Source organism: Bufo bufo, chromosome 3, assembly GCF_905171765.1.
Source record: "Bufo bufo chromosome 3, aBufBuf1.1, whole genome shotgun sequence".
In the NCBI taxonomy this organism is placed as follows: Eukaryota; Metazoa; Chordata; class Amphibia; order Anura; family Bufonidae; genus Bufo; species Bufo bufo.
The window spans coordinates 582342853-582631210 of NC_053391.1; the positions used below are offsets into that span (position 1 = coordinate 582342853).

The following is a 288358-nucleotide window of genomic DNA, read 5'->3' on the forward strand; positions in this document are numbered from 1 at the left end:
AATTCAGTAATGAAGTGAATAAGAACACCCTGAGGACAAGTCATGCATTGGAGGTGTAGCTTTAATTTACATATCGATTGACTAATTATGAAAATCGATACAGTAATTTGTTTTAAAGATGATGAATGGCAAAGACAAAGTGACTCTCACTTCCTGAAAACTGAGTGTGAGGATACAACTCATCTGCCAACCAACTGTGAAGGAATATTAGAAGTCTTCTTATAATTGTGTGACTTATGTTAAACATTAGGTCTAGCGTCTGTCATTTGTACTATACAGTACCTATATTTTAAAGAAGTTGTCTATTTTGGACAATCCCTGCTTGTTAGGTGGTTGCTTTGACAATAACCTGTTCACAAACTATCCCCGAACTGGGTATATCAGTGGAGAAACCTGACAGGAAGTGATTCATTTAAATGTACCTCCACCAGAGGGGAAACTTAGAATTAGTGTCCATTCCAATCACCGAAGGTCTGTATATTACAGTACAAGCACCCAGGGGTCTACACGGATTTCAATGGGCCTTATAGCAAAAAGTATGGTCCCCACCCAGTGTCACCGCCAGTTCTGTGAGAAGGTCTGTTAGACGTTCTTCTCTACCTCTTGCATGAGGTTCTTTGCTTTGGTTTCACTTTGTCATCACCTTTCCTTCTCCCAGCTGTCACCTATTTACACTCATTGTCTCCCTTTATATTCCCTCCCATACTGCCTCACTTTACGGTTTATACTTCTTCCTGGATGAGTTGTTCACTACTGGAGGCTGCTACTGCTGATTCCCCAGATAAGTCCTTTTCCTTTATTTGTGTTTCCTTGCTGGCTTGATTCTAGGTGACCCTGACTCCGTCCGTATTAAGTGCAGGGAGCCGGTGGTCGTGTCCCCTCACTATTATAGGGTTTTCAGGTGTCACACAGTATAAGGTACGTGGGCATGCAATCGTCTACAATAAAGACCTTTGCATGGGCATAGCAGTCAGGGAGAGCTCTAGGGGTTTTATAGGGCTCACCCATATGCTCCTTAGTTTGTGATCAAGCCAGTCGGATGTTTATTTATAAGTTCCAGCTTTCTGCAACACCATCCATGACACCCAGTTTCTCAGCACATGTGCATCAAATACTCCCATTCAATGCAGAAAGCAAAGCATAACACGCCAGATTTCTGATGAATTTGTTTTCTTTTAAATTAAGGTAGAAATTTTCATTAAACAAAAAGTTGTGATAAAGTCAACCTCCGCCATTTTACCCGACTTCTATGTGGGTAAAAGTGGAACAGGTGTTTTACAAATATGGTGCTTCTTCTTTGAATACTATATTTATCAATGCATTTGCACCACACAACTGTAAAATACATTGATAGATCTCCCCCATACAGTTCTATACCTGTGTTTCCCTTATACAGTGTATTATAAAACTGTCTGATTGAAGCCACAACTAGGGGGAGCTTAGTACATATAAATGTATATAGTTACCATTGACTGTAACAGGAGCTGTAAAATCTCTTTGCAACAAGAGCCCTCTAGTGGCACCTGCATGAAAATGTAGTGTTTTCATGTCAGCACCTCCTCAATGGCTCATAACCCCGCCCTCCGTGTGCCTCTGCCCGCCCGTTTACTCTCCTCCTCTCTGATTTTCCACTGCGCTACGAATTTGACCACGCAGCCGCAGTGGAAAAGGAGAGAGGAGGAGAGTAAATGGGCGGGCAGAGGCACACGGAGGGCGGGGTTATGAGCCATTGAGGAGGTGCTGCCTGGGGCTCGGACGATTGAGATGCCGCCCTGGGCACTTGAGAGGGCGCATTTACAGAATCTTAAAAGTTCATTTTTGGCTGAAAGAAAACTCCATTAGATACAACAAAGGTACCGTTTTTAAGTTCTGGGTGGTACATATAACGCTATTTGATCAGTCTAATATGCTCAAATGTGGTGACAGACTCCCTTTAATGACTGACTCTAATGTTCGCCCATGCAGATTCTGGACCATTAGTTCTTCCCTTCTCTCTCCAGAGTACTGTAGAGTAGAGATAGCTTTCTTGATGAAAAATATCTCAGCGATAGTGACTCTCTGGAACTTCTAGTCTTCTGAGGATTGAGTACATGTACTTCCTCTCGGTTCCTCAGCTAACACTAGATTCACAGACTAAAACTAGGTGTGGTCCAACTCCTAGCTCCCTGCAAGGGCAGAGTCAATATCGTTTACCCTGACCTTTCCATAGAAAACCATGCGTGTTGCAATATAGCAACAACTTTGCAAGTACCCTATTCTTGGGTACTGCACATGACTTTATCATATCCCTTGAATACTGCAACATCCTCGCCCGTCGCCTTACTTCTAACACTTCCAATCCTCCAATCCTTCCACAACCCTTCTACCCATTTCATCCACCGCTCCCCTCGTTCCACTGACTCTCCTTTCTGCCAGTCCCTCCACTGGTTGACCATCGAATCATTTTAATACTGAAATGACATTCAAGACCATCTGCAACATTTCCCTACATACCTATTGCAGCCAGCCAGAACCGCAGGGGCAGCACGTGAGGTTCACGGTGGGCCGATGAGGGGCCAAATAACAACACAGTTCATCAGTTTACTCACAGGTAGCAGAAAACCTCCTTGGGCTGGCAGCACAGTGTTGAGGAAGACAGCACGAAATCCTCCGGGGCACGCTCTGTGGTAGGGAAGCATCAGCCAAGAGGCAGGTTGAGGTGCCCTTGATGTCAGGGGTGCATAGGGTGCTTGTTGCGGCTGAGTCCCAACCAGTGGTAATAATGAAGTAGACAGTGGTAGGATACAACTCGCAACTTTTACTGGTGTTGGTTCCTGTTGCAGCATATACATCAGACAGAATACAGTCTTTTGCAGTTTAAAGGAATTCTGTTGATCCACTGTTAATAGGTTTGGCTGGGTTTAGCTTAGCTTGAAGGTTCTGTAGAAGTAGTTCTGGTAGGTAACTTTGCTTCAGGTCCCTAGTAAACCAGAGCTATTTGGTGAGGTTGCCTGTAATGCGTATTTGGTATGCTTAGTCCTTTTGTCTCTGTATCCAAGCCCTTAAACAGGTAGCTAATCTGTATTCTTCAATATATGGTGAGGCTGCCTGTAGCTAGATTGCCCTCCACCATGCGCAAAGGTGCCCATTAAGCCTTTAGTAATGGCTGTTATCACCGATGTCTCTCTTTAGCTTGGTTAAATTTCTCCAGGGACGAAAACGCTATCCTCTGGTTGTAGGTTCTGGGATCTAAGAAGGTCACAGGAGGAAAAAGCTCTCCTGCGCCTCATACCTTGGCTCTACCTCATTTCTGCCTTTAGCTTCACCCACTAATGTGTGGTGTGTAGCCTCAGAGTAACCATTGTCTCTGCTACTCTCTCACTTTACTTCTACTACCAACTGACTACTCCTTCTCTCTCCTTCTCTCTTCCTACACTCCCTACACTTCCTACACTAGGCCTGACCTAAGTATATATATATGACCTAAGTGCTATCCCCATCTAGTGGTGGGATGTATAAATTACACCAGACCAGCCTATGAACAGGGATACAACAGATGTTGCAATACAAAATGACATGCAGTAGGATAATGTTGTTTTACAGAAATTTTGCAGTTCCCACGTGTCCTGAGTGTGGCGCTGCATACCCCCATGGTAAAATGTAAGTCGCCCTCGACGTTGGTAATATCTGAAGCTGTGTATCTCTAAGCCGTGTCCTGAAATAAACCAAATACACACCACCAAATATACACATATGGATATAGACATTGCAATGCATTATCATGACTCTTCGATAACCTCCTGTAAATAAAGGGTTATGCACAAAAATACATTCTAGGCAAATATATAAAGTACATCACATACACTTTTTATTTTTCGTGGTAGATGTGTTACGGCCAAAAAGGTAATTAAATAATGATCTCACATGAGGGCGGTAAAGTCCATCATACGGGTTTAAAGTTAAAGTCCATACCTAAAATGGGGTATAAAACATGTATAAAACTTTTTAAAGTGCAAAAAGTTTGTATAAAAAGGATGAGCACAGAAAAGTCTTTCTGGGTAGTATACTTTAAACGTTACGTCAACATAGTCCCTTGATAACCTGAAAATGGGGTAAAAAGGGGTTAAACAGGATAAAACACACATAAAGTGCAACTTTTTCTTTTCTGGATTCAAGTGGAGTCCATGATGGAGTCCTTGCAAATAGAACATAGAGAGGGGCTGAAAACAAAAACAATAAGAGAAGTCCTCTCAAACAAATGGCAGCTCCTGCTCCATATAAAGGTTTATTAATGGCCTTATTAATTGTAGGGATCTGAACAGGATGACACATCCGTAGGTATTGAACTTCCAGAATCCCAGAAATCAGGGGAAGATCCTTTCGGTTGTCCCTCCATTATCTGTTGTTTAGGTGTGAATGGCAATTTCAGTTCCTTTTTCACCTTTTCAAAGATAGGGGGCTGTTCTTTTTTCATGTTGTAATCCAGCCCAATTGCAGGGTCAATCCTGGTTACAGGGTTTGATTCCTCTGGTGGATTTTTCATTGATGAAGAATTTGCTGGTTTCTTCTCATAAGTTGGGATAGTGAATCCCTGATGTTGTTGTACAGCTAGTTGCTGAAATAGAACTGCACAGTCCTCTGCAGCTGTACTAAGACTTTGTGGCTTGGGCCTTCTTCTTCTAACCCATTCCCTCTGGGGTCTAGGTTTACTGACAGGGTCGTTGGTAACAATGGCGGGTTGCCATAGAATATTGGTACCTGCAAAACCAGTGGCGTATTGGTTCTGAATGCTGGGTGGCACATACTTGGCAGCAGGCCGCACGGGGGCGGTAGAAGGTTCCTGGTCTAGATCCTCCTCAGACTCAGAGTCTTTGTCAAGCTCCTGGGTCTCCGTGGGCTGTCCTTGCCGACGTACTGCGGTAGCATAAGGTCCACGTGTACCCTCTGCAGGGGTGAACTCAACCACCTCATTAACATACAGGCTATGTAGCCAAGCAGGGAGCTCCTTCCTCTTCACAGACCGGCGATTTACATAATAGTCACGATTGGTCTCCATATCGCGGATAAATCCGAATCCCCGTTGTTTGCAGAAGTCAAGAACTCGGCCCAATTTCCATACTGGAACCGGGAAGTCCTCTACAGGTTCCTCCAGTAATTTACGAGTTAGACCCTCGTTATATTTCTTACAAGCATGGGTGCGCGGGAGTTGAGCTGACTTAATCTCCGCAGACAACTTAGCCCAAAGTGCTGTCTGTTCAGTAGTGGGCCACACTATGGCGGGGGCATCAGCAGCCAGACCGGACCTTTCGGCATGCTTTGGAGGCCGGTGTCGCGGCATCGCGACTGCGCGCTGACCTGCACTGTAATCCGTCGATTCAGTGTTGCGGTCCACACTACGTTCCCTCCAGTGGCGGTCCCAAAAGTCTTGTACACGAACCTGCAGCTCTGGAGTCATATGCGTAGGGGTCCATGTTGGAGCGGCGACTGGGTCCCGTCCGGATTCAATCTCTGGTGCAGAGCTCTCTTGCTTTTCTGCCATGCTGCCTCGGCAATACACTCCTCTCTCCATACAGCAATCAGCATCTCCCTTTCTAACGTGCGCACGCACGTCACTCTCTTCCTGAGTGCTAGGCCCGCCTCCCAGGTCTGTCTGAGTGACAGGGGCGACGCAACCATTATCCACCGTACAAGGGGCGGTCTCAGGGAACCGGGTGTCCGGAGCAACACTGGTTAGTGCTCTAATTGGGTTTGAGGGTTTGGTGACACACAATAATGGAACAGTCTTTTGTGCATTAAGATATTCATAGGTGGTTATGTCTCTGTCACAACATCCAATAGGTGGGCACATCGATATTCCACACATTGTTCCACCCATTCTGTTCTGCGGCAGAACTTTTCATAGGACAGAGGCGGCGTTGCGTTTGCATACAGGGTTCAGCCTCCCAGAGTCAACACAGTAAAGGTAGGATGGGCTTGACCAGACAGTTTGCATAAGTGGGCGGCACTACGTTTTCCCGCTCTTCAGGGGGTGTCACTAACTCAACCACAGTGATGGCGCAGTATTTTTTTTTTCAAACAAGAACTCCAGGGGCCATCTTAAGTGTATAGAAACAGTCTATTCAATGACAGCAAGCCGTTTTAGTAACACACAAATGTATTTTCTCACTTTTAACACTGCGATTTTTATGCTGGTGACTAGTATAGCACTTCCATGCAATTTCCAATCAGTTTAAACAGTTCTGTAGCTCAATACAGTGCACAATAAGCAAAAGTCTCTCAATCAAGTAAAGGGGCTTATTCACATGCGACAGTCTCTCAAATATGGCGCAAGGGTTAACATCCTGTTCGTGACGCCAAGAAAAGATATGCAGCCAGCCAGAACCGCAGGGGCAGCACGTGAGGTTCACGGTGGGCCGATGACGGGCCAAATAACAACACAGTTCATCGGTTTACTCACGGTTAGCAGAAAGCCTCCCTGGGCTGGCAGCACAGTGTTGAGGAAGACAGCACGAAATCCTCCGGGGCACGCTCTGTGGTAGGGAAGTATCAGCCAAGATGGAGGTTGAGGTGCCCTTGATGTCAGGGGTGCTTAGGGTGCTTGTTGCGGCTCAGTCCTTTGATGGTATTTGTCGTGACGCCAGTACCGTTAATGGTGGTACAACCAGTGGTAAGAATGAAGTAAGACAGTGGTAGGATACAACTCACAACTTTTACTGGTGCTGGTTCCCTTTGCAGCATATACATCAGACAGAATACAGTCTTTTGCAGTTTAAAGGAATTCTGTTGATCCACTGTTAATAGGTTTGGCTGGGTTTAGCTTAGCTTGAAGGTTCTGTAGAAGTAGTTCTGGTAGGTAACTTTGCTTCAGGTCCCTAGTAAACCAGAGCTATTTGGTGAGGTTGCCTGTAATGCGTATTTGGTATGCTTAGTCCTTTTGTCTCTGTATCTTCCAAGTCCTTAAACAGGTAGCTAATCTGTATTCTTCAATATATGGTGAGGCTGCCTGTAGCTAGATTGCCCTCCACCATGCGCAAAGGTGCCCATTAAGCCTTTAGTAATGGCTGTTATCACCGATGTCTCTCTTTAGCTTGGTTAAATTTCTCCAGGGACGAAAACGCTATCCTCTGGTTGTAGGTTCTGGGATCTAAGAAGGTCACAGGAGGAAACGCTCTCCTGCGCCTCATACCTTGGCTCTACCTTATTTCTGCCTTTAGATTCACCCACTAATGTGTGGTGTGTAGCCTCAGAGTAACCATTGTCTCTGCTACTCTCTCACTTTACTTCTACTACCAACTGACTACTCCTTCTCTCTTCCTACACTCCCTACACTTCCTACACTAGGCCTGACCTAAGTATATATATGACCTAAGTGCTATCCCCATCTAGTGGTGGGATGTATAAATTACACCAGACCAGCCTATGAACAGGGATACAACAGGTGTTGCAATACAAAATGACATGCAGTAGGATAATGTTGTTTTACAGTAATTTTGCAGTTCCCACGTGTCCTGAGTGGGACGCTGCACTATCTGCAATAATATCCTAATACATCCTCATGTATAATCTTCTGTCCTCAAAGGTCCTCCTCCTCTCTTCTTGTGTGATCCTTTCATCATCATCTATTAATATGACTGGCTCTCAACAAATCACCTGTATTTTATTAATTCACCATTTATATAAACTTTCATTAAAATGTTATTAAAAAATACATCAGATTATTATACATTAATTGTTGACCCTGGTATAAATCATGCGGAGCTCACGCATACAAAAATATAAAATATAAAAATGGCCAAACTGTTTATTATGACTGTGTTTTTGGACGGTATCTTGTTTAATGGATATTATTGTCCATGTATAAATTATAGCAGCGGCTTAGCTGCAGCTAATCCCATATATCTATTTTTGATTACATGTATCTGTGCATATGGGTTTTAATCCCGGCACTGGCTGGCACTTCTACGGCGTTGATTTGGATATGAGTGGCAGAGTTAACAGTGTACCTGCACTGTGTCTCTGTACTGTTTAATATGTATTCACATTCAGCCGGATGGGTTTGTTTGGTTACTCACGACCATGTTGTTTTCTGTGGGGTTTCCCAGCTTTTGTGTCTTTTCCCGCTGTGTCTCTCTTAGTCGGGTCTACGTGGTTCACAGTCGGCTTGTAAACAGCTTTACGGCTCCACTCTCCTCCGTCTCGGGACACTAGCGCGCTCCTCTAAATCCTCCCAAAGCACAGTGTGTGAGCTTGATAATATTCCAATTACTTAAAAAATAGGTCTTCGTCCACACTGTCTTACTGTCGGCATTCACCATTCACCAGACGCGTTTCGAAACAATCTTGTTTCTTCCTCAGCGGTATATGTTCAAATGAATATAAACCTGGGACTCCATGTTGGATCCTTTTAAATCATCTTAAACAAGGTAAAATCAAATACATGGCCTGGATCACTCATGGATGTATCATTCACATGATGCGTTATTAAATCAGCGATTAACCGCATTGTATCTCAAATTGATACTATATGGTGAAAACAACATGCAATATTATTTTTAGATATATATATGTCGCCATTTGAAACATGTTCCGATGTGTCTTGTTAATGCATATTACATATCACTATTTTCTTTTAGCGATTTTTCTATAACTTGCCCATATCTTTTGTGTAGATGATGCCTACACATCAAACTTTATGGTTCCATGTTCAAGTTACTGGCAACTTATTTAACATCAAATATGTGTACTAATGTCCTATTTGTAACTGTGAATGATTAGTATAACCAAAAAATTGTTAATATATGTGTATGATAAGAGTACACTAGATATATAATGATTAATTCATTTTATACAATGTTTTTAGTCATAATCCCATTCACACACTGCGTTTCTTTCATTAGAAAGGCAATCAAAATCCAATCGTCATTATAGTAGCAAATTTGGCTATGGAAGCATACGTCAGTCTGTATTAACACTAATATAGTTTTGCTCACAGAGCTGAATATAGGAATAAGGAATAAAAAAAAAGAAATAAAAAGTAGAATTATAGAGATAAAAAATCTATGCTCTAACGATGTATTCATATGCTACTAACTGTATTGATTTCTTGAATGCACTATTTGATATTTTAATCTCGATATCCATGATATTTTCCAAGCATGAATTCGAAGGGTAACTCATCAGCTGTGACTTATCAACATTTCGGCTTCTGCTTGCTTTTGACACACAACTCTTCATCCTATTCTCTTACTTATAGTAAAGACCACACTTTGCATTTTAGTTCTTATGATTTTAACCCTTGAAATGCCATCTAGTCATATGACCCCATAAAAATTTGATAAAGATTTATACAAATCACCGGCATCTTGACATTCTTGCTTCTATTATAATATTGTTATATCTGCTGCTTGAAGATATGGGATGTCCAAGAATTTTCTTGTCCTTCCCCCATAATCTGGAACTCACTACACCAACGCATCAGAGTCTTCCTCACCATTCAAAACCAACTACAAAACCTCTCTTCAGAAAAGCTTACAACCTTCAATAACCCAGTCTCTATTACACAACTATATCAGCAGCCTCTATCCTTACCTACTCCCTCACTCCTTTGTAGACTGTAAGCTCTTGTGGGCAGGATCTTCTCAGCTTCTGTACCTTCAGTGAGGTCATGCTTACTGTACTAGTTTGTGTAATGTATTTAGGGGTTGGCCCATCTCACATATCGGTGGCATATCGCTAAGATATTCCACCAATGTCAAATAGGTGCGGGTCCCATCTCTGGGGCACTCGGCCATTTATAGAACTCCCTTTAAAGTAAATGAAGAGAGTACCACGCACATGCAGCCACCTCTCCACCACTATGGTGCTTCTAGAAATAGCTGAGCCAGCGCTTGGCTTTTTTTTGGAACTCCCATAAAAATGAACAGAGGGAGCCTGTACTTGCATGGTGCTCTCTCATTCACTTTGGGGGTTCCTTCTAGAGATAGGTGCAGGTTCCAGAAGTAAGACCTATCTGACTTTGGTGACATATCCTAGTGATATGTCACCAATGTGTGAGATGGGCCAACCTCTTTTAGCCCCGATATATTTCACATGTAAGTCGTTATAATAATATAATAATTATAATAATCTCTGCTTTCAGTTTTACAAGTACATCTCTTCATTTAGGACATGAAGATGAATCATACATTGAATTTCACACTTCAATCCACACTGATGATGTCATGGTAAAGTATAACAGGCTTTATTTGTAGTCATATGACCTCGTTCAGCCAATGAAAAAAAATTAAAGCATAAAAACATTGCAATAGCAAATATATTTAATGACGCACATACATATATGTAAATATGTGTGCTTGTATATATATGTATATGCATATGTACACACGCAGACCAATGTGCTTCAGACACTTCAAGGAAAAGTATTGTGCTGGCACCGCTGAGCTCTTCAGCTGACTGCCCTGTCTCATAGTCTCTTTAGCAGAGGAATATTGGTCATCAAAATCTTTGGCAAAATACTGAGTGGAGAGGGCTCCTTTAAACAAATCCAGTTCATGCTGAAGCGTCTATAGCTCCTGCACATATTGCTTATTATGGGAGAGGGGGTGTTATGTTGCTGTGCTCATATTTTAAGTCATTTCCATGAAGTTGCCCCCGAGATGTCCTGGGAATTTTATTGCTGTTTGTGAAGTCCCATTCCAGTCCTCTCAGTGAGTAAGGCTTTTTTTTTTGCACCAGTAAATAAGAGCAGAATTGAGCACTACACAAGGCTTATCACCCCACTTGAGGCTGACCCCAGGATGCCTCATATATCAGTGGGTGAAGCCATCATGGCTCTTTAGAGAAGTTCAAGAGGAGGAACTTTCTCCCCCTTACACTTGGACGGCTAAGGAGTCTTGGAACCGCTGCTATCTTCCTCTGTAGGACTGCCCTCGCTGCTTTCACTGGAGGGGGGTTCGCTGGGTTTAGGGGTGACTGCACCATCTTCAAAGGCCTCTGGATTCTCCAGCATCTCACGGATCAGTGGAGGCATCGGTCCTGGGATCTCCATTTTCAATGTGATTGCCCGCTCAGCACCTGTGGAAATCACAAAGTGTGTTACCATGCTAGGTAATCCTAGTTAGACCATTTGACCAATAGGATGGCTAGGATGCCTGGGGCAACAGAAATAGTAATACATTGTCCACGGTCCTAATTTTATTACCTTTGGTGCTGATTCCGCGTAAGTCTGTGATCTTCATAAGCATGCGAGGGAACATGTATGGCTTGTTGGGTCTTCGTCTACGAGCGTAAAATTTAAGGGCTTCTAATAAAGGCTCCTGGAGCTTTTCTACCTTTTCTGGTTCTTCCAAATCCATCCGATCTGTAATGAACAATGCAAAATACCATGTCATTGTGATAAAAGTTCACAGAGTCCCCCAATCAGTCCCTGGCCCTTTGTCAGTGCAGAAGGAAGGTATCAATGGCACGATTAGCATATGGGCAGGTTACTTAGCATGATAAGTGGGTTCATTGATATGCTACATGGCCTAATACGCATGTTAATAAACTCAAGTCATAGGGCTTCTTTGATACTAGGAGATATTCAAAGGGATGGCATTTCCTCATACAGCCCCCTATGCCAATGTTTTATGCTGACATACTGTGTATAGACAGAGGAGCACCTAATTTCTGTAGACATAAGTCCACATATATAAAGACTGTCAGTTTATGCATCAGTCTTAAAAAGGGTTGTCCCACAAAATATATTATACACTTTTCAAATCAGCACCTGAATACTTTTGTAATTGCATATAATTAACAATTTATTATAACTACTGAGTTATTCAATGAAATGTATCTGTATAGCGCCACCTGCTGTTTGCTCTTTTTCTAATTTCTCTGTCCTGCTCACTGAGATGGAAGCACATGCCCAGTTCCATCCTTCAACTGCCACCAGCTGCAGCAGATAGGACCTGTCCCCTAAGCTATCAGCTTGATATAAATCTAGCAGAGCAATGAACGGGGAAATCTCTGGATCCATGTGAGGTACAGGACTGGTTCTAGCTTTGTTAGAAAGATGTTGTCATGTACTAGATTATAGATGATTTTCATTTTTTACATTATTGATGGGATAAAGCCCTTTAAGGAAAAGTAAGTTGCTGTAAATTTATTAAAGTCAGTGCCTTTTGGTCTGTTCTAAAATCAGAAAGTAACATCTACACCTGGTATGAACAGATCTAGATTTACATTAATTTTTACCATTTTCTGGTTTTAAAATGTATAAATCCATCGGAAATCTGCTGGCCGTGCTGCCTCTGCATAAACCCTACCTACTTTTCTCAGCCCTGTTCAAAAGTGATGAGAGGCCCGAAAAGTTGCCCACTGTTGTGGCAGGAACCATGATAGGAGACTTTTTCCACTCCAAAGTTGTAGTACCTCCACAGATTAGGCAGATGGCGCTCAAGAGTCCTGTTTCTGTGTCATCCATTTCCAATGGGAGCAACTGGCCGGCAAAGGCAAAAACCAAGTCTGTGAGAGGACCAAAACCAGCATTGTGCATCTGAGTCCGGTTCAAGGTCAACCCATCTGAAAAGGTCATGGTGTCTTGTTCTGGGGTGTAACGTGTGCAAATTCGCAGCATCTACAAGAATTGAAACAAAAAAATTAGAGAATTCTGTGGTATGTAGCATAGACTAGAATCGTTCACATAGGAGACTGTTGGAGTATATGTAGTATAGAGCATAAAAACCCATACACAGTTTTTTACTGATGATCTATCCTCTGGATAGGTCATCAGTATCTGATCGCTGGGGGTCCGACACCCAGGACCCCTGCTGATCAGCTCTTTGAGAAGGCTCTGGAGCTCCTGTGAGCGCCATGGACTTCTCTTAGCTCACCAAGCACAGCGCCGTACATTGTATAGTAGATGTGCTTGGTATTGGAGCTCAGCCCCATTCACTTCAATGGGACTGAGCTGCAACTAGGTCATGGGACAGATGAATGTGACGTCACACGGACTAGGAGAAGCTGGAGAAGGCCGTAGCATCGGTGGGAGTCCCAGGTGTCCAACCCCAATGATGAGATACGGATGACCTCCAGACTCTCCCCCGACTTACAATATTGAGTGAGAGAAGGATCGGGCAAACAGATTTTTTCCCCCTATCCCTTTGATCTCCGGGGAAACAAGACACCAGAAGCTTTCTCCTCTCTCCCTATTGATAACACATGGGGGAGTCGGGAGAGATGGACATCAGCAAAATTATTTTTCGTCTGACAGCTATTGACGGTGTATGATCATCTTAAGTATAGAGAAGGTCTTGTCTAGTGACAGATGTCAGGGGTTCAGATATAAAGGATTATTTTCCAAGGAAGGAAGAGCTGGACGTTGCGATGTTTGCTTAGTGAACAGATAAAGGCTGCAGATGTGTATGGAAAGTTGTACTGTGACGTATATACGTAGCCTTTTTTCTGTTCTTTTTGCACAGACATCATGAGTCAAGGATTTGTAGGTGCTACAGACTTGTAAGACTTTCTCATGCAGATTCAGCAGTTATATTCAGTATTAAATGCTCCCAGAACCCACAGTTGTGACAATAACTGAGACTAAAAATTGTGACATTATCTGGTCTATGCCATTCATTTGATGAGCTGTGGTAAGTGTCAGTGGTGTGAATGCTTGGGCAGGAAGCGATGTGTTGTATGATAAAGCAATGCAGGTTACGCTGTCGCTGCACTAATTGAAACTTTCATCAGACAACCTCTCTTGTAGTATGGCAGCACTATTAGTCATATCGCTACTCACCAGGATGTCAAGGCAAGCGGCTTTCAACAGGGTTATTTGGTCGGCAATGGTCAAGGTGGTGAAGCCAGGCAAGCGTTTGGCAAACTCCACTATCTTGATGATGCATTTGGTGGCAAGTTCACTGAATTTATCCCATAGGCCAAGGTCCAGCTGCACTCTGTGGTCAGCACTGGAATTCTGCAGAAGACATGGGACTGTTACAAAACCCGAGCCATCAAAATACAAGTCCAATATGTTAAACAGGCTCTCCACGTTAGATAGGCTCTCCACGTCGGCCAACGCTCATTCTGTCAATAGATATTTATCCTGACTCTTTTTCCCAGCTACTCCATACATACGAGATCTGTGGCTGACTAAATTTGTGTGGCCAGTTTCATATGGCTACTTTGCCTTCTACAGTAGTGGCATCTGCCCATCAAGATCATAGTTTGAAAAACCGTCAAAGAAAGTACAAAAAAACTCTGCCGTCCTCTATACGACCATTCAGTGAGGATGTACTCCCAGCAAAGTCTCTGTTACAGCCATGTAATCCACCTAACTGGCTACTTTGCCCTAGTCCTGAAAGTAACAAGCCAGGCCTATCACCTCTGCCATCTCTGGCAGTCCCATAGAGAATGAATGGAGCAGAAGTAGACATGCAAGACTTGCCGCTCCATTCATACGGGGATATGGGACTCCCATTCTCATGATTGCTGGGGATCCCAGTAGACAAACTCTCACTGACCAGATATTTATCCCTTATCCTAGGGATAGGGGATCATTTTCTATTTTGGCACAAACCCTTTAAGATGGCCATATAACTCCAATAACTGTTGGCCGACAGCCATTCCTCCCAGCCTCCCCATACATGTGCACGCTTGCTTGGGCTAAGTATGCATGTGTTCCCAGTAGGGAGAGGGAAATGATTTATCTCAGATGAGTGCAAATGATCAGACATGATGAAATTCCCCATGCCTGTTCCTTCTTTTCCCTTATATCATCTGTTGAGAGAGAATTGGCAGGAATCAGTGGATTCCGTTGACTTTTCTCCTATGTGTACGGCCATATTTACTCCAAGACTGAAACAGTAGCTGGCTAGTGACAACCCTACTGCATGTACTATAACTAAGCACCTATTTCTTTTTCCTACACAGCAGAAGGTCCTCACATCTCCTATCTCTTACCGTAGTGTATTTGCCAAGCTGGCAGAGAGAAGGGAAGGTTTCCTGATGAGCTTTGCTGACTTTCTGAATAAGTTCTTCCATCTCTGCAGGCATCTCATAGCTGTCTGGTACCACCACCTCTTCCTTTACTTCTTTCTTTTTCTTGTTTCTGTCATTTCGCACAGCTGTAGGCAACATAACACAGACAGTTGATAAGAATGGATGGCGGCACATGCATCTCTTCTTCATGCCTTTGAACAATCTACATTGATCCCGTACAGAACTCTCTCTTTGGTTGCTCACAACATTTCGTGTCAGCAGTGTGAAGAAAAAAAATGTTTCTGTCCCCCAACCTGAAGAAGGACTCGGTCCAAGTCTGAAACGTGTTAGCTTAGCTCTAACACAAAAGAAATTCTTTGATAAATCCTTTGATGACAGCGCAGCAAATTGATTTTACTCTACTACATGAAAAGCTAATGGTTAATGGTACTAGACAAATATATTCCCCAATACGTGATGGGGTTGTCCCACGAAAAATATCGTGGGAAAAAGTTTGAAAAAGTTTTTTCAAACCAGCACCTGGATCTGAATACTTTTGTAATGGCATATAATTAACAATGTAGTATAGCCACTGAGCTATTCACTGAAATCTATCTGTATAGCGCCACCTGCTGTTTGCTCTTTTTATAATGTCTCTGTCCTGCTCACTGAGATGGAAGCACATGCCCAGTTCCATCCTTCAACTGCCACCAACTTCAGCAGGAAGGACATACCCCGCCTGAAAAAGTGCACACTCCCTAAGCTGCCAGCTCGAAACAAATCTAGCAGAACAATTGGAGCAATGAATAAGGAGATCTCTGGATCCATGTGAGGTACAGGGCTGGTTCTAGCTTTGTTAGAAATAAACTATCATACTATGTGAAGTCTGATTTTCATTTTTCATGGGATAACCCCTTTAAGAGATAAATATTTATTAAAGGGCTCCTTGGTCCTTATTGCAAAATCTTACCAACGCCCCAAGCTATGACATGCCATTTATAGTACTGGTGGCCAAAGATCCCAGGTATGACTTCACCCCATGTAAGCTATGCTTCTTGCATGTGTTCTCCCTTTTTGGTTGGATTTCATACCCTCAATTAGTGCTCATTATCATTTCTATTTGCCAGGTTAAAAAAATAAGTTGTTAAAAAATAATGAAGTAATTATTTGCATGAATAATATTACAAAAATGATCCTTAGATCTACATTTTGACTAAGTAATTACATATGGTGTACAGGCTGCAGGACACTTGAGGAATCCCGCCCTGCTTCATCTACTTCATACAGTTCCCACTAGTATTAGCTGAAGTTTTTTTTTTTTTAAAGGATCATCACAATTAATCTCTGATCATAGCAGCGACTAGCCGTTCTGGGAAAAGTGTACAAGTCTTGTGTCTGCTGTCTGAGCTCCCTTACAAAATACCTCCCGACCCGAACTCTGACCCTGAAACGTGACCTCTGCCCCTGCCTGCAGGTGGTAGGTTTAAAGCACTACGGGGGACATAGATGGATGACCTCTCTCTTCTTCTAAATCCCTAGCCTCTTCTTAATTTTTACTGTCATATATCTTACTAAAAACCAACATCTGTATACATTACCGAGGGGCAAGACAAACTGAGCATTTGTTTCCACGAGTTAGTAAATCACATTAGATACAATTTTTGGAGCGAACACTCTGTTACTGTATAAAGGTCAGTAACCTCTTGGTCACAACACTTATATCTGAGCAGTCATGCAAAAACAGGGAAAATATGACACATTAAAGGGATCCTCCGCATCGGTATAAAAATGACAGAAATGAAGATAAGATGTACTTAAAGTTTGCAATATATCTTCTGTGTAGGCATACCTCATACGGGGTGAGCTATATGATGAAGATTTATTGCAAATTTTGAACATTTGTGCTCCTTTCAATTAACTTTATTTATACAAACCCAGAGAACAGATATAAAAAAATTGACATTCTATATTTAGAAAGATGACCACCAGTGGTCTAAAAACTGACATTTTAATAGACTGATCTCCTTCCATAGAAGCAAATAAACCTAATGAAAAGTGCATGCACTGCATTATATAAAGAGAATATTCTAGACATAGCAGGTATGTAAACTAGTAAAAAAAGAATGATTTATTGTCATGTAAAGATTGGAAGGAGGGTGGTAAAATTTCTTGGTATGGCTTCTGTCAGGGTCAATCTTGCTTTGATGATAACCCTTATATTTTTTAACCCTGTAACTGAAGGAACCTTATGCAATAAAAGACTAATCTGGCAGCACTATGAGTAAAATAAATCATCACTATGCGTAAGCACTATGAGTAAAATAAATCATCTGAAAATTAATCAGCAAGTAAAAAGAGTATCTTACAATAATAATGTGTACGGTAGGTAATAAATGCTAATTGCCCCGAATCTTCTGTAAAATAGAGTTTAGTTCTTCGGTCCTGGACCTTACTTGCAGTTCTCCCTACTACTGTACATGTCACAGCGCTACTCTCGCTCACCCTACTCCCTTGTGTCCTGACTTTCCTCACACGTTTCCTTGTGAACTTCCTTTTCACCTCGGGATAAAGTGTGCGGGACCCTAACAACAGGAAGCCAGGCGCCGGAAACCCACTTATAGCATGAGAAGGGCACAAAGACGGTGCAGGGAAAAGATGGAGAGAGAGGACATAGGGAGAAAAGGCAGGGGTATATAATACATAGAGACGGGACGCAGGGCAAGAGCCCCAAGACCAGACTCAAAAGAGTTAAAATGAGAGAAAATAGGAGATGGACAAAAATCGAGACAGGAAAACAGATAGGAAAAGAGTAAGCAATGATAAAGGCTTGGCTGCACAAGCAATAGTGAGATTACTTCATGAGAACATACGCAGGCTATACGAGCCCAAGACCGTAATACAAACAGAACATCTCTATTGTTTTCTCCAAGCAATGTATAATGTACAGTGAAAGCTCCCCACAGGTAACAGGAGAACACAAGACAGATGTAATGTAACAGCCCAGCACAAAGAAGAAAAGAATTAGGAAGGGGGAGGGAGAGACAAAAACAAATTCCTTCACCTCTGTGTCATAAGGTTATTAAGTTTAAACTTAAAAACCTCTATGCTGTACAGAGGCGTAATACAGCCCCCAAAGAGGTCTATGTGGCCCTACCACACACCGTACTCCTCTAGAAGAAAAAAATACAGAAAAGAGAAAAGAAAACTGTTGATATTCTGGGCATGCATATAAATCTACATCTAGGTTCTCTGAAGAAGCATTTGTCCCGTCTATAATCTAGATCACTCTCTGCAGATCACTTTACCCTGTAGGTCACCAGGACAGTGACATGTCTGTTCTTTGTGGCTATCCAGACCTGACAGAATCTTTAACTGTTTAAAAGAAGTAACTATTTATTGTAGATTAGACCTGGATAAAAGAGTCACTGCAAGTATGACGGCTACTACTGCTACTACTTTTCTACCTCAAGATATTACGATGTGCCTTACGCCATTCCGATTCCACTCTAGACTTCAGGATGTCATTTAACGTTCAGCAACTATCCGTATCACAGTAAAAATGTCACTATACATGCGAATGTATTATTGGCATCCTGTACCTGGTGCCATCATTATAAAGGGGGACATTCGGTAAGGTTACCATACTTAAATGTATAGCAACATTTTTCAAGTAAACTGGCTTGGGCCTATATACTTTATTTATTTATTTACTTTGGGCACTTATATAGCGCTAGTATATTCCACAGCGCTTTACAGACATCACCATCAGGCTGTCCCCAATGAGGCTCACAATCTAAGGTTCCTATCAGTATGTCTTTGGAGGGTGGGAGGAAACCCACGCAAACACGGGGAGAACATACAAACTCCATGCAGATGTTGTCCTTGGTCAGATTCGAACCTAGGACCCCAGAGCTGCAAGGCACCAGTGCTAACCACTGAGCCCCCGTATATTCGATTTCTATTAGGAGATTCTATTATTTATGATCTGCCAACAACATAATATCAATGGGCCACTGTCAGACACTCTACTGTTTCTTGATTCTTACCCTCAAGTATTAAGGATCAGCGTGTCACAAATTGCCATGGGCATATTCTGGATATCCTTAAAGAGGATGTTTCATAAAAAGAGAGGCTGTGGCAGAGGAAATGTAGCATTATGTTATGCATGGACAGGCTAGGTTTACCAGGGAAGATCTTTGTTTGGCCCATAGAGGGCATCTTCAGCAAGGGCCCCCTTCTATGACGTCCCAATGTCCTAATAGAGCATATAGACAAGACTTGTATTCACGAGAAAAACCCTTTAAGGATTTTCTGTGAGAGAAAACCCTCTGAATACAGATGGGTCCAGCATGCGATGAGGACTAAGGCTGAGAATTTCTGCCTTAGAGTATCCATTTTGGTGGAGAAATACATTTGAAAAGTTAGATTTTTCCTATACAATTTTGGTAGTAAAAGTGTCTCCCAGCAGCGTATCCATCTATATTGGGTATGCAGATGCAGGGTTAAATGGGTATTCCTGTTTCATGAAACTTATGACCTACCTTCAGGATAGGTCACTAATAGTGTTGAGCGAACTTGTGTTTTAAGTTCTGCGTCCAAAGTTATGGATTCCGCTACCACGGATCATAACGGAATTTGGAATCCGTAACAGGATTCTTCGATAACCCGAACCCGAACTTTGGACGCCGAACTTAAACCACAAGTTCGCTCAACACTAGTCACTAATATCATATCAGTGGGGGTATGACTCTCGGCACCCACGTTGATCAGCTGTTTGAAGGGTCTGCGGCGCTCCATGCGAGAGCTGCATCCTCTTCAATATCTACCTGCTCGCTGTCTATACTGTAGTGGTAGTGAGACCATTAGTTTAGACGGCTTGCAGGTAAACATTGAGGAGGATGCAGCTCTCGCACAAGTGCCGCAGCCCCTTTAAGCAGGTGCCAAGAGTCATACCCCCACCCATCTGATATATCCTGAAGAAAAAGATTACACCTTTATACCCCCTACTATTGTTTGCAGTTATCCTATATATAGAGCATCAATTCATCTATCTAATTCCACTTAAAAAAAAAAAAACAATATAAACAAAATCAAACCCATAGATAATAATCCCCAAAAATTGCAGTCAATTGTAGCTATTCACATTACTTTCATTGTCTGAATGTAACACTTGCCGAAAAGAAAAATAAATCATAAAATATAATGAAATGAATAATATGCTATGTAACAATCACTTCAATGCCACGTCTCTCATAAAACAGCTGAGACAGCTTCTAACGTCAAATCAAAGGAAATAAATCTGGAGAAGATTTGAAATGTTGCCATGACCTATAGAATGGAATACACATCATGTAATGTATATGTCAATAAATAGGAGCCGCTAAATAGGTTGAAATTATGCCGTTTTCTTTGAATGTTCTCCCTATGGAATTACGGAATAAAGTCTTTCACACTTTGATGATGGGAGTTGGGCTCGCTTGTTACTTGAGTATATGTTTACCCTTCTGGAATTCAGAATCGAGGAGCCTTTCTTTGTAAAGAATCTATTTAGATGAGCACCCAAGGGACAAAACGAGGTGCTGGGATTACAACTAATGCAGAAAACACAGCTTTAACCATGTCAGACCCTGGTGTGAAAGCCCTGACCCCTCTTCTACTGGTATTATCTACTTTCTTTTTTTTTACACCCTGCCTACTATTGAACGCTTTACAATAACTCACCTTCTTTTGACATCCCGACCTGAAAGCATTTCTGTAGTCGGCAAAATTGGCAGCGATTTCGTGTCACCTTATTGATCTGGCAGTTCTTATCACGATGACAAGTGTACACCATGTTCTTCTGTATGCTGCGACGGAAGAAACCCTGCCAGACAGAGGGAAGGGTGTGAGGTGAACGGATGGGGTGAGTGTAAGACAAAAGGAGTGAAGAAAAGGCCAATAATGAGACGGGAGTGCGTTATATAAGAACAAGTGTGTGGGAGACATATACAGTTGGCTAGGAGGACACAATGGTAGAGATAGTGGCCAATGGAGTGAGACACTGTGCACATTTGACACAAAATTACAAAAGAATGAACTACGAGATGGTGAAGGAGGAGGTAAGTAACTATGAAAACAAAGCGGGGCATTGCTCACTATTGATCGAAAGAAAAAAATGTTCTGAAAAAATAGTGGAATGTTTCCTTTCCAAATATGAAGCAGCCCTTCTCCAGCAGAACTGTTTGAACCCATACCACCCTCTGTGGAGCAGGGAATGGAGCAGATACTGAGCTCAAATCATTGATTATTCTAAATAGACACAGATGATGAATGCGTGATGGCATGGGGAGACAAATGAGTCAGGGGAGAGTAAAACTCTAACAGATGGAGATACTGAGACAGTGACAGAGGAAAAGAGGGGTGAAACAGAGTTAGTCAGATAAAAGCATCAGGACTTACTGCAAGAAACATCAAGGTCTACTTGCCACCTTGACATGGTGGAAACAATCAATACCAAAATCATGACAGACGTGCCCATAGATGTTAGACAAATCTACAGTGCTAATTCTGATGGATCGGATGTCAATCTAATGTGTATGGGAGCCTCCTGACTCTCCTCCGATGGTGGATATCAGAAGAAAGAAAGATTGGCATATTGGATCCAACATAACCAATCAATTGTCCCAAAAGGAGAAAAGCCGCTACCACAGGGGGCTGGCTGTGGCTTCCCAGAAACTTACGTTTGCTAAGCCAACCGTGACTATTTGTGGTGGAGCCAGGAGAAACAGCTGTTGGCTGAACAACCTAGTTCTTTTATGACCAAGTCATGACCAGCCTAAGCTAAACTAATAGTCTCAGATTTAGGAGATGGTCTACCAAATCTAGGGTTTTTTAAATTATCATTTGATATAACTGGAGTCATCTCCATATAATCATTTGTATAATGTATTTCCATAACCAGTCTATTGTTCAGTTTGGTTCTTCAGGTTCTCATATGGATAAATATGTTCAGGACTCCGGGTTTATTACAATAAGCTTGAGATGACTGATGAAGTCTAAGTTGCCTACATATAGCACAGTATACAGTAAAGACCAAAAGTTTGGACACACCTTCTCATTCAAAGAGTTTTCTTTATTTTCATGACTATGAAAATTGTAGATTCACACTGAAGGCATCAAAACTATGAATTAACACATGTGGAATTATATACATAACAAACAAGTGTGAAACAACTGTAAATATGTAATATTCTAGGTTCTTCAAAGTAGCCACCTTTTGCTTTGATTACTGCTTTGCACACTCTTGGCATTCTCTTGATGAGCTTCAAGAGGTAGTCCCCTGAAATGGTTTTCACTTCACAGGTGTGCCCTGTCAGGTTTAATAAGTGGGATTTCTTGCCTTATAAATGGGGTTGGGACCATCAGTTGTGTTGAGGAGAAGTCAGGTGGATACACAGCTGATAGTCCTACTGAATCGACTGTTAGAATTTGTATTATGGCAAGAAAAAAGCAGCTAAGTAAAGAAAAACGAGTGGCCATCATTACTTTAAGAAATCAAGGTAAGTCAGTCAGCCCGAAAAATTGGGAAAACTTTGAAAGTAAGGGCTATTTGACCATGAAGGAGAGTGATGGGGTGCTGCGCCGGATGACCTGGCCTCCACAGTCACCGGACCTGAACCCAATCGAGATGGTTTGGGGTGAGTTGGACCGCAGAGTGAAGGCAAAAGGGCCAACAAGTGCTAAGCATCTCTGGGAACTCCTTCAAGACTTTTGGAAGACCATTTCAGGTGACTACCTCTTGAAGCTCATCAAGAGAATGCCAAGAGTGTGCAAAGCAGTAATCAAAGCAAAAGGTGGCTACTTTGAAGAACCTAGAATATGACATATTTTCAGTTGTTTCACACTTGTTTGTTATGTATATAATTCCACGTGTTAATTCATCGTTTTGATGCCTTCATAGTCATGAAAATAAAGAAAACTCTTTGAATGAGAAGGTGTGTCCAAACTTTTGGTCTGTACTGTATATGGTTCCTATCTAGCAGGACCGTGGTCATTCGTTTAATTTCAACCAGGTCCTCCCCTTACATGGAATTTCTATGTTCTACTTATGGTCCTGTGTGATTGTCTATCTGAGTGATTATGCTTCCACCTTTAGGTGTCATAAATGGCAGTATATGGAGTGCCTACATCTCTCATGAATGCTAGCTGCGGGCAGTGTGCTGCCGCATGGTGCCTGCACATGGCATTGTGTTACAGATATATGGTCCAACAGAAGCAATGCTTCCAAGGAAGAATACTTCTATAATATGACCTCCTAAAGAACATGCCATGGTCTTTTCCTCATGGATTCTGTACGAACAGATAATGACTGAATCCACCATATGAAAGCAAGAAGTACCATTAAATCAATGTGTTATCTGCCTCTGTGTGCAGAGTTATAAATGAACCATATGAAAGCTATAAAAAAGTTGACCATGTTCATGAATGAAACTTCTAATGGGCGTTCATAAATGAAAAATGGCAATGAAGGGTTACAGGGTCACTGTTGTTACATCTACACATGGCCGAAGTCTCAGCGCAGGAATGAATATGGCCTCTCACCTTGCAACCTTCGCAGGAGCTGACCCCGTAGTGATATCCAGAAGACTTATCATTGCACACGAAGCAAGGCTTGTAAACACGTGGAGGTGGGGGAGGTGAAGGAGAACTTGGCACCATCTCCTCTGAGCTGGTACTTTGTGTTTCTACAGCTGTGTACAAATAAGAAGAAAAAGAAGATGGTTACGAACCTCTGAAAGTGTCTACACATTGTCTACACAATGTAACACACAGCAACTTACATCACTTAAAGGGGACCTCTCATCTCTCCTGACATGTCTGTTTCAGTAAGGACTTGCACTCCCCATGTAATAACAGTTCTGGAGCATCTTTTCATATAACTCGCTGTTATAATATGCCTCTATTATTTCTATTAGAAATTATTATTATTATTATTATTATTATTATTATTATATATCAAAGGTCCAGATGGGTGTTACCGGTTAGGGGTGTGTCCTTGCACAGTCTGGGAGGAAAGGAATGCAAATGAGCTCTTAAGAAGCTCTGCCTCTAATGCCACCAGATGTAAGGCAGCTATCTTATAAGTCAATGTTCAGCTCTTTAACTAAGCCTTGAGACATGACTTGGATATTAACTAAGCCAGCACCCCATCTGCAGACAGCTGTTTCGGGGTGATTGTCAGTGCAGAGCAGAGAGTATTGGCTTGACTGGGTGAGAGGCCTGGCAATCTGGTGGCATTAGAGGCAGAGCTTGTTAAGAGCTCATTTGCATCCCTTTCCTCCCAGAATTCCAGAGGAGCATGTATGTCCTATAAGTCTCCTCACGCTGATTAAGGTGCTCTCTCCCTAAGGAGAGATAGTACCCCCCTTGTACAGTCTGACACTATTCAATCAATGCTGCCACTAATAACACCCAATTGGACTGCTGGCAATTCTTTCATAGACTTCTAGTAGGAATAGTAGAAGAATGTTACAATATGAAGTCATAAAAACAGATGCCCAAAAATTGTTATTACAAGGAGAATGTAAGTAGTTATTAAAACAGGATAGGTGACATGGCCTCTTTAACTTGCGCCGTGTTTGTGGTGATGACTGGTACTACATTGCAAAGCGTTCGCTATTTATACCTGTGACATGTCCTTGAAACTTTTCTTCTTTCCTCCAGCTTCACAAAAGTTTTTTTTTTTAGAAACACTGCACTATTTCAAGATGTGGAGGCCAAAAGGCCAGAAGCCACACATAAACATACATTGTGTTCATGCCCCGTCAAATCAACATTTTCAATAGTAACCAACAATGCCGCAATGATGCCATTTACGTAAGCTATATGTACATATTCCCATAGGAACCAAGATAGAACTGAGGTGTTAGGCTCAGAGATTTCGTCCAGTTGACAAAATATTTAAAGGGATATTCCGGAATTAGAAAAACGTAGCTGCTTTCCTGAAACAGTGCCACTCCGGTCCAGTGTTTGTGTCCGGTACTGCAACTAAACTCCACTGAAGTGCTAAGCTGCAGTACCACACTCAACCTAAGAAAAGGAGTGGTGCTGTTTTACCAGGAAAACAGCCATGTTTTTCTAATCCAGGGTTTAGACGCGCCTTTGCTCATCATGCATAGTAGATCGAGTGAATAAATCATCGCCAATACAAGTTCAGATTACAAACTGGTGACCTCCCCCATGTCTACAGGGTAACGGTCCAGGTAATGGTCACCAGAAGCTGTACTTGAAGAAAGGAAGTGGTGATGAATTTAGACAGATGGATGAGAATCTCCTAATCGGATACCTTTTAATACAGAGGGATTTCATTATTCCTTCCCCTGCTATTAGGCAGGGTATTTGACTAAAGGAAGTTGCAATGTGAATATCACAAAGACATGTGCTACTAATTTAGCACAGCCCAAAATAACCAGGAGAGGGGGAAAGAAGGCAGCCTTAACCCTAATGTAACCCAGCCTCCGCAGCCCCCTTAGGCCGAGAACATCCCTCGGGGCAGCTCTGCAGATGCTTTTTATCCGAGCTTTCAACACACATAGAATTTCCTGTTACAATGCCCTGAGAAGCACATTCCAGCGCTGCCAGGTTAAGAGACGGGGCTCCCGCAACAGGCCAAGAAGAATCCCACATTACCACCTACATGGGGCCGCTATATTTTTCTTACATTTTCATTAAATTGTTTTATCACTGTGTTTTTTATTGGTAGCGTATATTTCTATTATGCTTTTACACATTATAATCAGGATTAGGCCTCATGCACGCGGCGGTGTCCGTTTTTCCTGATCCGCAAAACATGGATAATGGCCATGTGCATCCCGCATTTTCCCTTCCGCAGTTGCCACAGTATGTTTCAAATGCCTATTCTTGTCTGCAAAACGGATAAGAATAGGACATGTTCCATTTTTTGCGGACATACAGACGCGGGCAGAACATGGTGTGCAGTCCACATATTTTGCAGAAGCATTGAAAGGAACAGGTCTGCATCTGATCCGCAGAAAATTTGGATCGGATGCGGACTGAAAACTACGGTCGTGTGCATGAGGCCTTACACTGTGGCCTGTATAATAGATCTTTCCATGCATAGCTCCATTGGCAGTCGGCTGGGCCTACATGGCAATAGCCAGCGTCAGAAAAGTCGCACAGCCAAAAACATTTCCGCACTGCATTGTATTCTATGGCACTCTACTTCAGTATCTTTTGATACTGAATGCCGGTATTATATAAGCACATTTAGAGTATTAATATTAGGCACATTTCATTACCTATTCTGTTTCTCTCTAGGGAGTGTAGGGGCTCCACAAAATATTTTGTGAATGCATCCAAGGACATAGTTTAGCACAACAAGGATGAAGCTCATTGGTAGCTTTCAGATTACCAAATATAACGCAATAAAGTGCAGGTATTGTAGTCTTTAAAGGGGTTGTCTCACTTCAGCAAATGGCATTTATTATGTAGACGCAGTTAATAAAAAGGCACTTACTAATGTATTGTGATTGTCCATATTGCTTCCTTTGCTGGCTTCATTATGACCACCCTGCAATCCAGCAGCGGTGGTCGTGCTTGCACACTATAAGAAAAGGCGCCGGCCTCTCTTGTGGCCAAGACCATGGGAGCGAACATAGGTATAGGCACGCATGCGCAGCAGCTCCCGTCCTGGCCACCTCCCATCTGCGCTGCCCCTGGATACTAGAAGTGTATAATGCCATGGAAAAGGAAGCAGTATTAAGACTCTCAGTACATCAGTAGGTGGCTAGTATTAATTGTATCTACATGATAAATGCCATTTGCTGAAGTGAGACAACCCCTATAAGGAATCAGCCAGAGGTGATCTTTCAAGAAATCACTGTAATTACATTTCCTTTGACAATTAGCAGCTAACCCTCATCAATTTTGCAAGGGGCATCCATCAAGTTCCAGCATTGTCTTCTATGATGCTTTTCATTGAGACAGAAATGGATGACAGAGACGGAGTGGTGAGGTTAAAGGAAGGTGTTCATTACACAGCTATCTGATGTGTGCGAGGATGAAGCACCAGAGTGGCCACTTGGAAGAATGTATAAAAGGGCTGGATGAGATGTGAAAAGCATACGACGTTGAAAAGTTAACAAAAGCCTGATGAGGAATCCAAGAAACGGAATACACAATCTGAAACCCATCACTGCCACATGACACGGAAAGAAACTGTAGGCAAAATTGCAATTTATGACGGGGCTTTTCTGAACCTACTACATTTTACAGGTGCCATAATGCAATTAGCCCCTGAATTCCTCTCCTCTCATGGAGGATACCACACTAATTGTGTAGAGGTCCTTCATAGGACTGGTGGCCAACCAATTCCTCAAAGAAAAATCTGTAATACGGTGTACACTACCAAGTGAGACCCTATGTCTACTATGACAAGCCACAGGTTTTATTATCTAAGGGTGCTCACATTTAAAGGTATTTAAACTGTAAATTATAGGATACATTGACATCATTTCTTAGGTAACTCTTTGGTAAATGGTCTCCATTATGGTTCTCCTGGTGGTTTTCTGAAGGTTCCCATAATACACATAGAAGTAAAGTTATCCGAACTTACAGTTTTTGGTGGCAGCAGCCCACTATCATATATCTATGGGGGTGTAGTGACTCTCCCTTGTTCGTTTTGCTCTTATTGGAGATAAACTGCCACCAGAGGTGCCTGGCTATGGCTTACTGGCCTCTCCCAATTGAGAGCACATACACAAGCATGCATGGCTAAGCCGTACGTGCATGTGCGCGCTGGGAAGAATAGTTTGGCTCACAGGTTTTGATGTATATGGACAGCTTAACATTACAGAAAATCTCTCCTTATGTAGCAATATGGCAGTGTGTAATGTATTATGGATAGTAGGTAGAGAGTTTTTCCATTTGGTTGTCATGTTGGGTGTTTTAGACAACTTTTCTCATGTCACGGTAGCTACAATGACGGCCATATGGATTGAAATTCAGTCTTTTCAGAAAGAGATATGATTAAGGGGTCACCAACTTTTCAAAAAACGCTTGATATGTCATTGAGACATCAAACGTTTTGATCGGTGGGGGTCTGAGGGCTGAGAGACCACCACCAATCATTTGAATGAGGGGAGAGAAGTATGGAGATAGACTTCTATGGAACACGTCTTGTGCAGCGAGTAGAGAGTGCAATGTACGTGCTTCTTTCTTCTCATTCTAAGTATAGGTGGGGGTCTTAGCACTCAGACCAATGTAAACTTTTAGTATGTCTCTATGACATATCAAAAGTTTTTCTTTAAAGTTAGTGACCCTTTAAAGCTAATTATACAGAACAGGCAGGTGCGGGATCTGCCAAAGATCTAATATGTTTGGGGAACTCTATGTGTCCTGTAATCCGGAGAATAAACTGTAAGAGGGTGCAATCTGTGTACAGCGCTGCAGAATAGGTTGGTACTTTATAAATCAGAAATAATTGAACATCGTATTGAACAGTTTCGCAGAAGCCTTCATTGATAGATCTCAAAGCTTTATAATTGCTTATTTAGTATATCCTGGAACATCCTGCTCCCCTATGGTTCTTGTTCCCTTTGTACTCTACATTGTGCTCTTTGTATATCTAGAAAATTAAAACAAAAGACCTGAGAACACATGTTTATTGAATACAATCCTTGCTTTGCAAACACTCGTCCTCTGCTCAGAATTATCCGCAGAGCAAACATTATCAGGAGCCAGAGGCTGGCGGCAGCCATAGAGACCTATAGAGTATAGACAAACGGAGGCCAAGAACAACACTTTAGTGGCCATGTATCCCGGGTTTATTAAGAATTCTCTACCCTGCCTTAAATTTGCACACAGAAAAAAAAAAACATTTTTATAAAGTCCTAACTGTGCAGTTCAGTCTTTATTTGATAAGCATTTATGTTGAGTTCTCTAGGTTCATACTAATAAATCTGGCTGAAATACGCAAGCACAAGACAGTCCTGAAGATCACATATCTTCTGAAGTCCCTTAGGGCAGCTATTAGGGACAGGGACTACTGGGACTGTGATTTTTACAAACAACAGGTCCATGGACCAGGGTGAGCAAGTCTTGGACACAAGATTGAAACGTCTCCTATTGTGGTGGCACAAGGATTGGACTGGCTGGATTTTAACTTCTCCAATACCGGGTGATAAGCGACAACAGATGTGTCTGGCAGCCACTTCTCCCTCTACTGAGCCAGGGAGGGTAGCCGTTGCCCAAACAACTATCTTATGTGTTAGGTCAGATTTAACTGCCCACACTTTTAGATCTTTTCTTCTCATTGAATTCGTTGTAAACCCAGTTGACAGACAGCTGCACCATTTGTCCTCTCCAGAAGGATTATTCCAAATGAATCAAAATCCAATTAGATTGGATTTACAGTGGAGGAAATGCTAAGTAAACAGATCTAAACACTTGTCAATGGATGTAAAGCCAGATGACTGATTCAGTCCTTCATTCATAACAATAATAAAGGACAGTAAATCCATGTTCTTGTAAAGGTGCCTACACATCTTCAACAGCTGCCAACCAAACATTTGCTCTACCCATCGCAATGTCTCCGGACTCCTCCATATACATACATGCTGGTTTGGCCAAACGTGTCTGTGTTTTCAATGGGAAGAGAGAAGAAGTCACGTCCATACATATTCAATAGCTGTCGACCGTACAATTGCAATTTCTCACGTCTCCCCCATACACATATATCTTCAGCTCGGCCAAACATGTCTGTGTATTCAATGCTGAGAGTGGAGAACACAGCTTCCAGACACTTGTGGTGGTTGCTTATCTCCTGGGAGAACAAAAGGATTGAGCAAAAATATTAATCTTGCCCGATCCTTTTCTCGCATTGGGGAAGAGTTGGGAGCTGCCTATAAAGGGTTCGGCTGAAAATACACTAATATGTATGGGGGCCTGAAGCCACTGTCACCTCTGGTGATGGCTTATCCTCCATGAAAATGATAGGAAGGAGCAAAAAAAAATTCAATCTGCCCAGTTCTCCTCTCCTCCAACATCATTTTCCAGGGAGAGGCGGGAGGTCCCCATACACATTAAATTGTCAGCCATCCCCGCTAGAAATGGAGGTTCAGCCGACAATATAATAATGGATATGGACTCTAGAGATGTGGTTAAGAGGAGTCATAAAATGCTCCAAATTTATGTTGTCAATGTACGCCAGCTATGAGGTGGTGTAAAGGTGGACATAAACCCAAAGGCCCCCATACACATTAGTATATTGTTGGCCGAACACACCGAAAACAGAGGATTTGGCCGACAGTCTAATGTGTGTGGGGAGCATCCAACTGTCCCCTGAAATACAACATGCCCAATCCTTTCGGGATATTCCCATATACGTTACGTAGTCGTTTGGTTCTGCCCTGCCAAACTTGGTAAGTTTGACCGATGTTCATCTAATATACATGCCCACCTTAAGCAAGAGAAAAGCATGTAACATCACATGCCCCACGTGCCAAATGTATACATTAAGGTCATGTGTGCCATTTAGAAATTTGGCCCAATTTGCACTATACTGTAAATTGGTAATAGCTACTCATTGGCCCGTATTTAATTAAGTGCACCTAGATTCTGGCCTGAATTGTGCCATCTCGGTTTAGTGAAACCATCTTCGAATAACCAACAAAGGGGTGTGGCTTAACTGGAAATGGGTGTGGCTTTGCATACAATGGGACGGGTTTACCTAATAGGCAACATCAAGCTCCAAAATTGCACTACAATTCTGTCGTAAAATTCTGTCTCAAAGTAAGCCAACCAATAGTTGGAATCGAGTCAGAGAAAAGTGTCCATCCCTGCACCACATTTCTCATCTAGCCTGAGCCCCTGTGATAAATCTGAAGCAGGTCTAGACAGCCAGTCTAAGCTTAGACCATCTATAGGATAAGTAAATCTGCCCCACTGAGTCTTTGCGGCCTCTGTATACATAGGCTATCCACAGAGTCATGTACGTAAACTCCATAGAGCTCCCATATTGCCATTGCAGACATATCCCATTGGGCGGACTCCAAAGACCTCAGCACTCTCTCCACTCCAAGACAACTTTAGAAAGTTTCGGCACGTGACTTAGTGAAACCAGCTATTGTTAAAAAACGGACGCTCCCTGTAAACCTGTTGTGATAGAAGGGCAGATATCCCACACTAGGCCCTCTGTCTATGAGCTTATACCTATGCATGTTCAGAATTTTCAACACGTCCATGTTTGTTTTCCAGCCTTGGTGCATGAGGCCATGCAGCAGAGATGTGCTTGTGCATGTATTTTCCTGTATGACTGTGTGCTTACTTGTGTGAGCTGGGTGTGTATTTTAGGAATGTTATAGCTATGATTGCTCCTCTGTCACAATAGCTGAAATGCTCGAGCGGGGCTAAACTGAAAAGCTTTTCAACACCTGGGGGAGAGTTCTACCTCCCCCAATGCAAACACCCCTCTCCTGATCCTGCCAAATCGAGAACTGACATAACCGGTCCCTCGGGTACACGCTGTTATTAACTCATTCCTGGTAAGAGATAACGCAGTGTCCTGTGATATACATCACTGGCTCTGCTGATGGACAGGGCAATCATCCTGGGGATTAGGCATTGCTCACATCTGCAACAGATATGCCATTAGGATTCTGAAGAACCATGGCCACCACAGAAGAACCCAACAGGCTCTGTTGTACCTCAGTGGTGTCCATCACAGGATGGATCAGGCAGATGGAAAGAGAACCTAACCCCTAATGGATGGGTGCAGAGTGGCTTCTGTGTCTACATACTGGTAGCATGGTCCTGCCTTCTGGCCAGCAGTACAGAGATAGCCACTCAAGAAGTGGACCTCATTTAAAGGCTAATTAGTGGCCATTGCCCCCACCTCTCCCCCCCGGGCCATTAGTCATCCTATAATTGAGGTAGAAGCATGATCCTATCACCACCTGAGCGTCATGGAAACAGACTTGGAGAGGATTGACCATTGAGCTTATCTCCTTGATGGCTCAGCTCTGCCATTTTCCCCCAAGTAAATAACAGCAAGAAGATCCTAATCAGCAGTTCTCTGTCCATGTCCCTTTGTATGTATATAAAGGAGTGAAGAATGGGGGGGGGGGGGGAGGTTGGGGCTTTTGCCTGCTAAGAGACTGAAATGCAGTAAGACAGAGGTGTTTGTGGTGGTGGTGGTGGTGGGGGGGGGGGGGGGGGGGTTTAGTTGACTTAGAATATCAGCCATTGTCTTATCCTAAAGAGGTGAAAATGACTCTGCTCTCTGGAATTGTGCGCTCAGGCTGGGAGGTTTTGCATAGTAATTGCATGCCAGAGTCAGTGGGGGAAGGGGGGTCCTCAATATAAAAGGCCTTCAGAAAGTGATACCTGAAACTGATCTGACTTGATACAAAGAAGATTTCCCTCTGGTCAGACAAACACTTCAACATTTCATATGTGCATTCACCTAGATGGGAATTGTACAAGTCAGTGTTCGTTGATCAGCTTAATTATATCTATCTATCTATCTATCTATCTATCTAATATCTAATATCTAATATCTATCTATCTATCTATCTATCTATCTATCTATCTATCTATCTATCTATCTATCTATCTATCACAAACAAAGAATGGCAGCAGCACAGTCAATGGTAAAGTTGGGTGCAATCCCTCCTGGACTTCTGGTAAAAATCCATAGACAGTATCCAAAAACAAATGATGAGGCAGCACTCCAATGTCAGTGAAGGGTGTTAGACTGGGGAAATAAACGGGTCTAACACCCTTCAATAACATTGGAGTGCTGCCTCATCATTTGTTTTTGGATATCTATATACCGCGTATCTATCTATCTATCTATCTATCTATCTATCTCTATGTATTATCTATCTATCTATTATCTATCTATCTATCTATCTATCTATCTATCTCTATGTATTATCTATCTATCTATTATCTATCTACAGCGTATCTATCTATCTATCTATCTATCTATCTATCTATCTATCTATCTATCTACCTATCTCTATGTATTATCTATCTATCTATCTATTATCTATCTACTGTATCTATCTATCTACAGTTGCAAGAAAAAGTATGTGAACCCTTTGGAATGATATGGATTTCTGCACAAATTGGTCATAAAATGTGATCTGATCTTCATCTAAGTCACAACAATAGACAATCACAGTCTGCTTAAACTAATAACACACAAAGAATTAAATGTTACCATGTTTTTATTGAACACACCATGTAAACATTCACAGTGCAGGTGGAAAAAGTATGTGAACCCTTGGATTTAATAACTGGTTGAACCTCCTTTGGCAGCAATAACTTCAACCAAACGTTTCCTGTAGTTGCAGATCAGATGTGCACAACGGTCAGGAGTAATTCTTGACCATTCCTCTTTACAGAACTGTTTCAGTTCAGCAATATTCTTGGGATGTCTGGTGTGAATCGCTTTCTTGAGGTCATGCCACAGCATCTCAATCGGGTTGAGGTCAGGACTCTGACTGGGCCACTCCAGAAGGCGTATTTTCTTCTGTTTAAGCCATTCTGTTGTTGATTTACTTCTATGCTTTGGGTCGTTGTCCTGTTGCAACATCCATCTTCTGTTGAGCTTCAGCTGGTGGACAGATGGCCTTAAGTTCTCCTGCAAAACGTCTTGATAAACTTTGGAATTAATTTTTCATTCGATGATAGCAATCCGCCCAGGCCCTGATGCAGCAAAGCAGCCCCAAACCATGATGCCCCCACCACCATACTTCACAGTTGGGATGAGGTTTTGATGTTGGTGTGCTGTGCCTCTTTTTCTCCACACATAGTGTTGTATGTTTCTTCCAAACAACTCAGCTTTGGTTTCATCTGTCCACAGAATATTTTGCCAGTACTGCTGTGGAACATCCAGGTGCTCTTGTGCAAATTGCAAACGTGCAGCAATGTTTTTTTTGGACAGCGGTGGTTTCCTCCCTGGTATCCTCCCATGAAATCCATTCTTGTTTAGTGTTTTACGTATAGTAGATTCGCTAACAGGGATGTTAGCATATACCAGAGACTTTTGTAAGTCTTTAGCTGACACTCTAGGATTCTTCTTCACCTCATTGAGCAGTCTGCGATGTGCTCTTGCAGTCATTTTTACAGGACGGCGACTCCTAGGGAGAGTAGCAGCAGTGCTGAACTTTCTCCATTTATAGACAATTTGTCTTACCGTGGACTGATGAACAGCAACGCTTTTGGAGATACTTTTATAACCCTTTCCAGCTTTATGCAAGTCAACAATTCTTAATCGTAGGTCTTCTGAGAGCTCTTTTGTGCGAGGCATCATTCACATCAGGCAATGTTTCTTGTGAAAAGCAAACCCAGAACTGGTGTGTGTTTTTTATAGGGCAGGGCAGCTGTAACCAACACCTCCAATCTCATCTCATTGATTGGACTCCAGTTGGCTGACACCTCACTCCAATTAGCTCTTGGAGATGTCATTAGTCTAGGAGTTCACATACTTTTTCCACCTGCACTGTGAATGTTTACATGGTGTGTTCAATAAAAACATGGTAACATTTAATTCTTTGTGTGTTATTAGTTTAAGCAGACTGTGATTGTCTATTGTTGTGACTTAAATGAAGATCAGATCACATTTTATGACCAATTTGTGCAGAAATCCATATAATTCCAAAGGGTTCACATACTTTTTCTTTCAACTGTATCTATCTATCTATCTATCTATCTAGAGCAGGAACACTGCTTCAAAAGAGTTATAAGAATGAGTACCAGCATATTGGATCTTGATTCAGGATACAAATAATATTTCACGAAATCTGCAGAAATAGGCCGAATGCACACGACCGTGGAACACGGACGTGAGCAGTCCGTGGTATCCCGGTCTGGCATCCTGCTGAGCGCACGGCGCCATTGGTTGCGTCACAGCGTCATCGTGTACGAGTGTATTACTGTACTGCAGCGGTGGCACGAAGCGCACGGCGTCATAGCAACCAATGACGCCGTGCGCTCTTGCTCTCAGCAGGATGCCAGGCCGGGATACCATGGACCGCTCACGTCCGTGTCCCACGGTCGTGTGCATTCGGCCATAATGTGAGAAAAGATCTCTACTCACCCATGTCAATGTATCTATCTATCTATCCATTTATATCTGATGTATTTTTGGGTTACGCTATCAATATCAGAAGGATGAAAGTCCAACCCTTGGCCCCCCTGCCATTCAGTTGTTTGAAGGGCCTACAACTCTATCTATCTATCATATATTTTGAACGTAATATTCTTTGTGATTTGTCTAGACAGAGATAAGGCAGATACGATGATGGTGATGCACACGTGTCAGCTCTTCCATCCATCAGAGGTACCTGGGGACACAAATCTCTGTAGTCTCTTCTCAGTGACAGCTAATATGATTAACTCTGCAGAGATGATGATTCAGATAATACATCTCCGCGGCACATGTTTAATTTGATTTGATTAGTCAAACTATTAGCACGCGCTTACGGGAGCCAGGAGACGGAAAATGTTAATTCTGGTTAGACACAATTTCTTGTAAAGGAAGGAAGTCTGAAGATGATGCCACATGGCAGGCACCGGGGACAGAACACCTGTAGAGGAGGGTAAGAGGCCAATATAGGGCACCAAGGTTTGTATCAACTCTCGTTCCTAATAAGTGGCCCATGTAAATGTGTAGACAGTTTTCTTGATCACTTCTGAAGATGGCCGACCCTAAAGAGGACCTGTCCCCTCTTCTGACTTGTCTGTTTAGTAACTACTTGCATTCACCTGGAGAATTTATTCTAATCAGTGATGGCCAGTTCGCAGTGTTCGCCTGCCGCCGGGGGCCTTTATCGGGCTGTTCTCGGAACTGCCTGCTCCCGCTGACCGCATTTGATTTGAGACCGGCTCGCGGCACAGGCAAGGGCTTACCTGTGCATCGCCGGACTTGTGCGTCAAGATGGCAGCCCGCATGTGTTCGCAGGCGAACACTGCGAACTGGCCATCACTGATTCTTATGACTCTATGTTGAGCCTATCATTCCTATGAAAATTGCCAGCAGTCCATATGGGTGTTACCAGTTTGGAGTGTGCACCTGCACAGTATGACACTGGCAGCACTGATTTTATGGTGTCAGACTGTGCAGTGACACGCCCCCAACTGGTAACACCCAGCTGGATCTTCATTTCAAGCTTCTAGAAGGAATAACAGAGGAGTGTCACAAAAAAGAATCAAATGAATAGATACTCCAGAACTGATATTTCACGGGGGATACAAGCAGTTACCAAAAGAGACATGTCAGGAGAGGTGACAGGTCCTCTTCAAGAAGGTCATAGATATTAGATCAATCTCAACAGAGACAACCGTATATTCGACATTATCAAATGTTGGGGTAAAAAAGGATCTGACATGTTGGATAACTTTTCTTCTCAGGAGAGATAAGCCACGGCCAGAGGTGTCCCAGCAGTGGCTTACTCCATTTTCCCCACACATGCACACTCGGCTGAGCTGAGTGTGCATGTGTATGGGGATGCTGGATGTGTACGGGCACCTTTATCTTCACTGCAGTCTTCTCCGCCAGTCATCATTGATGGAGATGACAAAATATGACGTTGCTGAGAAAGCAGACATAACACTGGGTGTGAATTAGGAACATAAAGCCCCTGAACGCCAGCGCTCAGAGAGGACGTTACATAACGTGTGCAGTGTGAGGCTCCATTGTATAAACAGCTTAATTACATTCATCTGCGGTGACCTTGAATAAAACACGCGTGGCGGTGCTATGATGTGACACTTGGGAGGTTAACTCGGGTCACTGACAACTTACTGAATTAATTAACTCTTACAACTGCTCTCTCTTCTACGCCAGGCAGAATGCCCAGGGCATATATATATATATATATATATATATATATATATAGAAGACTTACAAGAGTTAACCAGTTCAGGCCATATTACACAGAGAACCTCGCTTTCCAGTCACTTGGCGAAAATGTACATTACGGGCGCACAGGGGGTTCTTATGTATTTTGCCATCAGTGAATCTAATATACAGAATTATTTCTGGAATGTGAAGAGCACAAGCTTAGCGCGCTGGCTGCATGCTGGGTTCTTCCTTGATATGCCGTCAGGACGGAGGGTTCGAGCATATGAATAATACCATCATTTCACAGAAAAACTCAGCAGGCAACTGGCCCAACTCTAATAGAAATATTCCCACCCTATCTAAGGTATTTGACTGGCATATATAGGGTTTAAAGGGGTAGTCCCATCTCAGACACTTAAAGGGTTTGTCCAGGGTTGTGATATTGATGGCCTATCCTCAAGGAGGACCAATAACCCACATTCCTACAGCCAATCAGCTGTTACTATGTAGTTCTGGGGGCCACACAGCATCATAGATAAAGATGGTAACTGCGGTAATGCTCCCTTTCACTTAAAGGGAATTTTTTTTTCCTGCCAGTTAAAATCAGATAGTGACACGTTTCCCTTTTTTTCTAATCGTTTTTTATTTTCTGATCACAGATCTTTTTTATTCTATTTTCAGAACATGATTATGGGGGTGGCCATCTTGCCTGGGCTGTTCTTAGCACTTAGAGAGCATTTGCTTTACAGCAGCCACGTGGGCCACAGACACAATGGACAGGAGGGGACCTCATTGACTTCTATGGGAGAGTCTTCTAGTCATGCTCTGTGACCTGTGCAGTGGTCTGGAGAGAGTAGATAAGATTTGATATCACCTACTGGTGGATGGTGAATAGTGGATCCTGTGTGATCTATACACAGAGGGCACCTTTGTCATTCTAATCCTGCCCGTAAGAATAAGCAGATAACTACAGTAAAGTGAGCAGTACAAACCAAGAACTGATGTCTAGGCTTATTAGGCTTAGTGGCCAGTGCGCAAACTGCAGGATTTTATGTTTTTTTATGTCTCAATTTAGATATTGGCATGGAAAATTTAAAATAACGTCACCAAAAATCCCTTAAAAATATAGGTCATTTTCTATTGACACATTCCCTTTAAATGGGAGCAGCACTGTAGTCACCAGCTCTTTCTACCACACAATGAACAGGGAAGCGCCCACTCCCAGCGCCAAAGCTACAATGCAACACCTGATCGGGGTGGGTCAGACCACCACCAAACTCATATTGTTGGCCAATCCTGAAGATAGGCCGTCAATATCAAAATCCTAGACAACCCCTTTAAGGAACATACCATACGTTTCTGGGATGAGAATACCCTTTTAATAGCCAAACATATGCCAAAATGCCAGTTTTTGGCATACAGTGGAATCTTGAGATACATTGGGATCTTTATTGAAAATTGGCTGTTCAATACAACTGTACCCAAAAGAAAGAAAAATTCCGTATTTTTTTCTTTTAATGGCAAGCAATAACAAGTGTATCGGGATATCTGTTCATGCCGATGGAGGGACTATTTAAATCCGTTCAGTAATATAAATTCCTTTTTAAACTGAAATTGTAGTATCTTCTAGCGCTTCTTATGAGAACGGGGTCTTTATTCTGCCACCTGCCTTGTGACCGCAGGGCCTTGACAGAAATACATCCGTAAGTCAAAATTCCATCGCCATTCACAATATACCAGTAGTAAAACCAAGTGACAATGGCCTGTGCATGGCTCTGCCAGACTTCTCTGGGCTGAAAGTTGGGAACTCATCAGACCTTTTAACAGACTAATGTAACCCTTTCATCTCCAGAGTGATCAGGAACAATTCATTACACAAGGACATGGCTCAATCAATGCGCAGAGCCTGGCTTGCCTATAATGAATCACTGTGGTTGGCTAGACAGTGACAAGGCCATAAATCTACACCTGCGACCATCTAAATTGGATCTGTTCAGGACTCATCTAGTCTATACTCAATCAACGTAAAGTGGCATTTCACAAGCTCTGTCCAGTCTACGTCTGTTCTGCAGCAATGGAGTAACGCCTGGTCATGGTAACAACATCGAGCATATTAATGACATCATGGATAATAATGACATCGTGGCCATCACAAGCCAATAATTCAAACTACCTTTGGCCCAGATTTCCTAATCCTAAAGATGGTATAGACTTAGACAGGTGGTGTAGACCTGCACTAGATTTATCACAGAGGCTCAGGCTGGATGATAAATGTGGTGCAGGGATGGGCACTTTTCTCCGACTCTATACCAACTATTGGTTGGCTTACTTTGAGACAGATTTTTAAATCATAATTGTAGCGCAATTTTGGTGCAAAAAGTTACATCTTAAAGGGCTTGTCCAAGTTATTTTTATTGATGATCTATCCCCAGGATAGGTCATCAATATCAGATCGCCGGGGGTCTGACACTTGGCACCCCCATCGATCAGCTGGGTGAAGAGAATGCGCGCTCCGTGCCGCGCTGCCTTCTCTTCTTCACAGCGATGAGCAGGTGTAATTACAAGTAAGCCGTCATATTCACTTCTATGGGACGGCTCATTCCTATACACTTGTATGGAAACAACCCTAGGAAAAACTTGGACAACCCTTTTAAGTCGCACTCCTTTTCTAAAAAAGCATGAATATGTCAGAAAACAAGTATAGAAACCCAAGAGGCGCCAAATTGTTGCAATTTTTGGCACAATCACATTAGTAAATCTGTGCCTTTGTCTTCAGATTTTACTTATAATTTTTTTTTTTTTTTTTTTTTTTTTTTTTTACTTTAAAAGAGTTAAACTATAAAAGACAACTTCAAAACAAGGAAAATTCACAAACCTAAGACGAACTAGCCTATATAAACTTCAATAAGAACAGGATCCCCCTAGTAAATATTCACACTGGTAAATAATAGAACCACATGAAACCTCTTCATCTGTTGAGCATTCTCTGTAGGTATAATGGAAGGAGAGTTTCAGCAAATTCTTTAGCTAATTCTTTTGGCTGACCACCCCCTCTTTACACACGACATGCACTTGACATCATTAAAGTTTAACGGGATCACACAAAAAAAAGGACCCTGAGTGCTCACAGTAATCCTCATCCCATGACAATGAGGGATCCATTACAAAAGACTGCCTTGCCCAACTCCTGCTTAGCTCTTTATTGCTTTGCTGACTCTGTATTTTTAGGTGTCACATCAGTCAGAAACACAAATGCTCCCAAAAAATGCAAAAAAACATACACACAATGGTTTCTGAAGAGGTATCATCGGGTTCCTTTGTGGCTGAGGAGGGATGATGCCTTATGGCTCCTAAGTTCTAATAAAGTCATCTGAAGTTGTAGACCACTAGGTGTGGTGTGAAAAAGCTTTGGAAACCAGGGTGGAGAAAATGGTGATGTAGCATCTGGTGCCATGATGTCACTTGATGGGCTTGTCAGAATTGTGGAACATAATCTATGGCAATGGCCAACAGTTTGTGTAGGGTGTAACCATCAACTTGTTGGCCCACTGATCTCCTGGGCCCTCATTCACACTAATAATATTTATGAGAATGTTTCTACTGACACAGTTATGTATCGTGTACAATGCATTACTCAAGAGCATGAGAGCTTTGATTTATAGGTAAATGTAATGAAGAAAGTCTATGTTGTGTTGGTGGGGAATGACGATGCTTCTCCTAGTGGTAGGGGTGGGGTGATATCACGCTACATATAGAAGAATAATATTCTTGCTCCTTGACACAATGAAGATAGCAATGCAAGCCAATTCCCAGCTTTGAACCAAGATCACCCACGATCTACTCTCAGTTTGATGCTGGAGGTTGTGTGATGCAATTGTCACTGTCCCCAAAAAAAAAGCTGAAATAAAGCTCAAGACAGGAATAGACTTGCAAAGCCAATGCTCCTCAGTTCTCTGAAGATAAGTGAATCCTGCTTAATTACTGTCTAATCTCTCCAGCAATTAAAATGAACAATGGCAATAAACCCATAAACAGTGCCAGCCCAAGGATAGCTTCTGATGCCTTTTTATTTTTGCATTTCCATAAGAATCCCGTCTGTTGGAGAAAGCTGGTTATCTGCCCTAGCATTTCCTGGGCAGATCTCATTACAGTCCAGGGCCTAATCCTTCTTAATAGCTTCTGAACACAACAAAACAAACAATCAAGCCTTCAGCAGAGGAAGAGGAGGAGAAGGAGGGGGATTCTCTTGAACCTGATGCCACTGATGGTGATGGAGGCAGCAAACACACCTGTGGAATGTGCAGGACGAAATCTCGTCACCCTGAGCCCTCTATCCAGTGCCACTCAGGGTTCATGCTGTACACCGCTGGTGCCAAGAGGAATCGATTTTATTCAGACTCACCACATAAATAAATACTAACATCAAGGGACTAACAGGGGACAGAGGGAATAGACCAGCCTTTTCTGGGATCTGTTCCTTAATTGTGGAACATTAAGGATCCTGTAACAAATGGCCTTTGAATCACTGGACGGGTGAAGTAATCTTTCTATATGTAATACCCTATTTAAAAGGGTTGTGTGAAATAAGTCAAAGATAGCTGCTATCTTCCAGAAACAGCGCCATTTGTTCATAGGATGCGTCTGAGATGACATCTCAGGAATAGGACTAAAAGCAAACTCAGCCCATAAAAAAAAGGTGGCATCTAAAGCTGGGTGTGCCCATACCATAGCTGACATCTCTGGAATACAAGGACCAGGCAATTAATATCCAACATGCCTGGTCGTTAACTCGCCCAACATCAGCCGTCGGAAAAGTCGGAAGGCCTCATACACAACAGATGGTTGGTCCAACTTAGTGAATTTGGTGGGTCAACTAATGTGTATGGTCAGATTATGTGGTACTATGCAGTCAGCAGATCACACAGACACAAAACGTGAGCTTGCGCACCGTGGCCTAATGTTCTTAATGATTGAAGCTGGTGACACGGACATGGTATGCGGTTGACAACTTTTGTCAGCTTTTTACAAACCTGCATTTTCCTTCAATGGATGTTCATGTATCTCAAAGGCGTACACATTCTAGTTAGATTTTGGGTGCTTTCCAAGCCATACACCACAGAAGCCATTTATCTACATCAGGCGCTGATAAGATCTAAGTAAGTAAGATAGTAGCAGGCTACAAAATGGATTTATGGCTCTGCATTTGTGGTAAGAAACCAGCACTTCTGGGTGCATAACCGGTGGAGTAGGTATATATTTGCATATCAATACCCATAATTCCTTTGGTGAGCTATAATTGTTTTGGTGTCTCCCTCAGCATAATAATGGCAGATGCTAAAGACTGTTAAGTTTTATCAGTTACCAAGCAAGGCCGATTCATTTTCCATAGACACCATCAGAGGTGCCTAAAGGAAGACGATTTGCAGTAATACTTGTCATTTCATCATCTCACTATATCTCTTGAGTATACCTTGTGATGTCACAGCGCCAAAGTGTCTGCCAGACTTCCTTCCAAGCATCTATATTGCAATCATTTTCACTGAAAGTTCATGTCACTGCCTTACGCACAATGTGACAAAACTTGTTTTGCCATGCCAACGTGATGTATGAACGAGAGGAAGTGAGACATGGCGGGGGAAAGGGGGGGGCAGACCAAGGGAGGGGATGAGGTTACAGATCAATGATATAAAAAGGTGAAAGCCAAAATCTCAGAAGGAAAATATTGTCAATAAATTGGCAACTGTAATAAGGAGCCCAAAATAGCTACAAAAAAAGACTAAGAGGAAACAACTGTGTGATCTACGATGCCCTTTTTGATTTTTGAAGTTACTGAAAGTACATGTAGTCGTAAATGAGTTTCACAATAGGAAATATATACTGGTGATACACCCAGCGCCAGCGTGCATACCAGCTGCAAATTTCAGGTATCACGTTTCCAATCAAAATTGCTTTAAAAAGGCATTTCCCCTGAAATAATAAAAATCGGCACCTGCTTTGGACAATCCCTTTGTGATAGACGGCACAGTTGACCACAGGTTGACCGACTGCTGGGACCACCAGAAATCAGTGGTAATTTCTGGAGGAATCTTTCAAATGTTCAGTTTCCCTGCAGCGCCACTGCAGGGAAAATAAGGCATTACACAGATCTCAGAAGAGTCAATGAGGTGTCAGATTGGCGTTCCAGAGGAGATGATTGTCAAGGCCCAACCCCTATAAAATCAATAAAGTTTAATGTGTTTTGAATCACAGAAATTGACCCTAGTGGCAGGCGATTGGCTCCAAAGATAGCCTACAGTTTTTTTTCCTCCTGGATCTTTCGGGACCATTATGATATCAGAGCCTGGGCCCACCAGAGGATCCTCTGGTACTCTGGCGGGCCAGTCCGACCCTGGCCATCCATATACTGTACAGACATGCCAGATCCTCCAAATAAGAGGCTCCCTTTGTAGTTGCTCTAATAGTTTTCTAAATCAAACAACCCCTTTAAGAACAAAACTTTTCTAGATTTAGATGGTTTAATATTGAGGCTTAAAGATTCACAAACGGCCTTAGTAATGCCAGTGATTTAAAGGGGTTGTCCAGGTGTTTAATACTGCTGACCTATCCTAAGGATAGTGCAATTTGAAATGATCACAGCACACATCTATTAACTGGCTATTCTCTGGGTAACCGCCTAGATTCGTTCCCGGCTCCACTTCGGGAACACTTGCATTAACAGAGGTATACAATTAGACAACACTCCAAAATTGAAGGTGAAATAATCAGTGATTTTTATTCAGCCGGACATAATGGTGCGTAATAAATTCAGGCAACGTTTCAGCCTGTATGTAGCCCTTCATCAGGCTAATGAACAAAGATATAACAAGAAATCCCAATTAACTAAATGCATAATTTTTACAAAATACATAGTTGTGTCAAATTCGGGTATACGTGATTATATATGATCCATATCCTTGCAGAAAAATCTATTACATGATTAAAGGTTTATAGTTTTGCAATACATGATCCAAAAATTTCATATGGCAAATACAATGCATGCAACTGTATAATATATGCAATATATTAGGTAATGTGAGGTATATAAGGGTTAAAGTACCTCCAGGATGTTGGGTTGCCTTCTAAGGCCCTATGCCCAGAACGGCAAATCCTTCATCAGAGTTACTACCGATTTTTGAAATAAAATCCCAAGCATCCATCCTGACTGGACAAATTCTACTCTGGTGATGATGGATGTTGCTAGCCTATACACCAACATCCCTACTTTAGAGGGTATACAATGTGTCAAGGAAACCTTGAATTACATCAGGAATTTTCACCTTTAGAGCAACAATTTATTCTCACTATGCTATCTTTTGTGTTAAGACACAATTATTTTTTGTTTGAGGATCAGTTCTACCTACAAGTGTCAGGGACAGCGATGGGTTGTAACGATGCGCCTACATTTGCTGTCAAGTACATGAACCATTTTGAAGAAAAGGTGGTATACACGCATCCATTATTTAAAGAGAATGTTTTTCTTTAGGTTTGTTACATTGATGACGTGTTTTGTGTCTGGCAGGGTTCTCAGAGTGACCTACTTAAGTTCCATGAAACCATTAACACAAGTGTGGATTCCATCTCTCTCCCTGGACTTCAGCAAGACAACGATTTCATTCCTTGATGTCCGACTTGAGGTAAGGGATGGGTTTCTCAGTACAGACCTATACACCAAACCCACGGATAGGAACAGCCTCCTCAGATTTGATAGCTACCAATCCCCCGGGTTTAGTTAGGTCTCTCCCTTTTTCACAACTTATGAGAGTCAAACGTATCGTATCTGATACCAATAAGGTGGACTCCAGACTCCGTGATATGTCTGATAAATTCCGTAAGAGGGGTAGTCCGGCACATATCCTCCAAGGTCATTTTAACAGAATTCAGGATTTACCTAGAGAGAGTCTGCTATCCCCGAAACAACCCGCCCCTGAACCTCCAACAAAACGGATACCTTGTGTTACCACTTTCTCTCATTTAAGTTATGATCTCAAAAAGATTATCTTCAGACATTGGCACATTCTAAAAAGGAATTTCACGAACATCTTCCCAACTAGACCACTAATGTCCTACAAAAGAGCTAGAAATATTAGGGACACACTCGTTAGATTTGATTTGGGCTCCTGTAAACCAAAAATCGTCCAGACAACCATCACAAGTACTCCCATTAGGGGCACATATCCTTGTCTTACTTGCGCTCAGTGTGGGAATGTCACGAAGGGCCCGACATTTACCCATCGACGGGCAAAATCTTTAATATCAGAGGCCACTTTTCTTGTCTCACCAGCCATGTCATATATCTTATCAAATGCCCAAGTGGCATGGGATATGTTGGCGAAACAATCAAAAAAATTAAAGATAGGATATGCCAACACAAATCCAATACGTACAAAGAAACTTGAAGCCCCCTTAGTGGAACATTTTTCCACACACAAACATTCGGTGAGCCAATTACATTTCCATCATCAACTGGGTCCCCCCTCTGAGGAGAGAAGGGGATCGTGAACAGTTGCTCCAGGTGAGAGAGATGGCTTGGATCCGCCGCCTTAATACCTTACAACCAGCTGGTCATAATAAAGATTACTGTTGGGATTAATTTGGCCATTTTGAAGACCTCTAATGGAATAGGAATATGAATGATGTTATAAAATATTGATATTTTAACCTTACGTGTCTTGTTCTTTTACTTACATGGCCTTTGACGTCCAATACCGAGTGGTGACACTCGTGAGGCACGCTCCTATGGGCCTCACTTCTGCTGTCTTTGAGGTGGCAACCCCCCCCCCCCTTTTTTTCGCTATATACTGGGTCGGTTAATTGTCAGGTTGCCAGTGGTTTATCGGCTTTGCGGTGAGATATATATATGACAAACATTATGTAAAGACATTCACACCATGGTGTCTCACTATACTCCTCACTGGACTGCCATATCAGTTTGCAGTAATTTGATCAAATATGGCCATTAACTCTGCCCACGATTTGGCTCTTCTACCAGCTCTGTTATGATGCACCATTTGTTCTGCACACTGACAAGCACCTGCGCGGTAGCGCCCTGCAGGCGTCCTATGTGAAATTCGGCTCCTGCCTTAATCCAAGATGGCGACTGAATCCTCAGTGCCTAATACGCATGCGCGGTCGCACCTCCCAGCCTTGGCATCATTCCGGAGCGTTTATTCATTGGGCTTCTGCTCTTGTGCTCACGCCCAACCTGCTCCGCCTATCAGGACTATTTAAGATGGTGCTTACCATCTCCTCATCCCAGCACTGGCGTCCACACGTTTGTGCCTATGCACCAGGGTAAGCTCAAGAAACTTCTGTTCTTCCCAGCCTTTTTTTTTACCTGTAACTATCGGTCTCTGCTCTTCTCTACCGCTAGTTTTGTCCCTTATACCCCTCAGGGACTCACTTTCTCACTGCCACTTTTATTTATTCATAATCTACTGTTATTTACTTATTCAGCCTGCTTTTCCTGCTATATCGGTGGTTCTGCCATATGGGGTACTATAACCCTTATATACCTCACATTACCTAATATACTGCATATATTATACAGTTGCATGAATTGTATTTGCCATATGAAATTTTTGGATCATGTATTGCAAAACTATGAACCTTTAGTCATGTAATTCATTTTTCTTCAACGATATGGATCATATATAATCATGTATACCCGAATTTGACACAACTATGTATTTTATCAAAATGATGCATTTAGTTAATTGGGATTTATTGTTATATCTTTGTTCATTAGCCTGATGAAGGGCTACATATAGGCTGAAACGTTGCCTGAATTTATTACGCACCATTATGTCCGGCTGAATAAAAATCACTGATTATTTCACCTTCAATTTTGGAGTGTTGTCTAATTGTATACCTCTATCCTAAGGATAGGTCATCTCCCAGTACCCCCGTTGATCAGCTGTTGGAGGAGGTTGTGGCTTCCTTTCAGCTTACCAAGCACTGCGCCATCCATTGGATAGGGCTTGTGCTTGTTATTGCAGCCCAGCCCCATTCATTTGAATGGGAATCAGCTGTGCCTAGGCCATGTGTCCGATAAAAGCGACATCACAGGCCTCTTCAAACAGCAGATCGGCTAGGGTGCCGGGAGTCAGACCTTCACTGATCCTGAGGATAGGCCATCAATATAAAAATCTCAGACAATCCCTTTAAATTGGCCACAGGTCCATGTACAAAAAACTAAAAGATGATGACACCAAGGGAATATACATAAAGCTGACCATACACATTATACCTGTCAGCCCAATGCTTATTTGGCCAACAATTACCTCTCCCAATTCTCCCTGTACCCGTGCACTCTTGGCACAGCTGAGCATGCATGTGTATAGGGAGAGAGGCAAATACTTGCTAAGTTTCCTTTATAAAAAAAAAATTGCTCACTGAGGCAGAATACTCACTGAAATGTTTGGTAAGAAGATGCAAATAAAAATGAAGATTTTTAGAATTTTTTTTAAGACCAGGAGACCTGTGTCTGCTCCTGATCCTAAAGGGCGTTAACCCGACAAAACATCTTCAATTAGAATCAGTATGATAGGAAAGATGCTAACTCCGCTAATAAAGTTATCAAACATTTGCTCTTATACAAAACAGCGTAACCCACGTACAAAAGGATTAGGGCCGTGAAGGGGAAAGGGGGCTGGAGTGAAGCATTTGAGAGGTTTAAAGGCACTTTTACGAGGGCCTCAGACTGGTATCAACAGATCAAGGGGACAGAAAAAAAAAAAAAAAGTTAGGCAACCAGGCCCCTTCACCCAGCTCTCACCTCTTCCATCATAAAAATAAGCACTTAAAAAGCTGGGACAGGAATGAGGGTTAAAAATGACACAGTGCTTTCCAGCCCAAATTTCTAAAATTGAGGAAATTCTTTGTCTATAGGCTGAACTTCAAAGTAGAGACATTTATAACAGTCATAAAATGTTTACAACCTAGCGGGCCATTAGGAGCCATTTGTCCCTAGTGCAGGAATCCTGGTAGCTTGTGAAGAAGGCAGCATAAGAAGGCCTTTGTCAGGACATCATATGGGAGGCAGGTTTCAAGGCTTCCAGTAGAACCCACAAACCTATAATATTCCCAGCTTGCCCATTTCCGTTTATCCGCCCTTTAACCCGTCATCAGCACTTTTACTGTACTTTGCGGTTTAACTTCCAATCTTTTCCCACCCTCCCTCCATGCTGCTTCGATGGCGGATAAAGGGGTGTCCTATAATGCTGTAAATATCTATATATCAGGTTAACGTCAGCCTGGCATCTGTCCAGCAGAAGGCAATGACCAGCCTTCTACAGGAAGCAAGGCACCTAGAACTTGACTACAAGGGAAGGTTGGCAAGAGTTTAAAGGGCAGGTCATCCACAGGTCTTCTCTTGAGTTTAAACAGTCATTAATGAGGGTTGTCGGGGACTCCGTCGGAGCTGCAAATGATCATCTCAGCATTATGTGGTGAGGAAATTGCTAGAAGATGTTAAAACCATGACCATCCTGCAGGAAGAGTGCAGGACCTCTAGCAGATCCCGCCTAATAATAATTATATCGTTAGTATACAGCATCGTTCTTCTGTTGTCAGCCCTGGGTACCAGCAGCTCACATTCTAGGTCCCATATATCAGTAGATAGAACATGAGACGTGGAGCTCATGCACACAAACATATTTTTTTTCCGTGTCCGTTTTTTTTTGCGGGCCGTATGCGGAACCATTCATTTCAATGGGTCCGGAAAAAAATGGAAGTTACTCCTTGTGCATTCCATTTCCGAATGTTTGTTTCGCAAAAAAATAGAACACGTCCTATTATTGTCCACATTACAGACAATGATAGGACTGTTCTATTAGGGGCCAGCTGTTCTGTTCCGCAAAATACGGAATGCACAAGGACGTCGTCCATATTTTTTTCTTCTATAAAACAGCGCCACCCTTGTTCATGGCTTTGTCTGAAATTACAGCTCAATTTTTTTAACTGAATAGGGCTGAGCTGCAATACCAGGCATGACCTATAGACAAGAGTGGCGCTGTTTCTGGAAAAAAATAATATATAGGAGAATCTTTTTTGTTATTTCAGACAGGCTGAATCGGCAATGCTAAGGAAAAAAATTATATCGCAGAAGGCATACAGTTCCTTCAAGATGTGATGTTTGGTTTGATATATCTGGGAGCCAAGTTCAACTAAAAGTTTGTGTTGATGTACGTCATTATTGTCCTAATATAACCCAGATAGCAGAGATTAAGCCTGAGCCTTCAGTACACAGGAAGACTCACGTGTCAGGGCCAACGTAGCTGGGTTATCAATTAGATCGGTCAGAAGTGTCCAACCTGTGACTCCTCAGCTCCTTGCAAGATTACAATTCCCAGACTGTGGCAGTCAGGGGATGTTGAGAGTTGCGGGTTTTGCAACACAATGGAGACCACCCATATAGAGGTAGATATGAGCCAACTCCTTGGCAGGGTATATTCTTCGGCCAAAGACATTGACACTGAACCTTTGGAGAACCCGGGACTGCGCGGTTGAACAAATGACCCTAATCCGTCCATCAGTAGCTGGATACAACTGGGCCAGGCTAGCACATCCCAAACTGACCCGCTCCTTCACCCTTGGTGTGGAACTCATTGTGTCTTTGCCCTTTTCTGATTGTCATCCTGTTTGTCTGTCTAGTGGCACTTAGCCAAATTTCCATATTAAAAAAAAAAAATTACCCGCCCAACAAGCGTGAAAGAAAATCTACATTCCGACTGGTACTCCTCCCTCCACCACACACTCAACACTCTCACAATCTGACAGTCAAAACAATATAAGACAATCATACCTAAAAGCAACATCCACACCCACGCAGTACAGACAGCATGCCACCAACACAGTCTCACTACTCCACTTCTCATCCCACACACTCCATCCCCTGGGGGGGAAGCCCACAGTATTGTGTTCAGAAAGAACTCTTTAACTCCTCGCTCATCAGAGGGGCCTGTAATGCATTTAATGGCATATCCAGGCTGATCGCTTTCCACCGCCGCAGGCAGAGGTGGTGGGGTTCATTTCGTGAACTGCACCAGTGTTGATTTTGGGAGTTGGCACAAGGCATCTTGACCTTAGAGTAGGGCCTCCTTCTATAGGGTGTCACGATTATTGTTTTTTTTTTAATTATTATTCCGATTTTGGAGCGGATTCTGCACCCAAAAACCTCGCTGAAAACGCTCTCAAGTCATCTCCTTTGATTTCAATGGGAAACCCTCTTGTTGCAGTGTCAAATCCACATCTAGAATTCCCAGGATCAAAAATCGCATGAGGATAAAAACCAAAATCCAAAAATCCACAAGAAATCCTGAAAGTCAGTGTGAATGTACCCCTAGACGCCTTCTATCACATAGTATCACTTTCTACAGTTTGGTGGCTTCCCACGCACTATGAGCTCACTGCAGCCAGAATGCTAAAAGCATCTTCATTAATGGGGATTAAACATGGGGATGGGGGCTACAAACCAGTATTAGAGTCATGGATGTAGTAGGGGGCATGATCTCTCTGCACATATGGTATTGATATGCAGCAATGCAGTCACCTCTCTGTGTACAAGGGGGGCAGGGGAGGTTACAATGTATAGTCAAGTGGGCACATAATCAGAGTAGTAAACAATATAGAAAACACAGAACAATCATTATTACAAAGTGTACAGCAAACCAAGAGAACAGCAGAGACCAGATGTAGCAGAGCTGTGTTGTCATTCAGTGTCCACAGGGCTGCATGTAAACAGACTACATTGTCTTCAAGCTGAGATTGGAAATCCAATACAGAAATAATCAACTGGGCTCTGCTACATCTGCACACAGCCCCCCAGCATGGACAGGTCACCCTGATACCTACATTGTAAACTGTGGCTCTGCATCCACCCGAAAGGGTCCAGTCCCCCGAAGCAGGCAGCCTTCCTCAGCATGCAGGAGCCCTGGGCGCCCATGTCATAGAGCGGCCGCCGGGGCATCAGCGGGAAGGCTTCCACACAGTCGTACATGGTGCCCGGGAGATGGGAGGCTGGCACTGTGCACACTGCTCGGGCACCTCCTGACCTGGCTCTCGCCCTCCGCCTCTAGCACAGCCTGCTTTGTGGCATACCTATTGTAAATAGCCAGGCTGCTGCCTCGGGGCTGTGGGAGTGACGGAGGCTGAGGGGACGGGCCGCCCTCACACCCTGCCTCCTCCACAGCAGCCCCTCTACCTGTCCGCTGACTGCCCTGCTGTGCCCGATACCTGCCCCCTGCATGGGCGGATGGCAGGAGGGTATACAGGGGCTCACCAGTGCACCCTACTGGGAGACCTCAGCTAGTCACTCACAGCCTGCCCATCATCTGTCTACATCTATCTGTCTGTCTGTCTATTGTATCTATCTATCTATTATATATCTATTATCTATTATCTATCTGTCTGTCTGTTTATCTATTATCTATCTATCTATTATCTATCTATCTGTCTGTTTATCTATTATCTATCTATCTATTATCTATCTATCTATCTATCTATCTATCTATCTGTCTGTCTATATATCTATCTTGTATCTATCTTCTATCTATCTATCTATCTATCTATCTATCTATCTATTATCTATCTATCTATTATCTATCTATCTATCTATCTATCTATCCATTATCTATCTATCTATTATCTATCTATCTATTATCTATCTATCTATCTATCTATCTATCCATTATCTATCTATCCATCTATCTATCTATCTATCTATTATCTATCTATCTATTATCTATCTATCTATTATCTATCTATCTATCTATCTATCCATTATCTATCTATCCATTATCTATCTATCTATTATCTATCTATCTATTATCTATCTATCTATTATCTATCCATTATCTATCTATCCATTATCTATCTATCTATTATCTATCTATCTATTATCTATCTATCTATTATCTATCTATCTATCTATCCATTATCTATCTATCCATTATCTATCTATCTATTATCTATCTATCTATTATCTATCTATCTATCTATCCATTATCTATCCATCTATCTATCTATCTATCTATCTATTATCTATCTGTCTGTCTGTCTATAGTATCTGTCTATCTATTATCTATCTATCTATCTATCTATCTATCTATCTATTATCTATCTATCTGTCTGTTTATCTATTATCTATCTATTATCTATCTATCTATCTATCTGTCTGTCTATATATCTATCTTGTATCTATCTATCTTCTATCTATCTATCTATCTATCTATCTATCTATCTATCTATCTATCTATTATCTATCTATCATCTATCTATCTATCTATCTATCTATCTATCCATCTATTATCTATCTATCTATCTATCTATCTATTATCTATCTATCTGTCTATTATCTATCTATCTATCTATCTATCTATCTATCTATCTATTATCTATCTATCTATCTATCTATTATCTATCTATCTATCTATCCATCTATCTATCTATTATCTATCTATCTATCTATCTATCCATCTATTATCTATCTATCTATCTATCTATCTATCTATCTATCCATTATCTATCTATCCATCTATCTATCTATCTATTATCTATCTATCTATCTATCTATCTATCTATCCATTATCTATCTATCTATCTATCTATCTATTATCTATCTATCTATCTATCTATCTATCTATCCATCTATCTATTATCTATCTATCTAGATCATGTATTATATGATATGATATATTTTGTGTACATAATAGATAGATAAGGCCTCCTGCACACGACCGTTTTTTCCCCCCGTTTACTGGCCGTTTTTTGCGTTCTGTATACGGTCCGTATACGGAACCATTCATTTCAATTTCCACAAAAAAACGGAATGTACTCCATATGCATTCCGTTTCCGTATTTCCGTTTTTCTGTTCTGTTAAGGCTCCATTCACACGTCCGTGGTGTGTTGCGGACCCGCAAATTGCGGATCCGCCACACACCCGCTCGGCACCCCTATAGAAATGCCTATTCTTATCCGCAAGTTGCGGACAAGAATAGGACATGTTCTATCTTTTGCGGAGCTGCGGACTCGAAGATCGGGGCCGCGCTCCGCAATTGCAGCTGCAGACAGCTACACTGTGTGCTGTCCGCATCCATTCCGTCCCCATAGAGAATGAATGGGTCCTCACCCGTTCCGCAAAATTGCAGAACGGATGCGGACCCATTTTGCGGACGTCAGTATTTTTACCTTTCCAGATAAACGTTCCTTTTTTTGGTGGATCCGTTTTTCAGTACAACCTTCCGTTTTTGCGGATCCATTGACTTGAATGGACAACGGACCCGAAAAACGGACAGAAAGTAGGACAAGCTTAATTTTTTTTCAGGATCCGCATACTCGAAAATAGGAAAACGGAATGGAATCCGTGATTCGGACAGCACTATGATTGGTGTCCACATTTTTGCAGAGGCAATTGAAATTAATGGATCCGAAAAAACGTTCCGATTTAAATCGGAACGGAAACGGAGTGTTATAACGGACGTGTGAATGGACCCTTAAAGATAGAACTTGTCCCATTATTGCCCGTAAATCACGTTCCGTGACTCCATTCAAGTCAATTGGTCCGCAAAAAAACGGAACACATACAGAAATGCATCCGTATGTCTTCCGTTTCTGTTCCGTTTTTTGCTGAACCATCTATTGAAAATGTTATGCCCAGCCCAATTTTATCTATGTAATTACTGTATACTGTATATGCCATACGGAACGGAAAAACGGAACAGAAACGCAAACACAACGGAAACAAAAAACGGAACAACGGATCCGTGAAAAACGGACCGCAAAACAGTGAAAAAGCCATACGGTCGTGTGCAGGAGGCCTAATACTGTATACACAATACATCTAATATGTAAAATGTGTGGTGTATATAAGCAGTGTAACTAATGGAATAACTGAAGGCTGTGGATGCTGCAGACATACAGAGAGATTCACCATGAGGGGAACTGGCTTAGGCTACTTTCACACTGACGTTATTCTTTTCCGGCGCTGAGTTCCGTCCTAGGGGCTCTATGCCGGAAGAATCCTGATCAGGATTATCCCCATGCATTCTGAATGGAGAGCAATCCGTTCAGGATGCATCAGGATGTCTTCAGTTCAGTCTTTTTGCCTTTTCAGGACGGAGATAATACCGCAGCATTTTAGTTTTTTTCAAGCCCCATTGAAATGAATGGTTCTGCATATGGAACGGAAACGGAAGAAAAATACGGTCATGTGCACGAGCCCTTATCCTCATATTGTTTTATGCATCATACTGAATAACGCCAGGGAAAGTGGAGCCATCATCTGCTATGGTGCGCCCACCTCCTGCCACATTAACCCCACAAGCACAGACTGGCACCCCCTTCCAAGCTTGAATGTTTAGCCGAGTTTTCCATGTTTCTTCTGTGAGACGGCCAATCAGAATTCCCTTGGGAATAATACAATTTTGAGAGCAGATGGAATCACGGTGAAAGCGGACATGATATATAATAGATCACTGCCCATATCTGACTTGGCATGTTCTTATCTCTTCTTCACTTCCACACTCTTATACTATTACACCACATAACTTCAGTGACAGCAGTTCATTCTCCCTATAATTCTGCAAGCAAAGGAGTCCGGATGAAATGAGCTACGAATCCGGAAATGCTAAAATTCAGCAGAAGAGAGGAGAAGAACGCATAGATCCGTTCTGTCTGCCGATCCGCTGAAATTGCTAAAAGTAAAAGGAGCAAATGTAACGACCTCACATCGGGAAGAGGTCGTCAATATGCACATAGTGATACAGAGTAATATGGGACACAGCAGGATGGTCCAGAAGCTACATCCATGGGAACCCCACCAGCATTCAGGAAGATCTTCTGCTGAGCTGAAGGTACTGCTCCAGGATTTGATCAGGTTTTATACCGTTTTTGAAGCCAAGACCAGGTGTGGATCTTAAAGGGAGAGAAAGTTTTAAGGACAGATTCCACTCCTTCATACCAGATATAGCATATCCAAGAAGACCTCAAGAAAACCTGATAGATTCCAATGATAATGGGGTCTGCAGTGTTTCTCTTTTTTTTATGGCAATAATAGGGCTGCATGCAGACTATGCTATTCTCCAAGCATCCCCGACAGAGTTTTCATTTTTTACTCCCTGCCTTCCCGAATCCATAACTTTTTTTACATTTTTCCCTTCACATAGCCGTATGAGGACTTGTTTTTTTTGCGGGACAAGTTGTCATTTCTAATGGCACCATTTAATATAGCATATGATGTAGTGGGACCCTAGAAAAAATACAAATGGGGTGGAGTTGGAAAAATAAACCCAATTCTGCCATAATTTTATGGGTTTCGTTTTTACAGTGTCCCCTATACTGTAAAACTGACCTGTTACGTCCATTCTCTGGGTCAGTACAATTACAGTGATACCACATGTATATCGTTTTTTGTGTTTTAATGCTTATTAAAAAAATGAAAAAAATTAAGATTTTTTTTTCTTTGAATCACCATATTCTGATTCCTATAACTTTTTTACATTTATTTGTACGGAGCTGTGTGAGGGCTAATTTTTTTTGTGATGTGTAGTTTTTACTGACATTATTTGTGAGTGTGTATGACTTTTTGATCACTTTTTATTCAATTTTATGGAGTAGGTGAAGCAACACAAAAGCGGAAAATTGGCCTTTTTTTTTTTTTTTTTCCATTAGGGTATTTATATTTTAATAGTTTGGGCATTTTGGGATGCAGCAGTGAAAATTATCTTTTTTTTTAATTTATTTTTTATATAGGAAAAGGGGGTGGTTTGAATTTTTATATAAAAAAAACCCATTAAAATATTTTTAAAAGCTTTGTTTTACTTTTTTTTCTAAGTCTTGAATATTTAGCCATCTGATCGTGTCTCCCCTAAACTGCAGTGAATTACTACTGCAACCTATGGGAGTTGCACTATGTACCACAGGCAGGGTGATAGCCTTGGATCCTTCAGAATGACTGATGCTATAACAACGAACAAAGAGCTCCCCCAATCACTGCGTGTAGGAGCCGTTTGGGCCCCAGAGATGCAGAGCTCTTGAAGAAAGCCACCTCAGATGCCGTGGTCACAACTGAGGGTCATCTAAGGGATTAAATGTCTGTGATCGGCATCAACGCCGATCACAGACATTAGCTCTGAGTGTATAACAGCAGACATCTGGGATCTATGGCGCATACTCTGCTCCAGAGCAGGTGCCATCTTAAAAGACCCAATCAGTGACGTACATGTACGGAACTGGTTTGGAAGAGGTTAAAGGGAACCTGTTAGGTTTAAAATTCAGTCTATTCTGCAGAGCATGAGGAATTTAAAAGACTAATCAATATGGTTTTATGGGAAAAGGTTCTGTATAAATAGTAATTTATTGATATAAATCTCAGCTTTTTTGGGCTTAGGAGTCCAGTGGGCAGTCTCACTCACTCAGTGATTGGTCATTCACTGTTAGGACCGCCCACTGGACTCCAAAGCCCAGAATGAGTAGAGGTTATGCTGAATCCTTTCCCACAAAACTATACATCAATATGCTCCTCCTGCTCTATGGCATGCTGCCTGCAGAACAGATTTCATTTTCAATGGTAATGTACTGTAATTGTTAAATTAACACTAGCATACCTCATATACATCTGTGGAGTGGATCCGATGTATTGTTCCCTGTATGAGGCCAATTCGGGATAGGAAAGTCCTTTAATGGGATAAGAGGCGATAAATCTGGAAACATTACTGCCTCATGGTCACTACTTTATATCAGACATCCTTAGCTCTGAGAACCTCAAATAAAGTAATGAGATGAATCTAATTTGGTCACAGTGATTTTCAGCCAACTTTTTACAGACATCCTATAATATTTTGCTAAGATGGTAACAACTATATATTACAAAAATGGGAAATTTTGTGCTGATATTAACACTACAGTTATGATGCTGGCGTGAAAAATACATGTTCTGACTTATTGAAACTGATCTTCGTTGTTTGGAGCCATCATCATAGTACCACAGATATGACTGGCACAGCTATCGATCTTCTTAATCATCATCTTGAGCAAACAATGTTGCCATCATAAAAGTTTAAGCATGTCTCCCATGCCTTGCCATGAAGACAGTAAGGCTCTGACCATGTCTGCAGGATCACCAGAGGTACATTGTAAACCCAGTGGGAGGCAAACAGTGAGGGGAAGTGGTGCAGAAAGTTATAAAGGCAATTGTGACACTTTATTGGAATTGCACCTGTTAGATGACTTCCTAAAGTGCCTTTGAAAAGACCAAAAAAAGGGACAGCCATTAATGGTGCTATGTTAAGACCACTGGAAAAGTAAAGTCTGCTCTAACAAAAGTCACCTACAATTCAGTCCGCTCTTACACTGGAAAAATGACAAAGACAGAAACAATAGGGACACATTGCCAGTTACAACTTACTACATGGAAAGCACATACAACGTCTAGACAAGCCACATAATGGGGAATCACCTTGTACTCCGTTTAGGTATTTTAGGATGTTCTCAGAAATGAGGTACATCTATCTATCTATCTACCCGTGTTTCCCCCGAAAATACGACGTTCCCCAAAAATAAGCCGTAGCAGGGTTACGGCCTATATGCTCAATATAAGACATACCCCGAAAATAAGTCATAGTGATGGGCATGGCTATGTACTGGCGCAGAGCGGTAAAGAAGACGCGGGCAGCCCTTCTCATCTGCCGCATGGTGACAGCCGCTGTAGGTGCTGTCTCCTCTACTGTACCCCATCGTGACAGCCGCTGTAGGTGCTGTCTCCTCTACTGTACCCCATCGTGACAGCCGCTGTAGGTGCTGTCTCCTCTACTGTACCCCATCGTGACAGCCGCTGTAGGTGCTGTCTCCTCTACTGTACCCCATCGTGACAGCCGCTGTAGGTGCTGTCTCCTCTACTGTACCCCATCGTGACAGCCGCTGTAGGTGCTGTCTCCTCTACTGTACCCCATCGTGACAGCCGCAGTAGGTGCTGTCTCCTCTACTGTACCCCATCGTGACAGCCGCTGTAGGTGCTGTCTCCTCTACTGTACCCCATCGTGACAGCCGCTGTAGGTGCTGTCTCCTCTACTGTACCCCATCGTGACAGCCGCTGTAGGTGCTGTCTCATCTGCCCCACATCTGTAGGTGACGGGAGAGTTGCGGGCAGCCCCATCAACTCGGTCGGCTCCCCCTGTCAGGTCCCGGTCGTTCTGTGCACAGCAAGCTGAGGGAGAAAGTGAAAGTAAAAGTCTCCTCAGCATCAGCGTGCAGATTGGACCCAGTTCTCACTGGATCCCTGATTAATAAGACATCCCCTTAAAAATAAGCCACAGTGTTTTTTTAGTTTTTTTTTTTTGAGGAAAAATAAATATAAGAGAGTGTCTTATTTTCGGGGAGACACGGTATCTATCTATGGCCACCAGCATCCCAGTAACCATATGCCTTGGTTCATAGTAGCGCATTCCCAATAAGGGGCATATGGAAAAGCGTTGCAGACTCTAGGTAATCCTTTTAAGACTTTACTGATGACATGGAAGTTGGGCTCTGAGAACAATTTTCTGCTCGCAGCTGCTTAAAAAATGTACCCCGACTAGCCAGAATGATAGAAAACACCCCTTTTGTGGCTTGGTCATTGATCAGCTGATTGTACCATAAACAGATTAGAACCAAATACTAGCAAAATATTCATCAAGACGCATCAAAATTTCAGCAGATTGTCAGAAATCTATTGTTTGCCAGTTACAGTGATAGCTGATAATAAGAAATGATACATATTTTTCATGGTCTATGGTCTGCGTTACTCCACTTAATTTATCTGGGATCAATATTAGAGATGAGCGAATTTCCGCTTATGAAATTCGTTTGTTGGTAAAAGGTGAATTGCGTTATGGATTCCGTTACCACGGGCCATAACGCAGTTCTATGACGGAATGCATAACGGAATTCCTTTTGTATTCATTCCGTCATAATAGAAGTCTATGGGCTGCAAAACGGATCCGTCCCGTTTCCGTTATGCAGGAGAAGACTCAGGATCAGGAGATGGCTCTCCTGCATAACGGAAACGGGACGGATCCGTTTTGCAGCCCATAGACTTCTATTATGACGAAATGAATAACTGAATGCCTCAAAAGGAATTCCGTTATGCATTCCGTCATAGAACTGCGTTATGGTCCGTGGTAACGGAATCCATAACGCAATTCACCTTTCACAACCAAATGAAGTGTGAACGAATTTCTAAATATGAAATTCGCTCATCTCTAATCAATATATTGATGATATGTCCTCAGAATAGGCCCTCAATATCAGATTGGTCGAGACCTGACTTATGGCCTCCTGCCAATCAGCTGTTTGATGTGGCAGCCATGCTTATGTGAGCGCTGCATACTCTTCATTATTTACCTGCATGCATATGCTATGGAGGGTACTGCAGCTTTATCACATTAAGGGGTCATGCACATGACCGCACCATGTTTTGCGGTCTGCAAGTTGCGGAACGGAAAAGGCCACCCGCAGTGCTCTCCGCATCTTTGCAGCCTCATTGAAGTGAATGGGTCCGCATTCGAGACGCAAAAAATGCGGCTTGGATGCGGAACCAAACAACGTTTGTGTGCATGAGGCCTAAGGCCTTATTCACGCCACAGTTTTTTTCTTCCACGTCCAATCTGCATTTTTGTGGAGCACGCGCGGACCTATTCTTTTCTATAGGGCTGCAAAAGATGTCATCTGCGTGCTGTCCACATCCGTGTGTCCGCCCCACAAATGATAAAACATGTCCTATTCTCTTCCGTTTTGCAGACGATAGGCATTTCAATTATTGGGCCTGTGAAAAATGCAGCATGCACACGGTCTGTATCCGTATTTTGCGGTTTGCAGACTGCAAGATACATATGGTCGTGAACGTGTAGCCTCACTTGAATGGCTGATTGCCCTTTGTAATGTAGCAAAAGTAGAGGCAGCACTCCATAGCCATTCATTCGACATGAATAGCAGGCTAATACATAGCCACAAATTAGTGACATCATCCTAGTGAGTCCTAACCAGAATGACATCATCATCACAAAGAGCAAATAGCAAAAAAAACGGAACATAAAGACCATGAGCAGATCATGCTACCCATGATTTAGGCAGCGTGCTCCTGTATGACTACCACTTCCAAATACATATTTTGTGACCAATAACTCAGACTTTCCAAACGGGAAATGTGCTGAACGATTTTCCAAAGCAATGCAAGTTTAAAAAGAGTCTTGGAAATGTCCCTGCCATGTCCACACTCTAGGACTGTCAATAGAAAGTGCAGTACCTTACACGTGGCTCACTTTCCTCAACCGAATACGCAAACATACGCCTTTGTAGTGCCCAGAACATCAATTATATGTGCAGAACAAATAGCAGAGCCCTGCTTTTCCAGTAAAGTAATTGCAGCTTCACAAATAGACAACATGGTACTGACGCTGCATGGGAAAATGTATGTCCGCTGGAAATCAATGCCATGGTGTAACAAGTATAGCAGGCTGGATTCCCAGCCTGCATTTGTGGGAGGGGCATAGGGTATTTAGCCGGCTCACGCCCTCCCTCTGGTGTCGGCATCGCCAGTGCATCTCGTGTTACGGCGACGTCATACGAGTGCGACTTCCGGTTCCGGCTAGACTGACGAGGCAGACGCTGCGGCGGTACGTCCCTCCCGGCCGGCGCTCCTTCTGGGTAAGTTACTCCGGGCCTCGCCGCCGCACTCCATCTCCGGCCGCCCACCTCCGCTTCCCCCTCCGACGCTTCTCCTCTGCTGCGCTCCTCTGACTGCGCCATCTATACTCCGTTGCGGCCGCGCCCGTTGCGCCCGGTCTGGTGGGAGCGCGCATCCCTGGCGTGGCTGGCGGGGGAGCGGTGCAGCAGGAGACGGGATGCTTGGTGCGGTCCGCTCAGGCAGCGCTGGGGCAAGATTCAGCTGGGGCGCTCCGGAGCTGGCCGCTTCAGGTTCCCCGCTTCCAGTCTCCTCCACAACAAGCATGGCTCCAACCGTCTCCCCTCCCCCCCCGGGCTGATTCCTCCTCCTTGTCCAGGCCTTGGGGGGGCGGCAGACGGGGGCGCCACTCCACGACTTCCCCGATGCGTTCCACGGTGGAACGCATCGGCATCCCGCCCATCTCCCGGAGCTCCATCGCTTCCCCGGTGCGTTCCACGGTGGAACGCATCGGCATCCCGCCCATCTCCCGGAGCTCCATCGCTTCCCCGGTGCGTTCCACGGTGGAACGCATCGGCATCCCGCCCATCTCCCGGAAGCTCCATCACTTCCCCGGTGCGTTCCACGGTGGAACGCATCGGCATCCCGCCCATCTCCCGGAAGCTCCATCACTTCCCCGGTGCGTTCCACGGTGGAACGCATCGGCATCCGGCCCATCTCCCGGAGCTCCATCACTTCCCCGGTGCGTTCCACGGTGGAACGCATCGGCATTCCGCACGTCGCTTCAGTCATCAGGAGGCCCCCATATTCCCAACCTCCCTGCGCTCCACCGTGGGGCACCCAGGGGGAACCCCTAATCCTGGGCTCCAATATGGAAGGCATACCACGCCCACTCCTGGTGCCCGGACCACTTGTTTCCCCACATGTGTTTTTTCAATAAAGTGTTGCATGAAAAGCCCAGAATACGCTGGGCGGACATGTTGCGGGGATGCCATGGCCGGGCGGCTCGGTCTTGCGGTGCGGCCGGGCGTTTCCGGGAGCAGCCGCGTGGGCCGGTGGCTAGGCACGCAGCGGTTTCGCCCCTGAAAAAAAAAAAAAAAAAAAAAAGGGGTTGTGCAGATATGTTCCGTTTTCTCTCACCTGTTTTCTATTATACCTGGTCGCCATGCTTTCCTCCAAGGATGTCCAGGTGGTCTTCTCTTCCTGTCCTGTTCTAATATGGGTCTCGCCCGACACGTCCAGGCTCACTGCCTGTCCAATCAATTAATACTTTCAGGTCCGGTTGCCTCATACGTCCGGGGTTTTTCTTTCGTCATGTACTCCCTCCTGATCCGTTCTAGTGTTTTTCGGATATGTCCAGGATTGGCTCCACGTCTTCCTGCCTGATACGTTCTGGAGGTTCTCTGTTTTTTTCGGCATGATACGTTCATGTTTCGTTTTGCGTGTTTATTTGCCTGATACGTCCAGGTTCCGTTTTCATGTCCGTCTACCTGATACGTTCAGGTTTCCATCTCCGGCACTGTCTGCCTGATACGTTCAAGCTTCTTTTTTCATGTCTGTTTGCCTGGTACGTCCAGGTTTCCGTTTTCATGTTCGTCTTCCTGATACGTTCAGGTCTCCTTTTGTTGTGTCTGTTTGCCTGGTACGTCCAGGTTTCCGTTTTCATGTCCATCCACCTGATACGTTCAGGTTTCCATTTTCGTCACTGTCTGCCTGATACGTTCAGGTTTTTCCGTTTCTTCATGTCTGTCTGCCTGATACGTTCGGGTTTTCTGGTTTCTGCCTGTTACGTTCAGGCCCTCGTCATGTCCTCTTGCTGGTCAAGCCTTCATCATGTCCTCCCTCCTGTTACGTTTGGTTCATGTCCCGTCCGGTCGGTCCTGTTGGTGTCTTTTTATCTTGCAGGGTCGTTTCTTGGGCTCGCCTTCTCACTCCACGTCTTTCTTTCCCTCTTACTATCCTGTCGCATCCTTCTTCTTCCCCAGGTGTACCTATCACGGTCAGTTCAGGTTTCTTTATCTGTCACGCTTGGGGCCCGTTGCTCGCCATTTGCCAGAGCGTACGGGTCATGTCTCCTCACTGCTTGCCACACTGGTCAATTCCGTGCTGGCGGCCAGTTGGGCCTCGTTTCCAGTCGCGTCTCGGCTCTCGGTTTGTGCAGGGCCCGACGTTTTCGTTCACTTGTTCACGTCAGGTCCTTCTCCTCACCACCTGACACGCTCAGGCCGCTCGGTTTTTCGTGTTTTCTTTCAGGTTGTCCTCCCATCGCCTGATTTCGTTCAGGATATTCTTGCGTTTTCGGCCTGCCACCTCCAGGTTTCGTTTTTCCTGTTTCATCATCACGTAAGTTTCATCTTGTCAGCAGATGTCGGGGTACATCTCCCCGCAGGTTCCAGTTAAAATTTTGTATTTTTTCCTCACTTACCAAACCCAGATTCGCAGGGTGGGAAGTTCACTCTCTCCGCGGGCTCCCGAGTTTTGTTCCATCCCAGGTTTCCTAACTTTTTCCATCCTAAACTTTCTAAGGCTCCAGGGTCCGGTCTTCTTCGGGCAACATGTCGCATGTCTCGGATATTGAGGACTCACTGTCCATCCCTGAGTCAGCGGTCTCGGAAGCAGCCAGCCGCGCATCTTACAGGCATTGGACCATCCCCAGAATGCTCGCGGAACTGAAGAAAAAAGGGATCCGCCATTCGGCATCGGCACGGAAGGCAGAACTGTATCATCTGCTCTTCCCTGAATCTCCCAGGGCTTCTGAACCACCCGGAGCCTCCGAAGATCTGGTCTCCATGTCGACCATCCAGCTCTCCCTGACCCAACTCCATGCGACCATCAATAACATGGCATCGTCAATGTCACACATCGACTCCAGGCTCCAGGCCGTCGAGAGCAAGATGGCTACGCCTCCTCCTCCGCCAGAGGCCGAAGCCGTGCCTTCTACTTCCCAGGCCAACGTCCCAGGTACAGGTCTGGCCTCTCCCGACATCGCCCCAGCGTTCTTCGTTCCAGAAAACATCAGGCGGGATATCCTGGCAGGGAAGGATGTCAATTTGGCCGCCATCCTAATCTCCACCCATGATACGGTCGAAAACCGGACAATCGCCTGCGGTGATGTGTCGGTGGTGCTAAGGTCTAGAGACGTCCGCCTCAACAAGAAGCTGTCCATCCCCGAGTTCATGCTGACCTTCAGCCTGTACCGGGACATAGTGTGCTCCATTCATCCCCACCGCAGGGTAGAATTGGACACATACATGTACAAGGTCACCGAGCTGGGGTACAGATATGGCGGTACCGCCTTCTACGAGTACCACCGGTCTTTCTCTGCCAAAGCGGCAGCGGCTTTCCTCCAGCACCAGCATGTCACCAACTGGGCTGTGTTGGACATGGAGATTTTTTGCAGGCACTTCGCCGGGCAAAAATCCCCAGCCTGTGCCGGTTGCCAATCAGTCCTCCATGCTTCTGATTGGTGCCCCCATGTCGCCAACCCATCTCCTGCCAGGCCAACGTCCAGCTCAGGGGCGCAGAAACCCAATCCCACCACGGACAAACTCGGCCGTCCCATCACCTTCTTAGGGAAGAATCAGCTATGCAATAACTTCAACTTGGGTTCTTGCAGTTATGATAAATGCAAGGCTTTGCACATCTGCACCATCTGTTTCAGGGCCCATCCTCAGTCCTCCTGTTCCCAACGCACGGCTAAACGCTCATGACTAGGCGGGGTCAACGTTGACCTGTTACTCTCCCTTCTCCAACTACATCATGACCCCAGTTTTGTCCAGTTTCTCTCACAGGGGTTCTCGGAGGGTTTCCATACCGGGCTAGTCACCCTTCCGCAGGTCACTCATGAGTGCCCCAACCTCCTCTCCTCTCTGACGGATCCCGGGGCGGTGGACGCTCTGCTGGAGGCAGAGTTACAGAAGGGCTTTATGATCGGTCCTTTTGCAGAATCCCCTTTCCCTCTGTACCGGGTCAGCCCCATAGGTCTGGTGTCCAAAAAATCGTCCAATAAAAAAAAGATTAATTTATGACTTGTCTGCTCCTCATGCATCCAGCACCCCCAGCCTGAATTCCCTGGTCCCGTCGGACGAGTTCTCTATGCAGTACTCGTCCCTGGACGAGGCCGTGGAGCTCATTTTACAGGTCGGGGCAGGAGCTTGGTTGTCAAAAGCGGACATTGCTGATGCCTTCAAGTTGCTGCCCATCCTGCCTCATCTGTGGAAGTTCTACGGCCTCAAATGGAGGGCAAAATATTACTTTGCCACCCGCTTGACGTTCGGGTCAAAGAGCAGTCCCTGGCTCTTTGACCAGTTCGCCCAAGCGCTACATTGGCTCTTGGTCAATCATGCCCACTGTCCGAGGGTCATCCATTATCTGGATGACTTCTTGCTCATCGAGCAGGCCGAACATGCCCCGGACAGGTTGGACAGCCTCCTCAGCCTGTTCAGCCGCCTCAATGTTCCGGTGGCTTCAGCTAAGGTCGAGGGCCCCTCCAGGGTAATCACCTTTCTGGGCATCACCCTGGACACTATCAGAATGGAGGCCAGCCTCCCCCTGGACAAATTAAACAGGTTAAAGGACTCCGTGGCCAGGCTCGTGGGCACCCGCACGGTGTCAAAGTTGGAACTCCAGTCTTTATTGGGGTCTTTCAACTTTGCCGCCAGGATCATGCCCCAGGGCAGGTCTTTTACTGCCGGCCTACTCAGACTCCTCCCAGCAGCCTCAGATCAGCATGCGCTCATCCACCTCGGGCGTGACGCGCTGGCGGACCTGGCCATGTGGTCCTTGTTTTTGTCCAGCTGGAATGGCATCTCCCTCTTCGTTCCTCAGTGGAATGAAGCCTCTCCCTTGGTATTTTCCGATGCTGCTGCTTCCCTCGGTTTCGGGGCCATCTGCGGGGATCAATGGTTTGCAGGTCCTTGGCCCACGCAGGTCTCCTCAGACCAGGAGGCCGCCAGGTCTTCCCCCCTGCTCGAGGTCTACCCCATCGTCGCAGCCGCCTTCGTCTGGGGTCAGTCATGGAGTAACAAGCCAGTGTGCTTCATGACTGACAACCAGGCGGTTGTTGACATCCTCGCCAGGGGTAGGTCCAGCTCCCCCAAGGTCATGCGTCTGGTTCGCAGGCTCACCTGGCTGTCCCTGCAAAACAACTTCCGCATCATTTGCAGGCACATAGAGGGCAGGAAAAATACCGCAGCTGATGCTCTGTCCCGTTTCAACTTTAATTTGTTTTTCCAGGTCATGCCAGGAGCTCGGAGAGTCGGGATCAACCCTCCGGGGTTCGAAGCCCTGATCATGGACTAGAGGAGTACGTTTCCGCAGCCCACGGTCTCATCCGCGAGTCTCTCTCGGCTAACTCTGCCCGGAACTATTTAACAGGGTGGAACACCTTCAGGCGGTTTGCCCACCTTCACCCCAGGGGGGACAGGGACAGAGTCTCCTTCGTCCTGGCTTTCCTGGCATACTGCCACAAGGAGCTCCATCTGTCCCACAATACCATCAGACTTTATTTAGCGGGCATCCAGCACCACCACATGATCAGTCACCCTAGTCATTCCTCCTTCTTTTCCTCCCAGGCGGTCAAAGCAGTTTTGAGAGGCATTCAGAAGCTCTCTTCCCCTGCCCTTCCCTCCAGACAACCAGTCACAGGGGAATTATTCCAAAAAATTTCAGTCGCCCTAGATGGTAATCCCTTTGGCCCTTTCAGAAGTTCGATCCTCAAAGCCGCTCTCTACCTCAGCTTCTATGGGTTTCTCAGGCCGGGGGAATTCTGCTGCACCTCAGCCCGGAATCCAGGGCCGGTTATCAGCCAGCTCCTCCATAGTTTAGACCACTTCACCTTCTCTCTTCCTTCCTCCAAAACCTCCCAAGTCGGTCCACCGGTACAGATCGAATACTTTAAGTCATTCAATCCTTGGTGCCCAGTGTCCGTGTTCAATCAGCTGCTCTCCACTCTCCATGACAGAACTCCCGATAGCCCCCTACTGCCTTTTCCCGTACGGTCACTGACGTCCGCGCAGTTCATCAGACACATCCGTTCCATAGCTTCGGGTCTGGGGTTCCACGCTGCTTCCATTTCCGGACACTCCTTCAGGATCGGGGCCGCATCGGCAGCCTCCAAACATGGCGTCCCCGCTCACGTCATACGGAAGATGGGACGATGGCAATCTTCCTGTTTTTCCCGCTACATCCCTCATCCACGGGTCGAGATTGCCAAAGCCTTTTCCAGTCTGGTTTTGTAAGCTACAAATAATAAACTGCCTAAAATTCATGTTTTGCCCCCTTTTTTGGCTACCCGCGTCACGTGGCTAAAGGCACACCACTAGCCAAGGTTAGGTTCTACCGTGTCCAGTACACATCCTCTTCCCAACACTTTCCCCGGAGCCTTGACCACAAGTATAGCAGGCTGGATTCCCAGCCTGCATTTGTGGGAGGGGCATAGGGTATTTAGCCGGCTCACGCCCTCCCTCTGGTGTCGGCATCGCCAGTGCCCCACCCGACCCTCCCTATTTTCCAGCTTCACTCAGCTCAGACTCCCTGGGTTAGCCCCCTTTTTTGGCTACCCGCGTCACGTGGCTAAAGGCACACCACTAGCCAAGGTTAGGTTCTACCGTGTCCAGTACACATCCTCTTCCCAACACTTTCCCCGGAGCCTTGACCACAAGTAAACTTATGCTCAATGGAACAAGACTTTCTGAATGGTGTACTCTCTGTGTACTAATGAGGGTAGGTCCACTCCTCAAGGCTATAGCTTGGTCCTTTTGGCCTGGCGTCAGGTCCTGGGTACCGGCAGTGATACTGGGCTAGGGCAGTCCTTGTCTACCTGCAGTGCCAATACCCCAATACAGCTTTATATTTTTACATTAGGTAACAATGCCTTAAAGGGGTTGTGCACTCATTTCCAGACCTCTCAGATAGGCAGGACCAGCGTTGGTGATCATACTTACCTTATCCCTAGTGCTGGCTCCTGGCTTGTTTGCTTCGCAGCCTATGCTGCTCATCTTGGGTCCCTTCGTGTAAACCTCCTGTTTGACATTGCTGCAGCCAATCGCTGGCTGCTGCTGCTGCTCCCCTTGAGTCATGTCAAATGGTCATGTGATACAAGGGGAGCAGATCACCGCTGCGACCAGTGATTGGCTGCAGTGGTGTCAAACTGAAAGTTTACATGGAGGAACCCGAGACAAGCAGCAGAGGCCAGGGAGCGAAGGAGCCGGGGTCCATCATCACACGGGTCCTGTCTGTCTCAGAGGTGTGGACATTAGTGCACAACCCCTTTAAAACAAATGTGCACATCCCATTAAACATACTAAGAGTGGTTTCAGGAGGTCCCTGCGGTTTCTGCAGTGCCTACTAATGATAATTAGGCTGTAATGGTTGTTTTTTTATTATCCAGTTGACCATTTACATGTTTTGTGTCTATCTCCATGCAGTGCAGCATCCCCCTGTCCGTGAGTAAACCTATAGCATTGTTCATACTAATCCTCCTGGTTCAAGAGTAGAACTACAGAACTGTCAGAACTACTACTGTGACAGTAATGAATGGCACCCATGCATATTAGAGGTTAGTTGGCCAAACCCACCAATTTTGGAGGCAACGGCCAACTAGATGATCTTCTTAGGGTTGTCCTGACTCTCCTACAACAGAAGATTTTGCAAATGGGCAGATGGGAAAAATAAGTTTTGGGCATGCTGGAAACATTCCCAAACCTTTGTTCCTACAGCAGATTCGCTGCCAGGGGAGTCTAGCAGTGGCTTATTCCCCCTTCCCCCACCGAGAACCCATGCACTGAACATGCATATGTATAGGAGGTATAGACCAGGCATCCTCAAACTGTGGCCCTCCAGCTGTTGAAAAAATACAACTCCCAGCATGCCCGAACAGCCTACAGGTATCAGCCTACAGCATGGCGTTGTAGTTTTACAACAGATGGAGGGCCGCAGTTTGAGAATGCCTGGTCTAGACAGAGGGGGTCATTTATCAAACTGGTATAAAGTAGAACTGGCTTAGTTGCCCATAGCAACCTATCAGATTCCTCATTTCAGGAGCTGTCCAAAATGAAAGGTGGAATCTTATTGGTTGCTATGGGCACCTAAGACAGTTCTACTTTACACCAGTTTGATAAATGACCCCCAAAGAGCTTTTGGCAAGTCAGTTTATGAAATTTCTTCTTCCAAGATATTCCATCAACGGTGAGAGGTATTTTTATGAAGTGGAAGCGTTTAGGAACCATAGTGACCCTGCCATGAAGTGGAGACCACGTACAGTACAGAGTGGAGTTCGGAGGCACATAGTGCATAAAAGTCACTAAAGCTCTGCTGACTCCATAACTGCAGAGTCAAAACCTCCTCTGTCTTTACCATCAGCACAACTGTGCGTCGGGAGCTTCATGACATGGGATTCCAAGGCCCAACAGCTGTCTGCAAGCCTTAGATTAACAAGCACAATGCCAAGTATCAGGTGGAGGGGTGTAAATCACACCGCAATGGACTCTGGAGCAGTGGAAACGTGTTCTATGGAGTGACAAATCATGCTTCTCTATCTGCCAGTCTGATGGATGAGTGGCTTTGGCAAATGCCAGGAGAACGTTACCTGCCTGACTGCACTGTGCCAACTGAAAGAGGGTTGTTTTTCAGGGGTCAGCCTTACTGTGGCAGGCGCAGCACTATGAAGTGCCTTTTGCGCTGTGCCATTAGAAGATTTTTGATATCTCTGACTTTTAGTCTAACCAGACTGTCTATTACTCTAGCGCCATTCTATGGAAACAGTAGGTTTAAAGAGCCCACCAAATGCTTGAAATAACTTCTTTATTAACTTAAACTTTTCTTCATATATAACACTTCCGCCATCCGCAGAAGATAGTCCATGTCCATGACACGTGTTGAAAAGATATCACAAAATGGCGGTATGCATTAGATGGTGGTTCAACTGTTCAGTCTTGTCATTCAACATAAAATGGTGGATATATTTCTCTCTTCAGTATCTGTACTCTCACTTTAAGTTATTTAAGCACTTTATGATCTCTCTGAGAGGTATATCTGAGGTCTAACTAATAGTTCACTTGCTGAATTTGCAATATGCAGTTAGCATTAACTATTTGCAGATTGGTTTAGTATGATCTGGTATGGTTGTATGCAATTTGGATTGCAATATGGAATTTGAATTTGGATTGTGAACTTTGTAGTTTGCAATTGTATGGTATTTGCAATAGGTGGAACTGTAAGTAAACACACATATAACTGGTTCAGTATACAGTTCTAATCACTATATTAACAGTAGAAACATAATATAACTGTTTTAAATATCTATTTTGGCCTTTCTGCTTCCATAAAACACAGCTCTTAGTGGAGTGAATGTCTGTTCAGCTTCTCTCTCTGGTGAATAATAATTTCTAGCAGCTCCTGCTAGGGAATTTCCCACACAGGCTGTGTGTGAGGCTGGCTGTGAATGGCCAACACTCCTGCTGTGTGTGAGGCTGGCTGAGATAAAGGGAAATCTTAACGCTTCATCATATCAGGAAATTTTTTACAATTGTATGCTTCCAACTTTCTGGAAACAGCTTGGGGAAGCCCCTTTTCTGTTCCATCATGACTGTGCCCTAATGTACTAAGCAACGTTCATAAAAGCATGGTTGGGTAAGTTTGGTGTGGAAGAACTTGACTGGTCCGCACAGAGCCCTGATCTTGAACCCCACTGAACAGCTTTGGGATGAACTAGAATGGAGATTCCGAGCCAAACCCTCTCATCCAACATCATTGTCTGACCTCACAAATGCTCTTCTGGGTGAATGAGCAAAAATTCCCACAGACACACTCCAAAATATTGTAGGAAGGCTTCCCAGAAGAGCGTAAATTGTTTTAGCAACAAAGGGAAGGGAACACGTCGGTATTAATGCCCTATGGATTTAGAACATGATGTCATTAAAGCTCCTGTAGGTGTAATGTGCTAGTGTCCCAGTACTTATGTCCATATAGTATATATGTAGATAGTGATGCACAGATTTAGATGCCTACTTTGCATGTGCCGGGTTGATGAGGCAACAAGGGCGGGGAAAGTGACGTTACTACAGCTAGGATGCACGTAGTCATAGATGTCAAATGTGCAGTAAATACTTCATGTCATATCCGAAAACTTCATTTCTGTAGCTTTTGAGGAAGTTAACCCTCAAAAGCACAAATTCCATAGAAGCGGCTACTGTGTACAGTTTCTGCTGTGACTATGAACTGACATGGCTACTGTATTAGTATGTATGTATTTTTCGAATTTTCTAAAGAGGAAATGCCATCGGTCTTTCAGTCTGACTTCACACTATGCTGGTGCTTATAACCCACAGACTTGTATTTTCATTATTAGTAGATTACTTAATAGTGGCACACTCTTTCTTTAAAGCACGCATTACAGTCTAGCCATGGATTTGTTCACCTTTTTGTTTGCCCTATACCTAAATACTGTGTCCCCTGCTGCTCCTGCGCCAGCGCTATGGTGCTCTCCACTGGTCTTTGTTTACTTGGCGGCAGCATTGACCATGGTTCCCAGACAACCGCTGGAGCCATTTACTAGCCTCTACAGTGTACGGCACAGGACCACTGAGGGATGTGATTGGCTACTACAGTCACATGGGTGTATAAGCATATTATTGCTGCATCTATATAAACTAAGTAGGTGGATAGCACTGGAGTACTCGTGCAGGAGCAGGAGATATAACATGTGAGTATAGGCTTTTTTATTACTTTATCACATTCTCTGCCTTTGACCAAATTCTTTGTTATACTGGACAATATATGGGCAACACATGCCTTCTTACATAAGGATGGTTAGTGGGGATTTCAACCTCAAAGGAAGAATCACAAGCTGACAACATTGTAATTAGGTTGCATACAAAAATGCAGGTTTACTAGAAACTAGTGCAAGACAGAGGGGTGTGCTGGTGCTTTCATTACCCCATGGCTCACAGCAGATTTGGAGACCCTTCATCAGAGTTGGAAATCACATGTTCTTCTCATATCTTATCTTTGGTCAAGTATATGCAGCTGTTAAGCCATTCAGCTATATCACTCTCTTAATATTCCACGAAGGCCATGGGTATCTCATAAAATATGGGAAGAATTAGAACTGAACTTCATGGAGCAGCCAATACATATGGCCAGGGCCAGTTTAGTTAGGGGTCTATTTTAAAGAAATCGCCTAAAGTGAGAGCCCAAGGCAATGCAGACTTCCCATAAGCTAATTGTGCCTGAGATAAAGCTTGCTTTGTTGGCCGAGTGCTAAGTGGCCACCAGGGTTGCCAACCGTCCAGAAATTTCTGGACAGTCCGTAAAAATAGGAGACTTTTTTCCTGTGTCCAGGAAAAAAGATGGATGTGTCCGTAATTTTTTTGAGGCTGGTGGTACTTGAATATAATATTTTGGTAGTAATTATCATCATTTTACAGCTCACAGTAAATGCTGGTAATGAGTTCCTATCAGTAGATTGTGCTATAAATATAATATTTATCATTCATTATGGTTTTCCAATTTGTCCATAAAAAATGTCTGACGTCTGTGATTTTGGGATAAGTTGTCCAGAAAAAAGACAACCCTGGTGGCCACTGCTTCAGTCCTGCAGGACGTCATGATCAGCTATCCTGTCATTCAGTTCACTGCACTGCGCTCAGCGACTGCATTGCATTTGGGAGCAAGAGATTTTATAGCTGCAGTGTGACAATAGTGTGCCTATGATTATGAGCGGAGAAAGTAATATTTAAAGGGAGTCCATCATCAAGAAGTTCACCGATAAACCAGGCACAATGTCTTGTAGGGCAAGCTCAGCTGAATGTAACGATGCCTTTCACTTAGTGATCTGTTGCTTAATTTTGAATAAAAAATACTTTTAATCCATATGGAAAAGATGCTGTCCACATCTTTTGCAGCCGCATTGAAATGAATGGGTCCGCAGACCAAAATATACGGTCGTCTAAATGAGCCCTAATCCAAATGGAAATGAGCAGTTAAGTGCACTGAGGGCGGGCCCGAGCCACTCTGTGCATCCTTGCTCCTCCTGCTTCCTCTGCAAGTCCTTTCATCTCCTTCTTCATTGACAGGGCCAGACAAAATTACCATGTAGGAACCTGACTATGTCACTAAAGAAGGAGAGGGAGGAGCTGGCAGAGGAAGCAGGACGAGCATGAGCGCCCAGAGTGGCTTGGGCCCGCCCTCAGTGCACTTAACTGCTCATTTCCATATGGATTAGGGATCATTCAGACGACCATATATTCTTGTCTGCGGACCCATTCATTTCAAAGGGGCTGCAAAAGATGCGGACAGCGTACCATGTGCTGTCCGCATCCATACATCCGTTCCGTGGCCCCGCAAAAAAAGATAAAACATGTCCTATTCTTGTCCGGATTCTAGATTAGGCCTCATGCACACGACAGTATGTATTTTGCAGTCCGCAAGCTACAGGTCCATAAAATACAGACACCGGCCGTGTTCATCGTGCAATTTTCGCAGACCCCATTGTCAAAATGCCTATTTTTGTCCGCAAAACGGACAAGAAAAGGACATGTTCTATTCTTTTGCGGGAGAGACATGCAGACATACAGATGCGGACAGAACACAGTGTTTTTTGCTCCATTTTTGTGGCCTTTTGATAAACTCACATTTGATAAACATGGTGTAACCTACTCACACTTACCTATTAAAAGTGTCGAGAATAAAATCACAAAAAGTTCCACATTTGCACAAAGGTGTCATGCACTAAAATGTGTGACTCTGTTACACAAGAAAACTGGCGCATGGAGTTTTTAAATTATGCCATACGGGTTTTTTTTTCTTTTGGGTTCCATATACTTCTACGGGAGAATGATGTACATTGGTATCATATCACAGTTCCATAGAGGGGCAGATTTGGCATTTCTGGGGCCCCAGGCAAAGTTATATCACACAGCTAAGCTCTGTCCTCTATGACCTGCTAATCACCACTCTCAGGTTCGCAGTGTAGCAAGGGTACTTCTGATTTACAGCTGGTAAGACCCCCTTGGGCCCCTGTGCAGCTGAATCGGCTTCACAGGCAGTATGTCCGCCCTTTTATTCAATTTGTTGAGCCAACCGCTTGTGGCCAGCAGGGGGCCCACGATCTCTGGGACTGCAAGCATTTGCTTGGTTTGCATGGTGGTCAAGTCCGCCACTGGCTTCATAGCAAGAGCCTCTTTTTTGGCCACGTGCACATGGCTCTGCTGTGCGTATGACGCCTTAGTCTCATCAGCTTTTCCTTAAACCCAGGGGCGTGGCTATAGGGGAAGCAGGGGAAGTGGCTGCTTTGGGGCCCTGACCCAGAAGGGGCCCATCCAGGAGGAGGAGGACTAAAAGATTTAGTCAGGGCCCCCTCAACAGTATTACACAATGAAATTATATACAGTGGCAGTATAGACAGTGTAGAAAACGGATGGAACAGCTGCCGGGCCTGGTCTGAGAGAGCGATCTTTACTAGCCACAGGAATGGGGGCGGCATGAAAGGAAGGAGTTGCAAAAAAATTACTGGGGGAGGGGGGCCCCATTAAAAAATTTGCTGTGGGGCCCAGTCATTTCTAGCTATACCATAACGCCACTGCCTAAACCAATATTTTGGTAAAATTGATTAAGAACAATAGAGTAAGCGTGACCAACAGACAGACCAAAATAAGGCAGACTACTAAATCACACGAACGCAGTCACATCGGCGAGACACGCGGCACAAAGCCTCCACTCCAAGTCTCATGTCTGCGCGCTTCTACAACCTCTCTGCATATTTCATATTCCAGATGTAGAGGCAGCCTCCATAAACAGGAGCTTAGAGAAAGATAAAAAAAAAAAAGGTACATATCATGTTTCACACATGTGCCGCAAGCACTGCAAAGAGTCAGCTACGTTCTCTAAGAGCACTACTGTAGGCAGCAGATTTCATCATCTCAATTCATATCTAGCCGCCTCACGGCTACATTTCTTTCTTGTCGGAACAGATGTGCGAAGTGGTGATAAAAGTTGAAATGTGAAAACAGTCGCTCAGCAAGTGTGCGGCGGCGTATATGGAGGACCATGTCCTTGCGGTCCAAGCTGAAGAATGGCGTAGACTATTGGAAAGAAGGCGCATTCCTAAGTATACGTCGCCATTAGCGTTGGCTAGAGGGCTAAATCCTGATTATTCCCCACAAATACGTTCACACCTTCCTTGCCCACTTCTTTTCCTCTCTCTGTCAGTGCACTGCTGCCTTCCTGGCTCCCTCGCTCCCCTTAGGTCAGGATGCAGTGGTACATTCCTGTGGCGTGAAACTCTGCATTTTCCTTCAATCCGGGTTGCCTGCGAGAGGGAATCCATCTCCCCCCTCCTTTCCTCTCTCTCCCCTCCCTGTCAGTGAGATGCAGGCAGCCAGCTCTCTATGAACCCTGCCAGAACCCCCTTTGGGTGCAGTAACCTCCATGTGACCCAGCCCTGTGTCAGTCCTTCCTTCTCTGCCTGCTCCACAATTTTCCAAGGCATTGATACTATTACATGCCTGCCCTCACTCTCTCCCTCTTCTGGTCCATCTACTTTCTCCTCTAGTTCACCCTTTGCTTATCCTTTCTCCCCCTTTTTCCCCTCCGTCTCCCCTCCTCCAGTGCCTGGTTTTATTTCTCTTGGTGCCTTTTCGATATTTTTCCATCTTGGAATAGCTTTGGGGCTTTTTTTTTTTTTTTGCTCTTACTTTCCTTTCTCATGAACCATTTCCCTTTTTCTCCCTTTTTCTCTGTAATTAGACTACACTGGTATTGTTTTCGTCTTACACTTTTCCTGTGCTGTTATCTGCCTGTTCTCTGTAACTCTCCTTCACGTTACATTACAACTTCCACATCTAATCACTGTGTCTTTTTTTATAGCATATGTGCTTATTATGAAATATTTTCTCCCGAGTCACCAAACATTTTTCTATCTATTTGACCCTCTGCCGTTTCTCCCTTCATTTCCTGTTTTTCTTTCTATGTCTTTCTACACTGGTTTCCAATCAGGATAGTTAATCTGTCTCCCTTTTCTCTCACCTTCTCCCTCTCTCTACATATGTTTTACATCTTTTCCTAACAGATCGCCACTTTTTTTTTTTGCATAGCATGGAAAGAACATGGAATCATTTAAAATAAACTTCTAATTTTGGGAGCATAGCCTGGGGGGCGGGAGAGGCAACTAGCAAAAATCAACATGGAACCTCTTACTTGGGGTGTGCCTTGTATTGGCTGCGCCCCAAACCCCAACAAGAAGCACTGGTGGAAGGATTTTTTTAAGCCACATTGATATTAGATAGACATGACCATTGTAGCTGTTGTGGGTCACTTCTCGCCCTTCTGTAACTGCACCATAGCAGTGGATTCCTTTTTTAAATTCAGTATTGATTTCTTTCCCAGACTTTTCTATTTGTACAAAAGTATATCCAAAGAGGTATCTCCCATAGAAAGAGGACCATCTCGCTAGTGCCACCTTGTGGAAGTGGTTCTCTATGAGTCAAAATTTGACTTTTTAACAAGCCTTGAGATATGGGGTACCGCAAGGCTGTGTGTTGAGCCCTCTCCTTTACTCCCTCTTCACAAATTACTGTAAACCTATTCACAATACCAATACTATTATAAAATTTGCAGATGACACGACCGTGATAGGCCTGATCTCCAACAATGATGAAACAGCCTATAGGAAAGAAGTTGAGAACCTAGAGAGATGGAGTAAGAACAACAACCTCATACTCAATACCAAGAAAACAAAGGAGCTGATTCTGGATTTTAGGAAGAAGAAACAAAATGGACACCATCCCATTAGCATTAATGGTGGAAACATGGAGATAGTTCAAAGTTTCAGATTCTTGGGAGTTCAAATTAGTCAGGACCTGTCATGGATAAAAAACACAACAGAAATTACCAAAAAAGGCCTTCAGAGGCTTTATTTTCTGAGGAGTCTGAAGAAAGCACAACTCCCAAAACAGCTGCTAGTCAATTTTTACAGGTGCACCATAGAATCTGTTATCACATACTGCATTACAGTGTGGTACTCCGGCTGCTCTTCTGAGGACAAGAAGACCCTCAAGCGCATTATCAGAATGGCTGGCAGAATCACTGGTACTCAGCTACCATCACTGGAGGACATCTTCACTGCTCGCTGCAGCAACAGGGCAAAAATTATCTGCGGGGATCCAACTCACCCCGGCCACAGCGTTTTCATTCCCCTACCCTCTGGTAGGCGTCTTAGAGCCCTACCCGCACCACTAGGCTGAAGAACAGCTTTTACCCCAAAGCAATCAGTCTCCTAAATGCTCAGAGACTATTGCCCCTTCCAAGGATAGAAATTACCACAGACTGAAAGTGACTGCTGCATTCATGACCCCATGATGATCTCTTGTCTGCAGTGATGTCTGATCAGTGTGTATATATACTCATAAGCACTTCCTACTTTGCTCTTGCTATATATATGCTGTGAACTGTGAATAGTAATGCTTTCTAGTGCAATGTTTGTTTGTTTTTCTAGTGTAATACTTTAAATGTCAGTTCTTGTTCCTCTGTCCATGGCATCTAGGATTGCTCCAAACAACATTTCATTGTATTGTACATTGTATTACATTGTATTGTACAGTGAAAATAAAGGCATCTTATCTTATCTTATGACAATGGAAAATAGCCAAGCAAATATCCATCTGTAGACAGCTGTTTCGGGGTGCATGCCCCTCATCAATATTGAGTAGGACTCTGGCTGGCTGAGTGCGATGCCTTAGATGTGGCTTAGCCCTGTATGGAGACTTACTGGAAGTGCTCTATGGTACAGAGACTTATTGGAAGTGCTCCACGGTAAGGAGACTTATTGGAAGTGCTCCATGGTAAGGAGACTTATTGGAAGTGCTCCATGGTATGGAGACTTATTGGTAATGCACAATAGGAAATAAATATGCAAAGAGGTATCTCCAAAGAAAGAAAACCATCTCCCTTGTCACATCCCAAGGCTTGTTAAAAAGTCGTATTTTGGGAGACATCTTATTCAGGGCCGTCTTTAACAAGGGGCAAAAGGGGCAGCTGCTCCGGGCCCAGTTGCTCCTGGGGGGCCCAAGGCAGCTGCCTCTTGAGCCCTGCTGGCCACTGCCCCGAGTATCAGGCTATCAGCTACACAGGGGGTGCTGCCATGCCTGCCTGCCGGCACTCCAGGCAGCGTACTGTGAGAGCTGTGATTTTCTAGGACCTTAGATGACATCATCACAATGTGACCAGTAACCTAGCAATATTACTGGTCACATGGCTATGAGGTCATCACAGGTCCTGTCTACCAGGAGTGTTACTGCAGAAGAAGTTTCCCATAATTGTGGAGCTTTTTTTGAGAAGATTACATCAGGAAAAGGTGAGAGGGGCTGTAATGCTAATATACTGTAAGCTACTGTATAGTGGGGTGCTATACTGCTCTACTGTATACTATGGGGGTGCTGTATACTGTATATTGTGGGGTGCTTTATACTGTGGGGGGCTGTATATTTTGGGGTGCTGTATACTGTGGGGTATTGTATACTGTGAGGTGTGGTATTCTGTATAGTTTGGGGTGCTGTATACCGTGAGGTGCTGTATACTGTGGGGGGCTGTATACTGTATACTGTGGGTGCTGTATATTGTGGAGTGCTATACTGCTGTACTGTATAGTGTGGGGGGCTTTATAGTGTGGGGTGCTGTATAGTGTATAGTTTGGGGTGCTGTATACTGTGAGGTGCGGTATTCTGTATATTTTGGGGTGCTGTATACCGTGAGGTGCTGTATACTGTGGGTGCTGTATATTGTGGAGTGCTATACTGCTGTACTGTATAGTGTGGGGGGCTGTATAGTGTGGGGTGCTGTATAGTGTATAGTTTGGGGTGCTGTATACTTTGAGGTGCTGTATATTGTGGGGTGCTCTACTGCTCTACTGTATACTGTGAGGTGTTGTATACTGTATAGTGTGGGGTGCTATACTGCATAGTGTGGGGTGCTGTATACTATAGGGTGCTACACTGCATACTGTGGGTTGCTGTATACTATAGGGTGCTATACTGCATACTCTGGGGTGCACTGTAACGCTAGGGTGAACCGAGCCCCGGTCTCCTTCCTGCAGAGTGATGCCCACTTCCAGCCTGAGCCCAGCTGCCAAGAGCACTGATCCTGAGCCGCTGGTGTCTTCAGAACTGGAAATATTTATATCACTGTACTCTACCAGGTGTGTGGATTTTTTGTGTGTGTGTGCTGTGGTGGAGGCCGTGATTGCATGCTAGGGTGTGGAAAAGCAGGATCCAGGGGGCCCAAGTAAATTTTTGCCCAGGGTCCAATCAATATTAAAGACTGCCCTGATCTTATTATATACTGATTTGCAATGGAGTCTCCATACCATGAAGTACTTCCAGTAAGTCTCCATACAGGGATGGTCTCTTTAAAGGTTGCCTCATCTTTAGGGTATCATTGTCTGATAGGTGCAGGTCCTAAAAGGAGCCCCGAAAGTGATGGAGGAAGCACTGCACATGTGTAGCCGCTCTTCATTCATTTCTATGGGGCCACCAAAAATAAGCCACTCGGCTATCTCCATCGAGCCCATAGAAGTGAATGGGAGCAGTGGCCGGTCATGCGCAGTGCGTTCCTATTCACTTCTATGGGGAGAGGGCTTGGTGGTGGCCGGACCGGAGTCCTCCAGATACTACTTTGGCCCGCTCCGTTCTCAATATTGGTGTGGGCCCCAGTGGGACCCGCACCTATCAGACGATGGGGACAAATCCTAGCGATATGTCCCCATTGTCTCAGATGAGACAACCCCTTTAAGGAGAGCAAGTACCCAACCTAAGCTGTAAAAAATAATGAAAGAATAAAAGTTATCTTCTTGACGGTAATTTGTGGCAAAAACTAGTTTAATGTGTAATACACAAGACCCACAGAAAACAAATTGGTCTGTATTTTAGACTATATGCTAAGACAGATCCAAAATTTACATTCTATTGACTTTTATGAGGTGGACTAGGGTTCATATAACTGAATATTACTGCATTTATTTCTATGGAGAGAATACAGGGGATGCTGGGAGTCAGACCCCCACTGATCTGATATTGATGACCTCTCCTGAGGATAGGCCATCAATATCAAAATCTCGGAACACCCCTTTAAATATTGTATTATACGGTATATAGTATATGTAATGCAAAAAATATTTACTGATGTGATCTACTTACAGGATGGTTCCATATTGACAACTACTTACCTTGCCAGCTAGCTAACTTGATCTAAACAATAGATCATTTTCTGATGACACCTTCCCTTTAAAATTCTTACTTATTTTGATTAGGCTTGTACATTATTTTGCTGGGATGATACAGGCCAATCTGCCATCTGTGGATATGGCATAGTTTGATACTTTGGGAATTTTAGCAAAGCACAGCCTTCTAGTTGTTGCTCAAAAGTTTTGGAAAAATTTCAATACCCCCTAATGTCTATAAGTGTTTGCTGGGAATCCCTGTAATGTTTTGTAAATACTGACCAAGTACCCCATAATGTATGTAAATGTTTACTAAATACCCCATAATGTCCGCATACCTGACAAAAATACCCCCTAATGTGGGCAAATGTTTACCAAGCACTCTGTAATGTTTGTAAATCTATACTAAGTGCCCCCTATGGAGTTTCAGATTGATTGGGTCTGAGTTCTTATACCAAGCATCCAAAAATGTCATTTACAATTAAATACTGTACATTCCGGTATGCCCTGTGCCATTATATTCTGAGAACAAAAAAATAATATTTATAAACACATTACTAATTAAAGTGGCGTTTTTATGTGAAAATAAACATTCTTCCTGTCTTATAAACCCACAGAAATCACTGCAGGGAGCAGCACAGAGTGTGAGCTCATTAGTCTGGCTACAGATGTAAAGCCATTGTAAATACAGTGGTTTGGGGCATCTGTCACCAGTCAGACAATTGTGGAGACCAAAAGGTAGACATCTAGAAAGTGCCACATCTGAGTGAGCACTGTCAGCCAATCCGAAGAGCTCACATCAACCCTTTTTTTGCCATTGAAAACCAAGTGTGTTTACATGAATTAGACTTCCTGCAGACGTTTCTGCCAATATTCCATTCCTCTGAATAGGGCTTGCAGAAATTCATGTGCTTGCCAAAATCTCTGCAACCAATCTGCCATGGGTGAATACAAAATTAGGAATTAGGACACAACCTTTTTTTTTTGGTCTGAGAGCCATATTGTCAGACTGAACTAAGGGCTGCAAAAAAACTTAAAGGGGTTGTCCGGGTTCAGAGCTGAACTCGGACATATCCCCATTTTCACCCTGGCAGCCCCTCTGACTTGAGCTAAATCGGGTAAAATTATGGGTATGTCCAGGTTCAGCTCTGAACCCGAACAACCCCTTTAAAGGCTACAGACACCTTTCAGAGTCATTTTATTACTGTTACATTTTACCCATTTTACCCTAAAATATTTTTTTCCAATCGGTCTTTATTAAATTATCAACAATTTTTCCTCTACAGTTCTCTGTTTCAGTACATATACAAACTATTGCTTTGACAGATCGATCTGTAGCCCTTATCTCTCAGCTTCTGACAGCTCATAAACACTCATTATAGTTAAATTCTTATCAAACTGATAAGCATTTAGCTATAATGAGCAGCTCCTTGACAATTTCAGTGTGAGATGGAGAGCAATAATCTGTATATGAAACTAAAAGCTGTAGAGGAAAAGGTGCTAAACATTTTTAATAAAAGCCAATCGAAAACACGATTCTAAGGGCTCGTTCACACGACCGTATGTCTTTTTCATTCAGTGTTTTGCAGGCCGTAGTGTTTCCGGTTCCGTTCCGTTTTTCCGTTCCATTTTTCTGTATGGCATATACAGTATGCAGTAATTACATAGAAAAAATTGGGCTGGGCATAAAAAATTTTAATAGATGGTTCTGCAAAAACGGAAAGGATACAGAAGACATACGGAATACATTCCGTATGTGTTCCGTTTTTTTGTGGACCCATTGACTTGAATGGAGCCACGGAACGTGATTTGCAGGCAATAATAGGACATGTTCTATCTTTCAACGGAACGGAAAAATGGAAATACGGAAACAGAATGCATACAAAGTACAATCCGTTTTTTTGTGGAACCGTTGAAGTGAATGGTTCCGTATACGGACTGTATACGGAACGCAAAAAACGGACCGTATACGGAACGCAAAAAAACGTTCGTGTGAACGAGCCCTAACCCAAAATGAGTAAAATTCAATGATAAGAATTGCTACCAAAGGTTTCCATATCCTTTAATGTGGTTCTACCGTCTGAGACATTTATGACATATTAAAAGTAGATGGCATTAATGTCTGATAGATGCGGACTGCATTAACAGGAGAACAGGGATCCACTTTCCCCCTATTTAGGACTTCAGAGAGGGGTGGTCCATTTATGTGACTATCTCCAATGTAGAATATGGGAGATGTAGAAACAGTCTAGCATTTCACAGCACTTATAAACTACAATGGTGTGAGCCACATGCACCTCGGCCACCAATTTCACTTTACCTACTCCTTTCTTCAGTGAGAGGTCAAAGGACCCTATTTTCACAGTGTCCCTGCTCCCATGCTGTGTGCTATTCTTTTTCTCATGATATGGAAAGTATATGCAAGCAGCCACCAGACACAAACCAGCAAGTTTGTGTCCAGATGGTTGGGTAAAACAATAATTGGCCATTGGGGGCCACAGGTTATGCAGACGTGTCCTAAGGGGACAGATGCCCTTTAAACATATTGGGGATCATTTATTAAGACCGGCGTTTTAGATGCCAGTCTAACCCCTGCACTGGTGGTGGATCTGCTGAAGTTATGTAGAGGTGCTGGCGTCTACATAACTACGGCGCATTCACCGCCAGTCTAAATCTACGCCAGCTTTATTGCTGGCGCAGATTTAGAACATTTTCTACACCTAAAACACAAAAATCATGGTGTGAGAAGGGAAAAGTCACAGATTGCGGTGCAAATAACCTTTGTGCCATAATCTGCAACAGATATAGGCCCGAAAACTGGAGTATATCAGTTGGTAAATGACCCCATTGTGTTCTGTGCCCCAGTAATGTTGCCCATACATGGAAGAGAAGTATCGGAGGATTTACCTGTAACGCAGGTAAGTTGTTGCAATAACTGCATGCATTTTTTGCCACACCAAAAACGCAGCATAGCTGCGACGAGTGGCAGCACCCAAATAGGGCCCTTGGCCTCACCTCAGAAGAACAGCCGTAGGTTTTCTATACAATAATGAAAGTGAGCCACAGCCTGAGTTCTGTACCTGACAACTTTGTGTTCCACCAAATGTGATTACAAGTAATCACTCTACAGTCAGATAGCTAGGTATAGCACAACGATATCACTTTCACCATGCATTTGTTACTGCAATTTACATGGTTTCCATTTATGCCAAATATAATTCCGCTGCTCAGTTATGTAGAATTGATGTCTTATGATCCCTATGAGCTTGGTTCTGCTGGAATGCCCCTTTAAATATTAGCACAAAAATAATCTCGTATAGACATTTTAAGCTCCAAATTTGCCAAAATAAGGAAAAAATATATACAGTTGGAGGTGTATTGTACAGGTAGGAACTGGACAGATTGTTTCTAGAGCAGTTTAGTAAATGTATTAAGTTACATTTGTTACCCAGGTCGAAAAGAGGGACATTTAAGTAGCAAAGAGGGACTTGTCCCTCCAAAAGACACTTGGAAGGCATGCTATGTATTATAATGAGTGACCTATACCCAATTATGTGTCAATTCTAAACTATGGCAGCCTGTTTGTGTGTACGTGTTTTGAAAGGAAAACAAATTAGCCAATGCAGGTTATTCATATAGCATAAGCACCCACAAAAGCAGAAGTTGGTATTTCCATCAGTGGATCTACGCCCAGGCTTGCCCCACCCTTGCTAGTTCCAGTTAATGTCTCTAGTCACACACATGGAACCAGTTATAGTTTAAGGAGGACTTTTTGGCACCTTGGGGTGGAATCTCCAGAACAAAAATCATTAGCATCTGGAAGGGTTTTGAGTTTGATGTGTCGTGACAAGATGCATAGGGAAAGTATAGCTATGCCTTCATATACAGACACAGGGCAGGCTTGTGGGAGATTTAAATATAAACCTGCTGCAGAAACAAGGAAGCTATCGTATGTGCAAATGCATAATTTAAGATAATATTTTTTTTCTCCTCTAAAAATGACATTCAATATATAGTAAACCCTCATTGAGATGACCACAAAAGTGATCTTCTCAGAGAAGATTACCAGCATGCATACTGTCTTTTGTAGAGGTTTCGTTGTGCTGTATATGGCATAAATATCTTGGAAATAAGAGGGTAAGCATCTGCTATATACCTCTAATAAGATCAGATTTGCTAAAATGCAACCTGTTTGATCTCTGCTTCCCAAGGAGACACGCTGGGGTACAACTGAGCTACCTCCACTGACACAAGGTTTTTGACCAATTCTTATATTTCCGACAGGATTTTTCCATAAAATATCTATGACCAAGGTTACTAAATTCACATCACTCCTGACTATGGACATATATATATATATATATATATGTATACATCAACTTGCCCATTGACTTTAATGGTCAAACATATGCTAAAGGAGTGCCCAATTGACATACATTTGGCTAGGATATGTCAAGCAGTTGATTCAACACAAGGAAAAATATATACTGCAGGTATACATTTTAATAGCAGTTAATGGCAGATGTAAGTATTTAGGAACATGGTTGCCTATGTCTGGCTGAGACCTCATCCATATACAGTTGCAAGAAAAAGTATGTGAACCCTTTGGAATGATATGGATTTCTGCACAAATTAGTCATAAAATGTGATCTGATCTTCATCTAAGTCACAACAATAGACAATCACAGTCTGCTTAAACTAATAACACACAAAGAATTAAATGTTACCATGTTTTTATTGAACACACCATGTAAACATTCACAGTGCAGGTGGAAAAAGTATGTGAACCCCTAGACTAATGACATCTCCAAGAGCTAATTGGAGTGAGGTGTCAGCCAACTGGAGTCCAATCAATGAGATGAGATTGGAGGTGTTGGTTACAGCTGCCCTGCTCTATAAAAAATACACCAGTTCTGGGTTTGCTTTTCACAAGAAGCATTGCCTGATGTGAATGATGCTTCGCATAAAAGAGCTCTCAGAAGACCTACAATTAAGAATTGTTGACTTGCATAAAGCTGGAAAGGGTTATAAAAGTATCTCCAAAAGCCTTGCTGTTCATCAGTCCACGGTAAGACAAATTGTCTATAAATGGAGAAAGTTCAGCTCTGCTGCTACTCTCCCTAGGAGTGGCCGTCCTGTAAAGATGACTGCAAGAGCACAGCGCAGAATGCTCAATGAGGTGAAGAAGAATCCTAGAGTGTCAGCTAAAGACTTACAAAAGTCTCTGGCATATGCTAACATCGCTGTTAGCAAATCTACGATATGTAAAACACTAAACAAGAATGGATTTCATGGGAGGATACCACAGAGGAAGCCACTGCTGTCCAAAAAAAACATTGCTGCACGTTTACAGTTTGCACAAGAGCACCTGGATGTTCCACAGCAGTACTGGCAAAATATTCTGTGGACAGATGAAACCAAAGTTGAGTTGTTTGGAAGAAACACACAACACTATGTGTGGAGAAAAAGAGGCACAGCACACCAACATCAAAACCTCATCCCAACTGTGAAGTATGGTGGTGGGAGCATCATGGTTTGGGGCTGCTTTGCTGCGTCAGGGCCTGGACGGATTGCTATCATCGAAGGAAAAATAAATTCCCAAGTTTATCAAGACATTTTGCAGGAGAACTTAAGGCCATCTGTCCACCAGCTGAAGCTCAACAGAAGATGGGTGTTGCAACAGGACAACGACCCAAAGCATAGAAGTAAATCAACAACAGAATGGCTTAAACAGAAGAAAATACGCCTTCTGGAGTGGCCCAGTCAGAGTCCTGACCTCAACCCGATTGAGCTGCTGCGGCATGACCTCAAGAAAGCGATTCACACCAGACATCCCAAGAATATTGCTGAACTGAAACAGTTCAGTAAAGAGGAATGGTCAAGAATTACTCCTGACCGTTGTGCACGTCTGATCTGCAACTACAGGAAACGTTTGGTTGAAGCTATTGCTGCCAAAGGAGGTTCAACCAGTTATTAAATCCAAGGGTTCACATACTTTTTCCACCTGCACTGTGAATGTTTACATGGTGTGTTCAATAAAAACATGGTAACATTTAATTATTTGTGTGTTATTAGTTTAAGCAGGCTGTGATTGTCTATTGTTGTAACTTAGATGAAGATAAGATCACATAGATAATGTCACTGACATGATTTCTGCTCATTGTGTTTATGAAAAGCTTATTGCTTACCGTAAAAACAATCTGAGCTCTTTCACAGATTCTGGAGACCCTGGCTAACATTGTTTCTGCTGCCACACTCTGACCTAAATTGAATGTTTAAACTATGGTTGTGCACCTGTCATTAGTGATCTCGAGATCTGTCTCTTATACTATGTTCCTATTACATTATTTTACGTGACTACCTCTGGAACTCTGTATTATCTGTAATATCTGTAATTTACCTATGTTACCTTTTTAAAAAAAAAATCTACTACAAAATACAATAAACATTTAATGTTTAAAAAAAAATATATAAGATCACATTTTTTGACCAATTTGTGCAGAAATCCATATCATTCCAAAGGGTTCACATACTTTTTCTTGCAACTGTATCAGTGAATCATGGACGTGTGCTGTCCGTGTTCTCTATGGACAGGACATGTACCCATGAATTTGAATGTGTTTTTCACATTCAGTGGTCTTTTACTGACCATGGGTAGGGGACTTATTTTGTCCGCAATGTTGACCAAACACACCCATTGAAGTCTGGGTCTGTGAAAACCAATGACAGAACTCATATGGAAGCTATGTTTTGTCAGTGGTTTTTCACAGATCATTGGTAGGAGATGCTCTGGAAACCTATTTTCAGCCTAGCAATGTACGTGGAATACAGATAACACATGGAGGCCAGAAAACGAACACATGGATCCTTCACAGACATCTTCACGGATGAAACACTGTCATGAATGTCATTATCGATGTGGAAATGTGAATGAGGCCTGAAAATGGTCCCTCTGAATGTAAAGCCCATTGCAGTGCACAGGTATGAAAGCTGCTAGAATCTCCCCCCTTATGTCAAGGTAGATATGCAGTTTTGGAAGCTAAAACCAGGAGTGCATTAAAAAAAACTGAAGTCGTATCTGTCCTTTATACTTTCTCTCCTTTTACAATACATCACTGATTTTGGATTCCAAAACTTCATCAAGAAACCTGATCATGTGGCTTTGCCCTCAACATTCCAATTCTATGGCTTTCAAGCTGATAAGCAGCATCAGATGCATCTGGCTCCACTCATGTAATTTGCATCTTTATAGAACCAAGAGGAACAAGCATATTAATAAAAGGATTTGACATAAAAGTTGTTGAACTGGAAGATCTTTCAGTCGACAATGACTCCATGACCATAGCCAGGTTAGGTTTGGCACATTGCTCTTCGTTATTTTTATTGGTTATATAACACCAATTTCCATCTGTTTCAATCATTTCCATTACAAAACACTCAGAGATTTAAGAAACTAAACTAGAAATTCTCTTAGATGCAAAGGTTTGATTGGTTACTATTGCTTACATGAAATGTGCGTCACACTGAATGACCCCCTTTGTCATTTCAGCTTATACACAATGTAGATGTCAGAGTTGAGGGGGTTAAAGAGCCGCCTGACATGCCAAAAGGTCATGGGTACCCCGCAGCAGCTGGGCCTGATAATTGGAAGCAGAAAAGTCAGAGCTGTGTGTAGAGGTAGAGGGCCAGATCTGAAGTTGTCTCCCTTTCTGACACCCGTGCCTTTATGGACAGATCTAGACATTCTCTCACTCCTGTGTCCAACATCTGGAGAGACGTCACATCCTGTCAATCGAGACTGAGCCGCAGCTAAGAAATGAATGCCCCATAGCTCTGCCGCCTAGAATCTCCAGACTGAAAGTGAAATACATTCAGGACCATTAAGCCAACTGTTAGAGACATATTACCTCTAATATAGGTTTACTGAGGTCTGTTGGTAAGGTCAGTGGGCCTTGCTATGGCACTGGACTTCCAAAACCCAAAGTGTCCTAAAAATAACAAATTATAACCTAAGGACACTGCTTGTAAATAAGGAGCTGAAAAGGCAGCTAGAAGCACTCCATCCTTCCTACAAAGTCTGTGTTTCAGAACAGAATGTGAACATGCAGTCCCCCGACACGCCCTACCCAGAGCGGGAAGAAAATACAGGTTTCCTGTTCTAAACAAATCCATATTGGTTTGGGACCACAGCACAATTGCAGTAATTCTCCGTCTTCTGCATGAACTCTGCTGATCTTCCAGCTCAAGCCGACAAAGCGCTCTATTTCTGAAATAATTCAATTTGTGCAGTTGGTGAAGTATAAGCCACACTCATGAAATGCTTCAAACGCCATTGACATTTCGCTGAAGTTACTAGAAAAGTCTGTGCTGGGCCCATCATATCGAATATAGGACAATTATGACATTATTGTAACTTGAATGTAGCTTTTAGCTCCAAACTTCTATGCTAAATAACAGAGGTCCAAATCCACAGCACAGACCTAGAGCCAAGGGTTGTGCCACAGGATAAGGGACAAATATCAGATCAGTGGAGGTCCAACTGCAGTGACCCAGAACAGGGCACTTGCAAAGTTTTCTTGTTATGTAATGTTATTTAATATGTTAATGCCTTGTAATGTACCAGTATATGTCTGTATGGAACAGTCAGGGTAAATAATCCTTACTCTGCCCCTGTGGGAAGTCAGGTGTTGGACTTAGATCCAACTAGTAGGGTGCTAGTGGAGGAAGTGAGAAGAAGCTACATGTGCTTGTTCCTTAGAGAACTATGCTTTCATCCCAGAAAAACCACTATCCCTGAGAGATCCACAGAGAAAACCCTCCCTATTACACAGTACTCCAGGGAGAGAAAGAAAGAAAGAACTAGAAGGCCCAGAATTTGCAAGGCTGAGCACTGTGTAAGGGCTCATGCACACAAACATATTATCTTTCTGTGTCTGTTCCGGACCGTATGCAGAACCATTAATTTCAATGTGTCTGGAAAAAAATGGAAGTTACTCCGTGTGCATTCCATTTCCGTATGTCTGTTCCGTATTCCGGACAAGGATAGGACTGTTCTATTTAGGGCAAGCTGTTCCTTTCCGCAAAAAATGGAATGCAAACCAACGTCATCTGGTCGTGGGCATGAACCCTAAGGCTAATAGAGATTTTACTGCAGTGAGAGAGACATTGCTAAGAAACCCTTCACACTTGGACACGGTCTGGTCACTCGTATCTTAATCCTAAACCCCTCAGATGGGAATTACAAACTTGCAAAAAACCTTTTTGCCACCCTTAGATTCTGCCAAAAGATACTTTGAAGAGATAGACGGAAGGAGTACTACAGTCCCCATCCTGGCCAATATCCATACATTACTATCTGGGAAGATTTTCACTGTCAGTTGTTTGGAACTCTGCTTTAAAGGGAATCTATCACGTTTTATGGTGTCCTAACTGAGGGCAATATAAACTAGTGATAGGTCCTCTTAACACTTTATTTGATCCAGCCATCTTGCCAAAATCTTGTATTAAATAGCACCAGTGCATGCCAATGAGTCCCCATATTCATGAGCTCATGGCTCTTCGGGGCCCACCTGCTGCTGATTCATATGGGAAAAAAACTGTCAATCAGAGGCAGGTGGGGGTCGGGGGAATCCGTGAGCTCATGAATATGGGGACTCACTGGCATATGCCGGAGCTGTTAGGATTTAAAAGTGAGGGCAGCAGAAAACTGGTGAAGAGATTCCCTTTAATACTGTTGTACTACAACTCCCATTCTGAACTTCTACAACTAGCCTAGTTACTGACTCCAGCACCAATCGTAGGCCACAGCACCTACACCACCTGTCTTGTACCTGTGCAACAATCATAACACCAAGGGCACCCCAACTACCATCAGCCCCAACACTAGGGTGTGCCCCGAGGGAGGAAAGGATGCACCCTCCTGTCACTGCTCCGGCCCTAAGGAGCATTGGTGTGAGGATTGCCACTGTGAATATTAATTGCAGCCAGAGCCACTACCACTCCCATCCTCCGCTCCTCCATGGCATAAGGCACAACCTTTAGGACCACCATCGATCACAAGAATGGTTGCCCTGTGTCCTTGTATCAATCGAGTGGCAGGTTACGCTTGTCCACTGCTGCTCCATTTATTCTGTAGAAAAACTGACAGAGTTAGTTGAGTACAGGGATTGGTGATAGGCTCTACAGGGAAACTTCCCAGTGGGCCGATGCCCAGGAGGTCACCTGAGCTCTCCTCATGGCCACCAGCCACATAAGTAATGATTTGTCACTCCTTAAGTTAATTAACTCATGATTCCTGAATTCAACTGTATTGCCATCCTGAGGCAACTGGAAAAAGAGGACAGAACATGGCAGTAGGCGCTGGCCACCACAGAGGGGTCCCAGTCATCGGACCCCCACCAATCAATAACTTATTGCTTAGCTATAGAAGATGATTCACACATCCATACTCCAGAATTCATATTCTGGATGTGTCTCCCATCCCAACCACGAGTTTAATGACTCAAACTCACATCATGCTGTGAGTCCGGGTCAGTAAATTTGTGGTCAGCCCAGGACATAGATCCAGAAAACAGACTTTGGAATACGGGCGTGTGAATCCAGTCTAAGTATTCAACTTGGAACAACCCCTCTACATGATACAATTCTCACCACTAGGGGGTGCATAGTATCTTACTACATACTGTTCTACTATTGAACTCAGTGCATAGACAGTATGCATCAACTTGTTACTCAGACCAATGGATGGATAGATGAATGGTTGGATGGATCAATGCATAGCTGGATAGTTAGCTTCATACAAATGGCCATTTTAATGATCATGACACATTTATTAATATAGGCAAATGGCACACAACCACAGGATGTTGTTAAAATGTAGCTCAGTGGTTAAAAAAGCAAGCTCGTGATTTCAAAGGGAACCTGCTTCAAATCTCAGAGTCAGCAAAAAGCAACCTTGAAGAAGTCACACTTTGTCACAAAAAGCATTTTAGATCCTTATACAGGAAAATATAATGATGACTTATCCTCAGGATAGGTCATCATTATCACATCAGCGGGGGTCCAAGATTTGGCACCCCCGCCGATCAGCAGTTTCAGGGAGCCGCTGCGCTCCCTGGAGCTCTGGTAAACGATGCAGGCTCCTGGCAGATTTCCAAGGACAGCTCTGTACATCATATAGTGGCAGTGCTTGGTATTGCAGTTTAGCCACATTGACTTTAAGGTGGCTGAGCTGCCACTAGGCCATGTGACCGATGTACAGTGATGTCATTGGCCTAAAAAGAGGCGGCAGTGCTCAAGGCTTCTTCTAACAGCTGATTGATGGGTGACCCAGGGGTCGCACCTCCGCAGATCTGATATTGATGACCTATCCTGAGGATAACTCTTTTAGTAGGATGTGGCACTCGTGTCCTGTTAGTTTGGTGCTCTAGTTGTGGTGTCCCATCCCTGTGGCAAGCGAAGATAAAATAAACTTAGCCACTCCTTAGGAATTGCGTGAAGTATCGTGTTGATCTTTATTTGGTTTTTCTTATGCAAGGCAACTTATTTGTGTACATGTGACGTTTCGGTCCTACATGGACCTTTTTCAAACACTGAATAACAAATTTCAGAAGAATACATATAAGAATCAAAAAGATTACAAAGGATAAAATATAATATAACAACATCTATATTTATTCTGAAAATAGATAGCAGATCTATTTTCAGAATAAATATATACAATTACCCCCTTCTCTCCCCCAGCATTCTTTTATTTATTTTATCCATTTTACACTAATAGCTTAAGTCAATTCCTGGTCAGAGGTAACATTTCCTGCCTACATAGTATTTAAATCCCATCCAGTGCAAACATACCCTAGGAGACCACATGGTGACAAGTCACCTTCCTCAAACCACTCGTTTCTTTTTCTCTTCATATGGCGACTAGGTGAGTCGACTTTATTCTCTCCTCATCCAGGGGACCCGGTTTAAGGGTCCATTCACACATCCGTGGTGTATTGCGGATCCGCAATACACCCCCCCCCCCCATAGAACTGCCTATTCTTGTCCGCAATTGTGGACAAGAATAGGACATGTTCTATTTTTTGCGGAGCCGCGTCCCGGAAGTTCGGGGCCGAAGCCCGGAAGTTCAGGGCCGCGCTCCTGAAATGCGGATACGGAGAGCACATAGTGTGCTCTCCGCATCCCATTCTGCCTCATTTAGAATGAAAGGGTCTGCATCTGTTCCCGATATTACGGAATGGATGCGGACCCATTTTCGGACGTGTGAATGGACCCTTAGTTCGTAGAAGTTAACAGGTTTCTTTAGTTCAAAATAGCTAACAGGTTTTATAACACTGTCTTCCTTAATTGAATCCACAGAATACCAACTACATACTATCAGAAGATCTGCTTGTAAGAGATATCCCTATTAATTTGCACACTTCCTCAATCGTCTTATTCATCGTAGTGAAATTTGACATGCCTACTGTTTACCCCTCTACATCTTTGCTATTTGCTGGTACTGTAGAGTGCTACCTCCACTTATACTTACCCATATTGTGATTTACAGTTGACTATGTAACCTATGCAATGTTTGATTGCCGATACTTTACTTAATATTAGACATATCACATGACTTTATATGTCATATAAAATTTTCTTGTTCACCATACTAGCCCATCCTATTGTTATCTCTGAGATAGCACAGACAGATGTTGTTATATTATATGTTATCCTTTGTAATCTTTTTGATTCTTATATGTATTTTTCTGTAATTTGTTATTCAGTGTTTGAAAAAGGTCCATGTAGGACCGAAACGTCACATGTACACTAATAAGTTGCCTTGCATATGAAAAACCAAATAGAGATCAACACGATACTTCACGCGATTCCTAAGGAGTGCCTAAGTTTATTTTATCTTCGCTATCCTGAGGATAAGTCATAAATATTTTTTCTTAAATAACCCCTTTAATATAACCAAATACATATGTTTTTTAAATCTTTATCAGAGGGGTTTTCCGACTGTTTTTAATTTGATCCCTTACAATCTGGCTTTCGCCCTCTCCACTGTACAGAAACTACTAAAGTGTCTAACAATCCCCTGACAGCAAAAAGGAATGGCAACTAATCTGTACTGATTCTTCTGGATCTCTCTGCAGCGTTTGATCTGGTAGACCACAAACTTCTCCTCACCATGCTCCACTCAATTGGCCTTAAGGACACTGCTCTTTCCTAGGTGTCTTCCTATCTCTCTGGCTGCTTCTTTAGTGTATCATTTGCTGGCTCTACTTCATCTCCTTATCCTCTTCATGTTGGGGTTCCTCAGGGTTCAGTCCTAGTAGGTTTGGTTTTCATTACCATCTCTATGCTGATGACACCCAACTATACACTTCATCTCCTGACATTACGCCTGCTTTACTCCAAAACACCAGTGATTGGCAGTTGTCTCTAACTTTATGTCCTCTCTGTATCTAAAACTGAATCTTTCAAAAACTGAACTTCTTATCTTTCCCCCATCTACTAACCGACCCCCACTTTCTTATAGATTGTAAGCTCTTGCAAACAGGGCCCTCACAACTAGTGTTACAGTTGTATATAGCCAGTAATTTTGTGATGTCTTTTGATCTGTACATGAACCCTCTGAACTGTAAAGCGCTGCGGAATATGGCGGTGCTATATAAATAAAGATGATTATTGTTAACTTATTATTATTGTTAACTGATGACCTGTACTTTAACGTGGGGGTCCGACACGCGATACCCCATCCATCAGCTGTTTGAGGAAGCCGCGGCGCTCCAGTGAGGGCCGCAGCCTCCTTGCAGCTTACCAAGCACAGCGCCATACATTGTATAGTAACTGTGCTTGGTATCAAACTAAAAAGGAGGTCATAGACAAGACCTGCATTCATGTCTATGGGCACTAATATAGCAACTTGCGGGTGGAAATCTCAAAAGCATAGCACATTATTGAAAAGTGTAACTGAACAAGATGAAGATACTTGAAAGGGAACTTAGCCTAGTCTGTGTGCATGTGTGCATATCTATATAGTGTTGTTTTCGTGATTCATCTGCTTTTCCAGCAATACAACAGAGCTGTCATTAAAGGGCTTTTCCAAAACTTACCTACTGATGACCTACCCTTAGTCATCAATATCAGATTGGCGGTGGCCCAATTGCCAGCACCTCCACTGATCATCTGTTTTCACTAGCTGTGGCACTGGAACCAGACATCAAAACTTCACAAGTGGGTGCTGCAGTAACCAGGCAGAGCCACTACACAGTGTGCAAAGCTGTGTCGTTCCGGTGACTGGCTCCATCATTGCAGCTTGTGAAAAAGGCTGCATGGCAGGGATGCCTAAGGACAGGTCATCAATAGGTAAGTCCTGCAAAACACTTAAACTCACCCACCCACAGATGATAATGAAATGACTCTGCTCACCCTGCCCAATGTATACAGCAAAGCTGTGAAATGAGCTATACAAAACAACAAGTGTTAGCCTATTGTGATTGCTCTAGTGTGAAAAATGTAATATCTCAATAGTTTTGTTGATGTGGATAGACACAAACGCCAAAAATGAAAAAAGTATCATACAAACCTACTTAAAGGGGTTGGCCACCATACGCATAACAATAAATAACAGGCCTCAGATAATAACTAAAGCCACAAGGTATTTGTATCATGAGAGATATACTGTGCACATATAATTTTTCTAATGTGTTCAGCATAGCATGCTCCCATTGATAAGAGGCTGTGTGGGTGGAGCAGCTTCCAAGTGAAAGTAAAAATCCCAGCATGCATCACAGCAAGCATCTTCAGATGAGTGATCACATGACATCCCTGGCCAAACAAAACAAATCTTGTTTTTTCTGTGTCACCATTTTCTGAAACCTATGCTATTCTTTTTTTTCTGACAATCATCTTGTGCATGGGGTCATTTTTTGCGGGAAGAGTTGATGTTTTTATTGGTACCATTTTTGGGTACATATGATTTTTAGATCATTCAATATTCCACTTTATTGGGCAAATAGACCAATAAAATTGGTTGTTTTTGCACGCTTTTTATTTAATTTTTTTAAGGCATTTACCTTTTGGCGGAAGAGTGTGTGATATTTTTAAAGAGCAAGTTGTTACGGACGCAGTGATACCTAATTTGTCTATTTTTTATTTATTTTGGCTTTACACAATAAAAGCATTTTAGAAAAAAAAAATATGTTTTTGAGTCTCCATTTTCTGAAGGCCATATTTTTTTCATTTTTTGGGCGATTGTCTCATGTAGGGGCTCAATTTTTCAGGATGAGGTGATGGTTTGATTGGTACTATTTTGGGGTACATACGACTTTTTTGATCACTTTTAATACCTTTTTTGGGAAATGAGGTGGGAAAAATGTCAATTCCATCATAGTTTTTCTTTTTTTTTATGGCGTTCACCGTGAGGGGAAACGTGTAGTGTATTTTTTTTATTTTTTTTTTAATCAATTATAAATTACGTGGCTATAAAAATAAATTATTATTTTTTTAACTTTTTTTTCTATTTTTTTTTTTGACCCAGACTCACTTGGTTCTTGAAGATCCAGTGGATCTTATGGTTTACAATACACTGCAATACACTGCATAGTGCATTGTAACTCACAGTAAGCCTGATCAGGCTCCTGCTAAAGGACTATACCAAGGCAAGCCGGATGCCTGTGAAGGCGTCAGGTTGCCATGGTAACCATCGGGACGCTGCCACAGCAGTGCAGCGCCCGATGGGGGACAGAGGGAGCTCCCTCCCTCTGTTAACCCATCAAGCATTGGGCAGCTGCCACAGCACAGCAACAGCCCGATGGGAGAGGGAGGGAGCTCCCTCCATCTCTTAACCCCTTCTATACAGCGGTCCCTGTGGACCGCAGCATGGAAGGGGTTAAACGGCCGACATCGGTGCCAACACAAGCAGAGTGTGAGCTGTATATTATAGCTGACACTATGCTAACTGCTCGGCCATGCTGAAAACAGATCGGGGCGGGAGGGGGGTGGAAGGGGGATCAGCAGTGCTGCCGCCGGCCATCCTGAAATTAGGGGGGGGCACAATTGGGGCTGGAGCCCACGGTGGGGAGATATTATATATACACACATTTTAGAAGGTTCTGATCCCCACAGTCACGGACAGAGCAGGGCTCTGGGGGCGTGGCTTACTATAAAAAGATTAGCAGACATATTTTTTAAATAAAGTATATTTGGAAACTCATTTTTACCCTGCCTCTTACAATGTTGTGTAAAGTACTTATATAGTGGCCAAACCCTTTAAATAGTATGCCATTTCTGATTCCCATTAAGAAACCTATAGGTATAAGATGACTGGCATTACATAGCAAGTTTTGGAAAGCTCTGTCTGCAATGGACTTCATGAACATGCTTTGCCAATAGATTTTGGTCGAAATATTGCTCTATATGCTCAGTATATAGTAAGATGCTTCAAGTGGCTTTTATGAAACACCTTTTAGGGCCGCTAAAATATGTTCTAACAAAAAAAAATTATTGGTGCAACTACATCCAGTAAATGGTGATCAGGTCACTGCCAATATTAGTGCATAGTATGCAAATGGTAACACCTAAGCCTTGATAGTAATCACATAGGAGCTTCTTTTAGTAAAGTCATTCACTCAGTCATCATTTTTGAGAGTCTACTCTGCTGTACAATGGTGTAACTTATAGCCCCTGGGTCCCAGTACTGGTAAGTAATAGTTAATAGAGGGGTGCCTTTATATGACCTTCCTCAATAAGCCAAAGAAAAGAGTCACTACAAAGGATGTAATTTTCTTTCTGGAAGACCAAACATGTCTGTGCATTTCATGAATATCCCATTAATTTCAATACGTCGTCACATAATGCATCACATCTCCACATCAGTAACGTGGTCATACACCCTAGATAGCTGTTGGCTGAATCGATGGGTTTGGATGATGCATGACCAGCTTTAGTTACTAATATCTTAGGCTAGTTTCACATCTCCAGCCGTCTTCTCCGGCTGGCTGTTCCGGCACAGAAAGCCAGGAATCGGCTGGATAAAAAGCAGTGCGTGCAGTAGTTTTTGTCTGGTCAATTCCTGGCATATTTCCCAGGTAGCAGCCGGATCTCTGCCGGACTCTATTATAGTCAATGGGGTCTGAAGGACAGGCAATGCCGGGTCCGGAAAACTCTGGCAGGCTGTTCTATGCCAGAACAGCCTGCTGGAGAGGACAGCCGAAGATGTGAAACTAGCCTTAAAGGGGTATTCCCATCTTGCTACTTCATCCTCAATTGCTGCCAGCTAGCTGTTCATTTCCTGGTTTTCTGCTGCTAAGGCTGGGCGGGCTTAGGCAGCTAGAGTGAAGGCCGGCCACGCCTCCTTATGACATCACACTGAGAACTCAGTCCTTGCGTGCTAGTTCATGTGAAGAGTATGAGTCATCAGTCTGGCAGCCTGCAGTGTCTGTGAGGCCCCTCCCCCTGCTGGGGAATCATCAGAGAGCCATGTGAAGTGAGTTCAGTGTACAGTAACACCTGGCTGTTCTGCACAGTTTTACACATAAAATCTCAGTCTGATCTTTTACAAACCCATTCTGTGCATCAAAAACTATAATTCCATATTATATATTAGCTCAAAAGCTTGACCAACCCCCACCCACCAGCACTGATGCAGATTTGTTTCCATTACAGCTGTACTCCAGTTATGTATAAACCTTACACTATGTATCTTTATAGATGCACATACAGCTCAGCTACATGTGTCTTCTCCAGTCCCCTAACATCACTTTGGCTGAATGGCTTCCTATACAGCCCTCCTACATCTTTATTCTACTCCCCCACTAGCACTGTGTCTGAAAAGCTTCATATACAGCCCTGCTAAATCTTTATTCTACTCCCCTACTAGCACTGTGTCTGAAAAGCTTCATATACAGCTCTGCTACATCTGTCTGTTTATCTCTTCAACCAGCACTGTGTCAGAACAGCTGCATATGCAGCTCTGCTACATCTGTTTCTCTCTTCCACCAGCATTGATGCTGACCCGCCAAATATACAGCTCTGCTACATCTGTCTATTCCCTTCCCGTTTAGAACTGTGTCTGAACAGCAGCGTATTCAGCTCTGCTACATCAGTTTCTCTCTTCCACTAGCATTGATACTGACCTGCTACATATACAGCTCTGCTACATCTGTCTATTCCCTTCCCGATTAGAACTGTATCTGAACAGCAGCGTATTCAGCTCTGCTACATCAGTTTCTCTCTTCCACCAGCATTGATGCTTACCCGCCACATATACAGCTTTGCTACATCAGTTTCTCTCTTCCACCAGCATTGATGCTTACCCGCCACATATACAGCTCTGCTACATCAGTTTCTCTCTTCCACCAGCATTGATGCTGACCCGCCACATATACAGATCTGCTACATCTGTTTATTACCTTCCCCACTAGAACTATGGCTGAACAGCAGCATATTCAGCTCTGCTACATCCATCAGCCCCCCCCATATGCCTCCATCAACCCCCATATGCCTCCATCAGCCCCCATATGCCTCCATAAGCCCCAAACAGCCCCCATATGCCCCCATAAGCCCCCATATGCCTCAAATAGCCCCCCAAGTGCCTTAAATAGCCCCCAAGTGCCTCAAATAGCCCCCCATATGCCTCTATAAGCCCCCATATGCCTCCATAAGCTCCCATATGCCTCAAATAGCCCCCCAAGTGCCTCAAATAGCCCTCCATATGCCTCCATCAGCCCCCATATGCCTCAAATAGCCCCCCAAGTGCCTCAAATAGCCCCCAAGTGCCTCACATAGCCCCCCATGTGCTCCATAAGCCCCCATATGCCTCAAATAGCCCCCCTAGTGCCTCAAATAGCCCCCCATCGTTGGTGGAATTGGTGGTTCATAAATAATACCCACCGCTTATGAAGTTGTCTCCCGGTCCTCCTCTTTGACGCTGTCCAAGGCTGCGCATGCGCAAAGCTATATTCTTTTGTGCTGCATTGGAGCGTGCGCGGCTCTTTTAGACGTGGCTCAAAAGAATATTGATCTGCGCGGCCGGCCGGCAACATGCGCGCTCACAGTGTGAGTGAGAGGCCGGCTGCAGCATCTAAAGGAAAACTACTGCGCAAGCGCGGCCCATGGATGAGGCCGGAGAGCGGTGGCCGTATCCATGGGCAGCAAAGATAAACAATGAATTTTGGCAATTCAATTTTAAAGAAAATAGTAGTTTTTTTTTAATAATATATATTTAGAAAAAACTTAAATGGGGGATAAATAATTTAATGAAAGATGATTAATAACATGGGAATACCCCTTTAAGATAATTACAAAAGATGAAATGCAAACCCTGCCCTAGGGAGCACTAGTTTGAGGATTGCCGCTGTGAATAATTATTGCAGTTAGAGCCACTACCACTCCCATCCTCCGCTCCGCAGGGCATGCAGAACAACCTCTAGGGTCCCCATCAATCACAAGACCGGTTGTCCTGTGCCCTTGTATGAATGGAGTTCCAGATCACGCATGTCCACTGGCTCTCCATTCAATCTGTAGACAACTGCCAGAGATAGTTGAGTATACAGCTTGGCTAACTCCTGTAGTCCCAAAGACAGTAACATGGGTAACCTCTCGCTCCATTCATACGGGGACATGGGACCCTATTCTTATGAACAGTAAGGGTCCCAGCTATCAGACCCCCATAGATCGATAACTTATCACCTAGCCATAGAAGATGATTCACACATCCATACTCCAGAATTCATATTCTGGATGCGTTTCCCATCCTAACCATGGGTTTAATGACCAAAACTTACATTAATTAATTAGAGTCGGCCCAGTACACCCAGTATACCGGAATACAGACTCTAGAATACGGATGTGTGAATCCAGTCTAAGTATTCTACTTGGAATATCCCTTTTAAATGATAAAATTCTCACCACATCTCTTGTTATTTTCTAAGAGATGTTATCAGTTCTTGCAAAACAAAGAACATTCCGTAGAACTCAGCATTTATGGTAGGTTCCTGTCCAGTCCCCGTAAAACCGCAATTACTGCCAGTCTATGTGATCATTTCTTGGTATGAACATGCCTGCACTCCATAAAAAACGCACACAGTACTTCACAACAGGCCCATTACATGTGTTATGTACAATCTCTCTTGGCAATTTAGAGAGTATGCACTTTATGGCCAAACAGTTTACATGACTGCTGCCATAACCTGGCAATAATACGCCTATATAGAAGTAAGCAACGCTTTACAGTGTATGACACCTGTGTTGAATAAGACCTTTATGTCCTAGACAGCAATAAATGCAGGAAGTTCTGATTTCTAAAGAGGATGCACTAAAGTAGCTTGAATTGGAGTCGTAAAGTTGTCTGAAGAGGGAGGGGGTCCTTCCTGAACGTTTATGGTGGTGGGAATACAACTGGGGTGGGGGTGGTGGAAGTTCAGAGTGAATTACCGGCTGGCCAAAAGGAACAGTAGAAAGAGTGTCAGGTCAGATGTGAGGTTCAAGGGGAGATAGTGACAACCAAGGAGTTGGCTGGGGAAGATTATTAATCAGTGATCATGGACAGAGATGTGGCTCCTACTGTTGAAAAACCACTCTATATGGGGCTTAGGAATGCCTAAAAATATTAATAATAATAATTAAAAAAATCATTCTGTAAAATAGTTTGAGTATCGTTTTCTTGTGATATCTTGTCTCACCGGTAATATCCTTCTTGTGCTAGTATCATTGTACTGATATGGAGAAGGCTTATGGTACTTTTATATCGGCAAATATGAACATCCATTTCCCATTATTGGTCCATGTGCTGGCAATCAGCTTTCCCATTTGTCAGCTGATCGGATCTTTTATGTGAGTATATAAACTCCTGCCGCTATAGAGCACATGGTCCCATGTAAGCAGGAAGTGCTACCGGCACAATGTAAAGTGTATGTGGATGAAGAATCGAAGTAACAATCATTCACTCACACCAACCCCACATCCACCTCTGCTTGCAATGTCCATCAGTCGGTCTCTAGGCTCTTTATATCAGCGCTGATGGACTTTCATTGGTGTTTGATATGGTCTGGTATTCTAAGGGTAAGGTCACATGCTCACGATTCCTGATGCAGTTTTGGAAGCCAAAACCAAGAGTGAAGTCAAAAAAGAGGAGAAGTCATATCTGTCCTTTATACTGTCTTTCTCTTTACGATCCACATCTAATTCTGGATTCTAAAACGGAATCAGGAAACCTGTACTTAAGGGCGCATTAACCCAAACGTATTTTCTTTCCGTGTCCGTTCCATTTTTTTTTTTCCGGACTGTATGCGGAACCATTCGTTTCAATGGGTCCACAGAAATAATTTTACTCTGTGTGCATTCCATTTCCATACGTCTGCATATACATTCCGCAAAAAAATAGAATGTCTGCATTACGGACAAGGATAGTACTGTTCTATTAGGGGCCAGCTAGGGGGCAGCTGTTCCGTTTCACAAAATACAGAATGCACGCGGATGTCATCCATATTTTTTGAAGATCCTTTTTTCGTGGACTGCAAAATACATATGGTCATGTGCATGAGGGTTTATTAGACTGGCAGATTGTCTGCCAGATCATCGATACGAACGCTCGTTAGCGATGACCTGGCAGTGTAAGGGTTCATGCACACGAATGACATTCGCTTCAATGGGGCTGCAAAAGATGTGGACAACACAAGAATAGGAATTTCTATTATGGGCAGCTCGTTTATCTCTGCAAATTGCGGAACGCACACGGGTGGCATTTGTGTTTTGCGGACTGCAAAACATGACACGATCATGTGCATGAGCCCTAAATGGAGGCTGTTATCGCACCAAAAATGGTAAAAAGCAGAGTGGACCCAGCATGCATCTGGAACCTGCACTTCCTGAATTTTATGGTGGCCATTATGGCACATAACAGGTAGGATTTAGTGTTAGGTTCCCGTCTTATAGAGATCGCCTTGACGTTTGGCAGACGGGCCCAAATGATTTTGTACAAAATGTATTTGCCAAGAATCTCAAATTTACTAAATAAGCATAGCATTAGCACCAGAATTTTTTCTATAATTATTGCATAAGGGTCCATTCACACGTCCACAAATTGAGGATCCGCAAAACACGGACACCAGCCATGTGCGTTCCACATTTTGCGGAACGCACATGGCCGACACTATAATAGAAATGCCCTTTCTTGTCCGTGGCTGCGGGCGGTGGAACGGAAGTGCGGATGCGGACAGCCCTATTGAAAATGAATGGGTCTGGACCTGTTCCACAAAATTGCGGATGCGGACCCATTTTGCGGACGTGTGAATAGACACTTATTGGCTGGCGACAGATCGTCGTGTCTAATCACGATCTGCTGCCGGCGAACGATAATTCAGTATGTGGACGAGCGATGGCATTAGTGATCGCTCCTCGCCATACTCTGGAGGAAATCGCTGCCTGCAATTGCAGCAGTCTCCTCCACAAACAAGCAGGCTCCCCTCCCGACAATCGCTTGCATGATCACTGTACGTAATACAGCCTTTAAAAGACTCAGAAATGAGTGGCAGCCTTTGCACTGCAGGGTCGCGCACCTTTGACAATAATCAGTTGGTAATTTGTTCATAAATTTATAATAGGAACAATACAGGAATGGAACAATATGATGCTCTGAAATTGCTATTACACGAGGAATGCAAGAAGTTAATAAAACAAAGATGTCAAGAGAGGTGACAGGTCCTCTTCAAAGAAACACATGAATGAAGTAAAATAGTCCTATGTCCAAAAACTGGAAATAGAATGAGCAGTAGATATTGTTAAAGGAGCCCAAGTTGAGACATGTCTATGTGTTGCCCATTGCTGTTAACTTCTTCAAAGAAATTGGTGTTACCACAAATCCAGCTGCTTTTTTAACTATAGCAACTACAACCTTGACCAGAAAGTGATATCATTGAACTTCTTGCAATGAAATGGAAACCATGTGGAGCTCTGTACTGTCCGCATGCAGTCATGTTTTACCTACGAATATAAACTCCTCAACATTGAATTTGCAACACCAAGAAAGACAAACCTTAAGGTTATGCAAATCGAGGCATTAATGGGTGTCACTAAGATCTGCAGATGATGAAATTTTCAAGCACCTAGCTCCAACCTATAGCATGTGGGAGGGGGATAAAAGCCATTGAAAGCAAAGTTTTATAACCACATAAATTGGATCAAGTTGTGTGGGATGCCTCCTGTTCATCAACATACCAGTTATTGTTACTTGTCATAAACTTAGAGGAACACAATCTTGAGATCTTGGTTGATCAGTCCGGCAGACCACTATGCACCTAGGCTGAGATGTCAGCAACAGAGTTCAATGTTGTGTGTCCCAGTGGTTGGGAGAACAGGACAGATCGTCTGATTAGAAGAATGGAGCACAGTGATCCATTCTGTACTGAAAGTGAAATTGGATGTCACATCCCAAGCCAAGGACAGCAAACAGTATCTGCACCAGAGGTGCACAACCTATTTTGGTCTGAGGGCCGCACTGTTACATAGCTCTGTTTCAAAGGGCCACAAAAAAATGTCAATTGGTGCTCGTTTGCATCGGCCTATTAAAAATGCACCGCTTCTGGTCCCTGCACCCCCCTGCGCATCCGGTGTTGGGGGGAGCAGGCAATGGCAGGCGGGGACAGGGACGCGCCTCCCTAGCAGAGTGACCAGGGTGACGATGCGGAGGCTAGTCCCCGACTGCCATTGGCTGCCCCCCCAACATCCTCCCTCCCCCCCGACACCGGATGTTTTCACCACGCACAGGGAGAAGCAGCAGCGGCGGTGCGGAGATCAGGAGTGGCGCAGGGAGCCAGGTAAGTATATTCACTGTGAGGGGCCCGGCACTGGGAGACATTTTTATAGTATTGGATAGAGATGAGCGAACCAAATCCCACGAAGTGTAATTTGATCCGACGTTCATGATAAATTTGATTCACCTCAAAGCCGAATTTTCTTGTGCTTCGTGTTAGTGAATCGATTTAACCTGAAATAGTGTAAAAAAAAAAAAAACATTTATACTTACCTCCTCCATTTGCTCGCAACGGGCCCGCTGCCGCCATCTTGATTGAAGATCTCAAGCAAAATCCCGTGCGTGGTGACGTATGACGTCACCACGCCGGTCGGCATGATGACGTTATCTTGTGCCGCGCGAGATTTAGCTCCAGATCTTCAAGCAAGATGGCGGCGGCGTGCCCGGTGCGAGCAAATGGAGGCGGTAAGTTTGATTTAATTTTTTGTTTAATGTTAATTTCACACTGTTTTTACACTCAGATGCTGCGATCATGTATGAACGCGGCATCTGAGGGGTACAATGAACGGGGCGGCGCTATCGCAGCTCCCTGTCATTGCACCCGCTGCTTACAAAAAAATTCACTTCATGACGAAGTAATTAGTCACGAAGAGAATTCTTTTGCAAAATTCGGCGGATCAGCCGAATCAAACTTTTCATAAATTCGCTCATCTCTAGTATTGGATAACCCCTTTAATTATCAGCAGCACGTCCCTGATTACACAGGGAGATGTGCTGACCATAATCTTTCATCCTGATAAAATATGCAAATCATTCGACAAACGAGTGATTGCTCTTTTAACGGTTGATAAATGGCACAATTATACAGGTATCAGGAATGAGCGTTTCTATGAACACTTGTTCCTAGTAATTGGCTAAATATCATGAAGTGTAATAGGAGCTTAAAGGGATTTCCCAGTAAAAATGATTTTTTAACAAGTTCCTGCAGCATGGTCCCTGAAACAAGATTCATACCTACCTGCTCCCCACCGCTCCGTTCCTTCACGCTGCCCCATCTTCCGGTCCTGCACTGTTTACATCTGGCTGGCTATGGACATAGTCACATACCCTGCTCCAGCCAATGACTGGCTATAGCGGTGATGTGGCCACAAGCAGCCTTTCACCACTGAAGCCAGTAATTGGCTGGAGCGGAGCATGCCCATTGCCAACCTTGTGTAAACAGCAAGGGGACTGCAAGATTGAGAAAGCAGGTAAATCTTCTGTTTCAGGGGCCATACTGCAGGAACTTGTTAAAAAATCATTTTTACCAGAAAACCCCTTTAAGTGGCGACATTTCCTTCCATCCTGCATATATTTGTTATTAATATATATATATATATACACTGCTCAAAAAAATAAAGGGAACACAAAAATAACACATCCTAGATCTGAATTAATTAAATATTCTTCTGAAATACTTTGTTCTTTACATAGTTGAATGTGCTGACAACAAAACAACACAAAAAAAAAATATGGAAATCAAATTTTTTAACCCATGGAGGTCTGGATTTGGAGTCACCCTCAAAATTAAAGTGGAAAAACACACTACAGGCTGATCCAACTTTGATGTAATGTCCTTAAAACAAGTCAAAATGAGGCTCAGTAGTGTGTGTTGCCTCCACGTGCCTGTATGACCTCCCTACAACGCCTGTGCATGCTCCTGATGAGGTGGCGGACGGTCTCCTGAGGGATCTCCTCCCAGACCTGGACTAAAGCATCTGCCAACTCCTGGACAGTCTGGGGTGCAACGTGACGTTGGTGGATAGAGCGAGACATGATGTCCCAGATGTGCTCAATTGGATTCAGGTCTGGGGAACGGGCGGGCCAGTCCATAGCATCAATACCTTCGTCTTGCAGGAACTGCTGACACACTCCAGCCACATGAGGTCTAGCATTGTCTTGCATTAGTAGGAACCCAGGGCAAATCGCACCAGCATATGGTCTCACAAGGGGTCTGAGGATCTCATCTCGGTACCTAATGGCAGTCAGGCTACCTCTGGGGAGCACATGGAGGGCTGTGCGGCCCTCCAAAGAAATGCCACCCCACACCATTAATGACCCAATGCCAAACCGGTCATGCTGGAGGATGTTGCAGGCAGCAGAACGTTCTCCATGGCATCTCCAGACTCTGTCACGTCTGTCACATGTGCTCAGTGTGAACCTGCTTTCATCTGTGAAGAGCACAGGGCACCAGTGGCGAATTTGCCAATATTGGTGTTCTCTGGCAAATGCCAAACGTCCTGCACGGTGTTGGGCTGTAAGCACAACCCCCACCTGTGGACGTCGGGCCCTCATATCACCCTCATGGAGTCTGTTTCTGACCGTTTCAGCAGACAAATGCACATTTGTGGCCTGCTGAAGGTCATTTTGCAGGGCTCTGGCAGTGATCCTCCTGTTCCTCCTTGCACAAAGGCGGAGGTAGCGGTCCTGCTGCTGGGTTGTTGCCCTCCTACGGCCTCCTCCACGTCTCCTGATGTACTGGCCTTTCTCCTGGTAGCGCCTCAATGCTCTGGACACTACGCTAACAGACACAGCAAACCTTCTTGCCACAGCTCGCATTGATGTGCCATCCTGGATAAGCTGCACTACCTGAGCCACTTGTGTGGGTTGTAGACTCCGTCTCATGCTACCACTAGAGTGAAGGCACCGCCAGCATTCAAAAGTGACCAAAACATCAGCCAGGAAGCATAGGAACTGAGAAGTGGTCTGTGATCACCACCTGCAGAACCACTCCTTTATTGGGGGTGTCTTGCTAATTGCCTATAATTTCCACCTGTTGTCTATCCCATTTGCACAACAGCATGTGAAATTGATTGTCACTCAGTGTTGCTTCCTAAGTGGACAGTTTGATTTCACAGAAGTGTGATTGACATGGAGTTACATTGTGTTGTTTAAGTGTTCCCTTTATTTTTTTGAGCAGTGTATATATATATACAGGTGAAACTCGAAAAATTGGAATATCGTGCAAAAGTTAATTTATTTCAGTAATGCAACTTAAAAGGAGTTGCATTAATGCAACTTAAAATTAGAATACTGTGAAAAGGTTCAATATTCTAGGCTCAAAGTGTCACACTCTAGTCAGCTAATTAATCCATACCCCCTGAGCAAAGGGTACCTGAGATTGTGACTTTGGGGTTTCATAAGCTGTAAGCCATAATCATCCAAATTATAACAAATAAAGGCTTGAAATATCTCGCTTTGCATGTAAGGAGTCTATCTCATATGTTAGTTTCACCTTGCATTACTGAAATAAATGAACTTTGCACGATATTCTAATTTTTTCGAGTTTCACCTATATATATATATATATATATATATATATATATATAATTTTTTATTTCCCCACCCCACATAATATGTGCCCTAAGAGTACATCTGGGGAACACTGACTCTTTTTTTTTTAGTTTGCACTTTTTCTCTTTTTTTAAATTTTATTAGTATTTTGTTATATTTTTTATTTTATAACTTTTTCTATCTACATATATAAAGAAGGACGCATATACACTCACCTAAAGAATTATTAGGAACACCTGTTCTATTTCTCATTAATGCAATTATCTAGTCAACCAATCACATGGCAGTTGCTTCAATGCATTTAGGGGTGTGGTCCTGGTCAAGACAATCTCCTGAACTCCAAACTGAATGTCAGAATGGGAAAGAAAGGTGATTTAAGCAATTTTGAGCGTGGCATGGTTGTTGGTGCCAGACGGGCTGGTCTGAGTATTTCACAATCTGCTCAGTTACTGGGATTTTCACGCACAACCATTTCTAGGGTTTACAAAGAATGGTGTGAAAAGGGAAAAACATCCAGTATGCGGCAGTCCTGTGGGCGAAAATGCCTTGTGGATGCTAGAGGTCAGAGGAGAATGGGCCGACTGATTCAAGCTGATAGAAGAGCAACGTTGACTGAAATAACCACTCGTTACAACCGAGGTATGCAGCAAAGCATTTGTGAAGCCACAACACGCACAACCTTGAGGCAGATGGGCTACAACAACAGAAGACCCCACCACTCATCTCCACTACAAATAGGAAAAAGAGGCTACAATTTGCATGAGCTCACCAAAATTGGACTGTTGAAGACTGGAAAAATGTTGCCTGGTCTGATGAGTCTCAATTTCTGTTGAGACATTCAAATGGTAGAGTTCGAATTTGGCGTAAACAGAATGAGAACATGTATCCATCCTCTGATGGCTACTTCCAGGAGGATAATGCACCATGTCACAAAGCTCGAATCATTTCAAATTGGTTTCTTGAACATGACAATGAGTTCACTGTACTAAAATGGCCCCCACAGTCACCAGATCTCAACCCAATAGAGCATCTTTGGGATGTGGTGGAACGGGAGCTTCGTGCCCTGGATGTGCATCTCTCAAATCTCAATCAACTGCAAGATGCTATCCTATCAATATGGGCCAACATTTCTAAAGAATGCTATCAGCACCTTGTTGAATCAATGCCACGTAGAATTAAGGCACTTCTGAAGGCAAAAGGAGGTCCAACACCGTATTAGTATGGTGTTCCTAATAATTCTTTAGGTGAGTGTAGGTGTGTGTGTATGTATGTTCCGAGATCACTCAAAAACGCAACCATCGATTTTAACGAAACTTGGCATACACATCCCTTGCTTCCTGGAAATAAATCTTGTGGGGGTTACTGTGGCAGGCGCAGCACTATGAAGTGCCTTTTGCACTGTGGCATTAGAAGGCATTTTTTTGTCTAACCAGACTGTCTATTACTCTGTAATTCCTCTAGCGCCGTTCTGTAGAAACAGTAGGTTTAAAGAGCACACCAAATGCTTGAATTAACTTCTTTATTAACTTCAACTTTTCTCATATATAACACTGCCACCTCCACAGCAGATAGTCCATGTACATAACACATGTTGAAAAGATATCAGTATGCATAAGATGGTGATTCAACTGTTCAATCTTGTCATTAAACAAAAAATGGTGGATATATTTCTCTCTTGAGTGTCTGTACTCTCACTTTAAGTTATTTAAGCACTTTATGATCTCTCTGAAAGGTATATCTGAGGTCTAACTAATATGTCTACTTGCTGAATTTGGTCGCAATTTGCAGTATGCAGTTAGCAGTAACTATTTGCAGATTGGTTGAGTATGATCTGGTATGGTTGTATGCAATTTGGATTGCAATATGGAATTTAAATTTGGATTGTGACTTTTGCTGCTTGCAATTGGTGGAACTGTAAGTAAACACACATATAACTGGTTCAGTATACAGTTCTAATCACTATATTAACAGTAGAAACATTATATAACTGTTTTAAATACCTATTTTGGCCTCTCTGCTTCCATAAAACACAGCTCTTAGTGGAGTGAATGTCTGTTCAGCTTCTCTCCTCTGGTGTAATGTTTCTAGCATCTCCTGCTAGGGGAATTTCTCACACAGGCTGTGTGTGAGGCTGGCTGTGATTGGTCAAAACTCCTGCCCAGCAACAACAGTTTAACTCTATGCTTCCTGTTGTTTCTGCTGTGTCATTGAGCTTACCTTACATTATATAATGAATCTTAAAGGCATATTATCTTTTCTGCTTCTCTGAACACATTATAGCAGTTTTATGACATCCAAACATGAAGTCTCTGTAAATAACTCTGCTTTTGTCTTTTACACACAAACATAGGAACTGTATTAAGGTTATTGGCAGGTTTAGCTGTATAAACATATAAGCTATATTAGCAACCTAGGACAGGTCTTAGCTGGCCAGCTACAGTCACAGCTCTCTAGGACGTTCCTGAGATATTCCCAAAAAACGACCTGCATTAGCCAATACAAGCTTGCAAGTCTTTCTCTTCATATCCCAACTGCCATACACACGGTCACATGTCCCTTATCAGCCAATAGAAGCTCGCAGGTCCTTAGTCTCCACATGCACAGTTTTACTCCAGGTTTCCATAAGAACCCAACCATTTTTCTTCACTGCTGTAGGTCAACTTTAGGCTAGGGCTACATGACGACAATAAGTCGCACGACACATAGGGCATAACTACACTGCTACATGTGTCGCACCAATGTTGCGCGTCAATTTTTATAATGATAGTCTATGGTGAGGGCACTGTGACATGCTGCGACTGCGACATGACAGTCACAGAAAAATCCATCTTGGATGGATTTTTTGCAACTGTCGTGTCGCAGTCGCAACATGTCACATGTCGCATGCAATACCATAGCCTATCATTATAAAAATTGTTGAGCCAAAATGTCCCATGACACATGTCGTCATGTAGCCCTAGCATTAAAGGGGCAGGGTGCTGTGGAGGTCACTGTTAAAAGGGCGGGCACTGTGGAGGTCACTGTTAAAGAAGCATTCACTGTGGATGTTACTGTTAAGGGGGCAGGCCACTGAGGTGGTCACTGTTAAGGCAGCAGGGTACTGTGGAGCTCACTGTTAAGGCAGCGAGGTACTGTGGAGGTCACTGTTAAGGAGGAGGGCTCCTGAGGAGGTCACTGTCAAGGGAGTAGGGTGCAGTGAAACTTACTGTCAAAGGGGCAGGCTACTGTGAAGGTCAAAGTTAAAGGGGTTGTCCGGGATCTAAATTATTTTTTCAAAAATAGTTTACACACTTTTACTAACCGAGTCAAGGTTCCCACAATGTTTTTAGGTATTTTTTACACTGCTGCATGGCTCCTACGTCCCCCACAGATTGTTGACATTGATGTTTATTTGTGTGATGAAGCCCCCTCATACATATTCTGCCTCCTGCCGCACATCGTCATTCCTCCTTTCTCCAGCCTTCTGCCCCATTAGCCAGTATTTTACATGGGAGGAGTTTTCTATGCTAAGTAGTATAGTGATCTACCTCCATTCATTAGAAAGATCCATGCCCGGTGATGTCACCGGACCGGAGGAGCGTTGCTTAGAGCGATGTCTGCAAGCCTAGTTACCGCCCATCCGTGCACTCTGCATAATGACTTAGACTGACGGTGACATCACCGGGCTCTCCACGAAGCCAGAAGAAGAGGCTTCGCTCGCCTGCAAGGGTCCCGGTACATCACTGATTTTACAAAAATAGTCACTTCCAGCCAATAATTTGCAGTATCAAAATGGGGCTTCAGAAATATGTGGCGCAGGTAGGAAATTTATGTTTGAAATACGTATGTCACTCTAGTACTATTACAACAATGTCCCCAATCCCGGACAACGCCTTTAAGGGGATAGGCTGTTGTGGAGGTCCCATTTTAAAGTGGCGGGGCACTGTGAGGGGGTCAGTGTTAAGCGGTGGGGGACTGTGGAGTTCACTGTTAAAGGGGCGGGGTGCTGTAGAGGTTACTGTTATGGGAGATACTGTCGATATCTTTTAACGACACACACAAACACTAAATAAGCCGGGTCCTTCTGCTAGTTCTTTATAATTTTTTTAACTCATTTTTTTATATATATTTTCACCACATAATTTGTCCGCCAAGAGGTCACTGAAAAGACTTTTGGGAAACACTGAGACTTTTCTTTTTTTATTTTGCACTATTTGCACTGTAACTGTTACAGGGGAAACCTGCCTCCTGTGGCGGTTTTGAGCAAGGCAGAGCTGATCAGCCTCTACTAAGACCCTGCAGCTCTGCATCTTAGACACCCGGCGATCAAGTGGTTATCGGGTCCAATAGTGCTCACCTATCTGAGGAAAAGGCAGATGCAGAAATAAACCGCTTCTGTTTTCTCCTCGAGTCCCCGGCTTTCACCCGACCTGCTCCTGCTAGAGTGCAGGAGCTGTAATCCATGCCGTGCGGGGCTCCAGGCAGAAATACAGCTGATCGCATAATCAGCTGTGTTTCTGTCCGGCAGGACTAGGGCCGCAAACCTTGGCCATGGGTTGTGCACCCCTGGTCTACACAAACCATTAGATGGTGTTTGCATGACATTGGGCTACAAGCCAGACATCCAGCTACATGTGTTCCATTGACCTCAAGCCACCACTCACAGAGGCTATCATGGTGCACAGCAAGACAGCAATTGAGGCTGGAATGGAGGTCTGTCCTCTTCAGCAATGAGCCCTGCTTTTGTCTTGGATGCAATGATAGCCCGAAATTGGTCTGGAGACCAAAGGAGCAGCATCATGAGGTACATTAACAGGTACATCACATCAGGTACATTAACAGCTCAGTGGTCCATTGATTTGGACCTGGAATCAGTGGTACGGCCATTTCTCCAGGAGCCATTTTTGAACAGGACAATGCCAGGCCACATGCTGCTCATGTGACCAGCTTGCATAGCCTAAATGTGCTACCATGGCCTGCAGCATCTCTGGACTCTGGATCTTGATGATCTGCATGCCCAAGTGCATAGCTGCCAAGTGTCCCAAATTTGCCGGGACTGTCCCTGATTTTCAGAGACACTCCCAGAAAATTTGCACTGCCCTGGGCTAAAAATGGGTGGGTCTAACATAACCCCACCCACAAATAGGTGTTTCTGGGTGGATCTGTGTCGTTCTGGGGTGGGACTTATATGCCTCGATTTTACCAACTCAAATGTTGGTAACTATGCAAGTGCATTCAGCATGGCAGAACATTCCTCAGACAATCATTAATAACCTCAATGATAGCATGTCAAGGCACATATGTACAGGGTGGGCCATTTATATGGATACACCTTAATAAAATGGGAATGGTTGGTGATATTACCTTCCTGTTTGTGGCACATTAGTATATGTGAGGGGGGAAACTTTTCAAGATGAGTGGTGACCATGGCGGCCATTTTAAAGTCGGCCATTTTGAATCCAACTTTTGTTTTTTCAATAGGAAGAGGGTCATGTGACACATCAAACTTATTGGGAATTTCACAAGAAAAACAATGGTGTGGTTGGTTTTAATGTAACTTTATTCTTTCATGAGTTATTTACAAGTTTCTGACCACTTATAAAATGTGTTCAATGTGCTGCCCATTTTGTTGGATTGTCAATGCAACCCTCTTCTCCCACTCTTCACACACTGATAGCAACACCGCAGGAGAAATGCTAGCACAGGCTTCCAGTATCCATAGTTTCAGGTGCTGCACATCTCGTATCTTCACAGCATAGACAATTGCCTTCAGATGACCCCAAAGATAAAAGTCTAAGGGGCTCAGATCGGTAGACTTTGGGGGCCATTCAACTGGCCCACAACGACCAATCCACTTTCCAGGAAACTGTTCATCTAGGAATGTTCTGACCTGACACCCATAATGTGGTGGTGCACCATCTTGCTGGAAAAACTCAGGTAACGTGCCAGCTTCAGTGAACGTGCCAGCTACAGTGCATAAAGAGGGAAACACATCATCATGTAGCAATTTCGCATATACAGTGACCCCCTTAGACTTTTATCTTTGGGGTCATCTGAAGGCAATTGTCTATGCTGTGAAGATACAAGATGTGCAGCACCTGAAACTACGGATACTGGAAGCCTGTGCTAGCATTTCTCCTGCGGTGTTGCTATCAGTGTGTGAAGAGTGGGAGAAGAGGGCTGCATTGACAATCCAACACAATGGGCAGCACATTGAACACATTTTTTAAGTGGTCAGAAACTTGTAAATAACTCATGAAAGAATAAAGTTACGTTAAAACCAAGCACACCATTGTTTTTCTTGTGAAATTCCCAATAAGTTTGATGTGTCACATGACCATCTTCCTATTGAAAAAACAAAAGTTGTATTCAAAATGGCCGACTTCAAAATGGCCGCCATGGTCACCACCCATCTTGAAAAGTTTCCCCCCTCACATATACTAATGTGCCACAAACAGGAAGTTAATATCACCAACCATTCACATTTTATTAAGGTGTATCCATATAAATGGCCCACCCTGTACATGTACTTACCCAGTGATTTCTATAATACCACAACTTTTCCTTTCCTTACTTCTTGGTGTTGCAGTTTCAATGTTGAGGAGTGTATAACAAATTATCATACAATAGTACAGTTCGGTAATTCAAGACATTAGCTTTATTCATAGGAGGAAATTAATTGCAAAGATGTTTTACAGGTGGGCATCACGTTCAGCTCTCTGCCATGGTTCCATGTTATGGACCTAACACATTGGATGCATCTAATTTCTCATGATGTGAATGTTATGACTAAATATCTAAATGATCTGAAACACTGTATGGTTTTTAACATTGTCCAAAGGAAAAGCTGTCCTTGTTGCCCACAGCAACCAATCACAGAGCATCTTTCATTTTACCAGAACTGTTTAATAAATGAAAGCTGCGCTGTGAATGGTTGCAATGGGCAACAAGACAGCTTTCTTATAGACAATTTTGATAAGTGAGGCCCATTCTTCTGGTTGACTATGAGGGAGATTTATCAAAACGTTGCCCATAGCAACCAAGCAGATTCCACCTTTCATTTTTGACAGCTCCTTTCGAAAATTAAAGGTGGAATCTGATTGGTTGCTATGGGCAGCTAAGCCAGTTTTCCTTTACGCCAGTTTTGATAATTCTCCCCCTATGTGTGTACAGCTGGCTATCTGACCCAGTGTCATGGCAATGAACCTGTGGTAAAACTCAACCACATGTCAAACTAATCATGATCCACTGGAGAGCAGCCTCCTGGGGGGCAGGTGTGTTTTTATGGCAACTAGTCTGTTGGATGTCATGTGAGGAAAAACAGTTTTTAAGAGAAGCCAGTTTGTTAGCTGCATCAGGTAGCAGAGGCCAGATGGTGATAGTAGTCCTCATGGTGGCTATGGTCCTCCTCTGAGCTCCCAAGGCCAAACACAGTGAAGGGAGGACACACCTTGGTTCCCTCAGGGCACATCCTGGTTTCGGGGTTCTACTGCCTGGTGGTGGTTTAAAAACGTGGCAAAGTAAAGCAATACTGTGGCAATGCAGGTGTTGGGGCCAACACCAGTCCTTTACTGGCAGTAACGGTGGCAAAGTTCAAATACACGTCCTCAAAGTAGTGGTCCCAGGTTTTATCATGCATCTGCTGCAAGAGGAGCAGAGTTGTGGGGCTCCTGGCTGACGGTTGTTGGGGGGCCCGTGATGTTATAGGTTTGGTGTGGATGCATGGCAAGAGGTGTAGTGTGCAATCGCCGGTCAGATATAGAAAATAAATGTCTCTCTTTACTACAGTGCAGAATGGGAGTTTTACTACATCCAACGGTATCAAAACACAGTTTCAAGTAGTTCATAGTGCAAGGCTGTCCAGATATGATGGGATTTACAGTACTACTTCCTTCTATCTCTCCAAAGTCTCTCCCTGTGCAGAATCGATGGTGGGCAATATTACTCTTGTAATGGTAGCTGTAATTTCTAGCTGAGGTTAATGAGACGTGCCCAAGTATGAAGGGCATAATAACAAAGTCCCTCTCACTGCAGTAAAGTCAGTAGCAGTAAAAAACAAATCCCTTACTGACTGACTCCAATGCTCTGCCATGTGGATTCTGGACCTTCTTGGTTCTTTCCTTTATCTTTATCTTTCTTGAGTACTGTAGAAATGGTAAGGTCTTTTTCTCAAGTAGATAATCCTCAGAGAAGACGATTCTCTGGATCTTTGGCCTAGTACTGGGGGGAGTTTATGAAAGCTTTTACGCCACTATTGTGTAATTTGTGTAAAAAAGTCACAAATGATGGTGCACTGGCATATGGCAACGGCAGTCGCTCTTGATAAATCTCCCCCTAGTATAATGTAAACACATTTTTAACCCATTTATTTTAGATCAACTGTATATAGGGAAAGGTTGCAGTGCTAGGCTGCTCTTTTCAGGGTGACAGCCGATTAGGATAAATTCACCTGACCCTGAGTGTAGCCCCCAGTATCAGTTAATTGCAGCAACCAATAATTAAATACACATTTAACAAGGCTACTATACAGTCCTTTGTGCCTTTCAGGTCATTTCAATGTATCCAAAATAAAAGTTATGTTTTATTTAAGGTTTTAAGCAAATGTAAATCAGTGATAGTTTTTTTGCAACTAGTCCGGTAGGGCAGGACATTTGCCCAGAGTTACATAACCCATTATTTAACATAGTAACATAGTAACATAGTACATAAGGCCGAAAAAAGAAATTTGTCCATCCAGTTCGGCCTGTCATCCTGCAAGTTGATCCAGAGGAAGGCAAAAAAAAACTGTGAGGTAGAAGCCAATTTTCCTCACTTTAGGGGAATAAAAAATTCCTTCCCGACTCCAATCAGGCAATCAGAATATCTCCCTGGATCAACGACCCCTCTCTAGTAGCTATATCCTGTAATATTATTACACTCCAGAAATACATCCAGGCCCCTCTTGAATTCCTTTATTGTACTCACCATCACCTGAGGAGGTGGTGATGGTGAGTACAATAAAGGAATTCAAGAGGGGCCTGGATGTATTTCTGGAGTGTAATAATATTACAGGCTATAGCTACTAGAGAGGGGTCGTTGATCCAGGGAGTTATTCTGATTGCCTGATTGGAGTCGGGAAGGAATTTTTTATTCCCCTAAAGTGAGGAAAATTGGCTTCTACCTCACAGGTTTTTTTTGCCTTCCTCTGGATCAACTTGCAGGATGACAGGCCGAACTGGATGGACAAATTTCTTTTTTCGGCCTTATGTACTATGTTACTATGATCTGAAAATCTGACTGATATCAATTCATGGACACACATAAAAGTATTCATATGTCCAACAGCATTCTTACCACAAAATAGTGACATTTAAAAGCTACGGACACCCTTGGGCCACTTTTTTATTGCATGTTACTCATTTTGGGCTAAAAATAATTGTTCAATTGGTCTTTATTAAAAATGTTCAGCCATTTCTTAGATACAAGAGTTAAGCATCAGTCTTTTTGCAAGCTGTCACAGTCTGTTTTTTTTTAATCCCATCATCTAACAACTCATGTGTAGCTCTTATCTCCGACATCCAGACCTCATAAACACTCATTGTAGCTTAATTATTTTCAAACTGATAAGACTACGGCTTAAATACGTGTTTATGAGGTCAGGAGATCAGATATAGGGACGACACATGAGCATTCAGATGATGGGATTCAAAGAAAATAAAAAGAGCTTGGAAACAAGGCTTCTTCTTAACCCCTGTATCTCAGAAATGGCTGAACATTTTGAATGAAGGCCAATTGAAAAAAGATTTGTAGCCCAAAATCAGTAAAATGCAATCATAAAAAATGCCCCTGAAGGTGCCTTTAAGCTAGCCCCAAACCACCCAGAACATTCCCAAAATTTCCACTTCAAGGCAAGGTTTGCATAGGCTCCCCTGTTGTGTCCTGGTTTGCAGGATTGTCAAGGGAAAATTGTGACTGTAAGCAAGTATTCAACAGAAATCCTCTCAAATGATTACGGTATATATTAAAAAGAATAGTACATGTAGAAGTAAAGGACATGGTCTTTTTTTTTTTCAACCACCTGCATTTTTTGGGGGTGTTTTTGCAATAAGAGGCCCAATTTTATTAATATGTCTACGCCAAATATCTGTATAAAAAGGTGAAGCACTTTGGTGCATTTAGAGTTTCAACATGTTCGCCAAGGGGGTGGGCCTTAATGGAAGTGATAGAGCTTCACACAGAAAGGGGTGGGGCTTATGATGCACCATTTTGCGCCACAAATCTGGCATAAAAGTCAACCAATAGTTGGAATAGAGTCAGAGAAAAGTATCTATCCCTGCACCACATTTATCATCCAGCCTGATCCCCTGTGATAAACTGGTGCAGGTCTAGACGTCGTGTCTAAGTATACGCCATCTACGGGATTAGTAAATCTAGCCCAGTGTATTTGCCTACTAGCATTTTCATTTTTTTTATAGAGAAGGTGATGTGAAAATGCCTGAAAAATGCCAAGCTCTCCAGTGAACAGAACCCAGAAAGACAAAAAACACCACCTTATGAATAAAAACACCAGAGGCAAAAAAAAAAAACACTTGTGTGTCCAGCATTTCTTATTTCCCATAGCCTTCAGCCAACATCTGGAGCTGGTGTTTTTACATAAAAAACACACCAAAGGATTAACAACGCAAAAGTCAGGAAAAACACCAGCAAAAAACTGCATGTAAAAGCACCATTAGTGTTTATTCAAGATCATGGTCTCTATTGAGATCACTAGATTGTCGCACGTGAAGAACGGGCTCAACCACCGCCTGGAAGCATGTTCATGCTTCAGTTGCAATGTGTCTGACTTTTGCCATACATATACAGTCAGGTCCATAAATATTGGGACATCTACACAATTGTAACATTTTTGTCTCTATACACCACCACAATGGATTTGAAATGAAACAAACAAGATGTGCTTTAACTGCAGACTGTCAGATTTAATTTGAGGGTATTTACATCCAAATCAGGTGAACGGTGTAGGAATTACAACAGTTTGCATTTGTGCCTCCCACTTGTTAAGGAACCAAAAGTAATGGGACAATTGTCTTCTCAGCTCTTCCATGGCCAGGTGTGTAATTCCCTCATTATCCCAATTACAATGAGCAGATAAAAGGTCCAGAGTTCATTTCAAGTGTGCTATTTGCATTTGGAATCTGTTGCTGTCAACTCTCAAGATGAGATCCAAAGAGCTGTCACTATCAGTAAAGCAAGCCATCATTAGGCTGAAAAAACAAAACAAACCCATCAGAGAGATAGCAAAAACATTAGGCGTGACCACAACAACTGTTTGGAACATTCTTAAAAAGAAGGAACGCACCATTGAGCTCAGCAACAACAAAAGCCCGGAGGACCACGGAAAACAACTGTGGTGGATGACCGAAGAATTCTTTCCCTGGTGAAGAAAACACCCTTCACAACAGTTGGCCAGGTCAAGAACACTCTCCAGGAGGTAGGTGTATGTGTGTCAAAGTCAACAATCAAGAGAAGACTTCACCAGAGTGAATACAGAGGGTTCACCACAAGATGTAAACCATTGGTGAGCCTCAAAAACAGGAAGGCCAGGTTAGAGTTTGCCAAACGACATCTTAAAAAGCCTTCACAGTTCTGGAACAACATGTTATGGACAGATGAGACCAAGATCAACTTGTACCAGAGTGATGTGAAGAGAAGAGTATGGAGAAGGAAAGGAACTGCTCATGATCCTAAGCATACCACCTCATCAGTGAAGCATGGTGGTGGTAGTGTCATGGCCTGGGCATGTATGGCTGCCAATGGAACTGGTTCTCTTGTATTTATTGATGATGTGACTGCTGACAAAAGCAGCAGGATGAATTCTGAAGTGTTTCGGCCAATATTATCTGCTCATATTCAGCCAAATGCTTCAGAACTCATTGGACGGCGCTTCACAGTGCAGATGGACAATGACCCAAAGCATACTGCAAAAGCAATCAAAGAGTTTTTTAAGGGAAAGAAGTGGAATGTTATGCAATGGCCAAGTCAATCACCTGACCTGAATCCGATTGAGCATGCATTTCACTGGCTGAAGACAAAACTGAAGGGAAAATGCCCCAAGAACAAGCAGGAACTGAAGACAGTTGCAGTAGAGGCCTGGCAGAGCATCACCAGGGATGAAACCCAGCGTCTGGTGATGTCTGTGCGTTCCAGACTTCAGGCTGTAATTGACTGCAAAGGATTTGCAACCAAGTATTAAAAAGTGAAAGTTTGATTTATGATTATTATTCTGTCCCATTACTTTTGGTTCCATAACAAGTGGGAGGCACATATGCAAACTGTTGTAATTCCTACACCATTTACCTGATTTAGATGTAAATACCCTCAAATTAAAGCTGACAGTCTGCAGTTAAAGCAAATCTTGTTTGTTTCATTTCAAATCCATTGTGGTGGTGTATAGAGCCAAAAATGTTAGAACTGTGTTGATGTCCCAATATTTATGGGCCTGACTATACATAGAATGACATGAATGCTTTCCTGTTTATATGCTTTGAGACATTTTATATTGTGTATATTTACAGTATATTTGCATTTATAAAATTTATGCATGGAAGTAGACTGCAAGCAGTGGGGTCAGGAAGGGTGGAGGTAAGTAGGCTAAAGGACCTGCTCAATGAACATAAACCTGTATGACTGACATCTGGCGTGACTGATACAGCACACTGGACAGGATTGCATGCAGCTGCCCTTCACATTGAACTCCTATTGTTTTTAATACTAGAATACTAGAAGCATACTTGGAATGCTATCATTGCTGTTTTCTTACCTCTGTCACACAGTAAGATTGATGAGTCTGTCCACAAGCCAATGATGCACGGGAAACGACCACAGAGAATAAACATATGACCTTATTGCCAAGCTTCTTGAACTGAATTTGCACTTCCGGGCAAAATACGGTATGTACACATATAATGTAAAGACCTAGATATGGTAGAAGTTAATCTAGGTGATGTGTCACTGGATCATAAATAGTGGATGAGATCACGCTAGGTCATGTGCTATACTGCCAGGTCCCAGGGTCTGAATCAAAGATAGGATACAGTGAGCAGCATATGCACCATGGTCTATAGCAGGGATGCTCAACCTGCGGCCCTCCAGCTGTTGTAAAACTACAACTCCCTCAATGCCCTGCTGTAGGTTGATAGCTGTAGGCTTTCCGAGAATGCTGGGAGTTGTAGTTTTGCAACAGCTGGAGGGCCGCAGGTTGAGCATGCCTGGTCTATAGAGTCTATAAGGGACATCAAAACCCATACCTTCTTGACCTGACCTGTCCAGGGAGAAAAAATAAAATCACCTTCTCCCTGTGCGGGAGAATGTAACAGGGGGCGTAGTGGCACAACGGAGCGGCGCCCAGAAATAATAGTAAGTGCCGGGACATCCCCCATGTATGCCCTACATGTCCTGCTACTTAGTTAATAAAGTATGGACCCATGAATGCGGCAGCGGCACTTGTGTTCTTCCTCTTGCCCAGGGTCCAATAAAGACGGCCCTGTTCAGTAGCCACATGTGTCTATTATGCACTAGGGTAGGCTGGCTAGATGTCCGGTTTTAGGCTGAACAGTCTGGCTTCCTGGCTCCCTGACCTTCATCCGGGAGAAGGCCTGGACAGAAGCCTGGGAGTCCTCCTTTTCGGGGGCTCATGCACTCTGTCACTAGAGGCCCAGGCCAACAGGGCATCCTGCTCTGTGACTAGAGTGACGTAACCTATTCATTTGCTGCTGAGCCAATCCAGCGGTAAGTGCATTGCTTATGTCATCACACTCAGCCAGTCACAGAGCGGGATGTTGCTCTAGGGACGGACTGAGCGCGAGAGAAACATCCTGCGCACAGCTCATCTTACTGTAAGGGAACGGCTCATCAGCCTGGACGAATCAAGAGGGCGGTTGGTCTATTTCATTCACATCTCCAGCAGCGGATTCGGCAGGCAGTTCCGGCAAGCATTGCCGGATTATATAGATCATCATCGGATCCCTATTGGCTGTAATGAGGTCTGGCGGTGATCCGGCCGCTTTCTGGCATAAATGGTAGGTTTTGCCCGGACAAGGAAAGTTGCATGCAACGGTTTTTGGTCTGGTCAACAGCGCATTTGTGCCCATCAGGCTTGCTGCATTGGGGAATGCCGCCTAATCCTTCTGTACCTGAAGAGGCCCCTCCGGCATCTCCATTTTATCCAGGAGTCAGGAAACAAAAGCAGCAAGTGAGTGGTAGTCACTCTGCCCCCGCTTTTCTTTTCTCTGGCCAGAACTGGAAGGGGCACGGCTTATCAGGGTTGGTGGGCATGGCTTAAACTGGGGTTATGAAGGTGGGCACCTAGTGCAGGGTCAAAACCACTGGCAGTTAGCAATATAGTAAAAGCCATGTAATTTGGCTGTATATTATATACACATTTTCTCTTTTATGCATTGTGTATTAGCATTCCTTGGTATAGGATATATGACTATTAAAGAAGCATTTCAGGATTTTAACATCAATGGCCTATGCTTACAGCTGCATTCATGGTTTACATAGGCCCAGTGGCTTGTCCGTACATGAGGCTGAGCCCGGTTCTACAGCTCAACCAATTCATTTAAATAGGACTGAGTAAAATGAGCAGCAGTACCAGACCCAACGTGTGCGGAGCGGCCTCTGTGATCGCAAGAACAACGCTGCCCTTCCATTGTGCTGATCAGAGCGCCCACCACCATCAGATACTGATGACCAATTTTAAGGATGGGCCATCAATTTCAAGGTCCTAAAGAACCTCTTTAAAGGGATTTTCTGAGATTAGACATTTTAATACCCCCAAATGCTTTAAAGGGAATGTGTCACCTATTATTTTATCTGACAGTTAGAACCAGATAGTGACACACGTTCTTTTTTCTAACCTGTTATTATTTCATGATTGTATATATTTTTTTCTTCTATTTCCTGTACATAATCATGGGTGCAGCCATTTTGCCTGAATCGTTCTTAACGGCATTTAGAAATATGCTTTACAGCAGCCCCATGGGCCATAGACACAATGGACAGGAGGGGACCCCATTGTTTTCTATGGGAGAGTTTTCTAGGCATGCTCTGTGATTTGTGCAGCGGTCAGGAGGGAGTAGATAAGCTGTGATATCACCTACTGTGACTGGTGGATCCTGTGTTATCTATATATAGGTGAAAGGAGAAAGAGGGGAATTTGTAATAATTTTTTATTTTAAATGGCATTGCTCAAATTTCTAATTACATTGGACACCCCCTTATTGCTTAGAGTTTATTGTGTTGTACAATACCTGTTAGTGTTGATTTAATTACATAGTAACATAGTACATAAGGCCGAAAAAAGACATCTGTCCATCCAGTTCGGCCTGTTATCCTGCAAGTTGATCCAGAGGAAGGCAAAAAAACCTGTGAGGTAGAAGCCAATTTTCCTCACTTTAGGGGAATAAAAAATTCCTTCCCGACTCCAATCAGACAATCAGAATAACTCCCTGGATCAACGACCCCTCTCTAGTAGCTATAGCCTGTAATATTATTACACTCCAGAAATACATCCAGGCATTGCCAAGTGCATTAAATAGGAAAGCTATTCTACTGTTGTGTGACAGTTCAGTATTGGCTGTACCACAAGCATCATGCATATAACTTGCACATTTTCGACTCTGTTCACACTACCACTGTTGATGTCTGCACTGGTCTTTCAGATATTTTTGATGGCAAGAATATAGTCTCCACTACTCTTCTTGCTGTCAGAAATAAGTCAGTGGAGTCTGTCAATGTCTGTTTAAAATGAATCTTTTAGCTCATGTATGAAAAGAAAAAACAGTATGGCGCCAGTCTGAACAGAGCCTTAGGCCCCCTTTACACTGCCGGAGGATCTGGCCAATTATCGGGAATGAACATTTGTAGGAAATGCAGACAAGAATAGGACACGTTATATTTTTTTTGGGAACCACGGAACGGAGCAACGGATGCGGATAGCACACGGAGTGCTGTCCACATCTTTTGCGGCCCCATTAAAGTGAATGGGTCCGCATCCGAGCCACCAAAACTGCGGCTCGGATGCGGACCATAACTACAGCCGTGTGCATGAGGCCTAAGAATGGAAAAAGAAGAAGTGTTCTGGCAGCGGCTTATCTTCCGGAAGCACAAAAAGATTGGGCGAATTATTAATTTCAATCAATTCTTGTCTCCTCCAACATCACCTGTTGGGGGAGAATCGGGAGCTCCCCATACACATTAGCGTGTTGGCAGAACCTGCCATTCTCGGAGGGTTCTGCTGTCAAAAGTCTAATATGTATGGCCAGCTTTAGCTATTGCTAGAGACCTCTGGTGCCGGCTTATCTGTGAGAGCAAAAGGATCGGGCATGTTGAAATCCAACAGCTCCATCCTTCTTTCCATTAATCTCTACCATAAACATCAGATGGTTTATCATTCAAAATCCTTTGGTTTGGCTGACATTAATCTAATGTCTATGCTCAGTAGACTGAGGGCTTTCTCCCATTCAGTGGCGTAGCTATAGGGGAAGCAGAGGAAGCGGCTGCTTTGGGGGCACAAACTCAGAAGGGACCCACCCAGGAGGAGGACTAAAAGATTTTATTGTCAGGGCCCCCGGCCTCAACAGTATTATACAGTGACGACATCAAGTCAAATGAAGTAACAGAAGAAGACATAAAGTAAAGCAGTAATTAATAATACAGATTCATGTCATGGAATAATATGCAATTCGACTGCAGATAACTAAGCTGTAAGCGCAATAACCGCAGTTACAAAAAAGTGGAATGTTTTTATAGCCTATGATCAGCCCATATATAAATCCGCATGTAGCCTCTGTATACTTGTGGCCCTCGCAGCTATATGTCAGTCCCGGGATGAAAAACATGGCCGATGGGATTGGTTTTAGCATGGCCGGGTATGCAGCACGGTTCTGATGAAACGCTCATTACCGTCTCTAAAGAGAACTTGGACGACATAACAGATTGTTGGATATGTTTAAGATTGCTTCAATTTCCTGTGTTTTTGCAAAAATGTATTTTTTGGAAAGGCTGGTGCTGGCAGCTCAGCCAGTAGTGGGGTCAGTCTGAGAACAGTACAATGGTCGGGGGGGATGTAAAAGGTGCTGAGGTTCAGATTTCTATGTAGACAATACAAGGCTTGATTGATGGATATACATCAATCCTTGCAAGCTGCTTACATGGGGCACATCATGCCCACGAGGAGGTGGACGCTCCATTCTGTTGGTAAGGCAGGGGTTATCACTCCTGGAGTCCTGAATATCAAATATCCCTAATTACGCAGTAATAAAGGAACAGGAGATGCCTCCTATGTAGATCTGGCATCCAGGAGTCTGAAGCGTTTCACGGATACCCCCTGTGGATGCTGTACCAGTGGTCACACAGCTTTCCCAAAAACAGATAGAAGCAAAAACAGCTTCAGGACTCCAGTTACTGGTGAAATAGATGCCAGATCCTGCATGTTTTACCCTCTCGGTGATGCCATAGGCTGCGGGTCGGCACAGCAGATCTCAAGATTCCTCTAGTAGAAGTCCACACAGAGCCCTCGGGTTCTGGGAAAGGGTTGTGTTTGGTGGAGTTAGTAAATTAACACTAGATTACGGCGCAGTATAATGTATATGTAGCCTGCGGAGTGCCTCCATTTGAAGCCCTGCCTAAAGAAAACAGTGTGTTTTGGAACAGCTGCTATGTATGTTGCGAGGAAGGGGGGAAGCTGGTATTACAGCTTATTCTAACTTGGATTTTTACCCCCACCTCCCTGGCAAACTCCATCCACACCGCCCCTCCCATCCTGCTCCTCCTAGGTTCAATGGAAGGACACTATGTTGAAAAGCCCTCCTCTGTTAATGAGACCAGCACAGAGCTCTGCTGCTCTGACTAGTGTTGAAGGAGTTAAGCCTGCGTCTCGCTGAGTGATTTGCTCCCTCTGCAGGTGACAATAGGGAATGGCAGCCTGCAAAATATACTTTGCAGATCTGGAAATGTGTTAGCTGTTATGGAGCTTTTAATAATGGCTCTGAGCTTATTTTTTGTAGATACTCTTTACTGATATTTACTATTAACAAGATTTAACAGCTTAGTCCGGCATAAAACCAATTATAGCACGGTATCCTGAAAAAGTAGAGATTACAGTATGAACAATGAAATGACAGTAAGTATCCATTCACATTTTTTCTGTTGAGTTACTGTGCTTTTAACAGCACCGTTCTGGACATAAAAAAATATCAGAACTGCAATATGAACCCGGCAGATGCCATTATAAGTCAGTGGGATCTGTTTGAAAACTATTTTAACTATCAGGCCGATCCTGGCTCCATAAAGAACAGAAGTCGTAGTGTTAGGGTGGACATAGCCTATGCATGCCTCCATCTGCCATCACAGTTTAACAAATTTTCAAATGGATTTTAACAAAGCCTGATGGACCCGTTGACTGTAACCGGGTTTCTATTAAGTTTCCCCGTTATGTTTGGAAAGAATTTCATTGCAGACTGTGTTATTCTTGCTGTTAAAAAGCAAAGAAAATTGTATGGAACAAAGACGAGATGATTTGCATACGGAAAAAAATATATACTGAAAAACAAAAGAAAATGAGAACCAAGTCATATAAAGACTTTATTATAGATTTTCTTTAAAGGAGTTGATTTTTTTAATTGCCCCTCCCCCAGATACAAAAATTTACAGCCAATGCCCGACCCCAAGTATAGATTTCTTTATCACAGGTACCTGATCCTGGACAAGGACAAGGGACACTTTTATCAACAATTTTTCTCACTTATGGTCCCTTTACACGGGACGACTTAGCAGCAGATTGTCGGGAAGGAAGCGTTCCTTCCCGACAATCATCTGCTGGTCAGTGGAGGAGACTGCTGCTATTACATGCAGTGATCTCCTCCACAGTATGGGGAGGAGTGACCGCTAATGACATCGCTCGTCCCCATACTGACTCGTTGTTTGTCAGCAGCAGGTCGTGATTACACAGCACAATCTGCTGCCAGTAAATGATAATTTTGGTGTGTGCACAAAGGATCGAATTAGCAGATTACTTGATTTCCTATGAACGCTTGTTAGCGATTATCTCAGCCTGTGTAAAGGGCCCTTTATTATAGGGGTTGTCTCACTTCAGCAAATGGCATTTATCATGTAGAGAAAGGTAATACAAGGCACTTACTAATGTACTGTGATTCTCCATATTGCCTCTATTGCTGGCTTCATTAATTATTCCATCACATTATACACTGCTCATATCCAGGGGTTACGGCCACCGCTGCAGAGCAGATACAAAGTGGCAGGGACAGGAGCTGCTGCGCAGGTGTGTCTATGTGCGCTCCCATGATCCCAGTCACCAGAGAGGCCGGCACTTATTCCTATAGTGTACGAGCACGGCCACCGCTGCTGGATTACAGGGAGGTCGTAACCCCTGATACGTGTATAATGTGATGGAAAAATGAATCAAGCCAGCAAAGGAGGAAATATGTACAAATACATTAGAAAATACATGGTATTAACTTTGTCTACGTGCCGTTTGCTGAAGTTAGACAACCCCTTTAACGGCCTATATGTGAATATTTTATGCATTTCTGGATATAATTTTTTGAAGTCACTCCATGTATTCTAACTTCTGTCCTGGGATTTTAATATTGATGACCTATCCTATACACTTGAATAGGATGGAGCCGTCCTATGGAATGGGACGGCTTGTAGTTACAGCTGCTCACCGCTGCGGTTGTGAAGAGAAGACAGTGCTCCTACGAGCGCGGCCTTCTCATCAAACAGCTGATCGACGGGGGTGCTAGGTGTCGGACCCCGCCGATCTGATATTGATGACCTATCCTGAGGATAAGTCATCAATTTTAAAATCCTGGAAAAAAAAACTTTAACATCCTCCTTTGTCTGGATTTTTACCACGACAAACAGTCTCGTTTGACTTTCTCATTCATTCCATTCACTGCGATCAGAGAGGGAAGCGGGTGAGAGACTCCATTACAGGATCACACATGTGGACACCTTTATCTAGGCCTATCAAGAGAACAATACAGCTGCCATACTGTTATCCCAATTCTACACATATTATGTTGAGGATTACATTGCAGATAACATCTTCCCCTCACAGAAGCAGTAACCTGACATGGATTCCTGTCTACACAGGACTTTTATCACTGTTCTGAATGCTACAGAAGGACAACATTTTCTATTTCATTTTCAATGGTATAATACCAATAAAAAATAAAACAGACAGACAATGTTTTCTATGAATACTGATGGAAGTGACTCTTTAAACTTCAGTTTGTGGTGTGAAAATGTTTTACCTCCTATTAGGAGTTCAGAAGCCCACTGAGAATGTGATGCTGGCAGACCCCATAGTCCACGACTTCTCACCACGGAGGTTCAGTGGGCCTCCTGACTGGGAGAGAGAAGATGCTGATCCTTATGTTCCCAGCAGATACTTTGCTGTCAGTAGTGTCTGGCAGCAACCTACGCCCCGTAACCCACATGCAGCCTCGGCCAAGCCATGTGTGCATGTGTTTGGGGGGTTGGGAGAGAATGTCAGAAAGAATGTTGTATTAAATATTGGTTGCAATGGCTATAAGTGCAGTCCCCTAATTACAAAAGCTGGTTCTAGGCTTTAGTTGATTGGGGAGGGGGAAGTGGACACTTTACTTACATCCACAATTGCCTTAATTGCATTTAAATTCGATATAATAAACAACCTGTACTATACAACCAGCAGATAACTAACCATGAGGATCATTCTGGCTTGTAAATTTACAAATAAACAGATTTTGCTCAGATGGAATCAGGAAAATTGTTTCCATATTAGCTAAATAAATCCCCGCTCTTCGCCATAATGAAGACTTCCCTCCAATCACCACTTACACACTACAATTATACAGATTAGGCCAGAAGGTTTTGTATGTGGGTCAGACAATGACTGGATTTGATGGATCCAATAATTAAGAACATTTACATGTAGCAATTATTTTTCAGATCCAATACTTTTCTTTCTTAACAAAATGATTGCGTCCAAAGTGCCGAGCCCCGTGTATCACACCCAGAAAGGAACCAGTCTCTAAATGCAGGGGATTTACCAACTACAATAAAAATCTACATAGGGGTATGTTTACACATGGCAGATTTGCTGCAGAAGTTTCTACGACTTCCCCCTTTATCTGAATGGGGTTTGCGGAAATCCTTGTACATGCTGCAGAAACAACCCTTATTCATATGTATGGAACAGATTTTCAGTAGTCCCTTTACATGGACTGACTATGTGGGAAATTATTGCCTGATCATGAGTGGAAGTGAGGGTTGCATTTACATGCAGCAATCATCTCTTCTGCATGGGGCTGAGTGATTGCTGCTGAAATCGTCCGTCCCCATACAGATTCATTGTTTGTGAGTGGCAGATCAGTGGCACCTTTACCAATTATTGCAACAAATGATCATGCAAACATTCAATCTTGATGATCCTCCGGTGTAAAAGGGCCTTTCCAGTGTTTACCCATATTGCAGCAAATAGTTCAATGAACAAATGATTCTGTATTTGCCCTAGTGGACAGAGCTATAATGCTCCTCATGGAATAACTCCCCACAGATCAATACTCATTAGCGTTGAGCGAAGCGAGCTTTGGATGCTTAATCCAAAGTCTCTTAGTTCAAAACTTCGGAATAATCCTGTACCGAGATCCGTCTCCGTACAGTAATAGAATGCATGGGCTCCGATGAGCCGAAGTCAGTTATTCATGAAGTCGCGCGTGTACCTAGTGCCTCGGAACCGAAGCCGAGTTCGTTTTTTAAATTTTGAAGTGGTTTTCCACTTTAATAATCAACTACCAAATTTATTCAACGGAGTCACGCGCGAGTTCATGAATAACTTACTTCGGCTCATCGGAGCCCATACATTCTAATACTGTACGGAGACAAATCTGCATATATACCTTTTAATAACTGTTGGCTATCCACCTTACACATGCAACCCAGTTTGGCCAATAGTGCATGTGCTCTCAATACAGAGTAAAGCTGGCCACACACATTCATTCTGTCGGCTGAATTATCGTTCGGCCGACAGCTGTCTCTCCCGAATCCTTCCCAACTCACACATACACAAACATGATTGGTTTAGCCAAGCATCTATATGCTGTCAGTAGGGAGAGAGGTAAAGCCTGAGGTCTCCCTTGGAAAACAAAAAGATCAGCATCGAAACTTAGCCAATAATCGTCCAGATTATTAGGAACGATAATTCCCAATAATCTGGCCATCTAAATGTGCCACCGATCACCCGATGAACGAGCAAAACGCTCTTTCATCAGGTGATCCTGTCGTTCGTGCAGACACACCATTCATCATTTCTGGACAGCAGATCGCACTGTCTAAACAGTGATCTGCTGCCCAAAAACAATGATTCTGTATGGGGATGACCTCATACTATAAAGGAAATCGCTGCATGTCTCCGTCACTGAGCGTACAGCCGATTGTCAGGAAGAAACGCTTCCTTCCCAACAATCGGCTGCTCTATTGGCCCATCTAGACCCGCTTTTAGGGGTCTCCATACACATAAGATAGTAGGCAGGGTCAGATTGGGCCATCAGAGTACCAGAAGATCCTCCAGTGGGCTCAAGATCTGATACAATCAAGAATCTCTAAATAAAGCAAGGTCCCTAAAGTCTAGATGAAGATAACCACTAGATTCCTATTAAACCTTACTGAAAAGTCCTGGGCCTTCAGAATCATCTGCTCTGGTGGGCCCAAGGAACCTCAGTCCAATGCTGTCAAAACAAAATTGGCAGGTTCAGCTGACTTTACTGTTTGTATGGGCACCTTCATTTATTACATGAATGGAAGCTAACACCAGAAGATGATGTTCTGAATATACTAATGATTATTCAATTTCAGTACCAATGGTTAAGCAGTGTCAAGCAGTAGCTAAGGACCACCTGCAACAGCCCAGATTTGACCATATATGATATGCTGGTTGCAGCATAATGGGTCTAAGACTCCTGACCCTGTGCCAGTATAGGACTGCACTAAGCCACATTAATCATAAGGACAGAAAGGGAAGGTGTAAATTTGACCATAGATGACCAGATTCTGGCACTTTACCCAAGGAGCAAACAGCAAGGTAACACTTCGATTTGGTCACAACATATTAGAAGACATCTTGCCATTGAGATCTCTGCAAGCTCCATTGCTTGTTTCTGTGCTTTTAAGTCCACATCTAGCTCAAATGTAAACCCGAATGGTCAAATTAGATGGTAAAATGGTTGCTTGGCTCTCAAGTGAAAGAAATCAGGTATAAAATGAACTCAATAGTGTGAATTATCTTGGTTCTCCTTGTGCTAATTCAAGGATCATAGAAGGCAACAAATGGGTTGTGATTCTACATATAGATATCAAAGTCTTTAGGGTACTTTCACACTAGCGTTTTTCTTTTCCGGCGCTGAGTTCCGTCCTAGGGGCTCAAATCCGGAAAAGAACTGATCAGTTTTATCCTAATGCATTCTGAATGGAGAACAACCCGTTCAGGATGCATCAGGATGTCTTCAGTTCAGTCTTTTTGACTGATCAGGCTTTTCAGAAAACCGTAGCATGTTGTATTTTTACCTCCAGCCAAAAATCCTGAACATTTTGACTGAACGCCGGATCCGGCCTTTTTCCCATTGACTTGCATTAACGCCGGATCCGGCGCCGCGTGTTCTGTCAAACCGGATCCGGCTTTTGCATGTTAAACCCGAAAAATTTGAAAAAAAAGTCCATAAATGGCGGATCCGTTTTTTCCAATGCATTTTTTCATTGTGATCAAAATCCTGATCAGGATTCAAATGTAATCCGTTTTCACACGTTTTTCCAGATCCGGCGGGCAGTTCCGGTGTCGGAATTGAACACCGGATTCAAACAACGCTAGTGTGAAAGTAGCCTAATTAGGATTTCCTTTACCCGGGGCCATGATTCAACTCTATTGTAAATGTGTAGCCTAACCAAAGTCTTTGGTACCCAGTACTTGGGAAAAATGCTTCACCAGCTGCCAACACACCATGGGCACTTGAGTTAATGCTATGGTTCCAAATGTCTCTTCACTTGAGGCCTGCATAGGAACATACATATCCTCTGGGGACTATTTTCTTACTTTAATTTAAAAGGTGAGGTGTTGGTAGGTCAAGAATAATTCTTGGGACGGAGCTGGCCTTAATCCCAAACCCAAACATATTCAGCCCTAGAATAAACAGGCCTAATGGAATAAGAGTCAACTTCAGTAATGAAATGTCTGCTTGCAAAGGAGAATAGAGGCTTGTATGGACACCAGGAGGGATTTAAGACAATCTAGACAAGGGGACAGGAAGCTCAAGAGTTTAGTAAGCAGAAAGAAATGATAAGACTTTAACATGAACATGATACATAGCAAACCGAGGATTATTTATACTGTGTTACCGGCAAGACAGCAGCCGATACATACGTTATGTAACCCCAAGGGTATCACTGATGTATCTGTATGCCGGATTAGGAAACTGAAATTCCCATTTAGTGTTCTCTGGCGCTGTGTCAAGGAAGGTTCGGGGAAAGAATGAATGTGAACCGGAGGTTTTCCTGACATTTACAATATCTGGATGTCGTGACATGAGATGTGCTATAGACCAGTAAACAATGGGAAAATAATTATATTTTTGAACTGCTTTGAAAATGCTTTATGATCCTATTCTAATGCAAAGTAAGGCCACATGCACGCGACCATATGGTTTTTGCAACCTTCGGATCTGCAAAATACAGAACCAAGCCCTGTGCATCCCTCAGTTTCCACCGACCCCATTGGCAAAATGCCTATTTTTGGCCGCAAAACAGACAGACAGGAATAGGACATGTTCTATTTTTTTGCAGGATGGATATGCAGGAAACGGACAGCATTCGGTGTGCTTTTTCCTTTTTTTTCCGGTCCCATTGAAATGAAAGGGTCCGTCTGCATCCAATCTGCAAAAAATGCGGATTGGATGCGGGGGAAAAAATGCAGTTGTGTGCATGAGTCCTATGGGTTAAATTTTATTTTATATCTCTGTAGATATGCGCAACCAAAACTTTTCCACTTTTTACGTTCATTTTAGAACACTTACTTCTAGAACACATGGCAGGGAATTGAACTGAGACCCTAGAGAGACGCACGTATCTAATCGTACATGATTTAAAAAGTGTTAAGTGCAGAGGATGATGTCCTCTACAAATCTTTTCCTAAACCAAAGGGGATAAATTGCTGCAGCTTATTGGAACCCCCTCCCCCCTTACCCAGGGGAAAACAAAAAGATTCATCTTCTAATACAATTAGGGAAGCTAATCTGTCAGATACAATCAGCGGCCAGCGTCTCTCCTACACAGCACAAGTCATTACATTACCTGTCAATGAGATTCCCCCCAGGAAAACAAACACAGACTTCTGTTCAGAAAGCTCTGGATTGTTTGCTCTCACACTGAAGTCAATAGGCCCGTGCTGTGGTGGCATTTTAATGGATCCTAAAGGATTGAAGTGAGTTTTTGGAGATATAGCGCATGGCTATTGCTAAAGCCATAACATGTGATAACATTTTCTGCCTCTTCAATAAAAGTTTTAACATTCCCCACTGCTGGACATTAAGATTCTTTAGGAAAATTCACTTTTGAAAAATCTGTAAAAGAATTGATCCACGTGATGCGATGGAGCAGGACAATGACTATCACAGCGACATGGGGTAAATAACACATCCAAGCTAAATATTATCTGCTCCATCAAAGCAGTAATTAAGAAAAACACCACAGGTTTCTGATCTATTTTCTGAGCATCTTTAGATATTTAAGTGCATGATTTCCTCAAGTTTCTCCAATAACTGATGAGACCTCAAAATTTATATTGCAGCAATTTTTGGAAGTAAACTTAGCAGCAAAATGGATTGGGTAAAAAAAAAATTCAGGACGACTGCACTTAGAGGTGTATGACCTCCCCAAAAATGTGCAAAATGAAATCACTAAAAATGCATAAAGCCACTGTGTTTGAAACCAGCACATTTATTTCTGCACAAGCCATAACAGTCGGCCAAAATGATGAATTTTAGCCATTTCAGCCTACTATCATTTGAAAATTCAACGCAATGACTTCTGTCTCCTAAAAATGTAATCTGTCAGGTTGAAATATTTTGGTCAGCTGAAAGTAGCAGTATACGGCGTGACTGACTGAATTTGGCAGATCATTTGCCATTTCCTACTGGGAGTTATTGTTTTTCTTTTAAAAAAAAAACAATAAAACAAAAAAAAAACTTGATTAAACTGTAATGTTGCTGGTGGAATCGTTCCCATGGACGAAAGATTGGTCACATTGTGGACTATCAAAACCTAATATTTTAGGACAATATAATATAGTACCCACGGTATGATAGAGGACTTAATGAGATAGACAGGATGATAATTGACTCAGGGTGGTATGACACTACCCGATCTTCGGGTCCTAGACATCCATTTTTGCACCAGCCCAATCACACAGGCCAACGCAAACTGAATGCGGGAGGAACAATTGCTACCGAAGTCATTCCCTCATTCTGGTCTATTGATTACTGGCAGATTATCGTGATTACACAGGGAGATCTTCTGTCGAATAGATCATCTTTCATCCTAATGACAGATACCCATCTGCACAGGTAACTGTTCAGTATTTATTATCATTCTCACCAATAGTGTGTCCAAACCAAACATTGGCCGGGTGTACGCACACATATTTTGGCCTTCACTCAAACCATTATCTAAAACCAGGTAAATTGGTGTGTGTAAATGACTGAACGCTGCCAAAAGATGAAGACTCTTTTATTATCTCTGATACTAGTATAACGCGTTCATTTAATCTATTACATGTCCTTCTTAGGGGACGTTCCATTTAGTACTATAGACCTAACAATTATTGTGAATGATGGTCACTAAAGTCTGGAATATTTATCATTAGGGTACGGCCACATGTGGCATATATGCCGTGGAGTTTTTACAGTGTAGCAGCAAAGTAGATGAGTTTTAAAAAAAAATCTCAGTTACACTCTGTGCAAACAAAACCGCACATAACTTGACACGCAGTGAGGATTTTAAATCAGCAGCATGTCAATGAATGTGGATTTCTCCCACGGATATTACTCTTACTAAGGGCTCATGCACAGGGCCGCTCCCATATTGCGCCCACTTGAATGTTCTATTTTTTTGCAGTGCGAATAGATCACGGACCCATTCAAGGTGAATGGGTCTGGTTTTCTCTGCGGAATCGGCACGGATGTTGCCCGTGTATTGGGGACTGCAAATTGCGGCTCCCAATGCACGGAACGGCCGACCAACGGCCGTGTGCATGAGCCCTAATGCAGAAGGTAAAATCTAGGGTGAATCGCCCGCCCCCCTTTCCATGATGAATTCCACAACAAAGTCCACAGCAGACCTGCCACGTGTGGCCATACCTGTAATGTTCCAATTTTTGCTATGACATTCAACATGTTTAAAATTTTCCAGACAATTAGGCTACCTGGTCAGGTTTTCGCATGCAATGTTGAAAGGCAGAATCAGAAGTAGATTATGAAAGGAGAGAAAGTATAAAGGACAGATATGACCTCTCCTTTTTTAGGGGGAATTAACTCCTGGTTTTGGCTTGCAAATCTGTGTGGCCGCACCCGTAGGTACCTATGCACCTACAAATGTATAGTTTGTCATCCCCAGCCAAGGCCATATAGATCAAATCCCGATTTACAGTTACAAATTTGCATTGGCACCCAGGAGCTTCCAGTTATGCCTTTGGCCTTATGCCTCTCTTGTAGCTTTATTCTAGAAGAAGTAAGCAGCTTTTTGCACACAGGACCCTTGAATGTTTTTGTACAATATTGCTCAGAAGTTTGTCATCCTCTGCAGCATGAATACGAGGAATGGAGTTCCCATTTCATTTTATTCTCCCCTGACCACATATGGTATCCTGGCTAACACTTTTTTATGACTGTAATAATGCAGACCAGCTAGGCCAGAAGGTGCAGAAAGGTACGAGGTAAAGCCCATTTAGGAGGTGAGAGCTGGATCTGTGGCGGTATGGGGTAATGTTTTCCAGGTGTACAGCCAGCTTGTACTAAAATAAAAGCTGTCACACTCAATTCACAGCACAGCTTTAACCCGATGTGTCCTACAACTGAAAAGTGAAACTTTATGTCACAGAATAAAAAATTAACAGATTTTTTTTGGGGGGGGGGGGGGGAAGGGCACATGGCATATTCTACTATAAGTACAGTATATCTTAAACAGGTTTTCCAATACTTACCTACTGATGACCTATTCTTAGGAAAGGTCATCAATATCACATTGAAAGTTTTCCAAATGTGTGCACTCCCATCAATCAGCTGTTTTCACTAGCTGTGGAGAACATTGGCACCAAAACTAGGGTACACTTAGTTGTGGCCGTGCCTGGTTATTGCAGCATTCGGGTGAAGGAGGGCAGTGAGGCGGTGACCAAGGGTGAGGACTACACAAAAGGATTGGGCAAACATATTCATTTTGCCCAATCCCTCTCATTCCCAACATCATCAGATGGGGGAGAGATGGGAGCTCCCAACACACAAGACTGTCAACTGAGCCCCAGACTAATGTGTATGGAGGCCTAAAGGGCCGGAAGCTGAGCTTTGGAGATACGAGCAGAGCAATGGATGGCAGTGGCTCTCTACACATTGAAAATACATACGCGCTGGGACGGACCGAGCATGTCAGCGTATGGGGGAGTAGATAACTGTCAGACAACCAATCATTTAGGCAATATATACAGTGAGGAACAGAAGTATTTGAACACCCTGCGAAGTTCTCCCACTTAGAAATCATGGAGGGGTCTGAAATTCCCATTGTAGGTGCATTCCCACTCTGAGAGACGGAATAAAAAAATAAAATTCAGGAAATCACATTGTATGATTTTTAAAGAATGTATTTGTCTTGCACTGCTGAACATAAGTATTTGAACACCTGAGAAAATCAGTGTTAACATTTGGTACAGGCACCGGCCGTGGGGCTGCCGCATGCAGATCGCGACCCCATTCACTTGAATGGTGTCCACGATCCGTCCGTTCCGCAAAAAGATAGAGCAAGTTCCGTTCCGCACCGCATCTGCGGATTTGTGGAGCCATTCAGTGCAATACGGCAACGGAGGGGCAATGGTCGTGTGAACAAGCCCTACATGTAGCAATAGTCACATGCACAACATATAAAGTATACGTGACATGTGATCCTAATAGGTTAATACCAAAATCTAAAAACTACACAGACATTAAGAGTTGATCCAAAAGTCAAACAAAAAGAGGATTCTAGAGAACAATGCCCAAGATTGCAATTTAAGAGATACCATCTTAATGAGGTAACTAAGACAACAGGACAAAAGAGAAGAAACACAATCAATAGAAAATACATTAGCACCAAACAAATGGGACACAGTTGCATTGTGTCTGGATTATGCCTAGGAAACAAAATGCTAAAATATTAATAACAGATATTCTAGCAGCACATGAAGGGTGCATGCAGCAGTTATCACTATAATCCAATAGCAAATTTTTGCAATATTCCAAACTAATTGGATCTGAGGGATCTGAGCAACTGTGCTGCCTATCCAATAATTTCTAGAGATATTTATAATGTGCATCTGATGATTAGAAGAAAAACCTTATTTTGGAGAATAGTAGGAACACTAGAGGGTATATTTCACGGGAAGAATGTCTGCCCGATGATAGCTAATGAGCATTGGTAGTAATGCTCGTTACCGATCATCTGGCATTCAATTACTGCTGCCGATTGCTTGTGAACAAGCAAACGCTCATTCATTGAGCAATCCAGATCTTTCAGCATGCTGAAAGATCAGGATTTGCTGGTGGCAGATTGTGCTGTCTGCCGCCAGCAAACCACTGTAGAGCATAGGGACGAGCGATAGCATAATGATCGCTCCTCCCCATGCTTTGGAGGAGATCGCTGCATGTAATAGCAAGCGAGCAGGCGATGGCAAGAAGGGAAAGCTTCCTTCCCGACAATCGTCTGTGTGGTCGAGGTGTCTAATACACCCTTTATTATGTACAACCTTGAGCTGGGCATACACATTCAATAGCTGTCAGCTGAACTAATGTATGGCCAGCTTTACAGACAGTTCAATACAAACTGTGCCATGCCATGATCCAAAATATATGTAACTGGAGAGCGGCTACAAAGAGATATTGTTACTTAGAGGACTTGTCCTGTTCTGAATTATAGAGACATACATTGATTTGAATGGATAGTGAGTACATTTTAATTTGCCATGTATTGAAATTAAACACTTGCTACCAGGTTTCTCCACAGAAAATCACAACAGGTCCCAACAATGGCAGATCATAATATGGGTGGTTTCAACACCATCTAAGGCTCCCAAGAGGGCTACAGCGACCCAACGTACACAAGGATTTGAGCATACTGCAGTTTGTACAAGCGCTCGTTAGCGATAATCTGCCAAGTGTAAAAGTGCAGCTGATTATCCGATGAACAAGCGTAACGAATTGTTCTTGCAGTCACCTAAATCATCATTTGCCAGCAGAAGATCATGCCATCTAAATAGGACTCTGCTGCCGGCAAACAAAGGTTCTGCATGAGGACCACCAATGGCATTAGGGATCATTCCTCCCCAGTCTTTGGAGGAGATCACTCCTTCACTGATGAGTAGGCGATTGCCAGAAAGGAATGCTTCCGGAATGCTTTTTGAATTTATTTAGGAGGTCTATTTCTGTATTTAGGGGGGCTGGTGCCTGTATTTATTCAAGTGATCTGGTTGGAGGTCCATTCTCGGGTTTGTATTTGTTTAGTGTCTGGTCTGGGGACTGTAGTAGTTTACGGGGTTTAGGTTTGTATTTGTTTAGAGGGGTTGGTATGAGGTCTGTATTTATACTAGGGTCAGTATTTAGGGATCTGCTACGGGTTCGGGTTCTGCATTTATTCATGTTGCTATAGAGCGGAGGTCCCCCCATCCTTTTGTATGCTGTGAGCCACAAATTAACTTTCAGTGATGGTCAGGAGCAACAGACAATTCAAAAATAGAAAATTGAAGTTTTCAATGTGGAGAAACATAAAACATGAAATTGCAAATGTTTGCTGATAAATATTTTAGTGTGAATTTTAACACTTGTATCATCCACATTGGCACTGTTTGGTGGTAAATCTAGGATAGGTCTGCAACAATGTAAATTGCCAGTACATATGGTCATAACTCAGGACGTATTTCACAGCAGGAGATCACGAGCCACATGTGGCTGCCGAGATACTGGTTGGGGACCACTGCTACAGAGGCTAGAGTTGGCTGCAGAAGTAAGGGAACAAAGATGTTTCAACAGTAACCTCTTGAGTCATCAGGAGAAGCTGTTATAGCAGTCTGGGCTGGAGGGAGAAGAATAGGAAAGAGAACAACTACAAACAGAGAAATTGTCACTTATCAGTCACTGGCTCTCCTGACATGGGGACTATGAGAGTCTGTGATTTTAAAGTCACCCTTCTAACAAGCAGGTTTTCATGTTAAGAAACCCTTTAAGCTGCATTAAGATCAAGCTATAAATTGAGTTACTTGTTTGTAATGATATTTTAAACTATATTTTATGGAAAATCTCTCATTCTTTCCAGTGACCAAATTAGGGCCTTGGACCTAAGATCAGAAAAAGAAGTTTCACTTTACAGGTTTGTCATTTATGTCCCTACTGTGCAATATCCTATTCCTGGCAATCATGCAGCCAACAGAAGACGTTCTCCGCTGAAATAGATCCTGGATTTATTACATTGTTACACGCAAAAAGTTACCATAATAAATCATACCTGCAATAGTACCAAAATCAATTATAGAAACAGAAGATGTCATTATTCATATACATCAACACACATCAATTTTGTCAAACACATGGGCCACAGTCTATCCTTAAGAATGCTGACTGCCCCCCGAAGGTACACTTTCTGACCCTACTGATGACGAGGTCATGAGGTCATCAAGGACCGGACAAGACTTTGTACCTGAGGGTGTCAGGAAATGTGTCCAGCTAGTCTCCAGAGGGCAAATGTTAGCCTACTTATACTGGAAGCCATCAACACTGACTGGCAGGACCAGAGGGGAATTTTAAGGGCTTTGACCTTATCTGAAGAGTCTGTTATTGACATATAATGAGCTTGTTGGAACACTGATTATAATGGATTGATCCTCTTGAGATCAGATATATATAAACATAACACCAATATGTTGGCGCATCACCTTTTTAAAGTCAGATTAAGTTGCTGGTCAAAATGTATTTTCATCATTACAATTAGTGGGATAATTGTTCACCTGATCTGTTCGTTACTGCGCCATTTCCACTTTATATAAAGGAAATGAAGTACAAAAAAGGTGTCAAGCAATACATAAGATAAAACCATCAAAGCAAAGAATATAATATGAAGAAACCAACAGCAAAGTAGTCAAACAAAAGTCCCTATAATGGCTCATGCATGTGGAAAGGGCCATAATGCCAGCTCTGGGACCCATAAACAATACGAGTATGGCCTATTCTGCAGTTCGGTTCATGAGGCAGTCCTGTGAAAATCAGGGATCCACTTCGTCACTCCTGTCCATACTGTTCTACTGCACTTTGTTTGCAAATGATTACAAACAAGACAGTTCAGAACATAGGACCAGCTGTAACCTAGCCATACACATTCAATAGCTGGCAGCTATCTCTCTGGACTCCTTCCAGACTCCCCCATACAAATACACATACGTGTATTCAGGGGTGTAGCTAAAGGCTCATGGGCCCTGGTGCAAGAGTTCAGCTTGGCCCCCCTTCACTCGGTGCTCTGTGGCCAGGGGCAGGGGTGCACATAGCCCTTGTGATGCCTGAGGCAAAAATGAAACAGCACAAACCTCCCCCCCATGCCAAATTCCCAACCTACCCCCTTCCCTCCAGCCAGAGGTGTAACTTGACCAGCATGCACTTTCTATAATACCGGTGTCTTCTTATGCGGTATAAGGGTCTTTGGGCCCTTCAGGCTCCTGGGCCCGGTAGCGACTGCGGTTCAATGGAGAGAGGGGAGAAAGCCACTGCTCGACACTCCAGGAAGGAGAACAAAAAGACTGGGCAAAAATATTCACTAAGCCTGATCCTTCTTTCCCGATCTTTCTTTCTCCTGACATCTCATCGGGTTCGGACAATAATGTGTATGAAGGCCTTAAGAGCTATGCACCCAAGGCTTGCAATCACTTACTTATAGATTGTATAGCATTATTATTAAATTACTTTATGTATAAAACTATTAAAAGGGTTATGTCACAAAGCACAATCTACATTTTTTAAACCAGCCCCTAGATGTGAATACTTTTGTAATTGCATGTGATTGAAAATTTAGTACAGCCAGTTAGCTATTCAATAAAATACTATATATCTATATAGCGCCACCTGCTGTTTGTTGTTTACCTTAATTTTTTTCCCCTCTCACTGGTCAAACATGCTCAGTTTAAATCTCCAACTGCCGCCAGCCATATGTTTTGTTAGAAGCTGTTACAGGGAAAGAGCTGCAGCAGAAAGGACGCACCCCCTGGGCTGGCAGGCTGAAGATCCAAAAGAGCAATTGGAGCAGTGAACATGGAGATCTCTGGACTCATGTGAGGTACAGGGCTGGTTCTAGATTTGTTAGAAAGAGATTGTCATGTACTATATGATTTTTTACAGTCATTGCTTAACCCCATTAACTAGCGGTATTGCGTTCCATCACAGGGGCTCAATACCGGGAAAAAAAACGCTTCAGTTTTATCCTAATGCATTCTGAATGGAAAGCATTCCGTTCAGTATGCATCAGGATGTCTTCAGTTCAGTCCCTTTAAGGTATTTGGCCGGAGAAAATACCGCAGCATGCTGCGGTATTTTCTCCGCCCAAAATTCCGGAACACTTGCCGGAATGACGGATCCGGCATTAATTCCCATTTATGGTCAGGGCTAGGAAACGTCAGCGTACGCAGAGACCCCTGCCCTGAGCAAGGTGGCTGAATTATGCCGGGAGCCACGACGAGGGTACACCAAGAAAAGGGGGCAAAAACAACCATTAGTAACAACATTTTATTACATGATTTACAAAGCCAAAGAACAAAAGGCACGTGCGATCTCAAATTGAGGATCAGGAATATATCTAGTGTAGCAAGAGGACCGCCAACGCCCCATGCTTCGAATGACGTGAGCTGGCACCTGATGTCGTGATGCGGCAGAAGCTGCCCCTATGCGGAAAGAATGCCCTGATATAATTTTGGGGTCGTATCCTAAACCTTGGGCAAGAGCACGGATGCAGGTAATGAACCGTGTGGCGGTAAGGGGTTTGCCGGCGTGCGGCAGGAGAGGACTATCTGAAGGACCGACCCGAATGAGTGATAATAATTGGTGCAGCACCTGAACTGGGCACCATAAGTTGGAGGACGGATAAAATTTGATTGCAGTAGGGGGACCCGTCTGACTGGTCTTGGTAGAGGGAAGGAGAAGAGTGTAGCAACCTCGGCCCCAAGACAGATGCTGTTTCAACGGGTGACCCTGACGGTTCGGACCGGCTAAAACTTCCCCCGGCCTAAGAAACCCATAAAAAATGAGGTACATGGCTGCTTTCAAGACCAAGCTAGTGGAGGGCCCAAAAGGATGACCGTCCAAAGACGAGGAGAGAGCCCTAAACAACTCGCTAGACACGGGTTGCCTACGGCTCTGGGACCCCTGACCCTCTTTCTGAATACCCCGAAGGGTGGCCTTAATGGCCTGAACAGAGAAAAAGGACCCGCGGTGTGGATCATCCAGCATGAAGTGGTGTTGCAGCCCAGCTAAATAGAGTTTGATGGTATTGTGTGACAGCCCCAGTTGGTAGTGACAATGGGCTAAAAAGGCCATGATGTGAGCCGTTTCGGAATGAAGACCCCTTGGGTGAGTTCTGGAGAATTTATCGAACGCCCTCAAGCCGGCCTGGTAATTCCTCGCTGTATTATGCGAAAGAGACTTTCTGACCAGACCCTTGGCTTCGTCTATGAGGACATCTAGCCCAGGGTGAGGGTGCTGAAATGAGGCACGGGCGCACCTGACCGATCCGCGTCGGGCACTTCCTGGAAAAAAACGGGAAAATTAAAGCGGGAAAGAGCGTCCGCGGCCCTATTCTGCTCGCCTGATATATGTATGCATCGGAAATGAAAATTGTGGCGGAGGGACAGCCAGACTAGCTTGCGCAAAAAAGCCATGATCTTGAACGACTGGGCCCTGCCTTTGTTAACGATGTCCACCAAGGTCTGACTATCCGTGACAAAGGACACGGACGAATTAGACCAAAGGTGACCCCAAACCTGGGCTGCCGCCACTACGGGATATAGTTCCAGGAGGGGAGAGGATTTAAGAGCAGCAGGATCAGAGGCCAATTCTGGCGGCCATCCGGCGGCCAACCAATGGGACCTGAAAATGGCAGCGAACCCGAATGACCCCGCGGCATCAGAAAAGACGAGAGGAGAAGCTGAACCCCACTGTGGCACGAATAGCGAAATGCCATTCCAGGTGGACAGAAAACTGTCCCACATGCACAGGTCCGCGATGGCATGACCGTCGAGATGGACAACAGAATCCTGCTCTGGAGCGGAGGGCAACAGAGATAATAAACTGGCGAGAAAGGTCCTGCCTTGAGGCATGATTCTGGTGGCGAAATTAAGCATCCCCAGCAAGGATTGCAACTCGACCTTGGTCAAAGAGAGGGACCGGACCGCCCGAGAGATGGCAGATCGGATCCGATGCAATTTCTCGCTGGGGAGGCTGGCCTCCATCTTAACTGTATCCAGAATTATGCCCAAGAAGGTGACCCTGGTGGCCGGACCCTCCGTCTTGGCGGCAGCGACAGGGACCTGAAGACGGGCAAAAATATCCAAAAGAGTGTGAGGAATGGATGGGACCTGACTAGGACTTTCTACCATAAGGAAGTCATCCAGGTAGTGAACTACCATGGATAACCCGCCATGATGGGTAAGGATCCAGTGCAGTGCTTTGGCTAGTTGGTCGAAAAGCCACGGGCTACTTTTAGACCCGAAAGTGAGACGGTTGGCGAAGTAGTAATTGCCCGCCCACTTGAAGCCATAATACTTCCAAAGCTGAGGGTGGATAGGAAGCTGCTTGAAAGCATCGGCTATATCTACTTTAGCCAACCAAGCCCCGGCCCCTGCCAGCAAAATGTACTGAATTGCCTCGTCGACCGAGGAATATTGCATTGAATACTCCTCGGATGGGATGAGAGAATTGAGACTCGGGATGGCCGACATATGAGGCGCAGAGAGGTCGTAAATGAGACGCTTTTTATTAGATGACAGTTTAGTAACAAGACCAATGGGACTGATGCGCCAGGACTGGAAAGGAATGTCTGAGAACGGACCGATGACAAACCCCTTGTCGACCTCCAGTTGGATGAGAGAGGTGACAGCCTCAGGATCGTTGGCCGCGGATAGCAGGTTAGGACCCGTCCAACAGCCCTGCGGGAGAGTAATGAGGCCCGTATGGAAACCCTCTCGGAACCCATCCAACAAGAAGGAGACAAAAAGCCGATCAGGGTGGTCCCGCAGGAGAGCAGCCAGTAACCCCAAATTAATGTCGGCTAGTCAGGAATCCTTGGCTGCCCTCCTGGGACAGGAGGAGCGGGGATGGGCCCGAAAACAAAGGGAACAAATATGGAGCGCCCGGCAGGAATTGAAGGCACATCCCTTGGCGTTAAAATTATTGCAAACCTGGTTGCCCCCGAGAAACACGATGGGTCTGCCCAGCTTATCTAACGACGGGGAAGACCTGGATGACCCAGAAGGACCTGCCGAGGGGGCTGACTGTGGGGCTTGCACCGGATTGGGACACCAGTCGGTAGAATGAAAAATGGACTGGCAGGTAGCACAGAGGGGGGCCTTGAGACCCGCAAAATGCCGGCAAAACAATTCCATATCCAGCTCCGCCCAGCTAGACACGAACTGGAACTGACTCAAAGCGGCCGCGGCTTTAGCCGAAAAAGAACGATGATAATCGTAAAAAGCCGTGCCGCCGTATTTGTGCCCCAAGTCCGCAATCCGGTACAAGTAAGTGTCCAGCTCTGCCCTGCGATCTGGTTGAGCAGAACACACCACGTCCCTGTAAAGGCTGAAGGCCAGGACAAACTCGGACATAGATAGTTTCCTATTGAGCCGAGCATCCTTAGCTCTCAATACCACAGATACCTCTCCGCAGTTGACGACCCGATTCTCTGAAATATCCTGGGAGGCAATAAGGATGGATGCGAGGTTCACGTCCTTGCCCGCCAGGATATCCTTTTTAATATGCTCGGGGACGAAGTGGGAAGGGGCGATCTGAGGGGTGACAGAAGGCCTACCTGCAACGTCCAGCGGAATGGCAGGGGTGACTGCCGACCCTGGAAATTGCGGTGGAACCGTGGGCCTGGATTCCAGGACCGCTAACCTAGCCTGAATGTCCGAAACTGAGCCAGCCAGCCCAGCGATGGACGACTGAATCTGAGCTAAGGCCAGCTGTATAGCATCCGGGTTGGAAGGGCCCGCCATCGGGGCCGGGGCCGTCATCAGCAGGCGATACAATTCGGCCTTGCGAGCGGACGCCGGATGCCGTATCCCCCTGCGGTTGAGTTCGGCGACCAATCTAGGCACCGTCCAGCTTCTTAATGATGTACCGCTGTCGCGCCCAGAGACGGGAGTTCCAGGTATGGAGACGTTATCGACCATATCGGAGGAGACGTGGGACATATCTGACCTGAGAAAAAAGACGAGTAAAGAACACCCAGAAAAAGCAACGAAACAGACGTATGCGAAGAGGCCGGACGGAAGAATGTGAGAAACAATAAAGTAAAAAATGCCCATCGGACGAACCACCTACCTGGTAGGACACGACTGAGTTTGGAAGCACGGCCCCAAAAACCCCAAATGCCAAAGATGGAGCAGAGAGCGCTCCGGAATTGCCTGGTCGAAAACGTGGAACGCGTACAACTAAAGTCCGAACTAAAGGGAGGAACAATACAAGGATAGGATTTAAAGAACATAAACAGACCCTAAGAATAAACCGGAGACCCAGACAACCTGGGCGATCCAGGGACATTGAAAACCTGGGTGATCCAGGGACACAGACAACCTGGGCGATCCAGGGACACAGACAACCTGGGCGATCCAGGGACATTGACAACCTGGGTGATCCAGGGACACAGACAACCTGGGCGATCCAGGGACACTGACAACCTGGGCGATCCAGGGACACTGACAACCTGGGTGATCCAAGGACACAGACAACCTGGGCGATCCAGGGACACTGACAACCTGGGCGATCCAGGGACACTGACAACCTGGGCGATCCAGGAACACTGACAACCTGGGCGATCCAGGGACATTGACAACCTGGGCGATCCAGGGACATTGACAACCTGGGCGATCCAGGGACACTGACAACCTGGGTGATCCAGGGACATTGACAACCTGGGCGATCCAGGGACACAGACAACCTGGGCGATCCAGGGACACTGACAACCTGGGCGAACCGGGGACACTGACAACCTGGGTGATCCAGGGACACTGACAACCTGGGCGATCCAGGGACACTGACAACCTGGGCGATCCAGGGACACTGACAGCCTGGGCGATCCAGGGACACTGACAACCTGGGCGATCCAGGGACACTGACAACCTGGGCGATCCAGGGACACTGAGAACCTGGGCGATCCAGGGACACTGACAACCTGGGCGATCCAGGGACACTGACAACCTGGGCGATCCAGGGACACTGACAACCTGGGCGATCCAGGGACACTGACAACCTGGGCGATCCAGGGACATCGACAACCTGGGTGATCCAGAGACATAGACAACCTGGGCGATCCAGGGACATTGACAACCTGAGTGATCCCAGGACCCCGCAAAAGGGGGAACCGGGAAGTAACGTGAAAAAATCCCCTCGCAAATTCTGGCACCATGATGCTGGAGGATTTCGAACCCAGAAATAAGCGTGAATTGATATATTGTTTCTTTTTTTTTTTTTTTTTTTTTAAAAATAACGCCCCCCCTTTTTTTTTTTTTTAACAACCAGCATTGCAGCTCCTAAACCCGCTGGTGACCTGCCGGAGGGGTTCAGGAGGCATGAATGTAGCGAAGCCCCCCTGGACACAGGAGTACCCCTGCACCAAACCTGAGAACCGTGCATGCCTCCAGAGCTGACAGCGCAGCTCCCGAGGCATAACACGCCGACTCGCCCCGACACAGGAGCACCCCTGCACCATAACATCAGAATTCGCGAGTACCTAAAGTGCAGACAGCGCTGTTATAAAGGCATATGAACAAAACCCCGCCGTGACACAGGAGAACCCCTGCACCAAAACCACAGAATTAATGAGTACTTTTAGTGCATGCAAACAAAGCCACGCCGCGGCGCTGCCGCTGGCCCCTGAACTCTTTAATGAGCCTTATGCAGAGCGGCATAAATGGAAGTGTGCTGAGTTAGGACACCGCTCCCCCGACCCGGCCGCCTGTGCCTGCGTGGGCGGAACATGCTGGGGGAGAGCGGCATCCCACCGGGCAACCCCCCGAAGCCAGATAACCCGGGCGAACGTGAAAGTAGAGTGGGGACGCGACACCCCGATTACCTGGCAGGCTGGCGGCGGAGGCACGTGACCGCGATACCCGGAAGTGACGATACTGAAGGAGGGAGCGTAAGCCGCAGTAATGCGTGAAGCTCGGGCGCCTGGCTGGACGGGAGTGAGCGGAATATAAGGCCAGACGCCCCTCCCACAAATGCAGGCTGGAACCAGCCTTACCTATTAAAATGTATTAATGGCGGATCTGGTACCAAGTTTTCTGGAAAACCGGATCCGGTTTCCCAGTCTGCGCATGCCAGACCTTTAAAAATGCAACAAAAAATAAATAAAATACCGGATCAGTTTTTCCAGATGACACCGGAGAGACGGATCCAGAATTTTAATGCATTTGTCAGACAGATCCACATCCGGATCAGTCTACAAATGATATCCGTTTGCATACGGATTTCCGGATCCTCACAATGCAAGTGTGAAAGTACCCTAAGAACTGTAGGGTGGAATTTCTTTAGGCATTGTGTGGCACTGCTACCTACGCCCTGTACAGTGTGTTAGGTAGCATGATGGCAGCAATACTATATAAATACATGTATGAAAGTATTTAGGTACCATCCTGTATGACGCTAATAATTAGGCTATGGCATAGTCGTTTGTACAATGCATGACATTACATCATAAGGTGGGTAAGATATGGTATTGTAAAGGCGCCATCCAAATGTAAGGCTTGCCCTGTATATAAGTAAATGTGCAAATAGCAATAAATAGGGCATTAATATCATGCAGAATGGATGCTAATAACCAGACTATCACTTCCATGTGAAATGCAGTAAATGTGTTAGGCCCAGTTCACACATCAGTTATTTAATCAGTTATTTCCATCAGTGATTGTGAGCCAAAACCAGTAGTGAAGCCTACTCAGAGGTAAGGTATAATGGAAAGATCTGCACCTGTTCTGTGTTTTTGACCCGCACCGAGTTTTGGTTCACAATGACTAATGGAAATAAATGATCAAATAACTGAAGTGTGAACTAGGCCTTAAACGAGTATTCTCACCTTAAACTCCTATGGTTGGTGCGAAACGCACTACAACTGATCAATCTTTTAAAGGGGTTGTCCAAGTTATATTTATTGTTGACCTATTCTCAGGATCGGTCATCAATATCAGATCCGCTGGGGTCTGACACCCGGCACCCCCGCCGATCAGCTGTTTGAAGAGAAGGTGAGCGCCGTGCCAGCGCTGCCTCCTCTTCATTGTTTACCTGCTCGCCGTTGCATCTACAGCGGTGAGCAGGTGTAATTACACCTAACCCGTCCCATTCATTTCAATGGTATGGATCGCTCCTATACAGCGTCGGTGTCGGACCCCAGCCGATCTGATATTGATGACCTATCCTGAGGATAGGTCATCAATAAATATAACTTGGACATACCCTTTAAGGCATATTTCAGCTTCAGAATATTGAAGGCTATCCATATCAGATGGGTGGAGGTAATTACACTCCCATTCAAGCCAACAGGACAAAACTCTAATTACCCTGCGGCACTAATACTATGTGGATAGCATGCAGGTAATCACTGAAGTGTCAGGTGCTCCCACATGCACTGCGACCCCGTCAGATACCAGACTGCCAGTAGTATTCACACTGCAAAGGCAGGGTTGTTTTCAGGCAATGCTCCATGGGGAAAAAAACGATGCAAACTAAATCATACCAGCCAAACCAAAGACACCCCACTGTAGACAGCTGTTTCGGGGTTCTTGTCCCCCTTATTAGTACAGAGCAGAATGCTAGCTGACTGTATGAAATGCTTTAGATACAGCCTGGGGAAAGGGGGTGCACTATTTCCCAGTCCAAGCTGCGTCAAAGGCATTTCATCTAGCCAAATAGTACCCTGCTCTTTACTGATGAGGGACAAGAACCCTGAAACAGCTGTCTACAGATGAGTATCTCTGGTTGGCTGGTGTGATCCAATTTGCACACCTTTAACCATAATATTCAAGATTCATACTATCATGGGCATCGCTAGGTTAAAACATCTGGCAGTTGGTCTTGGATCTGTTGTCCAGGCTCCAAACGCAGTAGCTGCAGACCATACAACTGTATCACCGTCCTCGGGACTACAGGGGGCACTATAAGTACTGGAAGCACTGCAGGGGTCACTATATTTACTGGGGACACTACAGGGGGCACAATAAGTACTGATATTACTACAGGAGGCCATAACTACTGGTGACACTACTGGGGCACTACAGGGAGGCATTATAACTATTGGGGACACTACAGAGGGCATCATAAGTACTGGGGGCCCAACGGTGACATTATAACTACTGAGGCACTACATGGAGTATTATAACTAGTGGTGGCACTACAAAGGGCATTATAACTACTGATGGCACTACAGGAGGTACTATAACTACTGGAGGCACTTCAGGGGGCATTAGAACTACTGGTGGCACTACTAGGTGCGTTATAACTACTGGTGGCACTACAGGAGACACTTCAGGGGGCATTAGGGGACCTTATAGCTACTGGTGGCACTACAGGAGGTATTATAACTACTGGAGGCACTTCATGGGGCATTATAACTACTGTGGGCACTATGGGGCATTATACCTAATGGGGACTCTATAGGAGGGCTTTATAAAAACTGGGCACACTATAGGGGGAATTGTAACGATTGGGGGCACTAAAGCTTTACTATTACTGGGGGCACGTTGGGGAGATTTATCACTACTTAGGGCACTATGGGGCATTATTACTACAGGCGGTTCCGTGGGGGCATTATTATTACTGGGCACAATATGGAGGGCATACTAATGGGGGCACTCACAGGAAGCATTATCACTGTAGGGGATACTAATGAGGGCACATCAATTATTATTGGCAGCACTTTGGGGACTATCTGTATGGCAGTTTTATTTCTTAAGTATAGTATTTGGGGGCATTGGGGAGCACAGTGGGCACAGTATTGGGGGTGGAAGCAGGATAACACTGTTGAGGCACCAGGAGAATTATAAAAAAGTAACAATCTAAAGATGTATGTGTGGCAACTTCTGAAGGGACGAGATGTGGCTCAAAGAAGTCATGGTGGTCTGGACTGAATGGAGAAGATAAGGATTGAGAACGTGTATAATCAGAAGAGACATCACTGGATGTAATAGGTATACGGTACTGTATTCTCCTGTATGTATCATAGCCCTGAATCCCCATCAACATATACGTTTAGCACTGTGGCTGGGGGGTTGAATCGAGAATTTAACACATAAGCATTGGGGCTTGTCTTTTAAGACCTAGCAACACCCCTGCACACTATTATTTCTGTGTCTATAGATAATGCAAATCACAACTTTTCAGCTAATTTGCTCAACAAGAAGTGTGACATAATTGGTATGTGACAGGCCGGAGCCACAGGTGGAGGAAGAAAAACACATTTCTCATGTTACCAATACACACAGAGAAAGCCACTGGTGTCTGCTAGGAGGTCCAGACTGAAGCCTGCTAGTGTCCTAAAACATCAAAAATATATAGTACAGGCACTTAATCTGCAATGCACTAAAAAACTGTTCATTTACGTGAAACAGACATTGAAGAAATGAACTATAAGCCAGCGGGGAGTGAGTGACAGTTCTGCAACTAGGCAGCTTCCTGTACTTGTCCTGATCTGTATGTTGAGGTGGGCAGAGTGCCAGTCAACACCCCTTTAAGCCTGTCCTGGCACGTAATTCACACCCGAGGACATGTCGGCACTACACGCAGCCAGCGGGGGCGAGATGCAGAAAAAGTGTTAACGGGGAGGGGAATATAAGGGAACATAACAGTAGGAGGAAAGGGAGAGTGAAGGGGAGGAAGATTAGCAGCGGTGAGAAAAATATCTACATGTCTAGTGGTAGGACAGCCACAGGGAGCTGAGGGCTAGCTTCACCTCCAGACAAATAAGAGAGGTTTTCCCGTTTAATGTAAATAAGGATTAATCAGCATAAAATCTACAAATTTCTAATATACTTTATTATTTAGTTCATCAATATTGGGGCGGGCTGGAGTTCCTTGCCGCTAGTGTGAAACTAACCTTAGGCTTCGCTCACATCACCGTTCAGCCTTTCCGTTCTCCTGCTCCGTTTAGGAGTAGGAGAACGGAAAGGACGGATTTGGCACATAACTGAGCCGAACGGATCCTTAGGACCCCATAGACTATAATGGGGTCCGTTATGTTTCTGCTCAGAAGATGATTTTGGAGCGGAGACAAAAGTTGTGCATGCAGGACTTTTGTCTCTGCTTCAAAAATTTCCCTCTGAGCGGAAACCTAACGGACCCCATTATAGTCTATGGCAGGGGTGGGGTACCTCCGGCCCGCAGGACCATTTCATGTGGCCCCCGGCCCCCTGCCATAACATATTGTGAAAATGCTAATGACCGCTTCCATTATGGAAGCATGCGGGGCCACGGAACAGAGCAACGGATGCGGACAGCACACGGAGTGCTAGTTACGAATAGTCGGGCGGCACTGCGTGAAGGTATGGGTGCGCGGTTAGCGGACGTCACTCTGGATGCTTGGATGAAGGAAGGAACCGGCACTCCTTTGTACTGCAATTATATCAGGTTTATTCGCCACTCATAGAAGAGGTGACGCGCGTTTCGGCACATGCAAGTGCCTTTATCAAAACAATGTGAGCAGCAGGATCTTTTGCGGCCCCATTGAAGTGAATGGGTCCGCATCTGAGCCGCCAAAACGGCGGCTCGGATGCGGACCAAAACAACGGCCGCGTGCATGAGGCCTTATAGAAAAGTCTTTGGGACAACAGCTGAAAAAAAAAATACGCCATACACAGAACATGCTAGACCAAAAAAAAATTATCGCCAGGGAAGAAAAACATGGCTACAAAAATATGCATATTTGTGTTGCGTTTCATAATTCCCATAAAATGGGATGTAAAAAAAAACTGCAAATGCAACAAAAGTTGGTAAAGTGCCAAATAAGGCAAAACAAGTGTCTAACATACTAAATAAACGTGGCGCAATTTGAGGCAGAATTCTGGCACATTTTCATTAGTAAATCTTCCACATTGTAGTGCATTTCATACAATTTGACTTTCAGCTAGCATCTTGCCACAGTGTTTAAAATAAAGTAAAAAAATGTCTGGAATAACACCGCTGCGGTATGTGGTGCAGCTTTTTTGAACCAAAGCCAGAAGTGGATTCAAAAAGTATGGGAAATATAAAGGAATATGTGTACTTCTTCCTGCTGGATCCACTTCTGGCTTTGGCTTCACCAAATAGTACAACAGCTTAAAGGGACAATGACAGGCCCAAAAAGCATATTTAGGTATATATATATGACAGTACAGGTCTTATAAAGTGTATTAGAATCATCTAAGTATCCCCCCTGTCCACCTTATAAATACAGTAAAATGAAGTTTTATAACCTGCTTGAATCGTGTTCAATCTGCCCAAGGGGCGGTGTTTCATCTCAACTTGCGCCCAGCCAGCCTCGCCCCAACTGCCATTTGAAGCGCTGCCCAGCTCATCAATATTTACTTCGCTGGGCGGCTACTAGTGTCCCCGACGCAAGATCCGGCGCATGCCCAATACAATACTATGGGCATTGGCCTCCGGCTCATCTTCAGCGCATGTGCCCGGCACCCTCACTGCGCACAAGTGAATATTGATGAGTTGGGCGGCGCTTCAAACGGCAGTTGGGGCGAGGCTGGCTGGGCGCAAGTTGAGATGAAACACCGCCCCTTGGGCAGATTGAACACGATTCAAGCAGGTTATAAAACTTCATTTTACTGTATTTATAAGGTGGACAGAGGGGATACTTAGATGATTCTAATACACTTTTTAAGACCTGTACTGTCATATATATATATACCTAAATATGCTTTTTGGGCCTGTCAGTGTCCCTTTAAACATCTTGTGTGACACCACTTTTAGGAGTCATGCACACGACTGTAGCCTGTTTTGCAGTCCGCAAATTATGGATCCGCAAAACACAGATACCAGTCATGTGCATTCTGCATTTTGTGGAACAGAACATCCTGGCCTCTGTAAAACGGACAGGAATAGGACATGTTCTATATTTTTGTGGGGCCACGGAACGGACATATGGATGCGGACAGTACACGGTGTGCTGTCTGCATCTTTTGCGACCCCATTGAAGTGAATGGGTCCGCATCTGACCTGCACAAATTGCGGATCGGATTAGGGCTGAAACGATGACTTGATTGAATCGAGTAATTCGACACAAAAAAATCATCGATGCTAATTTTTTGCATCGAGAATTCGTTTGTGTCATGCGACCACGGAGTGGGAGAGAAGCGCTTGCTATTACTTACCGCTCCGTGGTGACCCGCCAGCCCGTACCGCACTGCACTGGATCCTGACACATCGTCAGGACATAGTGCACGTAAGCGCGCACTATGACCCAATGCTGTGTGACGTCAGGATCCAGTGCAGAGCGCGGAGAATAAGAAGAAGGAGCTGTGGAGCGGCGCCCCTACAGGAAAGGTAAGTATTTTATTTCACTGGGGACATGGCACTGAAGGGGGACAGCCGGCAATGGATGACATGGAGGGGCTGACTGATGGCAGCGGGGGGGCCATGGAGGGGCTGATCTGATGGCAGTGGGGGGACATGGAGGGGCTGATCTGATGGCACTGGGGGACATGGAGGGGCTGACTGATGGCACTGGGGGACATGGAGGGGCTGATATGATGGCACTGGGGGACATGGAGGGGCTGATATGATGGCACTGGGGGACATCGAGGGGCTGATCTGATGGCAATGGGGGACATGGAGGGGCTGATCTGATGGCACTAGGGACATGGAGGGGCTGATCTAATGTAACTGGGGACATGGAGGGGCTGATCTGGTGATACAGGGGGACATGGAAGGGCTGATCTGGTGGCACTGGGGGACATGAAGGGGCTGATCTGGTGGCACTGGGGGACATGGAGGGGCTGATCTGTTGGCACGGAGGGGCTGATGGCACTGGGGGAGTGGAGCTGAAGGCACTGGGGTGGGGGAGAGCTGAATGCACTGAGGGAACAGAGCTGATGGCAGTGGGGGATAGTGGAGCTGATGGCACTGGGGGAACTGATGCACTTGGGCTGATTGCACAGGGGGGAAAGAAGGGTGTTGGGGACTGATGGCAGGGGGTCTGAGTTTTTATAAAGGAAAACAGTCTATTAATTAATTTTTTCTTATTAGATTACTCGATTAATCGTAAAAAATAATCGATAGAATACTCAATTACTGAAATAATTGTTTACTGCAGCCCTAGATCGGATGCAGAAAAAAATACATTCGTGTGCATGAGCCCTAAGGCTGATTTCACACATGGGCTCTTTTTCTAAATTTTTTGTGGTTTATAGTGCATTTTAGTTTTTTTGCTGGCGATTTTTGCAGTGTTTTTTTTTTCTTTTTAAGGAAAATGTGCTATAGAAGTCTAGGGAAAATATTAACTAGAAGTCAAAAAGTTTTTTTCTGTAGCTTCAAAAAAATGCATGTGCAATGTGTGTTGGCATTGTTAATGGTGGTTTTGCATAGTTTCTTTTTTTAACAATGCTTTTTTTCCTACAAAACATTTTATAATTCGCGATAGACTTTTAAGTATAAAAATGGCTGGATGATAAATGTAGAGCAGGGATGGAATCTTTTGTCTAATTCTAACTCACTACAAGCTGATGACTGGCTTACTGTGAGACAGAATTTTATGCCAGAATTGTGGCGCAAATTGCCACATTTGAGGCCCTAACCCTTTTCCACATCCCCATTTCGAGCAAGTCAGAAAAAACTGCAGAAACCTTAGTTGTGCTAAACTGCTCCAATTTGCACTTTTTTGACAGATTCTAGGCGCAGATACATTAGTAAAAAAAAGTTACAAAATTCATGTTTTTTTTGTGGTGGTGGTGTTTTTTAGTAAGGTTTTTTTATCCTATAGAGCAGTCTATAGAAAAATGCCTGCAAAAACAGCACACCAACAGCATGCTGTGATTTAGAAGTGGCAAAAAAAAAATCTAGGAAACTATTATAAAATACACCACTACAAAACAAACTCTATGGGAGTCATTTATAATTAGATATACGCCAATTTTTGGCGTATATCTGTCGCGTGGGCAGGGAAGGGGGCGGGCCAGTCTGTCACTTTTTTCTATTTTCTGTGCCTGTTTTAGGCATAGAAAATGATCTAAATCTACTCCAACAAGGGAGCTGGCGTGGATTTAGACCGGCAGTGGATGCGCCCAGTAGCGTAACTATATCTGACTGGGCCCCACAGCTAATTTTTGAACGGGCCCTCCCCAGCTACTTCTTTGCAACTTCCAACTCACGTGCAACCCCCACTCCTGTGGCTAGTCAAGACTGAGCTCTTAGACAAGGCCTGACAGCCGCTCCATCCATTTCCTACAGTGCCGCTGTATATAATGTCATTGTATAATACTCTTGAGGGGGCCCTGACAACAAAATATTTTAGTCTTCCTCCTGAGGGGCCCCTTGTGGGTCTGGGCCACAAAGCAGCCACTTCCCCTATAGCTATGCCCCTAGATGCACCTCAGTTATCTAAGGGCAGGCACCTCTACATAATTTAGGCATATTGTGCAACAGTGCAAGGGGTATTAAGATCGGCGTCTGAAACACCGGTCTTGATAAATGACCCCATATGTTTGTAGGGCATTTTACACAGTACTCTGACCACCATGTATGACCACTTCCTACTTTCGATGTTGGCAGCAGGTAGCTCATGATGGAAGTCACGTGTCATGCGCTGGTTTGGTGGGTACATAAGGTGTGCGATAGGCTGTCTGCACACATATCACTCGTTGCTGTCATGGGTAAAAGGGGGATTTATCAAAAAAGAGATGATTATTGGCTTTTAGGCCTAGGGTGGCAGTATTTGTGAAACTGCAGTTTGTGAACTGTTCTCTGCTGCTGTAGTGAAAGTGTATTGTGAGTGGGCAAATGGGACCAATGTTAATAAGTGACGTGGAAACTGCAGAGCACCATGTGCCATTGATGTGAGTGATGAACGCGGGTTACGAAGGTGCGTGAGAGCATACACACTACAGTGGAGCAGCTCAACACCAAAGTGAACCAAGGGGCTACCAGATGTGTGCCTAAAACAGCAGTTCAGGGAAGCCCACTGCATATGGGGCTCCGAAGCAGACAGATCGTCCCTGCACCTCAGCTAACAAAGTTTAATTGGCAGAAAATGTTTCAATTTTCACACCAGTATTGGAATTGGACCTCCACCAATTGGCAAATGGTTTTCTTCTCCGAGGAGTCATGTTTTCTGCTTCATCGAATGGATGGACGTTGACGTGTCAGGTGGAAAACATCAGGGAACAAACACCCTGCAGCCATTGCTGGAAGAACACAAGCTGGTGGTGGCAGAGTTATGGTCTGGGGAATGTTTTCGTGGCATTCTCTGGGCCCACTCATATGGAAGGCACTCTCAACCGATCTGGGTATGAATCCATCCTTGTAGATCACATACACCCATATATGCTGATTGTCTTCCCTGGAGAGGAAGGAATCTTCGAGCAAGAGAATGCAACATGTCACACGGCTAGAAATGTCTGACATTGGTTAGAAGAGCATGACAAAGACATGTCACACGGCTAGAAATGTCTGACATTGGTTAGAAGAGCATGACCAAGACTTCCAAGTACTAATTCCCAGACTTGAACCCAATTGAGCATCTGTGGGACCACCTCAATCGTCGTGTTCGCTCTATGAAGCCTCCCCCACGCACCCTTCAGAAGATGTGGGATGCACTGTAGTCAGCATGGCTCCAGATACCTGTGACAACCTATGAGAACCTTATTGAATGACTCCCAGCCCATCTAGCTGCTGTCCGTGCTGCACACGGCGGTTACTCTGCATATTAGCTGGTGGTCAGAATAATGCAATTCGATTGTGTATATTTTACTATTGTCCAACATGCAATATTTGTAATATCTGCAAAAAAAAATATGAAACACTCCAAAAAGATACTTTTTTTTAAAAGGTAGTATGAGACCACCCTTAGGGAAAACTGTGGCTGTTTTCAGCATTCCCTGGAGATAACAATTTATTGCTAGGGGCTTCAGCAGCTGGACCCATGACAGTTGGCTGAACATCGGGGACAAGGGGTTGTTCCATTTTCTTTCCCTGCATAGGTGTCAGATGATCACAGTCATGTCAGAACTAAGTACATCCCAGAGTAGGAAGAATTTAAACATGGCCGCCAGAAGCAATATATAATGCGACCTAGTCATAACGAAAATAAAGCATAGTAAAAGCAATTTATACCCTTCCATTTAAATACAGAGCCCAATGATTACTGATGTCGTGTAAAACTTTCTTCCTAGTGAAATGATACATAATGACTGGAACGTAATAGAAACGGCACATGGAAGTGGTTATTAAATTGCCTAAAAATGCAGTCATCAGCATCAAAAATCAGAACTCAGCCTATTATTGACTAATCATGTTCTGTCCAGCAAAAAAAAAAAAAGTAAGATCAAACAGCAATGGAAGGAAACACATTTCAGCAGACTGTCCCTTTAAATGCAGACTTTCTTTCTACGAGTCGTTTCTGTATGCAAATGTGATTCCTGAGAAAAATGCAAGAACATATGGAAACAATGAGAAGGAAATAAATACGATTACAGAGGAACTGATTAAAACCACACGGGTTAGAATTGCCATTTTTGTCGCTAAAGTACTGGGGTGCCCTGGGGACCCCTAGGTAAGAAATAGGAAATGATCCAATCACATGTCTATATTTATTATCAAAACTGAAAGTGTCCCTCGCAGTCTGCCAGCATACAAGACATTAATTACTGACTCGCCGCCAATAAAGTATGTGGTGTGTACACAGTTTCATTCATAGCTCAAACTTCCTGGAAGCGTTTGTTCACCTTTAGTGACCCTATCGAAATATAGAAAATTCCTTAAAGGGCAACTCCCCAGCGCACTGTTCTCATTGGCATTGCTCTATTTAGCCGTAGGTGCCTTTTCGCTGTACTCATAGCTACATCTGTGTGTGGACGGAGGAAAAGGGGGATTGTGGGGGGCATGGCAAACCATAGTGCTATTAAGTGGGGGAATCTCCGGTCATGTCTCCGGAGCACTTTGATATTTGGACATTTGCCTATTTCCCCTATGCAAAGTTAAAACAAATGTCACAAATGTTGTTATATATATATCCTGTTCATTGTCACTGTATTTACATGGCTCTGTGGAAAGGGTTAATGAATACTGAGAGACTGTTAGGGCTTTGATTGAGAAGCTGGTAATTTTCCACAGCTGCCATAGGGTGACCATGTTTTGGAGGGAAAAACCCAGACTTGTTTACCACCAAAAAGCAGACAGTCTGACCTTTTAAATGTCTGGTTTTAGCTCTGTTGTTATGTCTGGAAACTCAATGGCAATGCTGGACCAGGGTACCAGCCTTCTGAAGATAGAGAGGGACAGCTAGCTCAGGCCTTTCCTCAGCATCTTCTGACAGGGAGGAGACTAAGAGAAGCCAGCCCAATGCCTCACCTGTATTGTTTCGTACCTGAGTTCCTCCAATAAAGAAGCAACCTGGTTTACTGCAGACCCTGACTCTCTAGACTTATTTCCCATTGGGGTGCACCACGCTTTACCATCCCTTCCAGGGAGCAGCAACACGCAGTGACACTTTAACGGTGTCTGGGGAACCCAATGTAGTGTTGGGGCCACCCCAAACCCGGCCATTGCAGAGTGAGGAAGCTAAAAAGGGTGAAAATTACACTGGCAAGCAGAGTTTTTTTTTTTGCAATGATATAGCCAAAATAATGCTATAACCAGGGGTGGATTGGCCATAGACCCTACCAGGAAATTTCCCGGTGGGCAGATGCCCAAGAGGCCACCCAAGGCCTCCTCCAGCCAGGTACATAATGATCTGATGCTCTCAGCGTTAATTAATGCATATGCATCTGACCAACGGCCGCAGGTCACCACTCCTGGACTCAACTGTATCACCGTCCTCAGGACAGTGATACGGCTGAATACTGTGGTGGAGGTGGCAGTGCTTTGTTCTTAAGTGTGGTATTTGATTCTGCTGATGTGGTACTTTGTGCTGCACTATAGTATTGCTGGCCTAGTTGTATTGCCTGCCTTCTGTCAGTCTGGACCCACCTACAGCATGGGGCGACTTTTCGTTTTTTTTTCCAGGGCCACTTTAAGTTCCCAGTCCGCCCCTGGGTATAACCCCATTAAACCTATAAAAGAAGGGTCAGAGAGAGAGGAAAGATGGAGGAGAGAGCATACACCATGCACTTCTATGAAGCCTAAGTGACAATGTGACAGTATGACAGCTCTATAGACGCTAAGAATGGCTTCTGTAACTTAGCTACGTCCTGGACCCAGGTAAAAGAGGCAAAGCAGAAAAGACTGACAGAGGAAGAAACCTGGCACACGGTAATAGGACGCATTATTTTAGGTCTCGTAACAAACCCACAGCAATTCGAGAAAAAAAAGCTACTTGTGATGCCACCTAGAGAACCGAATGCAAACAGTGAAAAGACGAGAACATTTCGCTCCTCCCTCAGGAGTGCCCAAGTGTGTATTCCTGATTATTATTATTATACTTATTTCAAAGATAATTATATGTTGCGGTTCATAAGAATGAGCCACTGCACCCATGGGTGCGGCTGACTTGAGGGAACAATACCGTATCTCTTGTGTAAAACCTCCAGACATTGGCATCACTCCCTCCTGACATGATCTACCTATGTCTTCATGCAGGCGCTGACGCTGACTTACTGTACTTACATGGCCTGAGGTCAGAGCTGTCACTCAGTTACTTTAGACAGTCTCTGTCACTCACATTCTTGTAATCTGATATGCAGTAACCTTAACAACCCTCTGCTGCGTTCATTTATAAGTGTTTGACCTGAAACTGCTTCCGTCATACCTGATCTGACCTTCTGTACTTCACACTGCATTCTGCGGTGTCCATCAGATGTAGATGTTGGGTGGATTTCCCATCATATACCTCTGACGGATGCTACCGTACAGACAGTGACATCTGTCACCTATAGGCGGTATCGATTTTTTTGATTGGATGGCTCTGTATGGAATAGCGGTGTTTGCTTCCCTATTCCATACAGAATAAAGGTATACTGACAGGTACTACTGGCTGCACAGAGGCCGAGAGGAAACTCTTGGCCTCTGCTGCGTGAATGGATGCCTAATGATATGTCTGATGCATACAACGGGATCATCCCTGTCAAAATGGCAAGTGGACAGTGCAAAGCGTAAAGTAAAAGTGATCTTAATATAATATTGGGACAATCTTCTAAAAATGATTTATTCTCAAATCAAACGTCAATTTTTTTAGTTTGAGCATAAATCAGCTTAGATGATTGTTCGTGACAGTAGAGAGAAGCTGGAGACGGAGGATTTATCACAGAACGGTATTCAGCAGCTGACTATGTTGTGTAAAACACAGAAGCTACAGAAATGAAATGGTGCAAAATCTTTACTAACAAACTATTATAAAAATGTTTCAGCTCAAAAATACAAGAATAACATTTTTTAATCATTCAGTTTTCCCATCAATTATATCTCATAAAGTCATGAACCATGTCTCTTATTGCCATAATGATTCCGATAACTGCATACTCACATAGAGAAGCCATTTCTTTGGGCAGGTCAGTGGGGAAATTTCGGAAGAAGTTCCCATTGGCTAGCATTTCAAAAGGTGGGGAGCTCCGCATCCCTCCACTAAAGGCAAAAGGGTAAACAGAAGGAGGAAAGCCATTGACGTGACCAAGTGGAGCACCAGATCCGCAGAGACGTTCTTTGCTACTGTTTGCCATTATTATTATTATTTTTATTTTTTTTGTATCTCAGGGTGTACAGGGTATAACTCCCAGTAGATCCTCTATTAAAAAAAAAAAGGTCTTCTCTAGTTATTCTTCAATAAATCCATCCTGGACACATGGGTAGTGACTTCGGATCCACACCTTGCACTGTAGACTTTCACATTTCTTCCTGAAAAAGAGTGTTGAGAAATCAGTGCTATTCTTTGTCATGAGCTTCTGTTCAGTAGCGACTATAGACATGCTGCAGTCAAATCATGGGATGGGAAATTGTTTTATACCCCCTCATTAACTGATAAACCACAATTAGCTACTGAGATGTCACTCAAGTGAATCAACACAAAGTACATTTTATAATACGCAGGACATTTTATTTCTACACATCTAGTGACTTGATATATTCAAGATTTTATCAAACACACAAAAACTTCAGCGGCTGTGCACGGAACGCCTAGACCTGGGATAACACCCGAAAAAAACTATATTCCAGCATCCAAAACTGAAGGTAAAATCCTTCAGTATTTATTTAATGCTTTAAAAATCAGTAGAGCCGACCAGAGTCACATGACAGTCTACGCATTGCGACATGTTGTCTTAATCATGACCCAATTCAAGATTTTATATAATACTGGCATTATGCAAAGATCAGCCATAACCTTAAAGAGAACCTGTCTCCTCTCCTAACATATCTGGTTTAGCAACTACCTGACTTCCCCATAAAATAATAATTCTGTAGCATCTTTCCAAATAACTCTATGTTGTGGCATTCTTCTGTTGTTCCACCTAGAAGTTTATAAATGAAGGTCCAGATGGGTGTTACCGGTTGAGGGGGTGTCAATGAACAGTGCGACACTGGCAGTACTGATTGGATAATATCAGACGGTGTTAGGAAACACTCCCAACTGGAAACACCCATCTAGACCTTTATTGCAGACGGAGCAATTTTAATCCAGTAGGGAGATTAAAAACTGAAGTAACATCTCAAGACAGAAGTGTTTAGTTTAAAAATGCGCCAAATTTATTACGCATCGTGCCACCTTTGATAAATTTGGCACAAATTATGGCAATGCAGACTCAAGAGAAACTGACTTCAGAAATTTTCCCCATAATAAATTACCCCTGAAAACACACTAATGCACCCCTGTGTTAAGACTGCCCATACACAATGCACTTCAGGATCTGTATGTGGATCATCGCTAACTGCAGGATGCACCACCAATGAGGCCAGGTGAGGCGATCGCCTCAGGCAGCACCAGGTAGGAGCAAGGAGGAGGCAGTGGAAGGGCCATGGGCAATAAGCGCTTACATTGTGGCAAAGGAGTTAGGTTAAGAAATGGCACGGGGGGGGGGGGGGGGCGCCGTTTTCAATTTTCACTTCAGGCAGCAGAAAGGCTAGGTGCACCCCTGGCTAACTGAAACTAATAAGGCTGAGTTCACACTGCAGTTATCTGGTCAGTTATTTCTGTCAGTTACTTTGAGCCAAAACCAGTAGTGAAGCCTACTCAGCGATCAGGTGTAATGATTTGATTTCCTCCTGTTCTGTGTTTTTGACCTGTACCTGTTTTTGGCTCACAATAACTTATGGAAATAACTGATTAAATAACTGAAGTGTGAACTCAGCCTAAGGCCTCATGCACACGACCGTTGTGTGCATCCGCGGCCGTTGTTCCGTTTTCCGTTTTTTCCGCGGACCCATTGACTTTCAATAGGTCCGTGGAAAAATCGGAAAATGCACCATTTGGCATCCGCGTCCGTGATCCGTGTTTCCAGTACGTGAAAAAAATATGACCTGTCATATTTTTTTCACAGACAACGGTTCGTCCGTGATCCGTGTCCGTTTTTTCCTATCATTTCAAAGGCAAACTTGACTTAGATTTTTTTTTCATTTCTCATGTCCGTGGATCCTCCAAAAATCAAGGAAGACCCACGGAAGAAAAAACGGACACGGATCACGGAACAACGGAAACCGTTTTTGCGGACCGCAAAAAAAAACGTCCGTGTGCATGAGGCCTTACATGTACATGTGCAGTCCGGAATGCAGCCCAGGAGTTTCACAGGAGATCCGCATGCAGCTCCTGCAGCCGGGCCACATCATGTACGGAAAATGTCCCACAGGATCGTACAGGGGTGGTCAAGTTTAGTCAGGCAGAACATTTGTTACATTAAAGGAAACCTGTTATCAACTTTATGCTGACCTCACTGACGGCAGCATAAAATAGTGACAGAAATGCTGATTTCATCCGTGTGTCACTCATCGGCTAAATGTAAGTGGTTGCTGAGAACCATGATCATAATCATTGCAGAACAGGCCTTGAAAAGAGTCAAATCTACTTGAGAAGAGTCCTGGTTATCCATAATCTCCTGCTCTCTCACCCATCTGCTGATGATTGGCAGTTCTCTCCTAGACAGAAAGGGAGAAAACTAGGTAGAAGACTGTCAGTCATCAGCAGGTGGGCAGGGGAGCAGGAATTCATGTATAACCAGGACTCTTCTCAGGTGGCCGTGACTCTTTTCCAGGCCCAGTCTGCAATGATTGTGATGTTGGTTCTTGGCAACCACTTACTTTTAAATTATAAATAACAGACCGCAGAAATCAACTCACCTGTCTCTACTTTATTCTGCTGTTAGTATGGGCAGCATAAAGCTGATGACAGGTTCCCTCTAAGTTGTTAAAATTGTAGACGGACTGACTTTAGTGGATACTTTGTATCTGAAGGCAAGTACATAACGTTCCAATGTGTGGAGCCGCCTGTAATTGTTTCTTATTAACCGAATGTACACTACTCTAATCTATGGCACATGTTGCTGTTTGTGACAACTAGCCCGATTCCAGCTGAGCTTGAATAAAGTATCCCGGTTTTTAAAGGGGTCATCTAGCGAGCAAATAACAAATTATATTGCATTTTGAGTCTAACTTCCAACATCAAGTTCCACTAGTATTTCTGTGAGACCCTTAGGTTGGGGCTACACGGTGACACGTGGCAGCAAGTCTCAGGAAAGTCGCTCGGCAAAAATATATGTGCCAGTGGTGTCAGTGGTTTAAAGGCTATGTACAACCTTCGGGGGCAATTTTTTTATGATTGCATTTTACTCATTTTGGGCTACAAGTCATTTTTTCCATTGGACTTTATTAAAAAATATTCAGCCGTTCTGTCACAAAGGGTTAACTGTTTTTCTAGCTGTTTGAATGTACTTTTTACTTTCAATTGGTGATGCTCATCTAATAACCCATATCTCTAAATTACTAAAAAGGTTATAAACACTTATGTAAGCCACTTTCTTATCAGTACGATAAGAATTGAGCTATAATGAGTGTTTATAAGGTACTTATTCTGGTGCTGTGAGCTTGAGGTCAGTGGTATTCCTACCTTGGTTTGTGATGGAGCTTTGCTCCTGTCTGGATATTTCCTCTGTCCAGTGTGAGGGCCACCTAGTTAGACATCAATGTGTCTCCAATGTCTCCCCTATGTTTCTATGTATTCTACTCTACCTTCCCTTGTATATGTTTGGTGTGGGTTATGTTCAGGGTCTGTTGTATGTCTAGTTGTTGTTCCATGTCTGGACTGTCGTTGGTGTGTATTGTCCTGCATGGATGCTAGACGTTCCCCTGTCTGCCTGTGCTTTCAGTAAGAGGGCTCCTGGGTTCCCCGGAGGGGGAACTACAAGTCAGTGAGCAGCTCTGCCTGGTGCCGCGGGTAGTTATTGGTGTTCCACCCTGTTGCTGCGGCAGGTAAGTGCTTGTTGTTCCGGTGTGTTGTCGTATCACTGGGTTCTTACCTGCCGATCCAGTTGCTGTTCACTTTCCCTATGTTTGCTGCTAGGCCTGTGGAGACTCCTTTTCGTCCCTGTTGTGGAGGAACTGGTCGTCTCCAATTCCTGACCTTATTTTAGGGATCATCAGGGCGACTCAGGGTCTGAGGTTCCTGTGTATGAGCCATCAACCATCTGGGTTCACTCATACGGTTAGGAGTCAGGGCGAGGATCAGGGGTGACCTGCTACCTTTTCCTGGCATTCAGGCTTAGTTTCAACTCCAGCTTCCCACCCGTGACAAATCTATGCCAGTGTTTAGGTAATGGGCCATGCCCACCACTGCTTTACTCTTCCCAGTGGGTGCAGCCGGCGTATAGCTCACCCACTCCACTGCTCCAGTGGTCAGTAGCACTGATCTCCTTTCCACGCAGGTTGAGGCGTACTTCTTGCCAGGTCTGCCTCTAACTGCATTTATGGTGCACACACTCTCTCCAGCTCTCAAAGTGCCAGCTCTTACACCCTAATCTTCCCCTGTCAATGACTGGCCACCCTGGGTTTACCATGGAAGGGTGCATGAGCAATAGGTTCTAGTACTCTGGGTTTCTGCTTAGGTGTGTGGTTCCCTCGTCGTCTGTGCACCAATTTCTGCCTTACCTGACCTCTGCCTGTTCTCTGTACTGTCCCTAAGCTGCCTGCTCTGATCCTCGGACTGACTTTTGATTGCATCTGCTTGCCCCAAGCACGGCCGGTCCCTGACTATTATTTTGCCTGATCCTCTGGTGTTTCACATCAGTGTCTCTTAATGCCAATGGGTCAGCAGTCACTTGAACAGAGACTAACTACTCCAATAGTGACCTGGTAGTTTTCTGCAGCAGAGTCTAGATCCCTGTACAAGGGCGGAGACCAACCAGGCAAGCTATTTAGTCCATGTAAAAAAAAAATACACTATTTTTGTGTGTCCCAAACTTTTGACTTCAGTTTTCTAGCATACAGTGGTTAATAAATGCCCCACCCCCCATGTTTGTGTATACTTGTATGCATCCTCTGTGGCTGAGTGACAAAAACTGTTATTCTTAGCATTTAAAGTGACTGCAACTTGTTCCCTCTTTAAATAAGAAAGACAGCTCTGCAGCACATGCTGCTGCTCTAAGAAGAAAAATACTGTTGAGGATCATCCATGTTTTTTTTTTTGTGTAGGAATCCTTTTGCTAGGCACATGTACAAGATACTTTACAATCCACTTTAACACTTGACAAGACCACTTACTCAAATATGGATGGGTAGCCAGGACACTTTTTCTCAATTTGCTGCAGTTTATGTACACTGCAGTTTCAATACCTTTGCTTTAACTAATATATATATATTATTTTTTTAAATTTGAGACCTCCCATTAGGAGACTCCGAAGCAGAGTCGGGCAAATATGGGCTATTTTGTCCAATAGAATGATAGTCAAAAGGTCTGTTGGGTGCCTTTGGTGCCCATCCTATCACAGATCTGGTGCTTCTGTTTTTTGTATTCCTCTTCTTAGACCAGAACAAAAACAATGGAAAACGTGTGAACCCGGCCTAGGACCAGGTCTCTTTAACATTGTTTGTTTTCTCATTATTAGTAACCACTTCATTTACGAGACCATTGAATGACTCAAAAAACATTTAATTGGTTATGTATTTCAATCAAATTTGCTATTTCCCTGGCAGTCTGTGACATCAGAAATGTGGTGCTGTGAGGATTACGTGGAAATTACAATAGCGGTGACGCTTATATAAACCGATCAGATCTCAGATCTTTTATTTTACGAACACTGCAAAATGAAAGACAGAATCTAGCTGATTACCTAAAGCCGGAAACGTGTCTATTCGCGGCATTCATTTTCTCTGTCTTCTTAAGCTTTGACATTTCTCGCTGCTATGAATTTTGAATTATTGTAATAAAGAGTGAAGTGGAACCACAAAACTCAAAAACTCATGTCTTATCTTTTCTGTTAGGCCTCATGCACACAAACCTATTTTGTTTCCATGTCCATTCCGTTTTTTTTGCGGATAGGATGCAGACCCATTTATTTCAATGGGTCCGCAAAAAATGTGGACAGCACACCGTGTGCTATGCGCATCTGTATGTGCGTTCCGTAGCCCCGCAAAAAAAATATAACATGTCCTATTCTTGTCCGTTTTAGGCATTGCTACAATGGATCCGCAAAAAAAAAACAGATGGCATACGGATGTCATCTGTTTTTTTTTTTGCGGATACGCAATTTGCGGACCACAAAACACATACGGTCATGGGCATGTAGCCTTAATTAAACTTGTTGGCTAAAGGGGCTTAAAAGATCTGTAACCTCTCCTGACATGTCTGTTTTAGCAACAACTTGCATTTCCCTTGCAATAATTCTGGAGCATTTATTCTTATGGCTCAATCTTGTGCTATTCCTTTATTATTCCTGCTAGAATTGCTAGCAGCTTGCAATGAAGGTCCAGATGGGTGTTACCAGTTGGAGATGTGTCCCTGTGCAGTCTGACACTATCCAATCAGTGATGACAGTGTCAGACTGTGCAGGGACACAACCCCTGATTGGTAACACCCATCTGGACATTCATTGTAAACTACTATTAAGTCATTCATAACTTCTAGCAGGAATAATAAAGGAATGGCACAATATAGAGCCATAACAACAGATGCTCCAGAATTGTTATTACATGGGGAATGCAACTAGTTACCAAAACAGGCATGCCAGGAGAGGTGACAGCTCCTCTTTAAGCACAACATGACAGTAGGAATAGTGCTATATGTTTCACTATTTTAACTGTAAAGTAAAGGCTGTCCTGACTGAATCAAAGATTACATCAACATGAGATGTGAGATGGCAGGTCAGTGATGCCAATGTCAGACTGTGCAGGGACACACACTTAGCTGGTAACACCCATCTGGACCTTCATTGCAAACTGCTAGTAATTCATTCATAACTTCTAGAATTAATAATAAAAGAATGGCACAACATAGAGACATAAAAATAGATGCTCCAGTATTGGTATTAGATGGCAAATACCAGTACTTACTGAAACAGACATGTCAGGAAGGGTTACAGGTCCTCTTTTAAGGGGTCTTCTGGTGATACACTTAGATGGCTGGCATTTACTTATGATAGGCCATCAATGTGTGATTCCACAGGAACTAGTCCCACCTATCAGCAGAATGAGGAACCTGTGGCTCTAACTTGAATGGGGCGCAGCGGATGCACTGGAAATATGCTGAAGGGGCAACAGCACTCCGGCAAATGCAGCGACCCCCTAGGTTTTGCTCGGATCCCCTGATCATATATTGATGTCCTATGGTAAGCATAAAATGTGTGTGTTCCTGTACAGTGCATTTACATGATTCTCTCTCTTTAGTGAACTCTCTATATCAGTTAGTAGCAGCAAATGCACTCACATGTTGCCATTTCGTTCCCTCTTCATACATATTAGGCTTTGTTCACACATAGTTGGGGGTTGATTTTAAGGGTATATTCACATGCTTTAAAATACACTTTGGAATAATCAATATTTGATTGAATCCATGGCAAATGTTTTAGGCTGATTTCTGCCATTAATTTGTATCTGCCGCGGATCTGATAGTGGATTAGTCTCAGCTTCCGATCCAAGAAGCAAGATGTCATTTCTTGAGGCAGATTTGAAATCTGTGTCGAAAAAAATGGCAGCTGTATGAATAAAAATTGAAAATGTAGTGGCCCAGAGCGGGCACTACCATTTCTACACCCTGCTACTGTTTCTAATGGCTAACCAATAATGACATCTGTGTATTTATTCCAGGTCCTTTTACACTGTGCCTTAATAACACTGCTATGTAACTAATGTACTTGTTATGTTCATGTAATGTGCCTGGATCACCAGCAGGTGGCAGTGTACTGTATCTGGCAGAGAGAGATCTTTAGATAGAATGGAACTTACCATTCCATTATTTCCCCTTTTGGGCAGAAGTGGGCTAGTTCTGCTTCCTACCAAGGGAGGAGTTGCACGAAGCAATAGTGGAGTCTAGATTCGATCGTGGAGCGGAGAAGACACAAGAGATGGCTCAGTGAGGAGAATGGCCCACCTCCTGCAGCAGGAGTCTCCAAAGGGAAGCAGCTCATAGAGCACTATGACTCCTTATAGATTAAGAGACAGAGTATTACGAGGGGGTCAACAGCCAAGGCACCCCACTCAAAGGTACCAGCACAGTCAGAAAGTCCAGCTACCAGACTGAAACCAAGGGAAAGCAAGGTATACCTGTTTGCCAGTCACTTTACCCTAAAACCTGCTGGAGCCAAGAGAAAGACTACTTATTTCACTCCACCAACTATCACTCTCCCCTTTATTGCTACAGAGCCTAACCCTGGGGAGCAATGGTATCCAGGTAGGAGCATTGTGACACACAAACTACTAAGGCCGCATCACCACTCGCCAATTCCTAAAACCCTGGGACACGATCGGCCCTGAGGGGGAGGTGCGTTGCAGAAACAGTGGGACACATGTAGTACTGCATATCTGGGGGTACTACTAATGTAACTGCAATGGTTTGTAATGTAAATGCAATGTAATGTAATATGCTATCCACCTTCTTCACCAGCAGATGGGGTACTGTTGCAACAGGAATGGAACTTACCATCCCATTACTCTCCTCTTGATAGGAGAGAGCTGGTTTGCTTCCTGCCAAGGGAAGATTAGGGCTAGTTATAGTCAGTTTAGAGAGGAAAGTGAGGAGTGAGGGAGCATGCAATCTATATCCCGCTTCTCCTGGCCATGTGGACCACAGTGGCAGCTCATCTAGGAGGACATCATTGCCCCAGAGAGACTGGAGAGTCTTAGGCTACAAAAGATTTCAAAAGGACAGCATATTTGAGTCAGCAGAGTGATCAAGCAATCAAGACTCTGCTGAAAGGTGGTGGGAAACATGTTAAGGCACCATGACTGCAGTTCAGGACAGGCATAGACAGACGTCTGCCTCATACAGTGTACACCTACAACCACAGGTGCCTGAGTAATGCTGTAAGGATTACAGAGAGAGACTTTGTCAGCTAGCAAATTTCTGAGTGTCAGTTCTGCTACATTGGCAGCCACCATACCTTATTATCTGGGAAGAGAAAAATTGCACTTTGTATGATTTGGTGAACTATTTAAACCCCTTCCTTGCCATAACCTATGCAAAAAAATAAAAACCTGCGTAATCTGCAATGTGTGCATGTACCCTAAGGCTTCCTTCACACACAAATTTGTATACAAATTTGTGTATAAGTTTTTATGTCCTTTTTTCTCCCCAAGACAAATGTATGAATTTGTATTGCTGAAAAATCCCCAGTGCTTTAACATGCTGTGTTTTTTTTTAAATGACACACAATACACCACCAAATAATAAAAAAAAAATAGCAGTAGCAAAAAATAAATCGAAAAAACAAAATGTGTTCCCTGCATTTCATATTCCCCACAGTGTCACCGACACTCTGCTCTGACTGCAACGGGACCCGTCAGGTGCGCTCTCCTGGTCCTGCGCTGCCGGCATCTCGTTGCTGACTAACAAGCTTCCTGGGAAGAAAAAAAATTTTCACTTGATTTTGGGGTCTGTTCCTTCCCTCTGCAACGTTTTTCCCACGGACCGGGTGCTGGCTGGATTACTAGTAACCAGCTTCCTGGACGGTGGGTGCACTCCGTTTGCTACCGCCCCGCTGGGCTTCCGTCCCTGTGTGCACAGCAACAGGACTTGGCTTCATGAACTGGAGAGCAGGCCAATCAGGAGGGTCTATATAAAAACGAAAAGTCAGTCCTGTGTCCCAACACGGACAATTACTTGCGCTGCTGCTGGTCCCGGAGTAGTGTGGTAGGTCGTTCACACTGGTAGATAGAAGTCAAAGGGTTTTGGAACCGCGCTGCTATGGACTGTGTCTCCCGGTAAAAGTGGACGGCATAGGGTGTCAGCCCCTCTCCCCGGCACCCAAAGGATCCAATCCTCCGCAGATCTCCTCCTCTACAGGGTTTAAAGGGGATAGGCAGAATAGTGAAGCACCCTTTGCAATCTTTTTATAAAAAGGTTTTATTCTACTCACAAGAGTCGGTAGACAAAAAGCATGTAATACAAATCAGAACGTCACGTTCCTGCCCCAAATCAGAACGTGACGTTCTGATTTGTATTACATGCTTTTTGTCTACCGACTCTTGTGAGTAGAATAAAACCTTTTTATAAAAAGATTGCAAAGGGTGCTTCACTATTCTGCCTATCCCCTTTAAACCCTGTAGAGGAGGAGATCTGCGGAGGATTGGATCCTTTGGGTGCCGGGGAGAGGGGCTGACACCCTATGCCGTCCACTTTTACCGGGAGACACAGTCCATAGCAGCGCGGTTCCAAAACCCTTTGATGAGGGTCTATATGATGTCACAGGTCACATGGGGGGACGTCCTATGTGACCCAGGAAGCGCCCTTTTTAAACAGGCAACTGCTGGCCACAGTTGCCTATGATTAAGGCCTCTTTCACACGAGCGTGGCGGATTGGCTCCGGATGCGTTCAGAGTGCGTTCAGTGAAACTCGCACCATTTTGCAAGCAAGTTCAGTCAGTTTTGTCTGCGATTGCGTTCAGCTGTTCAGTTTTTTCCGCGCGGGTGCAATGCGTTTTGATGCGTTTTTCACGCGCGTGATAAAAAACTGAAGGTTTACAAACATCTCTTAGCAACCATCAGTGAAAAACGCATTGCATCCGCACTTGCTTGCTTGCGAATGCAATGCGTTTTTCACTGAAGCCCCATTCACTTCTATGGGGCCAGGGCTGTGTGAAAAACGCAGAATATAGAACATGCTGTGTTTTTCACGCAATGCAGAACTGATGCGTGAAAAAAACGCAAGCAGGTGCGGATTCAATGCATTTTTCACTGATGGTTTCTAGGAGATGTTATTTGTAAACCTTGAGTTTTTTATCACGTGCGTGAAAAACGCATCAAAACGCATTGCACCTGCATGGAAAAAACTGAACAACTGAACGCAATCGCAGACAAAACTGACTGAACTTGCTTGCAAAATGGTGCGAGTTTGTCTGAACGCACCCTGAACGCATCCGGACTTAATCCGTCACGCTCGTGTAAAAGGGGCCTTACCCTTTGCCTGATGATTTAGACCTGATGTGGCTTCCAGGTTTTGACTTCTTGGTGTGGTATGTTACTGCTTTCTAGTTTATGATTTGGCTTTAGATTTGATTCTCCTGGTTTTGACTTTGGCTAGAACGACTCTGCTCTTATCCATTTGTTTTGGTTCTGGTTTTTACCCATTCCATCAGTATCTGCTCTGTGTACCTGTCATTATTTTAGTTATTTTGTCCCTGCTTTGTTTCCTGTCGGCCCCTGCACTTAGGCCCCTTTCACACGGGCGAGTATTCCGCGCGGATGCGATGCGTGAGATAAACGCATTGCACCCGCACTGAATACCGACCCATTAATTTCTATGGGGCTGTTCACATGAGCGGTGATTTTCCCGCATCACTTGTGCGTTCCGTGAAAATCGCAGCATGCTCTATATTCTGCGTTTTTCACGCAACGCAGGCCCCATAGAAGTGAATGGGGTTGCGTGAAAATCGCAAGCATCCGCAAGCAAGTGCGGATGCGGTGCGATTTTCACGCACGGTTGCTAGGAGACGATCGGGATGGAGACCCGATCATTATTATTTCCCCTTATAACATGGTTATAAGGGAAAATAATAGCATTCTGAATACGGAATGCATAGTAAACTAGCGCTGGAGGGGTTAAAAAAAAAAATAATTAAAATTAACTCACCTTAGTCCACTTGATCGCGTAGCCCGGCATCTCCTTCTGTCTCCTTTGTTGAATAGGACCTGTGGTGAGCATTAATTACAGGACCTTTGATGACGTCACTCCGGTCATCACATGATCTTTTACCATGGTGAATCACCATGGTAAAAGATCATGTGACGTACCATGTGATGACCGGAGTGACGTCATCAAAGGTCCTGTAATTAATGCTCACCACAGGTCCTATTCAACAAAGGAGACAGAAGGAGATGCCGGGCCGCGATAAAGTGGACTAAGGTGAGTTAAATTATATATTTTTTTTAACCCCTCCAGCGCTAGTTTACTATGCATTCTGTATTCAGAATGCTATTATTTTCCCTTATAACCATGTTATAAGGGGAAATAATACAATCTACAGAACACCGATCCCAAGCCCGAACTTCTGTGAAGAAGTTTGGGTTTGGGTACCAAACATGCGTGATTTTTCTCACGCGAGTGCAAAACGCATTACAATGTTTTGCACTCGCGCGGAAAAATCGCGGGTGTTCCCGCAACACACCCGCACATTTTCCCGCAACGCCTGTGTGAAAGAGGCCTTAGTAAGAGCTTGTTCAGGTGAATGTAAGGGCTCTGTGCCCGTGTTGCGGACCGCAAATAGTGGTCTTCAATGCACAGGCACCAGAAATGTGAATCCTGTATTGCTGTGTGGACCCATTGACTTGAATGGGTCAGCGAAACACAAAATACAGCAAAGGACAGGACACGTCCTTTCTTTTGCGATGCTGAAGCACGGACCTAAAAGCCTACGGAAGCACTTCTGAGTTTTTCAGTGGGTTTCCGATCCGTGCCTCAGCTCCGCAAATGATAGGACATGTCCTATCTTTCACCGTAGCTTGCGGTGATTTTATTTGAATGGGTCCGCATCTGGAGCATGGAGTGCACACGGCCAGTGCCTGTATAGTGCAGACTTGCAAAGAGCCCTTACATTCGTCTAAATGAGCCCTAAGGAAAGGACTGCCATCCAGTTGCGGTCCGTCATTTAGGGCGGATCATGCAAGTAGGTAGGGACAGTTGGGTCGGCAAAGTTCAGGGCCTCACTAATCCCTACGGGACACATAGACTTGCAGCTAAAATTTGGAGCTGGTGTTTTTCAGCAAAAACGGCCCCAAAACGCATGTACAAAAAAAAAAAAAAAAAAAAACTAAAGTGCAGAAACATGCCACTAAAAACCTATGTGTGAACTTACCCTAATAAAAGTAAGATGTGTGGATAAAAGTGTTAATAAAGTTGCTGCAAAGAAACCAGAAACTTATAAGATACATCATCTAAAAACCATCATACATGTGCGGAGCATGTAAAGATGCAGATACAGGCCAAGCTGTTCATACGTTCACATGACCCTAGAGCTTTAAAGCACTTGAGAAAAAAAAATCCTAAAACTGTATGCCATAAACCTGACCAATAAATGTCGCTCGTAAAAGCCATGAGAGCACATTTTCCATGTACAGAAAAGTTAAAAGACGAGGCGCTGCACCCGTTGTGCTCATGCCAGTCTCTAGTCCAGACAGATGCACAAGAAACCCTTTCACCTAACGTCCATGTGAACACTTTCATGACGAACTTACAAAAATGGTGTTGCGAATCCTCCTATGAACCCTGCCTGTTAACCTCTCGCTTTCCGGCACCCGCAGAAAGCATTACCGCTTTATTTTAATCGAGTTTGTTGTAATGTGATGTAGTACACAGTGTTCTAAGTTTTTAGAGTATTTGTTATACTTTGTAATCTAATTACTAACAAGCTGAAGCTTAACATGTGGGGGGGGGGGGGGGGGAAGGAATCCTGCCCATCCTCTGAAGACTACCATATTAACCCATCACTTGCAGACATCTTGGGAAGGGTTAAGTGCCGACAGTGGCGGCAGCTGAATGAGAGAACAGGGTGTGGATCTGCTTTCAGTGTGTGTGTGTGTGTGTTTTTTTCCCTCTTTTGAGCCGTGTCCAGACTCGGTGGAAATGTGTGCCGCATGCAACATATGATTTAAATCAGGAGTCTTTTTGGGCTGTGAGATAAATAGCGCTTATGTTCTCACTGCCAGCGCTGGGGCAGGCTTGGCTCCCACAGAGCTGCAGCCTTGGCTGTACCACCCCGAGGGCAAAAACTGAGCTCAGATATTCCACATGGAACTCAAAACCACACTTCTAACTCACAACAGGCTTGCTCTGTCCCTGTGCCGTCCTTACACTCCCCCCTACCCTGTCTGTCACCCGCACCCCCTCCCTGCTATTTCCTTCGTTGGCTCTTTCCTTTTTTCCACATCCCTCCTTCTTCTGCTTCTCTCCTTTTCAATCTATAGCTATTCTGTCTTGTGCTTTCCTTCTACAAACCACTTCCCTAAGCTACTTGCTTCATTTCTCCCTTTTATGAGTCATTTACTTTTTTGATTTCGCTACCTAACCCAATTCTCCTTTAATCCAGCAGGCTGCTGACTCTCCTTAACCTCGTCCAATGTCTGTCATGTAGTGTCATGTTCCTTCAAGCAATAAACATTACCCACAAAGAGGGCTAAAAATGATGCAGATCAATGTATGTACAAAGCACCATCCATATATAATGTCTTCAAATTTACAGATGCAGACAAGTCTACTCAAAATCCCACCCTCCTCTTACCACTGGCCCATCAGTCAGATTTAGGGTTGTCTGTAAGGAGCACCCCTGCTGTGAATGACGTGGAACACTGTAGTTGAAAAGTGGTACAACAATTCCTGAGCAGTCCTTGACTAGGGAATCAGGTTAGGAGAGAATGACTGCCCACGTTCCCCCATTCTACTGTGCTGTTGTGGGACTCTGAGAAGCTACTCCCTGTCACAGACTGCCCTGCTGATACGCCACTTGCGAGGTTGCTTCACTCACTTACTATGGATTTGCCCTGCACCTTTGTGGGTCTTTGAGGTTGTGAAGTCACTATCTTTCATGGATATCCAGCTATCATGGCTGCTAACCTGAGGTCTACAGATTGCACAATACTCAGCATGCACAAGAGTATGGTGGTCCCTAGGCCACTGTGTGGCTAGCACACTTCCAGTCCAGGCCCTAATCTGACTTGTAGCATCTGTAAAAGCAGCCATACAAGTGAAACCGCATGTTCATTCTTGCTTGTAGAACACAGTATAACACCTGAACCTTCACTTTATGACAGAGGAGAAGGAAGAATTCCCCATTCCTTGTCCTGGACCTCAAATAACTCTCACTTCCACAGCCCACATCAAACCAATACTAGCACCCAAACTGCACTACTCTGGCCTCTCGGGTATCCCCATCTCTGGATCCAACCCCCAACTTCTCCGATGCAGCTATACTCAAGCCTCGCTGGACAGCTTCACTAATGGCGGGTTTACTCTGTCCGATTGTTGGGCAGAATATTAGGGTCCACTGTTTTTATGAACGCTCGTTCCCAATAATTCCTGCAGGCAACTAAATGACCTTTTCTGGGCAGCAGATAGTGAGTAATGTCTAAACAGTGATCTGCTGCCCAGAAACAATGCAGCTGTATGGGGACCAGTAATCGCTCATTCTCATACTGTGGAGGTGATCATGTAAATGTGGTCCCCCTTCCTTGAATGAGCGGCCAGTTGTTGGGAAGGAATCCTTCTTTCCCAATAATTGGATGCTCCCCTGAGTGTGTAAACGCTGCCATAAGATTCTCCATGTTTATTTTCCTTTGCCTTTAGCCCATTGGTGCATGTCTTGGTGTCTGCAATAAGGCCTACATGCCATATGTTTACACGTGGCAATGATCAGGAACATCTAGGGTTTCTACACTTTTTTCCAACATGCTTGACAAGGGGGTGAGGCATAGTTGAAAGCGATGGAGCTTTAGGGGAAAGGGACAAGGTCTAAGATGTGCAATTTTGCAGTACTATCCTTGTCCGTTATGCGGACAATAATAGGACATGTTCTCTGTTTGAACGGAACGGAAATATGGAAACGGAAGGCATACGGAGTACCTTCTGGTTTTTTTCGGATCCATTGAAATGAATGGTTCCGTATACGGACCATATACGGAATGCAATAACAGAACGTAAACGAAAAAAACACATTTGTGTGCATGAGGCCTTAAACCCAGAGAGAGACGCATTACACCCGCACTGAATCCGAACCCATTCATTTCTATGGGGCTGTGCACATGAGCGGTGATTTTCACGCATCACTTGTGCGTTGCGTGAAAATCGCAGCATGCTTTATTTTGTGCGTTTTTCACGCAACGCAGGCCCCATAGAAGTGAATGCGGCTGCGTGAAAATCGCAAGCAAGTGCGGATGCGGTGCGATTTTCACGCATGGTTGCTAGGAGATGATCGGGATGGGGACCCGATCATTATTATTTCCCCTTATAACATGGTTATAAGGGAAAATAATAGCATTCTGAATACAGAATGCATAGTATTATAGGGCTGGAGGGGTTAAAGAAATAATAATAATTCTTGTTCGCGCAGCCCGGCTTCTCTTTTTTCTTCTTCTTTTCTGTGCAGGAGGAAAAAGACCGGTGGTGACGTCACTGCGCTCATCATATGGTCCGTCACATGATCCATCACCATGGACCATGTGATGAGCGCAGTGATGTCATCAAAGGTCCTTTAGCCAGGTCCTGAAGAAAGAAGAGAAGCCGGGCTGCGCGAACAAGTGGATTAAGGTGAGTTAAATTATTACGTTGTTTTTTTTAACCCCTCCATCACTATTTTTACTAAGCATTCTGTATTAAGAATGCTATTATTTTCCCTTATAACCATGTTATAAGGGAAAATAATACAATCTACACAACACCTAACCCAAACCCGAACTTGGGTTTGGGTACCAAACATGCCGATTTTTCACACGCGCGTGCAAAACACATTAAAATGTTTTGCACTTGTGCGGAAAAGTAGCACATTTTCCCGCAACGCACCCTCATCTTATCCGGCCCAAATCCATGATGCCCGTGTGAAAGAGGCCTTAGACCATAGATTCTCAACCCAGGGTGTACATGCCATATCTTAGGGCAAAGATCAGCAACCTCCGGCACGCCAGCTGTTCTGATATGACAACTCCAAGAATCCTAGAATACAAAAACAGCCAAGAAAGTGTGCATGCTGGGAGTTGTTGTTTCATGGCAGCTGGAGGGCCTGTCTAAGGCTACTTTCACACTAGCGTTCGGGGCTCCGCTTGTGAGCTCCGTTTGAAGGGTCTCACAAGCGGCCCCGAACGCATCCGTCCAGCCCTAATGCATTCTCAGTGGACGCGGATCCGCTCAGAATGCATCAGTCTGGCAGCGTTCAGCCTCCGCTCCACTCAGCAAGCAGACACCTGAACGCTGCTTGCAGCGTTCGGGTGTCCGCTTGGCCGTGCGGAGGCAAGCGGATCCGTCCAGACTTACAATGTAAGTCAATGGGGACGGATCCGTTTGAAGTTGACACAATATGGCTAAATTTTCAAACGGATCCGTCCCCCATTGACTTTCAATGTAAAGTCTGGACGGATCCGTCTAAAGCTACTTTCACACTTAGAATTTTTTCTACAATATAATGCAGACGGATCCGTTCTGAACGGATCCAAACGTCTGCATTATATGAGCGGATCCGTCTGGGCAGACATTAGACGGACCCGCTCTGAACGCTAGTGTGAAAGTAGCCTTAGGGGGTACTCGCATTTTCCTTATGCAGTGTTTTTAAAGGGATTGTCTCTTTAGGACAACCCCTGTCCATATACCTTATACTAGGACACATGGACCTCTTAGGGCAACCAGCAGCTTTCACGCTGACAAACTTGGGCTGTCCGTATTTTACAGCCATTTCAAGGGAAAGGAGCAGCTGGCCAGATCTTCCTCTGGCAAACTCAAAAGTTTGTTAGTGGCCTCTGGATCAAAATTCATGGTCATCCTCATATTAAAGTGGTTGTTTGTGGTAAGGAAACCTCTTTTATGTGCAGCTATTGATGATCCCCTTTACTGGAGACACAGTTTGGTCTGGGGACGCATGGAGTTGTCCCATAAAAGACCTTCCATGGTAGGTGGTCAAGCGTTATCGTCCTGTGAGCATAAAGTTCGCCATGACAAGATAAGGTGCATCCGCCATGCTTCATTAAACATACATGGCAAGCAGATAGTATAGACTCTGTGCAGAAAGTTGGTGGGCAGTCAGCAGTAAGCAGCAAGAGCTGCCATGGGAATAGCTGAAATCAGGATCATGAAAGCTACAGTAGCTCTGAAGCCAGGATAAGGTAGGTAAACAGTAACACGGATTCTAATGCTAGATAACTAGGATCCTCATTGAAACCAAGTAAAAGGATTAGGCTTCTTAGCCTAGGAAATAGGCGGAAACAGATCTTTATGCACTTCTGCACCTACATTGAACCTATACATAGGCTCCGTTCACCCAACTAAGGACGAAAGAGTGTCTTTTCAGATAGTAACTGTATAGGAAAGAGCAGCAGACTTTGTTATACAGCAGACCACCCCAAAAACACATATACCACGTGTCCTGTGTTTTTTCATTGTGGCCAGTGGGTGATGCATGCCACTTTATGGCTGGCTATACATTGGCATAGGCCATTCCCCAGGAGGAGCAGAGCAGAGGATGGGAGTGGTAATGACGCTGGCTGCAACAGTTATTCACAGTGCCAGTCCTCCCACCGATGTTCTTTAGGGCTGGGCACTGGGCAGTGACAGGAGGGCTCACCCTTTCTTCACTTGGGGCACACCCTGATGTTAGGGTACCTGCCTGATGTTGCAGTTAAAGAGGACCTGTCCCCTCTCCTGACGTGTCTGTTTTAGTAACTAATTGCATTCCCCATGTAATAACAATTCTGGAGCATTTATTCTTATGAATCTATGATGTGCCATTCCTTTATTATTCCTGCTATAAGTTCTGAATACTTTACTAGCAGTCTGCAATGAAGGTCTAGCTGGGTGTTACCAACTGTGTAGAGACCCCCCCCCCCCCCCACAACTGGTAACATCCAGTTGGACCTTCATTGTAGACTGCTGGCAATTCATTCATAAACTTCTAGTAGGAATAATAAAGGAATGGTACAACATAGAGTCCTAAGACTATATGCTCCAGAAGTGTTATTACAAGTGATTACTAAACAGACATGTCAGTAGAGGAGACTGATGATGAGTCCATTGAGATATAGACCTTACAATAATTACTATTCCACAGTGTCAGGGCGCAGAGAGCGGCGGCGTACCGGAGGGCTCTGGTCTAGGGAATGGCAGGGGAGGCACTGCTTTCTTATATTTGAACAGCATATTTTGTTTTGCCAGAAAACCCTTTTAATAATAAAGCAAGTTTAGTGTATTAGTTTACAAAAGATGTTGTTAAATAAAATATCACCATTATGTCTGGGTTTACTTTTCCATTGGCCTGCTCCATTCAGCACATTTTTGCCATGGTTTGCAGTTCATATCCCAGTGAACTCCACTGAACACAGCTTGTAAGAGGCATTTCTGGAATCTGTAACAAAATAAAGCTGAGCGCTCGATTCACATTGACCACCAAGCTCTGCTCTGATCCCACCCGCCTACGGCTCACGTACAAACCATGCACGGGGCATGCTGCCGGTATGTAGTGCATGTAGACCATATGGCGCCTTACTACGAAGCAGCGCACACCCACCATGCACTGCAGTGGGGTTCCACATGTCTGGAGATATAGCTTTACACATACAGCAGCATCTGATGGAACCACAACTCTTCTCGGTTGAATCTGTACAAAATCTGGCAGAAACATTCTCTGAATGCAAATGAGCAGTTAAGAGCACTGAGGGCGGGTCCAAGTAACCCTTGCTCCTCCTGCTTCCTCTGCAAGTTCCTCCCTTTCCTTTTTGATTGACATGGCCAGGTTCCTGCATAGTCATCTCACTTGGTCCTGTCAATGAATGAGAGGGAGGGGCCAGCAGGGGGAGCAACAGGGTGCACAGAGTGGTTTGGGTGCACCCTTGTTGCACTTAACTGCTCTTTTGCATATTGATTAAAATTACATTTTCTCCAGAATGAAGCAGCAGACAGCTAAGTGAAAGGTAGTTTTACAGTCAGCGGAGCTAGCCCTACAAGGCATTGTGAATGGATCTTCAGTGGAAGGTTTGGTGAAAGGTCCCCTTTAAAGGAGACTCACCAGAAAAAATAAAAGTATAAAAGACTCTTTAGTAAACATTAAAATGGATATGAGCTGCAGTACCAGAGCCACTCTATCGATAAGGATGACACTGTTTCTGATAGCCATGATTTTCTAGTGTAGTAAACCCCCTGTAAATTGGTTATCCAAGATTAAAAGAAAGGGTTTGCCTATTTCTAAAAACAGCACCACTCTTGTCCATGGGCTGTGTCTGGTACTTCAGTGCAGCTCCATTAAAGGGCATCTATGAAACTGGGTGACCTGTTACATGTGCACATGGCAGCTAAAGGTATCTGTGTGGGTCCCATGTTCATGTGTCTCCGCATTGCTGAGATAAATTATGTTTTAACATATACAAATGAGCCTCTAGGAGCAACGAGGGCGTTGCCATTACACCTACAGGCTCAGCTCTCTCTCCTCTGCACTTTGATTCACAGGGCCAGGCAAGTATGATTACGTTACACTGCCTGGGCCTGTCAATCAAAGTTCAGTGGGGGTGGCAGTTGCAGAGAGAGCAGAGCCTCTAGCAGGAAACGCCCCCATTGCTCCTAGAGGCTCATTTGCATATCTTAAAACATCATTTTTCTCAGCAATGCAGGCACATATGAACATGGAACCAACACAGATGTCTTCAGCTGCCAAGTGCACATGTAACAGGTCAGCCAGTGTCATAGGGACAAATCTGCCGACAGATGCCCTTTAAGTAGATACTTTGGGTGCTGCTTAACTCCGAGGGAAGAAGCAGGATCCAACCTGTACAATTCTTCCCTCCCTGACAGGATGGTGCTCCGTATATATTGACTGTAAAAGGATCCCACATGAATCAGCTAACAAAAATCTAATGTTTAAGGTCATCATCAAACCGACATAGCATGAACCACTCAGGTATGCCACAAACCAGTGAGGAGATAGTGGATTGTTTTGACAGCCCAGCTCACTGGTGTAAAAATTTACATTTAAGGCTACTTTCACACTGGCGTTTTGGCTTTCCATTTGTGAGATCCGTGCAGGGCTCTCACAAGCGGTCCAAAACGGATCAGTTTTGCACTAATGCATTCTGAATGGAAAAGAATCCGCTCAGAATAAATCAGTTTGCCTCCATTCAATCACCATTCCGCTCTGGAGGCGAACACCAAAACGCTGCCTGCTGCGTTTTGCTCCATCCTGGGATGCGGAGCGAGACGGATCCGCCCTGACACACAATGTAAGTCAATGGGGACGGATCTGTTTTCTCTGACACAATAGAAAACAGATCCGTCCCCCACTGACTTTAAATGGAGTTCATGACAGATCCGTCATGGCTATAGAAGACATAATACAACCGGATCCGTTCATGACGGAAACATGCGGTTGTATTATAGTAACGCAAGCGTTTTTGCAGATCCATGATGGATCCGCAAAAAAAAAACGCTAATGTGAAAGTAGCCTTAATTTTAGCAGTGAAGCTGTTTTTCTGATGAAATTTTTGTGTATTTTACTCTTTGGACTTTTTTTTTTTTAGAATGGAATGGAAAAGATTGGAAGAGACGGAAACTCTAAAGTGCCCTGGTCACATGGTGCTCTCAGCTTTTAAGTCCTTTGAAATGACTAATAAGAATAACATTCACACCTACAGAGTGGCATTCCTTAAACTAGAACATAATGTAGTGTTGAAAGGGTTAACAATTTCTTGTCGCAATTCTAGAAATGGTTTGTTAACACCTTGGTAGCCAAGACATATATATGAATATCTGCTATTTTGCTTTGGAGGTCGGTGATGATATATCCCAATTTCAGTAGATCTAAGAGAAAACCTTTTTTAACCAATTTCAGGAAGAGGAGGGAGAAAACTTTTCTAAATTGAAGCCCGACTTGGCTACTAAAACATGGGCACTGATGGAGCTGATCTAAAGACTCTTAGGGCTCATGCACATGACCGCATGTATTTTGCGGTCTGCAAAAAACAGATCAGCAAAAAATACAAATGAGGTCCGTGTGCATTCCATATTTTGCGGAACGGAAATGCTGGCCCCTAATAGAACAGTAGTATCCTTGGCCGTAATGGGGACAATAATAGGACATGTTCTATTTTTTTGGCGGAATGGAAATACGGACATACAGAAACGGAATGCACGCGGAGTAACTTCCATTATTTTTTGCAGACCCATTGAAATGAATGGTTCCACATACGGTTCGCAAAAATTACAGAATGGACACGGAAAGAAAAAAGGTTCGTATGCATGAGCCCTTAATTGGATAAATTATTTCCAAAACTGGATCTAGTACTCATGGTTTACAGATAGATGAGCAGATACATTAGGATGATACTTGGTAGAACAAGAACACAAACTTATGATGGCGCAATACAAATGTCCAAATTCTATGGAGCTGTAATTTGCCACCCATAGACTTCGATGGAGCTCTATCGTTCCACAGAGTTCAATATTCTATCTGCTGCTGTATTATGTAAAGAACATTCTCCAGTAGAAGACTCTCCAGTAGAAGATTATTTTTTTTAGGGGAGAGGATCCCAAGTATACTCTGATGTCCAAAGCATCATATGGAGGTCTTATAGTAATCTACCAGTAGAACATCAACATGGTCCAGATGTGAGCTCCTTATGGATATTAAAGTTGGAGGATAAAGAAAAATATCAACCCCTTTGAACCCCTTACTTAGGATAGGTCATCAATATCAGATCGGAGAGGGTTTGACACCCGGCACCCTTGCCAATCAGTTGTTTGAAGAGAAGGCACCACTCGTACAAGCACTGCCTTCTCTGCAGTGGCAAGCAGTGTAATTACAACTATGGAGTCCCCATTCACTTCTATGGGACGGCTCCCGCCTGTTCAAGTGAATAGGACGTAGCCATCCCATAGAAGTGAATGGGCACGTCAAAGTCGTAATAACACTGTAGGTAAACAGAGAAGCCTTCTCTTCAAACAGCTGATCCGGTGTTCCGGGTGTCGGACCTCAGCCGATCTAAAGTTGATGATCTATGCTGAGTTCTATCAATAGTAAAAAGCGGACAACCCTTTTAAGGTCAAAAGTCAAAAGGACTTTTAGAAAGATTTTGTAGAAAACCAAAAAGTGGACCCTTGAATCTAAACTTCATCGTTCTAACATGTACAGAGGCTAACCAGCGATCAGCTGCAATCTGTTTAATTGCCCTGCAGTGCCTCCACAGGTGAAATAAGGCATTACATCATTCCAATTTAAAATGACCTGTAAATCTGTCCCTCCAGAGCAAGAGATGCTCTTTGTAGCTGATGTTTAATAGATGAGGGTCCTAAACAGAAGATATTCTCCCATGAATTCTACAACAGGGTATTTGAAAAGGAGTTTTCTAGGCCAGACAACCCCTTTAAATTGTACTTGGTAGCAGTCCATAATTCTGATAACGACAATAACCTATTTTGGGGGCATTTACGACCATTAGGACTTGTGTCTTGTAAGCCTTATTATCTTTTTACTTTGCAGCTTTTTTTTCCTTTTAGTTTAGAGCTCCTACATTGACAGCTGCACATTGCCCCCTCTTTCCTCATATTAGCACAGATACCTCAATGTTCATTCATTTCTTTCACAGTGACAATAGTATGAATGCCTTCAGTAATCATTTACGTGTATACAATGACATTACTTCGTCCTTTACGTTGTGTAATGGCGTACCTTTTGCATGACACGATCAATAGCGGCAGCAATTGTTTGGCTATATGGCTAAGCACTGTGTGTATTGAGTCGTAGCTTTTGTCCAAGATGTCCTCTATTGTGAACAGATGGAATTACGTCCAAAATGCTCACGTCAGCAGGGGAGAAGTAGTCAACTGGCTCATCATAAGGTATGAATCCTAGGCCAAAACTGCTCATATGTTGATAGAAAGCAGCCCTATTTGATTGGAAAATATGGCAGAGTGTTCACCAACAACCTGTATCTACTAACCCAAAATAAGAAGCAATTAACTCCCCAGCTGAAACACTTCATTTTTGGCCAACCATAAGCATGGAAAATTCCTTTCACAAGATGAGTGCCAAGAACGGGCCAGTCTACAGACGCCACTGGAGGTGACACAATGACTGAGCCTGCCACCAGATTTACCTGCAGGCACAGCAGTTCAGCCCGGGGAGAAGAGCGCCTAATAAAGAGAAATTGTACATACGAATACACTAAACAATGTACGTATTGTAATTAGACTCGCAGTACAATTGGAGCAAAGCTGGCCACACACTCTCCAATGAGCATGCTGGTGTCCTGAAAGGAGAAAGGGAAAAAAAGCTCCATCAAGACCTATCTGGCAGGAGGCTCATCTCCCTGAGCATGTTGGAATCTAAAGCCTGTCGCTACCATTAGCTCATTAGCGATCATCTGGCATGTGTAATACTGCCCGCGATCGCCCAATGAAGGAGCAAACAGGCAATCCAAATCTTTTGAGATGTTAAAAAATTATCATTTGCAGGTGGCAGATCGTGGGCAAACCACTACCATGGGGACGAGCGAAGGCATAGGTATCGTTCCTCCCTATGCTGAGGAGGAGATCGCTGCATGTAATAGCAGCGGTCTTCTCCACTAGCGAGCAGGCGATTGCCAGGAGGGAACACTTTCTCAAACCTCAAAATGCTCGAACCTTCTCTACCCCAACATGTGCCTTAGGGGAAGAGTCAGGACACACATTAGATGGTTGGCTGTTCATACCAGCCAGTCCAGTCAATGAGTACGGCCAGCTTAAGAAAGGGCAAGACTGGAGAAGGTGCTAGTGGATATTTTGCAAGAGCAGATGAAGATTTATAGGCCATACATGACTGCACGTATGACCTACTTGATGGGTAGAATCTAATCTTGGCCGATAGGCACCTCATACATAAATCTGATAGTGCCCTCTATCCTGAAGTTCAGCATGATGTCTGTCAGATGGGCCATAATTAATTTAGTTTTCCCATTGTGTTCTTATATTTATAGAGGGCAACCAGCTGGTAAAACATTTAAAGGCAAAACATTGCTTTTGTTTTTAAAGGGATGTACCCTGACAAATGCAGTTTTCAAACCAGCACTTGGGTCTGAATACTTTTGTAATTGCATGTAATTAAAAATGTAGTAAAGACACTGAGTTGTTCAATAAAATATATTTGTATAGCGACACCTGCTTTTTATACTTTTTCTTGTTTCTCCGTCGTCTCTGTCCAGTTCGCTGAGGTGGATGCACATGCTCAGTTCCGTCCTTTCACTGCCTCCTGAGCTGTAATAGGGAGAGAGCTGCAGCAGAAAGGACACCCCAGAGCTGTCAGCTTGATATTAATCTAGCAGAGTATCTGGAACAATGACTGAGGAGATGTTTAGATCCATGTGAGGTACAGGGCTGGTTCCATGGAATAACCCCTTTAATCAAATAACTGCACCATTCTAAATAACGCCCTAAGCAGCTGCCTAATCCACCTATCTCTGCCCTGGGTATACTATTTCTTATAAGATTTTTTACAAATTGATTTCCACAGTGCCTCTTCTCCAGAAAGAACACGATGAGCCCGATGTTCGTTAGTATTGCTGCCAATATACTGTATGTTCATTTAAGAATTTAAAGGATAACTGTTGTATTTTATTTTATTTTTTGAGTAATGGATTGTGATGATTAATATCTACTTGGTGGCCCTATTTCAACTTTTCACTGTGTACTCAATTACCCCTTAATTCCACATTTTTGTTCCCTGTACTGCCTACTTTTACCTGTGCTTAAAATAGGGTTGCTAGGCATGGTCCGTCTATCTGTTGAAGGACGGAGGACGCAGAAGCAGGCTGCGTGCAGGGTCAGATTACTGACAGCCAGGGACTGTAAATAAATGATTAAAGCCAGGTCCTCCCCAGCAGCTGATAACAGTGCCTGGGCTGTGTGCACTTCTCTCTGTCCCTGCGCTTGGCAGACGCTCCCTCACTCAGCAGAGCTGGAGAATGCAGAGTTGAAGCAGCGCAGACCAGGGAAGGGAGATCTGCTGTCTGCTCAGTGTATAAATGAAAGCAACATGTGGTAAGAGGACCCCTTTGTGCTGCAGGAGATTAACCCTTTAGGGGGGAGGGCTCTGGTTACTGACACTTTTGGGGGGCTATTGTTACTGGCTAGTGAGGGCAGGCGGGATTAGCCTCAGGGTGAGGGCAGTGGCGGCCATCTTAACTGAATAGTGAAATTGCAGTTTTATGCAGACTGGTTGCTAAGGGCTGAATCTTATTAAATATGGGGTAAGTCAGTCTAATAGTAACTGATTCTGGAATATCATGTTATTACTAACTACATATATGAAAATTGAAATTAGGGTCTAAGTGTGACAGTTATCCTTTAACTATTTCCTTAGCAAGTATTTTTGGTGTCCCCCCGGGGAAGAGCTGCAGACCGCTCATTCACAATGGGCTTACTGTAATATGTAATAAGTTCATAAACATTTTGGATGTTCATACACGTTACAATCAGTCTCACTGTATTTTATTGGCTCCCTGGACACATTGGATAAGGGTAATGAAAAGAGACAAGTGAAATGATACATCTCATTGTAACATGTGTGCTAAATAACCCAATAAAACTGCTGGCCAGATCTCACACTAGTGCCAAATGATAATGAATTGCCCTGCTAACATAACAGACATATGCAGGGCTGCCTAAAGAACCAATAATTCATCATTCATACATTTTTGGAGCATGACACATGATCCCGACTAGTGAAAACAGAGATGAGAAATTTCATTTTGAATTCCATGTCAAATTAAAACCTGACGAAGGTTCATCTTTGCATACTGGGGGCCAGACATGAAACATGGCTTACATTTAGGGTAGGTGCAAATTGAACCCTTTCTCTAGAGCTGTACTTTATCTACAAACAATCTGGGATAGACTTATGTTAGCTAGATCAATCCCATATATTACCCATGCACTGGGAATTTTAGCCACAAGTCTTTATAATAATAAATTATTGATTATACAGTTTTTTTATATACATGCATTGATTATGTGTGCAAGTTAAAGGGGTTGGTCCGGTCATCCCAGTTCCTTCTGCGCATTTCCATCCCGTCGCTTCTGGTCCCCACCTGACTGAAAGTGTGACGTGCCGATTCTCCACACGTCATGGCCGCCAGTTAATTAGTGGCCTTAGTAGCCATTTGTGGTGCCTGCACATATCACTACTGAGGCCAACAATTGGCCAGCTGCGGTGATGTGCAGGGAGTTGGTGGGGATGGAGACATGCAGTAGGAACTGGGACCACCAGTGCAGACAAGTGGGAATTTTTCTGCCACCTTGTACCTGGCTATTCAGACTTTTTTTTCAGGGCCTGGACAACCCCTTTAAGCTTAATAATTGTCTTGAAATTTTATTTTGTGATGAAAATGAGAAAAGGCAGAACATTCCTGGGCACACTTCCTAATTTGTTCTGTATATTGAGTGTATAAAGGACCTGTCTTAGATTAGATGCTGTCCTGTTCAGTAACTTCTATTCAGCTCACCTCCCTGGTGTCTCCTATAGCACCCCAATAATACAACCATGAAGTGCCAAATGGCATTGCTGTAAGGTGATCAAATCACACTGCCTAATCAATAAACTAGGAAATGTATTTTCCTTTTTATAGCTTTGGGCACAAAGTTTGGTATCAGGGCTCCAAGCTTCAGGTGCCAGCCTATCAGGGTGACTGACACCGCCTTCTGTAGTGGCAGGAGATGTGCCCTGTCTATATCTACTAGAGAAAAATTAAGTTAGTTTAAACTGCTTCAGGGGAAAAATCCTCATGTGCCCAAACCTTCAATTACTTTCAATGCCGTTAGTCATGAGATACATGTTAACCCTTATATGATATCATTGTATCTACCACAATTACCTCTATGGTAGACCACTCCATAGAATGACTACTCTTACCGTAAAGAACCCTTTCCTACATGGAAGATTAAACTGTCTTTTCACCACACATAAATGAGATCTGTTGAATATTCCTTGTGTACATGTATACTGTCTGAGACATTTTTTTTGAAGATTAATAATTCTAAAAGTATCAACCTTACATTATAAGCCCCCATTCACAACTTGTGCTGTCTGCATCTGTATTTCCGTTCTGTGGCACCTGCAAAAATATAGAACTTGTTCTATTTTTGTCCATTTACCGTTCTATAGAGGGCAGAATGTTCCATTCGAAAAATGTGGAACGTACACGGTCGGTATCTGTGTTTTGTGGATCCATAATTTGCGGACCGCAAAACAGACTACTGTCGTATGCATGAGCCCTAAGAAATACCTCCTATTCAGTTTACATAATGTGGTCACCATATCCTTAAAGGGGTTGTCAAAATTATATAAAAACTCAGGAAACCCCTGTAAACGGCCTAAAATAACAAAGGAATGGATACTCACCTGTTTTCTCCTCTGCTTTTTCCTGAGCTGCATTCCAGTCCTCACTGCTGCTCTTTGTTTTTATGGCTGTAGCGGTGCCGTTCCCTGCACACAGGTCACCACTGCAGTCAATTGGCAGATATTTCCTGTGCACGACTAATGGCAGCAGTTGGCTGCAGTGGTGACTTGTGCACAGAATGTCACTGCTGCAGCCAAGAAGATGACATCAGCAGCATGGGGACCGGAGCTCAGTGCTTGAAGAAACAGGAGAGAAAACAGGTACCTATTCATTTATTTTAGGCCATTCACAATGGTTGCCACAGTTTTGATATAAGTGCTGATTGCAGATAATACAACATAATCCACTGTATGCTATTAAGCCCATGGTAGCTATGCTGTGGATCCCCAAAACTTCTTGTCTGCACTAAGCTTCAGTAACTGAAGAGCTATGTTATAAATGACTAACATACTGACATGGCACCATCATCATCATCAAGTGACGGGAGATTATCATAATAAATAGAATTAACATATAGCACATTTACATACAATAAAATACTGTATAATACCTTCACCGAGTATTCATAACATCCTATAATCCGATGCCTAATCAGAACCAATCTATGTTGAACGTTGAACTCCAACTCAGAATAAGATTTTGATTCTGGCAAGAAGAACATAGCAATATGTGCCCAATGGTATCCATAGTGGTAGCTCCCAGACTCTGGCATTGAGGGAGCCCAAGGGACTTTAAAAGTCACCAACATAAGAAGACACCAGTATCTTTTGCATTGGGAAGTTTTCAATGTCAAGATCCTGTTTGTCCCATCAGGATCAGGCTTTGTAGGACTCCCAGTGACATCTGGTCATGACTCCTCATAGGGAAACATTGAGATGGATTTCTTAATCCTGTCTAAAATGTACATAGTGTAGGCAGGCAGTCTAAAGATGCACCAAACTGATCACAGGCTGGATGACACATTTTGTGCATGGCTAGATACTTTTGTCTAATTCTATATCACCTATTGGTTGGCTTACTTTGCCTCAGAATTGTGTGCTATTTAATGAAAATTATCACATTTTACTCAGCTCTTTCACTGTAGGCCATGCGCCTTTCCTGATAAGCCATGCCCCCTTGGCTATTCATAAATATGACTAAAACTAGAGTCGTCATAGAATGAGCCAAATTAGGGCTCATTGATGGCAAGATCCAGGTACAATAACATTATGAAATGTGGTTGTAATTTACTATTTTAGAAGACTTTACTTGTGCTTCACACGTTTTCTGGAATGCACTGCCCAGACAGATTGATTCCTGACATCCCAGTCTGCCCTAAAACAAATCTCTTTAGGTAAACCTACAACATTCCATATCGTAACAATTTTCTTCCCCCTTCAATATTATCCCCTAGAACCTGTGCCCCTCATGCCACCATAGCCCTGATACTCCATACACTCCAACGCACTTAATAGTTGTATTGAGTGGTGCAGGCTCATGCAGTCTTATATGTACTTTCCGACACGGGTGCCCCACCAATGAGGCGAGGTGAGGCGATTGCCTCAGGCAGCACCAGGTAAGGGCAAGTCGGGGCAGCAGGAGGGGGATTATCTGTTTCGGCACAGTATGTGTATTATCCTGTATGTTTTGTAGAACTGTATGTAATGTTTTCCAAGTATGTCTTTAACAGTAGGGCTGGAGGGAAGGGGTCAGGTTAAAAAATTGGCAATGGGGGGTTGGGGCGCCGTTTCAGTTTTCACCTCAGGCAGCAGAAAGGCTAGGTGCACCCCTGCTTTCTGAAACTATAAAAGACGGCTGGACCATTGCACAATACACGCACTTATGCCTCATTTATCACCCCTATCTCCCCATAGATTGTAAGCAGGGCCCTCACTCCTATTGTCTGAATTATTGACTTTTCAATTGGTAATGTCCACTTTGTTTGTACATGTTCCCTCTGAATTGTAAAGCGCTGCGGAATATGTTGATGCTATATAAATAAAGATTATTATTATCTTACACTTATGTATATAGTGTCTACATATTTCACAGCGCTGTACATAGATTGTCATTAATTATATTTGTCCATGTCCCAGTGGGGGTCATAATCTAAATTCCAAATTTAAACATATGAAAACACAGGTGCAACATACAAATTCCATGCAGGTTACCACTGGTTGTCAGGACCCCCCCCCCTCCCCACACACACACACTTTTCCTCACACGTTGCAAGGCAATAGGCCTAAGAAATGAGCCATCATGATGCGTATGATATGAATGTATGGCTATAAGAAGCATGAAATGGTGACAAATCTCCTTGTAAAGTTCCAAGTCTACATTTTTTTCAAGGAAATGGGCAGACATCAGATGTCCCATTGACAAAGGGACATCTGCCAGTCTGTGTCCTTCTAAAACTCCATCCACACATTGGCCATTCACTAGCCCCTGTAACTGAAGGTATACTGTATATATATATATATATATATATATATATATATATACTGATTCTTCCTGCTATATAGAGTATGCTGATCTAAAAAAACCGAAAGCAGCATCTGCACTGGACAAAGCATTCATGCCAGAGGAGTAATGTCTCCCAGTGGGAAGTAATGTATACAGGTATAAGTAATAGTGGCTTGAAACTGCCCCCTTTAGAATTATAATTGCACATCAATATTAGTTTTTGTCTCAATTCCGTGATTTCCTGAAGCCTTATGTGGTATACGGCAACCTACAGTGTCCCATTTACTTTTACTTTTCCTCAGACTCAAAAAGGCATCAGAGGTCAGCATCTTATATACCACCTGTACAACGGGCAGATGCCTCAGAAGACACCTGTGAGTCCATTAGTTTATAGTCAATGACACCCACCACTTGCACGATAATACATAGTAAGCTCTATATCTGTATGTAGTACACAGCACTTTCAGCGTCACCTACCTGAGGAGGACACTGTCACCCCACCTTGTCAACTACCTTTTCTTAGAAGACTCTAATTTCCCTCACCACGAAGGGGTACCCTGCTGCCTGTGCTCAACGATTTAAAGAAGGCAAAAGCACAGTGCGGGTACCTTGCTCCTTACCCACACAGTCATGCCCGGATCCTCAAGGGCAGCACTGCACTTTGCACATAGCACTGCGCTGACCAACAACAGTAAATTTAAAATGGTGCAAACTGAACCCCTATCAATCCCTGGATGGAGGCCCTCATAAATTTTTTGCACAGGGTGGCATCTAACAAGGGCAGACCGTGCCCAGAGTCTTAGGCTCCATTCACACGTCTGCAAATGGGTCCGCATTGCAGACGTGTGATGTGCGGACCCATTCATTTTCGATGGGGACGGAATGGATGCGGACAGCAGACAGTGTGCTGTCAGCATCCGCATTTGCGGAGCGCGGCCCTGATCCTCAGGTCTGCAGCTCCGCAAAAGATAGAACATGTCCTATTCTTGTCCGCAGCTTGCGGACAAGAATAGGCATTTCTATAGGGGTGCCGGGCGGGTGTGTTGCGGATCCGCAATTTGCGGGTCCACAACACACCACGGACGTGTGAATGGAGCCTTATACTATCCACAGACAGAGGCCAAGATTTACCAAGCCTGTAGATAGCGTTCCCTCACGGCAATCGTCAGATAGCTAGCGGAGGACAGCACTGCTATTACATGCAGCAATGTCCTCCATAGCTATGCCATCACTTGTCCCCATGCAGGGCAGCGGTGTGCCGACGGCAGATCACTATTACACAGCGCGATCTGCAAGTGCGCGATTGTGATTTTTAAGCATGCTTAAAAATCACAATTGCCTGATGAATGAGCGTTTTTGATAAGAAATGCAGCCTGGATGCGGACCCATTTACTTCAATGGGCCGCAAAAGATCTGATGCTCCATTCCGTGGCCCTGTAAAAGATATTAAACATGTCCTATTCTTGTCCGTTTTGCGGACATGAGTAGGCATTTCTATAATGGGCGGCCCATTCCGTAAATTGCAAAACGCAAAACACGGCGAGGTCATGTGCATGTAGCCTTAAGACAGGCTGTCTAGACCTGCGTCAGTGACTCAGGCTGGATAATAAGGCCTCATGTACACGACCGTAGTTTCTGTCCACATCCGATCTGAATGTTTTGTGGATTGGATGCGGACTGATTCATTTCAATGGGGCCGCAAAATATGTGCTGCCTGCATCCACACGTCTGTTCCGCGGCCCTGCAAAAAAAAAAAAAAATAGAACATGTCCTATTCTTGTTCGTTTTGTGGACATGGATAGGACATTTCTACAGAAGTCAAAAAATAAATGGCGGCATGCACTAGCCCATGATCTGTGTTTTACAGATCGACGATTCGCAGACCGCAAAACACTTACAGCCGCGTGCATGAGCACTAAATCTGGTACAGGGATAGACACTTTTCTCTGACTCTCTGCCAACTATTGGTTGACTTAATTTGACACAATTTTGGTGCAAAATGGCGCACCTTAGGCCACACACCTTGTCAAGCATGTTGTAAGAAATTGTAGACACCTTAGATGCACCAATGTGCACCACTTTTTTAGACCGATTTTTTGTGAATACATAATACATTAGTAAATCTGGGCCGGAATGAGATGTTCTTTCATCATCACAATGATGTCTATCAAGCATGAGATGATGTATCAGACTAAGGCTACTTTAAAACGCGCGTTTGGTGCGGATCCGTCTTGTATCTGCACAGACGGATCCGCACCAATAATGCAAACGCTTGTATCCGTTCATAACGGATCCGTTTGCATTATTCATTCAAAAAAAAGTCTAAGTCAAAACGGATCCGTCTTGACTTACATTAAAAGTCAATGGGGACAGATCCGTTTTCAATTGCACCATATTGTGTCAGTGAAAAACGGATCCGTCCCCATTGACTTACATTGTAAGTCAGGACGGATCCGTTTGGTTCCACATAGTCAGACGGTCAAGCTGCGTTTTAGTGACCGTCTAAAAAGCGCAACGGAGACCAAACGCAGCCAAGTTCATGCATTCTGAACAGATCCTTATCCATTCAGAATGCATTGGGGCTGAACTGATCCATTTTGGGCCGCTTGTGAGAGCCCTGAAACGGATCTCACAAGAGGACCCAGAAACGCCAGTGTGAAAGTAGCCTAAGGCTAGTTTCACACTAGTGGCACATCCTCCCAGCAGGCTGTTCCGGAATTGAATGCTGTGAATCGGCCGGAGAAAAAACGCTGCATCCTGCGGTATTTCTCTGGCTGATTCTTGCCCTATTTGCAGACGTATCTCCAACGGACCCCATTACAATTAACTAAACAGCTTGCCGGATCTGTGAAACTAGCCTAATCTGTTCTATCCTTCCAAAATATACTTGGGTTGCTGATCTCATATTGTAATATTTGTGGTTTTACATAGAAAAAAAATCTGATACAAGTTTAGCACCTTGGCTTTACACCAAATTTGAAACTGTTTTGCTACCATAGACACACAGACTATGATGCAGAACTGGTGACACTGTACCAGAAGCGTCCCTGTATGACTCACTGTACAACTATTAGGATTGTACCTTGCCTATAATCTAATGCAAAGTTGTGTGACAAGTCATTATGTCTCTCCAAAGCTAATTAGAGGCTTTCACTCATCATGTTAATGTATGTGTCTTTAGTCACATTGACTTATGGGCAGCAATAATTATGGCCATTGTTGAGTATATTCAGCTTTATGATATCTCTTAAAAGGAATCCGTCAGTAGTTTGGACCATGTTAAGCAAACAGCACTAGGTAGGGGCTGAGCAGAACAGTACAAACATGCTTATTGTGGAGCTTTTATAATCAGGAGCAGTGTAAACATTAAGTTTTATTCTGCCGGGCAATTTTGTAGCATCCAACCATATTACCACTAAATCTGTCACTCAGAGAAGAGGGATGGAATGTGAAGCAGCTGAATGCACAGAGCAGAGTGCACTTTAAGGGCTCATTCACCCAACCGTGTGTGCCCCGTGCCCGTGATGCAGACCGCAAATTGTGGTTCACAATGCACAGGCACCGGCCGTGTGAATCCCATATTGCGGCATCGACCCATTGACTTGAATGGGTCCATGTTCCTCAACATACGGCAAAAGATAGGACATGTCCTATCTTTTGCGGTGTGGAAGCACAGACTCAAAAGCCCGCCGGTTTCTGATCCGTTCCTTTGTTCCACACCGTTTCGTATCTTGCAGATTGTGGACCCATTCAAGTCAATGGGTTTGCGGTCCGCAGTACGGGAACAGATGGCCTATGGTCGTGTGACTAAGCCCTTACTGTAACTAACTCTTCCTCTAGTGCACTTAAAGAGGTGAGACACAGTCCCAACCACCTCCTGGCCGGGAAACAGCAGAGCGCTCTGGCTCATTGCTGTGCATGATAGCTACTAAAACAGCGTAGAACAGCAAGCTATGCTCTTTTTGAGTTATGGAAGCAGCATAGCTTGCTGTGCTACGTTGCTTAAATAGCTCTCATGCACGGCGAGATGAGACAACCGTGTTAAGGAGCAGAATATGGCAGAAAAAAGGTAATTTTCTCACTACTCCTTATAATAAAAGGCATGCTTGACCTGCTTTCCCCCATTTCTACCTAGTGCAGTCAGCAGTTTTTGTATGGTCAAAACTGCTGACAGATTCCCTTTCAAAGATGTCATAGAGGTGGATATACTCAACACTGGTCGCATCACTTTCTTTAAAGTCTTTGATCTAGTAGCTTGAAATCTCCCTGCAGTCTATAGTGGTAATGCTACTTTTAAGGAGGGGGGGGGGGGGGCAGAGCTTTATATGGTCCACACGATGCACTCTGTTTGCCATGAGATTCATGAACAAGCTGTATCAGGCCTGTGCGTTAGATATAGTTGTGTGTTTACACAGCTGATCTATTCGACTGAAAATATTTCATAGCAAAATTAAAGCAGAACAAGTAGACATTATAAATGATTTATTGAGTAATGGTTCATAGATGGTGTGTGCCACTCACCCCTCACACTGCAACAAGAATTCACTAAATGAAAGAATTGGCACAATCACCTGCCAACAGTCACGTCATATTGGAAACGTAATGGTCATGCATCTATGCTTGTTTCAATGCATTTATAGTAAAATCAGTTTTGAGATGACCACCAAAAATTGCTTTGACTATGCGTCTTCTGGGGGAATGGTCTTCTCAAAGAAGAAGGCCAGTGTCATTATGTGGTGGTACTGTAAAATCTATCACAGGAAATCTAGTTGGGATGAGGTGGTGGACTTCTCAAAGAGACTTTCACTGTATGTTTATACATTAAACATACATCTGATGCCACCGTCTATACACATGACATTATATACATGGCCCTAAATGTTGTAAAGCTTTCCAAAGTCCACTCTGTTCATAGGACTTTTCAGCACAGGGATTTTTCCCTTATTTGACCAAATGGCCATTGATTAATTTTCTCCAGCCCTCCTGGGCTAGCAGGTGATCCAGTGCTTACTGGTCATTAGATAGATGGTATGTATGTTGGGAAAGTCAAAAAGGCACATTTTATGCCTCACACCCATGGTTTTTGATGGACACTGGCAGTCCTCGTAGCTTTAACCATGTCCTGGCATTAGAAGACTGTGACCAGACAAAAATTTCATATGATAACTATCTGAAGTGAGAAAAAAAATCCAACATGGCCGATGCCTTTTTTGATCGATACAGAATAGTTTTGTAAATTTTGCCACTTTGTATTACCTGTGAGTACAGCAACAGAACCCCAAAAAATGAAGGAGGATCATTGTAGTATGTTGCAATAAACCCTACAAGAAGTAAAATTTAAAGGGTTGTCCCATCTGGACATTTGTGGCATATCGGTAGGATATATCTAAAATGTCCGATAGTTGACGGTCGAGCCTCCTATCCAAAAAGTGGTCCCCACCTGGAATGTAGAGCATGCTGCACATGTGCCACATCCTCTCCACTCACTGCTAATGGACTTCTGAAAGCTATTTTTGGACGTTCCATAGGAGTGAATGCACAGCAATCAGCTCATGTGCAGCCACCCCTTCATTCACCAATGTTGGACTTCTGAAAATAGTCGAATCAGCGCTTTCCTATTTTCGGAAATCCCATAGCAGTGAATGGAAGGATGGCTGCACATGTGCAGCTTGCTTTCCGTTCACGTCGGGTCACCGTTCTTACAATAGGAACGGGACCGAGAGGTGAGACCAGGACCTGCTATCATAATGCCATAAATGTCTAGATGAAATGATATCACTTTAATAATATGCATGACTGTATCTTATCGGTCAGCATCATGACTGTCATTGTTATAAATGAACTGACATAACAGGCTGGCACTCTCATAACTCTAGAAGTAGTACACTGTGTAAATACACAGCCAGAATACTGTACACACATCGCCATGTAGCCATTCAAATAAGTATAATCTGAAACATATGTAGCAGAAGGGTAAATAATCAGAGTGTATTTATATAGAAATCCCTATTACTGTCATTATGTGCTGCAGGATCATTTTCTGCTGTCACACATTGTCACTCAGTAAAACAACACAATGTGCTCTAGATTAATAGCAAGAGATTATCTGAAAGTGTTAACTCTAGACACAGAGACAACCATTATCTGGAAACCGAGGCGCTGTTTCTGGAAGGAAGTAGTCATACTTCACTAGTATTATACGACAATTTTGAACGAACTTTCCAGGATTTTAATATTGATGGCCTGTCCATAGGATAGATCATCAATATCAGAACCGTGGAAGCCTGACTGCCGGTACCCTTGGCTGATCAAATGTTTTCAGGAACTTCGCGAGAACAAGGTACCAGAAGATCACAATTCCATACACATCAGTGCTGCTCCCAGTCACTTGAAAAGAGTGCTAAGACAAGGCCACCACTCGCCTGTCCACTGCTGAAATACGGCACCTGACCAAAGCAGCCAATCACTGTCCTCACATATTTTAAAGGCTATGTACACCGTTGGGGGCAATTTTTTTCATTATCGCATTTTACTTGTTTTGAGCTAAAAATCTTTTTTTCAATTGGTCTTTATTAAAAATATGGAATCCTTATTTCTCTACAGAGCTGAGATGCTCTACCAGATGCCTGTTAATTTTATGTCTTTTATGTCATTGGGGGAGCAGACAGGCTCCTTAGCTTTGATCTCTGACATTATAAACAAAGCTCAATCCTTATCTTATTGATAAGAATGTGGCTTAAATAAGTGTTTATGACCTCTTAATAGTTTAGAAATAAGGGTCATTAAATGACAGACACAAAGTGAAAGTACAAGTCACACAGTTAGATAAACAGTTAACCCTTTGTGACAGAACAGCTCAATATTTTTAATAAAAGCCAATTAAAAATAAGATTTTTAGCAAAAAATGAGTAAAATACAATCAAAATCAAAAATTGCCTCCAAAGGTGTACATAGCCTTTAAGTCATTTTAGGACTTGTCAGAGATTTTTTATTATCTCGGGCAACTACTTTAACCCTTTCTAACCCGTTTTCACCTTCCTGCCTAGGCCATTTTTTGCAAATCTGACATGTGTCACTTTATGTTGTAATAACTTTGGAACACTTTTATTTATCCAAGCCATTCTGAGATTGTTTTCTCGTGACACATTGTACTTCTTGATAGTCATAAATTTTAGTCAATATATTTCACCTTTATTTATTAAAAATTCCCAAATTTACCCCAAATTTAGAAAAATTCGCAATTTTCAAAATTTACATTTCTCTGCTTTTAAAACAGAAAGTGATACCTCATAAAATATTTATTACTTAACATTCCTCATATGTCTACTTTATGTTGGCATCATTTAGTGAATGTCATTTTATTTTTTTAGGACGTTAGAAGGCTTAGAATTTTAGAAGCAATTCTTACAATTTTTAAGAAAATTTCCAAAACCCACTTTTTAAGGACCAGTTCAGGTTTGAAGTCACTTTATGGGGCTTACATAGTGAAACCCACCATAAATGACCCCATTGTAGAAACTACACCCCTCAAGCTACTCAAAACTGATTTTACAAACTTTGTTAACCCTTTAGGTGTTCCACAAGAATTAAAGGAAAATAGACATTTCTAAATGTAACTTTTTTGGCAGATTTTCCATTTTAATAATTTTTTTTCTTTAACACATAGAGGGTTAAAAGCCAAACAAAACTCAATATTTATTACCCTAATTCTGCGGTTTACAGAAACACCCCACATGTGGTCGTAAACTGATGTAAGGGTGCACTGCAGGGCGTAGAAGGAAAGGAACACCATATGGTTTTTGGAAGGCAGATTTTGCTGGACTGGTTTTTAAATACCATGTCCCATTTTAAGCCCCCCTGATGCACCCTTACAGTAGAAACTCCCAGAAAGTGACCCCATTTTGGAAACTACGGGATAAGGTGCCAGTTTGATTGGTACTATTTTGGGGTACATATGATTTTTAATTGCTCTATACTAAGTTTTTTGTGAGGCAAGGTAACCAAGAAATTGAGGTTTTTGTCACAGTTTTAATTTTTTATTTTCTACAACATTCATGTGACAGGGTAGATCATGTGCTATTTTTATAGAACAGGTTGTTACGGACACAATGATATCAAATATGTCTACCTTTTTTGTTTGTTTGTTTCAGTTTTACATAACAAAGCATTTTTGAAAAAGAAGTATGTTTTTGTGTCTCCATTTTCTGAAAGCCATATTTTTTTAATTTTTCTGCTGATCATCTAGTTTTTTGCAGGAAGAGTTGACGTTTTTATTGGTACCATTTTTGGGTACATATGATTTTTTTGATCATTCATTATGACACTTTATAGGGCAAGGTGACCAAAAAATTGGCAATTTTGGCACAGTTTTTATTTATTTATTTTTCCAGCGTTCACTTGAGTGGTTAGGTCATGTGATATTTTTATAAAGCAGATCGTTACGGACATAGCAATACCTAATATATATAATTTTTCTTATTTATTTAGGTTTTACACAATCATAGCTTGTTTTAGTGTATCCGAAGTCTGAGAGCCATAGCTTTTTTATTTTTTGACCGATTGCCTTTTTTGCAGGATGAGTTGACGGTTTGATTGGTACTATTTTGGGGGCCATACGCCTTTTTGATTGCTTGGTGTTGCAATTTTTGTGATGTAAGGTGACAAAAGATTGCTTTTTTGGCACAGTTTTTTTTTTTTTTTACGGTGTTCACCTGAGGGGTTAGATCATGTGGTATTTTTATAGAGCAGGTTGTTACGAATGTGGCAATACCTAATATGTCTACTTTTTTATTTATTTCACTTTAGCACAATCATAGCAGTTTTGAAGCAAAAAAAAATCATATTTTAGTGTCTCTATTGTCTGAGAGTGATAGCTTTTTTATTTTTTGACCGATTGTCTTAGGTAGCGGCTCATTTTTTGCGGGATGAGGTGACGGTTTGATTGGTTATTTTGGGGGGCATATGCCTTTTTGATCGCTTGGTGTTGAAAATTTTGTGATGTAAGGTGACAAAAATTGCTTATTTTGATACAGTTTTTATTTTTACGGTGTTCACCTGAGGGGTTAAGTAATTTGATATTTTTATAGAGCTGGTTGTTACGGACGTAGCGATACCTAATATGTGTCACATTCTGAGAGCTATAGTTTTGTTATTTTCTTGAGCGATTTTCTTATGTAGGGGCTAAATTTTTTGCGGGATGAGGTGATGGTTTTATTAGTATTATTTGGTGGGACATAATGCCTTTTTGATCGCTTGGTGTTGCACTTTTTGTGATGTAAGGTGACAAAAATAGCTTTTTTTTGACAGTCTTTATTTTTATTTTTTCATGGTGTTTATCGGACGGAGTGGATCATGCGTTGTATTTATAGAGCCAGTCGTTACAGACGCGGTGATACCTAATATGTGTGATTTTCATTTTTTTCTTTTTTTATTATAAAATCAGGGGAAAACACAGTTTTTTACTTTTTTTTTTTTTAACTTTATTTCTGACTTTAACTTTTGGGGTTCTGATCCCCTCTGCAATGCATTACAATACATCTGTATTGTAATGCATTGCCTGTTAGTGTATTACACAGAGTAATACGCTAACAGGTTGCCTAGGAGACCCAGGGCACCATCTCCTGGGCACCCGTAGAAGGCAGGTCCCGATGCCGGGCAAGGCATTGGGCAGCCTCTGCACGGCATCGGGCTGCCTTCTCACCCATCGGGTCCCCGCCACAGCAGCGCAGGGACCCGATGGACTCCCTCACCAAACCCCTTTTATGTCGCGGTCAGCGCTGACCGCGGCATAGAAGGGCTTAATGCACCAGCATCAGTGTTTTCACCTGCACCTGCAGGTGCTCCTGCACCCGCCCGATCTGCGGGCGGTAATAGTACAGCGCTGGGCGGCAAGTCACGTCCCGCTGTGCCGTACTATTACGGCGCTGGTTGGGAAGGGGTTAATTGTGACCCTTAGTCCACTGAGGCTCTTACAACTGCACTTAGTCAGTCTACTTTGTTTGTTTTTTAATTGAGATTTTTCCAAACAGTCATTAATTTAATTGAATCAATAACATTAATATAACTACCTTTCCTGGGTGTCCGTCCAGATCCCCTTATTCATTCCTATTAACCATATAGCTAACTAATAATTAAAATTACCACAAACACTCTTTATACCTTTCAGTCAGAACCTTCTCGAGCACACCATCAGGCATTAATTTTTCAAGAATCCTCAGTTTCTCCATCCTTTCCAGAAACATTGACTGTATTGGTCATTGTGAATCAACCCATTGTTTCAAAATATATTTTATTGGTACTAAGAGAACTAAATGGACATTCTCGGGTAGAAGTTGTTTTTGACAACCTGACAATGCTTCATTATGAAATAAATACAATCAAGGATCTTCCCTAAAATCCATGCCCACTAACAGAGCATAAATACCTCCAACTTCTACCCAAAAAAAGGGTCAGGTGTGGACGCTGCCAAAAAAACAGGTTTGTCTTACTCAGACTACATTTTGAGCATTGCCTCTTGTACCCCGAAATATATTTTTCCAGTGGCAAATCAAACGCATAATATGCCCCATGAATCAATAGAATGTCTGTTTGTTTTCTGGACTGTGAACTCACCACTGAAATTCACAATGTAGGGGCAGGCAAAAATACTGTAGAATGTCGAAAAATTATATTGACAAAGCCCTCCATTTATCCATAATCAAGCTATGAAAACACCTGCATATGGAAAAAAGAGTGTGGAACAGGGATACCAAATGAAGTTCTAATCACATCAAATGTAAAGTGTACCTGAGTTGTTGTTTTTTTAAAGTGTGCATAATGTCTGTGCTTCTTACTACATAACTCTTAAGGAATAGATCTTTGTTGGGCTTCCCTATTGCATCTTTAAGCCACATTATCCCCTGTTACAGCTGCACAGCTAGATGCATTTCACTCAGAAGCAGGGGGCATGTCCCTTCTGTGGAATCTGTGGAATCTGCCATTACTGTACTGCTTTGATAATAATAGCAATATGGATAATAACAGATAATTGCTGAAGTGAACAGCCCCTTTAAGACCTCTTCTATCCTATTCTTCCAAGACAGACAATCGTATAATTCCTTACAAGGCTGGACAGTCTTTTAATAATGGCCATTTATCAAAATACATAGGAAGATCCCAGTGATTGCCCAATGCTTTCCAAGTGTCCTTAAAAAGCATCATTCTGGAGACATGACTTTGAAGCTTGGAACGCTTGCCATGTACCATAGCCCAAAGTCTAAAAGGGAGTGTCGGCTGAATATCAGTAAACATTTTATAACCGAGAGCCCGATTACAGATGTATCTCCAAGTACATTACAGATTATATACAGGATTATATACACAAGTATATCTGGCATTTGGTCTGCATTGTTAATGTTCCCTTGGCACCCACAATACTGTGCAGCCATTAACAATTCAGACCGACCAAACAGTGTGATCCTAATTAGGTAATTGGAGCCTGCTGCTGCTCATATGGCCACTTGGTACTCAACCACAGAGCAGTCGTGTCATGATCATGTCATGTGGTCATCCCCGTACAGTTTCCAGCCTCTATCTTTTTGCCTTTTTTCTTCCGAAATTTCCAAATATCTCAATTTCATGTTATACATGATATCATGCACTGCTGAATACAGGCTGTTTTGTCTTCCTAGATGAGAGTGCTGAGTATTGAAGATGAGTCCGGTGGAAATACAGTGGAGCTTACTAAATAAAATGGAGTTTACTATAATTCCATATGAGCATCTTCTGAAGACATTAGACAATATCACCACGTATAATCTCCCCAGACAGCTGGGAAAAAGCAAGCTGTCCACACCTACCATACAGAAACATGCACAGCCTGGAATCATTATCCAAGAACAAAGGTTTCATTTTGAAAATGACTCCAGTGATGATGATGAGAGGATTGCTCTCAATGCTTTCTGAACATATGACATATCAATGGAAACATTCGAAACCCATGAATGCTTTTGCAGGCCAGCTGGCCCAATGATAATGTACGAACCAATGACAATCGACATAGTTTACAGCAATGCAGGAAAGAGATGCTTAATTATACATCAATAAAGTCCATGGATCACTTAGCCGAGCCCATGAGTAATGGCGTAAACTAGACATCTCACATCAGTCATTAGTCTTCTCTTGATTTCATGCTGTGCTCCTTAACTCTTTCACTGCAGGGAATATAATTTAAATAGAGCTTGCTGGACAACCTAATAGGGCCTGCAGACCAGTCCCCTAAGGTAGATGTTGGAGGAAGGGAATATGGGGCATGTTGGAGTTCTTCATGACCGATCTTTACAGTTGGCATATACAGTTCCCATGGCTGTGTATGGGAGGCTGATCTTTCTATCTTTTCCATAAGGCTGTAGAATCTTTCTTTTCCAGGCCCAAAGGGTCTCACTCTCTCTCTCTAGATACATTCTCTGAACAGAGGGCCCTTCTGTCCTTTTGATATGATGGGAAGCCTAAAGCTTATCACTCCCTCCAGTATTCAGAGAAGTCTGTAACCACAATGTAGATATTTCTCTGACAAATGCACAGCAATCCTCCTTGTATGGCTGCTGAACGTTCTCCTGCATTAAGTAACTTTTTTTTATCAAGGGCTGGCACATATGCTGTCACTTGGTTGCATTTGTAATTCACAGGGGAAGGAAGCTTCGTTGGAATGTTGTGGCCTTTGCTGCACACACATCTACAGCACACACTAGACTGAATTACTTCCTCCTAGAGATGAAGGGGTGGTGCCAGCCCAGCCTAGCGACAATAGCTAGGAACCTCATGCTCTCTCTATATACAGCCTGCAGGACACACAGTGTACAAAGTACAGTACAGAAAACCTGCAGTAGGGCACTGCACTTGTGTAACCCCTCCACTACTCCAAACCTGCCTCTCCAATGGTCTCTGCCAGCCTCTGCATACTTCTTGCAGTGGATTACGTGCCTTCTACCCACATGATCATTGCAGCCAATCCCTGGCCTCAGTGTTCTACTTTGTATGCACAGTGTATGGCCAAATTTACTTTCCGACACACAGATAAGAAAAAGGACATCTTTGCACCAGATACAATAAAGATATTTCATTACTGGGAGAAATTCATTACACCAGCAATATTTAATTAGTCAAAAAGTTAGTGTAATTTACCTGAGCAGTTATCATTATGAGAACTCGTCACTATGGCCTTCACAGGTAAATAGCATTTTATCAGATGAGCCACTCTACTAACTACCAAGTACCCTCCATTAACATTTATACCAGGGAAAAGTTAACGTAAATAAAGACAGAGCATCCAATCCAATTATATGAGGTACATTTCATGAAGACATTTTTTATCAGACTTTATGCATTATGGGGGAAATATCCCAAAACTGGTGTTAAGGAAAGTCGGCTTAGTTGCCCAATCAGATTCCACCTTTCATTTTCCAAAAGTGCTCTAAAAAATGAAAGTTGGAATCTGATTGGTTACTATGGGCAATTTAGCCCGTTTTGTTAAATCTCCCCCTATGACTTGACTAGACCGCCTTTTTCTATGTCTGTAGCTCTATTCATATTAGCATCATCAGTACCGTGTTTAGACGATCCATTACCGGATATTTTACTGCATCTGTTGACTTACAATGGGTCAGTTAAATATTGTTTTCCTTCATACAGGCAGACAGGCTATTCTTTCTGATACAGAAACCTGGTGGACCTAACCAAGATGCCAATTGAGCTCTATACAACTATCAGCCATAGCACTGAAACCACCTGCCTAATATTGTGTAGGTACCCCTCGTGCCACCAAAAAAAGCTCTGAGCTTCTGAACCATTGAATCATAAACTGCACAAAATGGTGAATGTGTCCTGTGGTAACTGGCCTCAAGATTTTTGCAAGTCTTGTGAGTAAATTGGGGTCTGCATTGATCGTTTCTTCTGGCAAATTCCACAGATGCTCATTTGGATTGAGATCTGGGGAAATTGGAGACCAAATCAACACCTCGAACTCCTGGCCATGGCTCTCCTACCATTCCTGAAAATTTTGAAGTATGGCCGGGCACATTATCCTGATAGAGCTCAACACCATTAGTTACTTAGTCTACAACTATGTTTAGACAGGTAAATTTCAAAGAAACATCCATTCTCTTACGAGCCGTCTAGCCATCACCATTCGGCCCTTGTCAAAGTCTTGTCAGATCCTTAAGCTAGCCAAACACATTAGATATATGTCAGATGAATCCGTTAATATCACTGGGACCGGCCGACCATCTAATATGTATTGGAGCCTTCCACGTCTCCTCCGATAGCTCATATCAGGGAAAATAAGAATCAGGCATGTTGGATTTCGACTACTCAGTCTTTTTAGTCTCAGGGAGATAAACTGACTTGAGAGGTATCTGGCAGTGGCTTCATCCTCTTCTTCATAGTAATGTTACGGAGGTTCCCGCGACAGGTGGCAGGAGATCTGTGAGACTGGCAACACATGACTGATCTGTGTATTTGCAGTTGATCCCACATAGCCAATATGAGGAATGAATCTAGTAATAGCATTGACGAGAGTCAAGTCCTGTTGACGTAGGCTTTAGGGCTCATGAGATACTGAACAGCATTCAATTATGCTGGATTTATATGGCCCAATTATCAGGAACAAACGTTTCTACAAATGCTGCTACCCTATAATCTGCCTGTGTAAAGGTGCCAGAGATCACCTGATGAACAAGCAAAAAGCTCGCTCATCGGATGAAACAGTCGTTCATGTGGACTCCTAAATCATTATTTCTGGCCGGGCAGCAGCTCATGCTGTCTAAACAGCACTCTGCTGCTCAGATCAATGCCGCTGTATGAGGACGAGAGATGGCAGTAGCCATCACTCATCTTCAAACTGTGGAGGTGATTGCTGCATGTAAATAAAGCACTTCACCTCCACTAACGAGCATGCAATTGTTGGGAAGGAACGCTTCCTTCCCGACAATTGTCTGCCAATTGGCACAGTGTAAATGCAGCTTTATTTATCATTATTACTTTGCTGCACCTTTTAGAAAAAGGCTATTGTAATAGAGCAACATGGCGACTTTGGCTGTTGCACGCCAAAGATCATATTATAGCGCTGCCTGCATTGCAACTAATAAAAGTGAATTGAGTCGCGATACAACCAGCAGGTCTGGATTTTTTGCCACTGTTGCGGTTGCAGCAACACAATCCCATTCACGTTCATTAGTTGCAATGCATATAGCACTGCTCTGCGATCTTTGGCTGCTGTCACAGCCAAAGTCAACATGTAGCCTTAAGACTCACCTTATTTTGGATCTGTGTAGTATGGATCCATAGTATGGCATCCATAGAAAAACTGTACCACTGGCCCCTTCCGACTGGAGGTTTTATATAATACTAGCAGAAGGACCCAGCTTTGCACGGGTATATTTCATCTATTTCATTTAATGTTTGTGTGTGTCGTTATCGACAGTATACCCCACAAAAGTGACCTCTACAGCACCCCGCCCCTTTAACAGTAAACTCCACAGTCCCCCACCCCTTAACACTGACCCCCCCCACAGTGCCCCGCCACTTTAAAATGGGACTTGCACAGCAGCCCATCCCCTTAACTTTGACCTTCACAGCAGCCCGCCCCTTTAACAGTGAGTTTCACAGCACCCCACTCCCTTGATAGTGACCTTCTCAGGGACCCGCCCCCTTAACAGCAACCTCCAGAGTACCCCGCTGCCTTAACAGTGACCTCACAGTACCCTGCTGCCTTAACAGTGACCTCCACAGCAGTTGCCCCTTTAATAGTGGCCCCTGCCCCCTTAACAGTGACCTCCACAGTTTCCACCCCTTTAACAGTGACCTCCTCAGCGGCATGCCCCCTTAACAGTAACATCCACAGTGAATGCCTCTTTAACAGTGACCTCCATAGCCTTGCCCCTTTAATGCTCGGGCTACACGAGGACATGTGTTGCGCGACATTTTGTCTCAACAATTTTTATAATGATAGGCTATGGTGTTGCACTGTGACATGCGACACGACAGTTGCAAAAAATCCATCCAAGATGGATTTTTCTGCGACTGTCGCATCACAGTCGCAGCATGTCACATGTTGCGGTGCAACACCATAGACTATCATTATAAAAATTGTCGCGTGACATTGGTGCGACATCAATGTCGCGCGACACGTAGCAGTGTAGTTGTGCCCTATGTGTCATGTGACTTATTGTCGAGCGACACATGTCGTCGTATAGCCCTAGCCTAAAGCTGACCTACAGCAGTGAAGAAAAATGGCTGAGTAAAACTGTGTATGTGGAGACTAAGGGCCTGTGAGCTTCTATTGGCTGATAAGGGACATGTGACTGTGTATGGCAGTTGGGATGGCAGTTGGGATATGAAGAGAAAGACTTGCAGGCTTGTATTGGCTAATGCAGGTAATTTTTTGGGAATATCTAAGGAATGTCTTAGAGAGCTGAGAGCCGGTCTAAAACCTTCCTGGACACCTGATGTAGCTGTGTGCCAAATTTGGTAAAGATCGGTCCAGTCGTTTGGTCGCGCATAAAGAACAGACAGACAGACGTCGGGACAGACAGAAACTCATTGTGTACTGGCAATTACCTCCACAGTATTCTTTCCCATACTGTACCAAGTTTAGTAGAAATTGATCAATGAGTTTTTGAGTTACAAAGTAATATGTGTGTAGCAAAAACAGTTGGAGCATACAAACCATGCAGCTGCTGTGTAGGGGCGTATAACCCCCACAAGATTTCTTTCCAGGTAGCAAGAAATGTGTATACCAAATTTCGTTGAAATCGATGGTTGCGTTTTTGAGTGATCGCGGAATATACATACATACATACACACACACACACACACACATATAGGTCCTTCTTTATATATATACAGTCGTGGCCAAAAGTTTTGAGAATTACATAAATATTGGAAATTGGAAAAGTTGCTGCTTAAGTTTTTATAATAGCAATTTGCATATACTCCAGAATGTTATGAAGAGTGATCAGATGAATTGCATAGTCCTTCTTTGCCATGAAAATTAACTTAATCCCCAAAAAAACTTTCCACTGCATTTCATTGCTGTCATTAAAGGACCTGCTGAGATCATTTCAGTAATCGTCTTGCTAACTCAGGTGAGAATGTTGACGAGCACAAGGCTGCAGATCATTATGTCAGGCTGATTGGGTTAAAATGTCAGACTTGACATGTTAAAAGGAGGGTGATGCCTGAAATCATTGTTCTTCTATTGTTAACCATGGTGACCTGCAAAGAAACGCGTGCAGCCATCATTGCGTTGCATAAAAATGGCTTCAAAGGCAAGGATATTGTGGCTACTAAGATTGCACCTCAATCAACAATTTATAGGATCATCAAGAACGTCAAGTTAAAGAGGTTCAATTCTTGTTAAGAAGGCTTCAGGGTGTCCAAGAAAGTCCAGCAAGCGCCAGAATCGCCTCCTAAAGAGGATTCAGCTGCGGGATCGGAGTGCCACCAGTGCAGAGCTTGCTCAGGAATGGCAGCAGGCAGGTGTGAGCGCATCTGCACGCACAGTGAGGCGAAGACTTTTGGAAGATGGCCTGGTGTCAAGAAGGGCAGCAAAGAAGCCACTTCTCTCCAAAAAAAACATCAGGGACAGATTGATCTTCTGCAGAAAGTATGGTGAATGGACTGCTGAGGACTGGGGCAAAGTCATATTCTCCGATGAAGCCTCTTTCCGATTGTTTGGGGCATCTGGAAAAAGGCTTGTCCGGAGAAGAAAAGGTGAGCGCTACCATCAGTCCTGTGTCATGCCAACAGTAAAGCATCCTGAGACCATTCATGTGTGGGGTTGCTTCTCATCCAAGGGAGTGGGCTCACTCACAATTTTGCCCAAAAACACAGCCATGAATAAAGAATGGTACCAAAACACCCTCCAACAGCAACTTCTTCCAACAATCCAACAACAGTTTGGTGAAGAACAATGCATTTTCCAGCACGATGGAGCACCGTGCCATAAGGCAAAAGTGATAACTAAGTGGCTCGGGGACCAAAACGTTGACTTTTGGGTCCATGGCCTGGAAACTCCCCAGATCTTAATCCCATTGAGAACTTGTGGTCAATCCTCAAGAGGCGGGTGGACAAACAAAAACCCACTAATTCTGACAAACTCCAAGAAGTGATTATGAAAGAATGGGTTGCTATCAGTCAGGAATTGGCCCAGAAGTTGATTGAGAGCATGCCCAGTCGAATTGTAGAGGTCCTGAAAAAGAAGGGCCAACACTGCAAATACTGACTCTTTGCATAAATGTCATGTAATTGTCGATAAAAGCCTTTGAAACGTATGAAGTGCGTGTAATTATATTTCACTACATCACAGAAACAACTGAAACAAAGATCTAAAAGCAGTTTAGCAGCAAACTTTGTGAAAACTAATATTTGTGTCATTCTCAAAACTTTTGGCCATGACTGTATATGTAAGAATAAGATAAGATTAAAAAATATATATATTCCAGGAAAATGGTGAGATTTCGGATTGTTCTGAAAGAGGACCTGTCTACTCTCCTGATATCTGTGTTAGTAAATACTTGTATTCCCTATATTCCATTTTTTATTCCTCCTAGAAGTTTATGAATAAATTGACAACTAGTTGTCAAAACGGTGTATCTCTATCAGGGGCGTTGCCAGTGGCGTAACTATAGGGGAAGCAGGGGAAGAGGCTGCTTTGGGGCCCTGACCCAGAAGGGGCCCATCCAGGAGGAGGAGGACTAAAAGATTTTGTCGGGGCCCCCTCAACAGTATTACACAATGAAATTATATACAGTGACAGTATAGACAGTGTAGAAAACGGATGGAACAGCTGCCGGGCCTGGTCTGAGAGAGCGATCTTTACTAGCCACAGGAATGGGGGCGGCATGAAAGGAAGGGGTTGCAAAAAAATGACTGGGGGAGGGGGGCCCCATTCAAAAATATGCTGTGGGGCCCAGTCATTTCTAGCTACGCCACTGGGCATTGCTAGGGCTTTTTATCCAGGGACAGGACCCCGAATCAAACTACCACTGCCCAGAACCTCGGGACTAGAGACTGGTGGTGACTGGCTGCAGTGCTGCACACTGCGATATTACATCTATTAAGGCAGCTACTCTGGCTCAGCTCAGCTGACTCACTCACACAGCCGAGTGCCGGCGGCGCCAGCGCAATACCGCTGCGCTAAGTACGGCAGCGACGACTGCAGATGATCTTCTAAACTGATTGGCTGCTGGCTCCTCCTCACTTCTCCTCTTACTAGTTATCCTGTGGGTGCACAGGAAGTCAGGCTGGCTCGGCTGCTCCTCGCTCGTCTTATCAGTACTGGACTGGCAGGAAGTGAGGCTCAGCTCAGCAATAGCCTGAGACAGAGTGCAAGATGTGCAGCCTTCGCGTTTACTAAAAGGTTTTTAGGGACCCACAAGAACAACAGCAGCAGTGGCAGTGCAGCAGGAATATAGAGGCGTGTTGTGTTGGCAAGACTCAGTAACACAGCAGAGCAGGCTCCTGGACAGGCAGTGTGACAAAAGCTCCCAGTCATAAAGAGGCAGTGTCCCAAGGCCTGAGTGTGTCAGGAAACCAACAGGCAGAAAGAAGTTGCCTAGGCTAGAGGGAGTGATGTTATTTACATGGGACTGTATGTTGGAGGGGGCTCTAGATAGAGAGGGATGTCATTTACATGGGACTGTATATTGGAGGGGCTGGAGAGATGGTGTGGTGTTATTTACATGGGACTGTATGGTGGAGGGAGGAATATAACTACCGGGGGCACTGCAAATCCAGGGGACATTATAGGCATTCTTATTACTACTGGGGGCTCTATAGGAGGGACTTATAGATCCGCCTTATTTCTACTAAAAGCACTATGGGGGCCTTATTACTACTGAGGGGTCTGTAGATAGCTTTATTACTACTGCTGGAAAAATAGGGGGCCTTATTTCTACTGGGGGTTCTGTGAGGGTATTATTAATACTGGAGGGCTCTTCTACTAATGGGGGTACTCTTGGGGAGTGTTATCACGGTTGGGGGCACTGTAGGAGGCAGTATTACTAATGAGGGCATTCTAGAAGGGAATTACTATTGGTGGGACTATGAGGACCAGGGGGGGGGTCTATCTGTATGGCAGTTATTTTTCTTCAGAATAGTATTTGCGGGTATTGGGGAGCACAGCGAGCAGCAGGATAACACTGTGGGGACTCCAGGTTGGGGGATGATGACAGAAAAGTGATGAAGCTAAGATGTCTGTGTGTCACACTCTGCAGAGACGAGGCGGCTGAAAGAAGTTGTACAGACCAAATGGAGAAGACGATGACATAGAAGATCTATATCGGAGGAGACGTCACCTGGAGGCACAGGATGTGACAGGTATGTGCTGCTGTATGGCAAGTACAGTAAAATGTGGTGTGGGGGGGAGGGGGGGACTTAGAGAATTGGGTCATATTCATTGGGGCTTGGGCCCCGGATCTTCTTCGACCCTAGCAACGCCCCTAATCTCTACATTGTACAGTATCAGACGGTGTAGGGACCCACCCACAATTTGTCAATTCATTCAACAAATTTGTGAAAGAATAACAGAGGAATGGCAGTTCTAAGAAAAAAAATCCTCTTTAACCCCTTTAGGACCCTTGCCGTACATGTACGTCATAGCTGGACCAGCTACGTACATGTACAAGCTTCTGCTCCCGCCCGATCAGTGGCACGGACCCGGCAGTCACTGACAGCGGGGTCCCTGCTGCATAGGCTGGCATTGGTGAAGACACCGATGCAGGCGTATTAACCCCTTGTATGTCACGGTCAAAGCTGACCGTGGCATGCATAGGGTTTGCGGAGGGTACGGGTGCCCTCTGCATTTTCCTCGGGTCCCCGCGCTGCAGTGGCGATGACCCGATGGCAGAGAAGGTAAGCTCGATTCCATAGGCATCGGGGCTTGCCTCCTACGGAAGCCTGTGAGATCCAGCCCTTAGGCTGGGTCTCACAGGCAGGCTAGCAGCATAAAAGCGGACAGCCAATGCATTACAATACAGGTTGTATTGTAATGCATTGCAGAGGGGATCAGACCCCAGAAGTTGAAGTCCCAGAGTGGGACAAAAAAAAAGTTTAAAAAAGTGTTTTTCATAATAAAAAAAAGAAGAAGTTTCAAGTAAAAAAAAAATTTTTCCCCAAATAAAACACATAAAATTGTGAATAAGAAAATAAAAACATACATATTGGGTATTGCCGCGTCCGTAACGTAACTGGCTCTAAAAAAAATCACATAATACACCCACTCACCTAAACGCCGTAGAAAAAAATTAAATAAAAACTGTGCTAAAACAACAATTTTTTTAATCACCTTACATCACAAAAAGTGCAACACTGAGCGATTAAAAAGACGTATGTCCCGCAAAATAGTACCAATCGAACCGTCACCTCATTCTGCAAAAAATGACCCCTATCTAAGACAATCGCCTAAAAATAAAAAATAACTATGGCTCTTAGAATATGGAGACATTAAAACATGATTTATTCAAAAATGCTTTTATTGTGTTAAAAGTGAAAAAAATTAAAAAGTAGACATATTAGGTATCGCCATGTCCGTAACAACCAGGTCTTTTAAAATATCACATGACTTAACCCCTCAGGTGAACACCATAAAAAATAAAATAAAAACTGTTTTAAAAAAACATTTTTTATCACCTTATATCACAAAAAGTATAATACCAAGCAAAAAAAGTCATATGCACCCTAAAATATTACCAATCAAACCGTCATCTCATACCAAAAAAATTAGCCCCCTAATAAGACAGTCGCCCAAAAAAAAATAAAAAAAATATGGCTTTCAGAATATGGAGACACAAAAAAAATGTAAAAAATAAATGCTTTATTATGTAAAACTGAAACAAACAACCAAACAAAGTAGTCATATTTAATATTGTCGCGTCCGTAACAACCTGCTCTATAAATAGCACATATATAATATATAATATATATAATAGCACATGATCTAACCGGTCAGATGAACATTGTAAAAAACTAAAAATAAAAACTGTGCCAAAACAGCTATTTTTTGTTACCTTGCCTCACAAAAAGTATAATATAGAGCAACAAAAAATCATATGTACCCTAAAATAGTACCAACAAAACTGACACCTTAACCCGTAGTTTCCAAAATGGGGTCACTTTTTTGGAGTTCCTACTCTAGGGGTGCATCAGGGGGTCTTCAAATGTGACATGGCAACTTAAAATTATCCCAGTGAAATCTACCCACTAAAAACCATATGGCGTTCCTTTCCTTCTGCGCCCTGCCGTGTGCCCGCACAGCAGTTTACGACCACACATAGGGTGTTTCTGTAAACTACAGAATCAGGGCAATAAACATTGAGTTTCCTTTGGCTGTTAACCCTTGCTTTGTTACTGGAAAAAAAATTATTAAAATGGAGAATCTGCCAAAAAAGTGAAATTCTGAAATTTCATCTCCATTTTCCTTTAATTCTTGTGGAACACCTAAAGGGTTCATAAAGTTTGTAAAATCAGTTTTGAATACCTTGAGGGGTGTAGTTTCTTCAATAGGGCCATTTATGAGTGGTTTCTATTATGTGAGCCTCACAAAGTGACTTCAGACCTGAACTGGTCCTTAAAAATTGGGTTTTGGAAAATTTTAAGAATTTCTTCTACACTTCTAAGCCTTCTAACGTCCCAAAAAAAGAAAACGTCATTTACAAAATGATCCAAACATGAAGTAGACATATGGGAAATGTAAAGTAATAACTATTTTAGGAGGTACTGTATCACTATCTGTTTTAAATTTTTAGCAAATTTGGTATTTTTTTATAAATAAAAATGAAATATTTTGACTCAAATTTACCACTGTCATGAAGTACAATATATGACGAGAAAGCAATCTCAGAATGGCTTTGATAAGTAAAAACGTTTTAAAGTTATCACCACATAAAGTGACACATGTCAGATATGCAAAAAATGTCCTGGTCCTTAAGGTGAAAAATTGCAGGGTCCTGAAGGGGTTAAACATAAAACATTCAAATGCCATACTTTGAGTATTTGCTAATAGAAGTCATCTTAATGTCTAATCATCTAATCATATGAACTGAGCTTTACTGAGAACATACAGCATTTATAGAGCAACTGCTCTGAGAGTAGTTCTATTACGTAATATAAACACACATACATATGTATATACAGGTATGCTGGTACATCTGTTCCCTTAACTTTCTCTGGTTCAGTGTCCAAGATCCCCCATTTAAATAAACGCCAGGGCTTGAATGAACAAGGCTCCTATTCACTCGAGCCCTCCTCTGTCAATCCCTCTTATGTTTGGCTTATTCAAATAAAATAAAGTGATATATGCTTCTTATTCCAGGCGAGCCCAGACCCGCTGCTCATTAGTGGCTCACGTCTGGCTAGGGAGAGGGAGGTCGCATATCCTGATTTCCAGGAGGGCTATTAGAGAAGACGGGGAGGGGGGTTTAAATTGGCAGAGTGAGGCACCCACAGGCAAGGCAAACTTACATTCAGGAAAGTAAAGAAAACCTACACAACCAAGTAAGGAAACAATCATCTGCATTCACAACCGAGCATGGGATACTTACATTTACTTAATCATACTATGGCTGAATATACTGTACATAATGTAGTGATACTGATTTCCAGGTTCATGGATTCAAAGAATTTTCTGCAAGTGGACTACTTTTGAAACGTAGGCAATACTATACACGACCACAAAGAAAGACATCAAGAAGCAAGTAAAGCCAGGAAACAATGGAGATGTGATGAAATAAAATAAATGAGTAGAAGTCTCTTAAAGAAGACCTTTCACCCGAATAAAGTATCTAAACTGACTATATAGACGTGTAGAGCGGCGCCCAGGGATCCCCCTGCACTTACTGTTATCCCCGGGCGCCGCTCCAGTTATAGCCTCCGGTATCTTCATAGTTAGGCTCCACCCAGGGGAACCTGCCGCGGTCTCCTTCTCCTATGCTGTAGCGCTGGCCAATCGCAGCGCTCAGCTCATAGCCTGGCTATGGTCTTCTCAGGGGGACTGCATGGGTGAAATTCTGGGTATGTCCAGGTTTAGAGCTAACCCCTTTAAAACTGTTCAACCGTTTCTGAGATATAAGAGTTACAAAAATCTGTCTGTTTGCAACTGGGGCTTTGTTTTCTTTGCTTCCCATTAGTTAATGGCTCATGTGGACATCTTAACTCTTTTTAACCTCATAAACACTTATTTAAGAAATATTTGTATCATCTTGATAATAATTGAGCTACAATGAGTGTTTATGAGGCTAAGGGGTCAGACATAGGTGGTCTACATGAACTGTCAGCTGAAGGGATTCAAAGAAAACAGAACATGCCAGTCTGAAAACAGAGTGATTTTTTAACTCTTGTATCTCAGAAACAGCTGAACATTTTTAATTAAGACCAATTGAAAAACAGATTTTTATCCCAAAAAGAATAAAATGCAATTATAATAAAGCACCCGAAGGTGTACATAGCCAAGTTGTCGTCCAGCACATATTTGTGTACTAATCCAAATTTTTTGACTGGATATGATGATAATCTCATTTCTTTGAGAATTCCAGACCCTTATTGGACATCGCAGATTGACTCTAGTTTTTCCCTAATGTTAAGTGGCATCATCAATCTCTGGTCTATGGAAATAAAATGCATAGTTGTCAAACCCATGTGTAGAGACAGTACAGGCAGATAACGGTGGCTCTTCTCTAGTCCTTTTTGACGGAGGAATAACAAACATAGGTGCACTCTGCAGTCTCACTAATTCTCAAACTGATTTTAAAATTGAGAGATTAGTCAACATGTCCTACGGTGTAGAACATGTCTTAAGCCCGGACACCACGACAAGGTTTCTCAAGTAGCCCGGGATATGCTGGGGATTGCCATTAGCAACGGGCCACAAGTGCAGGATTTGCTCCCCTATATATATGCACAACTGCATGTGGGTTTGAGCAGCTCCTGCTGATGCCAACCTGTCTTCTTAGTTTGTATATATAGATTCCTGGAGGTGTATAAACTCCTATTTAAATGTGCCTGTTTTCCATCTACAGGTCACATTTAGGTGCACCTGTGAAGCCTGGGCTATATCAGCAAGTCTTGAGTGGGACTCACAGACTCCTCCCTCCTCCCATTGCAAGCATGGCCACATGCTGGAGGTAACTGGTGAGTTGTTTGCGAGTCGGCCCTATGCTCCTGTAATTTGCCCACTGGCTCCTGGTATCGCCCATATGGCTCAGGTAGGAGAGTGTAGGGTCCCGGGCTACTTGAGAAACCTTGTCGTGGTGTCCGAGCTTAAGACATGTTCTACACCGTAGGACATGTTGACTAATCTCTCAATTTTAAAATCAGTTTGAGAATTAGTGAGACTGCAGAGTGCACCTATGTTTGTTATTGTTTTGTTATATTGTTATATTAATTATCACATCCGCACTTGTTACCTTGTGTAGGATGTCTATTGTGGTACTTGTGGTTCGCCGCGGGCATCCTCCATTGTATGCATTTTGCTGGGGATTGCCATTAGCAACGGGCCACAAGTGCAGGATTTGCTCCCCTATATATATGCACAACTGCATGTGGGTTTGAGCAGCTCCTGCTGATGCCAACCTGTCTTCTTAGTTTGTACTTTTTGACGGAGGCAAGCAGATTCTGCATATTGACCAGAAACTTGGAGAGCATTAACGGTTTTACCGTCAGATGGTAACCAAAAGAGGCGAATAATTTCAAGCTTTGTAGATAGAACCATAGAAACTCTAAATGGGGATTTTGCTTTCACTTGAAAAAAGGTGCCAGATGCATGGGATGTCCTGCACTTATAAGCTCAGAGCTAGACATCCTGTATTCATGGACCAAGAGGGTGGGGAATGTTTTCCTGAACTTCCAGAATATAATTATAACCTTTTAAGATCAAAACAGAGCTTTATTCATTTACCTGAATCTCATGGCCTTGACTTTATAACCTCAGCTCAGAACCTAAGGGTAAGCCAAAGTGCACACTACAGAGTAACCCACATGTAAGGAGCGAGCTCAGGTTCTACAGCATGGCATAAGAGAGGTTTTACCCATTGGATTAACAACCATCACGCTGAACCCAAACAACTGATTAGTCACTGAAGCAAACTGAGATAGAATAGAAAATCTCATTTTTGCAGCTTGAAGTTCACCTTTAAATACAGAAGTGTGCATAACCGGATGAGATTATATAGGAGTTGGGGAGTTTTTTTCATTTGGTCAATTGTGGCTGGCTACAGGATAAATGGCATCCATGGGATTCTTAAGCAATGCAAGCTAATTTTACATGACAATTCTAGACCTAGTTATCTCCATGGCGACAGACAACAAACAAACCCTGTGCAGTCTGATCTTACAACAACAACAAACCAGTAAGACGCTTTTCTCACAGGGGACTCGTCCTGCCAAACTCCGCTCTATCTGTCCCCTACTTCCTGCTAATGTACCAAATGTGTGCTAGAAAGAATAGAGAACATATGGAAGGATGCATGCAGAATCAGACTGCACAGAATTTGTTTGTTGCCTGTTACCATGAAGACACATAAGACCACATAGGGACTGCGGACACAAAACGATAGAAACTTTTAAAGAAGTCAGTTTGCAAAGGTGTTTCTTTTTTCATTGTAGATAAAAATGGTTGCAAAGGCAGAAAAAGCCTTCAAAGGTGGTCACATGCACAAAGTTATATGTGTATTTTTTCAAAATTATTTCACCATAGGATTTTTATTTTATTTCCAGCATGCATGCTTCATCATGTTTCTCTTTTAAGCATATATGCACAGTACATATACATTTTTGCATAGGTATGTACCAAAAATGCTGTCCATGGGGCTGTATTGGGGGAGGAGAGCCTGTATAGGACTCCCCAATCCATAGAAACCGCATTGCTAGCATATAAGAAGGTGCGCAGTGGGTCCTGGGTAGCAAAAGCTGGCACCAAATACGGCTACCCAGTATGACAAGGACTCCTTGTCCTATACACTTACCATGTATTCACCCTGTACGTACATAAGCTAAAAAAATAATAGATGACTACAACTAGAAAACATGCAAAAGCTAAAAATATATGTACAAAATGTACAAAGAGTAATACCAGGAAAGATCACGTGATGAGCCCTTGTTTCATTGCATTTCCTGTTATGCTCCAGGAGGTTATAAATGCTGCACTGGATTCTCTGTTTCTGTATCTTAATCCTGCCCTGCAGTCCTCCCTGTTTTTTTCAGCATTACCACTCCCCACAAAAAAATTGTAGCACTGTGTATTAATCCTGCCCTGCAGCACACTTCTCCGTTGTTGACCACACACCCATAAACTCAATATACCCGTTGCTTGCTCTGTGTCAGCACCCTGTAACTCACCATTATGTCTCTCCAATCTAAGGCTACATGCACGCGACCGTTCCGTTTTTTGCGGTCCGCAAACCGTGGATCCGCAAAACACAGATGGCGTCTGTGTGCGTTCCGCAATTTGCGGAAATGCACGGACAGCCTTTAATATAACTGCCTATTCTTGTCCGCAAAGCGCGGACAAGAATAGGACATGTTCAATTTTTTTTGCGGGGCCCCCGCAACGGAGCAACGGATGCAGAGAGCACACGGAGTGTCCGAGCCACCAAAACTGCAGCTTGGATCCGGACCAAAACAACGGCCGTGTGCATGAGGCCTAAAGCTGATGGGCAAACTACAAGCCAGTCGGCACATACAATGTGCGCTAACCCAGGAAGTAGTAGGCATCGACACTTTTAGAACTGTTAGTCCTTTCTTATAATGGAAAAGAATTATTCTTAGTATTTTTACCAAAAAGCACAACATAATTCTACAGATAGTTAATAAGGGTCTACAAGGACAGAGATGTTTAAACTCTTCAATTCACACCACTTCTTTTAAAGGGATTCTGTCACCAGGATTTCACTTACTGAGCTGTTAACATCACCACATCAGTCTTCACGATTTATATTACAATCTACTAGTATTACTGCCCTGTGTCTTGTAATTTGTCTATAAAATCGCTTTTATTAATATGCAAATTACCTAAATAAGGAGCCCAAGGGGCTGTCCTTCTGTCTGTTGGAGCCCAGCCGCACCCCTTCTCCTTGAGCCTAGCACCGCCCCACTGCTAATTTATTCACTCCTCATCGCCGACCTCATATGCCTGCTGTGCCGTAATCTCGCGCATGTGCTGTGGAAAGACCAATCAGCGCATGCACAATGTGTTCTGTGAGGCCGATGCCAGGACACCGCGCGGGTGCTGACAGGTCTATCCACAGCGCATGTGTGAGATTACGGCGCACCAGGCATATGAGGTCGGCGATGAGGAGTGAATAAATTAGCAGTGGGGCGGTGCTAGGCTCAAGGAGAAGGGGTGCGGCTGGGCTCCAACGGACAGAGGGACAGCCCCTTGGGCTCCTTATTTAGGTAATTTGCATATTAATAAAAGCGATTTTATAGACAAATTACAAGACACAGGGCAGTAATACTAGTAGATTGTAATATAAATCATGGAGACTGGTGGTCATATTAACAGCTCAGTAAGTGAAATCCTGGTGACAGAATCCCTTTAAGCCATATGGACACACTAAAGGCTTGATGTGATTTTGAGATTTACATTTTTAAATCTTATGCCCAAATGAATGTATTTAACAGTACATCTTAATGAATACAACTGGCCTCGCAACCAGTTAGCACTGCAAAGATAGAGGCCAGTGGTGGCGAACATATGGCACGGGTGCCAGAGGCGGCACTCTCTGTGGGCACCCGCACTCTGGAAAAAGTCTATGGTGTACCAATATGCCTTAGACTTTTCCTGCCATTCATCAGTACAGGGCATGCTATGAACAGCGCAGGAAGGGCACTGATTGTAGGCAGGCTCTTATAGCTAAACGATACAGTACATGGAAGATATACTATATTGGACTGTAGTATTCAGGTTAAATTGCCGTGTTGGCATTTTGCAAAAAAATAAGTGGGTTTTGGTTTGCAGTTTGGGCACTTGGTCTCTAAAAGGTTCACTATCACTGATTTAGGGCAAGAGACTAAAGACCCCTTTACACTGATAAATAAGGCTGACGATTCGCCTGCTCATCAATGAAGGAGACCACTACATTTACATGTAGCAATGTCCTGCACAGTATGAGGAGAAGCGATCACTAATGCCATCACTCGTCCCCATACAGAATCATTGTTTGCCAGCCGCAGAACGTGATTAGACAGCACGATCAGCTGCCGGCAAATGATGAGTTAGGTGTCCAAATGAACGATCCTATTAACCGATGAACAAGCGTTTGGGCACCATTACAATAGCAGATTATAGCTAAGGAGCGTTCTTATGAACTCTTGTTAGCAATAATCTGCCCAGTATTCGGGCAGTGTAAAGGGGCCCTAAGGCTTTGTTCACATTTTTGATTGCCCCTTTCATCGGGGTTACCTTCATGTTTCTGCCAAATTTGACTGCAAGAAGCAAGCAAACTTTAAAGGGGTTGTCCAGGTTCAGAGCTGAACCCGGACATCTCTCCATTTTCACCCCAGCAGCCCCCCTGACATGAGCATCGGAGCAGTTCATGCTCTGATGCTCTCCTTTGCCCTCCGCTAAATTGCGCAGGGCAAAGGCATTTTTAGGAGTTCCGGTGACGTACCGGGGCTCTCCATGGGGCTGCCAGGAACCCCGGTGACGTCACCGGCACTGATGGGCGGGATTTAGCTCTGCCCTAGCCAGTAAAACGGCTAGGGCAGAGCTAAAGCCGCCCCTCAGAGCCGAACACACTGCCGGGCGGAAGTTACCGCCCGGCAGTGTGTTATTGAAAACAAAAGAGCCCTTGCCCTGCACGATTTAGCGCAGGGCACGAAAGCGCATCGGAGCATGAGATGCTCCGATGCTAGCCTCAGGGGGCTGTCTGGGTGAAAATAAGGGTATGTCCGGGTTCAGCTCTGAACCCGGACAACCCCTTTAAGTAAGCACCAATGGATCGGCTGAGCACCGTTCTAATCCACTATATGATGGATCTGGACCAGTGTTATCACTTATAAGTGGCAGTTATAGTGTGGACATAATCAGAGACTACAAATGGCGTTTGCAAATCTGGTGATCTATAACAGGGTCAGACTAAAGGTGGACTTACATATTAAAGTTGATCAAAACAGACAATTTTAGCCAAAACAAACATTCGTCGGTTGTAATTTAACAATGAGCGATGGTCATTTTAGACTACCCATGACCGACCATGATTGTTTGAAAAAAAATCATCCATGTTTAATATTTGCGTCCAATTTTTGGAAGAAAGATTGTTTATGAACTAAAGATCTTTCTTTTAAAAGCAAGTTCCCAGAAAGATCCTTCATCCATCGCCCGGTGTATGACCAGTTTGAACAACTGTATTGGCCAATATGGACTAAAATGTGTAAGGACGTGTCTGCGAAACGATCGTTCACCAGATGATTGTTTAACTAGGTAGGTGCCATCTCCCCTTTTATGGAAAGAAGGAAAAATAGCTCTACAGGTGAAAGTTGATCCCCTGTTGCTGCCGTTCCGACACTGCCTGGGTACCCGCTGTGCTCTACTTCCCGCTCCTGTCGCAACATTGTAGGGATTGGCAGGGAATTCGACTCAGGCAATTACTGACTGAGGTTGGTCATTTCTGCAGCCAGTGATTGGCTGAGCAGCATTCCCAGCCATTTCATGCTCTTTCGAGAACATGCAGTGCACCGTCAGAATGGCAGCAGCGGGGGATCGGTAAGGTGAGTATAAAATTCTTAATGTTTTTAACAGGCTATGGATAATTGTTTATTTGTGCTGAAATACCACTCTAAGTCTACTTCCACACCTGCGTTTTGGTTTCCGTTTGTGAGATCCGTTTAGGGATCTTACAAGCGGTCCAAAACGGATCAGTTTTGCCCTAATGCATTCTGAATGGAAAAGGATCCGCTCAAAATGCATCAGTTTGCCTCCGTTCCGTCTATTCCACTTTGGAGGTGGACACCAAAACACTGCTTGCAGCGTTTTGGTGTCCGTCTGACGAAACTTAGCCAAACGTTCTGCAAACGTTCTGGCACACAATGTAAGTCAATGGGGATGGATCCGTTTTCTCTGACACAATCTGGCACAATAGAAAACAGATCCGTCCCCCATTTACTTTCAATGGAGTTCATGACGGATCCGTCTTGGCTATGTTAAAGATAATACAAACTGATCCGTTCTGAACGGATGCAGACGGTTGTATTATCTGAACGGATCCGTCAGTGCAGATCCATGACGGATCCGCACCAAACGCGAGTGTGAAAGTAGCCTAAACCTTCCTCTGAATTATATTGGGAAGCTCACATGCATTTGCTCTATAATCCTGTCCTGCCCATAAACACAGTGCTGCTACCTGTAAAAGTTACAGTATATACAAGCTTGGAATTTAGAGAAAGACACTATATCTGTGCACTGAGTACATAATGGAAGCATTTGCTGAACTTACGAGTGTCCTCCCAGTACACAGTGCCAAGACCAAACAAGCTTACAGAGCAGTTCAGAACTTGACAATATCTTCAAGCCAGTCCTATTACCAAATTAAAACAAACTTGTGCCCATAAAATAGATATGTACAAAAGTATCTGCCTAAGGGAGCCGTGTGAAGCCCGTGCCCGTGCTGTGGACCGCATTTGCGGATCCGCAATACACGGGCACCGTTCCGTGTGCATTCCGCATCACGGATGCGGACCCATTCATTTCAATGGGTCCGCAAATCCGGAACGGAAGCACGGAACGGAACACTAAGGAAGCACTACGGAGTGCTTTCTGAGGGTCCGTTTCGTGCTGCTGCACGGGGGCCGCGATCCCTATACGGCTGCCACATGACAGGTGCCCGTGCTTAGCGGACCGCAATTTGCGGTCCACAGCACGGGCACGGGCTTCACATGTTAATATAGTCTCACGTCAATGGGGACAACCAGACTGACATGAGAGGAAATAGGGATTTCATGGGTTTTTATCTAAACCTCTTCTTGTTCCTGGGTCTACTGAAATAACATGCTCATTCGATGAAACCTGTTAAGGTCATGAGCCCCAAATAAAGAACATCTATGACCATCATAACATAGCTTCCTAGACCACCTTCATAGCTGCACCACTATACTACAGAAATAACATGTTCTGTTCTATCTATCTATCTATCTATCTATCTGTCTGTCTGTCTGTCTGTCTGTCTGTCTATCTATCTATCTATCTATCTATCTATCTATCTATCCTGGGAACCATACAGAGTAAATGTCTGTTAACCCAACATACCTAAAGGGGGTAACATACATGAGATAGTGGCCTACCTCTCCTGACTGCTCCATAAACCTTATTTTGATAGGGAGTTTGGGATAAGCTGCTTCCAGACACATCTGGCATCACTTATGTCATAGGGGAGTAAAGGACTGGATGTGTTGTCTGCTGGTTTTTGGCCAGTGTGAAGTCACATTATTGGACTGTCTGAATTCTGTCTGCATGGAGGGATACCTTTAGAACATATAGTACAAAAATAAGTCACTACAGCTCCCACAGGTACAAAGGCCCAGACTCCACCATGTAAACATCTTAAAGAGAGTCTATCAGCAGTTTTGACCATGCTAAACTGCTGGCAACACTGGGCAGGGGCTGGGAAAAGAAGTACAAACATACCTTTTGTGTAGTATTACTATTAGTAGTGTGAATATCAAGTTTCATTTTGCCCAAATCTGGCTGTGAAGCAGTTCAATACAGAGAGCAGATTCACAGTAAAACTCTTCCTCCTGGGCATCGGAGAAGCAGTGCTCAGCAGAAGAAAAGTTCATAATCACACTACTCCTGATAATAAAAGTTCCACAAGTGGCATGTTTGCATTGCTCTACTCAGCCTCTACCTAGTCTTTTTTGACCCTGCTAAACTGTTGACAGATGCCATTTAAGCTGGCCATACATATTAGATAAATGTTGACAGGCCCAGTCGACCATCCAATGTGCATGGGGATGTTCTGATTCTTTCCTGATGGCAGATGTCAGGGGAAAGAAAAGTTAAAATTCAACATCCCTGATCCTTTTGTTCTTAATGGTTTTTTTTCGGGATTTTAATATTGATAGTTAGATAGTTAAGCACCTCTTCAGACAAGTCTACAACCAGTGACCCTGCTGCCTCTATACCGCCATGACCAACTTCACCCGCAGCTACTGTGTCCTTCTCCTATAACATGTAGATTGTAAGCCCTCACGGGCAGGACCCTCTCTCCTTCTGTACCAGTTTGTAACTTGTCTTGTTTTTGCTTAGTGCAATTGTCTGTATTATGTATGTATACCCCTTTTCATATGTACATCACTATGGAATGAATGACGCTTTAATAATAATAAATAATAATAGTTGATACGGTTGAAAAAAGACATAAGTCCACCAAGTTCAACCAAGGGATATGTAGGGACGTGAATCCCAGAAGGAAGTGAGACTCAGATTTCTACACGTTTTCATAAGTATTAATGTCATTTACTTTTAGGGAATTCATCTAAACCCTTTTTAAAAGCGTGTCCACTGTTCCTGCTATGACCACGTCCTGAGGAAGTCTATTCCACAGATTCACAGTTCTTACAGTAAAGAAGCTTTGACGCTTCTGGAGACTGAACTTTTTCCTCTCCAGTCGGAGGCAGTGCACCCTTGTCTTTTGAGGGCATTTGATGGAACAGTTTTTCACTGTATTTTTTGTATTGCCCATTTATATATTTGTATAGGTTAATTATATCCCCCCTTAGGCGTCTCTACTCAAGACTAAATAAATGTAATAATTGTAATCTTTCTTCCGAGCTAAGACTCTCCATGCCCCTTATCAGTTTAGTCGCTCTCCTTACTTTTTCCAGCTGCAGAGAGTCCTTTCTATGTACTGGTGCCTAGAACTGAACTGCGTATTCCAGATGAGGCCGCAGCAACACTTTGTAAAGTGGTAATATTACATCCCTGCCCTGCGAGTCCACGCCTCATTTAATGCATAACAATATCCTGGTGGCCTTAGAAGCATCTGATAGACATTGTATGCTGTTATTTAATCTATGATCTACAAGGACACCCAAATCCTTCTCTATAAGTGACTCTCCCAGTGTTAAATCACCTAGGACATATGAAGCACAGAGATTATTACTACCAAGATGCAGAACTTTACATTTGTCCACATTGAACCTCATTTGCCAAGTTGATGCCCAATCAATCAGAGTGTTTAAGTCAGCTTGTAGTTTATGGACATCTTCCATAGACTTTACAGTATTACATAGCTTAGTGTCATCTGCAAAAATAGAAATGGTGCTATTAATCCCGTCCTCGATATCATTAATAAATAAATTAAATAATAGAGGACCCAGCACTGAACCTTGGGTACACTACTTTTAACCCAGGACCATTCTGAATAGGAATCATTGACCACAACTCTCTGGACACGGCCCTTCAGCCAGTTTTCAATCCAATTACAAACTATACTTTCCAAGCCTACAGACCTAACTTTACTTATTAAGCGTCTATGAGGGACAGTATCAAAAGCCTTTGCAAAATCCAGAAATACTACATCCACAGCCGCCCCTCTGTCCAGGCTACTACTCACCTCCTCATAAAAACAAATCAGGTTAGTCTGACAACTTCTGACCTTGGTAAACCCATGTTGGTTATCAGTTATGATATTATTTACAGTCACATACTCCTGTATATAGTCCATTAAGAGTCCTTCAAACATTTTTTCCCACAACAGAAGTTAAACTAACTGGTCTATAATTACCTGTGGAGGACCTTGATCCTTTTTTGAATATGGGCACCACGTTTGCCTTGCGCCAATTACTTGGCACTGTACCAGTACATAGAGAATCTTTAAAAATTATAAACGGGCACAGCAATGACTAAACTGAGCTCTTAAAGCACTCTTGGGTGTAATCCATCTGGACCCAGAGCCTTGTTCACATTTACCCTATTTAACTTATTTTGGACCATATCTACAGTTAGCCAATTGAGTATATCACCACAGATATCAGATAATTTCTCTTCTTTTGTACATACAAAGCTATAAAATCCATCCATAGTAACTCTGCCTTTTCCTTCAGTGACTACCGCCCCTTTACCATTATTTAGGGGTCCTACCTGCTCAGACCTTTTTTAGCATTTATATATTTAAAGAATTTTGGGGGATTTGCTTTGCTCTCTTTTGCCACCTGCTGTTCACTTTGTATTTTTGCTAATTTTATCTCCTTTTTACAGATTTAATTAAGCCTTTTATAATCTTCAAACGCTACAGCTGACCCCTCAGATTTGTATTTTTTAAATGCCCCTTTTTGTCTTTTATTGCCCTTTTTACAGTAGCTGTAAACCATGGGGGGGGGGGGGGGGTTAATTTTAGCCGTTTATACTTGTTTCCTAAATGAATACATTTTTTAGTGCAATTACTCTATGTGGATTTGAAGCTCTCCCATTTATCCTCAGTATTATTTCGTGACAGTAGCTGCACCCAGTCTATGCCCTGAAATGCTGCCCTCAACCCAGGGAAATTAGCCTTTTTAAAATTCTGTGTCTTTGCTCTGCCTGACAGAGTTTGCTTTTTATAGTTTAGGGGGAATATAATTATATTGTGGTCACTATTACCTAGTGTTTCTCGAACAGTAACATTTCCAACAAGGTCTGCATCATTAGAAATTACCAGATCCAAAAGAGCATTGCCCCTAGTAGGAGCTTCTACAAACTGGCCCATAAAGTGGTCCTGCAGCAAGTTGAGGAATTTTGTCCCCTTTGCAGTTGAGGCAGAACCATGACCCCAGTCAATGTATTCGAAGTTAAAATCTCCCATTATGACCACTGTACCAGCCTGTGCCGCCAACTCTATTTGGTTATACAGTTGTGTTTCTATCTCCTCTGTGATGTCCTATCCTCAGGACAGGTCATCAATATCAAATATGCAGGGATCTGACACCCAGCACCCCTGCTAGCTGTTTGAAGAGAAGGCTGCACTTGTGTGAGCGCTGTCTTCCCTTCATTGTTTACCTGACCGCGATGGACATCACAGTAGTGAGCGGGTGTAACTACTAGCCGTCCCATTCTCTTCAATGGGACAGCTCCTTCTGATACACTTGAATTCCTATACACTAGAAATGAATGGGATGACTTCTTGTAATTACACCTGCTCACCGCTGCGATGCCGATGGTGAGCAGGTAAACAATGAAGGGAAGGCAGCACTTGCATGAGCACAGCCTTCTCTTCAACCAACTGATCGGCTGGGGTGCCGGGTGCCCTCCAATCTGATATTGATGACCTCTCTTGAGGAAAGGTCATTAATATTACAATTCTGGAAAACCCCTTTAAGGAAGATAAGTAGAAACTGTTGATGAATGATCAGATACTCAGCTGCAATTCTAGCCACAACCTATGGACTTTTTTTTAATCTCAAACAACTCCATTAAAGCACATCTATCACCAGGACAGAACTCTTTAACTTAGTGTATTTGTAAGATCAGGGGGTACATGATAATGTGCACTATATGTAAAGGAGACCCGTTACATATAGTACACGTTACTATTTAACCCCATCCCACCCTCCGCAGTGTCGCTGGCTTTTTTTAGCAGGTGCAAATGCCAAATTTAAAGTGGTCTTTCCTGGCCTTTAAATGTCCTCCTAATTATTGGACATACCTAATAATATTCTCCTATATTGCCAGGAAAGTGAAAAATCAAGTCCTGACTATGACCTATTGTTTTCACAGGATCCTGAGATATATACAACTTACAAGTATATACCTTCCACACGCCATTTGAATGCCGCAGAGCAGACCTCCGTATCCATTACAGATAGTAGCTCATTTACAAAAGAAATTTTGAGTTGCAGAATTCAAAGCTTAAAAGGCAAAAATCTGTATTTTGTAATTTGTATGTGCTTTGTTTTTAGAGGACGGTCTCCAAATCCTCCAAAAAAAAAATGAACAGAAGTGAATAAAGTTTTGGTCTAAAAATTGGTGTAGAATTTGTGCTTTTTCCTTCAATTCTCATCTGCAGTGTTATCTGAACTTTTGTTAAACCTGCTTGCACATGTCACCCAGAGTGTTTCTGTATATATTACATAGTAATTATAGGCTCACTAAAGAAACTCTAAACCTTTGCCAGGTCACTGGCCCTTAAGGGACACAGCCAGACAGCTCTGGATTCAGATTGTTCCTATCTCTTGCTACTACTGTTCCCCAGATGTGTGCAGCCTACTGCATTTTTCTAGAATCTTAAAATGAGATATGTGAATTATATGTTTTGGAACGATTCAGTTTAGAGGCTGCTCCAGCTTCAGTTTTCAATGCAGTTAAGGCCTCATGCACACAACCGTTTTATTTTACGGTCCGCAAAAACGGGTTCCGTTGGTCCGTGATCCGTGACCGTTTTTTCGTCCGTGGGTCTTCCTTGATTTTTGGAGGATCCACGGACATGAAAAAAAAGTCGTTTTGGTGTCCGCCTGGCCGTGCGGAGCCAAACGGATCCGTCCTGACTTACAATGCAAGTCAATGGGGACGGATCCGTTTGACGTTGACACAATATGGTGCAATTGCAAACGGATCCGTCCCCCATTGACTTTCAATGTAAAGTCAGGAGTTAATATACCATAGGATCTGAGTTTTCTCCAATCCGATGGTATATGTTAACTTGAAGCGTCCCCATCACCATGGGAACGCCTCTATGTTAGAATATACCATCGGATTTGAGTTACATCGTGAAACTCAGATCTGACAGTATATTCTAACACAGAGGTGTTCCCATAGTGATGGGGACGCTTCAGGTTAGAATATACTACGAACTGTGTACATGACTGCCCCCTGCTGCCTGGCAGCACCCGATCTCTTACAGGGGGCTGTGATCAGCACAATTAACCCCTCTGGTGCTGCACCTGAAGGGGTTAATTGTGTGTATCATAGCCCCCTGTAAGAGATCAGGGGCTGCCAGGCAGCAGGGGGCAGACCCCCCTCCCTCCCCAGTTTGAATATCATTGGTGGCCAGTGTGCAGCCTCCCCCGGCCCCCCCTCCCTCCCTTTATTGTATTATCATTGGTGGCCAGCGTGCGGCCCCCCCTCCCTCTATTGTAATATCATTGGTGGCCAGCGTGCGGCCCCCCTCCCTCTATTGTAATATCATTGGTAGTCAGTGTGCGGCCCCCCCCCCCCCCCGATCATTGGTGGCAGCGGAGAGTTCCGATCAGAGTCCCAGTTTAATCGCTGGGGCTCCGATCGGTAACTATGGCAACCAGGATGCTACTGCAGGCCTGGTTGCCATGGTTACTTAGCAATATTACAATATTAGAAGCATCATACTTACCTGCTGCGCTGTCTGTGACCGGCCGGGAGCTCCTCCTACTGGTAAGTGACAGGTCTGTGCGGCACATTGCTTAATGATCTGTCACTTACCAGTAGGAGGAGCTCCCGTCCGGTCACAGACAGCGCAGCAGGTAAGTATGATGCTTCTAATATTGTAATATTGCTAAGTAACCATGGCAACCAGGCCTGCAGTAGCGTCCTGGTTGCCATGGTTACCGATCGGAGCCCCAGCGATTAAACTGGGACTCCGATCGGAACTCTCCGCTGCCACCAATGATCGGGGGGGGGGGGGGGAGAGGGGAGGCCGCACACTGGCCACCAATGATAATACAATAGAGGGGGGGCCGGGGGGGCGCACACTGGCCACCAATGATAATACAATAGAGGGAGGGCCGCACTGGCCACCAATGAAATTAAAACTGGGGAGGGAGGGGGGTATGCCCCCTGCTGCCTGGAAGCCCCTGATCTCTTACAGGGGGCTATGATACGCACAATTAGGGGTTAATTGTGCGGATCACAGCCCCCGGTAAGAGATCGGGTGCTGCCAGGCAGCAGGGGGCAGTCATGTACACAGTTCGTAGTATATTCTAACTACAAGCGTCCCCATCACCATGGGAACGCCTCTGTGTTAGAATATACTGTCGGATTTGAGTTTTCACGAAGTGAAAACTCAGCTCTGAAAAAGCTTTTATGCAGACGGATCTTCGGATCCGTCTGCATGAAAGTAGCCTACGGACACGGATCACGGACACGGATGCCAATCTTGTGTGCATCCGTGTTTTTTCACGGACCCATTGACTTGAATGGGTCCGTGAACCGTTGTCCGTCAAAAAAATAGGACAGGATACACGGATCTCAGTGGCGGATGACAAACGGGGCATTTTCCAAGTTTTCAACGGACCCATTGAAAGTCAATGGGTCAACAGAAAATCACGGAAAACGGAACAAAAGCCACGGGTGCACACAACGGTCGTGTGCATGAGGCCTAAGCCTGAAGTTTTTGATACAGGAATCGGTACAACGTATGGATCATTCCTTTATACTTCTGTTTTAATCAAAAACTGCATGTACAGTATGAATCCAATGTTAAAGGGGGTTTCCATGATTTTAATATTGATGACCTGTCTTCAGGATATCTGATCTGCAGGGGTCTGACACCCCTACCCATGAAATCAGCTGCTCTGTAGTAGCTCTTTAGGTCACTTCATAATGTAGTTACCAGCTCTGTCCACTACACAGAGAGAGCAGTGTAGTTCTGGCGCCAACCTCTGCAGAAGCGCTGATTGGTTGGCATGCAGGTCCTGCGGATAGGCCTTCAATACTAAAATCTCAGAAGATAGCCCTTGCCCTATTAGTGTCCTTCCTCTATGAGCCACAATGGAGACCCATTCTCTATGAGTGGCTCCCACTCTGGAGGATTTGGCTCATCCATGCATTATATAGGCAGCCAATCAATTGAATGGCCAACACATAATGCTACATTTCTCCTGAAGTGACCTATGCAGGGTTTATACACTGCTAAAAAAAATAAAGGGAACACAAAAATAACACATCCTAGATCTGAATTAATTAAATATTCTTCTGAAATACTTTGTTCTTTACATAGTTGAATGTGCTGACAACAAATTCACACAAAAATAAAAAAAATGGAAATCTAATTTTTTACCCATGGAGGTCTGGATTTGGAGTCACACTCAAAATTAAAGTGGAAAAACACACTACAGGCTGATCCAACTTTGATGTAATGTCCTTAAAACAAGTCAAAATGAGGCTCAGTAGTGTGTGTGGCCTCCACATGCCTGTATGACCTCCCTACAACGCCTGTGCATGCTCCTGATGAGGTGGCGGATGGTCTCCTGAGGGATCTCCTCCCAGACCTGGACTAAAGCATCTGCCAACTCCTGGACAGTCTGTGGTGCAACGTGACGTTGGTGGATAGAGCTAGACATGATGTCCCAGATGTGCTCAATTGGATTTAGGTCTGGGGAACGGGCGGGCCAGTCCATAGCATCAATGCCTTCGTCTTGCAGGAACTGCTGACACACTCCAGCCACATGAGGTCTAGCATTGTCTTGCATTAGGAGGAACCCAGGGCCAACCGCACCAGCATATGGTCTCACAAGGGGTCTGAGGATCTCATCTCGGTACCTAATGGCAGTCATCTCGGTACCTAATGGCAGTAAGAATCGCGCATGCGCCTTACGCGATGCCGGCCTGTCTGCTCTCCTGTCTGCTCTCCCTCCCGTGCGCGCGCGCACCGGAGGGAGAGCAGACAGGAGAGCAGACAGGCCGGCATCGCGTAAGGCGCATGCGCGATTCTCTTACATGATCGCGCTTTTGTCAGCAAGAAAGACGGGATCGCGCGGCGAATCAGGAGGACGGCGCATGCGCAGGTTTCGGAAGCGCCGTCCCGGCGACTGAGCCGGCTGTCAGTTAAGGAGCATAGAGGAGGGGTTAGGGCAGGGGCGGTACGGCCAGAGGAGATGGAAGGGATACCCCCTTGACTGGTTGCATGACTGTTGGAGCACCGAATGTGAAGTTTATAAGACAATTTTTTGAAGTATAAAGAGCCCAGGAAAGCGGCACTAACATGGATAACAACACACTCAAGATAATCTATAAGGTACTGTTGCTAGTTTATAAGGTGAAAATGAGGTGAAAGGTTCGCTTTAAGTGTTCCCTTTATTTTTTTGAGCAGCGTAGTTAAAGGGCATACTATATTCATGAGGGGAGCTCTAAGGGTACTTTCACACTTGCGTTTTTCTTTTCCGGCATAGAGTTCCATCCTAGGGGCTCTACATCGGAAAAGAACTGATCAGTTTTATCCCCATGCATTCTGAATGAAAAGAACTGATCAGTTTTATCCCCATCCATTCCGTTCAGGATGTCTTCAGTTCAGTCTTTTTGACGTTTTAGAACGGAGATAATACCGCAGCATGCTACAGTTTTCTCTGCGGCCCAAAAAAACTGAACACTTGCCTGAATGCTGGATTTTTTTCCATAGGAATGTATTAGTGCCGGATCTGGCATTCAAAATACTGCAATGCCGGATCCGTCCTTCCGGTCTGCGCATGCGCAGACCGTTAAAAATGTATGCAGAGAGACGGATACGTTTTTGCAATGCATTTGTAAGACGGTCCATATCCGGATCCATCTACAAATGCTGTCCGTTTGCATGCAGATTGCGGAATGGATGCGGACCCATTCACATGGTCGTGTGAATGCACCCTAAGTGCTTGTTCTCAAAGCCCTACTGCCTATACACGGCCATTGCATCTACTGCCGGTATGGGATTGTGCCGGTATGGGATAGAGGCCATGGGGTCGACTGAAACGGGCAACTCCTTTAAGAAAACTTCAGACCCTTCTGTGCTGTCAGTGTGAGCATTTGTATGACTTTGCAAGTACTGGCCACACATTTATAAATAGCAGCGATTTTACACACTTCAGTCGACAGTAATTGTATGTTTTCCATCGTGATTCACCGTTTATTTAGAACATAGAAAAATAAAGATGTTTTTTCTGTCTGCAACAAACATAATTCATCTAGCCATACTAGACACACTACAATTAAAAATCCAGACTAATTTACACAGCAATCTAATCTACAAGGTGGTGGATCTGGTTTTCCCACAATGAAACTGCAGAAGCAGAACATCAGATGATCAACCTCTGCAGAAGCATGAGACTATCATATCAATGAAATTAGCTATAAACTCGGAGAACATTTAGAGGTTATGCCGCATGGATAAAGCCCAGGGCAACAAGCAAAGAAAAATGCCTACACAAGGAGCACTGGAGGTTTTTGGCAGAAATCTACTAAAGGCACGTTGTGTTCGAGCTTCTGAACAATGTATCTATGAGATGACCTAAAACTGCGGTGGTAAAGCAGACATCATGAGGGATTCAAATGCTGTCTATGACTCCATCAAAGGGTCGCACATTCAGCCAGGGCCAGGTCGAGGGGTAGGCCACGCTCTCACAAATGGCTCCTTTCTGTCTGGTTTTCGTCACAGTTTTTTAAGGGATAAAACGTATGAGGGCACAGACCACGGGCTTAAAAAAAGCCCATACCAATACAATACCGACATAAACACGCATATGACACAACTTTAAGGCTCAGTTCAGACCTGAGCGTTCTGAAAGGAGCGCTCTGTATGCGCGATTGTACGGGCGTTTGCAATCGCGCATACAGAGACAAGCGTACACACAGTGTCGCGCGTTCCCGAAAGTCTATGTACGGGAACGCGCGACAAGCGCCCAAAAAAACGCTCCTGTACTTGTTTGAGCGTCGGGCGTTTTACAGCGCGATCGTACGCGCTGTAAAACGCCCAGGTGAGAACCATTCCCATAGGGAAGCATTGGTTTCTCCTTGTTGAGCGTTTTACAGCGCGTAGGAACGCGCTGTAAAACGCTCAGGTCTGAACTGAGCCTTAGAGAGGGGCAAGATTAACATGGTATCTCCATAAGGCTAGGTTCACACCTGAGCGTTTTACAGCGCGTTCCTACACGCTGTAAAACGCTCAACAGGCAAAAAACAATGTTTCCCTATGGGCATGGTTCTCACCTGAGCGTTTTACAGCGCGTACGAACGCGCTGTAAAACGCCCTACGCCCCAAGAAGTACAGGAGCTTCTTTGGGGCGTATTGTCGCGCGTAACACCTCTGTTTTTCATTGTACACCTCTGTGGTCAATAGCAAGAACGCGCGTACGACGCGCGTTTCCAAAATACAAAAACGCCCCAAAATACGCCTCAAAAACGCCCAATAAAAACGCCTGTAAACAGCGCTTATCAAATACGCTCAGGTGTGAACCCAGCCTAACAGAGAAGTCCTCTGGAGTACGGCAGAAGACAAAATGTGGTGCATCTTCTGGTTGTCCGCGCGCCAGAGGCGTGGAAAGTATAAATAATCACGTGAGACATAATTTGCTAATTTTGACACCACTTTTGTGGCGTAAGCCCATTAATAAGTCTGCCTCAGCATATATCTGAACTTGCCCCCTAGGGCCTGTTACCATGTAAAGCTCCAGCAACATCTGTCAACCGTGGCCCTTCTACCTAGAGGTGCAACTTGAAGCTTTTGGACACTAAGCAAGACCTCAGCAGGGCCCACCACTACTGGGTGGGTGCTAGGGCTCAGGTGTAAGTTCTCCATATATCTTCCCATCAAGTGTCCTTAGTTTCTTGGTTTATCCCTTTGATGATCCAAGCAGGTGTTGTCTTACTTAGGGTACTTTCACACTTGCGTTCTGAGGATCCGGCAGGCAGTTCAGTCGCCGAATCCAAAAATCAATATGCAAACGGATATCATTTGTAGACGGATCAGGATGCGGATCCGTCTGACAAATGCATTGAAATACCGGATCCGTCTCTCCGGTGTTATCCGGAAAAACGGATCTGGTATTTATTATTTTCACATTTTTAAAAGTCTGCACATGCGCAGACCTGAAGACCAGATCCGTCAATGCGGCAATTTTAATGCTGGATCTGGCACTAATACATTTCAATGGAAATTAATGCTGGATCCGGCATTCCGGCAAGTGTTCCGGAATTTTGGACGGAGAAAATACCACAGCATGCTGGCCAAATACCGTAAGAGGGACTGAACTGATGCATCCTGAACGGAATGCTCTCCATTCAGAATGCATAAGGATTAAACTAATCAGTTTTTTTCCGGTATTGAGCCCCTCGGACGGAATAACGCTAGTGTGAAAGTACCCTTAGTTTACTCATTTGTGTGGTGCATCAGTCCCTGTCCCAATTAGGACTCGTAATCTGAATACTGAACTACCCTATCAGCATGTTCGTGTGGAAGGAAATCATAGCACCCAAAGGAAACTCACACAAACACAGGAAGAACATACAAACTCCATGCAGACATCGCCCTTAGGCCTCATGCACACGACCGTTTTTTTTTAAGGGCCGCAAAAAAGGGGTCCGTAGGTCAGTGATCCGTGACCGTTTTTTCGTCCGTGGGTCTTCCTTGATTTTTGGAGGATCCACGGACACAGACATCGCAGCCTCGCAGGTAAGTATAATGCTTCTAAAAATTGCTAAGTAACCATGGCAACCAGGACTGCAGTAGCGTCCTGGTTGCCATGGTTACCGATCGGAGCCCCAGCGATTAAACTGGGACTCCGATCGGAACTCTCCGCTGCCACCAATGATAGGGGGGGAGATTTTAATTAGGAGTGGGAGGGAGGGGGGCCCACTGGCCACCAATGAATCTACAGTAATACAGGGGAGGGAGGGGGGGCCCACTGGCCACCAATGAATCTACAGTACTACAGGGGAGGGAGGGGGGGCCCACTGGCCACCAATGAATTTAAAACTGGGGAGGGAGGGGGGTGTGCCCCCTCCTGCCTGGCAGCACATGATCTCTTACAGGGGGCTATTATACGCACAATTAACCCCTTAGGTGCAGCACCTGAGGGATTAATTGTGCGGATCAAAGCCCCCTGTAAGAGATCGGGTGCTGCCAGGCAGCAGGGGGCAGTCATGTAAACAGTTCAAAGTATATTCTAACTAGAAGCGTCCCCATCACTATGGGAATGCCTCTGTGTTAGAATATACTGTCGGATCTGAGTTTTCACGAAGTGAAAACTCAGCTCTGAAAAAGCTTTTATGCAGACGGATCTGCGGATCCGTCTGTGTGAAAGTAGCCTACGGCCACGGACCACGGACGCGGATGCCAATCTTGTGTGCATCCGTGTTTTTTCACGGACCCATTGACTTGAATGGGTCCGTGGACCGTTGTCCGTCAAAAAAATAGGACAGGTCTTATTTTTTGGACGGACAGGAAACACGGATCACGGCCGCGGATGAATAACGGTGCATTTTCCGAGTTTTCAATGGACCCATTGACAGTCAATGGGTCCGCAGAAAATCACGGAAAACGGCACAACGGCCACGGATGCACACAACGGTTGTGTGCATGAGGCCTTAGGCTAATTTCATACTTGTGGCAGAGTAATCCGGCAAGCAGTTCCGTCGCCGGTACTGCTTGCCGGATCCGGCAAAACGTATGCCAACTGATGGCATTTGTAAAAATGTCTGATCAGTCAGAAAAATGCATTGAAATGCCGGATCCGTGTTTCCGGTGTCATCCGGCAAAACGGATCCGGCATTTATTTTTTTCAAGGACGGATCCGTCATTCTGGTATTTTAATACATTCCTATGGGGAAAAAAAGTCGGATCCGGCATTCAGGCAAGTCTTCAGTTTTATTGGCCGGAGATAAAACCGTTCACATGCTGCGGTTTTATCTTTTGCCTGATCAGTCAAAATGACTGAACGGAAGACATCCTGATGCATCCTGAACGGATTACTCTCCATTCAGCATGCATGGGGATAAAACTGATTGGTTCTTTTCCAGCATTGAGCCATTTTGACAGAACTCAGTGCCGGAAAAGAAAAATGCTAGTGTGAAAGTACCCTTATCAGATTCCCCTGCACTTCACTTCAAGGCTAACCACTGAGCCACCATTCTGCCTTGCACAGTACCATGGCTCCTGACGCTTTCTATAGATGCTACATTTATTATTATTATATGTAAGACTTTAAAGGGGTATTCCATCTGGGACATTAATGGAATATTATTAGGATATACCATAAATGGTGGATAGGCATGGCCCATGAGCACACCGCGCATGCGCAGCCAACCCTCCATTCACTGCTATAAAACTTCTGATAATAGCCGAGCCAATGTGATTGCTTTGGTCTCCTCTGCCATACGTTTCTGAGGTTGGTACTAAGAGGAGGAATGGTCATCAGGTAAGAGGGTCAAATGCACCCCTTTGGGGTTGAGCAAGCTGTGAACCCCCTTGTAAAAACCATGATAATGTGTTGCTTAAGGTGTCTATATAAGTGATGAGACCCATGAGGCAAAAATTTCTATTGTTACTGAGGTTGAACAGATCACCAGAAGACCCTCTAATTCACTAAGGACACAATAACGGGCAGACAAAGAGAACTGACTATACAGAAGTACTGATGATATGATCTGTGCAATGATGGAAGATATGCACGTCTACTGGACAACTGGGCCCAAGATGGGAAAATTACCAGAATGCTCCCTTTAACCAATTCAAATATATAAGTAAGAGGACATTTGTTCACACGTGTATAAGGCAAGTGCACAAGTAACAACTCCCTGATTCAGTGGTAATATCAGAATCTATCCTATGGGAAGCTGAGGAATTACCAATGATCAGCCTTTTGCCTTGTCTACCTCTCAGCAGACTGCGAGCTATCATACAGCAACCAGTACTGTGCAGTCTGGCAGGATGGCCATGGGGCAAGTGAATTCCCCTGGTTGATTTTTATTTTTATAATCATAATCATTAATAAGAGGATGGTTATTTGTAGCACCCCAGAGTGGTGTTACCACTTCTGCACCTTGCTACTGTCTTTATTGGTCTAACCTGAATGTCATCTTATGCATTTATTCCAGGTCCTCCACAATGTGCATTCCTATTTTGTTAAGCAACTGTTATGTTTACATGTAATGTGCCTGGTTCACCAGAAGGTGGCAGCAAACACGGCAGAGCTATACTTAGAATGGAACCTAACCATTCCATTCTAACACCCCTCTGTGGAGAAGTGGGCTAGTCCCACTTCCTGTAGGACGGGTGGGGACCAGTTTCTAGTTAGTGTAGCTTCCCCCTGCTAGGGGACAGGTGTGCAGGGGCACATCTCTGCTGGATGTGCCCATGCCAGCCAGAGCACCTTAAGCTCTGCTGGCAATAGAGGCCAAAGCTTGAAACCTCAGGAGCCAGGAGGAAAGTTCCCTGGCATAACCATAAGTCAGACCAATGAGAGAAGCGCTGCATACAGAAGTAACAGTATATTAAGCAAGCCTGTCAGTACAGCAGAGAGAGAGAAAGCAAGCAGAGTTATTGAAGAAGCCTGGCAGTTTAATACTAAAGTCTGCTGGGACCAAGACAAAGCTTGAAGACTGTTTCTGATAAACATTTAGTCAAGTAAAGCTTCTGTTCAACTACATACAAGGTAACGATTCAATCTTTCTTTCAAATCCCTCAATTATTCCCCCCTGAGGTCCAGCTGTATCCAGGTAGGAGCACTGTGACACACATAGAGATACATTTTAGGCCACACTATACCACTAAGCATTCCTACATCTAGGACGCGTTTTATATATAGAGGGCCCTAGGGTGAGGCACCCGTTGCATATTCATGTAATTTACTGTGTTTATACAGGTCCAGCATGGGATGAGATTTCCTTTAAAGAGGACCTGTCTCCTCTCCTGACATGCCTGTTTTAATAGCTTCTTGCATCCCCCATGTAATAACAATTCCGGAGCATCTATTCTTATGTCTCTATGTTATGCCATTTCTTTATTATTTCTACCAGAAGTTATGAATGAATTGCTAGCAGTCTGCAGTAAGGGTACAGAGGGGTGGTAACCAGTTGGGGGTGTGTCCCTGCACAGACTAAAAATGACAGCACTGATTGGATAGAGCGAGTCTGTGCAGGTACACACCCCCAACAGGTTACCTCCCCTCTGTACCCTTACTGCAGACTGCTAGCAATTCATTCATAACTTCTGGTAGAAATAATAAAGGCATGACACAACAAAGAGCCATAAGAAAAGATGCTCCGGAATTGTTATTACATGTGGAATGCAAGAAGCTATTAAAACAAGCATGTCAGGAGTGGTGACAGGTCCTCTTTATAAGACCGTCTATGTGTGTATCAGGTACAAATGCAAAAAAATAAAAAATTGTTATAGGGGTTGTAATGTAATATAATAAAACACAAATGCTTAGTACTGTACATGGTCCACAAAAAAATTAGAATGCAAAAATGTGTGTATGTGTATATATATATATACACACACTATATTACTATATATACACTCATATAGTAATATCCTAAAAAGAATTTCTGAGTCAGCGATGTAAAAAAAAATCTGAATCCAAATAAATGATACCGTAATGTTCAGCCAAAGGACCCACAATTTATTAATTTGTAACTTTGAAGTGTTATCCTGGGACAGAGCAGTCGAGCAAATCTCCCATTTCTGTCACACTCCCTACAATCTAAGTGTCTTCAACACACAAACCAACGCTGTGGTTACCTAACCACATCACAGGGTCACAAAACCGCTCTTCCCCGAACTCCCTCCTTTTACCATCATCCTCCTGCGGTACCACACACAAAATCACAGAGCCGCAGTCAGACACAACTCCGGGGGGCAAGAGGCGGGGCAGGAAAGGGTGCCGGTTCTTTACCCTTATGCCAACCCCCCCTTCCTCCTCTGAGTTCACCTCATCTTACCTCCTTTCCCCCCAGTACCCTCTTCTTCAACCTCCTCCACTATAAAAAATATTAAAGCATTCTGGAAAATGATAAATGGCAGTGGAGACTCCTGCTGGTAGTCTTGGGAATTGCACCGAATCTCACTTTAGTTCCAGCACAGCTAAGGGTTACTTGGTAAAGGTGAGCTCTTTTAGTATATAGCCAATACACAATGCTTTCCAATGTAGCTTAGCAAATAGATAGGAAAGTGTTCAATATTTCTGAATGTAGCAGTGCTGAATGTGTCATTAACCCATTCGTGACCACAGTAACATGCAGTAGGTTTGCCTGCAGTCTTATCTAATGACATAATGTGATCTCAGAATGAGCAGATTGGTAGCCATGGCTTACTGCAAACACACTTTTATATCAAATTCCATGTTACCTATTTTGGAAAAAGTGTCATACATAAAATAATATATACACCATAAAATACATTTATAATATATATATATATATATATATATATATATATATATATACATTTCATCACCAAACAAACATAAAAAAGCTAAAAATAAGAATACAGTGTAGTGCATGGCAGAAAAATGTCTGCTGAACCTTATGGAAAGGAAAGGGTGCAAAGCGAATACTGACAATTAAAAGCAAAAACTTCCTTGCGCCTGTGAAAAGTTGTATCCTAGTGGATTACACTGGGGATCCTAAGCAAGTATAATGAGGATCATAAGCAAGTACAATAAGGATCATAACAAGTATAATGAGGATCATAAGCAAGTACAATAAGGATCATAACAAGTATAATGGGGATCATAAGCAAGTACAATAAGGATCATAACAAGTATAATGAGGATCATAAGCAAGTACAATAAGGATAATAAGCAAGTATAATGGGGATCATAAGCAAGTATAATGGGGATCATAAGCAAGTACAATAGGGATCATAAGCAAGTACAATAGGGATCATAAGCAAGTACAATAAGGATAATAAGCAAGTATAATGGGGATTATAAGCAAGTATAATGGGGGTCATAAGCAAGTACACTGGGGATCATAAGCAATTATAATGGGGATATTAAGCAAGTACAGTGAGGGTCATAAGCAAGTACTTTGCACTAGGGGTCAGTTCAGAATAGTGGTTGCAGGTCAGTAAAAGCCCTGGAGCATCTTAGGGTGCAGTCAGGAAAGAGAAGACGGAATGACCGTAGTGAAGTAATGGAGCGGTGAGACGTAGAGGCAGGAATAGGAGGAGGGAGACCAGGCTAGTGGAAGAAACTATGAAGTAGTGCAGAGAAAGCCTGGAGCACCAAGAAAACCAGAGATTGCAAGGAGTCTTGAAGACGGGGCAGGCTGACAGCCGTGACCTCTGCCCTCCCTCAGCCAAACACAAAAGCAACGTGTCAATAGGCGCTGAGCCCCGGCTCGGACCGCAGAGGGCACAGAGGACCAGGGGGCGAGAGGGCAGAGCACGGAAAAGGGCACCAGCCGGCTCCAATTACTGAGGGAACTTCCTGAGATGAGAAATCTTCCCTCCTCCCGGAGAAGTCCCCTAAAAGAAAACAATAGGCGCCCCCCCAGCCCTTCTCCTCAGCCACCGGCCACTCACCTTGTCCACAAGTCCAGCCTCCGGCGGAGCCCCGGGAGTGAGTGCGCGTGTGAGTGCGTGTGTGAGTGCTCTCCTCCTCTCACTTACACTACCAGCTCATTACAATCTGCTATTCATAACCCGGGTCATGTGACTCCACTCACAAAATATAAAGCACATTTTTTTTCTCTTCACAAACCACAGAATGAATTTCAGTGGAAAGCAGGGAAATCTGCCCCCTCCTCCGGCTGTGCCATTCCAGTCATTACCGGAGCGTCCTCCTGGACGGCATTCTTCCCGCAGACGTGGAGCAGCCGACTGCTGCACTCCGATTAGGCTGCTTTCACACCTGGCTATGTACATTTTTGCGTTTTTTTAGTGGCTTTTTTTTTCTGGTAAAAAAAAAATGCCAGCTGCAGATGTTAGCAGAAAGACTATGGGCAATGGGAAACAGGGGGCACACAAGCGGGTTTTGTTAGACTACAGTCACAGTATTTCTGGTATTGAGATCCGACAGAGGAGCTCAAAACCGGAGGAAAAAACGCTTCCGTTTTGTCCACATTCATTGTCAATGGAGGCAAAACGGAACGCAATGAAATGCACCAGAATAAACGGAATGGAAGGCACCAGAATACATTGCGTTCCGTTTCATTGCGTTCCCAAACCGGACAGAAAAGCGCAGCAAGCAGCGTTTTTGTGTGCGTCATGGGATAATGACTGATCCAGCACCATTGACTTACATTGTGTGTCATGCTGGATCCGTCTTGCTCAGTATTCCATGACGCGCACAAAAACGCTGCTTGCGTGTTTTATCGGACATGAAAGAAAACGGATGCTGCGCCCATTGACTTAATGGTTTTAGTGCCGGATCCGTCATGGCTATTTTAGAGATAATACAACCGGATCCGTTCAGAACAGATGCAGCCGGTTGTATTAATCTAACGAAGCGTTTTTTACCGATCCCTGCCGGATCCTGGCTTTTTTTGAGCTGACATCTCCTCAGGGTTGCCAATCGTCCAGTAATTTCTGGACAGTCCGGAAAAATAGGCGACTTTTTTCCTTTGTTCGTGATTTTTTTTTGAGGCTGGTGGTACGTGACTAGACTATTTTGGTGGTAATGAGGTATTATCAGTACATTGAGCTATAGACAAGGGTTACTTATAATCTTTCTCATTCGTTATGGTTTTTCAATTTGTCCGGAAAAAATGGCTGTCCGTGATTTGGGGATTGGTTGTCGAGAAAAAAAAAATTCTGGTAGGCCCCCCCGCATGTCCTTGTCCCTGAGCCATTACACACATGAAATTAGCTCTGGTGTTTTTTTTTCCTGTAAAAAAAAAAAAAAGATGTTAGTGTTGGCATTTTTATTTTTTTGGGGGCCACCGACAGTTTTGTGGCATTTTTTCTGGATTTTTTTGCACACCGTGGGGGGTATTTATCAAAACTGTGGTGTAAAGGAAAACTGGCTTAGTTGCCCCTAGCAACCAATCAGATTTCACCTGTTTTTTTTCCCAAAGAAGTTCAGCAAAAATAAAAGTAGGAATCTGATTGGTTGCTATGGGCGACTGAGCTAGTTTTCCTTTTGCGCCAGTTTTGATCGATCTCCCCCAGTGTGTCTTACCACTAGCATTTTCTTCGTGGTGTTTTTTTCCCCCTAAAGATAAGTGCCGAAAACACTGAAAGTTTTCCAGCATGCTGTGTTTTTCCAAAGAAGCCCAAAAAATATATACGCCACCGAATGGACTAAAACGGCAGAAGCAAAAAAAAAAAAAAAGGCTCTTGTGTGTCCTGTATTCCGTATTTCTCAGCACTTTTACAGCAAACTAAGCATCTAAAAACACAAAAGTGAAGAAAAAACGACAACATGGGAACCTCCCCCCTCATAGTCATTTAGTAAAAACCATCGCTAAAAAAAAAGTATAACAATAAAAAATGCCTGCTATATAGAAAAAATGGGAGCAGTTTCTATGGTGTTTTTTAGTTGTAAAAAAATGCAAGTGAAAATTTATGAAGTGAAATTGAAAAACGCGGTTCAGGGTCCTTATGCAGATTAGGTTCGGGGGGGGGGGGGGGGATTTTTTAAAATGGTGTAAAGGAAACCTGCCTTCGTTACCCATAGCAACCAATCAGATTCTACTTTTCATTTTCCGAAGGAGCCCTGAAAAATGAAAGGAGGAATCTGATCGGTTGCTATGGGCAACTAAGCCAGGTCTTCTTTACACCAGTTTGATAAATGACCCCCCTTGTGTGCCCCACGTTTCATATTTTATAATACCTTCAGCCAATATCTGGAGCTGTCAACAAAACACTGCAAAAAAAGGCACTAAAAACAAGCGCAAAAGTGCAGAAAAATGCTGGCAAAAACCTACACGTGAACCTACCCTCACACAGTCATTTAGAAATATATGCAGCTAAATAAAAACACAAAACCATAAAAGTACAAGTTTAGGGCTTGTTCACACGACCGTTGCCCCTCCGTGCCCGTGCTGTGGACAGCAAATTGCGGTCCGCAATGCACGGGCACCGACCGTATCTGTGATCCATCCGTTCCGTAAAAGGATAGAGCAAGTTCTATCTTTTTGCGGTGCGGAGGCACGGAACGGAACCCCATGAAGCACTCTGTAGTGCTTCTGTGGGGTTCCGTTCCATGCTTCCGTTCCGTTCCGCACCGCATCTCCGGATTTGCGGACCCTTTCCAGTGAACGGGTCCGCCTCCGTGATGCGAAATGCACACGGCCGGTACCCCGTGTATTTAGGCTGCAATACGGGAAGGAAGGGGCAACGGTCGTGTGAATGAGCCCTTATGTGTATAGGGGACCTAAGGCTGGTGTCACACACAGCTTTTTTCTGACATCTTAGAGGGGGTTTGTGGTTTTTGGTGGATTTTGTTTTCTAGCGTCTTTTGCTGCGTTGTTTAGACAAAATAAAGATCCAGATGTTACATGGATGTCTATGGGAAATTAGACAAACAGGTGTTTTTTGCAGTCACATTTTTTGGGCTCAGTGGTATTTTTTTGTTTTAAATCTAAGCATCCTATGGGTCTGGCGCTTTTCCCCCACTGCTGGTGTTTTTCTCCATAGACCTCCATTAGGTTTAGTTATAGCTTGCCTGTTGTGTTTTTTAAATGGCGTTTTTTTCCCATACAGCTCTTCAGAGAAAGTACCACATTACAGGGGGTACATACTTTCCTGAAAAAAAACCCCATAAATGGGGAGATTTATCAAGATCAGTGCGATCTGCGCTTCCCATGCGCTGCTGGAGGATGCGCCTAATTTATGACAAGGCGCAGGCAGTCTGTGCACCTAGCCCGAAATTCTGGCTAAAAGATTTGCACCAGAAAACTGGCGTAAATGAAGATAAGTTTGTTGTGGTGGCTGGTCACACCCTTTCCCGCCCTTGCCACACACTCTTTTGGAAATGTGGCGAGGGTGGCATAAAAATTCCAATTGTGACAATTTTTTTTAATTTTTTTTGTTGCATGTAAAAATTTTCAAACTGCCAAAAACCGAATGACAAATATCCCCAATATTGGCTGACGCCCACCTTTTTGGCCATCAGCCGGTACGGTTCAGACCCAGCTGCCCCACTCTATTCTGCTGCGAATCCACAGCAAAAACTGCATGTGGATTTTGTTGCAGATTCTGCAGCAGATAATACCATGGATTTAAAGGGGTTATCCAAGATGCGCCAAAATCCAGTGCAGGGGCAACCAGTTCCAGGATCATGCGTGAGTCTGAATCTCTCGCTAGCGCTGTGGTGAGAGATTCAGACTCACGCTTGCACTGTGGGTTATAATCCCATGATAGGATCACATGCCCAGTGTACGGGACGTGATCCCAAAAGTGGCTGCTGCATTCCTGGGATCATGGCGCATCTTGGATAAACCCTTTAAAGGGGTTTTCCAGGAAATTTATATCAATGGCCTATCCTCAGGACAGATCATCAATAACAGTTTGGCGGGGATCCATGACAATTCCCTAACATCTGGATATACCCTAACTCAGGGTGCGTACTCACTGCATCTCCAGTGTATGTAGAAATTACCAAAGTATACCCCAATGTATGCCTCGGACAGGGCGGACAGCGCCTGATGAAACCTTGGGCTGCCCACTCGTCGCTTTCAGCCACCTTTTCAATTACGTTCATTTCAGCCATGCCCCATCCACCATGCACAGAACAAAAGCCACACGGTCCCCCTCCTAGGGTCAGCGTCAAGATGTTCCGCATGGGCGGAGTTAATGGCAGCCTCTCATCTAATTGTCCTTGTTACCTCCACCTCCCATCTTATGGCCGCAGTCCTTCTGCAGGGACTTATTAGCCTTATCCCGGATGGAGGGGAACGATGTTATTTACATGGGACTGTATGTTGGAGGGGCTAGAGGGAGAGGATGATGTTATTTATATGGAAATGTATGTTGGAGAAGGAGATGTTATTTACATGGAATTACATGTTGGACATTAGTGTTGGGCTTAAATATTAGAAGCACGAATATTAATTGCGAATATCGGCACTTCGAACATTCGCGAATATTTAGAATATAGTGATATATATTCGGAATTTAGAATATTAAAGATTTTTTTTTCATCAGTAACCTCCCTTCTTGCTTGTGGGCCAATGAGAAGGCTGCAATGTCTTTGTCTGAGCTTAGCAACATCCCTAGCAACCAATAGGAAAGCTGCCTACCCCTTACTATATAAGAACCTCCCCAGCAGCCATTTTCTAAAGTTTTTTTAAAGTTCTGAGAGAGAGAGGAGTGTCATTGCTGTGCTCTGTGCTTTCCACACTACATTAGATAGATAGTTAGATAGCTTATATGGTCCCTGACAAAAGTCTTGTCGCTTCTCTATTTTGTAGAAACTCCTGCTATTAACCTGACTTTTAATTAATCAATTGGTGTTAGAAATAGCTCATATGAAAAGCTAAAGCCCTCCCAAATGATGTTTAATGCACTGAAATAAATTAGTTTCACTGAAAAAAGATTTATTATTTAATCAAGACAGAAAGGTCAAATTTTGGCAAGACAAAAGTTTTGTCGCCTATACAGAAATTGAACAACTTTACTGCAAATCCAAAAATATGTCAGCAAATTAAGTAGTGGTGCTGTGAGATCCAAATTTAATATCTTGTATGACTTCCATGAGCTTGAAGGACAGCATCCATGCGGTTTGGCAAGGATTCATACAATTTATTGATGAAGTCATCAGGAATAGCAAAGAAAACAGTCTTGCATGCCTCCCAGAGTTCATCAATATCCTTTGGTTTCGTCTTCCATGCTTCCTCTTTCATCCTACACCACATATGCTGAATGATGTTCATGTCTGGTGACTGGGCTGGCCAATCCTGGAGCATCTTGATCTTCTTCGCCTTAAGGAACTTTGATGTGGAGATGGAAGTATGCGATGGAGCACCATCCTGCTGCAGAATTTGGCCTTTTTGATGGTTGGGAATATAAGAGGTAGCTAAGATTTCTTGGTATTTTAGACTATTGATGTTGCCTTCCACCGTGCAGATCCCTTCGCACAACCCCATACTGGATGTAACCCCAGACCATGATTTTGCCTCCACCAAACTTCACTGTTTTCTGGGTAAATCTCGGCTCCATGCGGGTTCCAGTAGGTCTCCTGCAATATTTGCGGCGACTGTGGTGTAAATCAACAGAAGATTCATCTGAAAAATCCACCTTCTGCCACTTTTCCAGCTTCCATCCTTTTAGCAGGCTGTGGCCCTTGGCAAATGCCACACGGTTTTTCAATTGTCTTTTGTTTAGTGCTGGCTTATGGGCACTGATTCGACCATGGAGGCCATTTCGAGACAGAATCCGACAAACTGTTCTGGTTGACACAGGGACTTCAGGTGACCAGGTCTCGTGGAGCTCTGCTACAGTGGAAAATGGGCTGGCCTTGGATTTTCGAGCCAACAAACGGTCCCCTCGAGCAGTTGTCTTGCGGGGTCGGCCTGACCTGGCCTTGTCCAAAATGTCTCCAGTCTCTTCAAATCTTTTTTTTATCCTCTGAACTTGACGCTGAGACACATTGAAGGTGTCTGCCACATCAGCAGTGGATCTGGTCTTCAGCCTCTTGATAATCAACACTTTAGTCTCCGGGTGAATCTTAGGCATGTTTGCAGAGGTCTAGTTGCAGTTGATGTGAAGGTCTAGTGTACTGGGGTTCTTTTTATACACACCTGAGACCTAATTGATCCATTATTAGTCACAGGTGAAGCTCATATGACAAGGCGACAACACTTATGTCTTGGCAAAAATGGACTCAAGCTTTACCAAGCTGTGAATATTAGAATACTTTTTGTCAGTTTCGTTTTCCACTGAAACATTATTACAAAAGCTGTTGGGATTAAAATTACCAATTTCTTGTAACAAAATCTTGATTAGAAATATATTTTAGCGGCACTTCAGGTCAATTTGTACACAAGTGACAAGACTTTTGTCAGGGACTGTATATATAATACAGATAGTTAGTGGGAGATAGTCAGTGTAGTTTAGATAGTGATGTTAGGTAGTGTGATACCTGGAGCTTTTCCTTGCAGCTCTTCTCTGTCGGCCACTCCCAGCTACTATATATTCTCCCTTTCTACTTCCCTTGTTGCCAGATATAGACCTTCCTTCCAGATCTTCTATTCTGACCTCAGGTGGACAACTGTTGATGTGGAGCCGTTGGAACTGGAGCTGTTGGATCTCCGATTCACTCCTGTTGTTGTCTCCCTTCGGGGATTGTTGTTTGTGTTTGAGTTGTTTGTCCTTTCCCTGTTGTTACCCTAGGTGTCAGTGGTGAGGACTAGTGCTTCCACCGCCCTACTCACTGCCTAGGGCTTATTTCAGGGTAAACCAGGGATGAGGCACGTGATCGGCGTACAGGTTAGCTGTCCGTCTAGGGACGTCAGTGCAGCCAACTGCCAATGCCAGGTGAGCTAGGGGTCACCACTTCTCCCTCTTCCTAGTGGAAGGGTACTCCTCTTCCGTCCCCTCTGCGCCGCCCGTCTGTTACTTGCCATCTCAGACACGATAAGTCCGTTCAGTTTCCATTCGAGATCCTGTCTTTTTCCCAGACAAAAAAATTCCTGCATGTAAATAAGCCCTTAAAGGCTATGTACACCTTTGGGGGGCAATTTCACTTGCATTTTACTCATTTTGGGCTAAAAATAATTTTTTCAGTTGGCCTTTATTAAAAATATTCTGCCGTTCTGTCACAAAGAGTTATCAGTTTGTCTAGCTGTGTGAATGGTACCTTCACTTTCATTTTGTGCTATCATCTAATAAACCTTATCTCTAAATTACTAAAAGGTCATATACACTGACACATTTAAACCACATTTTTATCAGTAAGATAGGAATTGAGCTATAATAAGTGTTTAGGAGGTCAGAGATCAGAGATAAAGAGCCGTCAGATGAGATGAGATGAGCTGCCTGATGGAACAGAGTGAAAATTCAGAGCCTGCTACTAGAGAAAATGAAGGCTGCACAGAGACAGGAGTTCAACATTTTTGATAAAGACCAATTGAAAAAAATGATTTCTAGTTCAAAATGAGTACAATGCAACCATTTAAAAAATTGCCCCACAGGTGTTCATATCCTTTAACATTATGTAGGCGGATGTATTATTTATTGGAATTTCTGCAACTTTCGTACTCCTCCTCAGCTAAAAATCGGTCTGTGTAAAAGGACCTTTAGCGCAGGGCATTGTGTGTTGCTACAGACAAAACATGCAGTAGAAATACTGCTTCAAAGTTACCAAAGTGTCTTTATCCCACTGATTATTATCCTCCATGAAACCCCAAACTGAAGTTAGAGCTATTTGTGTATTACAGTCGTTATACTATCAGATTATGTTGTTACTGGTTGTTTTTATTGTACTTTGTTTCTTTGCTTCTTTTCGGAGTGGCAGCTAACCGACGTCAGAGATAGCACTACACCACTAAGCCAGAACAGGGAATAGCTCGGAGACTAGGGGCTATATTTTATTTTTCCTATGTTCCTGGCCTGTGTAGGTGTCTCTAATATCATTGTATATATTGTATGTAGCCCAAAATGTTATCGGTCTTTCCTACTCAGTTTTCTTTTTTTTCTACTAATAATAGCTGTTCAAATATATGGTTTAGCCTTCCCTGTGATTTATAGTTTGCTAAGGACTCTTTTACATGGACAGAGGATTGGGGCAGTTTCCGGGGACAAACGTTCCAGCGAACTCTCGTTCCCGATAATTGCCCGTGTAACCTAAAATCAATGTTTGTCAGCAGCACATCGCCCTGTGTAAACAGGAATGTGCTGCCAACAAACAATGAATCTGTATGGGGATGAGCGACACAGTGATACACATAGTAACACTCATTCATCCCCATACAGAGAAGATGATTACTGCATGTAAATGAAGATGAATGAGAGAGCAATGATCAGGAATGAATGATCATTCCTGATCATTGCCCAATGTTAGTGCCACAGAATCTCATAAATAAGAGGTATCTGACGGTCCAATTTCGCTGAGCATTGCAAAAAAAAAGTCAGGGATACAGAGAGCATTGGTAATAATGTGCTGTATTTTGTTGAAATATGTTTTTTATAGAACCTCTCTGTATAGAGTAGTTTAGACAACAGCACTATCTTATACAGTTAAAGAGTTATACTAATGTATTGACAGGGCCAGGCACTAAAAAGATCATCATGCTTGTTCCTGTCAATCAAAGTGCAGAGGGTGCGGCAGTTGCAGAGAGAGCATAGAAGAAAAGACTCCCGCTCTCCACTGGATTTCTTTTTAAGTGCTGTATTCTTTTATTAGGTGGACATCCAGTCACCAACCACAAATTGAACATTTTTGGCCAGAGGCCTTGACCAGAATACTAGGAATACATACAAAGAGCAATCAGAATTGTGACTGCAAAATAGGACAGAATAGAAGACAATTACAAAATACAATATATTACAATAGTGGACATATGCATCCAGTCTCAAGAGAGCTATAAAATCCATGGAGTTAGAACCAGAACAACTACACTGTATTGGATTATACTAGTGATGAATACTGGGATGATAGCAAAAATGGCTATACGTATAATAATAAATCTTCAAAAGACGAGGTTTTCTCAACAAAATAGTGATGTGTCAAGAACATACATCCAACTCTGGGTATTCTAAAGCTTGTGGATTATTAGCCATATACCCATATAGTGTCTTTATCAATCAATTTATACCCATACATGTACCAATATCATTTCACAACCCAAAAATACCCATAGTTGGATGTATTTTTTGGACACTTCACTATTTTGGTCTATGAAAAAACAAAAAGATGTGTCTGTGACTTTTTTTTAGGCTGATGTTACTTGAGGAGATCACTGTGATTGTTTTCATCATTTTATGGCTCACACTAAATGCTGTTGATGCATTTGTATCAGCGGACTGCTCTGATTTTTGGATAAGTTGTCCAGAAAAAAAGGAAAATTCAGGTCGGCAGGACTGGCATCTGACAGTCCAGAAATTCGTCCAGCCCTGCACTTGCTTCTTATACAGAATGGCAAAATAAACTGGAATGTCACAAGACCAGAAGTTCAAGCTGAGATAACCAAAAGTCAAAGTCATTGTCACATACTTATTATGAAATAAAGAAGCTAACCAGCAGCTATCTCCTTTGTCTTCCCCATGAACATACATGCTCGGATTGGCTGAATGTGCCAATTGGCTCAATATTTTCCTTGGTAGAGGCCAACAAGCTGGTGACCAATACTTCCACAGAACAAAAGCATTGGTTTATTAAAATCCAGCATGCTAAATCCTCAAATGCCTAGACATCTGTCATCAGGGGGCATTCAGGAGGCCCATACACAATGAACTGGATATTGTTGACATTAATCTAATGTGCATAGGCAGCCTGTCTCTGGTCATCCCTATTTGATACCTGACATTAATATTGTTCATTAACGTCTTATTATGTATTCCCTGCAGAACTGAAAATCCAGCTTTACCGACAGGCTCCTGGTTACAGAGAGCTATGTTTTATGGTTAAACACTGTGACATTGAATGAGAACAGGAAAAGTCACAGAGACAGTTCCACATCAGCCCTTCACTGCTCCTCATGAGACCTGTCAATCTATCTAAGCCAAGTGGAGAAAATCCAACAGGGAGCCACCTTAATAAGGGCACAGGCTTACTTAGAAGCAAAAGATGAATTAGGTACATGGTGTCTTTAAGTGGCAGCTCTGTTGCATCCAACTCCTGGGCAATGTCACTGGGGCTCTGGTCTCCACAGAGTGGCAGCAATGAAGATGTCTCCAACAGTCATTTCCAGGGTGTGGTATTTCTGTCCTTGCACCCTACTGAGCATACTCTTCTCATTCATGGTATGCCCTTCCTCAAAACACACAGTTTTGCGAACAGTCTTTTACACTGTTGTTTCCAGACCGGCTGGCCTTTATCATAGGCTTGGCTAGTATTCAGATCCCTGGCTGATTCCAGGATGCACATGCTAGTTGCTTCTTTTTACCCTTGAGCTCTGGCCTCAATTTCTCTGCAATGTTCAACTTCAGATGCCCTAGCTAGTCCCTAAGATAAACCTTCTTGACTAGTACCAATAACTGCCACTATCTAGCTAGTTACTACACAACTATATTGCTGGCTTTGTTTCCAGTAGAAGCTCAAACTCATTCCTGCTACTGACATGAGGTCTGAAGGACCTAAAAATCACATAGGCAAAAGGTCCTTGTCCATCCACACATATTATCCAACACACTAATACAACTCACTAGTAAATGGCAGCATAACCTCACGTATTATTTACTGCACACACAATTACAACGCACTAAATTATATGACAATGCAGGATATCCACAGGGTGTGTCCCCCCATCTCCAGTGTAGCCTATCGCATCCTGACCAAGGTTTTTGACTCCCCAAGACCGGTGATATCACATTGCTGGCTACCTGCAACATTTCCCAACATTAAACAGCTACTGTATGTCCAGGGCCTGTGCACACAAGGTATTTTACCCCCCTACTGCATTCCATTCCTTTGTGGTACCAAAGCTGGCATTTCTTCACACTAGCATTTTAGTTTTCTGGTATTGAGATCCGTCATAGGGGCTTAATACCGGAAAAAACGCTTCAGTTTTGTCCCCATTCATTGTCAATGGGAAGAAAACTGAACAGAACGGAGTGCTCCAAAATGCATTTTGTTCCGTTTAGTTGCGTTCCCAGATCGGAGAGCAAACCGCAACATGTTGTAGTTTGCTTTCCATCCTGGGATGCGGAGCAAGACGGATCCGGCTTGACCCCCAATGCAAGTCAATGGGGTCGGATCCGTTTTCTCTGCCACAATAGAAAACAGATCCGTCCTCCATTGACTTTCAGTGGAGTTCATGACGGATCCGTCTTGGCAATGGTTAAGATAATACAACCAAATCCGTTCATAACGGATGCAGACGGTTGTATTATCAGTAACGGAAGCGTTTTTGCTGAACCCTGCCAGATCCAATAAAAATGGTAGTGTGAAAGTAGCCTAAGACCCACTCAGTGCATATGTAACACTTCACATCACATATCCAACATGTGTATCGTACATTTATGGCAGATAACACTTGTCAGTGCGGAGAGGTGAATCAAACATAACATATAGGCATAACGATGAAACTTTCAGTCCAACGATCCAACAATTCAACTAGGTGGAGTAGCCAACTCAACATGGTCAAATAGTACAGTAACCCATACCATCCTTGACTTAAAGGATGCAGCTGTTTGTAAGAAGAGGTACACTGCGTTTCATTTGGTTGGCACTGTAAAGAGTACACTTGCTGCCCTTAATACTGTGGTACTGTGGCAGACATTCTTATGATGGCATCATCTGGAAAGAACCTATGTATGGGTGCATGCTTCCTTGCATGAGTGCAGTTATTCCCAGATGTAGTTCCTGGGACAGTCCGGTGTTTCCCCAGATAATTGGTCTACACAAAGTCAAAGAGTCTCTGTCTGCTGACAGTTTGGCAGCTGGTTGTTGGATTATTTTTATTTATATAGTAGAAATTATATTCTTGAAAACATTTTTCTTGGCTTGTTATTTTCTGATATGGGGATTTTGGAGGGGGTCCATCAATGTCCTATAGTGATTTCAGCTTTGGATACTGGACCAGATGCATTTCAGATCCAATGGACCCATTCCAAGTAGAGTAGACCCACATTTATATATACACTGGTACAGGAGCAGGAGTTGAGAAACGGATAGAGCAGATTTGTAGCCAGCAATTTTACTCAACATAAAATAAAATTATGCATGCATTCATTAAAGAAAGTTATACTTTGGGTACAGCCACATGGTCAGGTTTCTGCATGTAGTTTTGGAAGCCAAAATCAGGAGTGGATCATAAAAGGAGAGAAAGTAGAAACAACAGATACGACTTCTACTCTTTTTTTAATTCACCCCTGGTCTTGGATTTCAAAACGGCATACCCTTAAAGTGGTTGTCCAGGTTCAGAGCTGAACCCGGACATAACCCCTTCTTCACCCAGGTGGCCCCTCTGAGATGAGCATTGGAGCGTTTCATGCTCCGATGCTCCCCCTTGCCCTTCGATGCATCTCGCAGGGTAAGGGCTGTTTTGTTTACTTTTTTACACTGCTAGGCGAAGGCTTCCACCTAGCAGTGTTCCCGGTGACGTTACCAGCACTAATGGATGGGCTTTAACTATACCCTAGCCATTTTACAGGCTAGGGCAGCGCTAAAGCCTGCCCATAAGTGCCGGTGATGTCACCGGGAACACTGCTAGGCGGAAGACCTGGTATGTCACCGGATCTAAAGAAAAAGCCCTTGCCCTGCGTGATTCAGCGCAGAGGGGCTGCCTGGGTGAAGAAGGGGATATGTCTAGGTTCAGCTCTGAACCCAGACACCACCTTTAAGTTGAATAGCAAATCATCCAAAAAACAAATATAAACATCCATATGTTTAACATGAAAAATAAATTAGATTTGTGGACATCTATATCTGGAAGTAACCATGGGAAAAAAAAATATCTAAAATTAGTGAGAGAGACAGTTCATGTACATTATTAGGATAATTCTGTGGCTCCTGTGGTTAATGTTATATTACAAAAAAGGAAGCCAAGAACTCAATAATGAATCCATAGGAAACAAGGCAGTCAGTATACAAGCAGTCGCATACCTCGAGGATTACACAGATGATTGTTTATATTTTATTAATACCAAATCATATACATTAAATTATTATAATGTATATTACTCACAGAATGCAAAGATGAGAGGATCGCTGGTGTATAGATGACGGCAGAAACTGTCACTTACGCCCAGGCTCTGGATTCTACAATGATGAAGGATTCTTGCCCAGAACCTACAACATAAGAAAAGACAAATGTTGAACATGTGTGGAGACACAAGCCTCCAGACATCTGGACAGAATAAGAGCATATTTCCACCCAACATCTGCATGGAAAGAGGTACCACCAGTTGGTCAGGGGACAACAAGAATACAGGGACATAGACTATTACTAGAAGAAAAATCTGAAGCTCAGACCCTACACTAGAGATAGCAAGAAAAGTAGGGTTTTGTTTTTAGAAATGTCTTTGTTTATAGCACATTCAACTTGGATAGAAGGAAATTGGTACATTATGGTTACATTAAGCTAAATAAAATACGTCTGTATGTTATGGACCAGAAATCACCCAATATGCCACCATATGGTGTCTCTATACAGCAACGTATGCTCCCCTAGTAGTAATTCTTCATTCCTCCAAAGTACAGCATCTGATGGTCCATACCATACTACTGTATTTTTCTGATGGACTCCGTATTGAAACCTCTGGATGTCTGTACATGAAATCAGACGCATACAGTATAGGTCCATAGATTTCTATTGGTGACATACTACTACAGATCTATACAACCAAAAGCTGTCCAAACTCATGAGATAGGTGTCTCTTCCGATCCTCATTTACATATGCATGCTCGGCTATGGAAGAGGGGAGAAAGCTGCTACCAGACACCTCTGGGTTTGGCTCATCTCCCTGCTAACAAAAGGGGGGGGGGGGGAGAGTTAGTCCAGCATCTAATGGCCCTTAACACTGTATTTTTCTCATGGACTCCGTATTGAAAACTCTGGATGATTCTACTTGAAATTGAACCAACACAGAGGTAGTATAGGTCCACAGATTTCTATGGGTGACATACTACAGATCCATACAACCAAAAGCCTAAAGCTAGGTGTCTCTTCTGATCCTCCCATACATATGCATGCTCGGCTGAGCCTGCATACGTAGTCTATGGGAGAGGGGAGAAAGCCACTGCCAGAGGTGTCTGGCAGTGGCTTATCTTCCTGCTAACCCAGGGGGGAGGGGTTAGTACCGAGTCAACAGGCAAACCTGGGAAGATGCCAGGGACCACTAGGCTCGGGATCAAACTACAAAAACATGTTCTATGCTTGACAAACCAAGGATGCTGTACATAGGGGCACACTGTATACCCACATACGTGCCACTCAACAAAGGGGGCGAGCCCTCAGCTGCTTAGTCCAATAGCTGTAATACTTTATTATCAGAGTAGTAATATGACCTTGCCAAAAAGACCCTTTAAATATACCCACATATTTTTTTATTGTTGGCCAGTGTCCAGATTTATCCAGGTAACTTTTTGATTGTGTGAGGATCAACAAGTGGAGAGAAATACTATTTCTCCAAAGTCCCTCTCATTTTCTTTTTCTTTTAAATAATAATGGTCCCAGTGGAGATCCCTGGGGGGCACCACTTATAACATTAACCTTATCCGAGTATAAACCATTTATTAGTAATCTCTGGATACAGCCTTTTAGCTAATTTCTTTCTCCAGTTACAAATTGTACTTTCCAGACCAGCAGGCTTCATACTTATACATTAAGTGCCTGTGAGGCAGGGTGTCACGGTGCTCTGGAATATTTAAATATACTACATCCACTGCCAGCCCTCTTTCCAAATTCCGGCTCACTTCATAAAAAGCAAGTCGATTTGTTTGACAAAGCTGCCCTTTCATAAAGCCTTACTGACTACTGCTGACTATATATTTTTTTGAACATATCCTTCAACATGATTCGTTGTGAAACCCTGAAGTGATTTTATATACCATATATGTTAAATGTACCAGCCTATAGTTAGTCACAGGGCCATCTTTACTTCGGGGCAAAAGGGGCAGCTGCCCCGGGCACAGTTGTTCCTAGGGGGCCCAAGGCAGCTGCCTCTTGAGCCCCGCTGGCCACTGGTGACATGGTGGGCGGCTGCAGGGCACAGGGGGATGAGCGCTTCCATTGTGGAAGCGCTCATCTCCATAGTCATCTGTATCTCCGTCCTCAGGACAGCTATACAGATGGAAATGCTGCGGCGGGGCAGGGCAGGGAGAGGCGTCTTCCTTCCCCTTTCCTGCAGCCTATCAGAGGCCGGTGCAGGCAGCGCCATGACATCATCGCGCCGCCTGAGCCGTGCAGCGCGGGACACAGAGAGGCCTGCATCACATCGCTGCCAGCCTGATGGAGGTAAGTATAAGTGTTTATTTTTTTATATATATGGTACTACTACTGGCACATGATAGGGGGGCATCTATTGGGGCACCTGTTAATGGCACATGATTGGGGGGAATCTATGGGGGCACTTGTTACTTGCACATGATTGGGGGGGATCTATGGGGGTACTTGTTACTGGCACATGGCTGGGGGGCATCTATCTGGCACTTGTTACTGGCACATGATTGGGGGGCATATATGGGGGCACTTGTTACTGGCACATGATTGGGGGCTTCTATGGGGCACTTGTTACTAACACATGATTTGGGGCATCTATGGGGGCACTTGTTATTGGCACATGATTGGGGGGCATCTATGGGGTTACTTGTTACTGGCACATAATTGGGAGGCATCTATTGGGGTACTTGTTACTGGCACATGATTGGTGGGCATTTATGGGAGTACTTGTTACTGGCACATGATTGGGGGGCATCTATGGGGGCACTTTTTACTGGCACATGATTTGGGGGCATCTATGGGGGCACTTGTTACTGGCACATTATTGAGGGGGCTCTATGGGGGCACATCTTACTGGCACATTATTGGGGGGCACTGTGGGGCATCTATGGGGGCACTTCTTACTGGCACATTATTGGTGGCACTTTTTACTGGCACATTATTTGGTGGCACTATGGGGGCATCATGTTGGGGGCACTGTAGGAGCACTATTGCTACCATGTGTGCTCTAGCAGAGAATTATTCCTATTGCTGGGACTTTTGGGAGCACTATTACTGTGAGGGCACCTTCAGGGCTGGCGCCACCCATAAGCAGAGTAGGCCACCGCATAGAGCGCACTCTGCCTGGGGGCGCCGGCGCTCTGGAGTCTGATTCCCGCGCCACGCCCCCTACTTGTGATCCATCCATCTAAGTTCTAACATCTTCTCTTAAATTCCTAGCCGCCGCCCCCGCGACACGCCCCCTACCTGGCTGTCATCCATCTGACTCCTCCTGTTCGGCTGTTCCTGTACTTGCCGGCCGGCCAGATCATGGGGGATTGTGCTGCCCCTGCGAGCCTGCGCGGGCATGCGTTTGTTCAGGGGGGGGGGTGCTTTGGCGGCAATTTCAAATGACATAATGGAACCTGCCTGGCTGGAGTGTGACTGTGCACAGTGTCAGTCTGTGGGGGCAGTTCAGTATTACTTAGTGGGGGCACTGGGGGACAAATTATGTAATGGGCAGTGTACAGTGAGTTGTGCACTGTCTGTGGGGGCAGTTAGTATTACTTAGTGGGGGCACTGGGGGGCAAATTACGTAATGGGCAGTGTGCAGTGAGTTGTGCACTGTCAGTGGGGGCAGTTAGTATTACTTAGTGGGGGCACTGGGGGGCAAATTACGTAATGGGCAGTGTGCAGTTGTGCACTGTCTGTGGGGGCAGTTAGTATTACTTAGTGGGGGCACTGGGGGGCAAATTACGTAATGGGCAGTGTGCAGTTGTGCACTGTCTGTGGGGGCAGTATTACTTAGTGGGGGCATTGTGCACTGTCTGTGGGGGCAGTATTACTTAGTGGGGGCATTGTGCACTGTCTGTGGGGGCAGTATTACTTAGTGGGGGCACTGGGGGCAAATTACGTAATGGGCAGTGTGCAGTTTTGCACTGTCTGTGGGGGCAGTTAGTATTACTTTGTTGGGGCACTCGGGGGAAAATTACGTAATGGGCAGTGCCCATTACGTAATTTGCCCCCCAGTGCCCCCACTAAGTAATACTGCCCCCACAGACAGTGCACAATGTTGTATGGAATAGGTGTCCGAAAAAGGGGGCGGGTAAAGGGGCGTGGTCAATGGGGAGAGTCAAGGGGCGGCAAAATTTGCTTTCGCCTAGGGTGGCAAAAATCCTTGCACCAGCCCTGGGCACCTTGGCACAGTATCAGCTTACCACAATTATTTTTGTGGGACGTTATGTTTACACTATTAGTGTCAGGGGCACTATTTGCTGGGCGCAGTTATTTTAGGGCACTGTGTGCCAATAATTATTGAAGGGAACTATCTGCATGGTACTACTATTATCAGGGGTTTATCTGCTTCTGCAGTATAGTATTAGGGAGCACAGCGGGCAGTATTGGGGATGGTAGGATGATTTGTCCAGAAGATGCGAGGACGATGGAAAAGTAGTAAACTAAGATTTTGTTTGTCAAACTTCAGAGACGAGAAATAGCTGAAAAATTGTGATCTGGTCTGAAAGGAGACGATGAGGAAAGAGACGTCACTGAATGTAAGAGGTATGTGCGCTGTATTACCCTGTATGTAGGGGTGGATGGAGGGGTTAGTAGTACAGTACTATCTGCACATTGTAAAAAAAAAAAGTGATCTGCAAAATACTATCTAGAAAAAATCGTATAGAAGGCGGTTTCCTATTAATCGTAAGGGATAGGGTGCACTGAACAAATAGACCCAACCTGTCCGAAAAAGAGAATATGTAATAGATTATGACAGGCACTCCTTCACTTGGACTGACGTGGATAAAAAGAGTTTTTATTAAAGCATATACATCTGATAATCAAAGATAAAAATAATAAATTACGGTTTCAAATGAGATGGATAGTGATTCTATACACTGGCAATAAAGATGAATTCCTGTATATATAACAGTATATCCTAGCATATCAATGATTAGGGAAATGTTCAGATGAATGTGCGTTTTATATTAGAGTCCACATAGTCAGCCAATAAAATGTGCGAAAGAGATATGTAATATAATATAGTAAACGTTCCACCTAAAACTGGACCATAATTGCAATTATATATATCATGAATAACACTTCCTCATATATTGGGGATCTCTCTATTTGTGTGATCGCTGTAGCTTGATCAATATATAGCTCAATATATATGAAGTGTATAAATCGGTGTCCACAATCACTCAAAACTCATATGACCTAATTCAAGATTCCACAGTACGTAGGTAAGTATTCCCTTAGAGCTTGGAATAATATTTATATTAGAATTTGAATAAAAGCATGCATGCACAGTCCACTTGGATATTTAACTGGATTATGATGTCATACGTAGGAAAAAAAGCTCCCGTTCCAAATAACAGTTAATTCGTTCTGTATGGATAATAGCTCCCGTTCCAATGTGGATAAACGCTCCCGTTCCAAATAACAGTTAGTTCGTCCTCTTTTGTTCTGACAATAAAATATAGATAATTGCAAGCTGCTACTTACAGTTCTGAAGGCTCAATGTAGGAAGCGGGGTATTGTGCCTCGGCGTGGCGTCCCACGTGGTCTCCGGCACTAGTATGACTTACCTCCGCTACTCCTTCTCTTTGCAAACGCCGCCGCTCTAGGATTTGGCCTGCCGTCTATGTGCTACGGCTACAAGGCTCGGCGTCCCACATGTACAAATAGCAATGTAGCTGCTCTGCAGACTTGAAATCCCACGTAATCTGGGCTTTGTATAGATGTTGTCAGTCAGGTGACCATCGCAGGTGCCGTCCGGTATAGATCAAATCAATCCTTATAGAAAGTTCTCGTATATTCATTATTGGAGTCCGATCTAGATATAGACCACAATCTTAAGGTCCCCACCTGACTGACAACATCTATACAAAGCCCAGATTACGTGGGATATCAAGTCTGCAGAGCAGCTACATTGCTAATACTTGCCGGCGGCAGACAGAAAATAATCTGGAAGTGCCCCTCTCGAGACCAGGCTCGGGATCCGCCCGGTAAGTGATCTGACTGCTAGCCCCCCCTTCCCTGTCGGCGATCTGTCTGCTAGCACCCCCAACCCCGCTCCCCCATCGGTGATCTGTCTGTTTAGCCCCCCCACCCCGCACGTCAGAGGTCTGTTTACTATCCAAACCCCCTCTACCGCTTGGGTCGGTCGGCAGGCTCAGTGAATGACGTGAAGGGATGTCAGCGGCGGCGGCAGGGCGGAGCTTGATAGACGTCTCCTACATGACTCGTCCGCACAGGTCAGAACATGATGACCACATGAAGAAGCGGTCACCAGAAGAAATTGAACAGCATTTGGTGTCTCGGTCAGCCAGCCAGCGAAAGTGGGGTGCACCTGACCTAGGGGATAAAGGGGGTGCTGGGGCTCTAAGCTTTAGGGGGGGATGGTCTGCTGAGCTAACGGATGCCCCCCTACGGCAGTAGCACCCCCATAGCCCTTATATATGGCTAAAAAATTATTGCTTCGGGGAGGGGGCTTGGGTGTTTATACCATTTTTTACTGCAGCGGGTGAAACCAGCCCTAGCAACACCACTGCTTTTATCCATACAGGGCGAATTAACTGTTATTTGGAACGGGAGCTTTTTTTCTACGTATGACGTCATAATCCAGTTAAATATCCAAGTGGACTGTGCATGCATGCTTTTATACAAATTTTAATATAAATATTATTCCAAGCTCTAAGGGAATACTTACCTACGTACTGTGGAATCTTGAATTAGGTCATATGAGTTTTGAGTGATTGTGGACACCGATTTATACACTTCATATATATTGAGAGAACTCCATTTGAATTGTACCATCAAGCTACAGCGATCACACAAATAGAGAGATCCCCAATATATGAGGAAGTGTTATTCATGATATATATGATTGCAATTATGGTCCAGTTTTAGGTGGAACGTTTACTATATTATATTACATATCTCTTTTGCACATTTTGCACATTTTATTGGCTGACTATGTGGGCTCTAATATAAAACGCACATTCATCTGAATATTTACCTAATCATTGATATACTAGGATATACTGTTATAGTTACAGGAATTAATCTTTATTGTCAGCGTATAGAATCACTATCCATCTCATTTGAAACCCAAATTTATTATTTTTATCTTTGATTATTAGATGTATATGCTTTAATAAAAACAATTTTTATTCACATCAGTCCAAGTGAAGGAGTGCCTGTCATAATCTATTGCAAAATACTATATATTTGTGTCAGAAGTTGGGCTTTTTTAATTTTTAGAATAAGGATACAGCCATTTTATTTGATACTTTTGTGCTGATTCTTTTTCCCCCCTCTATATTAAGGGACACTATAGTCACCAGAACCACAACAGCTAAACGTAGTAGTTCTGGTGTCTACAGCATGTTTCTGCAAGCTTTCTAATGTAAACACTGCCTTTTCAGAAAAAAAGGTAGTATTTAAATTACTGCCAAGGAACACCTCTAGTTATTAAAGTTTACTACTCTACGAGGTGTGTGGATTTTTTTTGTGTGTGTGTGTGTGTGTGTGTTGTGGTGGAGGGCGTGATTGCATGCTAGGGTGTGGGAAGGTGGGATCCAGGGGGCCCAAGTAAATTCTTGCCCAGGGTCTAAACAATATTAAAGACGGCCCTGTATAGTCAGGAGGCAGCCTTAATCCCTTTTTGAATGTAGGTGCGAGATTTGCTTTTCAGCAGTACACTGGTATTATTCCCTCTTGAAATTAGTTTTTAAAGCAAAGGTTTACCTCTAGTGAACCTCATAAATTACAGAATTGCATCTACAGCACTTAAGGCATTTTTGGCACTATAGTCTATCCATGGAAGGTGGAGAAAGCTGTGGTGTGTTGATCACCCTCTCCTGTCCATGCCTTAAAGAGGAGCTGTCACCTCTCCTGACATGTCTGTTTTAGTAACTACTCACACCCACCTTGTAATAACAGTTCTGGACTCTGGGGCATCCATTCTTATGACTTTGTGTTGTGCCATTTCTTTATTATTCCTGCTAGAAATTATTAGTGAATTGCTAGCAGTTTACAGTGTAGGTAATATGGGTGTTACCAGTTGGGGGGGTGTCCATACATAAGAACAGATGCTCCAAGGGGATGCAAGTATTTGGTAGAACAGACATGTCAGGAGAGGTGATAGGTCCTCTTAAGGAATAGTGCTACATATTGCACTATTTTTGATTTTAAAAAAAGAAGGCTACCCTGACTAAAGACAGAGGCTTGAAACGCAGCACCAAAGACTATATCAACATGAGATGCAAGATGTCAGGTCCCAAATGAAGGGTCTTTAATTTTGACAAGGATAAAAATCTATGCTAATATATCAGATTTATATCCACATAAATGTTTGGCATATACAGTCATGGCCAAAAGTTTTGAGACTGATTTTCACAAAGTTTGCTGCTTCAGTTTTTATGGTGGTGTTACAATGGCGGTTTATCTATACCCAACCTGTGACCCTCCAGCTGTTGCAAAACTACAACTCCCAGTATGCCTGGACAGCCTATAGCTATTAGGGAATGCTGGGAATAGTAGTTTTGCAACAGCTGGAGGGCTTCAGGTTGAGCATCCCTGATCTATACCAGTGTACCATCCATGCTGCTTGTTGGAGCTATTTAGGACCATCTTCTGGTATGGCTATTGGTGTTTGCCTTGGATTTGCCTGTATTCTGCCTGGTTCTGAATTATTCCATGCCTGTGTTTCTGATGATTTCACCAGAGCCTCAGACCACAGTAGGTCAGATGCCAAGTACACCGTGACAATCCTAAGAGGTAGCCGTCTAGTTGTAACCCACAGAAAAGTCAACATTCCTGTACAGGGGTTAAAGAGTGAATACTGGGGAAGCACCAGAATAATGCCCTTAGGGTTTGGCCCAACATTAAACCAGTTACTAAGCACAGTGGTTCCACAACCATTGTCCATATGCATGTTCGCAACATGGAGGATGGCCTGGTGTTAAGAAGGTCATCAAAGAAACTATTTTCTCCAAAAAAACATAAAGGGCAGACTGACATTCTGCAAGAAGTACAGGGATGGGACTGCAGAGGACTTATTTTCTCTGATGAAGCTCCTTCAGACTGTTTGGGATATCTGTGAAAATGATTGTCTGGTAAAGAAAAGGTGAGCGCAACCATGAGTCCTTTGTCATGCCAACAGTAAAGCATCCTGAGACCATTTATGTATAACCCCATCCATAAATGGTCTCAGGATGCTTCTCATCCAAGGGAGTGGGGTCAATCACAATTTTGCCTAAAAACACTGCCAGGAATAAAGAATGGGATCAAAACATTCTCCAATAGCAACTTCTCCCAACCATCCAGGAGAGATCTGGTAATGAACGATGCTTTTTCCAGCATGATGGAGCACCATGTCACAAAGCAAAACTAAGTGGCTCGGTGAACAAAACACTGACATTTTGGGTCCATCACCAGGGAACTTCCCAGATCTGAATTCAATTTAGAACCTGTGGTAAATCCATAAAAAGCAGGTGGACCAACAAAAACACAAAAATTGTGATAAACTCCAAGCACTGAATGGGTTGCCATCAGTCAGGATTTGTCCAAGAAGCTTATATCCAGCATGCCATGGCGAATTGCAAAAGTTGTGAAAAAGAAAAGTCAAGACTGGAAATATTCAGAGTCATTTATGCAAGAGTCATTGCATAAACTTGACGGATTTGTTAAAAAAAGTAAAAAAAAAAATTATGAAATGCTCATAATTGTACTTCAGTGAGTATACCATAGAAACATCTGACAAAAAGATCTAAAAACACTGGAGCAGCAAACTGTGAAAACTTTTGGCCAGACTGTAGTCATCCATGTCAGACACAAAGTATACTGGTAATACTTAAAGTGTACCTAAACATTCATAAGAACTTTATTTAAACCTGTTCTTAATGTGCTGAGAATAGTTTTTTTATTCTTTGACTTTTTTCTAGCGAAATAGCCGCAATGAGCGATGTACAGGCAGGAGCTCGATCGCTCTTCTGTTTGTTCTGCACCCACTTTGCTGATAGCCTGCACATCGGTACAAGCTATTAGCAGAGGAGCAAGTGTAGAGCATGAGGTCACATAAGACATTGCTCCTCTGCCTGTGCCCACTCTGCTAAACCCTGACATAGAACATCTACAGTGCTGCCCATACTTTTTCATACCCCTGGCAAATTTTGACTTAAAGTTACTTTTATTCAACCAGCAAGTAATTTTTTGATGGGAAATGACATAGGTGTCTCCCAAAAGATAATAAGACGATGTACAAGAGGCATTAATGTGGGGGGAAAAAAACATTTCTCAGCTTTTATTTACATTTGAGCAAAAAATGTCCAGTCCAAAATTATTCATACCCTTCTCAATAATCAATAGAAAAGCCTTTATTGGCTATTACAGCATTTAAACGCTTCCTATAATTGCAGACCAGCTTTTTGCATGTCTCCACAGGTATTTTTGCCCATTCATCTTTAGCAATGAGCTCAAAATCTTTCAGGTTGGAGGGTCTTCTTGCCATCACCCTGATCTTTAGCTCCCTCCACAGATTCTCAGTTGGATTCAAGTCTGGACTCTGGCTGGGCCACTCCAAAACGTTAATGTTGTTGTCTGCTAACCATTTCTTCACCACTTTTGCTGTGTGTTTTGGGTCATTGTCATGCTGAAATGTCCACTGGTGCCCAAGACCAAGTTTCTCTGCAGACTGCCTGATGTTGACGTTGAGAATCCTCATTTATTGCTCTTTTTTCATGGTGCCGTTTACTGTGATTAGGTTCCCTGGTCCATTGGCTGAAAAACACCCCCAAAGCATTAGGTTCCCACCACCATGTTTGACAGTGGGGATGGTGTTCTTTGGGTTGAAGGCTTCTCCTTTTTTACGCCAACTGGACACTTTTTGCTCAAATGTAAAAAAAAGCTGAGAAATGTTTTTTTCCCCACAATAAGGCCTCTTGTACATCGTCTTATTATCTTTTGGGAGACACCTATGTCATTTCCCATCAAAAAATTACTTGCTGGTGCCTATTTTACTAGGAAAAAAGTAACAATTAAAGCATATTAGAAAAATTCTTCTCAGCACATTTAGAACAGGTTTAAATAAAGTTCCACAGAATGATCAATGTGGACAATAGGGCATTGTCATGGATATGAGCCTGTATTTTCAATGCCATACAGGTGTCAGATCTCTTCTCCCACATAAAAGAAGTTCTTCTAGCCTGGGCAGCTTAGTTTGACCAGGAATTAGGCGAAACCTTTGGATCCATAGGAAAGAAGGCTCTACCTAGAACAGAGGTTAAAAAAACATCAATGTTGGGACCATGAAAAAAAATAATACCTAATGCATTTAAACATGGATGAGTGCAAATCCACAGGTTACTCTATATTGTAGCCATTAACAGCTGAAAAGCTAGGACTTATTAAAGGAGTTGTGCATCTCACCAAAGTCCGAGGTGGAACTGTAATGACCGGCGTCACGCACAGGGAGGAAAAAGGGAAAGCCCTGCCCAAGGGAGAGGGAAAGGTGGTGACCCCTAACTCACCTTGCGGCTGGCACCTGACTGCCCTGACGTCCCTAGACGGGTTCCTCACCTGTGCGGCAATCACGTGCCTAAACTCTGGCTTTCCCTAGAATGAGCCCTAGATAGTGAACGGGCCGGTGGGATCGCTAGTCCGCACCACTGTCACTAAGAGGGAAAGTGGGGAAAAAAGATGGGAAGGCGCTCATAGGGTAATAGGTTCAATTAAAGATATGAAATCAAGACATCGAAATTTATGCTCACCTTCTGGTGTTGTGCATACGTAGGCACAACACTCGTGAGAACAAGGGGTCGGTGCAGCCGGTATCTTCTCAGTCCTCGTCGGTGGAGTAGCCTAAGCTCCAGAGGAGTGATATATATTGCAAACAGAAAAAGATTGATGGTGCACTGGTGTGGTGCACCAATTGATACCTTCTGGCGCAAAAACACGACCTCGGTGGATAGATAAGGGGGTCTTTTATTGATGATAGACAACGCGTTTCGGAGTTGGTACACTCCTTTTTCAAGTCTAGGAAATCACAGGTTTAAAGGGGTGGAGGTTTTTTGGTACAGAATAAAAGTAAAAGAAATTATATAAAAAATGTATACACGTGTTAAAAATGGATTAGGAGTAGATGTGCACGTAGGAATCTGTGCACATATACAAGTCAAATAAAACAAAGAGCAAGAGCACTAAAATGCGTCGTTTGGAGAAATTAAAATTGTCCACACATAGATGATAACACAAATGAGAACGGGTAAAAAGTTGATAGTATAGTAAATTAATATTATGACGTGAAATTAAAATAAAATAAAATGCATGGAGAAATGTGTGTATATGGGGGGATGCATGCAAACACACATGTGTGTTTGCATGCATCCCCCCATATACACACATTTCTCCATGCATTTTATTTTATTTTAATTTCACGACGAATAAATTAAAATATCATCTAGGTATATTACCACAAACCTGCCGATTAGATGACTAAAAATGTCATTAACGAAATGTTGAAAGATGGCAGGAGCATTGGTCAGACCGAAAGGCATAACTAGATTTTCATAATGCCCCTCAGGGGTGTTAAAAGCTGTCTTCCACTTATCCCCCTCATTAATATGAATCAGATTGTAGGCCCCCCTAAGATCAAGTTTGGAGAACCACCTAGCACCCGCAATCTGGTTAAACAGGTCAGGAATGAGAGAAAGAGGGTATGGGTCTCGGATGGTTATCCGATTTAATTCGCGAAAATCTAGGCAAGGACGCAGGCCCCCATCTTTCTTTTTAACGAAGAAAAACCCTGCAGCCACGGGTGAAGAAGAGGGTCTGATGTGTCCCTTAGCCAAGCTTTCGGAGATATAATCTTTCATGGCTTGTCTCTCTGGACCCGAAAGATTATATAACCTGGTCTTGGGTAATTTTGCGCCGGGAATAAGGTTAACCGGGCAATCATAAGGACGATGAGGTGGTAACTTCTGACAACCCTTTTCAGAAAAAACATCCTCAAAATCCGAAATAAATGTCGGTAGGGTAGTTATGGAGGTGACTAAGCAATTGCTATTTAAGCAATTTTCTCTGCACTGCTCCCTCCACTCCAATATCTCCCTGGCCTGCCAATCCACCACTGGAATGTGCGCTACCAACCAGGGAAGACCCAGCACTACCGGAGTGGGAAGCCCCTCCAGAACATAACATGAAACCATCTCGTTATGGTGGTCCCCTACCCAAAGGTGTAAATTATGAACAATGTGGGTGAGGTTTCTCTGAGACAGAGGAGCAGAATCAATAGCGAATATGGGAATAGGTCTCTGTAGCATACAGAGAGACAAACCCATAGTGCGGGCAAAATGGGCATCTATCAAATTTACCCCTGCTCCACTGTCTAGAAAGAAAGAAATAGTCTCCGTCTTATCACCAAAAACAATAACCGCTGGCAACACAAATTGCGATGTACGTATGGAGGAAACGTATACCCCCCCCGGCTGACATCCTCCACACAGCCTGGGGTTAGTAGTTTTCCGACGGTCTTTTGTTTCTGAGGAAAGAAGGACAGACATTAATGAAATGACCCCTCTCCCCACAAAAAAAACAAACCCCACGCCTACGGCGAGCCTCAGGAGGACGGACCTGACGAGTAGTTCCTCCTAGCTGCATAGGCTCGTCTAAGTCCGTACAGACTAACTGCTGCTTGGGAGGGGTTACCAATTGCTCCGTTTTTTTCAACCTGTCCCTAAGGCGTCTATCTATTCGGATAGAAAGGGACATAACCGCATCAGGGGAAAAGGGGGTCTCATATAATGCAAGCGCATCCTTAACCCTTTCGGATAACTTATAGCAGAACTGACTCCTGAGAGCCGGGTCGTTCCATTGGGTATCCGTAGCCCACCTACGGAATTCAGAGCAATACTCCTCTACCGGCCGCTCTCCTTGTAGGAGTCTCGGTAATCTTGATTCAGCCAGTGCGACTCGGTCAGGGTCGTCATATATGAGACCCAAGGCCCCGAAAAACTCATCCACTGACCGAAGAGCCTGGGAATCAGTAGGTAAAGAGAACGCCCAGGACTGCGGGTCCCCCTGCAGCAGGGAAATAACAACCCCCACCCGCTGTTCTTCATTACCAGAGGAGTAAGGGCGCAGTTTAAAATATAATTTACAGGCCTCACGGAATGTCAAAAACTTGTCCCTTCCCCCATAAAATCTGTCAGGGAGAGGGACCTTGGGTTCCGCAACAACCTGGTTACCAGTAGCAACCGCTGGGCTTGCGGTCAGTTGTAATTGCTGCTGTTGCTGGAGGACCAACGCCTTCAATCCTGCCACCTCCAAAGACAGGCCATGAAATTGTTTGGACAGAGCAGCAATTTGATCCATACTGGATCCCTAGAATGAGCCCTAGATAGTGAACGGGCCGGTGGGATCGCTAGTCCGCACCACTGTCACTAAGAGGGAAACACCAGGGAGAGGACAGACAAAACAGACAAACACATACACCCAGGTGGGCGACCAGAATAGACCACAAAGGTCCAACAGGGATCCGGAGGGTAGCGTTCTGGACCAACTACCAGAGAACACAGCAACACAGCTCCAGAGGGTCAGAATAGATGTCCAGGCAGGAAGCTCTATATCTGGCAACCAGAGAAGTGTGAGAGGGGAATATAAGGACGTTTGGGAGTGCTGGACAAGGAACAGCTGAGGAGAAGGAGCTACGGATCCCTGAGTGAGCCAAAAGGGTTTGCAAAGCAAACCCAGAAAGCTACCATGAGGAAACAGCCCTATCTTACCTAGAGCGTGCAGCCAACCGCTGCGACTTCCTGACCCCGGGTATAACGGAGTCAGGCGTGGTTCTTGACACCCTCGTGACAGGAACCCGCAGCTATCAGACATTGGTGGCATATGATACATTTTTAAGATCCACTGGGCGCTTGGTGTAAACCTAACACAGCAGAGTGTCTGCTGTGTTAGATTTACACCAGCTGATCAGTATCCTACTGGATTTTATTTTGTGCCACAGGATATGCCATAAATGTCTGAGGTCCCACCTCTGGGATCCCCATCTAACAGGAGAACTGGAGTTCACTGACCTGTCAATCAAGGCAGTTTCATTCAGAATGGAGAGGTTATATTCATGCAAATTTGTGGGATTTACAACGACAGATGAGTAAGCTTGCTTGGCTTGTGGCCTGATGCAGATGCCTCACTTGGTGGATCAGTGTCAAGTGGGTCCCTGTCCTGCTAATAGATATTTTATGAATATTTATGGCCTATTGCCAGTAAGAACCTAAGTCTAACTGAGACAGGACCAACAGTGCAGAACAAGTACTCATATACTGGTGCTTAGCCGAATCCAACCAAGGGCAACATCTGCACGGAGTTTGTATGTTCTCCCCGTGTTTGCGTGGGTTTCCTCCGGGTACTTTAGTTTCCTCCCACACTCCAAAGACATACTGATAGGGAACTTAAATTGTGAGCCCCATTGGGGGCAGTGTGATGATAATGTCTGTAAAGTGCTGCGGAATATAGTAGCGCTATATAAGTGCATAAAATAAATAAGTATCAAAGTATTCAATAGTGACTGCTGCACTAATTTCTACTGCATGAATTAATCAAGCCCTGACTTTCAGGATCAAGGGTCTTTTCCAATATGGCCGCCTGCAGCCATAGTTAGAGATGAGCGACTCGAAGCTGACAAAGTGGAATTCGTTACGAATTTCAGGAAAAATTCAATTTGCACCGAATGTGAATTTCCTCATCTTCGTAGTAACGAATCGCATTTTTCCTAAAATGGCTACAGCACATGTGAGGACATGGAGAAAGGAAGTCTGGGAAGGCGGGATCACCCAGACTGACATGCATGCAGCCAATCAGCAGCCAGCCAGCTCTGTTATGTCACAGCCTTATAAATACGGCAGTCATCTTAGATTCTGCCATTCACCAGCGTACTTAGTGCAGGGAGAGACGTCAGCAGGCGCTAGGGACAGTGGCTAGGGAAAATCGGCATTCTACTAAAAAAAAATAAAAAAATTTTCAAGTGCAGGGAAACATTAATCAAGGTGTAGGGAAAGGATAGGGTGGAATCATTACACTGCATTTCTGTTGAACAGGGTTCATTCGGGGAGGTCACAGCCTGGATAATAGGAACATTCTTATTACACCTTGCTGCACTGACTGGGCACCCAAATTGCCACTATACAGCTCTGTAATTCCAGAAAACCGTTCTTATTAGAGTGCAAGTCCTGTTTGATACAGGCATTAACAGGGGTTATTACAAGAAAATATTTCTATGTCTTATTTACCCTTGTGCAGTGCACTTATCTGTAGTAAAGGTGTTTTAGCGGAAAAAGAAAAAACACATTTGCCGCTCTCTGGTGTAGTTATTTCTTGTAAAGCCTTTTGTGACGTGTATTAGCGCAAAAAGAAAAAATACATTTACCGCTCTGCGGTGCACTTATCTGTAGTAAAGGCTTTGGTGGGGTGTTTTAGCGAAATAAGAAAAAATACATTTACCGCTCTGTGGTGCACTTATCTGTAGTAAAGTCTTTGGTGGGGTGTTTTAGCGGAAAAAGAAAAATACATTTACCGCTCTGCGGTGCACTTATCTGTAGTAAAGGCTTTGGTGGGGTGTTTTAGCGGAAAAAGAAAAAATACATTTGCCGCTCAGCGGTGTAGTTATTTCTTGTTCAGCCTTTTGTGACGTGTATTAGCACAAAAAGAAAAAATATATTTGCCGCTCAGCGGTGTAGTTTTTCTTATAAAACCTTTTATGACATGCATTAGCGCAAAAAGAAAAAATACATTTACAGCTCTGCGGTGCACTTATCTGTAGTAAAGGCTTTAGTGGGGTGTATTAGCACAAAAAGAATAAATATATTTGCAGCTCAGCGGTGTAGTTATTTCTTGTAAAGCCTTTTGTGATGTGTATTCGTGCAAAAACTAAAATTACAGTGTTTTTCGCCCTATAAGACGCACTGACCCATAAGACGCACCTAGGTTTTAGAGAACAATAAGAAAAAAATATTTTTCATTAGACCTCAGATCAGCAATCAGACCTCAGCTCATGGCCCCAATCGGATGCCCAATGTTAATAAGACCCTCGATCAGACCTCAGATCAGACTCATATGTTAATAAGACTCCAATCAGACCTCAGATCAGAGCCCAATATAAAGAGGACCCCCCCATTCAGACTTCAGATGAGATCCTTTGCCTCATATCAGCCCCCTGCTATATCTCATAACCCCAGCCATATTTCTTTGTTCCCAGCCATGTTTGATCAGCCTCAGCCATGTTTCAGCAGCCCCCAACCATGTTTCAGCAGTCCCCAGCCATCTTTTAGCAGCCCCCAACCATGTTTTAGCAGCCCCCAACCATGTTTCAGCAGCCCCATACATGTTTTAGCAGCCCCCAACCATGTTTCAGCAGCCCACAACCATGTTTGATCAGCCCCTAGCCATGCTTGATCAGCCCCCAGCCATGTTTCAGCAGCCCCCAACAATGTTTCAGCAGCCCCAGCCACGTTTCAGCAGCCCCTAACCATGTTTCAGCAGCCCCCAACCATATTTCAGCAGCCCCCAGCCATGTTTCAGCAGCCCCAGCCATGTTTCAGCAGCCCCCAGCCATGTTTCAGCAGCCCCCAGCCATGTTTGATCAGCCCCCAACCTTGTCTGATCAGCCCCCAGCCATGTATCAGCAGCCCCCAACCATGTTTCAGCAGCCCCCAACCATGTTTTTGCAGCCCCTAGCCATGTTTCAGCAGCCCCCAACCATGTTTGATCTGCCGGCAGCCATGTTTCAGCAGCCCCCAGCCATGTTTCAGCAGCCCCAGCCTCAGATCACAAAATAAATAAACGTGGACACTCCTTACTGCCTACTCTCTGTCTTTCTCATCCGTCGGCTGTGCTGTGAACTCCGTGAGGTCACAGAGCGCTTTCATGCTGTGCGCAGCCACTGCACAGCCGACAGCTGCTGGCCAGGAAGCGGTGAGTACAGCGCCTTCACCGCTTCCTGGTCATCCGGTACTAATGAGCGCTTCCATAATTGAAGCGCTCACTAATATTCACCCCATAAGATGCGGGCGCATATTTTCCCGCACTTAGGGGGGAAAAAGTGCGTCTTATGGGGCGAAAAATACGGACATTTACCGCTCTGTGGTGCACTTATCTATAGTAAAGGCTTTGGTGGGGTGTTTTAGCGGAAAAAGAAAAAATATATTTGCAGCTCAACGGCGTAGTTATTTCTTGTAAAGCCTTTTGTGACGTGTATTAGCGCAAAAAGTTAAATTACATTTACCGCTCTGCGGTGCACTTATCTGTAGTAAAGGCTTTGGTGGGCTGTTTTAGCTGAAAAAGAAAAAATACATTTGCCGGTCAGCGGTGTAGTTATTTCTTGTTAAGCCTTTTGTGACGTGTATTAGCACAAAAAGAAAAAATACCTTTTCCTGCTCTGTGGTGCAGTTATTACTTGTTCAGCCTTCTGTGATGTGTATTAGCACAAAAAGAAAAAATATATTTGCCGCTCAGCGGTGCAGTTATTTCTTGTAAAGCCTTTTGTGATGTGTATTAGTGCAAAGAGAAAAAATAAATTTGCCGTTCAGCGGTGTAGTTATTTCTTGTTAAGCCTTTTGTGACGTGTATTAGCACAAAAGGAAAAAATACCTTTTCCTGCTCTGCGGTGCAGTTATTTCTTGTTAAGCCTTTTTGTGAGGTATATTACCACAAAAAGAAAAAATACATTTGCCGCTCAGCGGTGCAGTTATCTGTAGTAAAGGCTTTTGTGTGGTGTTTTAATTTCCTTTTTATTTATTTGATCTAACAATATGTTAGGCAGAGAAGTGCCAGGCCCTGCACAGGGGAGTGGCAGAGACCTAAATGTTTCTGGCGCAAGCAGAGGTCGCAGCAGAGTAAGGGGCCGTGGCAGAAGGGGTCACTTCAAGAGGCCTGAGCTCCCAGTCTCTGCTAGCGGTCATGTCGTGACCCGCAACCTAGCGGTTCTTGAGTGGTTGACTCGATCTTCGACTTCGTATCAAGTGACAACAGACACCCCCAGCCAAAAGTCAGAGGGTTCATCAGACACGACACTTAGTTGGCATGGCCCTGGAGCAGGCCCTGCGTCCTCACCTGTCCTCAACCTGCCTTTGTCCTTTTTTGTTCCCAGAGCCACAGAAGTATTGTATGCTGTGGGCTCAGCTCCACTATACAGCGAGGACAAGGTACTAGAGGACAGTCAGCAGCTACTGCCCAGCCAAGATCTGGGGGAGACATCCGCCGCTTCCTCTGCTAGGCGGGCAAGTAGTGATGAAGAGAGTGGTGCGGGAGCTGGTGTTGCGAGCGGTCAGGCTCCTGACCCAGATACTATTGAGGAGGACATCAGTGACGTGCAGACAGTACTCGATGATGATAATGTAGCTGATCGCAGTTGGGAGCCGGGTGACGTAGGGGCTTCCTCATCATTGGGAGAAGAGGATGGCAGCTTGCCCGTGAGCCAGCGGCGGAGCCAGCAAGTCACTAGCATGGGCGGGAGTCAGCAGGGTGGCAGCAGTGGGAGGTCGGGAGCCAAACGTGCCAGGGGTAGACCACCCACTTCACGTGAGCCTTAACTGCCTGAGAGGTAGTGGTGCAGGGGTTTAAGGAGGCAGCGGCGGTAGCATTCAGTCACTGCGTAGTGTTGGTGGTAAAATCACCTACTCGATGGTGTGGCAGTTTTTTCTTAAGCCACCGGAGGAGGTGAACATGGCCATATGTAGAATCTGTGGGCAGAAGGTGAAGCGTGGCCAGAGTGCCAATGTTGCCACTACGGCCCTGCAACATATGCAGCATCGCCATGCAGCGGCCTGGGAGAACCGTGGCTCTGATGTTGTGGTCCAGCCTGCTGCAGCCACCACTGCATCACCCAGTGGCATGCACCTGGTTTCAGGCAGTCAAGGCTCCACCACCTCAGCCGAAGGGAGCTGTCTGTCATTCCCATCATATGCTGGTCCCGATGCTCCTGCTCCTCCTACTCCTTGTCAGGCATTCCGTCAGCAATCGATCACCAAAGCGATTGCCAGGAGACAACAGTATGCGTGCACTCATCCAACGGCGCAGAAGATGAACGTGTTCCTGTCCAAGTTGCTGGTGCTGCAGTCCCTCCATTTCCAAGTGGTGGACTCTGCACCTTTCAGAGAATTGATGGCTTATGCCGAGCCGAGGTGGAGAGTCCCAAGCCATCACTTCTTTGCCAAAAAGGCAGTACCAGCCCTGCACAAATATGTAGAACAGAAGGTGGGCCAGTCCTTGAGCCTGTCGGTGCCTGCCAAAGTGCCGACGTGTGGAGCTGTAACTACAGTCAGGGACAGTACATGTCCTTTACGGCCCACTGGGTGAATGTGGTTTCTGCACAGCCACACCAACAACTTAGCCAGGTGACGCCGCTTCCGTCTCCACGTTGCCACGCCATTTGTCCAGCGACAATGTCCACCTCTGCCTCTTCATCCTCCACTGTGTCCTCAACCTCCACTGCCGGGACAATTCACAGTGCCCCTCCAGCATACCACATGTGCAGGGCACGGCGGTGTCACGCTGTTATTGACCTCATTTGCCTTGGCGAACGGAGTCACACAGGGGAGGAACTACTCCTTGTCCTTCAGCAAGAAATCGAATCCTGGCTTTCTCCCAGACAACTCAAAAACGGAACCATGGTGACCGACAGTGGGAAGAACATTGTGTCAGCGATGCATCAAGGATGGCTGAACCATGTGCCATGCATGGCCCACGTGTTCAATCTGGTTGTCAAGCGTTTCCTGAAGTCTTCCACCCATCTGCAAAACATCATAAAAATAGCCAGAAAACTTTCCATGCATTTCAGCCACTTGTACACTGCGAAGCACACCCTCCTTGAGCTGCAGCAGCAGAACAGCATCCCCCAACATAGACTGATATGTGATGTTTCCACCCGTTTGAATTCCACCCTCCATATGTTAGACCGACTGTACGAACAGAGAAAGGCCATCAACGATTTCCTGATGATCCAAGCGGACAGGAGTACTCCCCTGTGTAACTTCGATGTCAGCCAGTGGCAGCTCATGCATGACACCTGCCGTTTGCTCAGGCCCTTTAAGGATGCAACGTTATTTGTCAGTCGCTAGGACTACGGGATGAACGACGTCATTCCACTGCTTCATGTCCTGAAACAGATGCTGCTAAATATGGCTGGTGAGGGGACTAGAGACGGCCACATGAGCCCTTTGGGGGCTGAACTGGAGGAGGAGGAGGAGGACATTGGATCACAAGCAATGTGTAGCGAAATGGTGGTTTTTCGACACAGGTGATATGAGAGCAGGAGCAGCCGGAGGAGCAAGAGGGAGATGAGGAAGACGAGGCAGATGACCCAGGCACACCATGGCAGTATACAGTGGAGATGGAGGAAGGGAGTGCCTCCGAGTCACTTGCACAAATGGCCTGCTGCATGCTCAGTTGCTTGGGTAGTGTGTGGTAGGCGCAGCACTATGAAGTGCCTTTTGCACTGTGGCATTAGAAGAATTTTGATATCTCTGACTTTTTAGTCTAACCTGAAATTCCTCTAGCGCCGTTCTATGGAAACAGTAGGTTTAAAGAGCACATCAAATGCTTGAAATAACTTCTTTATTAACTTCAACTTTTCTTCATATGACACTGCCACCTCTGCAGCAGATAGTCCATGTACAAAACACGTGTTGAATAAAGTATCATAAAATGGTGGTTCAACTGTTCAATCTTGTCATTCAACATAAAATGGTGGATATATTTCTCTCTTCAGTATCTGTACTCTCACTTTAAGTTATTTAAGCACTTTATGATCTCTCTGAGAGGTATATCTGAGGTTAACCAATAGTTCTACTTGCTCAACTTGGTTTGCAGTTTGCTCTATACAATTGCTTATGATCTGGTATGAGCAGTTCGCAGTTTGTATGGTTGCAATTGGTGCAACTGTAAGTAAACACACATATAACTAGTTCAGTATACAGTTCTAATCACAATACTAACAATAGGAACATTACTGTATATAACTGTTCTAAATACATATTTTGGCCTCTCTGCTTCCATAAAACACAGCTCTTAGTGGAGTAAATGTCTGTTCAGCTTCTCTCCTCCGGTGTAATGATTCTAGTAGCTCCTGCTAGGGAAATTTCCCACACAGGATATGTGCTCCTGCCTCAGCAACAACGGTTTAACTCTATGCTTTCTGTTGTTCCTGCTGTGTCATTGAGCTTACCTTACATCCATATAATTAATCTTAAAGGCATATTATCTTTTCTGCTTCTGCGAACACAATATATAACAGTTATATGACATCCAAACATGAAGTCACTGTAAATAACTCTGCTTTTGTCTTTAACACACAAACATAGCAACTGTATTAAGGTTATTGGCAGGTCTAGCTGTATAAACACACAAGCTATATTAGCAATCTAGGATAGGACTTAGATGGCCAGCTACATAGTGACAGCCAAATTGTCACCATTCAGCAGAGGGATGACTTCTGGCTCTCCACCTTGTTAAACCCTCACTACCGGTCCAAAATGGGGGCCTTTTTTACACCCGCTGAGAGGAAGGACAAACTGAACTACTATAGAGACATCCTTTGTAGTCAGTTTGCCGCTGCCTATCTGCGCCATCGTCCATCCTCTCGTAGGTCTGATCGGAGAGGGCTCTCTGCTCTCACGTTCCACTGCCATGGCTGCTGGGAAGAGGTGGGGTGGCAGCATCAGCAGTAGCCTGAGTCTAGAGTCGCTGATGAGCAGCTTCCTTCACACGCATAGGGAAGAAATTACTCACCAGCAGCTAGACATAGAGCAGGACCTGAACCAACAGGTAGTGGCATACTTGGACAGCACCCTACCAACCCACATTGAAGATCCGATGGACTACTGGGCAGCGAAACTGGATTTGTGGCCGCAACTAGCAGAGTTTGCCATGGAAAAGCTGTTCTGCCCGGCCAGTAGTGTGCCATCAGAGCAGGTTTTTAGTGCGGCGGGGGCCATAATACCCCAAGAAGAACTAGCCTGTCCACCCAAAATGTGGAGAGACTGACCTTTGTCAAGATGAATCAGGCATGGATCAGCCAGGATTTCCACCGACCAATGCCTGTTGCATCAGACTAGATAATCCATGGTGCCACACCAACACTTTGACAAAAGAGACTGGTTTCTTCTGGCTACCTGATTCAACTACTATTCTGATGCTGCCACCCGCCTGATGCCACACATCTGATGCCAAGTGCTCCTTCTTTCACCCACCATCTTCATCGGGTACTGGTATTGCCACCCACCTCCACACTATGTCACTGTGCCACTCTGTGGCCTCCTGATGCTGCCGCCACCTTCAGACTCTGTCATTGTGCCACTCTGTGGCCTCCTCATGCTGCTGCCACCTCCAGACTCTGTCATTTTGCCACTCTGTGGCCTCCTGATGCTGCTGCCACCTAAAGACTCTGTCCTTGTGCCACTCTGTGGCCTCCTCATGCTGCCGCCACCTCCAGACTCTGTCATTGTGCCACTCTGTGGCCTCCTGATGCTGCCGCCACCTTCAGACTCTGTCATTGTGCCACTCTGTGGCCTCCTCATGCTGCTGCCACCTCCAGACTCTGTCATTTTGCCACTCTGTGGCCTCCTGATGCTGCTGCCACCTAAAGACTCTGTCATTGTGCCACTCTGTGGCCTCCTCATGCTGCCGCCACCTCCAGACTCTGTCATTGTGCCACTCTGTGGCCTCCTGATGCTTCTGTCACCTCCAGACTCTGTCATTTTGCCACTCTGTGACCTCCTGATGCTGCCACCACCTCCAGACTCTGTCATTCTGCCACTCTGTGGCCTCCTCATGCTTCTGCCACCTCCACACTCTGTCATTGTGCCCTCTGTGGCTTCCTGATGCTGCCGCCACCTTCAGACTCTGTCATTGGGCCACTCTGTGATCTCCTCATGCTGCCGCCACCTCCACACTCTGTCATTGGGCCACTCTGTGGTCTCCTTATGCTGCCACCACCTCCACACTCTGTCATTGTGCCACTCTGTGGCTTCCTGATGCTACCACCACCTTCAGACTCTGTCATTGTACCACTCTGTTGCCTCCTCATGCTGCTGCCACTTCTACACTCTTTCATTGTGCCACTCTGTGGACTCCTGATGCTGTCTCCACCTCCAGACTCTGTCATTGGGCCCCTCTGTGGTCTCCTGATGCTGCTTCTACCTCCACTCTGTGGCCTTCTCATGCTGCTGTCACCTTCACACTCTGTCATTGTGCCACTCTGTGGGCTCCTGATGCTGCTGCCACCTTCAAACTCTGTCATTGTGCCACTCTGTGCCCTCCTCATGCTGCTGCCACCGTCAGACTGTCATTGGGCCACTCTGTGGTCTCCTCATGCTGCCGCCACCTCCAGACTCTGACCTTAAAATCCCAGTAAAAACAAAATACACTGAAAAGGACGTTGACATGTAAGGAAGTCTTTTATCTATCTACATTGTTGGCATTAAACTCTATATTCAATCCCTGGGGTTGTAGAGCTTGTAAGGTAAAGATCCATTTCAGCACTTTTTTCTTTAACATACGTTCCCTGTCTCCTCTCTTGGGAATCGGCACCGAGTCGATGACCCGGAATCTCCTTACTCTGTCATTGGGCCACTCTGTGACCTCCTCATGCTGCTGCCACCTCCACACTCTGTCATTGTTCTACTCTGTGACCTCCTCATGCTGCTGCCACCTCCACACTCTGTCATTGGGCCACTCTTTGGTCTGCTCATCCTGCTGCCACCTCCACACTCTGTCATTGTGCCACTCTGTGACCTCCTCATGCTGCTGCCACCTCCACACTCTGTCATTGTGCCACTCTGTGACCTCCTCATGCTGCTGCCACCTCCACACTCTGTCATTGTGCCACTCTGTGGCCTCCTGATGCTGCCGCCACCTTCAAACCCTATCATTGGGTCACTCTGTGGTCTCCTCATGGTGCTGCCACCTCCACACGCTGTCATTGTGCCACTCTGTGGCCTCCTGATGCTGCCGCCACCTTCCGACTCTGTCATTGTGCCACTCTGTGGTCTCCTCATGCTGCCTCCACCTTCTTACTCTGTCATTGGGCCACTCTGTGACCTCCTCATGCTGCTGCCACCTCCACACTCTGTCATTGGGCCACTCTTTGGTCTGCTCATCCTGCTGCCACCTCCACACTCTGTTATTTTGCCACTCTGTGGCCTCCTAATGCTGCTGCCACTTTCAGACTCTGTCATTGTGCCACTCTGTGGCCTCCTCATGCTGCTGCCACTTCCACACTCTGTCATTGTGCCACTCTGTGGCCTCCTGATGCTGCCGCCACCTTCAGACCCTGTCATTGGGTCACTCTGTGGTCTCCTCATGGTGCTGCCACCTCCAGACTCTGTCATTGTGCCACTCTGTGGCCTCCTGATGCTGCCGCCACCTTTAGACCCTGTCATTGGGCCACTCTGTGGCCTCCTCATGCTACTGCCACCTCCGCACTCTGTCACTGTGCCACTCTGTGACCTCCTCATGCCGCTGCCACCTCCACACTCTGTCATTGTGCCACTCTGTGGCTTCCTGATACTGCCGCCACCTTCAGACTCTGTCATTGTGCCACTCTGTGGCTTCCTGATGCTGCCACCACCTTCAGTCTCTGTCATTGTGCCACTCTGTGGCCTCCTGATGCTGCCACCACCTTCAGGCTCTGTCATTGGGCCACTCTGTGGTCTCCTCATGCTGCCATCACCTCCAGACTTTGTCATTGGGCCACTCTGTGGTCTGCTCATCCTGCTGCCACCTCCACACTCTGTCATTGTGCCACTCTGTGGCCTCCTCATGCTGCTGACACTTTCAGATTCTGTCATTGTGCCACTCTGTGGCCTCCTCATGCTGCTGCCACCTCCACACTCTGTCATTGTGCCACTCTGTAGCCCCCTGATGCTGCCGCCACCTTTAGACTAGGGATCGACCGATTATCGGTTTGGCCGATATTGAGGATTTTGAACGTTATCGGTATCGGCATCTATTTTGCCGATATACCGATAACAACTTGGGAACACAGAATGTGCTGCTCTCAGCGCTCTCTGTGTTCCCTCCGCAGCACAGGGGAGAAGGAAGCAGTGTCTCCCTCCCCCTGTGCTGCTGCTGCCGCTGCCGCCAATGAGAGGAGAGAACATAAGAGGAGGGGAGGGGCTGTGGCCACCGCTCCACCAATGAAGATAAGCCTTTCATTAATTCATATACAGGAGGCGGGAGCTGGCTGCAGAATCATATAGCCGGCTCCCGACCTCTATGAGCGATAGCTGCGATCCGCGGTAGTTAACTCCTCAGGTGCCGCGGATCACAGCTACCGCTCATAGAGGTCGGGAGCCGGCTATGTGATTCTGCAACCAGCTCCCGCCTCCTGTATATGAATGATTGAGAGACTTATCTTCATTGGTGGCGCAGTGCGCCCCCCCCCCAAGCCCCCCAGTATTAATCATTGGTGGCGCAGTGCGCCCCCCACCCCCATCCCAATCCCGGCCAATAGTAAAAACATTGGTGGCGCAGTGCGCCCCCCCCCCCCCCCCAGTATTACTCATTGGTGGCAGTGGCCACAGGATCCCCTCCTCCTCCGGTCGGAGCCCCAGCTGTGTAAGCCTGGGGCTCCGATCGGTTACCATGGCAGCCAGGACGCTATTGAAGCCCTGGCTGCCATGGTAAGCTCCATGCTGCTGTGTGCACTATGCACAGAGCAGCAGGGACAGTGTGAGCTCCTATTCACCCTGATAGAGATCTATCAGGGTGAATAGGACAAGGGTTCTAGTCCCTAAGGGGGCTAAAAGTTAGTAAAAAAAAACCACAAAAATATTAAGTATAAATGAAAAAGATTTATAAAAAAAAATACACATTAACAATAAACAAAAAAATACACATTAACAATAAACATTAATTTTCAGCAGATTTGTGTAGGAATTTATTTTTTTCTCAAAAATGAAAATTCCCAGAATATCAGTATAAATTATCGGCTATCGGCCTGAAAGTTCACAAATTATCGGTATCGGTATCGGCCCTAAAAAATCAATATCGGTCGATCCCTACTTTAGACCCTGTCATTGGATCACTCTGTGGTCTCCTCATGGTGCCGCCACTTCCACACTATGTCACCTAGCCACACTGTGGACTCCTGATGCTGCCGCCACCACCACATTGTGCCACTCTTATCCTCCTGATACTGTCGCCACCTACAGACTCTGTCATTGGGCCACTCTGTGGTCTCATGCTGCTTCCACCTCATCACTATGTCATAGGACCACTCTGTGGACTTCTCATGCTGTTCCCACCCTCCCCACTTCATGACTGGGCCACTATTTAGCCTTTATGGCTTGGCTGATATCATCATTTATTTAACCCGTCTTCTGATCTGTCAGAAGGAAGGAAAAATCTGACTCACAACGGATCTTGTCTGTGTAGCGGCTGTAAGGCCTGTATAGTCCCATCAGAATTGGCTTATGATTTGGTAGGTAGTGGGTACAAAACACAGAAGACATGCAACTATTCCGTTCACGTGTCATCTCTGTTTTGGATCCACTCAGTTTTTTGGGCATTAGCAATACTGATGGATTACTGACCAAATGCTGACCGAGTGAAGGCGGATGCTCCACAGACAGGATCCGTTTTTTTGGGATTATTGTTCTGACGGATCAGAGGAAGGGCAAAATAATCAGTGACGTCAACACAAACTTACTACTGACACCCTCTCCACTCTGTCGGGGGGCTCTACTTGTATAAGCGTTTAATAGAACAGGTTTTGTAGACATCTATGTGGAATTAGCTGACGACGGTGTAAAAGGAGTGCGCTTCTTCTTGGCGCTAATATCGACCTGTAAAGCTGAGGTCATGCTTGATTTATTTGGTCAGTTTTGGCCCCATGACTGCCCAAATAAGTAAAGTGTGCTGTGATTCTAAGTGGGACGCCTGTCATCTGCATGTTATACGGACTCACATTATTATTTCACTACAAAAGCAAACTCCCTATGCGTGTTACTGTTCTACACCACTATAAAGGCTCTCTGCAGACAGGAAATAGCCATTTTTAAAGTAATCAGCCGCAAATTTATTCGGATCGAAACAAATTTTTACCAAAAAATTCGGCGAAACGGCGAATCTAATTTTTGAAAAATTTGCTTATCTCTAGCCATAGTACATAGTGTCTAATGGAAAATTTCATAATATTAGAGACAATAATAATAATAATAAAAATACAATAAAAAAGTGACACAATGGAGACAAAAAATATACTAGTCTGTGTAACTAAACCATAAATTTATAAAGTATCAAAGAAAAGCCATAAATGTGGAGGAGATTTATAAATATACTTCTAGAATTACACTTCTTGTGCAAAAATATACATATAGGCAGCAAGTAAAATGGAAACAGTTAACAGGCAGAAGGAAGAACAATTTATCTATAGGTTACATTTTGTCATATATATATATACACACGTGTGCACAATTTGAAATAGTAATGTTTGAGTTGGAGAAAGGTAAAAGAAGCAGCTGCTGCAGGAAAGCAGAGATAAACAGCCCCAGGTCTTTAAACAGGTTTAACCGGTGAAAAGAGTCGAGGAGCTGAAAGAGGGTGAGGCCAAGTAATATTAGTGAGCTTGCATGACATGCATGTGCATGTGTAAGAGGGTTCTCTACAGATCCTAGCACATAAAGCAGCCATGTCTTCATAAATGTTGAAGACATGTTTCCCGTCTAGCTAAAACAAATTATGAAGAATATTCAAATATATGACACAAGTGTTTGGTACATTCTTGAGTCCACATCTGAGAAGAGACCTAGAAGTGTAGGGTATTGTGAAGACCATAGTGGTGAAGAACGAAGGCAGGGGTCATGGACGGTAGGGCTAGGTAGAGCACATGCAAGCAGACAGCAATGGGTGCTAAGGAGTAGGAGAACTGAAAAATGAGAAGGTACAGGCAGAAGAGAAGAGGTTCATTTCACAGTGACAGAGGGAATCTCACACTAAGCTAGGAGGGTGGTGCTATGAGCAGGACAAAAAGCACATATCATTGCTTCTTTCAACACTTTTTTTGATCATCAAGTCTTTATATGGAAACTGTCTGCTACTCTGACAGGGATCAGACAAGCCTGGGCACACCTAGAGTCACACACATTTACAGACACACAGGATTCCCATTTAAGAACAAACGTCGGTGAATCATAGTTATTATTCACGTTCATCTGTGCACCCTCAGGGTGCAGGGCATGTTCATCCTCTCTGAGACCACAGGGTGCCACACCTAGCACCTTCATTTAAGCTTGAATTCCTCTATGTGAAACAACAAGAGAGGCTCTGAACGTCTAATCCTACTGGCCAAAGTGAGTCCTGTCCTTTAGAGGACTGTTCTCTCAACTATGCAACTGCGCAAGTACTTCCGGGGTTGGAGGAAGGACAAAGAACTCACTGAGAAGATCAAGAAAAATGACGAGACTTTCCACGAACTGGACGATCCTTCATATAGACACATCAACACCTTCCAGGACAAGTCAATGTTTCACATGACTATGCCTTATTCATGTAGAATAAGAGTTATTTGGCATCAGTACAAAGCTGTACTTGTTTAAAGTGCAAAAACTCAGATAACCAACGGCAGATTTTTTATAAATGGGCTGTCAATCACAAATATTCATGTGTTATCCTATTGACTCCCTATGTGTTTACAAATGTCTTTAGTATATTAGAGAGAACTGAACTCAGAATAGCTGTGTAGTAAATTAGACATGGTCACAGGATCATTCAAGTGGAGAAAGAATGGATAGTTGGCTGCACACGTGCATAGTGATCTATGGAAGCAAGGTTGCTTGGATGTTTTTCATGACTCTCACAGACTTGAATGGAGAGAATCTCACAAATAGGGATAGCAATCACTTACCTTATATGTAAGAAGTGGGACCCAATATTTGGCAGTCCCAAATATGTGTCCCTACCAATCAGACATTTAGGCATATCCTGTGAATATACCAGAAAGGGAAAACCCTTTAAAGAGGACCTTTCATCAGTATAATTTTAATAAACTAATAACCCTACCTAATAGTGCGGCTTCCACTGATGTTCCCCCTTTTTTTTTTTTTTTAAATCGGCCACCGAATGTTGAAATAATAGCCCCGTTTGTTCTGCTGCAGCGCCTGTCACTCAAGCGCTTTTTTTGTATGGGGCGTTGCTAAACTTTTTTCTTTGCTATGGGCCTTGGCTGAGAGCGCAGCCAATCAGAGCGCTCCTCTCTCAGCCAGGCAGAAGGAGCTAAAGTGCAGCGATGTCCAGGGGATGAATATGATACTTACCCTGCCGCTCGTACCGCTGCTTCCACACCCGTCGCGTCCCTCGGCCGGTCTATCTGATCTTTCGCTGATCTTTCTAACTGATCTGCCTGGCTGAGAGAGGAGCGCTCTGATTGGCTGCGCTCTCAGCCAAGGCCCATAGCAAAGAAAAATGTTTAGCAACGCCCCATCCAAAAAAGCGCTTGAGTGACAGGCGCTGCAGCAGAACAAACGGGGCTATTATTTCAACATTCGGTGGCCGATTTAAAAAAAAAAAAAAGGGGGAACATCAGTGAAAGCCGCACTATTAGGTAGGGTTATTAGTTTATTAAAATTATACTGATGAAAGGTCCTCTTTAAAGTGTGATCATGTAACGTGGGATGGGGACGCTGACAGAAATAATTCCCCCTGTGCATCACCCCAGAACAGGATACTGTTATTTAATCTGTTCATGCTATGTATTATGCTTTGTATGTGTTCCCAAAAGCTGTGTAAAAGAGGCACTGTTAATTATGCCCTGACTGCAGAGGGCATTAGCTTTCTCCTCTGAGGGAGGAGCTTTTCTAGTCAGGATTGCATCAGTCACTTCAGTTTTAGCACTGGCGGGAACATGAACTCATCCATAATGCCATACAGCCAGCCAATCCGCAGATAGCCATCCTCAGTGATATCACAGCCCTTTAAAACCCTCATCCGGGGTGGTCTCCGCCATTGTGCTGTGAGTTGAGCATGGGGGGGGGGGGGGGGGGGTTTGTAATGATGACTATCCTCATCTTTTGCTGGCTTTACTTCTTCCCAATCATCCTTCAAAGTCTCCATGTCCTAGAAAAGTCAGCAGGATGCAGAGAGAGGAGGAGCTGGATGTTCCTGATGACATATTCTCATCGATATTAGATGATGTGGAAAAGGAGGAAAAGCAGATGGCAGAAGAAGGGCTCCCACCTGTAGGGCAGGAGAGCACTGGGTTTAGAGAAGAGGGTATGCCAGAGCTGATTAATATTCTGTCTTTACCTTCAAATAACATGTAGGAGATTGCAGGCAAGAACAGCAATAATATGCATATTGTCCCCCCAACCTAACCAGCCAAACCCCATACCAGCAACAGACCCTGTTTAAAGGTGCATTAAAGGTGCTGCTTGGCCATTACCAATAAAAAGGGTCTTCATTATTACATGAAAGGCAGCTGCGGGCTAAGTGGACACGTGGTTCTGCCCACAGCACAGCCGCTCCATGTGGCCCTAAGGCAGAGTGGCCTGGGTATACCTGAGACTTTTACCAATAATTTACCATATAAATCAATATATCAATTGTGTTATGAAAACATTTCTTATGTTATCATATGCACATTATGTGACAAGCTTTATGTGGGATGCACTTCTAGAAAATTATAAAGACATCTCCTGGCGCATGTAATATTTCCAATGTAGCTCAACATTTTATCTCTTTACATAGGAGAAAAACGTATCATTTGCATAGAAAAAGTCATGATCTCTCCATGAGGGGGCGACTCCCACCGCCTCCTCTTGGACCACGAGGCATATTGGATTCTCACTTTAAATACACTTGTACTTGAAGGAATGCATTTACGTACAGACTTAAAGGGAACCTGTCACCATGAAAATGTGAAATAATCCACAGGTAGTATGTTATACTGCAGGTGGAGCTGAGCAGATGTATATATAGGAGGCGGTCGTATCAGTGATTGACAGCTATCTCTGTATTCACATTCATAGAGGGAAGGCTGTCAATCACTGATAGGACCGCCTCCTTGACATCAAAGCCCAGAATGAGCACAAATATAAATGAATAAATTACAAGGTATACTGAATAATTCTCCATAAAACTAATATACCAATCTGCTCATCTTCTCCTGCTCTATAACATACTACCTGTGGGTTATTTCGCGTTTTTATGGTGAAAGGTTCCCTTTAATGTTTCACGAAGCCAGTGAGGTAGCCCCGGGCATTTTTGTCCACCATGGGTAATTTATATTGACTATTGTGCTCATGACTACCATCCATCTTTACGTTACCTGATTCCTGCGTCCAGTCTTGGTGTTATATGCAGCTGATGTTTATTTTATTCAGACATGGGCATTCTTCCCTTGATACTCTCTCATCTTTCACAGGACTGGGAGCAGGGTTTGGTATTTACAATTTGACTGTTCTTGTATATTTCCTACTCCCTTTTCCCTACAGGATTGGGTTTAGGTTAATGGTGTTTTTGACATTAATACTTATTTCTCATGGATTTGGTGGGCTTCAGTCCAGTTGGTGCTCCTGGCCGGTCTTTGTAAAACAGGGGTTTGGGTGGAGCTACCCCTTTGGGGTTCCCTTTTCCCCCCATTATTTGTTTTCACCAATGTACATGTCTAATTATGTTTAATCCATTTTTGTGTTATATTTTATATATTATTTCATGCGTATTATTGTGGGGTTATTGGTTGAAGAAGAAGGATATAGCTGATAGACATGCTGGGATTTTGGATAGTAGAGAGGTAACATCTGGGCCAGAGAAGTACATTTGAGTGTCATCATCATAAACGTGTTACTGAAACCCATGGGAAACCATGAGCTGTCCCAGGCTGAAGGTATAAATGAAGAAGAGTAGGGTGGGAGAGAATGGGATAAGGATGTGGCTTGTGAATGGGAGATGTTGAATATTTAGTTGGTAAGGTATGAGGAAGTATTTTTAATAAATAGTATCTAGAAAACATGTATTATTGACAAATTGTTTCTAGAAATAACGCTCCATAATTGTTAAAGGGGTTTTCCAAGACTTTATAACTGATGACCTATACTCAGGATAGGTAATCAGTATTTGATTGGTAGAGGTCTGACACCCAGGACCCCCGCCGATCAACTGTTTGAAAAGGCAGAGGTGTTCACAGTAGTGGCGCAGCCTTCTCACAGCTTCTCTTAGGCCATTGATGACATCGGCCTTGGCGCAGCTCAGCACCATTCAGGTGAATGGGGCTGAACGCGATACCAAGCACAGCCGCTTTACAATGTACAGCGCTGTGCTTGGTAAGCAGAGAGATGGCAGTGGCGCTCACAGGAGCGCCCATGCTTTCTCAAACAGCTGATCAGCAGGGGTCTTGGGTCTCAGACCCCCATGATCAGATACTGATGACCTGGAAAACCCTTTGAAGTAATGGAGGGGGATTTCATATTTAAAATGAACCATAGAGGGTCAAGTCTCTAATGCCATGACATGAAAGTCTGTAAGAGGAAGGAGTGGAAGTAGTCAACTGTGTTGAAGGCAGAAGACAGAGGATAAAGGAAGAGAACAGAACAATGACGTTTGGCATTGGCAGTTAGCAGATGATCAGTGACTGTGGTTAGAGTGGTTTCAGTGCAGTAATGGGATTGGAAGCTAGATTGTAGTTGGTCAAACAGAGAGTCGGATGAGCGGTGGGAGGATAGTTCAAGGTGGAATTTTGATGCAAATGGGGGTAGAACGATGGGACAACAGCTGGACAAAGGGAAGCACTTCTTGAGGATTCAAATATTCATTAGTAGCTCTAAAATGTTATCATTAGTAATTAAGTTGTATGAAGAAATAATGTAAGTGGCATCTAGAAAATATGTTCAACCATTGGCAAGTATTATCTTTATTGTTAGTAAATAGTTTTTCGAAAACATGTATTACTAACAAATTGGGTGAAATTTATCAATGTGTTTATGCCACAATAGTAGTGTAAAAAAAAAGCCTAAAATTATGGTGCATGCCATATGTGCACCATAATTTGTGACTTTTTAAGCTTCTTGACACTTTTCCGATGTGCCAAGGACAGTAACAGGGGTTAGCAGGAGGGGTCAGGGCTTTGCTCATATTTACTATTACTTTCGCTAGAAAGTGGGGGAAGTAGCTAGTGTAGACATCAGTTTTTGGGGCAGGGCAGTGATGCGCCTGATTTATTACACCATTTTTATCACTAAGCGGCCTTAGGCGAGGCATCCACATTTTCACAGTGGCCCAGTTTAATCGCTGCACAGGTCTCTCACATGAGAGCCGCGCTCCTGCTCTAATGGCCCAGACCAGCGGGAGCACCAGTCCAAGCCATTTAACTTCTGAAATGATGCAGGTAATG

General features: G+C 43.9%; 1 protein-coding gene across 3 annotated transcripts; it reads right to left on the reverse strand.

Annotated features, from left to right (window-relative positions):
• Window positions 1-10203: 10203 nt before the first annotated feature.
• RARG (retinoic acid receptor gamma) lies at window positions 10204-240959 on the reverse strand. 3 transcript variants are annotated; one of them, XM_040425795.1, is made up of 9 exons: window positions 240809-240959; window positions 159972-160339; window positions 23521-23669; window positions 20662-20803; window positions 14923-15086; window positions 13760-13936; window positions 12394-12598; window positions 11180-11338; window positions 10204-11052 (listed from the first exon to the last, which is right to left on the reverse strand). In XM_040425795.1, the coding sequence occupies exons 2-9, from the start codon at window positions 160162-160164 to the stop codon at window positions 10862-10864; spliced, it is 1380 nt and encodes a 459-aa protein (XP_040281729.1). In that variant the 5' UTR covers window positions 160165-160339; window positions 240809-240959; the 3' UTR covers window positions 10204-10861. The 3 variants fall into 3 exon arrangements, with proteins under 3 accessions (XP_040281729.1, XP_040281731.1, XP_040281730.1); XM_040425797.1 differs by lacking the exons at window positions 159972-160339; window positions 240809-240959 and adding exons at window positions 26056-26059; window positions 41908-41914; XM_040425796.1 differs by lacking the exons at window positions 159972-160339; window positions 240809-240959 and adding an exon at window positions 50681-50953.
• Window positions 240960-288358: the final 47399 nt, after the last annotated feature.

Excerpts from the sequence above, each read along its gene's own strand:
- RARG (XM_040425795.1), bottom strand. The coding sequence starts at position 160,164 with ATGGCAAACAGTAGCAAAGAACGTCTCTGCGGATCTGGTGCTCCACTT. Across the intron at positions 11,339-12,393 it reads CATCTGCCTAATCTGTGGAG|ATCGGATGGATTTGGAAGAA; the intron begins GTACTACAACTT and ends TGTTCATTACAG. Across the intron at positions 11,053-11,179 it reads ACGCGGAATCAGCACCAAAG|GTGCTGAGCGGGCAATCACA; the intron begins GTAATAAAATTA and ends TGATTTCCACAG.